Source organism: Acanthochromis polyacanthus, chromosome 13 (assembly GCF_021347895.1).
Source record: "Acanthochromis polyacanthus isolate Apoly-LR-REF ecotype Palm Island chromosome 13, KAUST_Apoly_ChrSc, whole genome shotgun sequence".
Classification (NCBI taxonomy): Eukaryota; Metazoa; Chordata; class Actinopteri; family Pomacentridae; genus Acanthochromis; species Acanthochromis polyacanthus.
Genome location: NC_067125.1, coordinates 7,157,086 through 7,445,443, shown reverse-complemented (window position 1 = coordinate 7,445,443; position 288,358 = coordinate 7,157,086). Strand labels below are relative to the sequence as shown.

General features: G+C 40.5%; 7 protein-coding genes across 14 annotated transcripts; 2 read left to right on the top strand and 5 right to left on the bottom strand.

Annotated features, from left to right (window-relative positions):
* The first annotated feature begins 22,285 nt into the window (after positions 1 to 22,285).
* On the top strand, positions 22,286 to 79,466 carry LOC110970758 (endothelin-converting enzyme-like 1). The gene is given in 32 exon segments (XM_051957763.1): positions 22,286 to 22,611; positions 22,613 to 22,779; positions 22,782 to 22,834; positions 22,837 to 22,908; positions 22,910 to 22,937; positions 22,940 to 23,026; positions 23,029 to 23,119; positions 23,121 to 23,146; positions 23,149 to 23,225; positions 23,227 to 23,284; positions 24,065 to 24,071; positions 24,831 to 24,852; positions 24,854 to 24,928; positions 25,451 to 25,549; positions 25,649 to 25,678; positions 25,680 to 25,712; positions 25,714 to 25,743; positions 29,072 to 29,116; positions 29,118 to 29,154; positions 29,157 to 29,196; positions 47,400 to 47,622; positions 52,700 to 52,798; positions 53,667 to 53,741; positions 58,084 to 58,190; positions 59,126 to 59,181; positions 63,981 to 64,032; positions 69,583 to 69,650; positions 70,251 to 70,375; positions 72,648 to 72,713; positions 73,294 to 73,389; positions 77,681 to 77,757; positions 77,948 to 79,466. Coding segments are annotated over 32 exon segments (2,403 nt in total). The 5' UTR covers positions 22,286 to 22,429; the 3' UTR covers positions 78,048 to 79,466.
* A 24,606-nt stretch (positions 79,467 to 104,072) lies between these two features.
* On the bottom strand, positions 104,073 to 119,709 carry tekt1 (tektin 1). 2 transcript variants are annotated; one of them, XM_051957761.1, is made up of 9 exons: positions 119,609 to 119,709; positions 118,699 to 118,898; positions 118,449 to 118,614; positions 117,261 to 117,389; positions 117,024 to 117,170; positions 116,563 to 116,788; positions 115,838 to 116,034; positions 115,270 to 115,453; positions 104,073 to 105,556 (listed from the first exon to the last, which is right to left on the bottom strand). In XM_051957761.1, the coding sequence occupies exons 2-8, from the start codon at positions 118,871 to 118,873 to the stop codon at positions 115,294 to 115,296; spliced, it is 1,200 nt and encodes a 399-aa protein (XP_051813721.1). In that variant the 5' UTR covers positions 118,874 to 118,898; positions 119,609 to 119,709; the 3' UTR covers positions 104,073 to 105,556; positions 115,270 to 115,293. The 2 variants fall into 2 exon arrangements, with proteins under 2 accessions (XP_051813721.1, XP_022064885.2); XM_022209193.2 differs by lacking the exon at positions 104,073 to 105,556 and having other exon boundaries at positions 115,038 to 115,453.
* xaf1 (XIAP associated factor 1) lies at positions 107,325 to 113,249 on the top strand. The gene is made up of 7 exons (XM_051957762.1): positions 107,325 to 107,591; positions 109,249 to 109,384; positions 109,619 to 109,675; positions 111,080 to 111,305; positions 111,402 to 111,469; positions 112,276 to 112,521; positions 112,621 to 113,249. The coding sequence occupies exons 1-7, from the start codon at positions 107,554 to 107,556 to the stop codon at positions 112,651 to 112,653; spliced, it is 804 nt and encodes a 267-aa protein (XP_051813722.1). The 5' UTR covers positions 107,325 to 107,553; the 3' UTR covers positions 112,654 to 113,249.
* Positions 119,710 to 121,134: 1,425 nt separating the features above from the next.
* On the bottom strand, positions 121,135 to 135,746 carry inpp5ka (inositol polyphosphate-5-phosphatase Ka). 4 transcript variants are annotated; one of them, XM_051957980.1, is made up of 15 exons: positions 135,631 to 135,734; positions 135,200 to 135,293; positions 134,667 to 134,730; positions 131,238 to 131,342; positions 130,173 to 130,281; positions 129,973 to 130,089; positions 128,985 to 129,160; positions 128,654 to 128,765; positions 128,417 to 128,526; positions 128,259 to 128,285; positions 125,508 to 125,739; positions 124,347 to 124,484; positions 124,179 to 124,262; positions 123,966 to 124,070; positions 121,135 to 123,528 (listed from the first exon to the last, which is right to left on the bottom strand). In XM_051957980.1, exons 3-15 carry the CDS (start codon positions 134,690 to 134,692, stop codon positions 123,433 to 123,435), a joined length of 1,437 nt encoding a protein of 478 aa, XP_051813940.1. In that variant the 5' UTR covers positions 134,693 to 134,730; positions 135,200 to 135,293; positions 135,631 to 135,734; the 3' UTR covers positions 121,135 to 123,432. The 4 variants fall into 4 exon arrangements, with proteins under 4 accessions (XP_051813940.1, XP_051813939.1, XP_051813937.1 ...); XM_051957979.1 differs by lacking the exon at positions 134,667 to 134,730 and having other exon boundaries at positions 135,631 to 135,746; XM_051957977.1 differs by lacking the exons at positions 134,667 to 134,730; positions 135,200 to 135,293; positions 135,631 to 135,734 and adding an exon at positions 132,140 to 134,659.
* A 478-nt stretch (positions 135,747 to 136,224) lies between these two features.
* LOC110961534 (phosphatidylinositol transfer protein beta isoform-like) lies at positions 136,225 to 157,292 on the bottom strand. Its single transcript, XM_022209199.2, has 12 exons — positions 157,105 to 157,292; positions 152,633 to 152,663; positions 145,477 to 145,622; positions 142,520 to 142,611; positions 142,296 to 142,303; positions 141,918 to 141,992; positions 140,405 to 140,488; positions 140,133 to 140,210; positions 139,916 to 140,026; positions 139,689 to 139,811; positions 137,299 to 137,350; positions 136,225 to 137,205 (listed from the first exon to the last, which is right to left on the bottom strand). Exons 1-11 carry the CDS (start codon positions 157,119 to 157,121, stop codon positions 137,309 to 137,311), a joined length of 807 nt encoding a protein of 268 aa, XP_022064891.2. The 5' UTR covers positions 157,122 to 157,292; the 3' UTR covers positions 136,225 to 137,205; positions 137,299 to 137,308.
* A 2,909-nt stretch (positions 157,293 to 160,201) lies between these two features.
* Positions 160,202 to 196,080, bottom strand: LOC110961533 (large neutral amino acids transporter small subunit 4-like). Of its 2 annotated transcripts, XM_022209197.2 has the most exons (15): positions 195,875 to 196,079; positions 192,801 to 193,022; positions 184,034 to 184,253; positions 183,887 to 183,942; positions 183,557 to 183,633; positions 171,242 to 171,334; positions 170,913 to 171,046; positions 170,228 to 170,439; positions 166,322 to 166,465; positions 166,174 to 166,191; positions 165,802 to 165,928; positions 165,585 to 165,717; positions 165,186 to 165,259; positions 164,043 to 164,166; positions 160,202 to 163,941 (listed from the first exon to the last, which is right to left on the bottom strand). In XM_022209197.2, the coding sequence occupies exons 2-15, from the start codon at positions 192,958 to 192,960 to the stop codon at positions 163,780 to 163,782; spliced, it is 1,734 nt and encodes a 577-aa protein (XP_022064889.1). In that variant the 5' UTR covers positions 192,961 to 193,022; positions 195,875 to 196,079; the 3' UTR covers positions 160,202 to 163,779. The 2 variants fall into 2 exon arrangements, with proteins under 2 accessions (XP_022064889.1, XP_022064890.1); XM_022209198.2 differs by lacking the exon at positions 166,174 to 166,191 and having other exon boundaries at positions 195,875 to 196,080.
* A 4,135-nt stretch (positions 196,081 to 200,215) lies between these two features.
* Positions 200,216 to 278,876, bottom strand: LOC110961527 (unconventional myosin-Ic). 3 transcript variants are annotated; one of them, XM_051957893.1, is made up of 33 exons: positions 278,751 to 278,876; positions 278,358 to 278,624; positions 232,771 to 232,926; positions 231,627 to 231,742; positions 227,763 to 227,961; positions 226,463 to 226,543; positions 225,939 to 226,118; positions 223,525 to 223,623; positions 221,748 to 221,858; positions 220,566 to 220,637; positions 220,143 to 220,262; positions 219,210 to 219,283; positions 218,229 to 218,334; positions 216,566 to 216,646; positions 215,602 to 215,693; positions 215,360 to 215,454; positions 214,380 to 214,426; positions 214,205 to 214,285; positions 213,602 to 213,707; positions 209,928 to 210,045; positions 208,589 to 208,702; positions 208,253 to 208,329; positions 208,093 to 208,161; positions 207,888 to 207,972; positions 207,437 to 207,596; positions 206,540 to 206,623; positions 206,348 to 206,441; positions 206,203 to 206,258; positions 205,977 to 206,112; positions 205,498 to 205,568; positions 205,302 to 205,399; positions 203,596 to 203,695; positions 200,216 to 203,509 (listed from the first exon to the last, which is right to left on the bottom strand). In XM_051957893.1, exons 2-33 carry the CDS (start codon positions 278,445 to 278,447, stop codon positions 203,483 to 203,485), a joined length of 3,195 nt encoding a protein of 1,064 aa, XP_051813853.1. In that variant the 5' UTR covers positions 278,448 to 278,624; positions 278,751 to 278,876; the 3' UTR covers positions 200,216 to 203,482. The 3 variants fall into 3 exon arrangements, with proteins under 3 accessions (XP_051813853.1, XP_051813855.1, XP_051813854.1); XM_051957895.1 differs by lacking the exons at positions 278,358 to 278,624; positions 278,751 to 278,876 and adding an exon at positions 273,588 to 274,004; XM_051957894.1 differs by lacking the exons at positions 278,358 to 278,624; positions 278,751 to 278,876 and adding an exon at positions 245,725 to 245,933.
* Between the last annotated feature and the right edge of the window lie 9,482 nt (positions 278,877 to 288,358).

The following is a 288,358-nucleotide window of genomic DNA, read 5'->3' as shown; positions in this document are numbered from 1 at the left end:
ACAAGAAGACTACCCTGATAGATATCGGCGCCAAATTGAAATTAGGTATGGATTTTTATAGAGGCAGTGTCAGAATGCTTGATTGCAACTCCTAGTTCAAACATGTCATCCTAACTATCATAAGTAAATATCTGTTACTTCTATTTAACTTCACAATCTCAAAGCATTTAATTAAACAATACTTTTAGTAAGTTTAGTATTCCATTTGTTCAATACTTTCAGCTGACTCTTTCAAACATTTATCCATTGCTTTAAATTTTAGCAACTGTTTCAAATATTTATCCATTACTTTTAGCTAACTTATAATGAAGTATTTAAGCCATTCATTTATTACGTTAGCTAACAATCAACTTATCCATTACTTTTAGCAAACTATTTCAGCTCTAAATATTTATCAAATACTTTTAGCTAACCAACCGCTACTTTTATTTTAACATTTATTGTTATTTTATCTATTTAGCTAACCATTTGCAGGGAATTTAGCTGACTTAAAATGTGCGTTTTCTTTCTTATTGTCATTTGAAATTTCAAAGCTGCTGAGCTGTTTCAAAATGGCCATGTAATCGCTCCGGCACAGGCTGCATTTCCCTTGGTGTACATGTATTTCTTGTTGGGAATCGCGGCTGTAAATTACATTGATGATGGTGATAAAGAAGCGCAAACACACACACATTGTACAGCATACACTGTAGTGGTAAAGAAAAAAAATTGTGTCTTATGAGGAAAAAAGGGATCACAGACACAGATGCACAGGCACGCATGCTCCTGCTGCCCTCCAGTACACTATCTGGGGTAATTGATTGATTGTAGGAGAGGACACAACAGACATAATTAGTTCACCATGGTCATCCAGTTAGTATTTCCCTGGGGACCCCGTCGACATGTTAGACACCATGACACACACACACACCCATGCACACACACACACCAGCTTTTTTGTATCATTCTTCGTCCGCATTCCTCTTTCCAATCAAACCCGGTTCATGCCCCGCCCCCTCTCCGTCCATCAATCAATCACCCCACACCTCGTCGCCCAGCACCTACCCATCCTTACCTCCCTTCCTCTGCTGTCGCTGTAACACTTTTAATTACGCCGAGTTAAAAATTACGAGCCCGGAACACCGAGTCGCTTGGCAGGTTGGCTTTAATTGCCTCGTGTTGTAATTCTGGACAGAGGAAAGGAGAGGAGGGCGGGGAGGGTTGCAGGGGTGGGTCACACATGGGTGGCAGAGAGAGAGAGAGAGAGATTGACTTTCAGATGACCTCCTTAATCAATTGACAGCCGATAGAGAAGTGGAGCGCTGCGGCTGTTTCCTCCCTGTCACTTGGTGTTTCCTGCCCTTTATCCAGCACAGTCCCCACAACACACACACACAGATCACTTCGTCTGAATATTGGCAATGCAATATGAGGCCTTCCGGATGATCTGGTGGATTTCTTCCCCAGCTGATGTGAATATGTGAGTGTTATGTTTTTGCCTCTCTTCTTGTCGGCTGACAGTGTCTTGCAGCTGGAAGCTTCCGTGATTATTTTACACCAGTGTTTGCTTACTGGCACCTCTCTTGGTGGTCTGCGTGGTAATTAAACTGAAATCTCGGTGGCAGGCGCCTTTGGCCACCCTCCCTTTTTTATTCAAAACACAGAAAAGCAACACACGCCACCAGCCTTCTTCTCCCAACCATGAATTCATAATGATTTGAAATGATTTATGACTCCACCCTCCCTCACGTGGACGTCCCCAACTGGAACCACTCTGATATATTAAAAAAGGAACACACCCCTCCACCGTGGCTGTAAGTGGTACGGTTAGCCAGCCTAAACAAGCCATAAAGCTCTTCTCGCTTCAGTAGATCTCTGGCCATGGACTAGTGCAGCTCCATGAACACTCCACTCCTACCCGTTCCCTGCAGACTACACCCCTCTAATAACACAGATATATTTGTGTCCTTTGCAGCAAATGTGCATTAAGATGTAGGTCGCTGTGGGGTTAAGTGGATGTGTGTGTGCAGATGGTGACAGTGACGGAGATGTAAGCGACGATGGCATCTGACCAAAGGATCCATATAGGGATGACATCACCTTTGGAAGGAAAAAAAAAAAAGAAGAGGAAGAGGAGGAGGGGTTCTTTAGCAAACTATGAGCTCAGAATATCAATGTAGGAGGACAGCTCTGAGCACTCCTGGCACTGAAGCTCCAGCCCTCTCCATCCCTCCACCCTCGCACCCATCAGTGTCTATAACTCCTCTACTGCCAGCCTTTTATCATGGGGCCCTGACACCTGTCCTTTTCCCACCCCTCCCTCATGTTCACCCGTTTTTCTCTCAGAATTCGGGTTGCCGGCTGCTAATCTGGTCTGTGCCTTTTCAATCACAGCGGTGCCACTTTCCCTTCAGCTCCAATCCTTGTTCCCCTTTTCTTCTTCTGGTTGGTTGCACTCATTCTGCACATTAAGCTCACAGAAGGACTTTTGCTCTGTTTCAGTCACTGACACAGGTACACCTAGATGCACCTCGTCAGCAGGGCTCAAAGTTACACCAAATTATTTTATTGCTTATTTTAGACATAATATTAGCTTAATCTTCTATTGGGGCAGTGATTTGTTGCTTGTACGTGTCTTATATATTCAGAACCCAGTAGCCTCTCCTCTGTCTGAATGATTCTAAAAGCCAAATTGAATGTATGCCCAATGATTCTGTCATCTTTGTGCCCAATAAAATCTAAGTTGGAAAGCTTCTCTGCTGGTTCGCTGTGGGGGGACAATGACAAAGATTAGATGACAGTTTTTCCGAGCATGTATCTCCATCCTAACAATGAGTTGGCCAGCCCGTCCACCACTTTCCACTTTTCTAGACTGAAATATCTCAACAACTATTTGTGGGAGTTTTCTACATATTCATGTTGCCCAGAAGATGGATCCTCTTGAATTTCTCTTGACTTTTCCAACCATGAAGTTGGCATTTGCAGTTTTGAGTAAAATGTCTGAGCTACAACCGGACAGATTGCTACGACATTTGTTCCAGATGTTTATGTCCTAGTTAGGATGAACTGCAGTTACCTATTTTATCTAGCATGATCATCACTTAATACTGATCAAATGTTTGCATGTTAATATGCTAAAGGAGAAAGAAGGCGAAAATGGTATACCTGAACATGAACATGCTAGTATAATTTTTAAATATATTAGCATTTAGTTTTAAGCGCCAGTTTACCTGATTGCATCCTCACAGAGTCTCTACATCTGCTTATTCTGATGTCTACACAGTTTAACATAAGAGAATAAGACCAGACAACCACTAATTCTTAGCAAAGTGTAAGATAGTATGATGACAAATTAGTTTTGTTGTCTAGAAAGACGCATGAAAACAAAAACATTTTCATGCTTTTTTTAGTTGAAGATTTTGCAATTTTTTTTAATTTGGGGAATTTTTTTGCTGAATTTTTGGACTTTTTTTAGACAAGGAAACAATTTTTTTTTTTGGTGCCATAAATGAGGACAACAGGAGGGTTAAGACACCTAAGCTTGACAATCCTGGTAAAATATACCATGAAATAAGTTTTCCCAGCTAATTTTAAGATCTCAAAATTCTAAATATCATATCTTATTTCAAGAAATCTTACCAAGCCATTTTTCACTTGTTCTTCACTTATTTCAAGGTAAAAGGTCCTTGAAATAAGTTTTTTCCCCTTGTTTTGAGAGGGGCATTTTTTCCAGTGAGTGGATGAAGACAGTTGAATTGGAGAGACAGCTTAAAATGTAGTCCAAAATTGAAACCAGATATACCAGATATCAGCTCTTATACCAGATATCAGGTTGTAGCATGTGGAGGAAAGACAGAGGGAAAAGTATCATGTGGTGGCAGAGGAGGACGCCTCAGAAACTGGAAGATGAAAAGGTGCTGCTATTGTGCTGGACTGAAAGACCTACATCATGGGAGCTGTTGTGACTCAGTCTGCCTGCTAAGGGCCAGTGATGATCAGGAAGCTTTGTCACACACAGAGTCAAAAATCAATTCTAGATCAAAAGTTGGAGTCTTCCAAAAATTTTCAAGAAAGAGTCTTCAAGCAGTCTTCAGAGTCTGATGCGAATAATTTTTATTCGATGCAGAGGCTGTAAAGAACAAACTGCCTACACAAAGCGTTACATCTTATATACCTTCTCTTAAACATTCCTCTTCCATTCTGGAAACCACAACCCATCGTCTTAAGGCCGAATCAGGATGTATATGAAGTAATCGTATCAAAAGTTAGACCACCTCTTCTTTTTTTTTATTTCTGCTGTGTTGGCATTTTGTCTGCTTGGCTCAGCGTTCCCTTGGTTTCAGCTCATGAGTGCAGACGTAGAGAGGTCATGAACTTCCTGTCTTATACCTTATATGGGCTCTTTAGGCTTCAGTTGGGTTGCTGCTTTCCACAGGACTTTAGGGTACTCATAGCTTCAATTGACACGATAGGTCTTCTGATCTTATCTTTGTTAGCTCTTAAATTTGATTTATAATACTGTTCATCTAATTTGATCATTTGTTCAATTTTAAAATGTCACAACAGAGCCAGCAGGAGAAGGGTATTCAACAACAACATGGAGGCAGCAGAGAGAGCATGAAGTAAGCTCTGGCTGATCAGGGGTGTTCAGTGGGGTCAGTAGAACACAACTTGGACACAGGCCAAGACTTGACCAACCTTGGTTGGATCTCCTGAATGAGGGGAAACTCCCAATGAGTGCAGGACACAACACAGATGATGTGTGCAAGTGTATTCATCAGAAGATTGTATGTAAAACTGCATTGTTTTCATGCTTTTATAGATTCTTGTTGTTGCTCCTCTTCCTGCCAATGTTTTTCCTCATGAGATGTTTTTTTTTTAACTTTATGTGATGCTTTAGAAAACGTCCGTATGTTATTGAATTAATCACAATACCTTTCTCAAATGAATGGTAAATGCATTAGAATACAGCCATGGCCATAAGTTTGGACAAAAGTACCATGACAGTAAGTGACAATTTTGTGGTATTTTCTAAGATTCACAAGCGTCATGGTACTTGTGTCCAAACTTATGGCCATGGCTGTATGATGAGTTTTACCGCTTGATCACAGAAATTAAGAGCGAATCCACGGAAGAATGAAGGCTGGTGTCTTCTTGTTTGGTGCAGTAAAGCCAGTCGAGCATTAAGTGGTTTTCATTGTGAAAGTTAGGAGGCTGGTGGAGGCTGCCAATCATCTGGAAAATCAGAGCATTTGTTTATACTAATTACAGCCACATCTCAAAGTTAATGTGCTGCCGGTTTACTGAAGTAAAAAGCCTACATGCACACCTTAAAGTTGCTGGCTTCCTTTCCTGTGTTGTGAAGCACGTTTGTTCTGCTTGTTTCTCCTCCACGCTCTCATCCACCCCTTCATCTCTCCTTCCCTCCATCTTCTCTCTTCGGAGCCGTCCAAGCTTTTTCCATCCATCTCTTTCCCTCCAACCATATCTCTCCCCCTCCATGCTTCCCTCACTCTCTGGCTGTTTGAAGGAGAGCTCTTTGAGGGTCCACTGACTTAATTACTGTAATGGGGTTTCTGACACTTGAGAATAAAGAAGTAAAAAAGATGGAGAAGAGGGACTAGGGAGGGGGCAAATGAAAGGACATTGTTATTAGTTTTATATAGGGCTTGGTCCATGAGCAAAACAGAAAACACCCCGGGGCTCTACAGAGACTTTTCAGAATCTTTTGCAGCAGTGTGTTGTACTTTACATCAGTACTTCATTATTGTAAATGCTTAATTGCATGTTTGTGCGTGGCATCTGTGTGTGCAGGAAAGCAAAACACAGCTGTGTGTGTAGCTGTGTTTATGTGCGCATTTGCATAGCAGCTCACATTAGAAGTGTTCAGAAGGGTTTTCAGAAAAATTATTAATTAAGCAATTATTGAACATTGCAGCTGTGGCTCATGGGAGACGCGCTGGCGTGTTATTTGGGGTTCTTGATTTTCAGGTTGTTTTCATGGTAGCAGTTCTTAAATTCTGGTTCAAGGATTTCCAGAGATCCCTACAGGGGTTTATTTGGGATTTTTGCAAGTTTTCTCATTTCAGTTATTTTAGCAGAAGTTAGCTCAACATTTTGGGCATTCTCCAGGGAAGAAACCACCACAGACGTCAATCTGAGAATTAATTATTTGGTTTGTGTCTTTTGCATGACGAAGTTTGAGATTTCTCTGGTTGATTAAATGAATTCAGCATTGCAGCGACATGGGTTCTCATGTTTGGCAGGAAAATAGAATTGACCTGTGTTGCCACCAGCGACGCAATCTTGGGTTCGGACACAAAAGGAAGGAAGAGAAAAAGAAAACGAGGAGGAGGAGAAAGATCCACAAGAGGCAGAAGAAAGCTGAGGAGGGGAAAACGAGAGCCAAGTTCTTGTCCATCTTCATTATGGTTCATTTCAATTTTTATCAGTCACAGAGACATCTCAGACGTCTGGCTCGATATGCTGGCGCACACACACTAACATGGAAAAGCACACGGATATTTAAATGAGGCTTAATTCGGCTTCAATTTAATTAAACCAGAAAGAAAAAATTTCCTCAGGATTGTAAAGAGTGCCAAACTTTCTCCACAGAAAAAGCTTATTTTAATCTACAATTCTACAACTAAGTAGGAATTCTCTGCCACAAATACAAAATGACATGCACTTTCAAACTAGTTTTAAATTTAGGGAACTGATGGAAAGCTGACTGTTACACTAATACAAACAAATATTTACAGTCACACTACATTTCTGTTATATTGAATACATAAATGCAGACACAGAGGCATTGTCCTCATGCTGTTTCCATGGTAATCGGACTTATTAGATTATGCCGATAGGTGCGATATATGTTGTGTGACATTGACATTTTGGCCTGGTGGAGGCAGAGGAAGATTTATGATTTATCCAAAACAATTTCATTGCAATCTGCCCTGTAGATTTCTTGTTAGTAAGCGTTCTTCACAGTGACACCAGAAGAACGGGCACAATGTCTTCATGAACGCTTGAACTGGACCACTGGAGACGACAACCATCGACAACAAATGTCATGAAAAACCAAAGTGATTTTCAAGAAATCTGTCATGGAAACACTGGTTAAAGGTATGTTTTGATAGAGGGCCAATGAAGGGAAATGTTATATGGACTCCAAAGTCTTTGGAAATCCTCATCTGGGGTCCATAGATGTCGATATCATGTACTCTTTGATTGTGCGTTCAGGCTGTGGACCAGGTCCCAGGTCACTGGTTTTTCTTTTTTTCCTTTTTTCAATGAGTGTAAATGCGAAGGATGACGAAATCCAGCTCCCACACATGTTGCATTAGTAGCTGAAGTGAGTAGTTGTGACTCTCACAGGGTCACAATATGAAAATTTAGTGGGGGTAATTTGTTTTCACGGAGAATGTGGAGAATATAATTTTCCTACCTTTAGGCTGCAGTAGGAAAATGGGTGTTTCAGATGGGCAGACGTCATGACGTGCAAAAAGCATGAATGTCAAAGTACAGGAAGCCAAATGTGCAGGTCTTGTGGGAATAAGTTACCCTCAATGAAACCTAATTCTAATTCCTACCATAGCTGGGCTGTGGTTGATATCAGTACGTTTTTGGGACATTATGCTTGATATGCATAATCCTCATTAACAGACTGAATGAGGCAATACAGGCCCACTGACGTGTTATCATTACAAATATTACCAAAATACACCATTTATCAGAGGCACAAACTATAAAAACAGAAGGAATCATTTGATTTTCAACTTTTCAATTATATTTCTTTAACTGATTATTTAATCACAATTAATTCATTACAAAGTCTGTAGTTAATTAGATACACTTTTAATGGCGTCCCACCACTAGTTTATATGAAAATATAAACATAAATAAAACTCAGTAGAGTATATATTGGTGGGATGTGTAAGTTTGAATTATTCTGATCCGTATTGTATCTTTTAACTGTTACCAGTGATTGTTTCCTTGATAAAAACAAGTTACCCCTGGCTGATTTCTGAAAAATAAACGAATATAACAAGGAGCCAGTCTGTTGAACGGCTCTTCAAAAGGAGAGGCTCCTCAAGATCCGACTCCCTACAAAGAGCCATAAATTCCATCTCCAGCAGATAACTTTCTTGTACTGCAGAAAAGACATTTTTGCCTTAGCCTGTGTCTACTTCTAGAGGTGCAGGACTTTATATTGCAGTAAAAAATGAGCCTATAGTGAGTAAAAATGTGACAAGAGCAAACAAAAGCACGCAGAAACTGCTTGAGGTTGAGAGTGTTAGAAAATCGTGTGACATTGATTAGTTGATAAATATCCATCCATTATCTATACACTTAATCCTCATTAGAGTTGTGGGGGGCTGGAGTCTATCCCAGCTGACTTAGGGTGAAGACAGGCCACACCTAGACAGGTAGCAGTCTATCACAGGGCTTGATAAATAACTGTAAAGCATAAAAAGAATCACATCATTGCAAATTTACAAATGAATGCCTAGTCATTCATTAGAAATTACTTAGTTGTTGTGCATTGCAGTGACATGACATACTGAGATTTTACCAACTAGTTTCTCACCACTTCATGATATCAGAGTCATCATTTAATCAAGTACATGCTGAGCACAAAAAAAAACGTAAAAATGTCTTTATCTATTAAACAGTCCTCGGTACTAAGTTCAAAGTACAGAGGCTCCTTATTAACTAATAATCACTTCATACTTCATTCATTCCTACTTTCTCGGTACCATAAAGTAAAAACTTATTTCTTTAAGAACAGAAGTAGAAGGACACACACACACACACATCTATTTAACTCCTCCGGGGGGTAGAATCGGCCTATCAGACAGCTGAGGTAGGGTGCCAGTGGGGGGACGAGGAATATAAATGGTGCTAGAAGCTCCCCATTAGTCTGTCTGAGTGGAAGATGTAGGGGGTGGACACATGGGGTGGGGTCAGGCTCAGGTGCTGAGCAGACAGCAGAAAAAACATCCCCTCGTCCTCCTCCCTTCTCTTCTTATCTAACTTGTTGTACCTTTTAGGCAAACCACCTCCATCCATCTTAAGTCTGGCTGAGCCTGTGAGCTACCTGGAGGGCAGCGCTCTAATTCTATTACTGCCATCCCAAAGGAAGGTGGAATATATATATATATATATATATATATATATATATATATATATATATGGTCATACTGACTGAGACTTTCCTGTGAAATCAGCTAACTTTCCACTGTATATCACTTAATTATTACCATCTCTGTCTCTGCTTTGTGAGATGTCTGCTTCATCAGGGACCTTGATGAATCGAGTGAACCAGGACGCAACGGATATTTTTAGATGTTCAAAAATAGAGTTGCTGTCTGCAGCTCATATAGTCTTCGATTATTATCAAGAGGAAGTGTTTGGGGAAGCTACGCAGATGTGTGTGTTTGCTTGCTGTGCTGTTGTTTGTATATGTGTGTGTGCATTAGAGCCAGAAGAGAGCGAGCTTCCTCTCCTGTCCCGGTGGCAGCAGGTGTGCAAATAACACCCTAATATAAAATGAGGATGAATCAAAGCGCTGAGGGACCAGAACGCCACTCATCCATACACTCCTTCCCCTTCTCGTCGTCAGACTCCGACATTGATCCCGGCTCATCTGTTCATCATCAGTGTCCCTTGGCTGCACAAGGCTCCCTCTCCTCCTCTCCTGTCTGCCGGGGCACTTGTTATAATTCTGGGTCTGTAGGCCGCGAGTGTTGTGGCATAATTTTGCCAAGTGTCCTGCTTCTGTGCAGGCTGACAGCTGAACCCAAATCCACTGCTTCACTGAGGCGAATTATAGGCCAGTGTGCCTGGTTTGCCTCATTTCCTTCACTGTTGTTACCTGTTAGTGAAATGAGCCCAGGAACTAGTGGGGAAAGTGGGATGAAATGGCCCTGAGCTAAAGGTAAATTAGCTGAGGAAATCACATCTAGAAGAGGAGAGAAATGAAACACTCTGTACAAAGTCATTTGTAATCCAGGTAAATGAACAGGTGGGCAGAAAGTCAGTGATCACTAAAGGTCTGCATCTTTTTCATTTTACAAAGGCCCAAATGTTCTGCATGTTAAAAGAACAGGCTTTCCTCTTCTAAGTGTCTACAGTAGGATGGCATATACTGACTTCCTATAGACTGTGCCTTAGAAGTGGTGAACTATATGATCTGTAAAGCAGAAGGTAAACTGATTAGTGGACTCAAAGAGCTAAATTTCTCACTTGATTATGGCCGTTAAATTATCATCTAGCTGGAGTTATCCAACACTAATTATATAAATGTATTCTATTAATCCAATTATATTAGGACACATAAGCGCAAATGCTTTGGAGGTGTGATTGTTTTAATTCCCTGACAGCTGAGACCTTCCCTCATGTGACTCCTCCTTTTCTCTTTTCCTGCATTTCCTGTCTCTCTCCATTGTCCCTGTCTAACAAACACACACCGATCAGGCATAGCATTATGACCACCTCCCTAATATTGTGTTGATCTCCTTTATGCTGCTAAAACTCCTCTGACCCAGTGGGGCATGGACACAAGACCTCTGGGGATGTCCTGTAAATCCTGTGGGTCCTGTGGGTTGCAGGGTGGGACCTACCTAGATCAGTCTTATCTTGGAACATCCCACAGATGATCAGTAAGATTTGGAGAGTGTAGAACCCAAGTGAACACCTGTCGTGTTCCTCAGGCCACTCCTGAGCAGTTTTTGTGGTGTGTCGGGGTACATTGTCCTGCTGAGGGTGGAAACTGGCATCAAGGACTGTTGTTGCAATGGGCTTTTGGGTGTTTCTTGACCTGCAGTGTTTAGGTGGGTGGTACATGTCAAACATCCACATGAATGTCAGGATTCAAGGTTTCCCAGCAGAACGTTGCATTAAAACAAGATGATCGATGTTATTCACGTCACCTGTCAGTGGTCAGAATGTTGAGGCTGATCGGCGTATTTAGTTTAAATCTGTATTCATTTTTCTTTTGACCACTAGGGGGTAGCATAACAGCAATTGCACCTTAACATGTTTAAAATGTTAGCAAAAACTTACCTGTATGGAACCATGTTTCTGGTCACTGGCTGAATGTCAGTCCAATGTTTCATGTCTTTTATCTCTGTTTGGGTCTCCACCATCAGCTAGTGTTTGTCTGCTGCTTGGTTCTGAGCAGTGTGCAGTGGGTTTATCAAAGCCTTTTCACTGAAAACAGCTGTCTGAAGTTGATAGGAAACTTGTGTGGCAAGTGTGGTGGAGGAAGGGGAGTGAAACCTGATTGGAGCACATAGCTAATGTGAACTGCATCATCGAAATCTTAGATAATGGACAACGCACACTGCATCCATTAATATGAATATTGCACAGACATCTGCATAAAAATTCGGAACTTTTAAGCAAATAAACATTTGCTTACAAAAAATCGTGGCTGCTGGAATCCCTTGAAGGTACTTATGTACAATTAACTCAAGAGAACGAGTCATAAAATAATAAAACAAGCCAACAGCAGAACTCTAAACCTTCCAGCTGCCTCGTCCAAACAGCCTGTCAATCACTTCAGATCCAACTTGATGATCACCCCCCCCCCACACACACACACACACACACACACACACACCTCTCTTTGAGTCGTAATATCTACCTAATAATTAGGTTATGTTCTAAATGACCACCAGCTCACTGATCAGAAGGAGTGAATTTAGTTAAAGACACCACAATGACTTGTTGGACAAAAATATTGACGTAGTATTTCATGAGAGAAGGTGACACTTTTTGAATGGGATTCTCTTGCTGCTACAGATTTTTTGTGGAGCCAGCCCCTGGTGGCCCTCAGCCTTATTGCACTTTAAGGTACTTCTAGGTTGGTCTCAGTTTTAAAGGTTTTGGGGTTTTTTTTTTGGCCTTTTTGCTTTTTAAAAAAAATATAGGACAGAGGAGAGAGAGACAGGAAACATGGGGAGAAGAGTGGGGGAATGACATGCACTAAGTGACCATGGGTAGAACTCAAACCCATGACCACTGCATCGGGGAATATAGCCCCTGTTTTTGGGTCGCCCACTCAACCAGTTGGGCTAACTGGGCACCCAGTTGGTCTCAATTTTAAGCCAAACAAAGCATAGTTGAGGGTCATAAAACTCAAACAAGAGCTGAGAGGATCTCAGCGGAAGGTAATCATTTTTGTACATTTTCCCACCAAGAGTGACCTCTTGCACTTTAGAATGCCATGAATATTTGAAAGTTTTTTTCATATAACAATATTGACTGGTGTAGCTTTAAATGTAGTTTAAAACTGTCTGCTCACCAAACATGTCTGAGGACGGTCACAGGCCTTTTCAGATTTTATCATTCATCACCTGTTCACCAGTTTCTTTCAGACTTCCTAACTTCATTACCCTTCAACACCAAAGCTCTGCAGCCTGTTTTTGGTCTCTGTTCTATAAACTTGCTTGTTGCTTAGAGCCCGTCTGTTATTCTTAATCTGTTCTGCCTCAGCCTGTTGGATCTGTTTGTGTGTTTGGACCTCCTCCCTGTTGGTAACTGTAATCCTGTTCATTTACCACAGATTTCAGTCACTCTATTGTGAACTTCTCCACTTTGGTGTCCTCGTTCTTCTGAGCTTTGCCTGACTCTTACACACTAGCCTAACTCCTTCTCCTCCACATTTTCATTTATTCTAGTGTCATTTTACCAAGCTTAAAAATGGCCACATTAGCAATTATATGCAATTTTGAAAAATGACACCTTCCTTTGAGCATTTTCTTTTGTGCTAATAAGTCAACACACAAAAGGTCAAAAAATAACAGTAATGTGGTTTCAGTCTTCAAAATCCACCTGTGCTCTTCAAGCCCTCTCCTCCTCTCACAGACCAATAGGGGTAATGAAATGGCCAGTTAGTTACTCAGCTGATTTGCATAATAATATTAGTCGACCTTTTTGGTTTGATTAGTTTGGTTTGTGTGACTTTCAGACTACATGGAGATTAATGTCGCTACTGCTAATGTTTAGCGGTTGCTTGGAACACAAGATTTATTAAAATAGACTTTGTGATGTGGTGGGGGCACAAAATGTTGCAGCCCAGTGATATCAATCAGTGAAATAGGCTCACTCATTTAGGAATGACTTGATGTTCCCTCACTGAGCTGGTCGCAGTGTGCAAATTTAATTCAAATCCGCTTCAACACAATAAGAGGGGAACTTACATTGCGATTAATATTACAGCAGGCGACTGTGTCCAAGCAGCGTGAGCGGTATACAGGAGGTCTGTTGTTGCTTTTAGCTGGTACAGATGGAATCAGTTTAATGTGGATGAAACTGTGTGCAAATGCATGAGTCAGCAGTGGCTTTTCCTCATGAACTGAGGATGTTTTGATGCTCAATTGAGCATCAAATGTGCCAATTTCAAGTCTATCTTCTTGCAAAACAGAACATAAAAAACAATTATAATTCAGCCAGGGCATTAAAGTAAAGCATGTACCTAAGCATATAAGAAAGAAAAGTGCTTTTGGTTTAGTAATCACTCACTCACCAATTATGTTAAAGTGCCAGAGAAAGAAAATATATATTTTTGAAAAACAACAATTGGGCAACAGGATGAGCGTCTGTTTCTGAGTGAGTGTGCACGCGTGTCTGTGGGCAGCTTACCTTGATCATGAAGGACCCGACCCCCCCCCCCTTCCCTCCCTCCTTCCCCTCCTCCCCTCCTCCCCCCTCTCTCCTCCATACATCGGAGGCTGTGAGCTGCAGCGGCGGCAGAAAGCGGTGCGGATCCCGGTGTGTGCCGATCTCCGGAGGGGGGTCGGATAATCCAGTCGGACCCTTAGCAGAGTGGATCTGCTCCTTTTACACACACAGCAAAGCCATTTTTTTAACATTCCCACTGGGGATTGTGCTTCACTCACCGCAGGTAAGCTCTTTTTGCACAAGTTTTCATCACTCTGTGGGCATCCACACCAGCAATGAGCGAAGTGAAGCTGCTCCTCCTCCGGCCAGTGCACACTCCAGGCGTTTGGCACTGGAGGCTGAGGGCTTTTCTAATTCCAAATGGGATCGTTTAGCTTCTTTTTTAATGAGGAAGAGCGGGGATAAAGGGGGGAAACTGTCATAGATTAACTTGGGAGTCACGTCGGAGCAGCGCTGAGGAGAGGTGTCTCCTTATTTCTTCACGCACATGGTCCCTCAGCTCGGTGTCCATGTGAACGGCTTTAGAAGTTTTAGTGGGGGACACTTTAAAGAGAGAAATGATAAAATTGGATGTCCGGATGCCGAGCCAGTCTGTCAGGGTGGAAATTACTCAAGCTTGTTGCTGACTGAGTGAGTGCACTTTATTAAAGATGAACGATAATTCCGTGCATGCGCGTCTACCATTCACATCCACCTATTTACCACTTTGGTGTTGGATTCCCGTAGCTTGTTGGCGTGAATGACGGTTTGCTAAAGTAACTGCAACATATTTAAGGCTATTAGAAGTCATTATTTAAAAAGAAAACGAAATATAATCGGCTTTAAGATACACTAAAGTAGGAATAAAGGCTTTTCTGTCTTTTTTGCGTCTTTACGCACAGGGAATTTTGCATCACCAAAAGTTTGCCTTGTATATTAGCGCAGATCTGACATTCCCACTCTGCCTGGATGTCTGTTACAGAAACGCTGCTCTGTTCTGCGCATAATTCCATGTAAAATCATAACAAATCAATACTTCTTTGCATACTGAATATGCGTAAAACAGAACTCAAGACCTTTCACGAAAATGTAAGATTATGATTTATGCGGCGCCTAACAGAACTTAAAAATATGCTTTTTTTCTGAATAAGATCGAGACTTTTTGCTTCTCTTTCTTCTTTCCCTTTACAGAAATAGATCAAATTAATCATCTTAAGTAAAATAATAAATCAGGTTGAAGGTTTCTTAAATATTAAAGTCATTGTATATTGATATATTTTTTTAAAAAAACTCTTCAACTATTTGAATTGTATTTTTGCATACTGCTCTATCTAGAAAAGGACTCTTGGGAGTCATTAGGGATAATAGAGTTACAGTATGTGAGCACTTTATACCTGCCAGTGTGTGTGTGTGTGTGGGAGGGGGGGAGAGAGAGAGAGAGAGAGAGAGAGAGACTAATAACCATTGTACAATATGACTCAAACTCTCCTGTTTAAATAATAAACTAAGAGTAAAGACCCCAGCATGTTCCTTAAAAGTTCTCCTATATCGCTGATGTGGGATGTTTAATACATACACACAACAGCTAAATAGTTTTTAAGAGCACCACAAAAGAGGTTCTCCTTGGGTACAAGTCTAAGCAGTATCTCCTGTTACTGTGCTGGACCCTTTAGCTGTGTGTCCAAATCTGTAGCCCATACAAACGCACCGTAGCACTCTACTGCAGCCTCTGGCGACCAGTGATAAGGCTCCAGGGGGCTGACTCTCACGCTCAACCCTCTGAGTGCCGTGAAGCTTTTGGGGCAGGCACTGTGACCACTTTGATTAGGGGATAATAAACCCATTTATAGAAGGATTTCAGGTGACGTAACTCGTCTGAGAGGAAATAAAAGCAGAGGGTTTGTCTCTAAGCTGTTACTTCTGGGCACCGCCAAATATCATCACAAACTGCAGTGGAGGGAGAAAAAAGTTTGCTGTGTAAATTTATGGTAATGTGAAGTTGGGCTGTGTGGGAAATGACTGACATCCAGGCGATGGATGCACATTGTTGGGATGAGTTTTTGAGGAGGACAAGTGATGGATCTCACACTGATCCTGTGCAAACTGTGTGTTTTCTGTGAGGCGATGAATGTAAGGGTGTGGCGCTGAACGGTAAATAATACTGACAGACTTAGTATGAAAGGCTTTAATCTTTTATTGTCTTTGTACTGTGCCTTCTGGTAATCGTTTTAGCAAATTTGCAGCTCTGTTGCTAGACAATGTTTACCCCAGGTGACTTTCCATCTCTCCAGCAACAAATCTGTCTGCTTTCTCAGACCATGGGGAACAATTTAGATGTGCTGATGTGTTAACTCCCACAGCACTGAGAGTCTGTGGTGATAATTCATCACAGCTCATGCTGATAGATACAGCTTTCATTTGTAATGAGCATTTGATATGCAAATTTTAGGAATTAGAGTTTTTTTGGAAATAAATTGCTTCCACAATACTGAATTAATCAACTCACGCCGCTACCAGCTCTAAAATAGGCATTGACTGATATGTTTATTGCGAGGCAATACTAGCACGTATTGTTTCAAATCAAGGAAACCCGTAGCAGATATTTGAAATTGATTTGCATTTATAGTAGAAAAAAATCTTGATGGCAAATTTAGAACAACACAAACTGCAGCGTAAAACTGTGGTGAAATGCCTTTGAATTTATATCTGTTCCTTTAACCCTTAGATGCATAAGTGGGTCTAAAATGAGCTGGTGAAGTCGTTTTCTTGCAATATCTTTGTAATGAAAAATTTTTGTCATTTCATATTTGAGCTGTTCCTCAAAAAAGAAAAAGTTTTTGATATCATTCCATTTAAATTTTTAAGTTGCCTTTAGTACTTTTAGAGAAATTGTAATATTTGTATTACTCCCCCAAGCTTTTTATCACTGATAAAATCATACAAGAGGTGATGCACAAACTTGGAGGGACGGAGAGCAGCAACAGCTGGAGGGAAAGAGTGGAAACATGTCAACAAAATGGATGCTGACATTCTACTACTGCTGTTCTGTGTGATATTCTTCTTTTTCAATTATCAAAATGAAATTATTCTTTTGTGGACAAAAATATAATACAAACAATAATACAAATGATTAGTCTGAACCAAAATGATATAAAAACACACTGATTCTGAAACAGGTCATTTTTGACTCAGGGAGGAGTGTAGCGTCCGATCACTTGTGCATCAAAGGGTTAAAAGGGGATTTTTCATGTAATAAATCAGATGGGTCTGTGGGTGGGACTCTGCTTGAAACCACAGATTGGTGATTGCAGATAAAGAGGCAGTTTAATCAGAGGCTAAGTAGTGCAGATTTAAATTAATTTATTAAGTTTATTTTATTGGGAATGCAGTAGTTGATGATTATAATTGCCCGTCGGTGTGAATGTGAGTGTGATTGGTTGTTTGTCTCTATGTGTAGCCCTGTGATAGACTGGTGATCTGTCCAGGCTGTCCCCTGCCTTCAGAGTTTAATAGCTGTGTATAGATAATCCATCCATTATCGATACACTGCTTACTCCTCATTAGGGTCATGGTGGGCTGCAGTCTATCCAGTGCGAAGACAGGAGACATTCTGGACAGGTCACCAGTCTATCACAGGACTACATATAGAGACAAACAATCACACTCACATTCACACCTACAGACAATTTAGGATCACAAATTAACCTCAGCATGTTTTTGGACTGTGGGAGGAAGCCAGAGAACCTGGAGAAAACCCACCATGCACAGGAAGAACATGCAAACTCAACGTAGAAAGATCCCAGGGAGGCTGGGAACTGGGGATCTTCTAGCTGCAAGGCGACAGTGCTAACCACCGAGCCACTGTACAGCCCTGGATAGATCCAGTAACCGAAAAAATAATACCAGATCTGACAATTGGTTAATCCCTAATTTATAGCCCAGATACAGTCCATTAAGCCATTTGTGCACAGCTGATCCTCAAACTGGACCTCCTTCATTTATTGTAGGAGAACTGTGATCCATCTGCAGTGTTTGTAACAGAGATGTCAAGCTGATCCATCAGAGGTCTCTGTTTATTGAATACCCATTGATCTTCTCTAAGAATTTATTATTTGTGGTTGGAGATGCCAGAGAAAGGTCTGTGCAGCTGTCAAAGTGTGCCGTTCACTTAAAGATCAACTCCATCAATTCAAAATATGTAATCCCAATGACTGCTGGCGGTCTACCCATGAAGGTCATCAAACATTCATAGTTATATAAGTAACTCCCGTTTTTGTAAAGACTGACATTTTTTTCTCAAACAATCCAAAGCATTTTTTATTACCAGCTGAAGTTAAAAGCAGTAGCACTGACAGTTCCGCCGAGCCTGCATGTTCACTGAAGCTACAGGCCGAGGGCTTCAGGGTATACTTTAGAACCAGTTTGAACAACATGTTGTCTGGCAGCAGTGGAAATCAGTCGAGTTTATAGCTGTTCTGAACCGTCATCATAGAGAAGGAGGACATGGTACTGTTCAAATATGGAGAAACAGTTACATTTGTCTTGTGGAAGACATTCTTAGAGTTGCAGAGACAAGTGAGTGACAGAACAGGGAACTTGATGTTTCCTTTGTGTTCCTGGGACAGGCTGTCTCATGGTAGATCAATGATTTCTCACAGACTTCTCAGTGGTTGAGAACACATAATTACCGGATTTTTTCAGGAAAAAGAAATATAATTTCTACTGTAATTTGCAGGATCAACAGATACTGTCAGAAAGTGACTACACAAGTAGTTTACTGACTTAGAAGGACAGGATTTAGTGGAAAGTTAAAGATCTTGTGCTTGTTTGGATTTAATAGGACTGTCTGTCCCATTGGTACCATCTGAAGGACCCCTGGAGGTCCCTGAACTACACTTTGAGAACCGCTGCAGTAAGTGAACAAGTGACTGTATTTGCCTGAAAGATATATGGGGAATGTTTGACAACTGACAAGGTGCGATGCATCAACAGGGGCGTGTATCTGATGCATTTTAAGTGTTCATGCATGTGCAGTGTGCAAGAGAGAGAAAGAAAGTGTGTGTGTGTGTGTGTGTGTGTGTGTGTGTGTGTGTGTGTGTGTGTGTGTGTGTGTGTGTGTGTGTGTGTGTGTGTGTGTGGTGTGTGTGTGTGTGCGGCAGCATTAGTATAACTCTCAGATATTAGGCCCTGTCATGTTCAGTAAATAGCCATTTATCATGCATGCCTTTCCTGCGATGGCTCCCACTAGATCCAATCCATTAGCCGTACGCTGGATGTCCACTCAGTGTGGGATCGCATATGTGCTCATATGTGTGTCATAATTTATTATAATGTTTAAAGAGTTGCGACACGGCTAAAGCGTTTGTGCATTCGAAAGACAAAAGGAGAGAGATTGCATTAAGAGACTGCATGCTGCACACTTCAGACGACAATTCAATTTTATTTACATTATAATGAATTCCGTGCAAGAGGCTGACAGCGAGCGGATACGCTTTCATAGATCGGGGCATGTTTCTAATCACGTGGGTGTGTGTAACAAAGCAGAAGATTGATGGATGATATACTGGATTGATAATGACACCGCACAGAGACACACTATCCTGACTTTCCCCTACTTTTCACCCTTTTTCTCTTACTTTGATAAGTTATTTCTGTCTGTGTCCACTGCAGCTATCAAATACAGATAAAATGCTATAAAATAGTCTTAATACCTGAAAAAAAACACACACACAGCACTTAATACATTAACTATTTCACTGATTGATGCACGTGTTGTCCACGGACCTGAACAATATGGACACTTTACACTCTGCTATGTGATTTGGGTGCTGCTTGTTGCATTGATGCTTAACTAGGATCATATTTACATTATCCAATGTGAGGTGTAATAGGGTGAGACAAGGAGAATCCCTGTCTGACTTCCCACCAACACAGTCAAGTGAATTGTATTTTGCTGGAACATTACATCAAAGCCAGAGTTATCACTACTGGACTGTAACTCCACATCTCTGCAGTGGTTAGACAAGAATTTTATCTCTGCACCACCCATGCTCCCCTTTCCCACTAAAACAAAACACTTTAACCCACTCATCAGCCACGTGCCATTTGTAAAAGATTTGTACCTCCACCTCTCACAGTACAAGGAACTCTGGGTTCCTATAAATACTGAACTTAAGCTTCCTTCGTTTTTTTTCTTCCTGTCTAGATTTTTTTTCTTGTACTTATCTGCATACAGCACTCTCAATGGCCAGGGAAAGCTTGTTAAAGACATCAGAGCTGAAGTTTGCTGTTCTCAGTGGAGATAACGGGGATCAATTCTCAACAAATAGCCTTCACAGCTTTCAGCAAGTTTCACTGCAGCCAGATGCTGATAAAAAAAACCCACACACAGACACACACACACACACTCACACATTGGGAGCGTATCCCAAAAAATATTTAACAGTCCATCTCTCTGTTTAAAGGCTGGTGTTGTTGCTTACGGGCTACATGTAGAATGCAAACAGTTCTGAATTAATCTGTGTTTGTCTGTGTGTTTGTGCTGCCTACACAAATGCATTACATACTGTGGTTCCAGTGTATTGTAATTGTTGTGGAAAAGATAATGAAGCTCAGTTTAAATTAATTTACTTTAGGGTGTATGTGTGTATATTCTAGATTCTGCTGCTGGTCATGTAGTAGCCTGTTGTTCCTTTCTAAGCTCTGTTGAGGATCAGCTGATGCCCTCTGTGCTATACGTGTGTGTGTGTGTGCGTGGACCTATTCATGGTTACCCACTCACTAAACAGGGTACCGCTGAGCCAACAGAGGACTTCTGCCAGTACCCTGTCAGTCATGCTAAAATGAAACCCTCTGTTCACCCTTAAGCGCCAAAGTTGCAATATTGCGACAAGCAAACATTGCTGAACATAACAAGTCACAGCTTCAAATATAATGCCTCATGTAGTTACTACTTATACCAGGAGATGGCAGACATCTGGAACTTCAATCTGAGCAGCATTTGTGCGGCGTGTTTTCATTCAAAGTTTTGGAGTGATAGAGTTTGAAAACTGAGGAGACGAGACTCGTAGTCGGAGCGTAACAGAGCGCAGGACGGCACATTTTAGAGCTAGAAAACTCACCATACCGAGAGGTCTTGTTCAACGCTGACAAAGTACTCTGTCAAGTAATGGCTTACTCAGATTCTGAAGAGGAGTATTCACCCTCTAATGAAGATGTTCAGTCGTCCAGTGAGACAGAAAGTGGCGCTGTGTCTGTGCGCAACGGCAGCGGGTCGGTGCGCCATGACAGTCCACGAGCAGCACATACTGGAGCCGATGGTTTGCTTAACGGGGTCCAGGGTGCAGGATGGGACGTGGTGGTGTAGCAGGGGTGGTCAAAACACCGCTAATGTGGAGGGGATAGCGGGGATGCCAAAAAACGCAGGAAATAGCAGCAGACGGCGGGAGAAAATGCACTGATAATAACGGTGGAGCGCCGCAGTGGCGTTCACAGCCCGTCATAAATGACGATGATGATGGCTGGGTTTGCTTGACATATGTGGAACAGTATCACAAGTGGATCAGACATTTTGATGAGCCTGTTGGGTATCATGGAGACAGGGATCTGACAAATTCTGAGCCAAACAATGCCATCTTGATTGATAAACATCAATAAAGTTATGTAATCCATATGTCCACCGCCTGGTGACATCATAATATGCAAATTAGATGAGTGAATTTACTCCCATCACAAACTTTGGGTCATACTGATGATTTTTCTCATTTACAGTTGCCTTTGATCTATAACCATTTTCAAATTACAACCTTTTGAAAAAATGATATCAAAACTGAATATTTCATTGAAAAAACTCTGGCGCCTAAAGGGTTAAAATGATTTTAATTTTGGCCAAGAGAGGACCGGCAGGCATGTGAGTAAAACACAAATATGTAACAAAACTGTTCATATTTCCAGTTATATATGAAAAGAGCTTTTAAAATATCCCCCTTTTTATTTTTCTTTCTTCAAAATAAGCAGAAACAATGGTCCAATCTTAATGAATTAAAGTCCACCACAGTAAGGTTGGAAAATGTGTGTTTCTTTAGTTTGGAAATACAGAGGCGCTAAATTCTCACTGTTCCCCGCTGTGATAGTACAAAGTTTTACATCAGTTTGTGCTGTCACAGGCTAAGTTATGGTGATTGCCACACCTCTTCCTGCCAGATGATGCTCAGCTCTCTCTCCATTGATCTGTCTGAAGCCGTGAGTCGCTCGGAGGACATCATCTCCCTGAGGGATGACTTCACCAAATCAGGTGCAACAGCTTTAGCTGACAAACAGAAGGAGACAAAGTGGAGAAAAATGTGGGCAAAACAGACACTATTTTGTCATTCTTTACTGCTGTAATCGTGGATTCAATTTCATATCTCTCACTTACAGCCCTCCTCTATCTCATTTCTATTTTATCGACAGGTGACCTGTAACTGGTTGGAGAGAGGGAGGAAGGAGAACAAATGGAGCAGAGAGAAAGAGGATGAGAGAGAGAGCAGGACCCGAGAGATTCCAAATGCACAATTGGGATGTCCCTGCTCTGCTGGCTTTTGAATTGAAAAGAATAAAGGGAACTTTGCCTAAGAAGGCAACAGAATTTGACATTCACTTCAGTGTTTTGCCCTGTAGTGGGAATTCTCCCTTTTGTCTCAGGAGGATAGTCATGACAGCACTCTGAAAACAGAAATACTCATTTTCATCCCTTTCCTCCCTGAACCCTTCTGCTACTCTTACCGTACAATCATTTTTTGCCATGGAGAAGACATACTCATTAACTGCCCACTATGATGAGTTCCAGGAAGTTGAAATGGCGGTCGCTTATAGCAGTGATATCCTCAGCAATGGCATGACCCTTCACCTCGGAGGCAGCCTGGACCGCCATGTGGGCGAAGCCGGGGGAGGACCTGGTTCAAATGGTCGAAACAGAGATCTAGCAGTACCAGCAGCAGCGGTGGCCTTCCCGCTGGAGCGGAGGGGAGATCTGCCTCCTCTCGGCACTGGTCTTTGCAGCAGGTATGTGTGTCATCTTGGAAGCATGCTGGGCGCTCAAGTACATTTCCCTGGATGCTCAGCAGGACCCGCAGTGCCGACAGGACTGCCAACGCAGCGCTCCCTGCTGCGGGCAGCTCGCTTTGTTCAGGCAAACATTGACCCAACCAATCCAGCCCTGGCCAGGACTTCTACTCTTTTGCCTGTGGTGGTTGGCTGAGGCGTCACGGCATTCCCGAGGACCAAACTTAGCTACGGCATCATCACCGCTATAGAGAACACAATGAGGAGAAATTACAGCGCCTCCTGCTGGAGCCAATTAGGAGGCATGGTCCCAACTCAGCAGAGCGCCAAGGTCAAGAGTTTATCGATCCTGCATCAACATTAGGAGATTGACAAGCTGGGGGTCAAGCCCCATGACGGAGGTGTTGGACAGCTGTGGAGGGTGGGACTGGTGGTGCTCCTCCTGGTGCTGCTGGGTGGAGACTGAAGGTCCCACACAGAGGCCAGACTTCAATGAGCTGCTCTACAGGACACAGGGCGTGTACAGCACTGCCGTATTTCTTCTCCCTGACTGTCAATGTGGATGACAAAAACTCCTCCAGGAACGCTATTCCGGGTGAGAACTTATCAAAAGAACTGAGTGTACCTTTCTAAATACATGACGTGTGTTTTTAAGGACACAGCGTTTTCAGTCTGTGTGTTGATTATTCTTTTTTAAACTTTCAGAATATTGTGATAATGGTGAATAGTCTGGTGGCACTTTTTAAAGTGTATCGTTAGCTATGTAAGTAGACACAAACTTGATTCAGTCCCCTCATACTGTCATCATGTGACCATCAAGGGCCCTACTCAATATATATGATCACGTCCATTACATTTTAGCAAGTTCCTGCGAGACGCAAGTGAAGTCACTTGACGCAACTCTGTTTGGACCCAAAGATTAGAAATACGAAACTGGAGACGTGGATTTAGAAATAAGGCCCTTGTAGCCCAGTCCTCATATTTGTTTGACGCTTTGCAGCTCAAAGCTAAATTAGCTACTAGGGTGATAAGACATCAATATCTGTGTGTGATAATTAGCAGCCTAACTGAATAGTTGGTAATGCGGGTACCATCTCTTGAATCAAGCCAAAGCCTGTGGTTTTTGAACTTTTAGTTTAACATATTTTAAAATAATTCATCCATCTACTAGGTATACCCGCTTGATCCTGTAGAAGCCATTCCAAAATGTTGGAGCCTACCTTAGCTGATATGAAGCAAGGGGTGGCATACAAAGATTCAAACCTCTTGCACATTAATTCAACATGAATGTGTTGGACTGTGGAGTGAAGCCAGAGCCACAGAAACCCAGGCAGGCAAGAAGAGAACCATGCTAATCCCACACAGAAAGACCCAGTGGACAAGCAGGTTCCAACCCAGACCATCCTTGCTGTGAGGTGACAGTACTAGCCACTGCACCAGGCAGACAGACAATGTGTAGCCCATGTTTATAACATCTAACATTATATGAACAAGCCTCTGACAGACTTGGTGACCTGTCCCAGGGTGTCCCCTGGCTTCACCCTAAGTCAGCTGGGATAGAACTCCAGCCCTCCACGACCCTAATGAGGATTAAGCGGTGTATTGATAATGGATGGATAGGTGATACCCACAAGACTTGAAATAACCAAAACATATCCAGTACCTTTATGTAGCTGTACATGGAATAATCAAGGCAAAAAAAACAATTTTTCAGAGAAAACTGGCATTTGTTTATATAGCTGAACAATCTAAAGGTGTTTTTGAAATGGTTTGCTTTGGATTCAGTGTTTTTTCTTTAAACGAACAACACACCACTCAATGATTTAATTGTCTGAACAAAGAAATCAAACACACTTAGAAAGGTACAGTTTCACAAGACAGTGTCAATATTAAAGTCGGGTTACATTAGTTGGCGAAGTCTTAATAAAGGATGAATGATTTTAGGAATATAAATTATTCATTAAAGGTTATAACAATTCAGATGTTAGGCATGCATGTGTGTTGAAAGGTTTGTAAATGTTAGAGCATTAAAATATTAACCAACCCTTTGAATATACATCTGTTGAATGCCTAGCAGCACATATATGCTGCAGACCAGCTACAGTCTGAGCTCTGACTGTGTGTTTGTGCAGATTGATCAGGAGGGGGCTCACACTGCCGGAGGAGAAGTCTCTATCTGGGACAGGATGAGGATAGTGTGAAGGTGAACAGTCCTCTTTTCCTCTAACTTTCTCTCTCTGTCATCCCCCAATATCCTTTGCTTTCTCCTTGTCCCTCATCCTTTCTTTTCCCCATCCAGTCCACCCTTTTTCCAACTTTTCTTGTTTTTTTTCTCATTTTCTCCCTTACTTCCGTCCTAACATCACTTTCTGTTTGACCTCATCCGTGCACTTTATTCCTCTTCTCTGCCTCCCTTCTCTCCTTCCCACCTTCCCCTATTCCTTTCCGTTGCCTCACTGACCTCTTTTGCTTCATTTCTGCTTTCCACCCTCCCTTCCTCTGACCCCTCTCCCCCCTCTTCTTCCCTCAATCCTTTCTCCCCTGCTCCTCTCCTCTTTCCCAATCTGTCCTGTTTACTCTTCGCTCGCTCCTCTTCATCAATCCACCTGTTTTCCTCCCGTCGCCCGCGGTGGCTTTTGTATTCCTGTCCCACTTGGCCACATGTCCACCCTGTCACCGGCTGTTACTGATGATGTCGCAGCAGCACCTCATGTCCGTTGATGCTGATTGTCACTGCGCTTCCAGATCTTGGCGCCTACAGGCTCTGATGGAGCGCTTGCTGAGCATGCTGGGAGCTCTCAACCCCCACAGAGAACTCCAAGGAGATTATAGACTGGAGACCCGACTGGCCATGTGAGCTGTTCCCGCGTATATGTGCGCACAAGCACGTGTGTGTGTGTGGGTGTGTGTTCATGTGCATGTGTGTGCAGTGTTGAGTAAAATCTGCTCTCTCTCCCAGATCACTGTGTCAGAATATGACGACCAAAGATAAGGACATCAGCACCATGTATAACCGCATCACCCCTCAGGCAGCTACAGCGCATTGCTCCCAGTGTGAGTACTGCACGTGCGCACACACACACACGCATATGCACACAAACATCACATTACAAGCATGTGTGTGTGCACATGCACCTGGGGTTAGAAGCAGACGTGATGGATTAAGATTTGAACTCCAACTGAGCATTTTAAGTAGTGTGGCGAGTGTGTGAGCGTGCAGGTAGAGTGTGTGTGTGTGTTGTGTGTGTGTTCGGGGAGGGAGCGGCAAAGCACTGCACACATACACACACAGAGGCCTAAGTGACTCACAAAAGCTGTCTGCCCTGCAGGGGTAGGCAAGCAGATTGAGGGACGGAATGAAAGAAGTAGGTAGAGAGAAAAGGAGAAAATGAGGGAGACATTGGGGGTGTTTTGTGAAATTGAGGGAGGGAGGGAAGGGGAAAGAGGGAGAAAACACTGGAGTTGGAGGCAGGGAGAGAGACGCAGAGAAAGAAGAAGAAGGAGGAGGCTCTTCTTCTGGATGGGCAGCGCTAGCACTGACAGAGAATCTCAAGGCGTTTCATGGGCGAGGGGAGGAACAGAAGGAAAGCAGCCGAGAGATGGAAACTGGGCATGCACTTAGAGGAAGATCAAGGAGTTGGGATTTTTACTTCTTTTCAGCCCAAAAATAGCTAATCACACACAATGTGTAACATGAGTGGGAACTAGAAGGGTGGTCTGGAGCCGACGGTGATCATAAAAAAAGGGGTGCATGCGAAAGAAATAGAGTAGAGGATAGAGATTCCAATCAGAGAAAGACAGAATGCTGCTAAATCGGCTCAGGTTTGTTGCGTGCAGTTGCTTTGCTTTTACTTGAATCTGGAGCCCAATTACATGAAAACACTGGGAGCTCCATCACTTGAAATTAGAACTCAAGGTAAAAAAATAAAAAAGCTACATGCAGTTGGGATGCTGGTGTGCAATTAAGTAAGAACCAAACACACACATTTTTAGAAGCTCTAAATTGGCCAAACCTAAACAAGTAAGAATGAGGTGTTGCCAGAAAGAAAGTGTCAGAAAACCTGGAGGTGGTACAGAAATAGAGGATTGGACTTTTGAAGTCATGACTGAAGTTTTTTGTCCGCTTAAAGCATTTCTCGCTTTAAAGAATTTACGTACTGGTTCTTAACTTGTTAAAATTGACGATATTTTTGGTGGAGACGAGGCCTTCCCGAATCATATGATGCCAAATATGTCCATGTTTAGTGATTAGTGCGCAGAGGCAGCCACAAAGAAGGGACGGGTGAGGGGACCGTGGATGTGGGCATCCTTGGGGAGTACAGCCGGTTAACAGGATGATCTAAAGCAGCTGGTACAAACGCCTCTGGCATGAATGCAAAATGTTTGGATATTGACTGTGCTTTGGTTGAAACCGCACACATTATTATATGCTTTATTGGTCAGCCAACAGTATAGGATGACAGGATGACAAGAGAAACAGAGAGATGAGCTCTGACGATGAACCAAAGGTCCCTCCCAGATGACAAACGTGCTATTCAGGGTCAGCACCTAACCTTCTGTACCAACCAGGTGCCACATGTTCTGTGTATTTTTACATTTATTAACAGCTGCTGTGTGCTTCATGACCCTGCGTTGCTATTTTCTCCACTGTAGGCCTTTTTCCAGCAGCAAGCTCTGAAAACTATTGGTTACGGATCAATCACAGATCTCACATCAATGTATTTACACTACTATTGACTTAAGAGGTCAGTTTTAGTGCTGAGATTTCAGTTTTGCAAGATTAATGTCTGGAAATATAAGTAGTATGTATTTTGGAAGTTGAGTGTTTTTCATAGCATGTAGGAGTTTAAGTACAGATGAAACGACTACAATAAAAGACTTTCCAATAGGATGCATGCACACCCAGCTTATTGCAACCCATGTTTGTGCAGATTCTCAGTCATCCAGGTCATGTAACCCAAAGTGCTTCAGTAGAAAGCAACTTTTGTGGTTGTGAGAATATTTCACTCTCATCCAAGAGGCTTCTCAGGTTTTGACTCTAGCTAGTAACCAGTTAGAGCCTCTTGAATGAGAGGTGAACATTTTCAGCAATCCAAAAAGATAGGTTGGTTGCTTTCTACTGAAAGCACTTGGATTGCAACCCATAATACCGTCTTATTGTGAAGTTGACCTTTAGCCGCCATGTTCAGACAGCATCAGTAATGCCCCAAACACATATGTCAACATTCAAGTAACATTGCTGTCTAGTGGCTGTAATAGTTTAATGCAGCAAAGGAGGATTTAAGTAATATTGCTGTAGTAGCCTAGCCGCGCTAGACCCATGTTCTGAAGGCACAAGGGTCTAGGACCACTCGACAGGGAGGGAGGCGGGCTAAAAGGTTGTCTTTCAAATCACTCTGCAGCAATTGGGTAGGTATACAACCAATCAGCGCAACGAATAGGCTGACGTAGTTCCTAGAGCGCCGGATTGTGGCTAAGTCCCATTAGCTTCCCAACCAGCAGAGCCAACTGGTATATTAGGATTTGCCATATCCCGTCGGCATAAGTCCAAATACGTCTTTCTTCTCAATGAAACATTTCAGTGCCGTCCTTTGTTTATCTTTCAAGTTGAATTTTAGCTTCAAATCTTTAAGGGCTGTGGCCAAAGCCGAGTCAAAAGATAACTGTTTATTGTGCGCTGGTTGTTTCTGTCAGAATCGTCGCGCCTCTGTCGTCACTTAGTTACGCCCGCCTTCTGACTCTACACTTCATGGTGATTGGTCCGGCCAGTTTTAGGAGAATCCAGCCTCGAGCCTTATGGAGGGTAACTAGACCCACCCTGGCAGAGAATTAAATTCGTTGCCGTGGGTTGTCTAGCGCGGCTAGGCTATTGCTGTAGAGGTACAGAGTCAGGATCAGGAAGAGGTCAGGGTGGATGGATGGGCTGGCTAAAAATACAAGACCATTGCTACGACTCTCCACAACTCCACGACAAAGCGCAACCTTTCCTTAAGCATACCCAAATAGTTGTTGGGCCTAAACCTAACTAAAGTTTTACCATTACATTGTCACATCATTCATGTTTCAACAGTGAAACATGAACAGTGATTTTGACCTTTTCTCTGAGGCATACTGGCTGCTGCCAGTAAGGCTCCTATGGACTATTGTCCATGACATGTGAGTCCCTCCAGTTCCACACTGAGTAAAACTAATCTGCATGTAACAATTAAAAACAGAGAGAGACTGCGAAAAAGTCGGATCAAATGACCATCACATGGTTCCAATTCTAGTGAAAGATGTTGTGTCATTTACAATACCGCTACAATGAACGTTTGTTGCTGACAGGGTAAATTGTACGAGCCTGTAAAAATCTAACCCAGCGTCATTTCTCCTCTTATGGCAGCTTCACTGGAAACGCTTACTGGACAGAATTTTCAATGACAGCTTCTTTAGAAGACGAAGAGATTGTGGTGCTCGCCACCGATTACTACAGAAAGTCTCCGAAATCATCAAGACCACTTCGAAGAGGTAAAGAACTGGAGAATGGGTGCTGGTGGTGGCTGAAGGTTGTGGGTGTGGAGCGAGAAGAGAAAGATGAGGGTGCTGAGTGTATGGAAAATCGATGAGATAGACGCATGCATTTTTGAAGCCGGTACTTTTTGAGCATGAGTAAGCGCTTTAGTTTGAGGTTGTTTTGTATGAGTGTGTGTGTTGGCTTTGTTTGGGCTGTCACTGTAGTTTGGGCTACAATGCAGTGTCATGAGGTGTATGGATTGGTTTTTGAGTGCTGCTGTGCATGTATTTGTGTAGGCATTTCGGTACGTGTGTGTGTGTGTTGTGTGTGTTTGATGTGGAAGTCACTGTTGGCAGTGAACTTCCATCTACTGCAGCTGATTATTATTGATCTACACCCACACCTTTCTACCTCCTGCAGACTCAGACAGACGCACGTGGATGGACACACACACACACACACACACACACACACACACACAAACACACTCACACACACACTTTCTTTCTCCTTCTTCTTCTTGACAGACTCCAGGGGAGGCCTTAGAGGGCTGCTGCACATCAGGATGTGTGTTAAAGTCACTGACAGCTCGCCAATAGTCACTGTGCTCTACACAAATACACAACAGCTCTCAGCCCGCATTCATGGCTGGCTGGCTGGATGAGTGGCAGGTGGATTACTTGCTTGTCATTTATGTCTGGCACTGGATGCATGTCTGTCTGTCTAACAGCGTATCCTATTCAGACATTTTGGTAATTTCATGACTCGCCAGTTCAAGACGTTACGGCGACATTCAGTGTTGGTAATTTCATTGTCTCATCTCACCGTTTTAGATTTACCAACTCAACATATTGTATCTTGCAGCCTCTGATTGATTTTGTGCAAATCTAGGCCTTCACACTGGTACGGTATTGATCAGTCTTATGCAAGATAGGGTATGTAATCAATTAATCAACAAAACTGCAACAGATGCACTTTATCAAAGGTCATGACATTACATTCCTTTACTGACAAAGATCAGATTTGGTTCTATGAGGTCATATCATTGTGTTTTTATGAACCTCAGAATTCATATTGTGGATTATTGAGATTATGGTGGGGATGAATGATTGCTTTTGTTTTGTTTGACGACAGCTCTCACACAGGAGGAATCTAACGGAATAACAGAGGACTTATTGGGATTAATTACTTCTGAACAACACATGTTCAAAAGTTGGGGTCACCCAGGCAACTTACATGTTTCCCATAAACACTCACACTTTATTCATGTGCTACATAACTGCACAAGGGGTTTTCTAATCATCATTTAGCCTTTCAACACCATATCTAACACAATGTAGCATTAGAACACAGGAGTGATGGTTGCTGGAATGCTTCCCTCTGTACCCCCACCCCCACCCCGGACCGTTACGGACCGACTGGATCGGACATTCGTCATTAATAGGGGCCGAATAACTGCCCACAAACTGCTATTGGAGCCAGCCCTAGTGTACATAGACTAGATATGAGTCAGTGCTAGTGTTCTCATATGAGGACAACATTTCCCAGAAACTCCTCTTTGGGCAGGTCAGCTGGTCGGTCAAGGTGTTATGTTCCCCTAAATCAATAGCAAACAGACCTATTTCTTCTGGAAACATCAATTCTACTTTCTCACTACCATTTTTCATCACAATCCAACAAATTTTATCAAGGTAAGACTGATTGTATTGACTTAGTCTTTACTGCTGAGTTTCTCATACTTTTCATCATTCTTGCAGCCATCCTATGAGCTTTAGTGAAAAAGCCACTCAGATTTGTCTTCGGTTCTCCGAGACATTTCACCTCTCGCTTCTTCGATTCGTGAAAGAAGCGAAAGAGAGTCTAAAGGAGAAATCCAGCTGCTTTTTTTTCGTTTCTTGTGGCTATTTTTACATTCTCGACATTCTGCTTTTCGCAATTGGAGCAAATTGCTCTTAATACTGATTACAAAAGTTTTTACTGAGTAACTGCTGTTCTGTCTTAACCAGATGTATGTGGCTGGTTCTGGAAGTTTGGAATCAGGGACTTCCACCTACTGCAAAACAGGGTGTCGTGAATATTATAGGTGGTACAGTTACATACAGTTCATACTTCAAATTCAGCTTTGGGGGAATTAGTTTGATTCTTAATTTTTCTGTTGCAAGGCTATGTAGTTCTTGACTATATAAACCAAGATTAATTGGCTATGAATTCTGAGTAAGATCATGTTTCTGAACCCAGTAATTTGGCTGACTGTGCCACAGCCTCAACCTGCTCATCTTTAAAACACTTCTGAGGATATTTTTCCTTGGAAAATTCAGCAAAGACTGTAACCATTCCAAAAAAAGACAAAAAGATTCAGTAATACTTCAAAAAGACTCAAAGAGAGATCCAATGTCTTCCAATTGAAAGGCATTGATGATGATACCACAAAACAAGCAAGTACCACAACAACAAAACAGTACTCATCAGTGCTGAGTGTATCTGTGTGTTCAAACGCAACGTCGAACAAAGCGACTGAAGGGAAACTGTGTTTAGGGTGAAACTAGTGAGGTTTTTTCCATAATTCTTAACAAATCTTTAACTGCAAACAAGTTTCTGTCTTTCTTTCTTTCTCGTCTTCAATGCAGTAACTATAGAACAAATCATATTATAGATGGACTGAAGACCAAGTCAGACCTTTTTAGGCATGATGCAAAAAAAAAAAGGTCCAGCATTAGAAAATCACTATAAGAAGGTCAACCTTAAAGTTTTATCAGGGTCATTACTGTATTTTGAAGTGACCACTAACTAGTTTGCCTAATCTTTGCTGAACGTTAGACTGTGATGGAAATAGAGATGTCAGAGGTCTGAAGGAATTCCTCATTTCTTGGAAAGTTCCCAGACTTTAAATAGAAAGATTTGTTTCAATCCAGAGCAGGGATCAAGCTAAAAAATAGTTCCCACAACTCCCACAGTGCAGCTCAGCAGCATCTAGACACGATGTTCCATCCAAAGGTTGTCATGTGGAGTTTTAGGTCTAATATTGAAGTAAAAACTCCTAAATTGTCTCTGTGACTTTCTCAGACTTTCTAAGAGCTGACAGATTTGGAGAAAGATCCAGACATACACTACCATTCAAAAGTTTGGGGTCACCCAGACAATTTCATGTTTCCATGAAAACTCACACTTTTATTCATGTGCTAACATAACCGCACAAGGGTTTTTCTAATCATCAGTGAGCCTTTCAACACCATTAGCTAACACAATGTAGCATTAGAACACAGGAGTGATGGTTGATGGAAATGTTCCTCTGTACCCCTATGGAGATATTCCATTAAAAATCAGCTGTTTCCAGCTAGAATAGGCATTTAGCACATTAACAATGTGTAGACTGGATTTAATGTTATCTTCATTGAAAAAACCTTCTTTTTCCTTCAAAAGTAAGGACATTTCTAAGTGACGTTAAACTTTTGAATGGTAGTGTATCCAGTTAAACGACATCAATGATGCAACAAAAACATACTTTTTGTAAAACCATGCTGCAACAGTGTAGTACCACTATTTGAGGGAAGTCAGATGACCACAAACAGCTTGTGCTTAGATGGAGGTTTATTTTACCTGATTCTTCATGCAACATGCACAATGGTTGTTGACCAGATTTTTAGAAAGCTTTTACTCAGATTTTCTTCTGCATTTGTTTCCTTTTTCCATTCACATTTTTGCACAATACAAACAAAGGTTACTCTGTACTTTAGAACTCTTTTGTGTGCTCTTCTGCTTACTTTCATCAGCCACAACAAAAGATGAGATCTTGTTGCAGCGATTTAGTCAAATTCCCATCAATGCAGACATCTCTTTCGTATCATATCAAATCTACTTGCTCCGTCTTTTTTAAACAGGTTCTTGTGACCTCTTTTATCTGGTCTACTGCTGCTCTCTGTTCTTTATGAAATGCACTTTTTAATCACAACACTCCAACATGCATACGATTTGAGTTAGTTATATCATTAAGGGATTCCTAATCCCCTTTGTAAAAGTACGGTTACCCTCGCCACTGTCACATCCATTAGCCCTGGTTCACTTCTCCTCAGGCTGCAGAAGCCATGTTTGATGCTCTGTCTCTTCCCCTGTTGTTTACCAATCTTCCATTTCAGTTGTGTGTTCATCCATCCCCCCTGATGGCTTTAGTAATAGATTCTACACAATGTTCCAATCATCCGCTCTCCCTGTCTTTTGTTCCCTCCACCAGTGTCTGTTTGGCATCCTGTGTTTTCTTCCTTTTATCACTCATTCACTCACTCAGCTATGATATTTGGCAGATATGGTCTTTGTTGGAGAACTACATACACACCACTCTGTACTCAAAACATGCAGTATTTATCTTGGAAAATCTGCCTCAGCCCATCCTCCACTGGTTAAAAAGACTGACTGGTGTTCAACAATGCTGTGTTAGGGTTATTTGTTAGAATTTAAACTTGAAAAACACTAAAACATGAGGCCTGGGCTAAAACGAAATTCCAGCATCTCATCACAATGTAAAATTGCATAGAAGGTGAACAGGTGAACTTTGCGCATGGATGATTTTAAAAGTAAGGAGGCCTTTTCCTGACAGGAAAATAAATAATGAATATCTCAGAATGATGTAAATAACAAACCTTACGGTGAATCAAAGTAACAATACCAAAACTGTATACGGCATACAGTTGGTCTAGATTTTTTTCCCTTATGAACCAAAAACTTTTACTTTTTAAACTGAACACCAGATATATTAGGTCTTACATGAAGAAGTGATTCAAAACAGACTACATTTTGTTTATTTACAGCTGAGATAAACCTAATCTCAGTTACCCTCCAAAAAAAGATCCAAACTTAATCTAGATTGACCAAAAAAATTTAACTTATGAACTCCTCCTCATTACTGCATCTCATAATTTTAACTTTGCATTTAGAATTGCACTTTAGTGAGTTTGCTGCTTTACTCAGTCTGACGTAAATGCCACATTTTCATTACACAGAAACTTTCCCCACAGACTGGGAGGAATGTAGCCTCTCTGCCTTTGTTTCCACCAGAGGAGCTAGGGTCTAAATGCATTCACAGGGAGATTGTTTTATCCACTAAAAAATCCCTGCGTAGAGGATAATAATTCCTGGAGGTTCAGGAACTTTTGGGATATAGGGCTTCAATGCTGAGTGTTGTTAAATGGTTGACTATAAGTTTATTCCCTTTTATGACATGGCATGGAGCTGCAGTGATGTACGTGGGGAGTGAATGCTGGTCCATGTGATCTGATCCAACAGACCAGCTGCTGTTGCTCAAATTGCTGAAGAAGTTAATGCTGGTTCTGATAGAAACTTGTCAGAATACACAGAGGATCAGTTTGTTGTGTATGGAGCTACATAGCTGCAGAGCAGTCAGGGTGTCCATGCTGATCCCTGTGCACCACCAAAAGCACCAACAATGGACATCAGAACTGGACCACGGAGCAATGGAAGAAGGTGGTCTGGTCTGATGAATCACATTTTCTTTTACCTCACAAGGATGTGCATCGCTTACCTGGGGAACACATGACTCCAGGATGCACTATGGGAAGATTGCAAGCCGGTGAAGACTGTGATTTCTGTGGAAAATGTTCCTCTGGGAAACCTCGGGTCCTGCCATCCATGTGGATGTTACTTTGACACATACCACCTACCTCAATCATTGTTTCAGACCATGTACACCCTTTCCCTGTACCCTGATGGCTATGGCCTCTTTCAGCAGGATAGTGCACGGTGCCACAAAGCAAAGATGGTTCAGGAATGGTTTGAGGAATGCAATAATAAATCTGAGGTGTTGACTTGGCCTCTAAATTCTCCAGATTTCAATCCAATCCGGCATCTGTGGGATGTGCTGGACAAACAAGTTCAATCTATGGAGGCCTCACCTCACAACTTAAAGAATATACTGCTAACATCTTGGTGCCGGATACTACAGCACACCTACAGAGGTCTAGTGGACTCCATGTCTCAACAGGTCAAGGCTGTTTTGGCACCAAAAAGGTGACCAACACAATATTAGGCAGGTGTTGTCTGATGTTATGTCTGATCAGTGTATGGCCATCAGTGTTTAGTATTGTTGCTTGAAATAATTATTTTTGTAAAATAGTCTCCAGTTTCACCAATTTTCATGTGAAAGGAGCCCTCAGTTGTTTGAAAAGTTCTTGAACATTACAGGCTCGGTGGAAATTCAGCTGTAGTCTTTAGTAAGGATCAATCTGCTACACGATTTCCATAATGCATATCAGCTGTGTCCTTCACTAGACACTACACCATGTCTCAGGTTTGTAAAATGGGTTTTCTGTCTCAGGTCCAATCTGAAACATCCCTGTAGATTTGTCAGGCTTATTTTCTCAGACTTTAGGAAGCTGCTCACAGAGCCACAGCGGACATCTTCACAGACCGAGTAGTTAATAGATCTGTATGTGTGAAATCAGTGGAGTGTTCAAGTGAGAATACATAAAGATAATTGTGACAGCTTGTTTATTATTTTTGACTATGAAAACCAACTTTTTCTCTTAGACTATTACATTATTGTAATACCTTGTCATGAATCTTATTTTTGCCTGTCCCTCTCTATCCTGACAGTGGAAGCAATTAGAACTTTTATGGCCTTTTCTCCAACTCTGTCTCAAACCCTCTGACTCACTGTGTTTTCCCTTCTCACTCATTCTTCCATCACCAAACTCTTTTCTCTTCAGTCCTCTCCTCCCCCTGCTCTCTCCATCTGTCTACTTCTCTTCCTCCTCTGTCAGTGCATCTCTCTTTCTAAACTTTGAAAACCATTTCTTTCCCCCAGTCTCAATCTCCCAACACCTCTCCACTCTCCCTTCTCTCCGTCTGCACCTCGTCCATTGTTTCCCATCCATCTCTGCCTCTGTCACTTCTTCACCACCTCCTCAACTGTTCCTGCTCCCTTACTTGTGCTTTGTTGCCACTCTTTTTTTTCTTCCTTTTTCTCATTCTACATCTTCCTCCCACCTGCAGTCCATCTCCAGGTTCTGTCTCCCAGGAACTTCATTACTGGGGTTTAAATAAAGGTTGACATTGCTAGTTCATGCACACACAGTTGTATCCATACAAATGGAGGAATAGAGCGATTCCGTTTCCTGAGAGGTGTTGCTCATTAGCACAACTTACCAGACTTGGTTTACAAAGCTCCATTTCCTCTCATCAAGGGGTCTCTCCAGTCCTGCCTGTTATTCACCAGTTACTCAGCTTGTTGCAAACACACACACACACACACACACACACACACACACACACACATGTTTGTACTTCTATCTTAGTGAGGACATCCATAGGCGTAATGCATTTCCTAGAGCCTTACCCTAACCTTAACCATCACAACTGATTGCCTAAACTTAATCCTTACCCTAACCCTAACCAAACCTCAATTCATACCTGTTCTCTAAAAACAAGTCTTCACCCTCAAACATGGCTGTTTCAAAGTGAGGACCGGCCAAAATGTCCTCACTTTGTAAAAATGTCCTCACTTTGATAGTTAAATGCAGAAAATGGTACTCACCATGTAGCAAGTACAAGAACACACACACACACACACACACACACACACACACACACACACACACACACACACACACACACACACACACACATGTTTGTACTTCTATCTTAGTGAGGACATCCATAGGCGTAATGCATTTCCTAGAGCCTTACCCTAACCTTAACCATCACAACTGATTGCCTAAACTTAATCCTTACCCTAACCCTAACCAAACCTCAATTCATACCTGTTCTCTAAGAACAAGTCTTCACCCTCAAACATGGCTGTTTCAAAGTGAGGACCGGCCAAAATGTCCTCACTTTGTAAAAATGTCCTCACTTTGATAGTTAAATGCAGAAAATGGTCCTCACCATGTAGCAAGTACAAGAACACACACACACACACACACACACACACACACACACACACATAAGAATACTAATAACAAACACAGGGATCAGGAAACTGAAGTTGGCACTCATTCTGGGAAAACACTGATCTGAACCTGAACTTTGCTCTTACTGCTTGACCTGTTGGCTTGCTGTGTGAACAGTATGTTTACTAACCACAGTCATTCACTGTGACAGGGTCACTACACATTAATTTTGGAAAATGAAAACAGAATGTCGTCTCTACAAAGATCATAGCAACAGAAGGTCCTTTTACACTGCAGGAACTTGCAGGCCGATCCCGACTGTTGAGCATATTCTGATGGTAAGAATCGTCATTGTAGAACCTCTTTCAAGGCAGCTTTTGGAAGAAAAAAGTACAGGATAGGTACTGTGGAGCAGCCCTAAAGAAATTGCTGTGTTGATGTAAACAAAGATTGGTTAAATTTCCAGAGGACAACAAGCACCATTACTTTTCCCTCTGAGTGTCCTCATCAAGTAGCAGCTCTTTTCTTGTCTAACATCACCATCAAAAATGTAAAATTCACCATGTGGGCAAACATAGCAAACCTTCACTGGTCTGTTTCCTTTGTACTCACAGAACTGGAGTTATGCACAGCAACCACTATTGGTTGTTGAAATCTTGGTTCAAGTTGTCAGATTCTAAACTCAGACTGCTCCTGTAAACATTAGTGCTATCTCATTCAAACTCCAGTCTTATGACTGCAGGGCGCTAAAGATTTGTTTTTTACAATATTCTACAAATCATTGTAAGTTCATGGAGGGCTTTGCTTTAGTTCGCAACACATCTGTTGGTTCACAAGTTGACAGCAGTGGTAAGACAATCGCAAAAGTTTTTAGAGTGCATCTTCTGACAATCAAGAAAATACATTTTAAAATGGTGCCAGTCCATCTCGTACTGTGGATGTAGAGTTATAATATTTTCTCGCACAAGTACAAATTTTAACTTGCTAAGGGGAATGAAATGTAACTAATTCTCTACTAAGTAAAATCTGTAGAAAACTTGCACGAATCCATTCAATACTATAGATGTAAAGATACACAACCGTTGAAAAGTTTGGGGTCACGTAAACATGTCTTCATTTTTGAAAAGCATTTTTTTCAAGGAAGATAACATTAAATGAATCAGAAGTCCAGTGTAGACATTGTTAATGTGGTAAATGACTATTCTATCTGGAAACGGCGGAATTTTAATGAAATATATATCTATCTCAAATGGTGTTGAAAGGCTCATTGATGATTAGAAAACCCTTGTGCAGTTATGTTAGCACATGAATAACAGTGTGAGTTTTCATGGAAAGCGTGGAATTGCCTGGGTGACCCCAAACTTTTGAATGGTAGTGTATGTCAGTGAATAAGTAAAAAAAATTGACCTGTTAAGAGTGCCAACTCTAAAGTCAGAGGATCAAGAAAGTTTTAGGGGTTCGTAAGATCCTTCAAAAGCCTGAATATCTGTATATAGAAATAAAGAAAAAATGAGAAGGTATCCCCTTGATGTAGTACTGTGGGCGTAGAGATAGTTTACTGAATAAGGAAAAAAAACGTTTGCTGGGTTGACTAATGTAAAGTCATAAGATCATCTATGTCGGTAGGCTTTTTTCAACAGGGAGCAAATGTGTCTAGAAAACATGGTAATCCATTCAATAGATGCTAAGAGATTTTAGCTTTCTGACCTGAAAAAGCAAAACCGTGCTGCTCTCATGTAAAAAACAACAACATGGTAATGGAAATCACAACAGGATAACTGTAACCAAACATCTGACAGTTCAAGTGTTCAAAGCCAATCACCACAGTGAAACAGCTTTCAGAACAGCTTTATTTCCCACAGTGCAATTACATGAGCACTGTGATGTAGAAAAAGCAGACCTTCATGTCTTTGTCATATAAACTCTTGCTCTTGTATCACACTCGAAGTCTGGGTCCTGTTAGCCCTCACAGAGTGCCATTGTGTGGCTTCTCGCAGCAGGAGTCAGGGGTCGAGGCTGAAGTGTTGGTCCGTTGTAACATTGTCCAGTAGAGCGGATGGAAAGGAGGTTTTGTTTCTCTCAAGGCCACTAATGGACCGCAGAAACACTCTTTTGTACTCTTCTCCACTCTGCTGGACTGTCACTCACTGGCACGCACACACAGTCCAGAAGTACACTTGAAGATGAAACACAGCTGAAGAGGCCGGTACAGGGTGACATTCGTACAAACACAGAAACACGGAGGAAGGCCTGGCTGCTTGTTAAAGTAGAGGAGCAGTGTGAAGACCGGCTCTGAGAGGTGAAAAGGTGACTGACAAATAAGAAGAAGACAGACAGCTTCATCTGCCTGTAGTGTGTGTCAGATGACATCATGGTTGGTTAAAAATGAATGAAGCATCTTTCCTTCTATTACAGCTCACAGTTTTCCTTTGTTGCTTGGCCCATCCGTCCATCCATTCTCTATACACCGCTTTATCCTCACTAGGGTCGCGGGGGTGCTGGAGTCTATCTCAGCTGGCTCGGGCGAAGGGAGGAGACACCCTGGACAGGTCGCCAGTCTGTCACAGGGCTACATATACAGACAATCAATCACACTCGCATTCACACCTACGGGGAATTTAGAGTAACCAATTAACCTCAGCATATTTTTGGACTGTGGGAGGAAGCCGGAGTGCCCGGAGAAAACCCACACATGCACAGGGAGAACATGCAAACTCCATGCAGAAAGATCCCAGGCCCAGGCCAGGATTTGAACCGGGGATCTTCTTGCTGCAAGGCGAAAGTGCTAACCACAACACAACTGTGCAGCGTTACTTGGCCCATTCCTTCCATTTTCCACCTGCTTCTTTCCTTCATCGATTCTTGTCATTTCAGCTCCCTCCTTCACTCTTTTTGCTGCCTTTCTGTTGCTCCGTTTACTTGCCAGTCTTCCTCACATCTTCCTTTTCTTACCTCCACCCGGCTCTCACTTTTTTTTAGAGTCGGCCTTTCGCTCATTTTCACTTTCCCTCCCAGGTGTTTTACTTCATTCATCCGTCCATCCGTGCGCCTTTCACACTCCATGCTCCAGCCTGTTCTTTTACTACCCATCGTTTTCCCTTTCACTTCTCTCCTGCTCTGCTCTTCATTCTCGGTGGCTTTAGGTCTCTATTGACAACTCAATCTATCATTTTTTCTCTCTCTAACCCTCTATCATGCTCTGGTCTTTATAGGCACCTATTCACCAGGTTCTTCTCTCCGTTCTCATTTCTGTCCATCTCTCCCATGTTCTAACATCGATTCCTTCCCCATCATACTGACAAGAGCAGTCAGCTCCACATCTCCTCGTCTTGTATCCATGTTTCTTTTCTTCTTCATTCTCCCTCCAGTGTGTGTGTGTGTGTGTGTGTGTGTGTGAGGTCCCTGAGCACTGTGGTGACTGCAGCCAATCCCATTAGCCAGATGAGCAGGCCTCCAATGAAGGGGAAAGCATAATGACAACACCAGCGCCTCTCTCACACACACTCTTCCCCTGCCGCTCCCCCTCTTTTCTCTCTCTCCGTCTGCTCCGTCCGTTCATCCGTCACTCTCGAGGGTGTGCGAGCGCCAGTGTAGGAATCCGGTGTGTGTTTGGGTCGTGCAATTTAAAGGCGAGCAGTTAGAGTCTGTCGTTTTAGCGTTTATTTAGGTGAGCTGCAGCGCACGATGTGAGCGTGCATCGGTGAGTAATCCAGAGAAGTGGAACAGCCACAGTAGACTGTTCGCTTCCTGCTGGGTCCACCGCCTTTAAAAATATACACTCGATGTCGCTGTAAAGCATTTTCAGATGAAGCGCTTCACCAAACAGTGGATTTCATGGCGCTGTAGCTTTAAGCAGTTGAGGTTTAAATCCCAGCAGGGCCTCCTGAGCTGAAAATATGTGCAGTCAAGCTACTATGGGGTACTTTGGATAAAAGTCGACAATAAAAGGCCTAAGTGTATGTGATTTTCTGTCTCTGTGGTGTTTGAGTTTGTAATTTGAAAACTGCTGCGCGTGTCACATTATTCCACTTTCACTTTATGATTTAACACTCAAATCTGTACATTTGTCCTGACTGTCAGTCTGAAATTACAGCGTTCCTCTTGTAAAGTTTGGAATAGAGGCGGCCCTCCCTCGCCTCTCCATTACCTACAGGGTCATTACCTGCAGTAATGTGTTGATGCAGTGCAAGGGGACAGTGTCTTTTCATCTCCCTAACTAGCCCCATTAAAATCCATTCAGCTAATGAGCCTTCACTCAGTCCTCCGGTGATTAAGACCTACCACTTGATCTGTACAGCGCTCTCGCTCACACTGCTTTCATTTAGCCCTGCTGAGACTCCCATTACTGCACAAAGTACACACTGACAAATGCACACGTGACCATGAAGGGGAGAGTGGGGAGTTCTGACACTCGAAGGAAGTTTTAGAACACCAAGGACAAGGTGATAGTGTGTTATAGCTCACATGTTTGAAAGGATCAATTTCATTACTCTGCCAAGGAATGGCAGAGTTATGTGACGATGGATGTCTGTCTGTCTGTCTGTCTGTCTGTCTGTCTGTCTGTCTGTCTGTCTGTCTGTTAGCAACATTACTGAAAAACAGACCAACAGATTTGGATGAAATTTTCAGGGAAAGTCAGAAATGACACAAGGACCAAGTGATTAGATTTTGGCGGTGATGCAGCTTATAGTCTGGATCTACGGATTTGTTAAAGATTTCTGTATCATTGTGAGATAGTGGCACAGTGTCACTGTAACCATGACAACAAGTGAACACTACATCAGCTGCCTGCTCGCGATCACAGGATTGTGATCTTACCACAAATCCACCGCTGCAGTCTTATTGGGACTTATCCATCAGAAATGATACAAGGAACAATCGACTAAATTGTGGCGGTGTTTCTGAGTCCCATCAACCTTAGAGATCAGAATCTGTGATTTAGAGACTGTCATTAAAACACTGCAGTTTCAAAGTGGAAATCCTCAGTCATGGCGTTGACTGCTTGTTTTCCTCATGATGTGTCTTCCATCATATAAAAAACACCATATGGGCATGTTAATAAGGTAAAAAACAGAGAGTGTCTGTAAGTAAAGTAGCTGACTTTTTCCAGCACAGTGCTCCTCACTGTGCAGCCATGGGGATCCCAGCAGATAACTAGCAGACAGAAGACACATCGTGACCATATCCTTGGAGTTTGTGTTTCGTCTAGCGCCTGTCTTCCAGCCCAAAACATCCTTGACTGGTCTCTTTATGAATGGAGACAGATCAAATTGATACAAATCCTGAATCAAACTTGCAGTGACAGAGAAAACAAGGAGCGTTGCTGGGATTAGTAAGAGGAAATATACGCATCGCTGCTCAAAAGGTGTTTGTGATTTTCAGATAGCAGCCTCATCGCTGTTCTAAATGAATACTTGTGTCTGGAAGGCTGCTCATTTCAGGGATTACTTGGCTACTCTGTTTCTCTCTTAGCTGTTATAGCAGCTGATCACCATTTAATCCAAGGCTGAAAAATGTACACACATCACAACATTCGGTCCCACTAATGCCTCCAAAGCAGCTGGTACGTTGAGATATGGACTGTAGAAGAGCTCTGAAGGTATTTTGATGGTATCAGAAGCTGCGTAATCCATTGATGGCTGCTTTTTCCAACACATCCTAAAGATACTCAGTTGGTTTTTGATGTGGAGAATTTAGAGGTCAACCTCAACAACATCTTGATCTTTCAAGTCAACATCTTGGATTCTTTGTTGAGATTCTCAAACCATTCCTGAACCATGACAACAAGCATTATTCTGGTGAAAAGGGCCACTGCCATCAGGGAATACCGTTTCCATGAAGGAGTATATGTAGTCTGCAACAATGTTTAGGTAGCTGTCAAAATAACATCCATATGAATGTCAGGATTTAAGGTTTCCCAGGAGAACATTGGTCAGAGAATCAAACTGCCTCCATCAGCTTGCTTTCTTCAGTGCATAATACAATTTAAATGTAATGGTCGCCTCACAGCTTGAAGGTTCTGAATTCAAATCTGTTGGTCGTCTGGGGTATTTCAGTGTGGAGTTTTCTTGTTCTGTCTGTTCCTTTGTGGGTTTTCGGCATGTGCTCCATCTTTCTCCCACAGTATAAACACATGCATGGCAGGTTAACTGGTGATTAAAAGTCCACATAGGTATGAGTTTAGAAGATGTTCTGACACAGTCATCTAGCTATCCCAATTTCCCCCTGCCAAAGTGAATCAGGTCTTTATTCTTCCAATTTTCCCGCTACCATTACATTAACTTGAACTGACTGTTTACTTGCTGCATAATATATCCCATACAATGACAGGTGCCTTTTTAATAAGATAATCAAAGTCATTCACTGCACCTGTCAGTGGTTTTCATTGTTGGTGTAAAACAGATAGAAATGTGCTACGTATAAACAAGAAAAGCACTCAGACAGCACAGTACTCCACCAAGGCTGTTCAGTCGTTGTATGATTTCTGAAGTCCTGATAAGTCCACAGCGGTTGATTTGTAGTAGGATCACAATCATGTGATCATCAGCAGTCAGCTGACGTAGTGTTCACTTGTTGTCATGGTTACAGTGACGCCATGCGGCTATCCTGCAGTGATACAGAAATCTTTAACAAATCCATGGATCCAGACTATAGGCAGCATCACTGCCAAAATGTAATCACTTGGTCCTTGGGTCATTTCTGACCTTCCGTGAAAATTCATCCAAATCCATTGATCTGTTTTTGAGAAATGTTACTTACAGACAGACAAACGGGCAGACAGACAAACGTACACCGATCATCGCATAACTCTACTGCATTCCCTGGTGGAGTAATAAATGTTTGGAAGATTCATAACAAAAGTCATAATGTGAGTAAGTGCCTTCTCCTCCAGACCACAGAGACATCACAGGTTGTTTACATTGTCTTTCTAAACCATCCATACTAGTCTTATCTAACCCCTGCTGGCTGTACATCATTGTCTGACAAGGCCTTCCAACACACACACACACACACACTGTTATATTCACACAACTCACTATTTGCATGATTGTAGGAGTTTTCTCATTCTGAAAATGTAAAAAAGAAAATACAGTTTTAAGTGTTGTAAATGACCAGCACTTTTCCAATTTCTGCTGAGTACAGTCTTGAATAATCAACTCTGATCCGTGCAGTGATGAAAAATAACACACACCACAAATTAATTGCCATTGTGAGTTTGGTTTTCAGCAGCCACACAGCTCATTGTGGATTATCCCCTCTTACTCGGAGAGATTACTGTCATTACTTTTCCTCAAAGATGCCTCAAGTCAAACAGCTCACCCATCTCTCCCACACATACAGCCAAGTGCTGTAGTTTTACCATTATCATATAGATGACTTCCACACATTTAGCTGCACTTCTGGGCACACATTTCCAAACACACACACACATACAGAGACTCGCATGAATATTGTTAAAATCCAAACTCACACCTGTCTAAGTGAGACTGTGCAAACCAATATCGTGGAACAAGCATGCGACAACAAAATCAGCTAATTAAGCGAAGCAGCCACACCTGTAACACATGTTGATTAGCGGATGCCACCCGAGTCTCTCATTCATTTAGCTACCCTCCCTCCCTCCACCTCCTGCCTTCCTCTCCCTTTTCCCGTCAATTAAATTCACTTCACAAGTGCCTTGTTGGCGGGACCTCGGGGTGCTGTTGCCAAGGCGCTTTTGATTTAATATCTGTCATGCATAGGGAAATTATTACAAAAAGGAGGGAAAAAAGAAGCAGGGAAAACAACAACATGCCTTGAGGTTTGCATGGAGCCTCGCAGTAGGAGAAGGGGGCATTTGTCCCTGCAGGGCAGATTAGATGTGAGCACCCAGTGGGGGCACGAGGACACACCAGCTCTCCATTGTCTGGGGGAGAAGACACAGCTTGAATACATAAATGACTGATCCATTTTCTTCACCCGTGCTCGACATTTTCCTCACCCCTCTGATGTCGCTCTGCTGCGGCTCAGTCTGGATTGTAGAGAGCTGTTCTTTAACTGTTGGGCCTCTTGACTCCTCACTATTCGCTCTCCATCACTGTCTCCCCATTGTTTTCTCTCTGACTTTTCTGACTTTTAAAGGGCTTACAGGGCAGATGGAAAAACAGCACTCTGGGCCAGATGGGACAAGATTACAGTTAGACACAGTAGACGTCACTTTACAAAGAGAACAAAAGAGCGAGCGTGCTGCAAAGTGTGCTAATATTAAAGCAGCACTATGTAACTTTTCAGAGTAAAAATAACACAACCTCACTCTTCCAAGAGCAGAGTTGAATTCCTAAGACATTAAATGCACTCTTATTCAGTTCAGTGCACTCAGAGACTTTACTGCTACAGCATCTCTTAGTCTGATATGACTAGCAGCTAAAATTTAAAAGTCAACCAGTGTTAGAAAATTTACTTTAAACCAATATTGTTATTCTTTGCTTTGCAACTTCTTTTTTTAAAAACTGGTGTACAGTGACATGTAGAGGCTTCATTTGCAACGCTGTCAGGTTAGAAAAGATGTAGATGCACAAATATGAAACTTTGACAGCAATATAATATTAAAAGGCAAAGTTAGTAAAAAACAAAACAAAACAAACAACAACAACCAAGCAAAAAAAAAACATTATTTAGAGCACTTTAGATGTAAAAAGAAATGAATCGACTAAAACATCCACAGCTACCAGTACAATACAATTCAACAAAGGATGAAAATGAGTTAAGGACTGCACAGTGACTTGGTGGTTAGCATTTTCCCCTGGCAGCTAGAAGATCCCCAGTTCCAGCTGGGATAGACTCCAGCCCCCTAATGAGAATTAAGCAGCGTATAGTTAATGGATGGATGGATGAAAATAAATTGGACTTTGGATTGTTCTGCAGGTTATTCCACATTGCAGGTGAACACTAAGTAAACCTGCATTTTCTAAGCTCAATCAAGTCATATGGTAAGAGCCCACATTAAAAGAATTAAGTAATTTACTGGAGTAAAACATAACCACAAATCTAAATAAATACAACCCAGTGCCTATCACACCTGTCAGAGAGGGAGGGCCACCCAAGTTGTATAATTACATACCCACCTATTGTAATTATGACTAGTAATAAATCTCAATGCAGAGTGATAAAGCATGTCCAGGGGCGTCGCAGTCTCTGCTGAGGCATGCATGTAGGAAATGTCACCGTAGCCCAACACTGATAGAAAAGTTGTCTCAGTCAGCTTTTTTTTTCTTCTTTTTTTACAAACACAATTTATTTTCTGACATGAGAAACCAATTTGTTGTCGTAATTTAGTCATCAGTTTGGTCATGTGGTGTACAAATTTAAGCTTCTGTCGATACTTGTACTCTGTGACTCTATGACTCTTAATATTTTTGACTTTGCTGGAGATAGTGAACGTTTTATCTGCATTAAGAAACTATTCTTGCTCATTCACTGTGACTTTAGGATTACATTACAAAACTGTATCATCAGCAGAAAGATACACATTGCAAGCAGACACAGAGGAGACAATACCATCTGTGTGAAGACTGAACAGAACAGGCCCCAGGATTGAGCTTTGTGGGACACCTTTTGTAATTTTTACATATTCTGATTTAACATGAGGAAAATCTGAAACCATTAATATTCATTTCTTAGAACTTTTCTCTTACTGTGCTACTAGCAGACTGCGTTTTAGCATTCATCATCTTGTGAAGTCATCCACGAGTGCAGCTATTTCAAGGCTCATTCTTAGCCAGTACGTATGTATGATTCTCAGGCATATTCTGAAGCATCTTTTCCGGCGCTATCTAAGGCAGCGGTTACACTTTCTCCATCTGCGAGTATGTTACAGTCTGCATGGGCTCCTCTGCACACGTCCAGGTACAGTCCAAAATTTGTGTCTGCTTAACCACTGCAAGGGAAGTATTATTCCAACATGGATTCGTAGATACGATCAACTATGAATGTATGCAGCAGAGTCTTCCAAGTGAACTCCTGCAGACTAAAATAATGGGAGCAAAGTCACAGCTTACTAAGGACTTCAATTCACTTCCTTATTTTGGTTTGTCCCCCTGAATATCCATGTCAGTTACAGACCATATGCTATACTTGAGTTAAATTACCTGGTGTTAGTGGGAATATTTTGTCGTCTGTCCATACTGTTGAGCCCATCCAACTGAAGCTTCGCTTTCAAGGGTTCTTTGGTTTCAAACATTTGCTAGTACTTTAACTTATAATTGGACTCACGTGTTCTGTAGGAAACTATTCTTCAGAGCCTGTTTTTAACTGGTTCGCTCATGTTTCCTCTGTCCTAGGGTTCTCCATAACTACATGCTGTGGCGCATCGTGGCAGCGTTAAGTGAGCACCTGACCACCGCCTTCCGGAGCACCATCCACGAGTTTTCTCGAGAGATTGACGGCACCGAGCAGCAGCTGGAGCTGGGCAGACTCTGCCTCACCCAGGCCAACAAACACTTCGGCATGGCCCTGGGAGCCCTGTTCGTCCAGCAGCACTTCTCCTCACAGAGCAAGGCCAAGGTCTGTGTGTGTGGGTGGACTGATGGATGGTTGGTGGGGCAGTAAAGTGGTGTATATGAATGGGATGGATGAATGAATTTTTTTATTTTGTCCTACCTTTGGAAGAAATGAGCCTCTTCCTTCCATTCGATTCAGTGTATTAGTCAGTAAAAAAAAATAACTGCCCAGTAAATCTGAAGTGAACTTTTTAAACTTCAAAACACAAAATCTGAATAATAAGTAGAGTTTTGGATGGCAGTTGTTAGCGCCCAGTGAGATGAACCAAAATGTCACCAACACTGAGACCAAGAAACATAGATTTATTTTATTTCATTAATTACTGGCTGTTAGCTCACCAGGCTGATGTGGTACATTACATTTAGTCTAGTTGTGTCCCAGTTCCATTCTTTACTATAAACCACACCACAAACTGTATGCAGTTTTTGACTACATAGTGTGCATATAAAACTGCCTGATTGTTGAGTGTCCTGTTGATGAAAAGTCATTGCTTTATAATATATTGTACAACAGAGATAAAGAGACTATTTTCTGCTGCAAACAATAATTTTTTCTTAAGCAGGTGTTTAACAGATACAGAAAAATCTAAGATTAAGTGATAGAACAGTGAAGTTGTTGACATATTTCCATCACTGTTTCTGATATTTTTATAGACCTTTACTCTCACAGTAGGATACATAACTACTATAGAAACTAAGAGCTGCATTTTATAAACAAACAAAATTAATCATTTATATTTTCCAAATCAAGAAATTGCGTAAAGATGACCATTGAGTAGCAATGTAACTACGGATGACTAAAAAAGGATATTAATCTTCTCAGCCTATAGGGGAGTATTGTCTAACAGCACATGCTTCAACCTTTCACCTACAGTTTAGCTTAGAGGGAAACATTGGACTCGTTATTTAAGAAAAGGCAGTTTAACCAGTTTTATATCACCAGCATACACAAAGAAATCCTTTCTAAAATTTAACTGTGTAAAGATTTTAGTTTGCTACTCCGGCTCTGGTGGTACCACTGTGGACTTTCCCCTTTAAATTAATTGTAAATGTAGCCTTGCGACAATATTTAATCACATGTGATGTGAGCTGTCCTCCACATGGAGGCCAGTGAAGTGATTAGCTACACCATGACATTAGTATCCAACGTGCATTGTATGCATTCAGTACAGCATATGAGATAAATTATCTGTTCACCCCCTTACCACTGGGTGTTCAGTCTCTACCTGCAACACAAGAGAAAAATGCACACGTAATGAGCAATTAATGTGCAATTCCCAATGGTTGCACGAAAAAAATATTTTTTACTGGAATCTCACTAATGTTGAAAAAAAGTGACCTTCCAAGACAGCACGAGGAAAATTCACAAAACTGACCTTGGCCTTTAATTAAATTTCTATGACTGCACATGAAAAAACATTTTCTACATTCTCCAGAGCTGTGGCAAACAATTTTCTTTTTCTTTCTTTCTTCCCTAGTCCACCTCTTTGGATCTGCAGACTGGGTATTTTGACATGGCTAGATGATTTTGATTGATTCCTGAACTGGGATTTGGAAATCCCATCCATGCCAATCAGAACTGTCTTAGTTTCTACCTCTCCTTCACTGCTTGTTGTTTTTATTTTGCTCTTGGCTGAGGTCAGTCACAACTAATACCCCCACCTCTGCCCTCTGGTCCCCTTCAGTTTCACCTTAATCCTCCCCCATATGTATTCTCATCAAAGTCTCTTGTCCATTCTAGGACATGGGGATATGGTTCCCAATAGGATTTCTAACCCCTGTAACCCCATGCTCCTTCTTTAAGCCCTCCATCATCTCTCTTTCACCTTCTTCTTCTAATACTCTCGCTGTTCACCCGACCCTACTTCATCTTCCTTCGAGCCATCTGTCTTTTTCCCTTGCAAACTTATAAATCTCTGCCAAAGCTTAGGACCACAAAGCATAAAGCAAGTTTGACACAACTGGATAAGTTCTGGGTGCTAATTACTTTCTATGTACTGTACCTTAATTGAAATGTAAGTTCCCAAACTCCTAATGTTCCGTTTAAGAATGTAATAAGATACTAAGGGTAAATTTCAATAATGCTTCAAGCTAGTGGAGCCTTTCTGATTAATAAAAGACAAGAGAGGAAGGATTTTTAGGCTGAAGCCTGCAGTATGACAAGTTTTTGTCAGATGGCGTGGGTGCTAATCCCATAAGTATTCCAAAATCACTTAAAAATCACTTAAAACATCTGTTGTATCTGTGCTGCATGTATGTCGCGCTCCTCGTGAGAGACAGGAGGTTTTGATTGCATCTTCAGCAATGCCCACGTCAATGCTGGTCTTTCTACACTGTTCATAGACATTAGTTTGTAAAATATTGGCATGTTCACACAGGTTGCAAACCTCATTATCAGCACAAGAGGGGTATCACACCTGCAGCCAGCGGCGACGTGTGCAGCCTTGACTGACTCACTGATGTTGCTTCCTTCAGCACGAACAGGAATTAATGAGTCTCAAGAGCTGAAGCTGAGAGGCAGGAGACAGAGGGAGGAGACAAGTGTTCTTGTTATCCTGAATCGCCAATGTACACAGAACTGAAGGACACAACGTGTCACGGTGTCGTTTAAAGGTTTACAGTAGACTGTAGTTTTAGGAAGCAGAAATGTTATTCCTAGAAATTTACTTCAAGTTTGGACAGCAGATGTTAACTGGGAGGAGATCCCAGGGTAGACCCAGAATACGTTGGAGAAATGATGTCTCTTGACTGGTATATAAATTCTTCAGTACATCCCTTTAAGAAGTGGATGGGAGAAGAAAGGTCTGGGTAGGTCTAAGTGGGCTATCGCCATGATGGATGGATGCGCAGATGGACGGTTGGATGGATGGATGGATGGATGGATGGATGGATGGACAGACGGATGGATGGATGGACAGATGGATGGACGGTTGGATGGATGGATGGATAGATGGATGGACAGACGGATGGACGAACGAACGGACGGACGGACGGACGGATGGACGGACGGATGGATGGATGGATGGACAGAGATGGTTGGATGGATGAATGGACGGATGGTTGGATGGATGGATGAACAGACGGTTGGACGGACATGTGGATGGATGGATGGATGGATGGATGGACAGACGGATGGATGAACGGACGGACGGACGGACGGACGGACGGACGGACGGACGGACGGACGGACGGATGGACGGACGGATGGATGGATGGATGGACGGACGGTTGGATGGATAGACGGACGGACGGACGGTTGGACAGACGGATGGTTGGATGGATGGATGAACAGACGGTTGGACGGACATGTGGATGGACGGATGGATGGATGGATGGACAGACGGATGGATGGACGGACGGATGGACAGACGGTTGGACGGATGGACGGACATGTGGATGGATGGATGGATGGATGAATGGATGGATGGAATGGACTTTTGTTTCTAATGACGATCTTATTCTAATAGACAAAAGATGATCTTACCAGTCATCATTTAATCATTGGCAGTCAGTAGCACACTCACATTTTGAAAATTACTAACCACAGCATGTCTTATCGTCCTCCATGCAGAAATTTGTGACTTACAAATCTTGTGTCCCATTTATCTAGAAAACAGCACTGTGTGAGAAATTTAGTGAGGGTTGAACCGGGGTATGTTTCAGCTGCACTTTAGGGTCAGTGGTAATTACATATCAGACATCAGAATTAGCTTTGCACGACAGTTACATCAGAAACTGCAGCAATGGAACTACAAAGGTGGTTTTTAAAGTCACTGTTGTGGACAATCCAGTCCAATTAGCTGTAATTACACTCGCATAAGCAGCACTTCTCACAAAAACACAAACTGTATCTTCTGGATTTGGAGAAATCCAATTTAAAATGCCTAAAAAAAAACCTCTCAAATATTCAGTATTTCTCCAACACAGAAGTTTGTAAACACTGAGAAGGTTGAGGAAAGGCTATTGAAGATGACACATCGAACACGTAGAGCGATTTGTGTTACATTTGGACTCCTTTCAGTCACAGCCCAGTCAAATCTCAATATACTGACATAGACACATCTTTTTAGGTTCAGCTTGAGCATGGTCAGTCTTGATGAACACTTACTTTTCCACAGTGACAGTTAATGACAGCGTGTACTCCCACTGATGCCGGTGCTGCATTCAAAGTTTAGCAAGATGTTTGAAGGTGACGGAAAGTAATGTCAGCCGTCATAAACAGCAGGGCAAAGACTACGACACGCCTCCATAGAAATATAAACCTGCAAGTCTCTCATAGCCCCTTTGCGACAACACAGGTACCCACACAGACAGTCTCTCAAGTTGACTTAAATGTGCTTGTACTGACTGCTCTTTGTCCATGCTACACTGAGTTGTGGAAAGTCAGTCTATCTAATAATGGGTTCTAGCTAAATTTGAGGGTGCAGTTACCCTTTAAAGTTCTCTTTTATCCACACCATAGCAACAATGCACCTCCTTCTTACATCCCCCACAGTATTATTGAAATTCTGTTTTCAAAGGTTAAGTAAGGCCTTCAAAGGCTCTTGAATATATCTTAAGGAGCTTTAAAGACTCCCTCCAGTGAAAATTCAGTTTTTCCTTTGTTAACATTTTTAGGTTATTTTTCTTATGTGCTAGAAAATGCATCATGAGCAAAATAGGCAGCTGACACCATGACTGAGCATTTCAGTGTCGAACCTGCAGTGTGCTGGTGACAGTTTTTTTTCTCTTTTAATGGATTCAGACAGCCAAGTTTCATGTGAAAAAAAAAAACCCTAAGGAACCAGTTCTATCAACTTCAGTGTCGTTATTCTTCTTCAGAATTAGTTTCCAACATAAATGGCTGAATTACTGTAATATTCCAGCTGGACATTGTGGAGCATGGAGTAGTTTTACAGTGTTTGATCAGAGTTGGAGGTGAGCTGGTGTGCTTGAGCTGCAGTATGTGACAGAGCACAATAGCAAGCAACAATCTAGAGAACATCTAAGCCATTTGAAGGCAGGAGGAGGTTTTAGGGGTTAAATCGATCCCTGGAGACAAGCTTTCAAACTGAACCCAATGTGCTGTGATCTCCCTGTAGGTACAGGAGCTGGTAGAGGACATAAAACATTCCCTGGATCTCCGGCTGCAGGAGCTGGACTGGATGGATGAAGCCACAAAGGACGCTGCCAGAGCAAAGGTTTGGAGCTTAACTGAGCCTCTGCATCACAAACACGACTGCTTTCTAGATCCGATTAGTATTTGAAAAGGATTTAATTATTTCTTTGCAATTCTTTTCTTTCCAGGAGTTTGATTGATTGCTTGGTTAGATAGAAGTGCGTGATAGAATACATCAAAGGCTTGACATTGAGGAGTGAGGATCGCCTAATCCGGATCTCTCTGTGGTGCTGATTTAGGGTCTGCACTGCAAGATATCCCTTCTAATACTTTTACAATCTGAAGTTATAATCCTTTTAGAGGGCCATGCTGAATATAAAGAGCTTCCCTGTAATCCTATTACATTGGGTTTGCTTGATTAGCTGATGTGTGTGTGTGTGTGTGTGTGTGTGTGTGTGTGTGTGTGTGTGTGTGTGTGTGTGTGTGTGTGTGTGTGTGTGTGTGTGTGTGTGTGTGTTTTAGCTTTTGCTACATTGTGGGGACCAAATGTTCCCACAACTGTAGGAAAATCGAAAACTATGTCACTTGTGGGGACCTCATTTCGGACCCCACAAGTTTAAACAGTGTTTTCTTGACCATGTTGTTGTTACTGCAAAAACGTTTCTTTAGGGTTCGGCATTGTTTTGGTCTGGGTTAAGGTTAGGGTTAGGGTAAGGGTTAGGGGTTAGATATGAATGGGAGTCAATGGTATGTCTCCACAATGATAGAAAAACGCGTGCGTGCGTGCGTGCGTGCGTGCGTGCGTGTGTGTGTGCTCAGATGGTGCCTGGGTCCAGAACCAAGCGTGCATGAGTGGTTATCAGTTGCAGCGAGTGGATGTGGGGTGCTGTTGAACAGGTTTGGTTGTTTCTCCTCCACTCCATCACCCTCTTCTTTTTCTCCTCTCCCAGCTGAAGCACATGATGGTGATGACAGGATACCCAGACTTCCTGCTCAAACCTGAGCTCATTGATCAAGAATACGGGGTGAGTCATGAGCCTCCAATTTCACTCTGCATCGCACTCCAGTCCTGTTTCCCAGCATCCCTTTCTCTCTCTCTCTCTCTCTCTCTCTCTCTCTATTTGGCTGTAGAATGACTTTCCATCAGGTGCTACTGTGCATCCTGGCTGATTGAAATCAGACAGAAAAAAAAGTACATCATCATATACAGAAGTAAATCCAAGACATCCTGATGAGACCATTCAAAAAAAGACATGAGGAATAATAAATACTGAGTATGCTGATCCAACCACAAAGTGCACATAAAACCTGGGAGCAGGCAGCGCATTTGACACAAAAAGATTTGATTGAGGAAAACTTATGGTTGCCAGATGCATAAACAAAGGTATATACTGCACATCTGGGGACAACTGTGGTGAGATTCTGACTGAAAACAGAAACCAATTCTGAAAACTATAAACACATCTAACACCCCTTGAAGGCAGTACTTACAGCAGGAGCAGTCTATGGCACAACAAGTGTGAAACTCACATCTGTACTAAAACACATGTACGTATGCAGCATTGTTCAAAGTACTTGTTCTTTACTCACCAAATTTATATAAGATGCAGATTTGGGCTTTTCATAAACCTATGATCAGCTCATAAACTCAAAATGATCCAACATGATAAAAAGGAGACAACACTAATCGCACTTTGACCAAGAAACATCCAGCTATTATCTAGACACCACTCAATCCTCATTAGGGTCGCTGGGAGTCTGTCCCAGCTGACTTAGGGTGAAGGTAGGGGACACCTGTACAGGTCACCAGTCTATCACAGGACTACACATGGAGACAAACAATCACTCACACATTCACACCTACAGACAATTTAGAATCATCAGTTAACCTCAGCATATTTTTGGACTGCGGGAGGAAGCTGGAGAACCTGGAGAAAACCCACATATACACAGGAAGAACATGGCCGTGATGCGAACCAGGGATCCTCTAGCTGCAAGGCGACAGTGCTAACCACCATCCACTGTGCAGCCTTGACATATATGAACAGCTTAAAATTTAAAAAAAAAAATTAAAAGAGAATACTGATAGTTGACAAAAGAAATGTACGTGAAACATGTAAATTTGCATTGCATTTAATAATTATAAAACTTTTGCTAAACCTGATTAGACTTTAGCCCAATTGTTTACATGAGCCGCTGATGACAAAAGCGACCACGTGGCAGCTGGAGGGATCTTTACTGTTTGTATTTGCTACAGTACAGCTTAAATTTGACGTGTAAAATGAACTGTCAGATTTTCAGGTATGTATTTTAGTGTAAGTAGCACTTAACTTAGCATAAAGTCAAGGAACAGATGGAAATAGCTCTGTAAAGAGATAACAAAATTCAGCTACCAGCTCCTTTAAAAGTCACCAAGTAACATGTTTTATCATGTCATTTTTTATTTATATAACCTTTATTTAACCAGGTAAGTTAGTTGAGAACTGTTTCTCATTTTGAATAATGACCTGGCCAGTGTGAATTAATTTTAAATGCATTAAAACACAAAACACGTTAGTCAGTGAGTTGATGAGTCGCTCTTAGTTTCATATATAGCACCCAGACATGAGAGCAGGGACAATCATCTTATATAAGACTCTGCAAGAAATTCAGTGTGCTAAACAAAATAATCCTTTAGTGTCAGCTGTACGTATACGCAGTGTGTTGTGTTTTTAGTTCTACTCCTTATATTAAAGTGCACAGACACAGCGGGGGCTGGTGGTTGTGGAAGTTTACTTTCTTTCAGTGGCAAATTTCCGTCCATCTGCTACCATAATGTCTAATAGAGCTCTGTGCAGATGTGTATTTTTGTCACAAACTCACAGAAGCTCATCAGGCTCTGTGAGACTAAACAAGCAAAAAAGAGCAACCAAGACAGATGATGTGTTTACTGTCAGTTTAAAGGATGGAGATGTTCTAAAAGCAAGTTACATAGAACTCTTTTGGCAAGTGAACAAAACCACTTTTCAATCGGCGTACAATAAACTTCTGCAAATGCATTTTAATCAGGAGTCAGACACCTCTGTAGAATCAACAGTCCTCTGATGCACTGGACCACAATTAAAGTGTTAGTCCAGTCATCACAGATTACCTCTATTTACAGTGTAACCGACAATTAATAGCAGACCTTGTAGTACTATTCACCTCACACATCCGCTGATTAAATAGACAGTTTGACATTTGGAAAATACATTTATTTGGCAAGAGTTTGATTAGAAGATTAATATCACCCTTTCATCAGTCCATTAAATACAAGGCGACAGCTATTAGCTGTTTGGTTTAGCTTTGCTCAAGGACTGTAAACAGAGGAAACAGCACTTTGAAAGCTCACTAATAAATATGTTATATTTTGTTGGTTATTCTGCACCGAAAAAAATTCTTGCAGGGTTATATGGCTACTATTTCCTGACTGGGACAGGTCACTGTGAATTTTTATTTAGTTTTTTTTTTTTAATCAAAAGTGAATTTCAGTGGTGTAAAAAGACACATTTTGTAACCTGTGACCAGAGCTAGGTTAGCTGTTTCTGCACCGTTTACAGTCTTTCCTAGCCTAGCCGCGCTAGACAACCCACGGCAACGAATTTAATTCTCTGCCAGGGTGGGTCCAGTTACCCTCCATAAGGCTCGAGGCTGGATTCTCCTAAAACTGGCCGGACCAATCACCATGAAGTGTAGAGTCAGAAGGCGGGCGTAACGAAGTGACGACAGAGGCGCGATGATTCTGACAGAAACAACCAGCGCACAATAAACAGTTATCTTTCGACTCGGCTTTGGCCACAGCCCTTAAAGATTTGAAGCTAAAATTCAACTTGAAAGATAAACAAAGGACGACACTGAAGTGTTTCATTGAGAAGAAAGACGTATTTGGACTTATGCCGACGGGATATGGCAAATCCTTAATAAACCAGTTGGCTCCGCTGGTTGGGAAGCTAATGGTGTTAGGGAATTTCTGCGATGTCAGGTGAGGAAACACTGGAGGCGAACTCAGGAACACTCAGATGACTGATGTAGAGAAAAATGCTTTACTGAATTCAGGGGAACTGACATAACAAGTGCATTGTCAGTATCAACTCTGCGGAGTCTCTCTGTCCTTGCAGGGTTTATACTGTCTGAAAGAGAAAAGAGGCAGGATCTAACCTTGTTGTTGTTGCTATATCAGCAAATAGTTGTCTGTCTGAGCAGTTGGTGTGCTTCTGTGTGTCTCCAATTGGAGTCAAGGGATGACCTTCTGTATGTTGGTTCGAAATGACCTATTACCTACAATTTTTCCTTAACAAATGGGACTTAGCCACAATCCGCCGGCGCTCTCGGAACTCCGTCAGCCTATTCATTGCACTGATTGGTTGTATACCTACCCAATTGCTGCAGAGTGATTTGAAAGACAACCTTTTAGCCCGCCTCCCTCCCTGTCGAGCGTGCCTAGACCCTTGTGCCTTCAGAACATGGGTCTAGCGCGGCTAGGCTAAGTCTTTCCACTATTACGTGGATTTTACAGACATGAAAATATTTTACAATAAACTTCGGTCTTCCAGAAAGATAATAAGCACAATTCCTAAAATTTCAAACAGTTCCTTGCAAGGTTCTGCGTTCCATATTCAGAACCACTGAATGCCACCAGAATCAGCATCTGAGACAGAAATGAGCAGATTTGTTAGGCTCCATGTGTGTCTGCCTTCACAATTTCTCAAACCGGAGTGAAAAATATATGAGCACAGAGGGAGGAACAGAGGAGAGCCACAAAACAGCAGCAGAAACTCTAGAAGACATGAATGGAGTATACATAATTTAAGTAAACACCACATTCAAAACTATTGTCTTCACACAGCAGGTGGTTATTTGCTGCAATATTGATTTTATATTTATGGTTACAATCTTGCATATTGCACCTTTAATACCTAATGGGACCTGCACAATGGATTGGTTGTTAGCACTGTCACCTTGCAGCTAGAAGATCCCTGGTTCATGTCCTGGCCTTTCCAGGATCTTTCTGCATGGAGTTTGGAGTCTCCCTGTGCATGAGTGGGTTTTCTCCAGATTCTCCAGCTTCCTCCCACAGTCCAAAAACATGCTGAGGTTAATTGGTGATTCTAAATTGTCTGTAGGTGTGAATGTGAGTGTGATTGTTCGTCTCTACATGTAGTCCTCTGGTCCCGTCTTCACCGTAAGTCAGCTGAGATAGACTCCAGCCTCCTCTCCTCCCTAATGAGGATTAAGCGATGTACTGATTATGGATGGATGGATGGATGGATGGATGGATGGATGGATGGATGGATACCTAGTGTTCACTGGAGACATTCCCACTCAGATTCTTCATATCTGTGTTTGCAGTTTGATGTGGATGAGAAGACCTACTTCAAGAACATCCTCAACAGCATCAAGTTCAACATCAAGCTGTCTGTCAAGAAAATCCACGAAGAAGTGGACAAGACAGCGTGAGTGTCGTATCGCCTCACATTACACGGGCTACACCAGTCAGCCGTCTCAGCAGTGGCAGCCATTAAAACGAGGTTAATGTATCTGAGATCCAGCCTGAGCTCGTGCAGCTGAGGCTCGCACCGGACGCTGCAGTTCCACCACCGTGTCTCCCTAATATGTTTGACATGCCTAACATGTGTCCCTATGAATCCCTTTTCAGTTTGACATGTTTGTTGATGCGCCTCCAAATTAAACCAACAGATACCAAATCGGCACACAGCCGCAGAAAATCCATTTGATTTACTTATCTATAGCAGCCAGGCAGCAGAAAAGTGCTGTGGGACATGTGCTTCATTTTTCTAAAATACAGCCCGGTACGCCTGGATTGAGTGGCTCTCTGCTATGACAACACATTACAGTCGCATTAGTATTCCAAGGTGCTCAAAACAACTGTATCATTAGCCCACACTCAACGCCCTGAAGAGTTAAATCACATACTCCCCCTTTATCACCAAAAAGTGAACCTTTCATCGCTCACTCTGTCTTGTCACAGTGAAATAAAGAAACACTCCTCCTCCCCCTTCCCCCCGTGTTTGTCTCTCCTCATCTCTTGCGGTCCATGCAGAGCCATCAGTCTTTCGCTCCCAGAACAAGGGCATCTCGCACTTTCAGCCTTAGTCATTTGCGGGGGATTTTGTGCCAATCGATTGGACCGGCTTTAAGTGGATTACCATAAAGGAACTGTCCACGTTTTCATATGCAGGGAGGAACTTTGGCCGTGGGACCACACACACTGAATATTTCTCACCAGGGGGTTTACAGAGAGATAGACGGAGGTGTTTGGGATTCTGTTCAGGAGCTGGGTGTGTTTCGAGTAGGTAGATTGGTGATTTAAGAGCGTGAAGGATCCCATCTCTAAAACCCTGTTTGTCTGACACTGTTTTTCTCCTCAGGTGGCTTCTCCCCCTCAGGCCCTTAATGCCTACTACCTCCCTAACAAGAACCAAATGGGTGAGCGCGTGACTCTTCATTGTACATACTGATATTTGTGTTCCCGCTGTCATCTGTTTGCACATTCACACGCACACAGTCCTTCCTCCATTTCCATTCTGCACCACAACACGGGCCGCGCATTAGTTACACACAATTACACCGTGTTGCCATGTGTTTTCAGCAAGTCAAACGCGATAGCCACAAGAAAAAAGTAAAATAAAGCGTCCACCTCCTCATATCATATTCCTTCTCATCGCTCACTTTCTATTTCGATCTCCACCTCACATGCTTAATACCCCCCTGGAGGAAAAACAAGCAGTAACACCTTCGCCGAGTTTTAACAAATCTAGCCGTGCGATGTCACCCCTCCCCTCCCCATCCCTCCCTCCTCATCTTCTCCCTGATCAGCCCTGCTGTCGGTGGCTGCCTGCCTGCTGGATTAAATCTCTCGCAGAAAAATCAATGGTGCGCTCGCAGGCTGATGCTGGAGGACAGGAGGAGTCAGTCAAACACAGTCATCAAGGCCCTCTGGATCATTTTTTTTTAAACCCAGACGATTTCTTATTCCTCTCACTTAATCCAGCTACTTCACTTCTCCGCTCTTCCTCGTTTTCTTTTGTTCATTTTAACATTCTCCTTTTTTTTCTTTAAGCAAATTAATGTAGCCTACTTAATTCCTACCTCAGTCTCTTTCACTTTCTTTACTCCATTCAGTAGAATCAGGTTCTGCTTGAAGACAAGGATGGCGGTTAATTTAATGTTACCCTATAATATACATAATCGGTGCTTTTTGCAGAGTCAGTTTTCATGTTCCTGCACCAGGTACAGCCATGACCGGAGGCGCTAAGTTTTCAGGTTGTTCATCCAACCATCTTATTCTCATAAATGTAAAATCTCTTAAAGACTTTGACTTCAAATTCGGCACAAACGTTCACTTGGACTGGAGGATGACCTGATTAGAGTTTGGTGGTTAAAGATCAACATCACTGTCAGCTCACAAAGCACATTTAAAGCAAATACCTAACATGGTAAAATAAAGGAGAGGTGGCATTTTACATTCAGAAGGTGAAGGTCAACTTCACCGTGACATGCAAAAACCCCTTTTTTTAGGATACTGAAGACACGGACCGTGTTTTACACTACCGTTGAAAAGTTTGGGATCACTTAAAGATGTCCTTATTTTTGAATGAAAAGCAGTTTTTTTTCAGTAAAGGTAACATTAAATCAGGGGTGTCAAACTCATTTTAGTTCAGGGGACACATTCAGCCCAATATGATCTCAAGTGGGACGGACCAGTAAAATCACAGCATAATAACCTGCAAATAACCACAACTCCAAATCTTTCCATTTGTTTTAGCTAAAAAAAAAAGTACATTCTAGCAATGTTTACAGTTAATGAACTATATTTTTGCAAAACATTATGAACAAACTGAAATTCCCTTTGAAAAATAAGTGAAATATCAATGAAATTATGCCCCAGTTTGTCATTTACACATTAGAAGTGTTCACAAAATCACAAAGCATTTAGTCGCAGGTATCTGGAACTGAACAATACTTGTCAAGATCGAGAAATTATTTAAATTTACATTAATTTACACATTTATGGAGGGAGGGAGGGAGGGAGGGATAGGTTTTCTTGTTTTTAATGTTTCTAAATGTTGTAAAGCACTTTGTGTTGCATTTTTAACTCAAAATACAACATTTTTAACTTTATGAAAAGTGCTCTATAAATAAAGTTTGATTGCTTGATTGACATCTGTGCAGAAATCCTGACCACCTGAGCTGACACACTATTAAGGAAGAAGATGAAGTCGTCCCTCTGCCTTGTAAATGTATCAAATTTATACATAAAAATACATAAAAGTTGTGGCAGGAAAGTGGACAAATTCAAAAAATAGCAGTTGCTTTTATTGAAAGGTTGGAATGAATGTCGTCTCTGTAATTTTTACTCTTTGCAAAGTCATCCTGCGGGCCGGATTGTTTTTGGCTCAGAGGCCTTATGTTTGACACCTGTGCATTAAATGAATGATAAATCCAGTGTAGACATTGTTAATGTGGTCAATGACTGTTCTCGCTGGAAACAGCTGATTTTTAATGGAATATCTCCATAGGGGTACAGAGGAACATTTCCAGCAACCATCACTCCTGTGTTCTAATGCTACATTGTGTTAGCTAATGGTGCTGAAAGGCTCATTGATGATTAGAAAACCCTTGTGCAGTTATGTTAGCACGTGGATAAAAGTGTAAGTTTTCATGGAAAACATGAAACTGTCTGGGTGACCCCAAACCTTTGACCAGTAGTGTATATTTAGTGAGATACTGAATCTGTGACACTAAACTTGATGGGGTTAAAGAAGTGAGTGAAGCATCTATAATTAAAAGCTGTAGTGTCTTTATGAATATATTACATGGATTTGGACAGACATTGATGTAAGCTGCAACTTTAGCAATTCATTGATTATTTCTTAGATTGCATAAATGAGATACATAATATAAACAGTGTATGGCTATGCTCTAAGGCAGTGCTTTAAATGCTAACATCAGAATGCTAACATTTTGAGCTCTTTGGCTGCTCTGACCGTAAGTTTAGGATTACTGTCCTCCTGAATGACGAAATGCTGTCTAAAGAGTTTTGATGCATTTTTCTGAATGTGAGCGCAGAGAATGTTCCTGTTTACCTCTGCATTCATCCTGTTCTTTCCATCAGCAGCAGTAAATGCCAGTGTGCCACTTCCATTGGCAGCCATACATGTCCAAACTATAACAGAAGCAGCACCATGTTTGACAGATAAGGTGGTGCTTTGGGCTGTTTCCTTTTTCTGTCAACACTTTCGTCTTCCCACCACTTTGATTGAGGTTTATTTTTGTTCCATCAGTCAGGAGAACTTTGTCTCACAACTCTACCAGCTTGTTTTGGGATTGTTTGTGAGCTGCAGCCTGCTCTTTGTGATTCTCTCTTTCTGTGAGGCTTACTGGTGGTGGCGTCATCACGACGTCTTCTCTTGATTGTTAAAAAAGAAACATGTTCACCTGCAGCCGGGAGAGCGATGTAACTTACTGTGCAGTCATACTGAGCTTCTTTAACGTGCACATGATGTTGCTTTCGTACACAAGATGACAACACCTATTGAATTTGGCAATATTTTTCACATCTTTTAGTTTTTTGCATTTCTGAGCATATGTATCATCTTCAGCTGCATTGTAACCGCTTTACTCCTCATATTAACACACAACTGCACCTCATTGAAAATAACAATTCTCAACAACACTTTGCGCTGATAATACAGACATTTCCATATTCTTGGCGCAAAGGCAAACAAGTTTTTAGTGTTGAACTCCACCAAGGTTGATCTTTTTGTTGTAATATTCATAGACAGGACCTTAAGGTGCAGCCAGACTGAGGAGGTCTACAGAGTCAGACTTTGGGATCGCCTCTCTGCTTTTTGCATATAATGTGCTTCTGTTGGCCTCACTGGACTGTGACATTAAACGTGCACTGGGGCGATTGGAGCGTGAAGTGACCAGCAAAGTCAGCACTGCAAAGCCTGAGACCATGGATCTCTACTAGAAACTGGTGGATTGCTCCCTCTGGATTGGGGGGAGTTGCTTCCTCAAGCAAAGGCATTTAAGCGTCTCACGATCTTGTTCACTGGTGGAAGGAAAATGGAGCATGGGATGGACATTTGGTGCAGCATCAGCAATAATGTGGACGTTGAACGAGATTGTCATAACGAGCCAGAAGGGAAAGCTCTAGATTTACCAGTTGATCTACGTTCCACCCTCATCTCATGGTCATGGTGATTGGAATGAGAGTCCTTTGTAGAGGAGCTCAGCCTTAGAGATAAGGGGGGGAGCTCAGACATCTAGAGGGTGTTGTGAGTAGAGTTACTGCTCCTTTGTATCGAAAGGAGCCAAATGATGAGGTTTAGGCGTTTGATTAAGATGCCTTGTGGGTGCCTTCCTCTAGAGGTTTTTCTGTTCATACAGCGATCCAGAACTCACTGGAGGGATTAAATATCTCATCTAACCTAATAACCTAATAAGCCTTGGGATCCTCCTGAAGGAACAGGAAAACACTGGATAGGTGGAACTCTGAACAAGAAATGGATACACAACTGTTACACAACATCATCTTTTTCAAAGTGTGCTGAAGCAAAGGTGAGCGTGTGTTCACATACTGTAGGACACCACTGGTAAGGTCCTGATTGACAAAACAGTCTTTCAGAGCCTTTAATGCTATGACCACAGACAACATTCAGCTGACATCCCGTAAACAGCTCCTCATTGATAACAAGATATCTGATGATGTAAAGCTGGATTAACTGCAAAGATCGACTGCAGCGAGGGGGGACAGGAGATAACTATCTGGGATGCCTTAGGTCTGAAAGACTTCAGAAGATAGCATTGATTTCAATAAACTAAATGTCTTTTTTCAGGGTGTAAGAAGGTGTAGACGAGGTAATGAGGTTAAACCACTGTCAGTGAATCCAGCTTTTCTGAATGAGGCAACAACTTGCTGTTGCTTAACAGACTGACTTGTATGTAGAATTATATTTGAGCAAACAGAGGCACTTTCTGTCACTGTCCTGTGTATCAGCTGCACTATTCCATTTGGGCTAGTAGAATGGATGGCTGTATTTTAGATTGAAATCCTGGCTAGGGCAGCTTCAGGCATCTGTGTTTTCCATTTCCTCTGCACAGTTTTTCCTTTTGAAGGAAACTAAACTTGCTGATTGTGATATTCTTATGACTTTTAGGCTCTTTGAATATCTGGACAATTCATTTTCCCTCCTGTTTTTTCTTTATCTGTCTTATAGTTTTTCCTGCCGGCATCCTCCAGCCCACTCTCTACAACCCTGAGTTCCCACAGTAAGTAGCCCTCCCACTGTCTCTGCCTCTCTCTGCTGCTGTCTGTAGGGAGGCAACAACATCTCCACGGCCACAACAACAAAGGTTATTAAAGGCTACGTTAGTCTGGCAAGCCCCTGCTTCCCTACAAGTCCCAACACTCCTGATTAAACCAATTTAACTACCCACCAAGAGCTCAATTACTGAACAAGGTCCCGCTAATGGAACAGGTGTCATTGAGAGGTCGGTTTCCTATATTTGAGTCCATCGAGTAATTTGATGGAGCATGAAAGTAGATAGCTTTCCCGTCTGTCTTTATATGCTCTCCTTCACCCAGTTGTTCTCATTCCTTGCTCTCAAATAAGATCTTCACGATGAAAATGTATGAATTACAGTCACCGAAACACTGGACAAAAGTACTCATAATTTTAAATTAGTAGATAGATTTGAATTTAAATTAGAACACAAATTAATCCTTCCTCAGTGGTGCATTATAGATAGAGATTACCTGTATTTTTAACTGAGGTCAGTCAGATATGAGGTGTTTCATGGCCAGCAGGAATAGAATAGAGCAGCTGATAGGCAACATGGCACTTTATGACAAGAACCAAATATTGTCCCCACAGTTTTAATAATCCTTTCAATTAATATTCATACATAATTATATACCACAAGTTAGGAAATGAAGCTCTTCACTTAAATCCAAATGAAAATTTCTAAAGCACTGGGGCTTAACGTCCCTTTAAACATCGCCAATATAAAATGAATACCATACTTTGAAAAATAAAAAAATCCAACCAGGAACTGCTTAATAAAACTGTAATTTTTTTATGTATTAAATTATATTTAATTCAGGAACTATCTCATCAAAAAATGTACTTCATACACACTTAATCTCCACACACCTTTTAATACTGAGTGCTACAGAAAGTTAGAAAAAAGGTTGTTGTTCACTTACCAGTGATATGAGGAGAATAATAATATAAATAATTCTAATTTTGTGTACGTAGGCGTGTGTGTAGAAACTGATGAAAATCAATGATTTACATAATTCTGGGCCTCTCGCTGACAACCAGGGTCATTTTATCTTTCCTGAACACAGCATCATAACCATGATTTCCTAATTAGAGTCACATTCTACGCAGTCAGTCAGGCTGCAAATGATGACATCTTTAAAGAAACTGGCTCAAGGGAACCGTCTGGGAAATAGCGGGATATTAAATGTACGATAATCCGTAAATACCACTTGTGACCACTGCTCATCAAAAGTTCCAGATTCTTTCTTTGAAGTTCAAGTGTGTTACATCCAGACATTTTCCAAACAAGATCACTGAATGATGATAAAGACCCTCAGCATCAGCTAAAACTCTCTGAAGTTTACAGACTTTTACATGTTTCTGTATGGACAGACTGGTAGCTATGAGTATGGCAGAACTTAGCAGAAAAACTAGGAAGCTTCCCAAAAAAGTTTCTAATGCACCAGATGAAATAAAAACATGGCAATCAGAGGAAAAATTAAAGTCTAAAGAAGAAAGTGATCCACAGGGAGGCATTCATCACTAGCACATGCCAACGGTGTTTGTGTAATAACTGTCAGTTCCACTCTGCAAGTTTAAAAGATAATGCTGTTTTACACATTTTAACCTGTTATTTACAAATTTTGTATCATTAACGATTTGCAACCGTTTAAATTTACAATACTGTAGGCTCATCATTAAAGCATACCATGACATATACAGTGGGTACGGAAAGTATTCAGACCCCTTGAAATTTTTCACTCTCTGTGTCATTGCAGCCATTTGCCAAAATCTAAAAAGTTCATTTTATTTCTCATTAATGTACACTCAGCACCCCATCTTGACAGAAAAAAACAGAAATGTAGACATTTTTGCAAATGTATTAAAAAAGAAAAACATACCGATATCGAATTATGTGACCTAAATATGTAGCAGGTGGCAGGAATTGATGGGACTCAGAAACACCCCCACAGTATAATCAATTGTTCCTTGTGTCATTTCTGATGGATAAGTCCTAATAAGGATTTGCAGTAGAATCACAATCATGTGATCGTCAGCAGGCAACTGATGTAGTGTTCACTTGTTGTCATGGTTACAGTGACGCCATGTTGCTATCTCTCAATGATACAGAAATCTTTAACAGATCCAGACTATAAGCTGCATCACTGCCAAAATCTAATCACTTGGTCCCTGTGTCATTTCTGACCTTCCCTGAAAATTTCATCCAAATCAGTTGGACCGTTGTTGAGTAATGTTGCTAACAGACGGACAGACAAACGTACCCCGATCGTCACATAACTCTGCCAAGGCTCCACCTTCTTGCCAGAGTAATTACAATGTTTATTGCTGGACCCTTCACCTGACCATTGACAGATCCAAGTCAAATGTATGTGGAATGTGTGTTTAATGTCCTGTCCTGCTGCGACCCATGTCTGCAAACTGAATTGCCCCTAGGGGATAAATAAAGTTATCTGAATCCCGAATCCTGAATGCCAAAAGTGTCATATGTGGGAGTTTGTAGGAACGCACCCATCATTGAATCAAGCTTTAGAAAAAAGTCAGCATTGTCTCAGTAAAGAGAGCACTTTCAACTGCTATATCAGTCAAAAGTAACTTTCTGCTCTCTGCAAGCTGATATATAAAAAAAAAAAACTGGCATGAAATAAAACAAAACAACTGCCTGAAAGGAAGGAAATCAATGCAAAAAGTTTCGGTTGGGTCATGAAGAAAGCAGTGCAGGGCTGCACTGAGGAAAGAGCAGGTAAACAGCTCTTTTTCCACTCAACATACCCTTTTGTTAACCAAAGCGATTTGCTCAGGAGCAAACCGCTGCTGCCAGTATTGAGCATTATTCTAAGCTCCTGCATACAATACAGTCCAAGTCGCTACATGTTCTGCATTCATACAACTCCCCGAGAAACCCCATACACACACACACCCCTCCTCACAAATATGAGATAATTAGACCTAGCAGTTCGTGTACCCAGCGTTAGCCAACACTTCTACGTCTTCATTAGAGGTGATCACCACTACTTTCAATACCTACTGCCATGCATGCTAATCAATATTAATTAATGATTGTAGGAAAGTGTGTGTGTGTGTGTGGTGTGTGTGTGTGTGTGTGTGTGTGTGTGTGTGTGTGTGTGTGTGTGTGTGTGTGTGTGTGTGTGTGTGTGTGTGTGTGTGTGTGCCGGCGCCTGTCCCCTTGAAGTTATTACTGCAGTAGCCCTAACCTCCCAGAAACTCTCTCTCCTCTCACACTCGCACCTCCACTATCACGTCGACTATAATGAAGCTTCAATCAGCCAGTTAGTTTAGCAAGGGAGTCGGGCCCAGTGTGAGGCAGCATATCGACTAGCTGTCAGAAAGTCATTTTCAGACGTAGCCATGTGAATAGCCCTGAGTCTGCCCTCTCATCACTCTCTATATCTGCACATGTGGCAAAGACACCCCTCCATCCCAGCGCAGAGGTCCAGGAGAGGTGAAGCGACCTGCTGCTTTTTGGAAGCGTATGCCGCTAGCAGAGACACTTTCGGGCTGTTCGTACTCACACATGGATGAGATGTGTTACAGGGGGCTCAATTTTTCATCAACAACTGGGGAAATTAAGATTTATGTTCACGCTGCATCTGAGAGGTCCCAGTGCACATTCTTATCCTCATGTGAAACACACATTTGATTTCTTTTAATCAATGTGAACAAGAAAAATGTGACATGGAGCTGATTTTTATTCAAAACCAATCTGAGACACATAGATCAGAAATTAGTTCTCAAGTGCAGCTTGTTTTTTGTTTTACCTGGCTTGGCAGAACAGAATTTGCAATGAGGACAATGGGATGAGGGGAAGAAAGCCAAATAGCTGTAATGAGACGTTTCAAAGCAGTCTAAAGGCATCCTGCTTTGCTCCGAGGTGTTCTGAGAGGATAGGCATGCTGTCCTAACTTTGCATATACGTAATGTCAATCTCAGACCAGGAGATTTTAGATGTGATTTTCGTGTACCTGACAAACATTTATTTTTCTCTTTCATTATTTTATCATTCTATGGACCTCCGTGAGCTGTGTGCTCAATAAAATCTGGAAGTGAAAGTGAAAAAGCCCTGCTCTTGCGGTTTGAGCAGCTCTAGGTCAAGAATTGAAAGTGGCGGTGATAGACATCAAACGAGAACTAGAGGAGCTGGTAGCTGCATCGAAACATAAATGTATTAAAGCCCAGTCCCGACCTCCATCTTAAGGCCGGCATTATATTTTGCACATTCGCAAGTACGAAGGGTCCGCTGAAGTGCACCAAAGTCCCCAAGGTCCGATGTCCGCATGCAATATGTACGTAGAATACATAGACACAAACTACTGCACATGTATTCAACAGAGTCAAGAGAACTCCAGGAGATTAGAAAAGTGTCTGCGACAGACCACCAGACTGTAACTCTCCAATAGGTTTGTTGAAACTAGAATCCAGCAATTTAAATGTTGCACTTCTTAAAAGCTGGGGGCCGAGGAAGAGATGGATTAGAAACAGAATGGTCAGAATTGAAACAGGTATAGCAAGTGTCAAAGAGCATTCATACAATGTTTTGAACCTTCTTGCCTGGCTGTATATAAAGCATGACCAGAAAAGATAAGCCAAGGCACAAATGACGTAAACCTGCATTCTTTGTAACAGCCAGCAGGGGGCGACTCCTCTGGTTGTGAAAAGAAGTTTAATTGTATCGAAGTTTATGAGAAAGTGACCCTACTTCTACTATTCACTTGATTTATTACCTCAGTAAACACTTCCCTAATGAGTTCATGGTCTTATTTGCTAGCATGAAGACTTTTTATAAACTGTATGATGTTCATTTTGTAAATTATGGTCCCATTTTGAAGAAAATTGGCAATGAAACGAACTTTGGTTTAGAGCGTAGCTACCTTGTGTTTGCCAAATTGTTACTGTTTTGCTGTACGTAGCCTCTTCCAGATGTCAGTCAGATCCAGCTCTCAGACATTATGATTCAAATATCTGAGGTGGTGACCGTGGAATCAAAAACTCAAGGCTTCAGATTTGTAGTCCACAAACCAATGGGTGATGACAAGGTGGCTACGTCCATCTTTTACATAAAGTGCATGCTCTAGCTTCATATTCAACAGACAGCAGAATGCCATCCAACTTCTCATCTGACTTCAGGGAAAGCAATGTACTTCCCAGAGTATCTGAGTATTCTTTACAACAAAACAAACTAACATTTGTTGAACAGTGACCAGTGCTGCCACAAGTGAGAGTTAGAGAAAACTAGTGCCTACTGGAAAAACAGCAAAACAGTAGCACAAAGACACAAAGCCAGCAAACCAAAGCAACAGATCTAGAGTTTGCTAACACTAACCACAATAAGCCAAAAGCAAAAGTCCCTATTGTCTGTAAAACAGCTTATGAACTTTGCATAAGGAAAGTTAATGTGTTGTGTTTTCTTTTCAGTCTCAGCTTAACTGTAAACAGTGTAATACTATTTAAGCACTTGTAGAGACCAAGAACGTCACCACTTTGTGTAATGTTCCATATTTATTCTTCCTTTTGCCAGGTCTCTGAACTATGGAGGAATAGGAGCAATCATTGGCCATGAGCTTACACATGGATATGATGACTGGGGTAAGAATGATAACCTCTTCACCCATAATCCATTGCAACAAGGTCTAAACATCCACATGTTTAAGCTGTACTTCCGAAAGGTTTCCCTGGCGCTCTTTTTTTTCTTTTTTTTGAATTGAATGAAATTTGTTGGGCAACTGTGCAGCAAAGGCTGTTTTGAGCCACAACCCGTAACTTTGATTTCCAGTCTAAAGTGCTGCCCTTTAAGATCCATCAAAAGAATTTAATGAAAACATGACATTTCTTTCAGCCGCCTGCCAAAAGGCTGGAAAACCTTGAACTGACTGGTAGGTTTGTGCACTACCAGCTTCTTTGCCAGAGAGTCAACCATTATTTTTATCTTGCAAATTTAGTTGGCTGGATGAGCTGTTCTGTTGGCTCATGAACAGAATATATCAGCCAACATCAACTCTGGATTTACTAACATTTTGCCCTCTAATGGTTTGACCCCTGCCGCTACCAAAGAGCATAAGAGATGGCATGCTGGGCAGTTCTTTGGGCTGTGAAGGAAAGTTGCAGATTGTGTTGTCTCCATGCTAACACTCACCCCCCCTGCCCTTTTGCCCCTCATCTTAGTGATGCAATGGTTCATGTCCCTAGGGGGCCAGTACGACCGCCATGGCAACCTCAAACAGTGGTGGACCGAGGAGTCCTACAGAAAGTTCCAGAGGAAGGCTGAGTGTATTGTCAAGCTCTACGACAACTTCACTGTTTACAACCAGAAGGTAGGCACGCGCGCACACACACACACACACACACACTGCAAGAGTCATCACTGTACATATAATTTTACAACAGCATGACATGGATATATGGGCTTCCTGATGTTCTAAACTGATATTAGGTTTATATTGAAAACCATAGATCAGAAAGTCAGTGTTCACCGCTAATATGATGCAGTTTGATTTATTACTTCTGATTGAATCAATAGAACTGATTGAATGAAACTTTTGCTGCATTTTGTACAGAATAAATGTATGATTGTAAGTATACGTACAGGGTGACCCAAAAGTTTGGAAACAAATGAAAAGTCTATAATCCAAATAATATATGTTATTTCAATAAATCAGCACCAAAGATATATTCAGAAGAGTAACAGATTAGTGTAAAACAAACATATTTCGACATGCTCATGTTTGTTTCTTATACAAAGACGTGAACGTTTCCACCAACTGGTTACACTGGTATCTTCTGGAATATATCTTCATTCATGCTTATGAAGGTTCCTCAAACTGGCCAGTAAATGTTGCCTCATATTACTTTTGGATGTTTAAAAAAATTAAAGCTGTCAGATACTTTACCATCAAGCGTTTTGAAATCTGACACTGATGGCCTGCATTTTGAGGTTATGCTCCAGCATACCTGGACCTTATGGTTCTATTCATTTTCTTCCAAGTTATTGCACTCGGCAAATGCTGTGCTTTTAAGTTATTATATTATGCTATAACAAAAATGGGTAAAATAAGAGTGAATTCATGCACCCCCAACTGAAATAGACACTGCAGTTAAACTTTGTTTCCAAACTTTTGGGTCACCCTGTACTTAAAGGTGGTCTCTGTCAATTTCCCATAATAAAAGTCCACTTATTATTGTAAGACTTAGTAACTGCTAAAACTGTTGCATTTGTTTTGTGGCTCCAACAGACCTTGGTGTCATCAGATTGTGCTTAAATATCCCAGGTTTTCTATTAAAAAAAACAAAACATGTTACAAAGTCAGACTCCATAAAAAGATGATGGATGGATGGATGGATGGATGGATGGATGGATGGATGGATGGATGGATGGATGGATGGATGGACGTACAAATGCCTTGACTTTTAAAGGACTCTACACAGTCATGCAGCAGCGATCTGTCCATCCCAAAACATACTCTGCTTTATCATCTACTTTATTCTAAATTGATTCATGATTTACCAAATGAACATCATGCTGTTTATTAAAACACCACTGAAACAAGCAGTTCAGGTCATAAACTCATGAGAAAAACATTTACTGAGGTACCAATTTAGGTGAAAAGTCGGGCCATTTTGCAAAGACTTCTGTACAATCAGAATTCTTTTGTACTCAGAAGCGTCGCCCCCTGCTGTCGGTTAGTAATACTAACCCAGACTGAACTGCTTGTGGACACCACGGTCCTATTATCACACTGTATCTACTCTCAGAAGAACGTCGCTTTGGATAAAAGTGTTTGCTAAATGAAATTGTAGAATTGTAGATGCAGATTTACAGCATTCTATGTTGGCTTCACTTTCTTTCTTTGCAATTTATCTTTAATTTGCAACTTATGGTTACAAGCTATGAGCAGGGAAGCAGGATGGTTCTAAAGACAGTTTAAATGCTTTTAGAAACTTGCTGTACTACTACTACTAGGAATTAAAAGTCCAATTATGTCATTTTCTGCCGCTTCAGTTTTGACCATTCTGTTTTTAATCCATCTTTATCCAGTCCCCCAGCTTCAAAGAAGTGCGACATCAAATTGATGGAATAAAAAACACTAAAGATTCAGAATTATTGCACTTGTCAGATAGAAAAGAAGGGACTGATATTATCGGAAATATGCTTTTTCATACAAACATGAATGCATTTCAAATATGAAGCCAGTAATTAGTTTTGCTTAGTGTAAAGACTAGAAGCAAGTGGAACAGGTGACCTGCTGCGACTCCAGCAAGTCATTGCAGCTAACCAAGAACTAGCCAGGCACTAATACAAGATGATGAGGTATAAGAGTCCTATCATTTTAACAATCTCACAGAATGTTCTGAAAGCAAATAAGCACGGTTTCCAAGCGCCAACATTTTTCTTAAAGATTGCTGCATCCGAGGACGAGATCTGTACACTGTAGTAATCTGCAGAAAACAATCTGTTTTATAGTGGAACTTAAATCATGTGCCAACAGAAGTACACCCCTGAAGTACATGTAATTACAAGTATAACAGCAGGCTAGGGGTTGTTTAGGAGATTTCAGTGTTTCAGCAGCTTTCCTTCTATGTGTCTAGGTGAATGGTCGTCTGACACTGGGGGAGAACATAGCAGACATGGGAGGGCTAAAGCTGTCATATTATGTAAGTAACAACTGATATCATCATTGTTCAAATACTGTGACTATGTGGCTTTGCAAAAACCAAATATTAGACTCCAGACCTATCAGTACGCGAAGTCTGCTCGGTGTCAAAAATCTGCCTCTATATTCTTCTAAGCTTTATTTGCATTAAAGCAAAGAGTAAGAGCGAAGAATCAAGTTAAAAGATAAACAATTTTAATGTATATTTATGTGCATGTATGTTTGCATGGACAACAGAAAGCCTGTGCTGCATAATTCAGTTCCATATTGAGCATGCCGATAGTCTGCACAGATGTGTTTCGTGCATGCAGATGCAAACGTACAAAGGGAGTGAATAAACACTTTTAAATAAATCATAATATCAAATGCATCAACGTGCCATAATGTCTGTTAGTGATGTCAATCATTAAGATTGGCTGAATGAAGCATAACAAGTCATTTTCATTAGGTATCCTGTTTGGTGTCAGATCTTATTTTAACTTAAATACACTTCTATGGGCGTGATTTGAAGGATCATAATTTTCTTTGCATCTCCTGCCTGTCGTTATTGCCTCCTTCCACACCTCTCCCTCTCTCCTCAGGCATATCAGAAGTGGGTGAGGGAACATGGTCCAGAGAGGCCTCTGCCTGGCCTCAAATACACTCATGAACAGCTGCTCTTCATTGCCTTTGCTCAGGTACAGCAGCCTCTCAATAGAATTCACACTACTGTCTTTCATTACATTTACATATTAAGTCCTTTTAGCTGCCACTCTCAGCTGGAGCGGCTGATCATAGAGGGCAGGTAGGAGTTGCATATGATTCCCAACATTAGTGGATGGATGCATTAACTATTTGGAGTGATCAAAAAAGGAAAGTGTTGATGACAATACAGTGTCTCTGAGCACCAGACCACCCCTGCTCCTTGTAACTATTACGACTTGTCATTGAAATTCAATGGTTTCATTGAAATTCATGGCTTAATGTAAGAGTGGCAAAATCTAGACACACTTTATAATGCAACATGGAGTGTTTTAGCCCATTTTTTAAAAGTCTTGCCACAGGGAAGTGATATGAAAATCGTGTATACGTGCATATGTTCATTTGAAATGTCAGATGTGTGTGTCCACGGTGAATAAAAAGCATAATTTCTAGCTTGGGGCAAGTCAGCCATGTCAACCAAAATTAATGTGGTCACGTCTACAAATCTGCACAGCAGGCCAACAGAAAGGATTTTTGAACATAGTAACTTATTAAATATCTAACTTGTAACATATTTGGCTGCAACAAACTATTTTATTGCCCATTAGTACTGATTGTTTTACCAACAAAATGACAGAAAAATGTCCTTGGCAGGACGTCCTCTGACTTATGATGGCCCAAAATCTTAATACTCTCACTTTGTTAGTGCAGAAATGAACAAAACATGCCAACAGTCACATTTGAGAGGACTAAACTGGAGGAGAAATGGCACTTTTGACTTTTAATATGATGATTTTTTTTTGCTGGAAGACACTTACTGAGTAAAATAGGCAGTCAGCACCATGGATTAGCATTTCTACTTTGAAACTGCAGTCTACTGATGTCAAATACATGGATTCAGACTTCTAGGGTTCATATACAGCAAACTTTAAAAAGCTATCCTGGTGGAGAATTCTGTATAGCTGTTCCTCTTCAGAATCACTTTCCGGTCTGCTCCAGTACTGCAACTTGCCACTGTGTAGCGTAGAGTAGTTTCACAGTGTTTGAGCAGAGTCCTAGGTGAGCTGGTGTGCTTGAGTTTAGGAATGGGTCGGGATAAGAATTGAAACTCCATTTATCTGAACAACTGTAGCTCAGTGACTAACACCCCTGACTTTGGTTCAAGTCCCAGTCAGGGTGCAGTTGTCCAGTGAGGACCTTTAACAAGCTCCTTAGTGCTGCCCTGCCAACCTACCTCATGTTTTATCTACTCCTAGATATATGTTTATGGATAAAAGTGTCTGCTAAATGAAATTGTAGAATTGAACAAGGCAGCATGATGTACACACGTGGACAAAATTGTTGGTACCCCTCAGTTAAAGAAGGAAAAACCCACAATTCTCACTGAAATCACTTGAAACTCACAAAAGTAACAATAAATAAAAATTTATTGAAAATTAAATAATCAAAAACAGCCATTACTTTTGAATTGTTGATTAACATAATTATTTAAAAAAACCCAAAACTAATGAAACAGGCCTGGACAAAAATGATGGTACCTCTATAAAAGATTGAAAACTATTTGACCAGAGTGACATGATTAACTCAGGTGTGTCATTTAATTGACATTGCAGGTGTTTCCAAACTCATAATCAGTCAGTCTGCCTATTTAAAGGGAGACAAGTAGTCACCCTGCTGTTTGGTGAAAAGGTGTGTACCACACTGAACATGGACAACAAAAAGCGAAGGAGAGAATTGTCCCAGGACATCCGAAAAAAAATTATAGACAAACATCTTAAAGGTAAAGGCTATAAGACCATCTCTAAACAGCTTGAAGTTCCTGTGACAACAGTGGCTCATATTATTCAGAAGTTCAAGACCCACGGGACAGTAGCCAACCTCCCTGGACGTGGCCGCAAGAGGAAAATTGATGACAAATTGAAGAGACGGATCGTTGGAATTGTATCCAAAGAGCCCAGAGCAACCTCCAAAGAAATTAAAGGTGAACTCCAAGGCCAAGGTACATCAGTGTCAGATCGCACCATTCGTCGTTGTTTGAGCCAAAGTGGACTTCATGGGAGACGACCAAGGAGGACACCACTGCTGAAAAAAACTCATAAAAAAGCCAGACTGGAATTTGCAAAAATGCATGTTGACAAGCCACAAAGCTTCTGGGAGAATGTCCTTTGGACAGATGAGACCAAACTGGAGCTTTTTGGTAAGGCACATCAACTCCATGTTCATAGACTCAAAAACCAAGCATACGAAGAAAAGAACACTGTCCCTACGGTGAAACATGGAGGAGGCTCAGTAATGTTTTGGGGCTGCTTTGCTGCATCTGGCACAGGGTGTCTTGAAAGTGTGCAAGGTACGATGAAATCTGAAGACTATCAAGGCATTCTGGAGAGAAATGTGCTGCCTAGTGTCAGAAAGCTTGGTCTCAGTCGCAGGTCATGGGTCTTCCAACAGGACAACCATCCAAAACACACAGCCAAAAACACCCAAGAATGGCTGAGAGAAAAGCGTTGGACTATTCTAAAGTGGCCTTCTATGAGCCCAGATCTGAATCCCATTGAACATATGTGGAAGGAGCTGAAACATGCCATTTGGAGAAGACACCCATCAAACCTGAGACAACTGGAGCTGTTTGCTCATGAGGAGTGGGCCAAAATACCTGTTGACAGCTGCAGAACGCTCATTGACAAATACAGAAATCGTTTAATTGCAGTGATTGCCTCAAAAGGTTGTGCAACAAAATATTAAGTTATGGGTACCATCATTTTTGTCCAGCCCTATTTCATTAGTTTTTTTTTTTTTAATAATTATGTTAATCAACAATTCAAAAGTGATGGCTGATTTTGATTATTTAATTTTCAATAAATTTTTATTTATTGTTACTTTTGTGAGTTTCAAGTGATTTCAGTGAGAATTGTGGGTTTTTCCTTCTTTAACTGAGGGGTACCAACAATTTTGTCCACGTGTGTAGTTACATTTGAGTATGAAGTGATTATTCTCATTTAAAAAACCAAATCATTACAAAAAAGTTTTGGGTTTTTTTCCACAAGAGTGGGACTTGAAGTTGTTGCACATTCATTTACTATCAATAATTGTATCAGGTCATTGTATAATCATTATTAATCCATAGAAGAAGCACAGTATTTTCACCAAACACAAATTTTAGGGTGCCGTTTAATTAACAGCCCTATTGAGTGTCTACCTTTGGCTGATAACATTCATTTCTGGCAAGGATTTGTTTTACTTTTACATCCAAATTTAGCCAATCGAGGAGCACAAAGTGTTGAAGTTGACGTGTTGCATTCCGCAGCTCACTTCAGTGAAAGAGCCGGGTTCTGCTCGAGGTTTCTTCCCTGTTAAAAGGGTGTTTTCCTTGCCACTGTCGCCTTTGGGCTTGCTCTGGGGGTCGGGCATATGGGTTCTGTAAAGCGTCTTGAGACGATTTGACTGTATTTGACGCTATATAAATAAAATTGAATTGAATTGAATTGAATTGAATTGAATTGAAAGTACAAAGTATTATCAACAAAAATGCAATGGAAGTACCAAAAGTAAAAGTTGTTTAGCAGAGTAATGACCCTTGAGTGACATGTTACATATTAAATGAAGAAGTCATTAAAAAAAAAGTATGCATTAAGTGTATATTGTTGTTGTGGGTTGTCGACCTGGATCTCATCTGAACTGCTTTATATACAGTTGGGCAGTTTAGTCCAGAGGTTCCCAGTTTGGGGTAAATCTGACACAGTTATTGTAGTTAAAAAACAAAAGTAGTAAAAACAGTTCTGTTATATAAGTAGTCTGTTATAAAAGCTTGTGTTGCATTTTTTTGTAAGTATTGTATAACTTTATCTCCTCTGGCCTTCAATGGGTATTTTAATGAAACCATCTGAGACATTTAGAGAAAGTCACTCTTTGGTGAAACTGCTAACAACTCACATCTGGATAATGGCGTAATGGGATAATGTTTTTTGTGAGCAGCAGCTAAAAAGATTGCAACCACTGGCCTATTTGTCTTCTGAAATTACCTATTACAGCTCTTAAGACAAATGCAGTGCCATAAAAAGTGCAATATTTCCCTCCGAAATGTTGTGCAGAAGCACTATTAGAAATAGCTGCAAATATGGCAGAAAATTTACATTTTGTAAGTGTAAGTAACTCAGAGTAGTTCTGAATAAGTCGACTGAATCTACTTTGTTATTTTCCAGCTCTGGGAACAACACCGTCCCTCCTTGTCCTATTGTGGCTTAACTATGTCCGCTTTCCATCACTGATGTGTTATTATTGTCTTTTCAGAACTGGTGCATGAAGAGGAGATCTCAGTCCATCTACTTGCAGCTGCTGACTGACAAACATGCACCAGAGCACTACAGGTACAACACACACATACACACACAGCTCATTCCTGTCATACAATGGTGCAAAAGTGATTTTACATTTTGAGAGTGTCAGCTGTAAAATAATATTCAATTCCAAGACATTAGTTTAAAAAAGCTTTGGTGGTGTCTATGGTGCACACACATGTATCTCCACATCACTTTCTCTCTTTTTCCTCCCCTGTAGAGTAATTGGCAGCGTCTCCCAGTTTGATGAGTTCGCCCGTGTTTTCCACTGTTCCAAGGGTTCCCCAATGAACCCTGTGGACAAATGCTCTGTCTGGTGACCTCCCCGTCCAGCCTGTTGGGATAAACTTCGTCTTTAAAACCGCCGCTCTCCCCGCCCACCTCTCCTACATCCCATATTTACCAGAGCTAACAGGATGATACAGACTGCATAAATCCCATCTATGCCTATGAAAGACACACAAAGGAAATGTATCTTTTCATTCTCGTTTTATTTCTTAACTTTCTACATTGTCTGATAACTGTCTGTACTAATCAAACTAAGCATGGCTCACATGGCTATTGATTGTGTACATATATAATTTGATTATATATATTTTTCTATGTTTAAATTTATTTTCAGATCATCTATTTTTGTATTTAGCAGATATTTCACATACATTACGCCCAGGATTCATGAGCTATTTGGGTTTTTTTTAGGACATTACATGCAACATGTTTGCTCACTTGTTTCTCTCCTTCGCAGCGTCATCTATTAAAACTCCAGCATATGTGAAGAGTACAGACTGGCAACAGAAGTGATTTCAGTCCATAATGTAAACTGGACACGGACCAATTTAAAATGAAGTGGGATCAGTAGCATCCTCGTGCCTGCCAAAACATTAGCGTTTGAGTCTCACTTTGGAATTGGACTTTGATTTGTACAATGCTGCCCTCTTGTGGCTGCAGAGAGCAATGGTCAATGTTGAGCTGTCATGACTGTTGTATTGTTTGCCTGCACTGGTTTCTTGTCACTGTGAATGTTTGTACGGTTTTTAAGATTTGTCAACTTTAAAAACAGGGGGAAAAAAAAGAGGAAAAGCTTGACTCATGGTGGATGTTTTCTCAGGATTTGTAGCACAGTGCAGCGCCAAGTGGAGCATCTTTGTGTCTCTATCTACGTTCAGCCGACAATACAAACACTAAGGATGGTTTGTCAATCAAAGATGGCAAAAAAAAGAGAAGCCAGAATTGATTTTCCTTACTGGAATTCAGACCCTAATGGACAAGCTGATGGGAGAGTCCTTTTGATTAGAAACTGCAGAACGTGTGGATTATTCACATATCAGTACTTCCTGATGAACTCTGAATGATCTTAGAACACCCAGAATCAGTATTCACAGTTAACTCACCAAATACCACAAAGCAACACTCTGTACATATTAAAGTGCATAGATGGAGAATCATACATTTGTACACAGTGTTATTTCAAAAATACTTTTGTATAAAGAATCTGTTGGTACAAAAAATGAGAGTCTTTGTACAGAGGAGAAGTATATCAGACGTTTAGGTTGTACAGTTTGTTTTGGAGAGAGTGCATGTTTCCATCTTGACTGACATTAAATTCTGATCGATAAATGTGGAGGATATCACACACACACATGTCTGACTCTACAGCTGCTAGTTCACATGTGGCTGCTATCTCTTCCTCTCTGTTGGTCGCTGTTTAATGTTTGAATAAATACAAAGGATCACTGTCACGCTGTCTGTGATCAGGTGTGTGTGTGTGTGTTCAGAAACTTCTGGTCATTATCGGCGTGGTTGTGTTATCAGCTGTGTCCTCACAGGTTTGTACCCTCCAGCGATCTGAGCCAGCTCTCTCTTGGCCTCCCAGCGTTGGATGGTAGAAGTCCACCTCTCCAGCTCTGCCTCCCGTTTGCTTAGAACCTGTAAAACCCAGCAGGAACCAACAGGACTCATTGCACAGTGCAGCATCAACAAGCTGTGTAAACCAGGTGGATGTTTCATGCAAGATTATCTGTTAAACCTGTCAAAATCAATCTGAAATCTAAACACGGTGGCTTTTACAAAGGAAAGAAGAAGAGTGGGTGCACAGCATGGGGTTAACTTCTTGTAGATTTGCTACATTTTAAATTTTATCAGTTTTGTGGCAGAAGGGGTTTACTTTCATAGAAAAACATCAGATTATGTAACTTTCATGAGTTTTTAGAGGTTAAATCAATGACTTGAGACAGACTTTATAGACTGGCCAATATTTCTCAAACATTATAGCAGATTATTCTTCCAGATGAAACTTAAAAGCATAAAAGCTCTGTGCCAAATGTGAGCAACGAGACATTTATCAAGTGACTTACTTCTACTAAGTAAGAGCAGCAAGTGATCACATGTTTGCATTGAGAAGGACAGACAGTTATACATTCTGTTAAAAATGTTTAAAAGTGTTTCCAGTGACATTCATTTGCAAAGGGTTCTTTTTAAGGTTTTTCTATATGTATGCAATCCCAAATAAATAAAAAAAATAACCTATAAGGACAAAATCATATCCAGCTTTCATTCTTAAAATAAGCCCAAAGGAATGAGAACCTTCTGAAGTCCCTGAAATTCTTCATTTGAAGTGAAGCAGACTTGGCATGCGACTCAACCACACATTCATCTGCTGTACACAAATCAATAGAACATGTTATTCACGTTGATTATTATTATCTGAAGATTTGGACTCAGATACCTTGACTGAAAACATCAATAGCAACTGAAAATATCTTCCACTCCTACAAAGGCCACATGAAAGGGAACAAACATTCAGCCAGCAGTGCTTTTAAAGATCAACAGTTCTCTGAAAGTCTGCAGGGATTTAGTATAAATAAAGATAAAGATGTACTTAAAGGCTTAAACTTACACATCAAATCAGGAGTTCCTCATGACTGTTCTGAAATCCCTACGTTACTTTTTTTTTTTTCTAACAAGCCTCAAGGTTTCAGTGGCTTCAAAGAGAAGCATCATTTATTTAAAAAAATACGACTGAAGCTTCACCTTGAACCAAAACAAAGTCAGGGCAGCATGAATCCTATTTTCCACTCAAGAATACTAGTAAAATTTCATTAAGATTTTCAAGACACTCACCTGTTCAGATTCCATCCTGACCTCTGGGAGTTTACTGTCGGTCTGCTCTTTCTCCAGCAGACTGCTGATCCTCTCTTCTAACCTCTGCTGAGAGCATAGCAGACTGAACACAAGCTTATAGTGACAAAAATATCAAATATTGTTACTGGCTCAAAGATGCAAGATTTCTGTCTGGAAATTGGTATACACTACTGTTCAAAAGTTTGGGGTCACCCAGTCAATTTCAATTTTTATTCATGCGCCAACATAACTGCACAACAGTTTTCTAATCATCAATGAGCCTTTCAACACCATTAGCTAACACAATGTAGCATTAGAACACAGGAGTGATGGTTGCTGGAAATGTTCCTCTGTACCCCTATGGAGATATTCCATTAAAGATCAGCTGTTTCCAGCTAGAAAAGTCATTTACCGCCTTATCAATGTCTAGAGTGGATTTCTGATTCATTTAATGTTACCTTCACTGAAAAAAATGATTTTCTTGCAAAAATAAGGATATCTCCAAGTGACCCCAAACTTTTGAACGGTAGTGTAAGTTTAAGATACTGCTATTGTGTATCTAACTTTGCTTCTATTACAGTACTTCTATTTAACCAGACAGGTTTTAAAAACAATATGAGACTACATATTATAATCAGTACTCTACTTCAGCATCTTCTCCAGAACTGTAGTGGTCAAGAGTTGGACACCTCTACATTTTTTTGACATTGAAGCATGTTAAATGATCTTAGGTGACACAATTAGTTGGATTTCATATGTGGCCTAAACAAAGGAGAGCTTGCTGCCGTTGGTCCCATGGTTAAGAAACTTGTGCTTCAACAGTTTGACCTACTTATACTGTTCTGCCTTAATGACAGGATGTTGCCTAAAATTGTCATGTATGATATGTGGTTCAAAAAATGTCAGAGTGCAGTATATTGTCAAAATAGTATGTTATTCAAGAAAACATCAGAGTATAAAATGTGGTCTAAAAAATGCCAGAGAATAATAGTTCATTATACAAGTAAAAGTATAGTAATTTTTAAAACTATTCAAATTCTTATATGTTGACAAAAAAACAAAACAACGAAAACGTCTTAGTAATATGTCAATTAAAAAAGCCTGTAGTATAGCATGTCACTCTAAGAACGTCATAGTGTAGCCTTTGGTCCAGAAAACGTCCATAGCATAGCAAGTCGTCTGAAAAACGTTGTTCTGTCCCTTCTGTCTGAAGTAGGTGAAGAGCAACACAAAGACAGTCCAAACGCTGGTTTCCAGAGGGTTAGACGAGTATTTATTTGAAAGAATAAGTTTACAAAAACACAACATGTGGGGCGGTTAAAAGCAAATGGATGTTAGTAAAACAAAAATAAATAATCAGAACTAAAAGTGAACTTACAATGTACATACAATGTAGAATTGTAGTAATTGTGGGCTGACTGATTTACTGATTATCAGTATTTTATTTTTTACTGATTTACGGTAATAAATCAATTTAAAAATGGCGCTACTTTGGCTCTGAACCTGTATCTACTTTTGGTCACTCTGTATTCTGGAGTGATTTTATTGGTTGTACATCACGAATAAAACTCCTTTAACTTAACATCTGTAAACAAAACAAAAACGTATCAACAAAGTTTTCTGTTAGAGTTTGTGTTCTTCTAAGTTTAACTCCAAGATTTTAAATACTTTCATTTACTGTAAATGAATATCTCTTCCAAATGTCTCACTAATAATCATTATCAGCCTTAAAAACCCACAAAACACCCCTCTATACTTGACTACACTTAGTACAGTCCGGTTCCCCTTCTATAAATCTGCTTGGAATTTTCCACTTCCTGTTTGTCAAAGTGGCCTTCTACCTGGACAGGTTTTGTTGGAGCTCATCAGCAAACATTTTGGGTAAGTGCACTTTAATATGGATGGATGACACTGAACTAGAGTCTGTTTTAATGAGACTGAGTTCAGATGTGTAGCTCTGTCATTAAACAGGAAATTATTTCTCAGAATTCACAGAGAAAAGTTTGAAATGTTTGCTAGGTTAGCATTAGCATTCCACATGTTCTGTGGCTCAGCTAAAGCTAACTCTCTCCAACTTCTGGATCTCTTGAGTTGCTTGTTGTTCAAATATCTTGCTAGAGGTGCTGAAGCTCAGAAAGTCTGAGATGTTTGTTCAGAATAAGCTCATTCTCAAGTCTGATCTGAACTGTCCTCTTTTGTTTGAACTGCTGTTTGAGCAGCAGATCCTGACTCAGTCTCATTTATGTAGAGCTTAAACTTCAGGGTCATTCATTGATGTCAAAGTGCAGTTTTTCACGTTTGTTGCTCATGCATCCAACCAAACCAGTCCAGGTGGAAGACGACGTGAAGAGAAGCTCCAGAGGATGAATATCACACATTTACGTTGGAAATAAATGTTGTCACGGCCTACTTTACATTATTTCATCATATGGCGTGTTTTTATGACATGTTGAAAAAATGGCATTTTTTTCGACATACTATACTACGGCGTTTTTTTTCAGAGCCTACTTTACATTATTTCATCATATGGCATGTTTTTTAGAGTATTTTTTTTTTGCCTTTTCTCAAAAGTCACAGTGAAAAGAGGCAGGAAACATGCAGCAAAGGGCCGTGAGCAGGAATCAATCCCGGGCCACTGCGTCAGAGACCAGCCCCTGTACATGGTTCACCCACTTAACCAGTTGAGCTATATGAGCGGCCCCATATAGCTTGTTTTTACGACATGTTGAAAAAATGGCATTTTTTTCCGACATACTATACTACGGCGTTTTTTTGGACAAAATTCATGAAGATTTTTTTTTCAAAGAAAACTGCTCTAACGTGTTTTGCACAGCCTACTTTACATTATTTCATCATATGGCTTGTTTTTACGACATGTTGAAAAAATGGCATTTTTTTCGACATACTATCCTACGGCGTTTTTTTGGACAAAATTCATGAAGATTTTTTTTCAAAGAAAACTGCTCTAATGTATTTTGCACGGCCAACTTTACTTTTTTTCCCTCGTATGGCTTGGTTTCTTTTTTTCAAGAGTCACAGTGAAATGAGGCAAGGAACGGCCATTAGCAGGAACCGATCCCGGGTCACTGCGTTAGAGACCAGTCCCTGTACATGGTTCACACACACTTAACCAGTTGAGCTATATGAGTGGCCCCATAAAGCTTGTTTTTACGACATGTTGAAAAAATGGCATTTTTGTTCGACATACTATACTATGGCGTTTTTTTTGGACAAAATTCATGAAGATTTTTTTTCAAAGAAAACTGCTCTAACGTGATTTGCACGGCCTACTTTACATTATTTCATCATATGGCTTGTTTTTACGACATGTTGAAAAATGGCATTTTTGTTCGACATACTATACTATGGCGTTTTTTTGGACAAAATTCATGAAGATTTTTTTTTCAAAGAAAACTGCTCTAATGTATTTTGCACGGCCAACTTTACTTTTTTTCCTCGTATAGCTTGGTTTCTTTTTTTCAAGAGTCACAGTGAAATGAGGCAAGAAACGGCCATGAGCAGGAACCGATCCCGGGTCACTGCGTTAGAGACCAGTCCCTGTACATGGTTCACACACACTTAACCAGTTGAGCTATATGAGCGGCCCCATAAAGCTTGTTTTTACGACATGTTGAAAAATGGCATTTTTGTTCGACATACTATACTATGGCGTTTTTTTTGGACAAAATTCATGAAGATTTTTTTCAAAGAAAACTGCTCTAACATATTTTGCCCAGCCTACTTTACATTATTTCCTCATATGGCTCGGTTTTTTTTTAGAGTATTTTTTTTGCTTTTTTTCAGAAGTCACAGTGAAATGAGGCAGGAAACGGCCGTTAGCAGGAATCGATCCCGGGCCACTGTGTCGGACATCAGCCCCTGTACATGGTTCACACACTAAACCAGTTGAGCTATACGAGCTGCCCCATATAGCTTGTTTTTACGACATGTTGAAAAAATGGCATTTTTGTTCGACATACTATACTATGGCGTTTTTTTGGACAAAATTCATGAAGATTTTTTTTTCAAAGAAAACTGCTCTAACGTGTTTTTCAGAGTCTACTTTACATTATTTCATCATATGGCGTGTTTTTATGACATGTTAAAAAAATGGCTTTTTTTTCGACATACTATACTATGGCGTTTTTTGGACAAAATTCATGAAGATTTTTTTTCAAAGAAAACTGCTCTAATGCATTTTGCACGGCCAACTTTACTTTTTTCCTCGTATGGCTTGGTTTCTTTTTTTCAAGAGTCACAGTGAAATGAGGCAAGAAACGGCCATTAGCAGGAACCGATCCCAGGTCACTGCGTTAGAGACCAGTCCCTCTACATGGTTCACACACACTTAACCAGTTGAGCTATATGAGCGGCCCCATATAGCTTGTTTTTACGACATGTTGAAAAAATGGCATTTTTGTTCGACATACTATACCATGGCGTTTTTTTGGACAAAATTCATGAAGATTTTTTTTCAAAGAAAACTGCTCTAACGTGATTTGCACGACCTACTTTACATTATTTCATCATATGGCTTGTTTTTACGACATGTTGAAAAAATGGCATTTTTGTTCGACATACTATACTATGGCGTTTTTTTGGACAAAATTCATGAAGATTTTTTTTCAAAGAAAACTGCTCTAACGTGTTTTGCACGACCTACTTTACATTATTTCATCATATGGCGTGTTTTTATGACATGTTAAAAAAAATGGCTTTTTTTTCGACATACTACTATGGCGTTTTTTTGGACAAAATTCATGAAGATTTTTTTTCAAAGAAAACTGCTCTAACATATTTTGCCCAGCCTACTTTACATTATTTCCTCATATGGCTCGGTTTTTTTTAGAGTATTTTTTTTGCTTTTTTTCAGAAGTCACAGTGAAATGAGGCAGGAAACGGCCGTTAGCAGGAATCGATCCCGGGCCACTGTGTCGGAGACCAGCCCCTGTACATGGTTCACGCACTTAACCAGTTGAGCTATACGAGCAGCCACATATAGCTTGTTTTTACGACATGTTGAAAAAATGGCATTTTTGTTCGACATACTATACTATGGCGTTTTTTTGGACAAAATTCATGAAGATTTTTTTTCAAAGAAAAACGCTTTATAGTGGTTTTCACGGCCTACTTTACGTTATTTCATCATATGGCATGGTTTTATGACATGTTGAAAAAATGACTTTTTTTCGACATACTATACTATGGCGTTTTTTTTGGACAAAATTCATTATGATTTTTTTTTCAAAGAAAACTGATCTAACGTGTTTTGCACAGCCTGCTTCACATTATTTCATCATATGGCTTGTTTTTTTAGAGTATTTTTTTTTGCCTTTTTTCAAAAGTCACAGTGAAATGAGGCAGGAAACGGCCGTTAGCAGGAATCGATCCCGGGCCACTGTGTCGGAGACCAGCCCCTGTACATGGTTCACACACTTAACCAGTTGAGCTATACGAGCGGCCCCATATAGCTTGTTTTTACGACATGTTGAAAAAATGGCATTTTTGTTCGACATACCATACTCGGGTGTTTTTTTTGGACAAAATTCATGAAATTTTTTTTCAAAGAAAACTGGTCTAACGTGTTTTGCACGGCCTACTTTACATTATTTCATCATATGGCTTGTTTTTACGACATGTTGAAAAAATGGCGTTTTTTTTCGACATACTATACTATGGCGTTTTTTTGGACAAAATTCATGAAGATTTTTTTTCAAAGAAAAACGCTTTATAGTGATTTTCACGGCCTGCTTTACATTATTTCATCATATGGCATGGTTTTATGACATGTTAAAAAAATGGCTTTTTTTCGACATACGACTATGGCGTTTTTTTTGACAAAATTCATGAAGATTTTTTTTTCAAAGAAAACTGCTCTAACGTGTTTTTCAGAGTCTACTTTACATTATTTCATCATATGGCGTGTTTTTATGACATGTTAAAAAAATGGCTTTTTTTTCGACATACTACTATGGCGTTTTTTGGACAAAATTCATGAAGATTTTTTTTTCAAAGAAAACTGCTCTAATGTATTTTGCACGGCCAACTTTACTTTTTTTCCTCGTATGGCTTGGTTTCTTTTTTTCAGGAGTCACAGTGAAATGAGGCAAGAAACGGCCGTTAGCAGGAATCGATCCCGGGCCACTGTGTCGGACATCAGCCCCTGTACATGGTTCACACACTTAACCAGTTGAGCTATACGAGCTGCCCCGTACAGCTTGTTTTTACGACATGTTGAAAAAATGGCATTTTTGTTCGACATACTATACTATGGCGTTTTTTTGGACAAAATTCATGAAGATTTTTTTCAAAGAAAAATGCTTTATGGTGGTTTTCACGGCCGACTTTACGTTATTTCATCATATGGCATGGTTTTATGACATGTTGAAAAAATGACTTTTTTTTCGACATACTATACTATGGCGTTTTTTTGGACAAAATTCATTAAGATTTTTTTTTTCAAAGAAAACTGCTCTAACGTATTTTGCACGGCCTACTTTACATTATTTCCTCATATGGCTTGGTTTCTTTTTTAGAGTATTTTTTTTTGCCTTTTTTCAAAAGTCACAGTGAAAGAAGGCAGGAAACATGCAGCAAAGTGCTGTGAGCAGGAATTGATCCTGAGTCACTGCGTTGGAGACCAGCCCCTGTACATGGTTCACACACTTAACCAGTTGAGCTATACGAGCAGCCCCATATAGCTTGTTTTTACGACATGTTGAAAAAATGGCATTTTTGTTCGACATACCATACTCGGGTGTTTTTTTTGGACAAAATTCATGAAATTTTTTTTTCAAAGAAAACTGGTCTAACGTGTTTTGCACGGCCTACTTTACATTATTTCATCATATGGCTTGTTTTTACGACATGTTGAAAAAATGGCGTTTTTTTTCGACATACTATACTATGGCGTTTTTTTGGACAAAATTCATGAAGATTTTTTTTCAAAGAAAACTGCTCTAACGTGTTTTTCAGAGTCTACTTTACATTATTTCATCATATGGCGTGTTTTTATGACATGTTAAAAAAAATGGCTTTTTTTCGACATACGACTATGGCGTTTTTTTTGACAAAATTTATGAAGATTTTTTTTTCAAAGAAAACTGCTCTAACGTGTTTTTCAGAGTCTACTTTACATTATTTCATCATATGGCGTGTTTTTATGACATGTTAAAAAAATGGCTTTTTTTTCGACATACTACTATGGCGTTTTTTGGACAAAATTCATGAAGATTTTTTTTTCAAAGAAAACTGCTCTAACGTGTTTTTCAGAGTCTACTTTACATTATTTCATCATATGGCGTGTTTTTATGACATGTTAAAAAAATGGCTTTTTTTCGACATACGACTATGGCGTTTTTTTTTACAAAATTCATGAAGATTTTTTTTTCAAAGAAAACTGCTCTAACGTGTTTTTCAGAGTCTACATTATTTCATCATATGGCGTGTTTTTATGACATGTTAAAAAAATGGCTTTTTTTTCGACATACTACTATGGCGTTTTTTGGACAAAATTCATGAAGATTTTTTTTTCAAAGAAAACTGCTCTAATGTATTTTGCACGGCCAACTTTACTTTTTTTCCTTGTATGGCTTGGTTTCTTTTTTTCAGGAGTCACAGTGAAATGAGGCAAGAAACGGCCGTTAGCAGGAATCGATCCCGGGCCACTGTGTCGGACATCAGCCCCTGTACATGGTTCACACACTTAACCAGTTGAGCTATACGAGCTGCCCCGTACAGCTTGTTTTTACGACATGTTGAAAAAATGGCATTTTTGTTCGACATACTATACTATGGCGTTTTTTTGGACAAAATTCATGAAGATTTTTTTTTCAAAGAAAACTGCTCTAATGTATTTTGCACGGCCAACTTTACTTTTTTTCCTCGTATGGCTTGGTTTCTTTTTTCAGGAGTCACAGTGAAATGAGGCAAGAAACGGCCGTTAGCAGGAATCGATCCCGGGCCACTGTGTCGGACATCAGCCCCTGTACATGGTTCACACACTTAACCAGTTGAGCTATACGAGCTGCCCCGTACAGCTTGTTTTTACGACATGTTGAAAAAATGGCATTTTTGTTCGACATACTATACTATGGCGTTTTTTTGGACAAAATTCATGAAGATTTTTTTCAAAGAAAAATGCTTTATGGTGGTTTTCACGGCCGACTTTACGTTATTTCATCATATGGCATGGTTTTATGACATGTTGAAAAAATGACTTTTTTTTCGACATACTATACTATGGCGTTTTTTTGGACAAAATTCATTAAGATTTTTTTTTTCAAAGAAAACTGCTCTAACGTATTTTGCACGGCCTACTTTACATTATTTCCTCATATGACTTGGTTTCTTTTTTTAGAGTATTTTTTTTGCCTTTTTTCAAAAGTCACAGTGAAATCAGGCAGGAAACGGCCGTTAGCAGGAATCGATCCCGGGCCACTGTGTCGGAGACCAGCCCCTGTACATGGTTCACACACTTAACCAGTTGAGCTATACGAGCAGCCACATATAGCTTGTTTTTACGACATGTTGAAAAAATGGCATTTTTGTTCGACATACTATACTATGGCGTTTTTTTGGACAAAATTCATGAAGATTTTTTTTCAAAGAAAAACGCTTTATAGTGGTTTTCACGGCCTACTTTACGTTATTTCATCATATGGCATGGTTTTATGACATGTTGAAAAAATGACTTTTTTTTCGACATACTATACTATGGCGTTTTTTTGGACAAAATTCATTATGATTTTTTTTCAAAGAAAACTGATCTAACGTGTTTTGCACAGCCTGCTTCACATTATTTCATCATATGGCTTGTTTTTTTAGAGTATTTTTTTTGCCTTTTTTCAAAAGTCACAGTGAAAGAAGGCAGGAAACATGCAGCAAAGTGCTGTGAGCAGGAATCGATCCTGGCTCACTGCGTTGGAGACCGGCCCCTGTACATGGTTCACACACTTAACCAGTTGAGCTATACGAGCGGCCCCATATAGCTTGTTTTTACGACATGTTGAAAAAATGGCATTTTTGTTCGACATACTATACTCGGGTGTTTTTTTGGACAAAATTCATGAAATTTTTTTTTCAAAGAAAACTGATCTAACGTGTTTTGCACGGCCTACTTTACATTATTTCATCATATGGCTTGTTTTTACGACATGTTGAAAAAATGGCGTTTTTTTTCGACATACTATCATGGCGTTTTTTTGGACAAAATTCATGAAGATTTTTTTTCAAAGAAAAACGCTTTATAGTGGTTTTCACGGCCTGCTTTACATTATTTCATCATATGGCATGGTTTTATGACATGTTGAAAAAATGACTTTTTTTTCGACATACTATACTATGGCGTTTTTTTGGACAAAATTCATGAAGATTTTTTTTTCAAAGAAAACTGCTCTAACGTATTTTGCACGGCCTGCTTTACATTATTTCATCATATGGCTTGTTTTTACGACATGTTGAAAAAATGGCATTTTTTTCGACATACTATACTATGGCGTTTTTTTGGACAAAATTCATGAAGATTTTTTTTTCAAAGAAAACTGCTCTAACGTGTTTTTCAGAGTCTACTTTACATTATTTCATCATATGGCGTGTTTTTATGACATGTTAAAAAAATGGCTTTTTTTTCGACATACTACTATGGCGTTTTTTGGACAAAATTCATGAAGATTTTTTTTCAAAGAAAACTGCTGTAATGTATTTTGCACTGCCAACTTCACTTTTTTTCCTCGTATGGCTTGGTTTCTTTTTTCAAGAGTCACAGTGAAATGAGGCAGGAAACGGCCGTTAGCAGGAATCGATCCCGGGCCACTGTGTCGGAGACCAGCCCCTGTACATGGTTCACACACTTAACCAGTTGAGCTATACGAGCGGCCACATATAGCTTGTTTTTACGACATGTTGAAAAAATGGCATTTTTGTTCGACATACTATACTATGGCGTTTTTTTGGACAAAATTCATGAAGATTTTATTTTCAAAGAAAACTGCTCTAACGTGTTTTTCAGAGTCTACTTTACATTATTTCATCTTATGGCGTGTTTTTATGACATGTTAAAAAATGGCTTTTTTTTCGACATACTACTATGGCGTTTTTTTGGACAAAATTGATGAAGATTTTTTTTCAAAGAAAACTGCTCTAACGTGTTTTTCAGAGTCTACTTTACATTATTTCATCATATGGCGTGTTTTTATGACATGTTAAAAAAATGGCTTTTTTTTCGACATACTACTATGGCGTTTTTTGGACAAAATTCATGAAGATTTTTTTTTCAAAGAAAACTGCTCTAATGTATTTTGCACGGCCAACTTTACTTTTTTTCCTCGTATGGCTTGGTTTCTTTTTTTCAGGAGTCACAGTGAAATGAGGCAAGAAACGGCCGTTAGCAGGAATCGATCCCGGGCCACTGTGTCGGACATCAGCCCCTGTACATGGTTCACACACTTAACCAGTTGAGCTATACGAGCTGCCCCGTACAGCTTGTTTTTACGACATGTTGAAAAAATGGCATTTTTGTTCGACATACTATACTATGGCGTTTTTTTGGACAAAATTCATGAAGATTTTTTTCAAAGAAAAATGCTTTATGGTGGTTTTCACGGCCGACTTTACGTTATTTCATCATATGGCATGGTTTTATGACATGTTGAAAAAATGACTTTTTTTTCGACATACTATACTATGGCGTTTTTTTGGACAAAATTCATTAAGATTTTTTTTTTCAAAGAAAACTGCTCTAACGTATTTTGCACGGCCTACTTTACATTATTTCCTCATATGGCTTGGTTTCTTTTTTAGAGTATTTTTTTTTGCCTTTTTTCAAAAGTCACAGTGAAAGAAGGCAGGAAACATGCAGCAAAGTGCTGTGAGCAGGAATTGATCCTGAGTCACTGCGTTGGAGACCAGCCCCTGTACATGGTTCACACACTTAACCAGTTGAGCTATACGAGCAGCCCCATATAGCTTGTTTTTACGACATGTTGAAAAAATGGCGTTTTTTTTCGACATACTATACTATGGCGTTTTTTTGGACAAAATTCATGAAGATTTTTTTTCAAAGAAAACTGCTCTAACGTGTTTTTCAGAGTCTACTTTACATTATTTCATCATATGGCGTGTTTTTATGACATGTTAAAAAAAATGGCTTTTTTTCGACATACGACTATGGCGTTTTTTTTGACAAAATTTATGAAGATTTTTTTTTCAAAGAAAACTGCTCTAACGTGTTTTTCAGAGTCTACTTTACATTATTTCATCATATGGCGTGTTTTTATGACATGTTAAAAAAATGGCTTTTTTTTCGACATACTACTATGGCGTTTTTTGGACAAAATTCATGAAGATTTTTTTTTCAAAGAAAACTGCTCTAACGTGTTTTTCAGAGTCTACTTTACATTATTTCATCATATGGCGTGTTTTTATGACATGTTAAAAAAATGGCTTTTTTTCGACATACGACTATGGCGTTTTTTTTTACAAAATTCATGAAGATTTTTTTTCAAAGAAAACTGCTCTAACGTGTTTTTCAGAGTCTACATTATTTCATCATATGGCGTGTTTTTATGACATGTTAAAAAAATGGCTTTTTTTTCGACATACTACTATGGCGTTTTTTGGACAAAATTCATGAAGATTTTTTTTTCAAAGAAAACTGCTCTAATGTATTTTGCACGGCCAACTTTACTTTTTTTCCTTGTATGGCTTGGTTTCTTTTTTTCAGGAGTCACAGTGAAATGAGGCAGGAAACGGCCGTTAGCAGGAATCGATCCCGGGCCACTGTGTCGGACATCAGCCCCTGTACATGGTTCACACACTTAACCAGTTGAGCTATACGAGCTGCCCCGTACAGCTTGTTTTTACGACATGTTGAAAAAATGGCATTTTTGTTCGACATACTATACTATGGCGTTTTTTTGGACAAAATTCATGAAGATTTTTTTTTCAAAGAAAACTGCTCTAATGTATTTTGCACGGCCAACTTTACTTTTTTTCCTCGTATGGCTTGGTTTCTTTTTTTCAGGAGTCACAGTGAAATGAGGCAAGAAACGGCCGTTAGCAGGAATCGATCCCGGGCCACTGTGTCGGACATCAGCCCCTGTACATGGTTCACACACTTAACCAGTTGAGCTATACGAGCTGCCCCGTACAGCTTGTTTTTACGACATGTTGAAAAAATGGCATTTTTGTTCGACATACTATACTATGGCGTTTTTTTGGACAAAATTCATGAAGATTTTTTTCAAAGAAAAATGCTTTATGGTGGTTTTCACGGCCGACTTTACGTTATTTCATCATATGGCATGGTTTTATGACATGTTGAAAAAATGACTTTTTTTTCGACATACTATACTATGGCGTTTTTTGGACAAAATTCATTAAGATTTTTTTTTTCAAAGAAAACTGCTCTAACGTATTTTGCACGGCCTACTTTACATTATTTCCTCATATGACTTGGTTTCTTTTTTTAGAGTATTTTTTTTGCCTTTTTTCAAAAGTCACAGTGAAATCAGGCAGGAAACGGCCGTTAGCAGGAATCGATCCCGGGCCACTGTGTCGGAGACCAGCCCCTGTACATGGTTCACACACTTAACCAGTTGAGCTATACGAGCAGCCACATATAGCTTGTTTTTACGACATGTTGAAAAAATGGCATTTTTGTTCGACATACTATACTATGGCGTTTTTTTGGACAAAATTCATGAAGATTTTTTTTCAAAGAAAAACGCTTTATAGTGGTTTTCACGGCCTACTTTACGTTATTTCATCATATGGCATGGTTTTATGACATGTTGAAAAAATGACTTTTTTTTCGACATACTATACTATGGCGTTTTTTTGGACAAAATTCATTATGATTTTTTTTCAAAGAAAACTGATCTAACGTGTTTTGCACAGCCTGCTTCACATTATTTCATCATATGGCTTGTTTTTTTAGAGTATTTTTTTTGCCTTTTTTCAAAAGTCACAGTGAAAGAAGGCAGGAAACATGCAGCAAAGTGCTGTGAGCAGGAATCGATCCTGGCTCACTGCGTTGGAGACCGGCCCCTGTACATGGTTCACACACTTAACCAGTTGAGCTATACGAGCGGCCCCATATAGCTTGTTTTTACGACATGTTGAAAAAATGGCATTTTTGTTCGACATACTATACTCGGGTGTTTTTTTGGACAAAATTCATGAAATTTTTTTTTCAAAGAAAACTGATCTAACGTGTTTTGCACGGCCTACTTTACATTATTTCATCATATGGCTTGTTTTTACGACATGTTGAAAAAATGGCGTTTTTTTTCGACATACTATCATGGCGTTTTTTTGGACAAAATTCATGAAGATTTTTTTTCAAAGAAAAACGCTTTATAGTGGTTTTCACGGCCTGCTTTACATTATTTCATCATATGGCATGGTTTTATGACATGTTGAAAAAATGACTTTTTTTTCGACATACTATACTATGGCGTTTTTTTTGGACAAAATTCATGAAGATTTTTTTTTCAAAGAAAACTGCTCTAACGTATTTTGCACGGCCTGCTTTACATTATTTCATCATATGGCTTGTTTTTACGACATGTTGAAAAAATGGCATTTTTTTCGACATACTATACTATGGCGTTTTTTTGGACAAAATTCATGAAGATTTTTTTTCAAAGAAAACTGCTCTAACGTGTTTTTCAGAGTCTACTTTACATTATTTCATCATATGGCGTGTTTTTATGACATGTTAAAAAAATGGCTTTTTTTTCGACATACTACTATGGCGTTTTTTGGACAAAATTCATGAAGATTTTTTTTTCAAAGAAAACTGCTGTAATGTATTTTGCACTGCCAACTTCACTTTTTTTCCTCGTATGGCTTGGTTTCTTTTTTTCAAGAGTCACAGTGAAATGAGGCAGGAAACGGCCGTTAGCAGGAATCGATCCCGGGCCACTGTGTCGGAGACCAGCCCCTGTACATGGTTCACACACTTAACCAGTTGAGCTATACGAGCGGCCACATATAGCTTGTTTTTACGACATGTTGAAAAAATGGCATTTTTGTTCGACATACTATACTATGGCGTTTTTTTGGACAAAATTCATGAAGATTTTTTTTTCAAAGAAAACTGCTCTAACGTGTTTTTCAGAGTCTACTTTACATTATTTCATCATATGGCGTGTTTTTATGACATGTTAAAAAAATGGCTTTTTTTTTCGACATACTACTATGGCGTTTTTTTGGACAAAATTGATGAAGATTTTTTTTTCAAAGAAAACTGATCTAACGTGTTTTTCACGGCCTACTTTACATTATTTCATCATATGGCTTGTTTTTACGACATGTTGAAAAAATGGCATTTTTTTCGACATACTATACTATGGCGTTTTTTTGGACAAAATTCATGAAGATTTTTTTTTCAAAGAAAACTGCTCTAACGTGTTTTTCAGAGTCTACTTTACATTATTTCATCATATGGCTTGTTTTTACGACATGTTAAAAAATGGCTTTTTTTTCGACATACTTCTATGGCGTTTTTTGGACAAAATTCATGAAGATTTTTTTTTTCAAAGAAAACTGCTCTAATGTGTTTTTCAGAGTCTACTTTACATTATTTCATCATATGGCGTGTTTTTATGACATGTTAAAAAAATGGCTTTTTTTTCGACATACTGCTATGGCGTTTTTTTGGACAAAATTGATGAAGATTTTTTTTTCAAAGAAAACTGATCTAACGTGTTTTTCACGGCCTACTTTACATTATTTCATCATATGGCTTGTTTTTACGACATGTTGAAAAAATGGCATTTTTTCGACATACTATACTATGGCGTTTTTTTGGACAAAATTCATGAAGATTTTTTTTCAAAGAAAAACGCTTTATAGTGGTTTTCACGGCCTACTTTACGTTATTTCATCATATGGCATGGTTTTATGACATGTTGAAAAAATGCCTTTTTTTTCGACATACTATACTATGGCGTTTTTTGGACAAAATTCATGAAGATTTTTTTTCGAAGAAAACTGCTGTAAAGTATTTTGCGCAGCCTCCTTTACATTATTTCCTCGTATGGCTTGGTTTCTTTTTTTCAGGAGTCACAGTGAAATGAGGCAAGAAACGGCCGTTAGCAGGAATCGATCCCGGGCCACTGTGTCGGACATCAGCCCCTGTACATGGTTCACACACTTAACCAGTTGAGCTATACAAGCTGCCCTGTACAGCTTGTTTTTACGACATGTTGAAAAAATGGCATTTTTGTTCGACATACTATACTATGGCGTTTTTTTGGACAAAATTCATGAAGATTTTTTTCAAAGAAAAATGCTTTATGGTGGTTTTCACGGCCTACTTTACGTTATTTCATCATATGGCATGGTTTTATGACATGTTGAAAAAATGACTTTTTTTTCGACATACTATACTATGGCGTTTTTTTGGACAAAATTCATTAAGATTTTTTTTTTTCAAAGAAAACTGCTCTAACGTATTTTGCACGGCCTACTTTACATTATTTCCTCATATGGCTTGGTTTCTTTTTTTAGAGTATTTTTTTTGCCTTTTTTCAAAAGTCTCAGTGAAATGAGGCAGGAAACGGCCGTTAGCAGGAATCGATCCCGGGCCACTGTGTCGGAGACCAGCCCCTGTACATGGTTCACGCACTTAAACAGTTGAGCTATACGAGCTGCCCCGTACAGCTTGTTTTTACGACATGTTGAAAAAATGGCATTTTGTTCGACATACTATACTATGGCGTTTTTTTGGACAAAATTCATGAAGATTTTTTTTCAAAGAAAAACGCTTTATAGTGGTTTTCACGGCCTACTTTACGTTATTTCATCATATGGCATGGTTTTATGACATGTTGAAAAAATGACTTTTTTTTCGACATACTATACTATGGCGTTTTTTTGGACAAAATTCATTATGATTTTTTTTCAAAGAAAACTGATCTAACGTGTTTTGCACAGCCTGCTTCACATTATTTCATCATATGGCTTGTTTTTTTAGAGTATTTTTTTTTGCCTTTTTTCAAAAGTCACAGTGAAAGAAGGCAGGAAACATGCAGCAAAGTGCTGTGAGCAGGAATCGATCCTGGCTCACTGCGTTGGAGACCGGCCCCTGTACATGGTTCACACACTTAACCAGTTGAGCTATACGAGCAGCCCCATATAGCTTGTTTTTATGACATGTTGAAAAAATGGCATTTTTGTTCGACATACTATACTCGGGTGTTTTTTTTGGACAAAATTCATGAAATTTTTTTTTCAAAGAAAACTGATCTAACGTGTTTTGCACGGCCTACTTTACATTATTTCATCATATGGCTTGTTTTTACGACATGTTGAAAAAATGGCGTTTTTTTTCGACATACTATCATGGCGTTTTTTGGACAAAATTCATGAAGATTTTTTTTCAAAGAAAAACGCTTTATAGTGGTTTTCACGGCCTGCTTTACATTATTTCATCATATGGCATGGTTTTATGACATGTTGAAAAAATGACTTTTTTTTCGACATACTATACTATGGCGTTTTTTTTGGACAAAATTCATGAAGATTTTTTTTTCAAAGAAAACTGCTCTAATGTATTTTGCATGGCCTACTTTTCATTTTTTTCCTCGTATGGCTCGGTTTCTTTTTTTCAAGAGTCACAGTGAAATGAGGCAGGAAACGGCCATTCGCAGGAATTGAACCCGGGTCACTGCGTGAGAGACCAGTCCCGGTACATGGTTCACACACTTAACCAGTTGAGCTATATGAGTGGCCCCATATCGCTTGTTTTTACGACATGTTGAAAAAATGGCTTTTTTGTTCGACATACTATACTATGGCGTTTTTTTGGGACAAAATTCATGAAGATTTTTTTTCAAAGAAAACTGATCTAACGTGTTTTGCACGGCCTACTTTACTTTATTTCATCATATGGCTTGTTTTTTTTGCCTTTTTTCAGAAGTGACAGTGAAACGAGGGAGGAAATACGCAGCAGACGGCTGTGAGCAGCAATTGATCGCGGGCCACTGTGTCGGAGACCAGCCCCTGTACATGGTTCACACACTTAACCAGTTGAGCTATACGAGCGGCCCCATAAAGCTTGTTTTTACGACATGTTGAAAAAATGGCATTTTTGTTCGACATACTATACTATGGCGTTTTTTTTGGACAAAATTCATGAAGATTTTTTTTTCAAAGAAAACTGATCTAACGTGTTTTTCAGAGTCTACTTTACATTATTTCATCATATGGCGTGTTTTTATGACATGGCGTTTTTTTGGACAAAATTCATGAAGATTTTTTTTTCAAAGAAAACTGATCTAACGTGTTTTGCACGGCCTACTTTATGTTATTTCATCATATGGCTTGTTTTTTTTGCCTTTTTTCAGAAGTGACAGTGAAACGAGGGAGGAAATACGCAGCAGACGGCTGTGAGCAGCCATTGATCGCGGGCCACTGTGTCGGAGACCAGCCCCTGTACATGGTTCACACACTTAACCAGCTGAGCTATACGAGCTGTCCCATATAGCTTGTTTTTACGACATGTTGAAAAAATGGCATTTTTGTTCGACATGGCGTTTTTTTGGACAAAATTCATGAAGATTTTTTTTCAAAGAAAAATGCTCTATAGTGGTTTTCACGGCCTACTTTACGTAATTTCATCATATGGCATGGTTTTTTAGAGTTTTTTTTTTTCAGATTTCACAGTTTGGGACGGCCCTTAATATGGAGGACCCTCCGTGGGAACACGCAAATGCAGGGGTAGTGTGTAGGGGGCGGTTTGAGATTCAGCCTAAATTTAGTTTAAAATTGAAGCAGAAAGTTAACAGAGAAAGTTGAAAACCACCTTCTGATACCTGAAATCTCTGAGTTTTCACACAAAGAACGCCTGAACATGTCAAACTGGTTCCATAGTAGAACCTTCACTGTAAAAACGTCACAGTATGGTGTGTTGCTCAAAAAACACATTTAAACCTTGCTGTTTAGAGTCGCCGAGGAGCGACACAAAAACAGAACAAACACTGGTTTCCAGGGGGTTAGGCAGATATTTATTTGAAAGATTAAGTTTACAACAACACATGTGAGCAGAAAAATCACAAAGTCTGTCTTTAGTTCAGCTGAAAATGTTAGTTTTTGTCTTTTTTATTGACTAAACTTTTCAGGAAGTAGATGAAGAATAACTAAAGGTAACTCAACAGAAGTTACTGAAGGAATAAAAAAATGCTCATTATACACTACTTCTACAATTTCTTTCTTTAATCTACTTATTTATATTACTTCTGTGTGCTGTAACACTACCTCAACTTTCTGACAGCCGTCCTGTAAATCTCTGCTCTTCTGTTGCTGCCTCAGTCGGCTCCTCCACTCTCTGATACAGGCTTTCTGTTTGGACACCAGACGCTCCAGCTCAGACACCCGTCTGTGCAGATCCTCATTGGTCTTGGACGGTTCACTTGACTTGGTTGATGAATCTTTGACTGTTTTTTTTAGCTGAACAAGATTCAAACGCACATACACAAAAATAAAGAATTAAAAGATAAACGTGTGGCATCAGGCTTCAGAAGACTGCTTGTGTTTTTTTTATTACTTCACATAAATGAATCATTAGCTGATCCATTCTGATAAAAGTATAGATGAGGTAAACAAAACAAAACTTGTGATGAGAAGCCCGGCAGTTTCTACTGTTTTTCTTTTTTGCTGTGAATCAAAGAAACTCAGCAGAGTCAGAGGTGAGAATTTTCAATAGAGATTATACATATTTACATATTTATACACTTTGGTCAATCTCTCTGAATGTTTTCGCCAACTGTTACTGCAGAGTCCTTCTTGGAGGTTTTTGACTACAAGTCTGAGATTGAAATGGTGTTTACTCAGAGACGTCACACGATGTGATCTTTTACAGCGGAATATTTTGTACCTGCACAGAATTTAGAGCTGAAATCAGTCATTATTTTCTTTAACAACATAAAAGATTTGTGTCATTTGGTACCTCTGATATTTCTCGGTGTAGTGTCTTCATGGATGATTGATAGTCTTCCCTACTTTGTTGCTTTATAGCGTTCAGATCCGTAGATAAATGACTTATCTTTGTCTGAGCGTCACGTAACTCGTCATCTCTGCAATATATGGTGACAGCAGACAAGATATTGTTATTACATGCTGTATAGGATGTCCCATTTATCCACATATAACACGTAGCAGAGAGCCACCAGGCTGCTTCCTGACTGTACCTCAGCATGATGGTGGGATGGTGCTGGTCTCGAGCCTGCTCCAGTTTCTTGTGTAAACTGCTGTTGGTCAACACAGCCTGCTCCAAACTGTGGGCCAGCTTCTTGTTGTCGCCTCTGGCTGTAACAAAGGCCTTCTGCAAGGACTCCAGCTGGAGGATTTGTATGTACACACACAGAATACACACACATTTAATTACACAAACATTTTGTGAACACACAAGGGGGACAAACTTCCCAAGTTTTCCAAAGCACACAATAAACTACACATGGCACCTTCATTTTATTTGGCCCACAGCCCAGCGCCCCAAGGCTGCACTTCTATATGCTCTCAACATTGTTACACTTTAATTAATTAGGAAATTATTTAGGAATATAAGTCCCATAAGCAAAACTGAAATAAGATTTTGTCAAGGAACTCTTGGGGCTTCAACATTAAATCATAACGCATAGGAATAGTTCAACATTATGGTAAATATGCATATATATTTTCTTGCTAAAAGTCCGCTACAACTAGCAGGTGGTTAGCTTAGCTTAGCATGAAGACAGAGGCAAACAGAAAGCTTTGTTCCATGAAAAAGCACGTCATAATTTAATTAAATGACTTGTCATACCTAGTTTGTCTACAGAAAAGCTGAAGTGGACAAACAACCGGCTGTGGTTTAACAGAGGGTTACGTCTCTAGGAAGACACAGCACTTCAGCCTGACTCACCAAACTGACATGAGAGCGGTACTAATCTTTTCATCTACATCTTAGTAAGAAAGCAAATACGCCAGTTCACTCAAATTTTTAATTATTCCTTTAAGGCCTTTTAATTTCCGTTGATGTTTTGCTGTGTGTAATCATATTCTATCACATTAATCATAACAAACCTACTAGCAGGGCTTAAACCTTTGGCTTACGGGGCTCTAGTGGTTTGGAATCGCTTTTGTTCAGTCATTCATCAAGTGCTGTTCTTGGAGGTAAGAGTAAATAAAAAGATAATCTGATTAATAAAATTAGAAATTATATCTCGATGGATGGAGCCAAACGATGACAGAGGCTGCGATGATTCCTAATGCTACCTTATATACAGTATATCACCTGTCATCACAGCAGAAAAACTCCTAAAAGTACACTATATCTGAATTTTATTTATAAACTAAACAGCCAGCAAGCTGCACCTCAGAGTGAAAATGGAGAATATTTAAATACCTCATATCCAGAACTCTAAAAAGAGGACCTTGAGTTATTAAAGGTAATTAAAAGAGTATAATTAAAATAGAATATTTGCAACATGTTATAAATCTGAAAGATAAAAATGTTTTATCCAAATGATCAGTTATTAACTCAGCTGCTACTCCAACGCGTGTTTACAGGCAGACGTCTAAATGGAAAAGCTGGTGACCTTCTAGAAAAAGTATAACCAATAAATCTCTATGAATCATGTTAAAAAATTCACAATGGGGTTCCTTCATTTTTTCACATTTGCCCATTTTTAATCAATTTGCACATTTGAAAATTGTTGTTTGGAGTTATCACAGTCCCCTTCTCAAACCTGCTGTATGCTGCTAAGGAAACTATGAATATAGGTATTTAAGGTGAATATATACAAAATATGAACACTTTTATCTAAAAACATCACAGTCGTATGTGTGCGAATTTGTAATTGGCTTCCCTAGCAACAAAGATACTCACATAGCTCCTATAAACTGTGTGAATACGAGCATCCGTTAAAGAGTGCCCTTACAGCTCTGTTGTTCTTCCAATGAGCAGATGTTAGGAGCTCCTGGAGTTTCTCCACTTGAGCCTGATGTTTTCTGATTTCTCTCTGAGCCTGCACCCTGGCACAGAGGAAAGCCACACAGAATATCACCAGAAACACAGCTTTATATGAGCCAGACATGCACATTTTATGCACATTAATGTGCAAATAACACTCTTGTAATACATTCATATTCCACGAAGGAAAACAAACATTGGCTCAAATCAGTTGTACCGCTTGAGGTACTCTTGACACATTTAAATCAATAATTCCATTACACTAATAATGCCTATTTAATGTATTGTTATATGTTTTTTTCTCCTGTATTATGTCATATATTTGGTACAGTGAATGAGTAACAAAACAGTGTGTCTTTCAGCTCACCTAAAATGCCAAAGTCTCATCTTTCATAAGACACCCATACATGATTACAGGCATAAATAATTTCATTTACTCTTCAGATATTCCACTGATTTATTTTCAGGTTTCTCATCTTAACATGCAGGGTTTTCATGGCCCTTTTCAGCTCTGACCTGTCCTTCTTGAGAGTGGCTGGCTCCTGTTCTCGTCCCTCCAGCTCCCGATGAGATGTCTGGTTGCTGAGCTGGAGTCTGCTATGGGAGGATGGACAGACAGCGCCCTCTGCTGGTCCACAGATACCCAGCAGCTTGCTGATCTGCAGCACAACAAAATTTATCTTAGTGCTTCCAAGCTTTGTTTATTTATAAAAACGCATATGAGGCACATTAAAAGGATGTGCTGTGGTCAGACAAAGGTTTGGTTGTTTGTATAAAAGGAAATATAGATCTGAAATCTAGACCAGTGATGGCTAAAATTTCTTGATTATCAGGAGTATGCGTCAATACCATAGACTGTATATAAAGTGGACGTAGCATCTGGCTCCAAAATTGAAGCCCACCCGGAAGTGTCAAAAACTTGCAATATCACGCCGTCCGCTAGGGCTGGCTCCAAAAAGTTTTTGCTTCATAGACCCCAATTCATTTTTGGAAAAAATAAAATTTGATAGACTGATTTTCTACAGCTCAGGATTATTTTCCCGTTAGTTTTCATGGTCAAAATGAGAGATCAGGTGGCCGATCTTAAAATAAATTAATACTGAATTTTAAATAAATCGTTAAAGCTAGCAGAGCCAGGGGGCGTGGCTATACTTGATTGACAGTCCCATAGACTAGTCCTGCCCCGAGTTGCTCTCCGGTCCAGTTTGTTTGATGACGCTTTTTACGTCACTGGCTCCAAAAAATCCAAAATGGCGACCAGGAAGTAGCAAAATCCGGGCTTCATTTTCTCGACGTTGAAACCAACGGGTGACGTCACGGTTAGTTTACGCCTAGTCAGTATAAAAATATATATAAATATATTTATATATAAATATATAAATATAAAATCTTCTCTGATATTGTTTCTTGTAAGTAACTTATAATCCACTAAAATGGAATTCGTTGTTGCAGTCACATAACTGTAAAAAGCTTATATAGACTATGCTATAATAATCATATTTTATAAATTAAAATGATCACATTTCAGGAGAGTGCTCTGTCCCTTTAAGGCCTGAGAAGAATTATTTAAATAATGGACATTCAACTATCACAGACTAAATTCCTGTGTTTATATGAAAAGATCCCATCCTGTAGTTCCTCTTAAATCCATGAAGCATTTTAGCATCTTTCTACTCTTTGTCTTGGTTTTATTGCCCAAGGCTACACAATTCTCAACATTCTTATCATCTCAGAATCCAGGCACAACAGGAACCTTTTAAAAAAGCTCCTAATATCCTTGTATCTCCCAATTTGATTGTAATTAACAGATCTGAGTGTTTGACAGCTAAAAAGACACATAGTTCTTTGTATTGATGTTGTAGACCAGACCAATCACATCTACAGTTGGACACAAGCATCACTAACAGCACTGACAGCTCCATAGAAAAGGGATGTGTAAATGTGTAACTGTTGGGAAATATGTTTACCATATTGACTTTATTTGCTTTATGCTATACACAGATTGCTTCTTTGGCCCAAGACCCTCAAAAAATGAGTTAATGCAGGTGTGAAGTGTATACAGGTTGTCCATTAAAGTGCACCACACAGACTGTAAATTTACATCTTTTAAATATAAAAGTATAATGAAAAAATCCATAGGGCCAATTATGTAAAACTATTTCTAATGTCACATTTTAATTCATCCCAGCAGTATATAACAATAATTTCATTAAGAAAATTATTGCTACTTAAATCTGGACAAATGCCAGAAAATGGATGGATAGACAATTTTTTTTAATGATAATTCACTTAACTTCTTGCCAAAATTTGCATTTGCTTCCAAGTGGCAGTGTTTGCTGCTGGGCTGAAACTCCACAACACAATCCACTGTGGCAACAACTGTGCGTCAGTTTGTCCTTGTTGCCTGCAGACAGTCATGAGTGAACTTTACTGCCTTTCCTACAATTCTACAATTCTACAATTTCATTTAGCAGACGCTTTTGTCCAAAGCGACGTACAACACAAGCAATTTAGAGTCTTCCAGACTTACTGAGGAGTTTTTCAGGAATCTGGATTCAATGTTTTCTAAGTTATTTTTGTGTGTTTTTCTTAAAGTACAGGTTATTCTCTTAAAAATGAGACACTAAGGCTGATCTCTAATAAGTGTTTGCATGTGTGCTGTACTTTATGTTTCCTGTTTTCATAGGTCAACTTGTTCTGGTCAGATAGATCCTTCAGCGTGTGGTCAACATGCTGCATGCAACCATCGACATAAGAACAGAGAATCTGAGCATCCTAACTACTTCTCTCAGTCATGATGTTGGCACCACTGACTGACTTGCATGCATAAAAGAAATTATGATAGTAATGGTGTTGGGAATGATATTTCAATAATAGTTTTGATGCTATAAATATTGAGTGTTGCATGTGAAACTAATTATGTGATGAATGAATATAACTGACTGCATAACAAAAGCTGAATAACTGAGTATTTGACCGCTACTAATGCACAATAGCTACAAACTAACAGACAGAACCTCATAAAGGACATTCGGTCCTCACAGCACAACAGAAACACCTTTACATTCACACAGTGTCCTTCAAGGTGAAGATGGTTCGGATTGGCTAAGACAGAAGATGTCTAGGTGGGTTCAAGTTTAAACGGCAGATTCCCCCAACTGTAGACAAATCATGGTGACCTGTCTCTTACATGCTGCTGCTCTAAAGCAGACACTTTTCCCATGAGCCTCTCGTTCTCATCCTGTTGGCTCTGTAGATCAGAGCTCAGAGATCCCACCTCCCGCTGCCAATCACAGGTTCACATGGACAGAAGTCAATACTTTCAGCAGCAGATAATGAAATAACACATATGAGATGGGAAAGTGTTCTAACTAATCCTACCCTGGCCTCCCTCAGCTGGGTGTCCACTCCAGATCACTTCTTTCAGCCTCCAGCTTAGTGACAACCAGACTTAGCCGTAAGCCAAAGAAAGTTGGATATACTTGAGGACAGAGGCACATGAAGGCGGGTTGTTTTATGTCTTGGTGCAACATAATCCATCACACAAATAATAGCATTGCATTTGTAGAAAATACCTCATTTTTTGAAGCCTCCAGGTCTTTTCTCATCGCCTCCTCTGCTTCCCTCACTGTGCTCAGCTCTTCGCAGAGTCTCTCAACAGTTTGCTCTAGTAGCTTCTTCCGAGTGACCGCTGTTTCTTGAGTGATGGAGGAGCTCTGCAGGAGGTGAACATGCTCTCCTTTTAACTTCTCCCTGAAAAAAAAACCCATACTTTTTACTGAATATATTAAAAGGTGCTTCTAAAAACTTTGTACACGTTTCGCATTCTTCTTTACCTGACTGTTTTATATTTAACTAGAAAAGCACTCGGAGAGCGCATACCTCCGCCATGCCGTTTGTCTGTCTGTCCGTCTGTGTGTGTGTGTGTCTGTCTGTTTGTCTGTTAACAGCATAACTCAAAAAGTCATGGACAGATTTTCACCAAATTTTTACAGGATGTCCGGAAGAGCAAGAGTAAGAATCGATTAGATTTTGGAGGTGATCCGAAACACCATCTGGATCCAGGAATTTTTTGAAGGTCGAAGGACAATTGAGAGATGGCCGCCAGGCCATCTCTCAATTGGACAGAGAGCTTCCGGATCACCTCCAAAATCCTCCAAAATCTAATCGATTGTTACTTTTGCTCTTCCGGACATCCTGTAAAAATTTGGTGAAAATCCGTCCATGACTTTTTGAGTTATGCTGTTAACAGACAAACAGACAAACAAACTCCGATGATTACATAACCTCCTGGCGGAGGTAATGAGAAGTTGGTAGTACCCCGATTACACTGCATGATAAGTGTTGTTGTCAAAACGGCACCAAAACAAAGTAATACTCCTTCAACTGTAGAAACTGAATCATTTAACTAAATTCTAACCTAATTTTACTTTTAGCAGCATCTGCCTCTGATCTCTTTAACCGTCCCATTACCTTCAAATTTATAAACATCTTCTATCACTGGGGTCAATTTGACTCCAGCAATTCAAACCTTCATGAAATTACTAAATTTAAAGTTGTTCCCCATGTTCACAGTATGTATCAGATACTTGACGTCTGTTTGGTGACTGCTTAAACAGCCCTTTAAATAAAACAACCCACCATCCACTCCCCTCATACATCCAGGATACTTGTCATGTGACCAAGGAGAAATTTGCAGATCAAAATAAAATCTCTCTGACTGACCTGTGATTGGAAAATGTGGCGTTTCAATCATATTTTGTTCTCTGTAACATCTGGAATGAAAAACTTTTTTCTGTTATCAAGACTAGCAATATGGATTATGTCTGGTGTCAATCTGACCCCAGGAAAAACAAACACATTTTCAAAAAAAATTAGGGCACTAAAGGTTTTTACATTTTACAAAATTGCAAAATATGAAAACAAAATAATGCAAAATGCTGATATTTCTTCTGTTTTCTACACCTAAAAGCTTGGAGTCAAAATGACCCTAAAGAACACTGATGCGTACAACACGTGTACAAGACAATGAAAACATATCACTACGTTAATTTAATGTGTACCCAGTTGTTGCTGTTGGGTTTTCCTTATCAGCATGCTGGAATTGAATTTGATTTTTTGTTGTGTGTTTGGTTTCTGGTTTTGATTTATTGGGCTTTTGTGTATGAGATTTTTTGTTTTTGTTTGTTTATTGTTCAGGTTGTATATAACCAAGTTAAACAGTGAAGTTGAATTATATAATAGAAGAGATCGGGTATCAGGGCTACTCTTTTAATCTGTTTCTGAAAATAATTTTAAACTGACAGGTGAAGGACAGCTTTTATTTCCCTGTGTGGCACCCAAATCCTGAGTATCAGTGACACTCTTATACTGCACTGTAACTATTATACACAATAGAAAGAGACATAATGATTCATATGTAGAGGCCAATGGAAAGTTTCTTTTTTTTTCGTGTAGTTTTTCAAGTCTTATATCAACGATAGGAAGCTGCATTTTTTTTAAAAACTCTCTGTATAAATGAGAAGTAATGTGACAGTTCATTAAAATCTATTTGTGTTGTTCTGTCAGGCCTACAGTAAGAAATCCGGATATCCTCTGCTGCGCCCCCCTGTGGCAGCTGAGCAGAACAACGACATGTTGCGGATCTCACGATTTCACTTTCTGTTTTGCTGAACCGAATCGAAGAAGCTGAGACATTTCAGGGTAATCTTCTCCTCCCAGTGGATTTTTAAAAAAAAATATTCCCCTCCATGGACAGCAAGGAGGCAACACGCACCTGCGGCCAGTGGTGAGAGCAAACTTCATGAGAGTCTGGTTGGAGGAGGACACACAGAAGTACATTCAAAGTCTGTTAGCGTAACTTTGATTTAATCATTGGCGAGTAAATATGCAGAACGCAGGTCGTAAAGTGATGTGGATGGTTTGGAGACACAGTTCGGCGCAAGAAAATGTAACAGAATGATTTGTAGTATTATTTAAATGGGAATTGTATCACAGACACCTTTACCCAACTAAAACCTGTTTGACTCATTATAGGGTTAGGGTTAAGACGGTATTTGTGTGAAACTGGAAGTCCAAATGCGGGATCTGAATATCTGATTGAAGACAGTATGAAGGTGTAAAATGTTTGTAGTGTTTTGCAGGAGAAAGTATTAATGCTGACTCATAGTACAGCCCATGGGGGTACAAAGTCACAGTTAAAGTCCTCTTTCAGTCCATATTCAGCTCAGAGTTGTAAACAGGGCAGAGTTAACTACTAACTGGAGTTTAATAGACAGTTGGAGGAAAACAAACAGTTCACTTTCACTTTCACCATGGAGCTCCTGCTAAGTTCAGATAGAAGGATGTTTGGCAGAAGCTCACTGGGAGGTGATAAAGGGTGTGTTTCTGATCAGAGACTCAGAGGGAATTCTAGGAAATGCTGCTAAATTCAACAGCTTCCTGGTGTAAGCCAGGGCTGACATGTGACATGATGGATTTTGTTTTTAGTAAAAACACCCTGGTGTATTCTTTAATTTGTTTATTTTTAAATGATGTATCCATTGACCGTTAATGTTGTTTTTTTTTGTGCTTAATTCTTCCACTTAAACCATCTATCAATTGATGAATATTTTATCTGAAAATTATTTAAATTTTTTTCATTTATTTTTTGTCATTTAATCTAGTTGCGCATAGATTTATTTGCTCATGTGGAAACAAATTAATTTTTTACTATAAAATTAGGTAGTCATTCTTGTAAATGAAATGTTTTATTAATATTTCTGTGACACTGGCTGCCCTCCATATCACTCAAAAAGACACTTTCCTTCTAATATTTTAATTGCAGAACTGAGTTTGTTCAACATGTTTCATCTCTAATAACTACGAGTTTAGAATTTATTTTAAGTGTTAGAAAGTAACCATAATAATTGCATTACAGATGAAACACACAATGACCACATTTATTTGGAACATCAAAGAATGACTAGTGCAGATTTTTTTTGGAAATTTTTGAATACAGAGAAGCTGAATAAATGTCTAAATATGAATCATAATCAAGGTCAACTGAAAAAAACACAAATATAGCTTTATGAAGCTTTCTGTTGCGATGCAGGTTAAAGTGAAGGAGAGAGTTTCTGAAAACTGACATACCACTCCTATTGGCTAGTTAGACCCACAAGGCACAATATCACATTTTCTTACATTTTATTTTTATTGGATGCTTTTCTAAAGTTTTTATGCAGATTTGGAAAATTAAAAGCAACAAATATATCAAAACACAATGTCCTGCTTCCCAAGACAAACACTGTAAATGGCTAATTTTCTCATAGCATCTCGTATGACAATATCCACATTTATGATCATTACAGTGATGTCACGTGTGACTACATTTGATTGATGTCATTTTTATAAGTGTTCCCTAAATCAAACAGACAGATGATGATCATTTTTCTTCTCTCTTAAAGCCACAAGGAGGTTGCAGAGGCCAACTTCGCTCTGCATGAAACACACTGCAGCCGTTTCCTGTGTCTCTGTCCTGACTGTGATGAGGCCGTTCCCAGAGACCAGCTGGCCGAACACAAGGAGGAGCAACACACTCTGGTACACACAACCGAACACACACAGTCATGTTGCATTACATCACAGGACATTGCACTGGTTAGTTTTAGAATAAACTGTCTTCATACTAAGTTATGGGATCTTGTTCTTTGCCCCCAAAAGGGAGGCAGGGTCCAACGCAACAAATGTTTGCCTTGCAGCCGAAGTGACACAGCTTCAGACACGCACCGCATGATTGTGTTTTCTCTGCAAGTTCACTACTCTGTTTGTTTACAGGTGAGATGCACCAAATGTAGCAAGAAGATGGAGCGTTGTCAGCTAGCAGACCATGAGGTGAGTGCTGCTGCTCGGGACTGTTTATACTGACAGATGGTGAGGTACAGTATCGTGTTGTACAGCTTTAAAGCAACACAAACTGTCTCTTTTTTTTTTAAAAAATCACTCTGTTGGTATGAATGTCAGGGGAACAAAACTGCCAAAGCATCAAGGGTGTAACTAAAAATGGGGTGGGAACAAAATCCTTTGCAACAAAAATACATCAGTTATATTATTTATTCTTATTATATTTTTATTTCATATACAGTATAATTTTTGGTCATTATTTTCCATCTTTAGGTTTTACAGATTTTCCATGTTATTTTTGCTATTTTTTTCTATATTTAAGTTTTAAAGGGTTTGTAAAAAAAAAACACAATTAAAATTATTAAACAGGACAAAATCAATAAGAGGTTAAAGAGAACAGGAGAATGGCAAAAAGTAGAAAAACAGTAAATATGTGTGATTTGCATGTATATATAATATACTATGCCATGTTAATTATTTGTCATATTCAGAGATGCTTTAAGTGATTCGGTGATATTTTTTTTGTCATTTTCATGCATTTTTTAATCACGTGTCCCTCAGTTTGTCACAGGCAGTCACATATTCCGCTGCTAGATGTGCTACACGTCCCTCTATTAATAGAATCTGTTGCTCTGCCGTCTTTGATTTGGTCACATTTTAAGAGGAAGTGTGAGTCTGTCTCGACTTCACCTGTCACGCAGAGATCACAGGGTTTTTATAGTGACAACAAACACACAATAATGACAGATTGTGTCTCCTGAGTGTCAGTGGTGACAAGAAAGGCAAACACTACAATGTTAAACAGTAATACAGGATAAAACATTCGACTGCATGAAGAGGAAAAAACTCTGATGACCTCATAGTTACATGATCAGTTTAATGAAAGCCTGCATTAGGGAAAATGTGGAATTCATAGATAGATAGATGGATAGAAAAGGCAGGTTAGTAACCAGATTAACATTAAAGGTTAGTATATACTCTAAAAAAAAACTTGCTCTACAATACTATATAAACAAAATACTTCTCATTTTAAAATATATAGAAATACTAAATGAATTAAAAGTCAATATACAGTATGTACACATTTCAAGGCACAGTGGTTTGAAGTCATTTTTACAGATAGTAAGAAAACGGTTGCAGTAAACTGCATAAGGTGCAGACATTTTTTAATCACATTGGATCAGTCCCAGTGTGATCACGACTATAACCATTGACCACTCACTGATGAGTATGAGTGAGCATTCAAAGTGCACTATTGCTTTGATTTAACAGACTCTTATGTTACTTTTGTACCTGAACACTATCTGATGTTACATTAGACAGATTTGCAGTAAAATGTGAACACACTCTGTGCCCCAGACCAGTGATTTATCATCTGCTGTGCTCTGATCCCAGGCTGATGAGTGTGAGGAGCGTCTGCAGAGCTGTGTGTTCTGTGATCTGGAGTTACCGTGGAAGGAGCTGGACCAGCACTGTCTGGTCTGTGGGAGTCGCACCGAGCTCTGCAGGGACTGCGGCCGCTACGTCAAACTGAGGGACCAGCCTGAGCACCAGATGACCTGCTCAGCCGCCGACGGCGACTCAAGTCCTCCTCTGGCTAACAGCGGCGCTCCCAGTACAAGTAAGGGAACGCTGCATTCACCGAGAAATCTCAGTCAACCTCCGGAATACTGCTTCTCCCGCTGTTTCATTCTTGCCTTCCCTTTCTCAACAACAGAAGTAGAAATAGTGAGCTGCAGAAGATGTATGGGATCGTTTCCAGCTGAGGAGCTAGAAGAACATCAGGTATTTTCAAGCATTTTTCACACGTTATGGGCTCAATTCTTCAGATAAGCATTGGTTAAGATGCAGCATGGGGATTTTTTAGAACAAATATTTATGCCTTTCTTAGCAATTCAGTTGTGACCTTGTAATTTTGTGAAAATGTCAAGATTATAAGGTAAAGCTACATGTTTAACTACCATTTACCAATCATACATCCCTCCATTATCTATACACTGTTTAATCCTCATGGAGGTCTGGAGCCTATCCCAGCTGACAAGAAACAACCTGGACAGGTCACCAGTCTATCACAGGATAACATATAGAGACAAACAATCACACTCACATTCACACCTAGGGACAGTTTAGAATCACCATTTAACCTCAGCATGTTTTTGGACTCACCACAAAGCCTGGGAGGAAGCTGGAGAACCTGGAGAATGCAGAACATGCAAACTCCATGCATGAAGATCCCAGGCCGGGATGCTGCGAGGTGACGGTGCTAACCACAGAGCCGCTGTGCCATTCAGCAGTTGGCTTAGTTAAAATGCTTTGCTACTTTAAAAGTCGCACAAATGAAAACAAGCAGTGAATTGACTGGGTAATGTGTTGAACAGCAACAATCAGCTAGTTTTCTAACCTTAAACACCGTAAACGAAGGGTCCTACCAGATTAAGGCTGTGGCTGTATTACATGAAGCAGTGGAGCATCTTATGAAATAACTTTATATTTATGAAAAAGAAAGCATTCGTTTTTCTCTCTTATGCTTCTACTTCTCCTCTTCTACTAAACATGCAGTCATCAGGGCAATGCTTTTCTCCTGTTTCCAGCTGAAGTGTGCTGGAGCCACCAGATCAGATGATGAGGAGGCCGAAGAGAAAGACAGTGAGGATGAGGAGGATGAGGAGGATGTTTCTGGGCTGGGAGCCGCTGCTCAGCTTAGCAGCACCTTTCGGGCACGTCTGTCAGACAGACCCAGCCAAGCTCGCTGGGATAACGAAGCCGACCCTCACCAGATCAGCACCTGCCCACACTGTCATCTGGCCCTGCCCCTCATCACGCTGCGCTGGCATGAGGTAACCTTCCTAAATCACACTGTGTTGAATATTTATGTACACACTGTTAGAGATTTCCTAAAGTAACCGGTTTCCCGTTTGTTCTCTGTGTGTTTTTAGACAAAGTGCCAAATTCACATCCTCTTGAAATAGAAGGAGACAACAGGTCAGGATGGATAAGCTGCCTCACATTCATATTGGAGAGCATTTGGGCTGCTGGAATGGAATTTCAGCTGCTACAGACCTTTGGGATTCTTTCTCATGTTTATCCGAGTGTTTACATTTAGTTTTATTCACCTTTGGTTCTTGTACAAGTTTGTGCTTCCACAAAGAAAATACTAGTTCAGAAAGTAAACTTGACACTCCTGATATCTTTGCAAAGAACAATCTGTAAACTACAAGCACAGCTACTGAACTGTAAAGCCGCCGAACAATCACAGTTTTCATGTCACAGTAAAGTGCATTGGGTGGATGGTCTTTTCTGAAAAACTCCAGATGACGAAGTGAGTGATGGGATGTATGCTCTCATGAGAATGTAAGTAATATTTGCCTCACTGATTTGCCATTGCTTTGTGTTCATACTGCTGTCCTCTCTGTCATGTTGAATCTTCTAGACACTTTTTAGTTTGTCACAGTTTTATGGCTTTCATAGTTTGTTTTCAGCCCCTGATGAACACTGGCCTATGTTTTGTTTGTTTGGCTTAATTAACACATCCATCTCTTACAAATTAAATAAGACAGAAACCTGACTGGGTCTCAGATATTCTTCCAGATTTTTAATCCAGCAAAAATCCATATTATTAAAGCTTGTGTTTATGTATGTTGACATATCCATACGATGTTTTCCATGTGTGCTGGAGGATGTATCACCAGAGAGAAAAGTAGTGGACAGTATGGCCGATCACTTCCTCCTTAAACTGCAGCATATTAAAGTCACAAAAACAGATTCAGACTTCAAGACTTTTTTTTTAACCAAACCTAAAGACCTATCCAATCAGTGTGGAGAGTGGAGCTTTCTGCTGATCAAAAGTTTAAGACCATAGCTAAAAAAAAAAAAAAAAAGTTGAAACCCCCCTCAAAACAGAAGCAGCAGCGTCAAAAAAAAGCAGTGTCAGTAATGAATAGCTCCACCGTTCTTGTGGATCGCTTCAAAAATTTGTTTGGGCATTCTTGATGTGAGTGTTTCCAGGAGGCTGGTGGGAACGTTGCTCCAAGTGGTGAAGATGGCTTCATCAAGGGCATCCACTGTCTGGAGCTGATGTCCATTTTTCATAGACTTAGCGTGCCATCCATCCCCAAATGTTCTCAGTTAGATTTAGATCAGGGGAACACACAGGATGGTCCAAATGACTGGTGTTGTTCTCCTGGATGACGTCCTTTGTCAGGCGGGCGTTGTGAACTGCAGCGTTGTCCTGATCAAATAGCCAGTCATTAAATAGCCAGTCATTACTGCACAGACGAAGACCTCAGTCAACATCTCCACATAGCCAGCTACTGTTTGACGCCCTACACAACCTGAAGCTCCGCTGTTCCATTGAAGGAAAAAACCCAGATCATGATGAAGCCTCCTCTACTGTACCATGTAGAAAACGTCTCCACACTGCAAAAACTCAAAATCTTACCAAGTTTTGTTGCCTTATTTTTAGTCAAAATGTCTCATCCCACTTGACAAATTCACTTAACAAGTGACATCAGTAAGATGGAGGGACTTGTTTTAAGAAAATGCATCTTAAATAAGTCAAACAATCTTAAATTGATCTTGTTTTAAACCCTCGTGTCGTCCTGCTGGTCAAATTGACCCGTTTTAAAGTTTAAAAATGTGGAAAAAATATTTATATTTTCACAGTGAAAACTTCCACATTTTCACATTTTTTTGGGAAATTTTTGAGAAATTTTTGGTGGAAAAAAAGAAATGCTAAAAAATGTGATATTAGAATATTAGATATTATTAAATATTAGAAGTTTTACTGATATATATGCAATCATTTTAGATATTTTTTTGATTTTTAGAGGATTTTTATTAATTTTTTGAAAATATTTACAACCTTTTTTAAAATTTTTATTTCTTGCCAAATTTGGGGATTTTTATTTTTAAATAAAACTTTTAAGGGAAACTTCTAAAGAATAATCATTTTCATCCACTCTTTGAAGCTCAGTTTAGTTTTTACACTAAACTTACAGTTTAATCCTGTTGCATCAAAACTTTAACTTCCAGTATGAAACATGATCCAGTACTGACTTATTCTTTAGGAGGTTTGATCTTTAAAAAGGCCTTTTTGAGATGGATTGAGCAAATTAATTAAGTTCCTCAAAGAAAGACTGTGTCTGACAGGCACTCTCTTTTATCGCTATTGTGGATTTTTCCCGTTTTTTCCATATTGCTCAATTAATCTGACCAACAGCTTTTCCTCAGAAGAGACTAAATTAAAGCTTTTCTGTCGGTCCATCATGAGTTTGCCTTTGCTTTTCTGCTAAGCCAGAAAATCAGGCAAATTTGTTCTTTATTATTTTAATTTGGGCAAGCAAACATCTCAAAATTGATTCATCTCTCTTTAATTCTGGTTCACTTGGTTTTACTAAATGTAAAATGTAAGCCCATCATAAGAAGGTCACACAAACTCACATGACAACACAGAAACAAAGTTACATCACTCTTATACCAACAACTCTCAAGTTTACTCAAGAAAGAAGAAAGAGGGAAAAAAAAACAGCGCTAGATTTCTCAAAGTCAATTTTATATGACTGCGTTTTAAAATGAATACTGCTTACACGTAGACGTCCTGCTGCTGATGCTCAGAAGTTGTGTATGATGATGGGCTTCCTGTGCTGAGAGCAGATGACCTCATCAATGTAGAGAGTGTTGGCCTCCACATCGATGTGTTCCTGCAGCTGCAGCTGGCAGTGAACCAGAGCCCTCTGCTCCTCCTCAGACTGGACCACCTCACCACAAAGTCTGAGAGCACAGAGACGCCACACAATGACTACCTGAACATTAATATCTGTTAATCATACATCCGACAATGTGGGAAGAACCTTGATAGAAAACAAACACGCACATCCTTCAAAACCAGACCATAACAATGTGGCAGAGACTCTTTCTATGTATTTCTGTGTCAATAATGAAGCTTTCTTTTGTCTGAAAACCTCCACCGTGCCTTTACATTTACCTCCTAACATGCATTGAAGCTTTGACCTTTATTTTTTAAACCTTCACATTGTTATATTCATATTGCGTATTCTTGGTTACAGCAGCTTAAGCAGCACAAAAGATTTTAACTGTGAAATGTAGTCCTTTCATTGTCCCCTCACATGAGAGGTGAGAGTGTGCTGGCTGTACCTGTTGATGTTAGCAGTGAGCTGCTGGACCTCAGCGAGGAGCTGGGACTGTGCTGGATCGTAGCATTGCTCTTTGCCAGGCCTCTGGCGGCGCAGTGCCAGCCGGGCCTGAGCCAGACTCAGACATTGCTCATTCTCTGTGATGGCCACTTGGAGGTCCTCTCTGATCCTCTGCTGGCTGGTAATCTCAGACAGAATCTAGAGGGAACAGAGGCGTCACACCAGGTCATTACACAGTAGAGCTGTAGAAACGTTATATCGGGCTGGTTATACTATAATTAATATATTTAACATTAAAAGTGATTAGTGGTTGGCACTTTCGCCTTGCAGCAAGATCCCTGGTTCAAATCCCGGCCTGGACCTGGGATCTTTCTGCATGGAGTTTGCATGTTCTCCATGTACATGTGTGGGTTTTCTCCGGGTTCTCTGGCTTCCTCCCACAGTCCAAAAATATGCTGAGGTTAACTGACTATTCTAAATTGCCCGTAGGTGTGAATGTGAGAGTGATTGTTTGTCTCTATATGTAGCCCTGCGACAGACTGGTGACCAGTCCAGGTGTCCCCTGCCTTCACAATAAGTCAGCTGGGATAGACTCCGGCCCTCCAGAGACCCAAATGAGGACTAAGCTGTGTATAGAGAATGGATAGATTTACATCTCTGATTTTGTTTCTGCTCACAGCTCACTCAGTCTGCCAAATATACAGAATATGCGACTCTCTGTCCTACCTTTGGCAGTTTATCCTCCATCTGGCTCTTGGTATTCTTGACTTCCTGGATGTTAAGCTGAAAGGCTGCTGTTGTAGCCTGGACCTGCTTCCGCATGTCAGCAGCCGTCTGCTCCAGGACAGACTCCACCAGGGCCTTCAGGGACAGTGAGTTGGTCTTCTGGTACTCCGCCTTTGCAATGTTTTTGTCTGAGATGTTCTCCCAGAACTCTGGAGTCACTGTCAAGCTGAGAGATGTTTAAAAACCTATGAAAACCTGGAACAACCAGCATTTCTTTTTGTACATTTCCCGACTTCCCAGATCTATGCAGAAGTCTTAAAGTGAAATGTCCAAGTCCTCTTTTATATTTGCACTGAAAATGATTTCAAATACTGCAAACATGTAGAATTTTGAAGGGTCTTTCAGATATTATATTAATTTTCTCTATGTACTGAGGAAATGAGAAGGTGGTAGTAGTTCACCTCGGCAGAACAGCGTTTGTGTTTTGGGACTTCTGCAGGTCGTTGACAGAATGGGTGGTCATTAATACACAGGAGTTGTCGATGCACTGGGCCTCAAATTTCTCCTTTAGATCTTTCTCTAAACGGTACTTGGCAGACCGGTTCAGTCTGGAATACAAAACAACAGATTTTATATTGATGTACTGGCAAGTGACCCCTTTATAGTGCGTTTCTACTCATGCATGGCCTCTTTCCTACCGTATCTGCTCAGTGATCTGCTCTACTACACGCTGCAGGAGAGAAGCCACCCCCTTAATAAGATCCCTCTCCTTCAGCAGCTCTCTGTCCACATCATCATGCAGGTTCTCAGAAGGGAAACGTTTCTTTCTGAAAGACCACAGAACAAGATAACCATCGCTCATCTGCTCATCATCTGCATTTGCATCTCCTAAATATTTGGAGCATTTGTTTCTATACAAGAAACACAAAGCAGCGTTTATGTTGCCTGCATACAAAAATGCATCTTGAAGATAACTTGGTGGACTCAGAATGCTGAATCCTCAATACAATTATTTGTAAAAGTGTCAGACAGATATATGTGGTGGAATCTTGTGTAACAGCAACAGAGGGGTAAGTGTAGTATAACACTGTCCAATAGTTATCGAGGGACATGTGCAATAGCAACAAAATCATATTTGCAATATTATCATGTGAAAATGTCATTTAATTATTGCTTAGTAACTTGCCTTGGTCCTGCAGCCTTTGTATGTTTGTGTGCACTGTGTGTTGCTGTTTGTTTGTGTATCTTTGTTCAGGTATGGTATTAAGTTATTTGTCATTTTTATATTTTTAACCTGCCAATAAGAGTCAAGATGGAAATCATAATCTCTCGTATTTACGTGGAAATGTACAATAATACAGACTGTCCTATTTTGAAAATGTTACATTTTTTAATTAAAAAAACATGAACATAAACAAAAGCTTTAGCTAGAGCATATATCTATATGCAGGATGAGGATGGTGGATTTTAACCTTCATTTCCGGCACATTTATTCTGTAAAGTTTGATTTCGATTACTTTTTGGTAACTTCATGATGGTAAACTTCAACAGACAGATACAAGCATTTATACTACTATTGTTATTACTGTGATTTAGTTCTCTCTACTTCTGAGCAATCCTATTATCTATTGTACAGTCAGACAGTAGTAATGTCTGGAATAAAAAGGACTACTGAATAGGATATAAATGAGAAGCACGTGAAGATGAGTCTGACATTTAATTTCTCAATTCAAAGAGCTTCACTCCCTTATTTTGGTTTGAAAAGTTTAAACTTCACGTGCAGAGTTGATGCAAACTAACGACAGCTGCCATTTATTTGATAGAAGAGATGTGAGAACAAGGAAAGTTTCACAAATGTTCTCCTTCAGATTGTTAAAGATCCTCACCTCTCCTCCAGACAGAGAACAGTGACTCTCAGAGGCTCTTTGGTCGCCTCCAGGGCATTCACTACTCTGCTCTGTAATGCTATAAGGACATCAATCTCCAAAGTAATCTCCTCTAGCTTCAACTCCAGCTCCTTCTTCAAAAACTGGATGTCTCTGATCCGCTGGTCTGAGCAGCAGAAGAGAAAACATCCTCAGCAATCTTGCAGTTGTCTTTCTGTGTGAAACACAAAGCAACTGCTTTTTAACTTACCGAGTCGCTTATGGTCATCGTCCTGCATGCGCTTGCAAGCTTTGTCCGTTTCTTCGAGCAGCCTCTTGCACTGTGCTCTGAAGAGCCCTGAGTTATTCAGCATGAGCTCAATATTCATTAGATTGGGCTTTCCCCCCTGCTGAGCGCTGAGGTCCAGGACAGACATCTTCTCCATCGACAGCCAGTGCAGGAAGGAAGAACTGAAACAGGAAATGGTAAACAAATAAATAAAAATGTGTTTTCGCTTGGTTAAAGAGAAACAAAAACACACAAAACCAAAGGAAAATGCATTCCATCAAGACTCTAAACTGGCTATAGATACACTACTGTTAAAAAGTTCTGGGTCACTGGGAAATGACCTCATTTTTGAAAGAAAAACTTTTTTTTCATTGAAGACAACGTTAAATGAATGATAAATCCAGTCTAGACATTGTTGGTAAATGACTATTCTAGCTGGAAACAGCTGATTTTTAATGGAATATCTCCATAGGGGTACAGAGGAACATTTCCAGCAACCATCACTCCTGTGTTCTAATGCTACATTGTGTTAGCTAATGGTGTTGAAAGGCTCACTGATGATTAGAGAACCCTTGTGCAATTATGTTAGAACATGAATAAAAGTGTGAGTTTTCACGGGAAACATGAAATTGTCTGGGTGACGCCAAACTTCTGGATAACAATGTATACATAGGATATGTCAGAAGGAATTGTGCCTGTTAGGAGATTCACCCTCATCAGAACACACAACAAGTAACGTTTCCAGCGTTAGCATTAGCCCCAAAGTTCATTTGGCTAACTACAGTGAAACTACAAACTGACATCACACACAGTGTTGTTCTTCACAAAACTTAAAACGTTGGCACGTTAAAACAAGACGGCAAAAAATACAAGAGTAGTTTCGGACACATACCTTGTTTCATGCGGCTGACAACCACCAAGTGTATCAGTTATGAAGTCCTCTATTACCGACTGCAGTCAAGTTGGAGGAAAACAAACCGTTACTAAAGCAACGGCAGGTCAGCGGCGGACACGCCCCCGGGAGCGCGCATTTTTCATTCCCAGTTCAGAAACGTTTACAACTGCTTTAACGTGGATCATAGAGTCAGAATGTACAAATACACAGCAGGTTGTATCTGTGGCAACAGCAGAGGGCTGTGTTAGGGAACTGTTAATGTTTCTTGTAACTGAAAAATTGCCTCTAGATAAATGTTTACTGTTCATCAGGCAGGATATGTATTGAATAAAGGCAATAATTGATGATGTTCATGCTGTTTGCGTGCTGTCCTGGTTTATAGTTTGACAATAGGCTGCAATTAACGAGTTTTATGGGTGGGATTTATTTATATAATAGAAAGAAAATATCTCTTTTGCAGTTATCCTCAAAGTTGTAATATTTGAAACAGAACAGTCCTGAATTAAATCAAGTCATTTTGATGCATTAATGACATTTCAGGCATGCAGTTTTACCCTTTCTGGCATGTGGAAAGCTGCTGTATATGAACTGGTCCTTAAAAGCTGTTTCAATGGGTTATAATAAAGAGATTAGTTCTAATGTAGCGTACAGAGCAGGTATCATGATGCAGAAACATACAGATAATTGCAACGGAGATCATTCCTTTGTGGCTGACCCAGAAAACAGCAGCAGCAGGTTGATGTGATCAGTTTTTAGCACATGCCAGTCAATTAATCAGACTTTGTTTGTGTGGGACTTTTCATACACTCAACAAAAATATAAACGCAACACTTTTGTTTTTGCTCCCATTTTTTATGAGATGAACTCAAAGATCTAAAACTTTTCCCACATACACAATATCACCATTTCTCTCAAATATTGTTCACAAATCTGTCTAAATCTGTGATACTGAGCACTTCTGAGATAATCCATCCCACCTCACAGGTGTGCCATATCAAGATGCTGATTAGACACCATGAAAAGGAATCCACTCCTGCCTCCAAATCCACAAAACAAATAAATACAATGTGGGAACAGTGAGATTAGGCAAAATGTAGGAAAAGCAAATTATAATAATATATTTTCTAATAGGTAAATGATAAGAGAGACAAAATAAACAGAAAGGCATCTCTGCTCTCTGCTGCCCTCATTAAAAGGCTGTTTCAGAGTCATGGACCACAATAACAAAAGCATATTTCAGTGGGTTTTTCTTATGACTTTGAGATTAATTAAATGGCCAGTGCCAGAAGACATGAGTGTTCCTAAGGCTTCATGGGATAAAAGCAAATCTGATAAATAGCTGCCAGTTAGCAACACTACTCACTGAGTATCACGAAGGATAGATAGATAGATAGATAGATAGATAGATAGATAGATAGATAGATAGATAGATAGATAGATAGATAGATAGATAGATAGATAGATAGAGCGAGCTTGTGTCATTTCAATAGATAACTTTGATTATTCAATAAACCACAAAAGCATGAAGTGAGACTTATTTAATATTTGCAGTGGCAAAGCTATATATTTCTTGGTATTCTTACAGTACATTTCATTGCTTTTTAGAAAATAAGCCATTCTTTAGTTTAAAAAAAAAAAAAAACTTGTCACATAAACTGGCTAGTAAAATAACAGATTCCAGCAGGCCAATCCTAACAGCATTCAGTAGAAGCCAGCTTCATGTGGCTGAAAGTTTAGAGCAGCAATGTTTAAAACTCAGAGGATTTCAGATCAAGAAAAGTTGGTGAAAATCTGACCAAATTAGGATAAATTAGGAAATGAATATTAATGGTACATATTGTTTCAAAATGAAGCAGCAGAGTACAGTACAGTAAATGTAAATTGACATTCATTTCAAAGGCACTTGCTGAATCCCCGTAGCTCAGTAAAAACATTTAGATCCTTTCTCAATACACACAGCCTATAAATACTTTTGCTTGAACGATAAACAGTGCAATATTTATATATTTCTTTAAGTTCTCCGCTTCACTGTGATGCCACAATCAGCATTAAAAGGAATGATTAACACATTTTTAAAACCGCAAGGCTCCAGTAGGTCAGAGAGGCAGAAAGCTGGACATGAGCCACAGAAAAGCGAAGTTATACGACAAAGCTGTTTTCAAGTCCTCCAGGAACTACGGAGTTAAAATACTGGGAGGAGAAAATCAGAGCTGCAGAACATTCTCTCATCTTTCTGGAGCAGTCCGTTCAAAACACTAGTCAGATACTTTGAGAGCCTTGTGAATAATTTAAATAACATAGAAAACATTTAAAACTATCAATAGACCCAGCTTACTTACTACAGCAACGTTTTTACAACAGTACACAGATTAACATCAGAACTGACAAATTCCTCACATTTTTCTAAATAAAGAACTCCTTTTTTCCAAATACTACAAGATGTTTTAAAGATAGGAGCAGAAAAGAAGAAGGACAGAATGACACTGTGTTCTGTTTGTAAGAGGAATAATTATCTTATAAAAGGAATATCAGAGACTTGGACCCGTGTTGGTCAGGACCATCAAACATGAAAAACAAAGCATCACTTTTCCTCCAATTCTGAGCTATTTTATCTTCTATCCTCTTCTCTCACAGTACTAGTAGGTCACCGGGGGGTTGGAAAGTGTTAAGTCAGTGCTATTAAGTGTAAGAGATGTACAGTGACTAAAATATTTTAGGTGGAGCTTCTGCTTTTGACTGTTTGACTATAACCTGTTTAACATCAAAGCTTTAAGTCTGACTAATATGAGAGCATGGGAAGTATAGTTAGCAGCTTTAAATAAAGACATTTCCCGGTTAAGCTCCAGGATTATATTGACTTTGCTGTGAAAATGCATATAGATGATGTGTAACCTCAGGCTGGCATCAAGGATACAGATCTCTTCATATTTGCTGAGAAAGCAATGGAGCTTGACCGCTCATTCTCCGCTGTCTTCTCTATAAACAAACGGGTGTAATCCTGGTGCCTTGTAAACAAACCGGCCAGTTGTTAGTTTTGCATTTCCCTTTTCCTTTTTGTAATTGCAGCACACAAGTGAAGTTTAACTGGAGTGTTTTCACCAAACTTAAATATTCAATATTTCCTTCATCCTCACATAACGCAGCAGCCTGTACAGATCCTGCAACATGTTGTACCTTCCATTCTTCAACACGTCTAACCTAAACATATGCTATCCAACCAAAGCATCACATTCTTACATACAGTACAATAAAACCTCTCTTTCCTGAATGTAAAGCCAACTTATATTTGACTGACCATCCTAATTTACTTTTTCACAGGGACATTTTTACACCATAGTAGCAGAGCGGGTGCACATCATATAATTAATGGTGGCCAAATGCAATTTAACTGCTTGAGCTTCAGGGAGCTTCCTGGAGTTGCTAGGTCACCCTTTGTAGATACAATTGCAGGTAATGTTAATAGTAACACCTGTGCTTTCTTCATAAAGTCAATATATCTGCTGTGAAAAAGGCCAATTGTCAGGGTTTTAGTCAGCCGACGAAGGATTGTTCAATCAAACCTTCCCTCTGGTTCATATGCAGACAGAGGATGTGAGCCTAGAGACCAGAAAAAAGTGACTGCAGAGGAGTAAATGAAGAGCAGCTGCACCGGTAGAATTAGAGAGGTCAGTGGGGTTGCGCAACTGTGGGAACTGGCAGCGTTTTCTAATCTGCTCTTTCGCTGGCAGATTAAGAAACGCAGTTACGAGAAACGACGTCTTTGTTCATGCAGTCTTCACTCAGATGGATCCATCTCTACATTATACCACATTTGTGACAGGTCACTTCCAAAATTCATCATTCGCCACAGTTCTGTCGAGAGCATTGATCCTCTCAGGCAGCACACCTTCCTCAATGGCGACCTTTGACTCCAAGACCTGAAGGACAGAGCAGCAGATTATACTGGTGTTTACTCACTTACTGAAGAACCTTTTGCACAAATTAACCCCTTGATGCCTGAATTTATTCACAATTAAATAAAAAAAAATGTTGCATGTTGCTGCTTTCCAGCTGATGCTAAGCTAAGTGGAGATTGTTAATTTGTCTATTGTACATAGAACAGATTTAAAATAATAGTAATAACAGATATATAATAATTAGGTCCCACTCTGACCAGTCCCATGAGAAACCAGTGAGTGCAAAAGGTCCAGAGGTACGTATTGAATATCCACAAACCGGCATTGGGGGAATGGATATCTAGGCTGCAGTCTGAATGAAATTGGTGTGATGTGAATTTGCAACAACTGGCATCAAGGGGGTAAATGAGAATTGTAGAACAAAATGCTTTTATCATACATTTTTGCTGACTACTGACCGTGAATGGTTCGCTAATTCCAATGATGCACTGCAGAGTGCTGCAGTAGTAGCACAGCACACACTCTCCTCCACGCACAGGGATTTCCTCTTTACTTACATACACCTACAAAAACAAATAGAGTCATATCATTTGTGAGGTTATTTTCTAGTACTTTTACACCAGCCAATGTGCTAAGACTGCAGTCCAAGTCATTACAGGCTGAGTTCCTACCTGTATGACTTCCTCATTGAAGGCCACCTCGTCATCTTTGACCCAGGCGTAGGTGATGTAGTCCAACACACTGCTGAATCCAACCTGAAATTCAAACACACATTAAAACTCTCAAACTGAACTAGCACATTTACACAACCAGTGGTGAACAGATGCTGCTAAGCCGACCTTGTAGAGTCCGATCCAGTCCCAGGTACTGGAGGGGAAGGGCTGCAGGGGGCTGTAGACGACCATGGCATCGATGTCTGCGCTCCAGTCCCCCTCTGGCTGCAGACGCACCAGTGGAGTCTTGTACATCTTCCTCAGCTGGACAGAGGGAGAAATCAGCTCCATAATTAAAATCATCTTGACCTCTGAAGGTAAATAGTTGTACAATCAAGGCAGTAAACGTGAACATTTTGTAAAGGGTGATGTAATAAAACGGAAGGCTTGCCAAACTTAGCTGCACAGTAAAACTATCTCTGGAATGTCAGCTGCAACATCAAGCAGTTTGGTTTACCTGTTTTACTGTGGCTTGCTGCACTAATTCACCAGTGCAGTGACGGATGATTCTCTCTATTCGAGTGTTCACTTTGACCTTTACCTCCAAATACATTCATTTAAACTGGGGGGCTTTCAAATACCCTGTCTGATCATCTAAATATGTGTCTTACAACTTTAACATGATACATGGGGGATTTTGGAGGAACTATTCTGATACTAATACGCTTAAAAACATCCAATAATACATCAGCATAAACATATAACATATGATCAACCTTAAAATGCATCTCATTGATTTGTTTATTTGTCAGTGATCTCTGGTTGACAGTCTTTGCTCTAGTGACACCGTTCCTTTTGTTTGGTATTTCCAGACCACAGCCCCTAGTGATACCTTAACCTGGTGATTTATCAGTCCAGTGTGAGTGTAAGTCTGGCTCCGGCTGCTTACTTCAGCCAGCTTTCTTGTCTCCTGTCTGTGTGTTGATGAAGAAAGTAGCACAGTAGCGCATTCTGTCGCTACAGGTCATTCCACTGAGCAGAAAGTGTTTGAGAAACCCTTGACTCCATTACCTTCTGTCACTGAATAGTAACTACATGTAAACCAACCACTATTCATTTCTGTATTTCCATACCGTCCTCCCCCTACCCTCTGATTATCGGTATAAAATGTCTGGCCAGAATAACCAAGCTGCCGGCACTGAAACATCAACAGCACAGAGCCTCTAATTTCTGTCCCAATTCAGACACGAGTCTTAATAATCCTATAATAAATATAAAAAGGTGATTTTAAAGAGATAGTTCAGCCAGAGTGACTAAACGATCACTGACTGCGTTCCAGTTTCTCACCTCCAGTGTGAAGATACCAATGACAGGCTTGTGGTCGCTGATGCTGTACTCCATGTTGCTGGTGTACAAGTCCTGCCTGACCTTCAGTGGATACTCCTCATCCTCTTCCAACTGCTTCAGCATCTTTGCATCCAGTTCAACCTTGTCTCCATCTTGCTCGTCAGGGAGCGAGACTTTGGGTCGGAGCCGCCACAGAATCCTGTCGGTCCAGGCAGGTTTACGCTTCTTACCGCTGAGCAGACGGTTATAGGTGATGGACGGACAGAGGGTAGAGAGACCAGGGTTAGTTAGACACAAATCAACTCTGTACAGCAAGAATCAGCGTTGATGTGAGGCACTTGACTGGGTGATGGACATAACAGTGGGGGGAAACACAGAAACATAAAACTATATAATGTTGAAGCACTAACTATTGTACATTAAATACCAGGGAAGGCATGGACATACACAGAAGGAGGAAAAACTGCCAAATGAATTACAGTTTCAATGTCAAGATAACCTTAATGACGGGTGACCTGAAAGTGTACTGCAGGTAGCATAATATTACCACGCCAAGTAGTATTGCCATTTCGTAAAATGACTTCTAGCTAACCATTTTAATTAAGTTGTTTTTTTTGTCCTACCACAGCTGATGAATGGGCAGCCTGCAGGAGAGAAGATGTTTAAGATCTATACGGGACAGATGGTTATGTCACTGCAAGTTAGAAATTAAAGCTAGTCAGTTCAGTTTTTGTGTTTTTTGTCTTGAAGTGTTGAACTAAATTCTGCTATATTTTCAAATGTGTGGTATGTTAAAAATACATTTACTGTCCACTAACTGAGCACTATTGGGGGCATCTTCATACGTTCTTAATATTTTCCATTATCCAATCAGCTATCATGTTGAGGCAGTGCAGTATTAAGTCCGGCAGATCAGGAGCTTTACTGTATGTTTACGTCAGACATCAGATTAAGGATAAAGCGTGATTTCAGCGGTTTTGACTGTGGCATGATTGATACTTCCAGTCAGACCAGCTGGCATGTGTGCTTCCTTAACTGTGATTTCAACACAATCCATCTAGTAAGCGGCGTTTTTTTTTAACAGAAACACTTTACTAAGGAGTGACCTCAGAGGAAAATGGCCACATTGGTTAGAAGTTGCATAAAGGCTTCAGTTACTCAGATGGCCACATTCTGAAACTGTGCTGAGCAGAGAAGCAGCTCAGAATGAGTGAAACATCTTGAGAAGGACGGTTCACGACAGTAGCAGATCACATCAGGTTCCAAGAACAGAAAGGCGGGCACAACTGTTGAATCAATCAAAACGTCCATCCATCCATCCTCTATACACCGCTTTATCCTCACTAGGGTCGCGGGGGGTGCCGAAGCCTATCTCAGCTGACTCGGGTGAAGGCAGGGGACACCCTGGACAGGTCGCCAGTCTGTCACAGGGCTACATATGCAGACAAACAATCACACTCACATTCACACCTACGGACAATTTAGAGTAACCAATTAACCTCAGCATATTTTTGGACTGTGGGAGGAAGCCGGAGCGCCCGGAGAAAACCCACGCATGCACAGGGAGAACATGCAAACTCCATGCAGAAAGATCCCAGGCCCACCCCAGGATTTGAACCAGGGATCTTCTTGCTGCAAGGTGAAAGTGCTAACCACTACGTCACTGTGCAGCTTCAATCAAAATAGTAAATAAATATTAATTGTATCTTAGTTGTGCTTTTCTTCCTCCATTTCCCTTATCTTCATAGAGACCACATGTTAGCATTTAGATATTCTTCAAGGCCACGGCTGTTTTGGAGAGCTGGGTTATAAATGTTAGTTGAAATAACGAACACAACTTAAATACTAAATGAAGTAAAAGCTCCCTTGCAAACCAACCATACGGTAGCTGTGGTCTGCCTGAAGCCTCCATCTTACGCAAGATCATGCCTTGGTGAGATCCAGTTGTAATCCAACACACATACTTATTGGATGGCCAGCTGAATGACCAAAGCATCTGTTTCTGCTCATGCATGTTAGATATTATGCAGCAGCTGTTCTGGTACCCAGAGAGGTTTCCACACTGACATTAACATAAATAAGCTCTTAAAGCAGTAGGATGGAATTGTTAAGGTTAAATGTGGGGTCTGTGTAAATGTTGCTATTTGAAGGCACCCTGTGGAGGTTTTTTGAAAATATGCTTCTTACAAAAACGTGCAAAGTGCTTCTTTCAGGCACTGACAAATGTGCTGAATGTTTTATTTTCATGAAACATTGCTCAGTGGAATTTAGCTTCTACATTTGTATTGTTTATGTTCATTTATGTCAGTTAAAGTCCTGCTTTCTCGGTCTAGGAATGCACGCCTTTAACAGAAATGGGATCCTCTCATTAAAACTTAGCTGCATAGTGCCAGTGTTGTTCAAAAATCCACAGTGCACCTTTAACAGCAACAGGATTGTGAGCTCAGACAAAAATCAGTAAACAAGCATCTCAGTCTTTTCAAAGACAACCAGTGTTTGTCTTGATGAAGACTGTTAGTAGTCTCTGCTTGTTTGTGTGCTTTGTAGCAAGTTACAGAAGAACATGGTCTTCCTGAAGCGTCTGACAACACAGTGAAGACTTTAAGTTACTGCATAACAAAGATGATACTACTTTTACCGGCTTGTTAAAAGTAGTGTATGCACAGACTGAAGTACAGTTAGGTGAAATAAATACAGGGTAGCTAAATATATTAAGGGAGGTGTGGATACTTATGTATTTTGAATTCTTACTTAAAGCCAAACCATGTCTTGTAGAGCCTGTGAAGTTGAAAAGAAGTGTCGATAAAATATATACAAAATACTGCACACCAAAGAGGGACTGGAAGGTATGATTAAGATTAATTAGGATTATGACAATGCTTTCTCACATGTTCATTGGAGACAGTTACCTGCTGTCATAGGTATCAGAGTTTAAGTCAAACTTGTACGTGGGCTGAAAGTCCAGAGGCCCTTCCTCAAACTCCTGCAGCATCTGCTCTTTGTTCTTCATCATTGTCAACTGCAAACAACAACACACATTTCAGGAACTCCAACCAACTAATCCAGTTGGTCAGATTATTTATGTGTTGTTGGAGACTCTGGATTTTGACATGGATTGAAGCTGAATGAGTCTTAAAGGATCAAACCTGGTCTTTGCTCCACAGCAGGCTGTAGGTTTCCTTGTTGATACAGGAGCGGACAAAGTGCATGCCGTGGTCCTCAATTCGGAAGTTGAGATCTCCAAACCAGAACAGCAGTCTGCATCAGGACAGGAGAGGGGGATGAAGACAGCAAAGGTTGTGGTTGAAGGATAAAAACACAAGAAAGTTTGAAGAATTAAAGAAAATGAATGTATGTCTGATGCTGTCCAGGTACTATGGGATGAATTAAGCTTCAACATCTACTTTAAGATCTGCCTTTTGTACATTACAAACATTCAAACATGTGGGTACACTGGCGTTTTGTGCATCTTCTCACCTGTGATCAACAATTTGTGGAGCCTTTTTACAGTCAAATGTCTGCGTGTTCATGATGTACTCGAACTCATCCACTCTCTCTGAGGCATATTTCATGTGAGCAGCCAAGTGGCAGTTGAGGAAGCAGAGCATGTGGCCGTAGAAGGACAGACGGATGGACACGCCACCTTTGTTACCCTGAGAGACAAACAGTAAGGAATGAGAAACAGTCACTCTGCAGTTTTCATTCAGGTTATAAGTTATGTGACAGACGATTACCAACTCAACTCTTTACTATCATCATAAAACAGCCAAAGATTTACATCTGCTTCCGTTGCTTATTTTACCAATGACACACACCACACAGGATGTGGTTTGACGCTTTTTAACGCACATTTTAGTCATTCCTTATTTAGAGAGGAAGTGTGTTGATTTTACACACCACAGTATGTTCACAAGTGGCCTTTGTAGCTCCAGAGGGAGTATTCTAAAATCTAATCATCTGCCTTCAGTTATGTCAGTTGAATCAGTATCATTTGGATGTGAACACTAAAAGTCTGGAATCTTAAATAATCTGAAGGTGAAAAGATAGAAAGGAGTGAGTCCACCAGACCTCACAGGGTGCTCTAACAAAGACGTTGTTGACTTGTCTGAAGTGTTAGACTGGATTTAATGTTGCTCTCACATGAGCAAGTGTAGGTTTCACAAATATAAACACTGACTTATTTTAAGTCTAAAACATGAGCCATCATACACTCAGGCTAACTCAGAACTAAGATTTATGTTTCCATGGTAACAATCAGTGACACCTGTTGGCTGTTGTTACCAAATAACACTGAAAGAGGAAACTATACCTCAGGATCTATGGTGAATGTTGTGGACAAAGGAAAGAGAAATGAAAGAGTTGGAAATCCAAATCAGTCCAAACATTGCCAGTCCTTTTCATGTGACCACCTGACAAGTGTTTTAATGTACGTATATGTGTTGATGTGTGTGTGTGTATTACTCACCCAGTATCCGAAAATGCCAGTGCGTGTATAAGTAGCCTGGATGTCTCTGATGAAGGGGACGTGCTCCAGTTTGGAGAAGAAGAGCAGCAGCAGACCCTGCATTCTCATGGACGACACCTGAAATACACACACAGCAACATGTAAGGCTACAAATGAAGTGAAAGTAACACTCTGGCAATGTGTGTTCAGAAGATTTATACCTTGACATAATTCCGCGGCGCTAAGATGGACATAAACAGTTGAGTCCATGGATCATCGAACACTACATCTGACACGAATCTCAAAGGCCCAGAGTACACTTCCTGCAGACTAACGCGCACACACACACACACACACACACACACACACACACACACACACACACACACACACACACACACACACACACACACAGAGTTTTGATTGTCAGTCTGCTTCATATCCACTTATCCCTCCTGTCATCCTGCTGGTCAAATTGACCCATTTTAAAGTTTTAAAAATGTGGGAAAAAAAAAAAAATTTTCAAAGTGAAAATTTTTTAGGAAATTTTTTAACATTTTTGATGGGAAAAATAACTAATTAAAAAAATGTTTAAGAACATTCGAAAAAAAATCAACCAAAATCCAGAGAATTTCGCTGTCAAATTTGGGGATTTTTTATTTTAAAAAATAAAACTTCAGAAGGAAACTTTTCAGGAATTTTCTTCCTGAGGGTTTTGCAAATTTTTATATTTTTGTCTGAATTTTTGGACTTTTTTCAGATAAGGCAACAACATTTTTTGGTAAGGACAACACAAGGGTTAAATAAACGTCTTGACCCCACAAATTATTTGACAGTTTTCGTTCACTTCTCATCTCTAGTATGTTGTGGGACACTCGTTGAGACTATCCAAGCCGGTCAGTGTGGGGAAAAAAAGCACGTTAGGGTTGACTTTGCCGCGGGGGGGCAAGTTGCCCCATACTTTTCGCTAGCTGAGCTGCTAGCTGAGCTGCTAAGCTGCCTGCCTGGCTAAATACTGGAGCTATGTCCAAAATTCATTTCTCCATCACTCACATGTATGAAATGACATATGAAAACAGACCACAGGTTGAAAAAAAACGAAGTTCCCCTTTAAAGCGGTAGGATGGAATTAATACTGTAGGTTAAATGTGGGGTCTGTGTAAATGTTGCTATTTGAAGGCACCCTGTGGAGGTTTTTTGAAAATATGCTTCTTACAAAAACGTGCAAAGTGCTTCTTTCAGGCCTGACAAATGTGCTGAATGTTTTATTTCTCTGCACCACCTACCCGATGACATAAAGGTCTGGGCTCTTTGGGGAGCTCAGGTGGAGAAGTGAGGTCACGTCATCTGGAGGGTCGGCAGTGGCCACGTTCCATGTCACCATGTGAAGCCTGAGGATATGGATGAAAGAGTTAGTGATTTGCTGAGCATCATAAGAACACGCTTATTATATCAATAACAGATGGGCAACATTCAAAACTCAGCAAACTATTACACTGTCAGTCAAAAGTTTGGACACACCTTCTCATTCAGTGCTTTTTATTTATTTACATTGTTTTCTATATTGTAGATTAATACTGAAGATTAACATTTTTTGTTTGCAACATAATTCCATATGTTTTCTTTTCTAGTTTTGATGTCTTCAGTACTAACCAACAATGTAGAAAATCATTTAATATAATATACCATTGAGTGAGAAGGTGTGTCCAAACTTTTGACTGGCAGTGTACATACAACACTGCAAAATACACAGGATCATCCTACGAAATTCAGAAGCGTCACATTGCAAATTAAATAATTACCATACTCTGAACTTTACAATCAAAGAGGTTCTTTTAGCCTGGCATAAACTACAGATGAGGCCATCATGTGACTGTAAAAGCTGTAGAGTATAATCACTGTACCATTACCAAAAGTGTCTCACAGGAAACTGACAATGAGGCCAGTCATCATTTCACCCAAACAGCCACACCATGAGATTTTCTGCGCTTAGCTTCTACAATAAAAAGCATTATACAAACTCAAAAGATTAAGTTCTGCTGGAAGGTTTCAATTAGCAAGAAACAAGAGTGTCCTTTGTTGGCCAGTGATACGGCAAGTCGCAGAAAAATCCATGACAGACACAGAGTAACCCTGGTCCTGTACAGAACGCACACTAGCTTCAGAGAAGAGGCAGCTTCATCTTCACCTGAAGCTGTCCTTTTTCGGCTTGTTGGCCCTCTTGCCACAGACGAGGAAGGCGTTATCCAGGGTCTTGATCACCTTCTCGTGAAGCTCGTGTTTGGAGTCCAAGTCATCCACGCAGGTCATCAGCTGACTGAGCCGATGGCGTAAAACCAGTTTGCTCCCAGTTGACTGCGTGGCATCGCTGGAATTGCTGTCGCTGCGGACGCGTCCTATAGAGCCAAACAGCCGACTGATTTCATCCATCCTGGCTCAAAGCGTGAAGCGTACAGCGATGCCCAAGTGTTGAAGTTACAAAGTAGAAAAGTAAAAGTATCTGCTGAAGGATCAAAAACGACTGGGAGCGTACCACAAAAAAATATTAAAAATCTAAGATGTGACCAATAAAAAAAGGAATCAAAAGGCAACTGTCCTTGCTTCTACAGAATCAAACCACTGAGTGAAGTGAGCAAAGTCCTGGTTCAAGGATTTGGGTGTTCCAGAGTTGGACAGGGCGATTATGGAATCGGTTCAGTTGTCTACAAGTCGTCTTTGTGAACTAAAAACTGAACTTCTAATCTTATTGGAAAATGTCTCAACGTTAGGCCTATTAAAATTGAGAAACCCACTTGCACGCATGAATGTAAAAACTCCTTTTCCCCGTGCAAGCTGCTGGTCTGGACGGCAATACATAGCTTATTTGTTCATATCCGCATTAGGTTTGTATTGTTGGGTAACCTAATCCACCTGCCAGAATGCAGCCAGATTTGTAGATTGGCAAACGCTGCATTGTGTTTATTCCTGGAACCTTGAACCTTAAATTAGACAGAGAATTACCCCTTGGAGTTCTGGTACCAGAATCAGACAACCAGTCAGGCTTTTATCACAACCCAACAACAGATATATTCTGCCATTTGGAAATGTGAAAATCACTTAAAAAAGACAAGACAAATGAGGTGGAGAGGAATAATGTCACCATTGTAAAGCCCGCCTTTCTGAGCAGTTTTTCAGTCAAACTTGGACAATGTCATCATTGTCTGAAGAAGGCAATGCTAACTGGCTACAACAACAACACGATATAGTGCCCATGAAGAGATATTTATGGTCCTTTCCTGAAATTGTAGATTAAAGTCAAACATAAATACAGAGAGCATGAGGAGACATGCTAGGAAAAAAAGGTGCCCTGAAGTCCGAGAACATCAAACAGAAGTCACTCAGACAGCATTAAAAAGCAATAGAACATATCCAGTGAAAGCTAAAGGAGACAAAGTTTTAAGACAGTGATCCCTGGTTTGGCAGCAGAAACAGTTCAAGAAAAACAACAAAATAATTTGACAAAAATAACACTTTTCCTCCATTCTGATTTAGCATTAAATATTACAACAGAGACTGTGTGCATGTGTTGGATAAAAATAAAAATATTTTGTTTGTTTTTTACAAATGCAAAAATGGTGTAGTAGCTTTAAATAACTATCATTCCAATCACAGAATAAACTCATTGTAAATAATATGATATAACTGATGAAATATATTGGGATATTATTTCACGGTTCAGAAAAGCTGCTTATAATTGGATCTTGTCACTTAGAAATGTCCTTATTTTTTAAAGAGAAACTGTTTTTTTTTCAATGAAGATAACATTAAATGAATCAGAAATCCAGTGTAGACATCGTTAATGTGCTAAATGACTATTCTATCTGGAAACAGCTGATTCTTAATGGAATATCTCCATAGGGGTACAGAGGAACATTTCCAGCAACCATCACTCCTGCGTTCTAATGCTACATTGTGTTAACTAATGGTGATGAAAGGCTCACCAATGATTAGAAAACCCTTGTGTAATTATGTTAGCACATGAATAAAAGTGTGAGTTTTCATGGAAATCATGAACTTGTTTGGGTGACAGTAGACTTTTGAATGGTAGCGTAAGTCAAATATATAATTCCCTCTGGAGATTTCCTTGTTTTACAGCCTCACGGCATAATATTTGTGGCAGTGGCATGACTGTGATGTGTGTACTGATGCTTCTCAGATATAGATGGTAGTCACTCTAACCACTTAAAGTAACTGACAAAATATTACAACAGTCTTATTATCTCAGTCAGTTATCATAGTTTAGTTTTAAGACAGAAACACTGCATGCTTCACTGTACTGTTGGTTAAGTGAGGCTGCCAGACAACTGACACACTTTACAAAAGCTCACCTGTGTTTCTATATCTTCAAACAAACAACATAGATAAATAAGGCATATAATAATAATCAGTGAGCTTTACAGGTGCTAGTAGGCAAATGTCACCACCATGATGCCTCCAGTTTTTGGACTTTGTGCGCTAAATTAAGCTACATGTCTGCTGTGTGTAGCTTCACACTGTATTAATATTCTTTTCTATGAGGTCCAATTGACCGGTGAGTAGCTAGAAAAGGGATCATTAAGCTGTGGATGGTGTTTTCATTGCTTTTTGTGTGTAAGAATCAGTCTGGATATTATTAGTTATTTATTTGGGGTAATCAAGTTATAAGACTTCATGTGTGAACTTGACAGACTGACGACCTGTTCAGGGTGTCTCCTGTCTTCATCTTCAGTCAGCTGGGATAGACTCCAGCCCCCGATGACCCTAATGAGGATTAAAGGGTGTATAGATAACGGATGGATGGATATGTGAACTTTCATCCTCATCAGCACATGCATGCTGGACTATATAGAGGTTTGGTCCCTCAAATGACTATTAAATAAAATGTATGAAAGCAAGTATTTCTACGGAACACCTTTACATGTAATCATAGCTTTAAATCCTTGAAATAAGACTAACTCCAGGACACATAGTTAGAGAACCAGTCTAACACTCACTGTGATATTAATGTGGGCTAAGCATACAAAGACAGTGGGATGATCTTACTTTGCTTAGAGGCACAGCGTCTCATATTTTATATCTCTGTGAAATAACTTTAGCTCGCGGGTTAAAATCCAAGGATTTCAGAGCTAAGCTCCTTAAGTGTCCGGATCAAAACAGCTCCTCTGCATGGAGAAGCACTGACTTCTCAACAAACTCGGATGCAACAAAGATCGAGGGGGCAAAGTCCAACCTGAAGCTTTCTCCTTCGTTGTTCTCCTTCTTCAAACTGAGGTCTGCCAGCTGGACGTCTGGCTGCTCCTCATTCTCCTCCATCATCTCCTCACCTGGAGGCAACGAGGCAAAGTCACTGTCACTGTAGTACAACTAAAGCCTGAACGAGGAACACAGCGGCAAAAAGCCTCTGTGCCACCGTAACACTGTTAGCTAACACTGTTCATCTACCAACTTAGCAGCTTAACTACGCAGGGTGTCTAACGTTTGCAACCTGTAGACTCGGTTATGTCATGCTGCTAGCATTAGTCCACGACCATCGTGTGATAATGTAAACACCAAACGTTAGCTTCACCGCCAAGCTAGCTAAACCGAGCTTTAGTTTTTATTAAACACATAACATTTGAAGGAACAATAGGTAAAAGTGAACGTGTTCGTGTCGTGTACTACCTGGTACTCTTCGGTACTACTTGTTTTTGTAGTGCTGTGTACTTGCAGGGAAGTACAGTAAGCGGTATCTACAGCAGCGACTGCTGTTGTTCCCGCCCCTTACCCCGACACAGCTGCCTTCAAAATAAAAGCGTTAACGGCGAAATCCAAGTCAGTTACTGCAATATTTCACCAGAAAAACACTATTTATCTGCACAGTGGTCGCCATCAATATTTTCTTTAAATAACTAAAATAAGTTCAATGGTTGGCGCAGATATACATTTTAACGATTTTATGCTGAATACTTTAGCCTAATGATTTCACTATTTGAGTGTACACTTGACCTAAACCATTCATTTGTAACACGGATGCAGAGTAGTGCTGATATAAAGACAAATCTAAAATTAAAATGAGTATTCTGACAAAGATGGTGCGTTACTCATGTGGAATTCAGCGTTTTTAGCACTTACAGCTTAGTGCGGTGCTTTTATTCTGAAGGGCTTCAGCTTTCGGTTTTAAATGAAGTGTTTCTTGTTGCTGCAGGTGGTAAGTGAGATATTTGCTCATTAATGTGGACTTTTTCCATCAGAAATACAATGTACAAATACACAAAACAAGGAACAAATACACTGTCTTTAATACACAATCATATAATTCATCAAAACAAAACTGCATCATGTGTCAATCATGTTTGAATCTGCTCAGGTAGACATCACCCACACTCGAAACCTCAACCCAAAGGTATATATTTTATTTATTTTTTATAAAGCAGCTGACATCCTTGTATTAAATTAAACTGACCACATGATCAATTGCAAGTGTGGTCAGACCACAATCACCAGACAACTCTGAAAAGTTTATTAATTGTCCTTGTATCTTGTAGTTGTGTAAATCATAAGCTGTGTTTTCATTGTCCCAACCTCCATGTTACAATTAATCACAGTTTTGGAAGAAATTTTTCAGCAAAGGGCAGTGGAAGAATTTCCAGTTTGAAGCTACAGGTGTACTTTGTGAGATCAGAGAAATAAACATCACTTTTTCCAAACCTCTGATGTGTGTTATATTACAGTTAATCCAATAATAACATTTTAAAACTCTTTTGATGCTAAAGTTTTTGTGGATGTACAATGAGGGCTGGTGGAAAATGTGTTTTGTTCTGGTAAGTAAACAACAAATCAATGAGAACTAGAAAACACAGAATTGAAGAAGAAAAACGAAATCACTACCAGATAATAAAAAGGATTACAGTAATTAAAAGTGTTTCAGTGACAACCCACACCTTTTTCCTAATGTAAAATTTAAAAAGACAAAATAGGCATAAGCAAGAAAGCTTCACCCCCAAAAACCAATTCCTCGACTTGCAAACTTGCCTCTTTAAAAACACTGAAAGCTGCTGTAGTTGTGTTCAACTGTAGTACATAAATACACACAATTGCTTTACAATAAAGAGCTCTTATTAAGAGCAAATTTTATTACAACGTAAGTGTGGTGTTCTTGATTATGCCTATCAAGCGGCTGCAGCGTCTGTCAGCCTGAGGAGTGGAGTCTTGGTGGAGCTTGCTCAATGAAGTCAAATCCTCCAGCATCAGAGTGAACTGAAAAGGAAAGCACAATATGAAGATAAATAAAAAGCCTGTAATCAAATTAACAATGTCAGATCTCACCAAAACAATTAGTACAATACTCACCGAGTCTTCACTATTCAGTAGACATGCCTCGGACTTCCTCGTTCTTCCTCATCTATAAAATACAGACGTGTGTTACTGAGAAGTGTGCAGAGATCCAGAACAGTAACGTGAAACACGACTGTTGCCATAACAACTAAACATTTGCTCGGCTGTTTTAAATAAATCCTTTTTCACATTGTACATGATCAGTTTTCATGTTGTTGGGACTTCTTGAACTTATAGGCAATATTTTGGATAGTAATTAATCGTCTGCTCTGTTTTTCCTGATTACTTCCATAGAAATAAGCATTGATATGACCAGTTCAGTGCCTACACAGAAACAGGGCCTTTCAGTGACATTTGTATTGGGTTCTTAAAAGGTTATAGATGCAGCTCATACTGTAGCCTTAATGTAATGTTTATTGTTGGGTTCGATCTTAAAGGCATCAGTGAATATTTTTGACCCAATCTGGACTGCTATCCACTCCACTTTCAGAATTTAAAAAGCTTATATAGCCCCCCCATTTCTGTACTGAAACATTCAACAGGCATTTCAAATGTCCTAAGAGCTACCTCAACTGATTTAACCAGATTATAATCCTGGTGCTGATAATTATGTAATACAGATTGTGCTGGTAAATTGGACTGCATAAATTCCTTGTCTTTCAGCTTTTACAATCAGCACAGTAGCAGTCTGAGATGGGCAGTAATGCAACAGTCCTCAGTGCTTGGTAAGGCATGATGCGTTTTCAAACTGAGACTCACTTTAAACAGATCTCCTAAACAGAATAATATAATCCGGCTCCAATTCACTGAGTAGTGACTAATGAGTCATTAAGGACTCCTGTCACTACCACTGAAATATTCAATGCATATATAGTATTAAACTCATGTGCAATATTGTCATTTAAATAATATTCTAATTTATTACAGTGGTTTAAGCAAATTCATGTCTTTTTTTTACCCAGTATTTTGTTTACACTTTCTTTTGCACAGTACTTCTTATACTTGTAGCATTTTCTTATTTAAAATTCTCAGATTTAGATACGTTTCTTTATTCTTTCACTGTCTGTTGGTGTTGCTAGGTAATGCTCTCTACACCAAGTCAAATTCTGTGTGTGCACTCACTCGGCAATAAAGACTTTCCGATTATGTAGAATAAAGTCCTTCTAACATCTTTTTTGAATTCAGACCTAAATATTCTGACTTTGCTGTACTTTGACTGATAAAATCATGTAATGTTTATAGGTACTACCATTCAAAAGTTTGGGGTCACCCAGACAATTTCATGTTTCCCATGAAAACTCACACTTTTATCCATGTGCTAACATAACTGCACAAGGGTTTTCTGATCATCAATGAGCCTTTCAACACCATTAGCTAACACAATGTAGCATTAGAACACAGGAGTGTTGTTGCTGGAAATGTTCCTCTGTACCCCTATGGAGATATTCCATTAAAAATCAGCTGCTTCCAGATAGAATAGTCATTTACCACATTAACAATGTCTTGACTGGATTTCTGATTCATTTAATGTTATCTTCATTAAAAAAAAAAAACTGCTTGTCTTTCAAAAATAAGGATGTTTCTAAGTCACCCTAAACTTTTGAATGGTCGTGTAGGTATAAGTTTCGACACTGCTGGGCAAATTACAAATTTTGTTGATTTTTTTTGAGGCAAGAAGACATAAATTCAACCCCTACAGCAAACTGATCTTTAAAAAACAAAAGAAAGAGCCTTCAAATGTTAATTCAGGGGTTGCATTTACTGCTTTTCACTTTCTATACGACTATATATTTCTCTTGCATTACTATTTAATTTTAACTGCATGTATTTTTGCTTGTAGATTCCATTTTACTTCTATTTGATATTTATTATTGCCTTAACCCTTGCATATTTGCAGTATACGCCCATAACTACTATTACTACAAAATAAAGGACCCACTCCAATATAACAAGCTTGTTCTGCCATTTAAACATGTGTGTGACTTTCTCCTTTATGGGAAATGTGTAATAGTTCACTATATTTCTGACGTTGCTGCTGTTCGCATTGATTATAATTTGACTAAACTGTGAAAAAAGGGACAGGGAAAACAAAACTTCAAACCCACACCCACACCACAGGCAAAAGCTGTGTCACATCTACATCACTGACTAGCTTTTTGAAGCAACATCAATATTTTATGGTGTTAAAACAAGAACACATTGATATTTTAATACCTTGATTTTGTGCAAATAGAGAAAGCTGATATTAAATTTCTTGCTACATCAACAGGAGATTTCATGTTCAATTTAAAAACAAAGGAAATATTTGTTGTCACAGTGGCTGACTGATGGTAAACTAATGAAACAACAGGCTAAACTCAGGTAATTGCTGCTCCAGGCTGCAGCAGTATACGGTCCTCAGTCACCTCATTCAGCTCCTTCTGTGTCTCATCCTCCATTTGTCGGATGTCATCCATTGACAGATGAATCCATTTGTCTATCCAGCAAAACAGCTGTCTGTGGAAATGGGTGAAAATACGTTTCTCCACCTGAGTGAGGACGTGAGAAGGACAGTGTGAGCAAACAACACAAGAACCAATTTTTCTTTGCACAAAATTCAATATAAACAAAACAAGATAAACAGCTGTATTACCCCTTGAATGAAGGATTCAATCTTGTTCTGTAGTCCCCACTGCTGGAACTCAATAGTGACTAGCTTATAGGCACACATGTGAGGACAGCTGGGATTGTTGGCGAGCTCTTTCTGGAAACACACAGTGTCACGGACCACATGAAGACACAAAATCTCCAGACCTTTAAACTCAATGATTGAATTTCTTTAAAGAAGCGAGCCACAGTGAGATTAGTACCTTCCAGTCTGGTCCCAGAGGCCCTCTACCGGTCTTCACTGATTTGAAGATGGCTGGATCCTGCTCTGGGTTGTAGTCCTAAACAATGAACGCGGTCAGGACGATGACAGCATGTAGTCGTGGCAAATATGAAACCACCTGGGAAGTTATTGTACTGAATGTTTTTGTAGACATACAGAGTGTGATGAGGTATCAATCAGCTACTGATGGAAACATCTGACCTGAAACTTGGGCATGTTTTTAAAAGAATGCAGACTTTTCCCTTTACTTACCTTTGCATTTATGCAGCTTCTGTCAGCAATGTCAATGTCGACAATTTCAACTTTATCCCATACACTTTTTTCTACTCCATGCACCTGCAGAGAGGACAAAAACCAAACATTCAAGTGGGATCTGTTATTTGGTAAAGGCGAGTAACAAACTAGGGCTGGCCTGAATAGTGTTTTCTGGCCTCCGAATATTCAGGCCCCCGAATATTCAGGCCCTATTAAATAAAGACGAATATCCGAATATTCGTTCTGACCCGTAACGTCTGACGAGGGGGGGGCAGCGGCTGCGGCGGAGACGGCCCGAATATTCGGATCCGTTTGTCTGGTCTCCCGGGTCCAAATTTTGTCTTCAGTTAAACTGAAGAATTCCCAAACAGCAGAGGTCTTCAGCATCTTGTCTTGTGTTTATGCAACAAAGTGAAGCATGACGTCAAAGTCGGCAGGAACCCGGCCATTCGGGTGGTGGTAACAAACACGAATGGATGAGCCGAGAAGAGCCGAACACGACGGGATGAGCCGAAGACGAAGGGAAGAGACGAGCTCCAAATATTTTCGTCTGGGGGGAGGAAGGGGTGATCACATAGACATATGTGTATATGTTTATGTGATCACAGGACGGAATGAGCCGATGTGGGTCGATGGCGGAGGGAAGAGAGTAACGCCACATATTCTTTCGGCCTGGTAATGTCCAACCAGATACCGCCGTAGCGAACGAATATTCGGGTCCAGCCCTATAACAAACATGAGCCTTAATGTTTGTAAGTTAATTTCAAAGACTGGTAGCAACTACTGTAGTACGGAGAAAAATAACAATTTAAATTTTCTGTGTTTCAATCTCATTATCAGATCTTTAAATACACGTTTTAAAATTAATCTAAGCTCTGCAATGTTATGATCCTAGAGTTTTTAGTTTACATCAGTGGTGTCAAACTCAGTCAGAGAGGGCCAAAATAAGAACAGACTCCAAATCCAGAGCCAACCAGGATAAATATTTATTTATAATGAGACAGAATTTGTCTTTTTAGATATATTGTCAGAAAAATAATTCATACAGCAATATGAATTGAACCTTTTCCAAGTCATAATAAAGAATTCAGAACAAAACCAAGCTCACTGATTAAACAAGTAACGAGAACACATTTGGGTGAGTGTTAGCTTGAGGTTCAAGCGGACTCGGTGATAATAAAACTGATGAGTTTGCCAGTAAAGTTGGGCATAGTGTAGGAGCTGTTCTTCTTCTGTTGGGTTTACTGGTGGGTAGCATCCAGCGTAAAGGTGCATTACAGTCACCTATTACGTTGGAGAGTGAACCAGAGCACTACAATCGAACTACTGCAATGCAGTATGGGAGTTGTAGTATCAATAGGTGGCACATAAAATACCTGCGGGCTAATTCTGATAGATATAAGATATTAAATTGAAGCCGGGATACAGTTTGAGTTTGGCATGTGTGGTTTACATGATGGGAAAATATGACCCCAACCGGTGAGCTCCAGTTAGAAACATCATGACTTACATTGTTCTGATCTCCCATATCAGGTTTGTGCCACGTCTCGATCTTAATCTCGAACTTGTCTTTCATGTACTCGTTCTGTAAGCATGGGAGAGAGACACAACGGTGTTAGTCATACTGTTGTTCTGGATGCACACATGAAATGACTGCATTGTAGTTTGTGAAAAGGAAGTGTCAATTAAAACAAATAAATATAGTCATTTAAAATTGTGTTTCATCACATAAAGCTAAACAATGTTTCACCAAATACTTTACTTGCCTACAGCCTCATCATTAAAACAGGCCTGTATTCACAATAAAACGTGCACAAAGTCAAACATGTATATAAAGTTTAATCAGAATTTCTTTTGGACACTCAAAATGAATGAAAGGAGTTCTTACTGTAAGGACTGCATCAGAAGAAGAGGTGGACCGTGACAGGAGGAGACCACATCAGAAAGACAAGGAGAGACAAGATTTCAGACAATCCACAAACTTCAAACATCAACCTTTCTATTTGGGAAATTCCACCACACAAACCGAGCAGCTGGCGCTGACCTTTACTGTACACCGACTGAGAAGGACAGCTAACCTGTATGCAGTGTGTGTGTTAGTGTGTGACTCACTGGTTCGACAGTAAGGATATGCATTCCAGGCCTTCTCATGAAGTTCCAGAGAACCTTTTGGCGCGATCATGCGGACGATACCTGGCACCTTACTGCAGAGACATAAACAGGCACTGATGTAGCCACAGAAGACCAATTGTTGTAGCTGAATTTATTCACACACTTCTGCTATTTCAATTTTAGCAAAGCGGGACGGTTTCTGCTTTTGTGGTTATCCGTATATGGACATCCTGTGTGTTGTTCTTGATTCCTCTAAACCAGAACCTGATTCTGAGCGTTTTTTTTTTACTCCCATCTCATTTTTTTAAGTCCTGCACCTTTACAGAAACACTGCAACACTGACATAACTAGTAATGTAGTTTGTGAAAAAGAAATTAAATTTAAAATCCTTTTTTTTTTTTTAAATTTTTACAAAATTTGAAAAAAATAAGAATCCCCACATAGAAGAGTTTTCTCAATGGTAGTGTCTACAGATACGGACCCGTACCCGTAGCCTGTGGCCTTCGGATACGGCACTTTACCTTACCATAAATATTAATGAGACGGACATGAATATTAATGAGCCGGCTGATGAACGCGCTTTGTGATTGGCTGGTAATCCGACGTGCATAAATATTAATGAGCCGGCTTGGTAATCCGAGTGATGAAGGCGCTTCCGTGATTCGAGGTGAATCTGCGTGCCGAGCCTGTCATGTCAGTCATCTGCTGTTCTCTTTTCTATCATGCATAATGTCTTATAAATATCATTATCTGACTTTTTCACTGACAGCGATTTGGGGGTTGGAATCAGCACTACTATTAAAAATAGCAAAACTTTTTATTCACGTGATCCTGTTCTAATAAAGCACAAACAGCAAACAAAACAAATGGCGGAACTAACAGCCAGCAAACTATAAGTATTTTTTTACCTTCAAAAGTAGCGACAGACTATTACATATTAACAACCTAAACAAAACCCTGACGTATTTTCTACGTCTGTCAACACAGACACTGCACGTCAGTCACTTTAATGTTAGCGGACTCTGTTGAATGGCTAAGTTACATAACCACAAACAAATCTCACAATATCACAGTAAATCGAGTTTGTGGGTTTTTTGAATTCATGCCGAATTAAAGAGCTGCTCCTCACCATTCACGAGTGTTTGTTTCATATTCGACATCCTTAACTTTATCTTGTAAATTAGCGTCCGAAATTAAATGGGAACATTTGCAATGGAGTTCGTCAGCCGCTTCCACCACTGAATGCGGTAAACTAATTAATAGGAACTGGACTTCAAACAATTTAGACACGGCGTCTAAAAGCGTAAAAACTGCAATGTCTAAAGTGTGAGAGGAGACGGTGTATTTTTGGTTAAATTATACAATGTTTGCCGTCAAAGTCATTCATATAAACTGCCTGTAATGTGCAGCAAATAGTAGTTAACTGGCGCCAGCTCTTCAGTGACCTTAACGGTCCGTACCTCTAGTACAGATGCTACAGGTATGGGTCCGTACCTCTAGTACAGATGCTGCGGGTACGAGTCCGTACCCGCAGCATCAACCTTTCAGAATGCAGTCAAGTGTTGCCAATACTGGAAAAACTGTGATTCTAACTTTTTTTTACTACTTGCATTTTAAGTCCCCCCCATACTTGTTTCCTCTGCTTTGTGTAAAAACTACCTGCACCTCAGCTGAAAAGTTCCAGAATTTTTGTCAAATACGTCACAGCTGAGTCACCAGTGACTTAGCTCTTGCAACTACGTTTTGTTACTCCGCTAAGGAACGCGGTGGAGTTATGCGACGATCGGCGTACGTTTGTCTGTTAGCAACATTACTCAAAAACGAACCAACGGATTTGGACGAAATTTTCAGGGAAGGTCAGAAATGACACAAGGACCAAGTGATTACATTTTGGCAGTGATGCAGCTTATAGTCTGGATCCATGGATTTGTTAGATTTCTGCATCATTGCAAGATAGCAGCACAGCATCACTGTAATCATGACAACAAGTGAACACTACATCAGCTGGCTGCTGACGATCACATGATTGTGATTCTACTACAAATCCACCGCTTTGGACATATCAGGACTCATCCATTGGAAACCATACAAGGAACAACTGATTAAATTGTGGGGGTGTTTCTGAGTCCCATAAACTCCCACCACTCACTACAATTTAGGTCACATGATTCAGTATCCGGACATAATGTACACATGCATAACACACGCCTGTGCTCAGTGCAAGGTCATTTTGTTTGTAGGTTCATCTATATTAAATGGACACATTTTACATTGTTGTGATTTCTATGCTACAAATGCTTTTTCAAAAAAAAAAAAAATGCTGAATTACTGACGGTGTCATATGAGGGAATGAACAGCCTTGGCGGAGTATGCTTTTGTATCATTTCTGACCTTCCCCGAAAATTTCATCCAAATCCGTTCTTGTCTGTTTTTGAGTAATGTTGCAGACAGTCAGACAGACCAATGGTAATCGTCACATAACTTTGCTGTGTTCCTTGGCGGAGTAATAATTTAGACCAACACTGGTTGAGACCAAGGTCCCAGAACAGATCCTCCTGCTGGGTGGGTGGGTGGGGGGGGGGGGGGGGGGGGGGGTGGGGGGGGGGTGAAATGAAGGTAAAACCAGCCCAAAATTCCTGTAGTGTTAGCCCTTCATAAAATAGATTGCACTCTGTGTCATTATTTTTCAGCTACTAGATCAGTGGTCACACAGTCCATTAAAGTGGCTTTTTGTTGAACAAAAGCAAAGCTACTGTCATCAGTTTTTCACAACTTTTCTAAAGTGCTTCTAAATTATTTGCAATTCCATAAAGGCATCAGTTGCAAATCATAAAATCTTTATTGGTGATATCTTAGTAGAAAGTGGTACAATCATTTCTGTGTGTTCTGCTGCTTTCTAAGTAGTGTGGTGTGAGCAGTTCTTAGCTGTGTGCATGAAACAATGCTGAGCTGCCTACCTGTGCAGGTGGTATATTTTATGAGTGTACTGTCCCTTCTCTCCCGGCTTCTCATAGGGCTCGTTCTGCAGCACCTCTACACCTTCTCCTCCACCCGTCTCATTCTTACTGGCTTCTGCTACTGCATAAAGCTGGCCCACTTGGTACTGGAAGGACAAAGGAAGAGAGTCTGGTTATGGTTGTTTACAGAAGTACACTACCATTTAAAAGTTTGGGGTCACTGAGAAATGTGCATTAAATAAATGATAAATACAGTCCATGCATTTTTATTGTGGTAAATAACTATTCTATCTGGAAACAGCTGATTTTTAATGGAATATCTCCATAGGGGTACAGAGGAACATTTCCAGCAACCATCACTCCTGTGTTCTAATGCTACATTGTGTTAGCTAATGGTGTTGAAAGGCTCATTGATGACTAGAAAACCCTTGTGCAGCTATGATAGCACATGAATAAAAGTGAGTTTTCATGGAAAACATGAAATTGCCTGGGTGAACCCAAATTTTTGAACGATGGTATATATTATGCAGTAATAAATTACATCAATTTTCTTGCTTTGAAGTACACTACCAGTCAAACATTTTGAGACACCTTCTCATTCAATACTTTTTATTTATTTGTATTATTTTCTATATTGTAGATTAATACTGAAGATTAACACTTAATAATTCTATATGTATTCTTTTATAGTTTTGATGTCTTCAGTATTAATCTACAATGTAGAATATAATTCAAATAAAAACCATTGACTGAGAAGGTATGTCCAAACATCTGACTGGTAGTGTATGTGTTGCTGTTTGCATTTCAGAAGTCAAACAGCAACACCTACTACCCTTTAGCGATGAGCTTCAGTCTCTGGTTGAAGGTGTGTTCCAATTAGAGGTATATGATGTTCATGCATGAACCTGTACAGTTAAGTAGTGGCTCATTTTGAAGGTTCTGTAAGCACTTTCCCAGTGGCAGGTTTACATAAGTGACCACAGGATCAAATGTTGAACTGACTTTTTTGAATAAGTTCATCTAGAGGAAAGTACTGAACAATAACATGAATGTAGCAGGTTGTGATTACTGTGGTTTTAAGCAAAATACAGGAACAAACACAATGAATTTGTGTTTTAAATGATTCCATTCACTCACTTGTGCCGAGCATATGAAGCTTTATTCAACACATCCATTTTGAGGAAAAATGTCAGTGCAGGCAACATCAAGCTCACCTCACAGGCTCGGCTATAAAAGCGTGTAGGTGTTGTGAATGCAGCACAAGCTCCAAGGTTAACAGGCTTGTTAATGTTTCTTCGTTAATGCATCACAAAAAAAGAAACCACCAGACGAGTGAATGATTATGAAAGGAATGTGTTGCTGTCTTTTTATCTTCGCTAGAAAAAAATGATGTAATTCACTGTGCCACTCGGCTAGCGACAACTCAGCGAAGTGTTTTCTAGCATGTGACTCAAAGCGTGACTTAATACGACTCAAATTATACACCCTGAATGTCGACTCCATTTTCCACATTCGCTGCTGCTTTGGAATGACGCTTTAATGAGGACTGAATCATCAAGTGCTTCAAAATATGTTTAGAAATTTCAAGCAGATTATTTGAATATTCTGCTTCCTCACATGGATAACAAGTAGGAAAGCGTCCTTTACGGGGCTCTCCAGCAGCACTACGTCTGCAGTTATAATCATGATAAATTAATCAGTAGAAGGTCTTACAGCTTTACTAATCAGTCCCTCCATGAATTCACAATGTCGCAATCGCAACAAATTAACGGGTTAAATTCAACAAATTTGTCAATTCTGCACGACCTTGCAATTTTGTCCAATCAGCACAACTTTCTCGTAATTTTGGCCCGCCTCCCATGAGTTCCACCAATCACAGCAGTCCCCAGCACAAACATAATGCACGTATGTCACCGAATTCACTTTCTTGGTTTTGGTTTGAAGATACAGACATGTCCCATTCTAATGTCTCTCATGTACCAACAAAAATTACTGCTGAAGACCGTGAAAAACAATTCCCTAATGTTCTTCACCAAAGCGGAGGTAAACTGTTTTAAACCCGTGAAATATTGTGGTGGAATACAAATGAAAATCATTGACCTTCACTGTCGGAGCACTGAAAGAATGAAAGGAAGTTAGATTAATTAATTTATCAGACAATCTGAGTGTTTGTGGGTGTGAGAGAGAGAGAGAGAGAGAGAGAGAGAATATGTGTGTGCCCGGAAGCGATATTAAGCTTCAGTGTACCGCCGGCGGTACACCTACTAATTTGCATAGGAATTTCAAGAATGTCCGACGGCTGTAAACACGATTATACAAACACTATACGCCGATGGAAAGCTTAGATTCTCATGAATCTGCCGGTATAAACCACTTTCAGATGCGATTACTACAGCGGGTGAGAAAAACACATTTGTCCGACAAAAACGAATATTCATCCATCCGTTCTCTATACACGGCTTCAACGCACACAGCGCGACTCACATTTCCGGGTTTATTATTACACACACACAAAAAGATTCCACAAAAAACGGCCATAATCCAACCTTTTACATCCAGAAGACACAAGCCAGTAAACTATTTTGTCCAAAACATGTCCTGAAGCCGGTATAAAATCCCCGAATCGGTCATTTTCAAGGAAATGCACCTCGCGATGCCCGTCCAATATTCCCCGTATTTTTCGTAATTTTTTTTATTTAAAAATAGAATATTAGCGATTTTTTGTACTGAAAATGGCTGGAATTGACTGAAGCTTAAAGGGTTAACTTTTTAAGCCACTGACAGATATGTTAAAATGTGATTCATTCAATAGTAAATTATCATTTAGTGCCTTAAATCTACCAACCAGCATCTGGCTGCTGCTAATGTCCCACTGTTGTGTGCCAGCTTTTGTGTAGAAGGGTTGGAGTGTGTTAAAGAATTAGTTTAGGAATAAATATTGTCAAGCTGAACAAAAAAATGCTACTTTTTAGCATTTGTCACCGTTTCCCGCAATTTAATCGCAACACATACGCTGAAAACATCACAACTTGCATCGCAATTTTTCAGAAGCGCTGCTGTGAATTCAGGGCATTTTAGGCCCCAACAATTTGGAAAATAGTCCACAAAATCCTGGAGGGACTGAATAATCATTTTTTTTCCATGATCATTGGTTCAAATGAAGCGAGCGATGCATTTGCTTTAAATAAGAAAGTCACAGAATCACCAAGTCTGTCGTGTTGTTTTCAGCAAAGAAGTCTAGATAAACCCACTGTACACTACCTGAAACCAGACATATATAGCTGAGAAATACAGTGAACGAAACATGTTTTTCTCAGTACTTTAACTATCCACGTGGACAGAAACATTCCTCCAACTAAATGCTAATGTTGCTCTGTGTCTGTTGGATGTGGGAAAAGGCATGCAGGGTTTACAACACGTTCTGCTGCCCTCAAGTGGCCACAGAATGCATGAGAGCAGCTTTGCGTTGTTCCAAGACGTCTGCATGTCTGCTATGAAAAAATCCACTGGTTGGAAACAAAATGTGTCCTTTTGCGTAACATATTTGTTTTGAGGCAGATTTTATCTCACACATTAAGTTTTTTTTTATTTTATCCCAGCCAATGGCACGATCACATCTACTTAAAAAAACAACACCTCCCTCTCGCCACTACATTTGCCTCGGGCTAAGTAGCAGCTCCACTGGTGAGAATCTGATTTAAATCATTTCCAAATCAAAGACTTCCCTTTTAGGTGTTTCATCATTGGGCTTGGCTTGTCTGGGTAGACACTGCACATTTGTCAAAATTTTAAAAACACTACTATAATAACCAAATAGAAGACCCAGGAGCATAAAAAGTTCAAAGAGCTGTGCTGAGAATCCCTCTGTCCTGACCTCAGTTAACCATTCATGTAAAGCACTGGGAGTTAACCATTTCCCACACACAGACTTGAGCAGCAGAAAATCAGCAGAGTAAGCCCTTTTGACGTTGTTCCCCTGTCTTCCTCTTCCCTCTCCCTAACCCCTCCTGAGTCAGGCAAAAGTGTTGTGACACTGGAAAGAGTGACTCACATCGGTGGTGCCGTCAGTCTGGCCAGTCTCACACTCACACTCACACTCACACTCACACTCACACTCACACTCACACTCACACTCACACTCACACTCACACTCACACTCACACTCACACTCACACTCACACTCACACTCACACACACACACACACACTCACACTCACACTCACACTCACACTCACACTCACACTCACACTCACACTCACACTCACACACTCACACACTCACACACACACACACACACACACACACACACACACACACACACACACGCTTGACTTGTCTCTTCTGTGTGATTATGTAGTATTTGAGGATTTTGCTGACAGTTAGACATTGCCATATCTGCTGTTCAAATAAAACCTTGTAGTTGAGTGAAGCCGAGCCCTCCTCTCCCAGAGACAGAGAGCCGCTACAGGCCAGTGACCTATTTTGGTAGCTGTGGATGCTCAGCCTTGCCACAGTGAGTAGGAACTGAAGAATGTGACTTGCCGTGTATAACCAGTGCGTCTAGTCATCGTCAAGGACAGCCAGGTGTAATACAGACTTTTATGAGCAACTCCAGGGTGGGAGCACAACATTCAGCTGCACGCAACTGTCAGCACAAAGACAACATGTTCAGGCAAAGCGTTCAGTCTGCTGGGTACGGCAGAGAAAAGGAGAACCTGTTGATTTGCATCATGCAATTCACAGACATAACTGAGGTTCAGACTGTGAACGGACGTTTTATTGCTTTAAAATGACAAAAAAGAAGCACTGGATTCTGCATTTAGTCATTCGAATGACAACTAACAACAACCAGAAATATTAACAACTGAGAAGCCATAGGTAGCGGAAATTGGTTTGCTAGCTTGATTATTTGCATTTCTTCTAAGAGTGAGATGAGAAGATTAGTGCCCCTCTCATGTCTGTGCAGTCAGTATGAAGACCATCTTAGTAAATATGGGATTATAATCAATTTTCTTGTCATTCACTACAAATAGCACGACAATGAAAAGCAGAGGAGAATGGAATAGGGGACAGTTAGGATGACTCAGAAAAAGAAGGGAATAATGCATGTAACCAACCAAAATCCCAAACTATTCCTTTAAATATATATAAATTCTTAAAAAAACTAATCATTTCAACTCCATCCATCATCTATACACCGTTTACTCCTCATTGGGGTCGTGGGGTGCTGGAGTCTATCCCAGCTGACTGAGGGTGAAGACAGGAGACACCTGGACAGATAACAGTCTGTCACAGGGCTACAAATAGACACACACAATCACACTCACATTCAGACCTACGGACAATTTAGAGTAACCAATTAACCTCAGCACGTTTTTGGACTGTGGGAGGAAGCCGGAGTACCTGGAGAAAACCCACACATGCACAGAGAACATGCAAACTCCATGCAGAAAGATCTCAGGAAGGCCAGAACTGAGGATCTTCTAGCTGTGAGGTGACAGTGCTAAATCAAACTATTCCTTTAAATATATTAATTCATTTAAAAATTAATCATTTTAACTCCATTAAATATAATGCCCAAGAACTATAAGTAGTAGAAGTAACAGAAATCTATTACCCATTAGACAACAACTGTAGTTCGGCCAACCTGTAACCCACCAGTCTTCCAAACTGTTGCAGACTCACATCTGACAGACACATGGATTAGCTGGACAGATTACAGAGCACACCCCTCCTTCATTCACACTTGATCCAGCTCATGATGTTGTAAGCGTCACACACAATTACTGAGCTAACGCAGGCATCAAGTGTTCCACATCCAATGTTTCGCACTGAAAGGGATCAGAGGAAAAGCCGGTTGGACGGCTAACGATATGCTAGGTGGCTTACAGAAACACTGGCTACTGCTTTGTGTTAAGTAACGGAAAAACAAAGGTCTGTGTTGTATGGGACATTTGGATTAAGATGTAGAATTAGACAATAGCAGAAAGGAAGGCGTGCACTAATAAGCGCAGTGAGGAATGTTAAAGAAAACTGAAGGTTTCCTCCTGAAGCACAACTCTCATAAGACGGACAGGTAAAGAGGTGGAAGTTGCTCTCTTGGAGATATGGGAACTGCTGAGGTAGATTAAACACAGCCAAATACATTCTGGCCCTGATATGAAGCTAAGTGTTTCAGCTGCAAGGGCATCTAAAGGTAGACTACAGTGACAGTCCTGAGTGTCTGCACACACACACTGCTCTGAGTGGCAGCCACTTAGTGCAGTATGTGTAAAATCCCATCTGGTCTGTTGTGTATTTCATCATCTCCAAAGGCAGTAAGATCTGACACACGCTGATAACTGAAGTATGTCGATGAGCAACCTAAAGAATTCTAAGCAGGATCCCAGTGAGGCACCGTCACTGAGGGACACCAACTAAAGCAGAAAAAAAGTGAACTGGTACTGAAAATGAGACAATTTAAATGATAATGAGTTATTGTGAAATGGAGATTGGAAAAAATGACCTTTTTGTACACAGAACGAGCAGAAAAATACAAAATGTTAGTAATATCAAATAGCACAGTGACTCTGAAGCACCACTGAGAATGTTTAATGCCTTATGTCTTAAAATGTGTCTGTTATTTAAAAAAATAAGAATGCAGATATCCTAAATATCACTTTTGTGAGAAAAGCATACAGTGTACAGATGAGGAGCCTGCAAATGAGCCGTTCATCTACATCTGGTACGCTACCATTTCCATTACTACATTCTAAGTGAATATTTTTGAAAGAAAAGCATTTTTTTCCAATGAAGATAACATTAAATGAAAAAGAAATGCTGTCTAGACATTATGAATGTGGTACATGACTATTGTAGCTGGAAACAGCTGATTTTTAATGGAATATCTCCATAGGGGCACAGAGGAACATTTCCAGCAACCATCACTCCTGTGTTCTAATGCTACATTGTGTTAGCTAATGGTGTTGAAAGGCTCATTGATGATTAGAAAACCCTTGTGCAGTTATGTTAGCACATGAATAAAAGTGTGAGTTTTCATGGAAAACATGAAATTGTCTGGGTGACCACAAACATTTGAGCAATAGTGCACATCCTGCAAATGTCAATTATCACATACTGTCACTGATAAAACTAAAGTAAACAGACGACTCCTTACCTCCTCCACCGAAATGGGCAGGACAATCCGGCTATAAGAGATAGAAAAAAGCAAAAAGGCATTAATTAGGACACCAACATAGCTCAGTCAGCAATAAAAGAGACAACAACACTGACAGCCGTACTGTTGCAAAACAACAAGTGAATGATAATGTTTGTACAGGTCAGCGTATCTGCCCTTTCTATAGGTCTTTCTGATTTCATTAATCTCAGAAACATCAATAAATAGCCACAAACATTAGCAAATTAACCAAACCTGTAGCTGAATTTATTTGAAAACCACCTATACACGTAGAATTTAAAAGAATAACTCATTATTTTTGATAGTCATATCAAAGATGGGCGTAGCCACCATTTGATTCATGGCCTGCCACTGTAAAGTCTAAAGGTTGGAATTCATTAGTAACCATCTCTGTCTTTTGAAGCCGGACACAATGAGAGAGAGGTGGATCTAATTGAGAACTCAAGGACATGGTGATAGGGTAGCGACCTGTCAATCATAAGTTAGCCCCTCCCTAAAACCTAACCTGCTTTATCATCTCTTTTTCTCTAAATGGGACCATAAATTTATAAATAATATCATGCTGTACTAAAAAAAGCTCTGAAAATAGCGATTGAGGCCAAACTCCTCAATAAAATGTTTACTGAAGTAAGAAGTGGGACCATTTTCTCAAAGACTTCCTACATAATCAGAACTCTTTTTGCAACCAGATGAGTCGCCCCCTATTGGCTGCTAGAAAGAATGCCAGCTAAATGCACTTCTCTGTTGGACTTACATGTCAGATTTGGTGGCTACAACCATCTTATATATACAGCGTGTACATGGATGATAATTAGTTGCAGAGTCTTAGATGAGTAGATTGTAACAACTCTCATCTCTTTAAGGTAGCAGATTTTACCTACAAACTCTCAAGTTCACAAATTACACTTTGCATCTTTAATCTGTATAAAAACTAAAACGTGAATTAGAATGTTGTAGATGCCTATAGATTCGTTCATATCACCTCGTAATACCCTGCAAAAAAAAACAAAAACTGATGCACTGTGTAGGGAAGAAGTGAACAATAACTCATCAGTTCGTTGGACGTTGACATGAAGGATTACCCATGAGTCATTGCACCTTGCTAGTGTGCCAAACAAAAAAGGGTGTGCATGCAAAGGCTTATCATTGTTTTGACTAGTTAGGTGATAAATTTACATAAAAACTATACTCTAACAATGTATAAATCAAATTATTGAATGTCTCTAGGCAACTGAGCTTGTTGTCCTGATAACTAGTCTCCTAGCAATGCTAACTAGCACTGGTTTGGCTAACATAGTTGTGTAATCTGGGAAATCATTGCTAAAATAAACCTAATCACAAGTTACATGCAATTCCACACTATGATTTTAAAGGTATCAGTCTTTAGTAATATATTTATTGTCTTATTTCAGTGAAGTGGAATGCTAACAGTAGCAGCAACAGGTATAGGAGGTGACTGTGTTACCACGGTAACACACGTAGGAAGCGACATCTGTGTTGTTGCAGGGACTTCCATACGGAGGAATTTTGTCAAGGGCAATTCCGTTAATTGACATTTCCTGGTTGCCTGGTAACTGCTTCCAACCAAGAAATAATACAGTACATAACGTTCAGTACAAACGCCAATTAAAGTTTTTTTTGGGTGCAGCATTTTTGCAGACTAAACAAAAATAACTGCATATGTGATTTTAATTAGTCAGCTTTAGAGGTGGATTTTGTTAACCTTACCCCTATTTCTAGTTTTTGTGCCAAGCTAAGCCGCCTAGCTTCTTACTCCAGCTAACAGCATATATTCAAGAAAAACACCGTCTTCTCAAGTAACTCTCAGTGAAGAAGTCCACCTACTGCTTTACCCTTTAAACAAAACAGGAACCTCTCAAGTAATTTCAGTGAGTTATGTAGATATTTTACATACTTTAGTTACTGCTTTCCAAGAAGCTATAATAAAGACCAAATTTTGGGTCTCAAAAATAAAAATCTAAATTGAAGCAGAATAAGTTGATATTTTCAACCTTCAGAAGCATAGACAGTTTTAATTGGGTGACACCTGTCTCATAAAATGTCTTTCAAACCCACGTTTATAATTTTAAGACATGATCGTCATGTTTTCACAGGCTGCACTGAGTTCTTCATGATGAGCAAACTGAAGCTCGTGTAAAATCTGAGGACACTGACATGCATCTGACTTTAACACAAAATAAATCTGCCTACTACACAAATGTGACATGGAGGAGACCACAATCATCCAATGCAACTTCAGCAGAAACTAAACTCAGCAGAAACAGTGACATCAGGTCACTTGGCTAGCCTGTGTGAGGCGACAGGCACTTCAGCCAAAGACTAAAACACCACCATCAGCATCTGCACCTGGACATGCAGCCATAAAGGATATGGACAATAGCTACAATGTTACTTTTTACTGCATTTTGGAGCCATTATAGCTTCAGAAATACAAAAACATAGCTACATGAAACTTCCAGACCTGAAAATGGAACATATCGAATATAGCAATAAGCAATAGCAATAGAAGTAAGTATTTCTTGCCCGGATGTGTGATCTAGTTTCTGGCAATTTACTGATCCAAACTATAAAAAGTGCATTTTGGATGACTTTCAAGGGTCACACCATAATGTGAAATAAATGCTAGGTCAGAGCAAGTATATGAAGGTTCTAATTTCTATCTTTATATATACACACACTAGGCTCAGCTATTTTCTGTAGACAAATATTTGATTTTGGCTTTAGATTGTGACGTCTGAGTGGATGTAAACTTGATCTGACCTGCCTTTTTCAACATAGTTCAAATGTGTTTTTCTGGAATGTACATCTAATGAGTCTCTCTTTCCTACTTATTAATGTTTAAAGGCTCAAAAATGCTGAAAACACGAAACAAAACGGGATTTCAACCCACCAATATGTACCTCAAGAGCCTTTAACTCTGAAAACGTGTACATTACAAAGGTAAAATTTTGTGAAGCTTTACTGAATATACTTAAGTTATTACACATTTTTTATAAATGATTTAATTGGGTCTGATGGGAGGTACCGATTGATTTTTCATAGAATGACCCAACAATACACAGATCTTCTCAATGATCTGACTTTTCACACCTTGCACAATAACATGAGGTGTTAAAAAGTTAATCAGTGGCCTGTGAGAGAAGAGTGCACTGAGGCTGATTTATAGTTTTATAGAATGAACACTGGGAGGTAGTAAAGGCGGTGGTTTTGCTGGTGTCCTACTGTCACAGGACCACAGAGATGAGGAACAGGAAATTACGAAGCTGCAATCAAGACCGCCACCGCACAAGAGCAAACAAGGCTGAAACATTTAGTGGAAATCCTGCGTGTGTGTGTGTGTGTGTGTGTGCGTGACTGTGTGTGTCCATTGTGCATCCTTCTCTTGTGTGCCATGATACAATAGCCAATTAATCGCCACCTGTTGCCGGTCTAGCAGGACCTGAATATTTCATTAGAACAGATCAGAGTGGAAGAGGAGCTCCCAGGCAGGAGCATGACGGCTGCTGTGATGAAGAAGAAAGACGTTTGGCCGCACAAAAAAGACCGTTTATGAGGTCCCTGTCTGTTATAGTCCACAGGCAGTTTTAAAGCATGAGTCGAACCTTCCCAGGACAGACTTCTAGCGTGACTGAGCCTTCTAATGAACTTTGCCCTGCAGTCAGATGACAGCTAGATGGTGTAGTTCCAGCAATGATGTGCATCTGACACGAGAGATAGAAAAGTGTCTGGCTCAGGAGTCAAAGGAACGCAAAAATAAAGAAGGCCACTAATTGACTGATGCCTCTCAATCAGGCCCTCTGAGGTACATTTGTGACATAAGTCCTAATGTTCCCAACTTAAAATTACCCCAAACTCTGCCCTAGCAGTTCCCTATTTGAAATGGTTTCCCTCATAAATTCAAAGCCTTATGAAATATGAACTGATGTACTTTATGAACAATTGAGGAGTTCTCCATTGGGCTTGTGTTACTACCTAACCCAGCTCACAGGGGACTGACAGGATATCTCACTTCCTCCTTCCTCCAGTCAGCAGAGACAGAAACCTAAATGTTTGACTGAATCACACCGCTGTTTTAAGTTTAAAACTCAACCCATCTATGCCGAATTTACTTTCACTCTCTTAGTATTCCAAAATCTTCCATACTTCCACATGAACTGTTTTCGACTTTTGCTAACAACCAAACAACGCCTAAAACGCCTGAACAATAAAAGGACTTCTGAGAGTTCAACAACTCAACAAGCTACAGCGCTGAAACACCTCAGACCGAAAAAAACTTAGCTTAGTGAAATAAAGATGAATTCTGAAGAAGAACAGCTCTATCCTGAGCACTTTTGCTAACATTTTAGAAGCGTTTCAAAGGTTTACCGACCGTGTGTTTCGTGTTTCTATCTGATAAAAAGACGACGTTTTTAAAAAGTTAAGATACTCACAATTCTTTAATCAGCATGTTGACTGTGTCTCCGTATTAACAACAGCGTCTGACAGAGAAAATCCACGAAAAAACAGCTCCTTTAAAACTGACAGGAGTCGCTCATTCACCGCCTGACACTGTTTTTCACTCCGGGGTTTCTTCCTGAAAGACGCCGTGTGTGAGCGGAGGGGCGCGGCGTCCGGAGAGGAGGAGACTCCCACCTTAGCTCCAGGTAGCTCCGTGAGGCGTTCAGGTGCAGTCGGTACACCTTCAAACAGTGTCACCAACATGAACTTTAACTTACTTCTACTTTTAACTGCTGTTATGCAAGGGACATAAGTGGGCTGTTCCAACTATTCAAGTATTGCTAGCATGTTCTGTCCATAATAATTATGATATAATTAATTAAGAATAATTGTCGAGTATTGGGTGATAATATAGCTGTTGTGGTGTAAAGCAGAAAGAGCCCCACGTCACATGACACACACATACTTGGGAGCCTAACAGATGTGATTTCATGTCTTATAATCCCACAAATAGAGGTTATAATCATGCATGAGGTCACATGTTCTCAGGGTTGTGTATTTTTTTTCTTTACCGCTGAATATATAATCAGTGATCGTCAGTTGGTACACAATGATAGTGTATTTCTTTTTGTCTTCTCAGAGGGAGGAGCGAGTGTGTCAAGGCCTCACTGTGATCAAACAAGTACAGGGAGAAACCTTCAGCTCTGGTTCGACCCGTTTACTTAAGATGACTCAGTTTTTGTCCAGTCTGAGGAAGCTGTGAGTTGTCTGCCTGACAGGTTTTCCTACAGGATCAATTTGTGTCATGTCTTTACTAACTACTACTCAGGCCATTCTAAGAAAAATGTCTCCCAAGTGACCCCTCAGAGTCAGCTGAGGTTTTTGTACAATAACTTCACTGTATTTTAGTGTAATTTTGCTATCATTCTATGAATATTTCCTACCTTACAGGCCTTCAGAGTACATACGAGTGAGTAAAACTTTTTATCTTTTCATTCACAGAATGTGTCCTGCATATCTGAACTCTCATCACTCTCACATAAAATACCTGCTTCAGGTTCACAATGTAAAGCCAACAACACAAAATCTGTTCTCTGCTGAGCATGATTTTTTTATTTGTAACCAACATTGAGCATCAGTACTATTGGATAAATCATACCTTCAACAGACTGGCATCTTGGGTGTGTTATCAGTTTTCTTAACACTAACCAAATTTTCAAGGCTTACATATCTCATGTGTGATAGGTGGTTGATCTAAACAAGTCACAGCAAATGAAACATCTCAATTTTACCCACATTTGATCTTTTCTGTGGCAAAGCTATGTTGGAATACAGCCATATTTTATATAATGAATGAAGTTCAGGGCTGCTAAATGGAGAAACAACATTGGTGTTCACATGTTTTACATCACAATTTGGACAAATCACCTCCAGCTATACATTCAGTGCTTGTTTGAGAGTCTCTTAACTTCTCCTCTGATAGTGTTCGGTTCTTGTTCTGAAACTTTTTTTCTGTTGCCCGTTTCTATCCTCTGACTGTGATCAACAGTGATGATGTGTCCTCCTAGCATCCATGAGTGTTATTTACAGGGCCGGGAAAATGATCGTGCAACAATTATCATGGTTTTAATACCCTGAGTGAATAGAATCTGACATTGTACTTTTAGGGAGTTACACAAATTAAAATATCACCTCATCCCTGTGTACTGAAAGGCCCCGTGACTCTGAAAGTATTCAAATTAGGAAACTAAAATGTGCATGTTTTCAATAAATATACTATACTGAGTATGTATGTATGTATGTTCGTATATATACATATTTCTTGTGTGTTTATTTCATTATTCTTATTGTTTCGATTTTGGAACAGGTGCACAGTGCATTTCACTATAGAATTATACCATGTGTAATTCTGTTTGTGACAAATAAACATCTTGAATTTTGAATCTGCCCAGCCAAAAAAAAGTCGCACATTTTAATATTTTGTTGGACTGCTTTTAGCTTTGAATATGACACTCATTCATTGTGGTATCATTTAATAAGCTTCCCTAATGATACAGCATTTTTTTCCCCCCAGACCTGCATTAATTTTCAACCAAAATCTTATATTGATGATGGGAGAGTCAGACCACTGTGTAAAGTCTTCTCCAGAACATCCCAAAGATTCACAGTGGGCTGAGGTCTGGACTCTGTGGAGGTCGATCCATCTCATCCTCCTTGATCCACTCATTCACAATGTGAGCCCCATGAATCCTGGTATCATCATCTTGGAACATGTCATCAGGGTAGAAAAACTCCACTGATGTAAAGACCTGGTCATTCAGTATATTCAGGTAGTCAGCTGACCTCATTCTTTGGGAACATAATGTTGCTGAACCTGACCAACCCCAGATCATAACCCTAACCCCCACAGGCTGGTAGGCACTAGACATGATGAGTGCATCACTTCATCTGCCTCTCTTCTTACCCTGATGCCCCCGTCACTTTGGAACAGGATAAATCTGAACCCATCAGATCACATTTGTTCCTCAAAGATGATGGTTCTCCACTATCCTTCAAGTTTCAATGAAATGTTGGATGGTTCTTAACCTATTTTTAGTAGTTTCAAAAATCTCCTTAGTCATTTTCTTTGCTTGATGCAGACCAATAATTTGACCCTTCTGATACAGATCAGCATCCTTTCCATGACCACAGGATATGTCTTCCAACATGGTTGTTTAAGAAATGAGAAGCTCCTCCCTGCATCGGCTAGGATTAAATAAGTTGTTGCAGCTGAAACATATTCATCACTGCAGTGATTATCCAATGGAAGGATCTTACCTATTTGCTGAGTTAAATCCAAGTGTCAACTTTTTTTTGTCAGGCAGTGAATATACTATACTTTTTGTGCATGAAAATAGAACTGATTTGGATTAGCTCAGATGGAAGGTTTTTTTCAGATTTAGTTGATTATATATTAAAAGATCCCTCTACTAAACTGCAGATACCGTCAACCTCACTTTTCCAGTAAAAGTCTGACCTCTACTGCTCTGGAGATGAACTATCCTTCCTACAGAAGCTCATTCTCCCCATCTGAAATAAAAGACACATCCATACAAATTATCGTGTTTATTTTGCTTCATATAATGATCTGTCTTTTTTTTTTCTTTCCTTTCAGTTGAAACAGCATGTCTTGAAAAGTCAATGACAATGGCTATACTGTGGTACAAGACAAAAGAAACCCAAATATACAACATAAGAACATTAAAATACACATTCTCGTAAACATCAGATGGAAAGAAAGCTTAATAAAAGCCAACACAACTAAACTGGAGCATGGTAGGTAGAAAAAAAAAGGAAATACGGCGTCAGGGTTCAACATCTTTTTCTTAACATCACACATTGTCATAAAACTCCCACAACCAAACGCTGAGGCCAGGAAGTCATCATGAAAAAAAACAAACAATTCATCAATACATCGATCAATAAACCAAACTTGATTACAATCCCTATCCTAGGAGGTTGGGGTTAGGTCAGGGAGATCATGGCATTGAGGGCAGGGTGAGTCAGTTAAGGTACGGCAGTGAAGGAAAGTGCTGATTGGTTTCCCATTTTGAGGGAATGAACTCGTTACTCATTCAGCCAGGCTCAGTTATCACATCAATTCAAGACAACATTATCATTACGCCGCTGCTGAGAGTGAGTTCAGGGTGGGTTACCGGGCAAATAAAAAAAAAAAAAAAAAATCAGTGTCCATCTTCACCCACATTCATAGCGCTGCATCTGTACCTGGCTGCAATCTCTGGTCAGAACACACTGATTTTAGCTACAGGACACCAGAGATTCACTGTATGGAGTTAAATTAGCGCCTTAACCAGTTACATCAATGACAGCTGTACCATAAATCTGGCTTCGTGAGGTGGAAATAAATACGGTACATTCGTAATTGAAGATTTGTACATTTTTATAAAAAATTTTGAAGTAAAAAAAAAAGGGAACAGATGCAGTACATTCCTGCACACTGTGCATAGGTTTATCTTTAAAAATCCAAAGTTTCAGTCGTGGACCTTGCTTGGAATTTCGACGGTCATATCTGACCAAAAAGTGGCATTTTGAACAGTTAAGGTGCTTCATTTTGCACAATGTACTTTTCCTACATCCATTATGCAACATTCAATTTAACACGCACAAATCTTTAAATGCAAATGTACACGATTTTCCTCACCTTTGTCTTAAATCTTGGCGCATTTCAACAATTTCGGCACCAATTTGACTCCACACATTTCTCCTCTTTCGCTTCTTTCTAAGCTCATGTAGTTTAGAACCCGTTCTGATTGACGTATGGAGGCTCCTGAGCCGAGAGACAAGCCTCTGCCACCTTGTCCTTGTACATAACGGCGATATATAACGAACATGTGAAGCAATAGGTTTTTCTTCCGAGTATAAAAAAATAACAACATCTTTCTGTTCCCATGTTCTGAAGTACAAATCTATATCCGAAGCTCTGAGTCTACATTCTTTGCATCATGCACCACCGGCAGACGGCCATGCATCGTGTTTACAGTGCAGGCCGCTCAGAAATACATGACTGAGGTCCATTTTAGAGGTCTAAAGTGCATCATGTGCCATTCAATTCTCATTTAGCTGGGGGCGTCTGGTGGCAGCAGAGGCTTGTCTCTCCACTCTGTCAACAGTAAACATTTCAAGATACGTTTTAATGGGTGGATGAAAGCAATAGATAGATGGATGGATGGTTAGATGGAGGGAGGGAGGGAGGGACTGGGTGAGCCACATCCTGCCTGGATCCACTCCTCCCATCTCACAGAGAGGCACTCTGAGGGTCATGGCTGTCTTTGGACGTGCCTCTGTCAGTTACTGCCAGGCAGGAAAAAAAAAATCATCTGAGGAGCTTGACTGCATGGCATTTGAAGACAGCAGACTGAATTATTATCTCCCTGCATCATCGTCTACACACTCCAAGCTTCTGTTCTGGGTTTCTCTTTCAAATACAAAGACTCTTTGTTGTCTGCGTTTAGTCTCATCGCTCTTTGCTTTTTCCTCCGAAGCTGGGAATCTTTCTCAGCCTGCTACCTTCCAGCAAATCTCCCTTTATGTCTGTGAGAGGTGAATTCAAGTTTCCCAGAGCTGCTGCTGTGGTTGCACTTAGTGTTAAGGTGCAGAATCACCACGAAACCGATAAGAAACAAAGAGTAAAGGTAATTCAGAAATGGTAAGCTGATTGGTTCTTTGGAGTTGTAAAGAAAAACATGCTCTTACTAGTAATTTGGTGGCACCTCAACAGCGCTTCAAAGCCAAACACAAACAACAAATTTCTGTGATTCAACTAGCACCTTTTGCAATTCAGAAATGCAGTCCTGAAAATGTTGCCTGTGTGTTGCCAGCACCTCGCAGAAGCACTTATTGCTACAACGAATCGAGACCCCAAATTCATCTGAGCAGCCATTTCAGTAACGCTGCTCCAACCTTTAAAAACACACTAGATCTACAGTCTTTGTCCCGTCTACCTGTTCTAAACACATCTCCTCCTTACCGTCATCACATCATGCATAAGGAACAAAGATTAAACAACGCATCTGAGATCATATTGCAAGTAAATACGTGAACGATTACATATTAAATGTATGGACATGAAACAAAAACATGGCAAGCTGGTTGTGTCTTCCTGCACCAGTGACTGAGTGAAATAGTAATAAAGGACCAGCACTGTCTCTGGCAACATGCACTGTTTGTCTAACAGCAGGAACTAAATCATCACGCTGCATTAGGGAGCACAGAGCCACATAGAGATGCTGCTGCAGCGTTTTCTTTGCTAACTTCTCTGTGTGTTGTGAGCTGATGACAAAGCTGCTGCAGTGTGAGTTTCACCCTGAACCGATACCTCCTGTGGATTCTCATGCGTTTAACGCCCTCGGGCACAAGAGGAAGCGGAGATGCCATGACTGAGGATGCTACTTGTGTGCTTATATGTGTGTGTGTGTGTGTGTGTGTGTGTGTACTTTTTCTCACGTATAAACATGTCTGAGATAGTCAGCTGGGTGAGCAGCACCTCAGACAAACCTGAACCAATCAGAAAGCAAGGTCGCCATGGTTACTGGAGTCCAAAATGTTCACAACACACCAATACTGTCACTGAGACTTTTTTTTTTTTTTTTTTTTTTAAATATTTGTCATCGAAAATGTCCTCACTGTGGCTTTCCATCGGCTGGCGTCGTCTCTTCCTGTGGTTTCTGTGCAGGACTGGCGGAGGCGAAACCAGTTGGCCTTCAGACGTAACAGCATGAAATAAAAATGGCAAGAATGAAGAGAAGATGTGAAGAGGAGGAGTCATTTAGGGAGACATAAACAGTTGTTTTCTCTCCCTTTAGTCTGTTTAGAGGTGCAGTGGAGGGACTGTGAGCTTCTCGTGTGGTTTCAGTGTATGTGTGTGAGGTTCTTCACAGCGTATATTGTCAGACAGGGTGAAACTGGGTGTCACAGTGGTGTTCAGTCATGTGTGATGAGCAGTGTAATGTGTGTGAGGAATGTAAAAGGTTTGTGAGTGTCTGGACTGATAGAGATGTCTCAGAGTGAGTGATCACATGTGTGACACAGGTAGAAGAACTCCTCCACTCTCTTTCTTTCTCAGTGTAGCTCGTCCTCTCCCCTTTTTAAAAGCTCTTTCTTCTCCCGGTCTAGACGCAGGCCTCGGGTGTGCTGCCGTTGTTCATCTTGACGTAGATCTTGGGATCTTCATCGTGTTCGTCTCTGAGGCGCTGGAGGTGGCGGCTGTGGCACAGCAGGTAGAGGGGCAGGCAGAATCCCAGCATGCTCAGCACCAGCAGGCCCACGTTCACCTGAAGACAACATAGGTGTCAGGCAGACGTAAGGGTACGCAGTCATGGAAAATGTTAAAAAGTCTGAGAAATGCTAAGGTCCATGTACAGTGTGATCTTACCCATAGAGGGTCTCCATCCAGGGGTCCCACCATGGCCAAGAAGAGAGGCTGCTGCAGCAGGGCGAACAGAGCGCTGATCAGAGACTGCATGCCTGTCAGGCTGCCAAACTGAGAGGACGGATACCTGCAGCAGACAAACAGCATGTGTTGGATAGTAGATATAAACAGGTCATTCAAATCTGATCATAAAAAGTGAATCAAATTGAAAATGGAATCAAATTTAAAATAAACATACACAGGTGGTCAAATGTTATATGGCAAAGTGCTGGTATGAAATATTGACAATTTTCGTATCTTGCTTTAGATAAATAATTTAGAGAAAACCAGCCAATAATCACTATTTCTTTAAGCTCATCAGTGGTAGCTATATGGCTAATTTGCGGCTGCAGTCATTTGCAGATTTTCCACACCTTCTTACAAGACAATATCATACATTTTATCTCCAAACTGTGCTCTTACCAGCCTGCACACAGTCAGTTATTGAACAAGACTCTTCCCAGGTCAACTCATAAGACTTATGAGTGTACAGATTCACAAAATCTATGGCGACTTTGAAATGGCTTCTGATAGTATATCTTTATTGAAAGACCTTTTAATAATTTTAATCAATTGTAGTAGGTGTTTGCATGTGTATACTTACACATGTGATCATGCTGGTCTATACTGTATCTATGATACATACTGCATGTGTACTTCTCTTGCAGTATGTTTTTATGACTTATGCATGTGTTTTATTTGTAAACTTTGAAGGTTCTGGGTTCCAACCTGCAGGTCGACTGGGGCATTTCTGTGTGGAGTTTGCATGTTCTCCCTGTCCGTACAGGTTCATTCTCCCACAGTCCAAAGATATACATCTGATTCTAAATTGGCCTGAGGTGTGAGCGTGCATTCATGGTAACTTTACTGTTATATTATCATTCAGTAAGCAATGGTTTTCCCATTTTAATGTGGGAAAACTTGGTCATCCTTGACCTCAGCCCCATCCAACACCTTTAACACAAACACTGATGAATGTGGACTGTAAATCTTCCAATAATAGTGCAGACTGATACAGTAGGGTATTAATGCCTGTAGCTTTGAATTATTGTACTGTGTCATTCTTTATTGTTATGCTGTCATCTGTTGAACATGTGACACACTTACACAGCAGCGTAGAGGCCTCCGACCGCAGAGTGGATGAAGCCTCTGACAATGGTGTGCAGGATGAAGGACAGAATCTGAAAAGGAGGAGATAACAGTAAATAATATGTTTTCCATTAAAGACCAGGTCAGGTCACAGCTGCCCTGCTTTTTCTGAGAACTGGATTTCCATTTTTGATACACGAAACTCAGTAAATAACATGCAATGACAGTTCTGTCCAGTAGGTGGCAGTAAAAGACTGAGAATCATCAGGAGCTGCACTGCATGTGAATGTGTCCTGTGTGAACATCATGCACATCTCTCCCCCTCTGCAGTGTTAACTCACCCCATGAAGGAGAATCCCCCCCTAAAAATATTCAGTGATTCTAATGGAATAGCCCTCTCCGGTGATGTTTGTGTACCTGAAGGGGCAGGTTGGGGACGATGCAGGTGCATCCAAAACCGACCAGGAGCAGGTTGGTGAAGATGAAGGCTCTGGTGGCGTTGACAATCTTCTGGATCTGTTTGCTGGGGGGGCGGGGCTGGCCAGGCTCTCTAACGGAACACGATAAAACAGAATCAGCGCTTCGTTTCGTCTTCTCTTCCCTCCGTCCTATGACTAAACACAACCACGCTCACCTCTTGGCACTCTTATCATTCTCATCCTCGCAGTCTTTCAGCTTCCAGTCCATGACGTAGCCAATCACAGGAGAGGTGACCAGACACAGAAGCTGGAGCACGCCAAAGATGGAGGTGTACACGCTCACTGAGAAACAGAAGACAGCAGCCACCGAGTTATTATTGTGGTTTATGCCGCGTTTTGAACATGAAATGAGTGGTATGAGGAGTTTAGAGGGCGATGCACATTGACACTGACAGGATGGGGCTTTTTGGGATTGTGACTAAACGTTTTACTCCAGACTTCATGCTCTAGACAAGACAGCTAAAGTGGACAGACGTTTGAGGGGAGGGTGGACAGTGTAGGTGGTTGTCTGGCCTCAGGTCTCTTACCCACTTCCATCCTCTCCACTGCAACAGCAGCAGGAAGCCAGCATGACAGGGATGTTAAAGAGGCGTTAAAGATAAAAAGCAACCGTTCACACAACACCTGTGTTTTCAGATATACTTCGATCAGCTGCCTGCGAGCAGCGACACACACCTGTGCTGAGGTCTCCGTCTGTCAGGGACTCCAGGATGGTGTTCATGGCTCCCATGTAGAAGATGAGGCGCAGCTGAGTGACACACATGGTGATGAGGCTCAGCAGGAAGATGGGACTGAAGATACTCTTCATGAAAGACTGAGCTGCAGAGGAAATGAGAGAGGAGATGTCATTAAAGTCAGAGCCAGATCAAATCACTGTTAATAACCACAAAGAAATCAAATATTGGCCAAGGACACAGCTACATGGAGTCTTGTGTTTTTCAAAATGCGTCACTGCTGCTGCTTTTATATAACATGGTGATTGCGCATTTTTTTAAAAAGCTTCCCGAACAGAAAAAAATGGGGTTACTGCTCCCATAGTGTGCATACTGTTTACAGTTACCTATTCCATCCAACTCCTCTTTTACTTGTTTTTCAGCAGCAAAACGCAGCTTCTTTACTCATGGTCTCACAGATATCTACTGTTTGCACCTTAAGATAAAATGTTGTGACCAAAAGGTTACTTAAGTTCTCAGAACAAAAAGAGACACTGACTTCAAGAACTAATAAACATAAAAAATGTCTTCACTAAATGGCTTTCAGGTGAGATTGTAAGTCTTAAATTGTGGTATAAATTCTTTTCATGGGCTTTCACATATGCAAGTGAATTCAGGAGGATGTGATCATTTACTACGGAATGAGGCTAAATGTTTAGAGGGAACCTTGCAGCTCTCTGAGGATGTTTTCAGGCAGCGTGACCACGAATGGCCGCATTTAACAGGTATAATGTTTACCATGTTTTCCATAGTTGCTCAGCATGTTAGCATTCGAATAGGAACTCTTTTTGGATGGGGTCTTTATGAGGTTACCAGAGTGATTCCAATTCATCCTGATAGGGCCATGAATATATGCAGCCAATTTACTGACAACCCACGTAGTTGTTGTGGAGATATTCCACTAAAAACTGCAAGAGTCAACCTGATGAAAAGTTAATCCCAAATTTAGTAGGACTCATCCTGGGGTCAGAACAACTAACCAAACAAAACTGAGTTAGCATGGCCCAAAACAAAAACTTTATAGTTCATTTCAACACAACAAAAAGGTATGACTGCACTCTCAGTGTTGTCTGCACACGTTTCCTGTCAGGCACAGCATTTTAATACACAACCTATATGATGATAATTCATTTTGTCTTAAACATGTACACTACAGACAGCTACAAGCCCAAGCATGCTTCTGCTTCTAGGAATCTGTTGTCACATTTAAACTCTTTTCATACCATATAAATACACATTGTACACCAAAGTGCCTTCCCCCAGGTCTATCTCCTGCTAAGGTGGAAGAGATTGTCATCTAAATATTCCCACTGCCATCTGGGTGCTACGGCAACACGTCTTAACATGAACGAAAAGCACAGAGAATGGAGGATTCAAAGAAAAGTGGGTTCGAGGAAGAGTTGATCATTAATCAAAGTTGTGAATATAAATGGAAACTGTCCATATGGTGAAGCGCTGGACAGAGCAGTTAATGGTGGGTGCACAGATGGAGCAGATGGGTTTATTGCCCTGAACAACAGGTATCCATCTCAGGCTTAATTAAAGGAATTGCTTGGTCAAGCTCGTAAAGAATTGTAATGTTTATGAGCACTTTGAGGCATTCAGGAATGTGATGCAGGAAGCAAAATGTGCATCTTTTACCACTAGAATTGAGTGCAAAATCATGATCAAAGCAAACAAAAAACATTCAAAGTTAGGTCAAAGTCTTCAGAGGAGGCTGAGAGCGTAGGAAAAAAAAGATTTTAACATTTACTTCAACATATAAATCTAATTAATCCATGCAGTCACATGATTTATGTTTGTTACTAACTTTTGCTGTAGTTGGTAACAGAATTCTTACTAACTACAGAAATTCAGATGAGTCCTCTCAGGTCCCAGGATTGAGTGTTCAGCCAAAGCGAACAGAAACTAGGTCTAAGATGTGGAGATTCTGCAGACCTTCAGAGCTGCTGTCACATCAGAGCAGAGTGAGGGGGGAACAGGTCTGTGTGTAATATGGGCCTCTTTAAAGCTCCTGACAGACGGAACATGTCCAGCTGTTATGAAACCAACCATGGGCATCCTGAACACACTCCAAACACACACACACTTGAATCGCGCTTCAATCCACAACAATGCATCTGGAGAGCTCCCTGCCAGTGCGCCACACACCTGCTGAGCAGCTTTTCTTAGAACAAGGTCCGAACCGATTCCACGGTCCGTTTGGTACCAAAGACACCGAGAGGGGAGCAACCAGACCCACCCGCTGGGAGTCTCTGACCCCGGGAGGAGAACCAAGAGGGCCTGAGGAGGCCTGGAGGTGTCGGGGTAACAGAGGTTAGCATGGATATAGGGCCAGTGAAGGGCTGTCACAGAGATGTTAAGGGTGCTTGTGTCTAATTGTTGTGTACAGATGTAGGTCACGCATCTAGGTTGTATGTTTTATAACTATGCAGTGGATTTCCATCCAACAACACTCTGATTACTGAAAGTTTAAGGACTGTAGAGCTTTAATGTTCTGAAAGAGGTTTTTATTTGTTTTTTAAAGAGGCAATAACTGGCTGTGGTTGGCCACTTGAGGAAACAGAACAAGCTAAAAGCACAACACTAGCATACAGTATTATCACCTTTTAAAGTCACTGGTTAGCAAGCATATTGTTTATACATTAAACAGAAACATTAGTGACATTAGCATTCAGCTAGAATCCCAAATCCAGTCATGAGAGGAATGTAAGTCCAATATCTGCTCCTTTTTTTTTTAATTAGCTCTGTTTTGATCTCTGCTAACTCCAGAGGAAAATGCTTGTCTCCTTAGCTGCTAAACTATGGTCACCTACTAGCTGCTACCTTTGTGTGTTTAGCTCCTGTCCAACTGTGTGTATCAGAGCTTCTTTTCTAAACAAATGGCTGCCTATTGGGGCTTGAAACAAAGTCATTAATAATAAACCAAAACGATGAATGAAAAGAGGCTAACTTGCGCTGTAGAGCTAATGGGTAACAAAGAATCAGATGATAATACTCTGTGACTGTACAGTTATTTCATTATTGGTGTAGAAAAAATGAACATGAAAATTAAATGAAAGGATACAACCTTTGTTCATCAGAGAAACAATATCTTTGTCAACATGAAAAACTTAGCTATATTAGATGAATAATGCAACTGAAATAGGCTTTCAATTAGGATGTTAATGGACAGATTAAACAAACTGTGGTTAGATCTAAGCAAGCTTGCACTATAAAGAGGCTAAATTTAGGGGGGTTTAGGACATACTTTGGGCTTATGGATTTCATAAAAGTCAGTCAAGGCTTTTCACACCAGTTTGAATAATTTACTGCACATGGGATTATTAGTTGACGCTCATAACCTTGCAAACATATGTGCAAGAAAAACGACATAGCTGTTAATGAAGATCTTTCTAAACTGCTCTTTTCGCTGCACCGCCCCACAGCCGTGGGATGGACTGTTCGTCTGGACTGCCTTTGTCCGTCATGGAGCTTTCAGACAAATCTGGCACACAGAGCAGCTCTCCTGCCTCATTCATTTACTCGGCCAGACTGGCTTTTGAGATGCTCAGATGAATATTCATAAGTTGGCAAAAAGGACACAACAAAAAGTGGGACACCCTGTCCACAAGACTGAATCATTTGAGCAAAAGGAGCACTTATGTTCACTTATCTGAGGCGCGCAGACAGCAGTGACTTCTGTCAGCTGTATGAGGGGGATTCCACTTTTCATAATCAGATGGCAACAAAAGCCACTGAAAAAGCTGTGAATGGGCTCATACAGAGAGAACTCAACGCTTCACTGAGCTTCGGCTTCACTACCACCCAACGACAGATTCCTAACGCTACAGAATTTTTAAAATAAGATCTTCCGTTTCAGACTTACTCTCCTCCTGGCCCTTGCACTTCACCTCCAGGTCGACAGTGGACAGGCACAGCTTGTTGGCCTCCTGTGTGGCCAGGTCTTTGGGCGGCTGCTGCTGCTGCTTTATTGAGTGGCCAACACTGAGACGCCGCCCCACGGTGGTCACCTGCCGATAAAACTGCTTCCCTGTGATCTTGTGGTCAAAGCCCAGCCAGCTGAACTTGATCTTGACCCTGAGAGAACGAAGAAAAAAAGAGAGAACATGAGGGGTGATTGGGAAGACAAAATACACAGCACAGGAAAGTGTCAAATGAAAACAGAGAGGAAGAAAAAATGCCAGCAGAGACAGAGAGGAAGAGAGAAAAGACTAAAGGAAGCATAGAAAATCCAGGTAAATGAGAGCAAAGCTGGCTGATCATCTGGTTTTATGGTCTTTCCCCTTTAGGGTTCACTTGGTCTCTGCTGCATTACATTGGGATTTACTTCACAGAAGTGAGTGAGCCTGCATGTCTTGCACATGTGTGTTGAGCATTGCAGTGATCTCTGTGGAGGATGCAGTCTGTCTGGGCTCAGTCGGAATCAATTTAGAGAAAGTATAACCTGAGGTTAGCTAATAACACAACAATGGCTGCTTAACAATGGTGGCTGCAGGCTGCACATATGTTTAAATGCCTTTGTCGTGTGGCACTAAGTGTGGTTGTCTTACGTGAAGTCCATGTCTTCTGGCCCGGGGAAAGGCTCCAGAGGCCAGTTGACGAAGCAGTTGAGGAAGACAAGGCAGGCACAGCCGGCCCAAACCAGCAGGATGGAGATGAAGGTGGCACCCAGATCATAGATGACCTACATGCATGCAGACGGAACCAAACAAACAGATCATAATGGAGAATCAATACCCCATTCTCTCGTAGCAGTGATTTGTATCCGAGTAAATGTCACCGTCTAGATAGAACACAAATGCGACAGATGAGGACAGAAAAACAAATATTTTGGGGTATATAAATAATCAGGAGAAGAATGTAACATATTAGATGTTACCTTGATGCCAGGGAAAGTGACAGCAGAGGAAGCATAGGATCCGATCATCAGGGCGATGAAGGTCGACCTCAGGTCTCCAAACATGTTGGGAAGCTACAGAGAGCCAACAGAACAGATCAGCTTACAAACCGAATACACAGGAAGGTCATTTAAACACAAATAAACACATAAAACAGCAGATTTTTTTTCATGAAACCTGAAAGTGGTTTCTGTGAAACACTACTACTCCGGGGCTTAAAGGAGAAAAAAAAATCTATTATCCACTTGGTAACACAACACGCATAGGTACAGACTAGACTTGCTCTCTTGGAATTTCATTGTGAAAGCAGAGAAACAGCTTTCCCATGCTTCACTGATGAAGGTTTGGCCTTAAAGGCAAAGTGTGTGATTCTAATCCAGTGAACTTTTAGTCAGATTCAGTAAACATCTCAGTCCGCTGTCTGTCTGTTCTGATCGCACACTGAATAAAATCTGGTGTTCATTCACAGCAGTGGTTCTGTAAATGTGCTCGGGTTGATCCATGCAGCACTTTTCCAGCAAGTTTTGCGCCTGTTGATTGTGGAGGGGCAGCGTCAACAATCTAAATATGGAAACTAGCTAATCCTTCTCCAGGATCACTGACCGCACCTTTAAAGCCATAAAAAAAAAGGGCTCTGAAACTGTCCACTGTGCTGCTGCATTAAGAAACACAAAATATCCAGCTGACCTAAAGACAGGCTAAGTAACCTTTGACAGATGACATGAAATGCTGAATTTACATGAAATAAAACACACCTTTGCCCAATTCAGTACATTCAGGAGTTTTGTTGTAACAGTTTTAACTGGTCTAGTATGACCAGATAACTCACGGTGGGAAATGTTTGCAAACTTTAGATGGATATTGCTAGGAAACAGACGATTCAGAGTCAGTTCACTGACTTTGTAACTCTGTTTATGCTGCTGCTAGGCTATGCTTCAGCATTCACTTTTACCCCTGTCAACCACAGGCTGCATCCTGGAGCAGTCAAGCTGCTGCTGGCCACAATTACATCTATAATTGGATTAAGTTAATTACAGTAGATTAATTACTTCAGTTTTGTCCTGTGGGAAGCATGTTAGGTTGCACATTGATCTTTATTGTCATATTTTGTCCTTATGCAATCCACTAAAATGTACAAATGGCCACTTGCTGCGAAAGAATGTAGCAAACTGCATGCATACTCATAAGTAGTTCAGCCCAGTGCTCTACATTATTGACTACTGATGGGCCTGTCACCACCAAGTACACCCTGTGCTGCTGGCATCCGGGCGTTTCTCACACTGTATTTGTTCCAGCATTTCAAATAGAAAAGCCAGAAAGTCTTTCATAATGACGCCCAACCCTCGACATAAGACAAAAGCACATGCTGTTCATAACCAGGCAACTTAAAAATGTAAACAGCCCTCTTCAGAAAGTCAAAAACAGAGAGCAAAAAAGGAGATGTGGCTGAGAGGCTGTGATGTATGTCAGCTTTACTTTAAGCCATCTGGATGCTTCAAAGTAAGATACACGAGGAGAAGAAATCAAACTCCAAGTCAACAGCAGTAAGGCAGGGAGTAAGTCTTTACTGAAAGCATCATTATGGCTCATAAATAACAGAACTGCATTCAGTTCATCTCTCATTGTCCTCATCTGTCCGTCCACGCGTCCATCCAGACGACGTGTTCACCACAGGGGTGAAGCTTGTTAGCCAGCTGCTTGAACCTTCTCACCCCACTCAGACGTCACTCCCCGGACTAATCAGAGCAAAGGTGAGCTCCATAAATTGCTACGCCCCTGCCATGACATCCAAAATAACAAGGCCCCCCGAATTCTCCCGCTGCTGATTCTCTGCAGCGGCACTCAAGCAAAGGAAGTCAGTTTTGACACATCAGATGAGGTGACTGATTTACTGACGTGGCGGGTGGTGGGGCATGGTGGATGGCTGACCTTTAGCCCAGTTGGTGGAGAGCAGAAGAGGGGAGACACAGATCACCATCTCAGCAGATTTGTGACGACGAATCAAGGCCAGCTCAGTATATCAATGCAGAGTCAACACGTTCAGATTTCCCCGCTGATGCTCTATCCTCCTCCAGACTGTGACGAGGGTCTTTTTCATATTTACAGACTTGTGCAAGAGATTTATTAACACTGTAAGTTATGGGCGCCCCTGTAGCTCAACAGGTTTAGTGGGCGACCCATAAACAGGAGCTATGTTTCTCCCCAACTCTCCTGTCTCTCTCTCCACTGTGCACTATAATAAAGGCCAAAACAATAACTTTAAATATACAATATTGCAATGTACTGTGAATATCAGTAAGGGGGAAAGACTCAGCTATGTGCAGGTAGCCACTGAGGGGAGTCTAGTTATTTCTAGTCTTTGTCAAAACCAAGCAACAGGATCCACACCTGAAAAATGAAGCCAAATATTGCACTTCTTCAAGTGACCACTTGAGGCTGAATCCAAAAGTGAGTCACTCCCTACTGACCCCCCGTGATATAATGTTCAACTCTACAGCAGAAAATAACACATTTACAGCACGGTATAAAAGCTGTTTTGGTCCTAGTTAACTTTCCTTTTCACTACAACTGTACAGAGGGAGAATCTTTGTATCTGTTTATATTGTATTAAGGCTTAAAGTTACGCATAATTAAGGGTGTGGCTGCTTTGGGCGACAGGTGGGTGCGGTCACAGGACGGTCCATAGCTCAAATATATTTGCATGACCTGCCTCAACACCTCTCCCACTCCACCTCTTCTCTAATTGTTGGACTAGCTTGTTTGGAGGGGTCAGGTATTGCCAAAACAGCACCACACTGAGCTTCACAAGTGATAATTTAATATTCTGCAACCAATTTTTACTTCAAAACGAGGGTTTAAAGAAAATCTGGGAAGAGTTTTTTAAGTGATTTTTACATAGTCCCTAAATCAGTAGATCAAATTAACAACTTTCCATTCAGGGTCCAAATATCCAGTGCAGATACAAAGAAACAAGGCATTTACAGCATGGATAATCAGTCCATAACCTTTCTGTCATTCACCTCCTCTGTGTCTCCTCCACCAATACACCCGGGTTTATTTGTTTGCTCCGGGAACAGGTCTATTTGGAAGCAGCACTGTTGCTAGAGGCAATCATTTCTGCAAGCGCATGTTTGACAAAACAACAAAATCATGTGAGTGTGCCGCAGCCTGCCCAAACCGCAGTGAAAACCATGTCTCACATTTTTTGATTCAGCTGAGCATTTGGCCTGATTTTGAGCTTATGTCATACTGGGAGTTTCTCTGGGTTACTATAGCTGTGAGTCACAGTCAGCTGCTGAGGCGGCTGTTTCCAAAAAAACGTGTCACAAACTGGTTTGGGCCGCTAATCACGAAAGAAGAAGTAGGGATTAATGGGTTCAGCTGGATAAGGAGTGGGTGAGTGTGTTGATGGGAGGAGCAGCTGTCAGGCTTGACGAGGAGCAGAGGAGAGTGTTTTTGTAGCTCCAGTCAATAACAGATCAGTCAGGCAGACAGGTGAGTTTGAGACTGTTAAACACTGATGGACAAAGAATCTGTTGTGACTTCAGGCGCTAACAGACACGCTAAACAACTGACAGTGCAGTAACTGTACACAGTCACCAGACAACAGACATAATTACAGATACTTAGATTAAATCTGTCTGAACTGTCATAAACACACACTTGATCCATTAGGCCATTTCCTGTCTACACACACCTGCCAGCTCTCATGTTTCTGCTCATAAACGGCACTAAAAAGCAGCTGAATTCTGTAAACGCCTTGTAAACACGACTGAGGCTCGTTAGCAGGCTAGCAGCTCTGTGGAGCTTAAACCAGCCTTCAGCTAAATGTCAGCTAACATCCATTACAGCGTTAATATGCTGATATTATTGATTTGTTTTAGGAGAGGATAAAACCTTGAAGTTTGTCCTGTTTGTGTTAAATGTATTTCTGCCCAGAGACTGCAGATGTAAGTGAGCTAAAAGCTAAATCAAGCACAGTACAATTTTTAACGTTGCATTAGATTAATGCTTTTGTACATGGCATCTGACAAATGGATATAATAAACAGAAATAAATTTATAATGCTTGCCTTTGCCAACATTTCCATACTTTTCTCTGTCTCAAGTGACATATATATGACCTGTCAGAAGTATGTAACTTCACCAGCTGTCAACTCTGACATAACATAAATGCAACATTGACAATAAACAGTAATATTTAGTATGTTAATTATCTATAGTTTGGTTTTATAATGCTAACAATTGGAAAAACTCAAGGGAATCGCCATAATTATTACTGATCCTTCAAAGGGTATATCTGTACTAAGCTACATCGCAGTTCATCCAATAGTTGTTGAGACAATTTATGTGGACCATAGATTGCATATAAAACCTTGTCAGTCACCTCGATGTCAACCATTGATTTGTGGACCAACCCTACATGTGAACCCAACAGTTTGGCATTTGACTGTCTGTATCTTAGTAGTTTGAAACTGGATGTGACAAGCATGTGTGGTAGATCTGAGCCCACAGCGATACAGTAGTGATCTGCCAGTCACAAGGTAGCCAACCACTAAGACATACCCTGCTTTATCGTCTATTTTCCTCTAAATGGGACCATAATTTAGTAAATGAACATCATGCTGTGTTGAAGGAGATTTAAAACTAGTGATTGAGACCATACACTAATTTGGAAAATGTTTAGTGAGGGAACAGATCAAGTGAGAAGCAATCAATGTCATTTTCTCAAGGACTTCTAGACAATCAGTCTTTTTGCATCCGATGGAGTCGGCCCCTGCTGGCTGTTAGAAAGAAGGCAGGTTTGAGGAATTACTGTATTGGCTTTGCTTTAAGACCTGGAGGCTGCATGTATCTTTTATATACAGTTTATGGTCTAGACCAACGTGATAAACCAACCGACTCTGCCTGTGCTGCAAACTAGTAAAAAAATGTGTTTTTTTTTAGTTCTAATCCCTCTAAGGTTTTACTTCAGAGAGCGGTGGCTTGTTTTGGTGATTTCCTAATCATCAAAGGAATGTGTTGCCTGTGTTCCTCAGCCTTTAAGGTACAGTATGGGATTATGTAGTTTCTGATCAGAGGCGTTTGTTCTCGGAAGTTCACCTCTTTTCCCTCACTTACCCGTTTCAGCTTCATTAAACACAGACTTTAATAATCCTTAACTAGTCTGATCAATCTCCTAATCTCCATTACATCACTAATACCAATCGGTACATGACCACCAGTGGGAATGGTGAAGGATAAAAAAAAGAGAGCAGCCTTGTACACAGATACCTCTTCAAAATAATCACACCCACCACCTACTTTGTGGTTGCTTCATCCCTGAATAGCTCTTTTGTTGGCTCTGTGCTCATAGTGTATCCATGCAGAGAGTACACACACATAGATGGACTCTGTATTTGAACAGCCACTAAAGGTCTGTTACAGTTTCAGAGAAGTCACCTGGAGATAAGAGATCAGGGACCACTGGAAGAGTTCGGTTAGTAGCAGGTGCACGTGCAGAAAGTTTATCTGACGGATGGTATAAACATGAATGAAAGAAAATGTGTGCAGAACAAACAAAGAGTAAAAACGTGTGGAAAAAGCCAATTAACAAGTGGGTCTAATTGTTTTAGGGTGTTGCTTCAGGACTGTCAGAACTGTTGACATTTAGTTTGGAATGATGAGTTCACTTACAGGTTGACAAAACTCAATGAACTGTTAATTGAACAAAGTAAAAGGTTTACTAGCTGGTGCATGTGTTATGTAGAGGAGTCAAAGGCAGTAGCAGCACAGGTTTCATAGTGGAGGCCGGGCTGAGACCACTGCACACATTACAGTGGAAAAATGTCTTGTTAATTTTGTTTCCAGCAAATTGTTGCAGGTCAAATGATCATTTTTGGTCAGTTACTTTAATAAATTGCTTATATAGAGCGTTATAAGCTTTTTTGGATGTAACTCTCTACTGTGCAAAACCTGGAATGACTGCTTAGATTAAGCTTTTTATTGTTGATATAGCAAATAAGATAATTACAATTTAAATTACACAAGGGATACATGTAACACAGTTAATTCAAAATTGACTTCAGGACACCCAACTGGTTGAGACATCCAACTTTCAGTTTCTTTCTTTTGACTGCAGGTTCAGTCCTACATTGTTCAGGAGTCTGTACAAGATCTTTGACTTAATCCACATCTAACTCTTCACATAAACACGATGTATTTCCATATAAAACACACTGCGGTTGGTCAGAACTGCTTAGTTGCATGTGTTTAAATGGAGGTTGATGTTTTACCCTTTTATTGCTTTCATAAATCAATCATGGTCAATAAAATTTAGCTTTTTTAGCAAAAAAAATTATTGGAAAAAACTCTTTAATGTCAAAGTGAAAACAGATTTCTATAAAGTAATGTCAATGAAAGAAAATTATATTATAATTATATTTTTTTGTTAAAAAGCTAAATTTTATTGACCATGATTAATTTATGAAAGCAATAAAAGGGTAAAACATCAAAGGGGGTGAATACTTATGATAGGCACTGTATCTGATCCGCTTTTGTTCCGCAAAAATGTTATGCCAGAAAAACAGTTGTTACTGAATATACATCTAGTTCTAAGGAGTACAGGTGTAGCGCTTTAACAGGCTAACCTACAAAATATGGGTTATGTAGGTTAGTCATACTTGAGTGCGTGGTGGTCATGGTCATTTCAGGCCACCTCTTGGCTTCACTCTTCAACTTTCTTTCTGGCTAATCTTGAGATTTTAAAAAACACCCAACAGTTCTTGGGCCAAAGCCTCAATGTAATGGAGCAATAAGCGTTTTTAAATGTGCTTGGATTTGCCAACAAAAGAAGAGCTTTTAAAACAGCAGCTCATTGAATTGGGATAAACCCACCTGAACTCACGTAACCCAACCTGCATGCTAGCATGTTTAACTAAGCTGGTGATCATTGCAAGCATTATACGTGATGAATATTACCATTTTAGCACTGACATTATGAAAATGTTAGCATGTTCACAGAAATGTAGTGGACTGTAAACTCAGAGAGGTGCTAGCACAGCTGTAGGCTCCAGTTAATGGTGTAAAACAGATTTTTAATTAATTTTAATTAAACAGATTAAATAATTAATTAATTTTTTACTTCAAATAATAATATATGCCAGTCAAAACCTGACCAGCGGTGATTCGATGTTATTTTTGTGAGAGTGCTGAATGTTATCAGCACAGTGAAAGGAGAGGTACACTGTGCACTATGTGACACACTTGTATAGAACGAGCACATTTGTTTGTTGATATTTCAGCAGGGCTTCAGGCAAGAGTGCTGTTTCTACAGTATAGACCTGTTGTTTTAACTCTTATCTCTGCACTGTGAACTTAATCAGATGTAAATATATTCAGCATGGTACCAGATAAGCCTGAAACTCCTGTTGCACTTCTTTTTTGAGAATCTAGCTTCAAACTAACCACTGTAGATTCTTACTTCGCTAAAAGTTTTCCTTGTAATTGCAACTTTTCGACCATCCTGCACTTTTACTCAGATTTAGCAAGTCAGTCTGGATGAGAGTGTGTGCTGAGTGCTGAAAATGGAAATGGAAAAGGCAGAACGTGAGGTGACAAAGAGACCGAGGCAGTGGGAAAACATGCTGAGCCTTTCAAGCCGGACAGAGGCAGAAAAAGAGGAAACTGGACACAGCCGTCTGAGAGGAGAGAATAGAGAAACGAAAGGAGGAAGAAGGTTTTGCTGCAGCAAGTGGAAACTCCAGCTGCCTGCTGCCGGAGCATTGAGAACCAGCTCTGACCGGTCCTGTCCTGACGCACAGGATAGAACCTCATTCATCATAAAGAGCAGCCAAGTGTGCCGTAAGATTAGCAAACAGCAGATGATGAACACCAGACGGCATACCTCCATCGACCTGATGTCATCGCATGCTCCCTTTTAATAGGATATTTTTTGGTGCTTGACATATTTTAGACTGAAACTAATGGGCTTTCACAACATTTTTTTTTTTTTAAAGTGTTCTCCAAGAAAAAGTTTCCTGAAAGGGCGGGGATGTCTCTAAGTGAGTGTTAAGTCCCCTCTATGCCTGGAAGGAATTTACAGTCATTCAAGCAGCACAGAAAACCCCAAAAAAACAGCCACCGCTGGGTCAGACTGCTGCCAGATGAGCCCGATGTCGGTGACTGCCCCTCTGTCTAGCCAGCTTCATCTCAAATTACTGAGTAACTCTTGACCTTTAGCATTTATTCAGCACCCCCATCATTTTCAAGTGGTCACATGCAGCAAACAGAGCATACACTGTACTTCCTGCATCTCACCCTGCCATCTCCACCGCAGTAAAAATAGTCGACAGTCTGATCTCACAGTTCTCTCCGCTCTCATCCCGTCACTGGGTGGATGAAGTGCTGCGTGTGCACTTCATACATTTTCCACCTTGCAAGAAATCACTCTGTGTTTCTCCTTCAGCTCCACCTATAAGTTAGCAGCTCCTTCATGAAGGAGAAAACACCTGAAACATTTAGACCTCTCAACGAAAAGCCACATCAGGGGTCTGTTTGTGAGGCAGGGGACCAGCCCTTCAGGCCTTTCTGACTGAATTTGTGCCTTTCAAGATTTTCAGGACCTGCAGACACAATCCAAGAAAAACATTTGTCGAGACCTGCAAGGGGCAACAACTCAACCCGCTGCAGGTTAGACGCCCTCCACAGCTAAAATAACTCACGCAGACACATGCAGCGCCTACATACAGCCGCATACAGTACTGCTGCATGAGCACAGGTCTGGCCTCGCTGAAACTGGAGAGGAAGAAAACAGCGAGGCTGAGACTTCAGACAGGAGGGAGGAGTGCAACGGGATGAAACCAGCTGAACAACTTGTGTGCGTGTGTGCGTGTGTGTGTGTCCCCCAGTGGGCAGCCTGAATAGGAAACAGCTAAGCATGGGTGGGGAAACACACACACACTCAGTTCCCCTGTTGCTGTTTCCTGTTTGCGTCCTCTGACAGCTAGTCTCTGCTCTCAGTGCATCTGTTGATAAAGTAACAGACCAGTCAGGCTGCTACTGACACCGCTGGAAAGAAACAGCGAGCATGCAGCAGCACAATTTCTAGATTGAACAGTCATCCTCTGATTTCATTTTCTTAAAAACAACAGTCCAACCATCAAAATACGCTTCAACACTGCAAAAACTCAAAATCTTACCAAGTCTATTTGTCTTATTTTTAATCCCACTTGATTCACTTAACAAGTGGCATTTCAGCAGATGGAGGGACTCGTTTTAAGACAATGCACCTTAAATATCTTGTTAAATTAAACAATCTTGAAATTGTCTTGTTTTGAGTTGAATTTTACAAGAAAACTCGTCCTGTGGGTCAAAATTGACCCGTTTTAAAGTTTGAAAATGTGGAGAAAAAAAACATATTTTCACAGTGAAATTTCTGATGTCCACATTTTCAACATTTTTAGGAAATCTTTGAACATTTTTTGGTAAAAAAAAAAGAAATGTTAAAATTTTTTTAAAGAAAATTTAGAAGAAAAAAAACAACCACAATCCAGCGAATTTGGCTGGATTTTGTTGATTTTTTACTAAATATTCTTAAAGAAAATATTAGAAGTTTTACTGATATATATATGGAATCACTTTAGATATTTTTAAGATTTTTTTGGAAGATTTTTAGTCATTTTTTGAAAATATTTCCAAGCATTTTCTTGCCAAATTTTGGGGATGTTTTTTTAAAAAAAAATAAAACTTTTAAGGCAAACTTTTAAGGAATTATTGGAGTTTTCTTCCTGGAGGTTTTGCAAATTTTCAGAAATTTTTTTGCTGATGTCAACAATCAAAATCAACAATTCAAAAGTAATGGCTGTTTTTGATTATTTAATTTTCAATAAATTTTTATTTATTGTTACTTTTGTGAGTTTCAAGTGATTTCAGTGAGAATTCTGGGTTTTTCCTTCTTTAACTGAGGGGTACCAACAATTTTGTCCACGTGTGTATCTTATTTTAAGACTTCTTACCAAGCCATTTCTCACTTGTTCTATTGGCAGATTGTTTAACTTATTTCAAGGCAAAAGCTCTTTGAAATAAGTTCTTTTTTTCTTGTTTTGGGAGAGGCATTTTTTCCAGTAAACACACACTTTGTTATGCTGCCAGAACAATCACACATCTGTAGACCTGCAATGTCAACACACACACACACGCACACACGCATGCGATCCGTGTGTCCTTGTGTGGATGAAATAGTAATGAGGAGAGGTCTTTTTTTGGCTCCCAGCCAACGCAGCAGAGCAGCAGTGAATAATAGATCACTAGTGCACACTCACTCTCTTTTAGCAACTGTCTCTCGCTCACATGTCCTCTCCTGTGATGCAGCACTTTCCCTGACTGATGAGATCATCCTGACCACTGGCTTTTCTTTTCCGCTGCTTCCCTCGCCACTCGTCTACTGTCCACACACCGCTGTTCATCCCTCCTTCTCTCCATCTTTTCAAATGTTCCCCCTGTCCAGTGCATCTGTGTCTCTTCCCATCACTCGCTCTTTGTGCTCTCCCTTTTTTCTTCTCCTCTGCACAGCGTCTGATGCCATCACCTCACAGTGCTTTAATCCACCCCCCGCCTCTCTTCCCCTTCCCACCCTTTTCTGCTCATTGCATTTGAAATCTTTTCATCTTTCCCTCCACCTCTGCTCTTTATTACATTTCATTTCTCCTCATATCAAACCCTGGTGTGACACTGCTATGGTTTGCCTTCCAAGTTTTATTAAAAATCTTCCTTTCAGGGGTAAATATTGCAGTGTTGTGTCGGAGAGAAATTGGTGTCTTAAATATAACTCTGTGTTCTCACAAAATACATTGCTACTGACTCTCAGATAAGGAAAAGACACATGACCAACAGATAGCCAAGTAAGCGCTACCTCCTCTACTACTGGAACCTAGCCTAGCCGCGCTAGACAACCCACGGCAACGAATTTAATTCTCTGCCAGGGTGGGTCTAGTTACCCTCCATAAGGCTCGAGGCTGGATTCTCCTAAAACTGGCCGGACCAATCACCATGAAGTGTAGAGTCAGAAGGCGGGCGTAACTAAGTGACGACAGAGGCACGACGATTCTAACAGAAACAACCGGCGCACAATAAACAGTTATCTTTCGACTCGGCTTTGGCCACAGCCCTTAAAGATTTGAAGCTAAAATTCAACTTGAAAGATAAACAAAGGACGGCACTGAAGTGTTTCATTGAGAAGAAAGACGTATTTGGACTTATGCCAACGGGATATGGCAAATCCTTAATATACCAGTTGGCTCCGCTGGTTGGGAAGCTAATGGGACTTAGCCACAATCCGGCGCTCTAGGAACTACGTCAGCCTATTCGTTGCGCTGATTGGTTGTATACCTATCCAGTTGCTGCAGAGTGATTTGAAAGACAACCTTTTAGCCCGCCTCCCTCCCTGTCGAGCGTTCCTAGACCCTTGTGTCTTAAGAGCTGGGTCTAGCGCGGCTAGGCCAACTGGAACCAATACCGGATTTAAAATCCAATATTTTTTTCAACCATTTCCATTTCATTTAAAATGTGCTACTCTGATTTGAAAGCCTGAGTAGTCAAAAGGTAGCATGAAAATACTTCAGTTTGAAGTAGGGTGTTTATTTTCTGTTGTGCATCATTTAAGCTAGAATTTTTCAATGACTGCAGCCTTAATGAATATTTATTAATGCTATAGTGAGTTGCATTATTTACTATTTTTTAGCCTTCTAATGAAATCCAACACACTAGTAAGCGACAACATGTTAGTAATCTGGCAAAATAGCACACCAAACTAGCTAGCTTGCTACCAGTTAGCTAACTAGAAGTTAAAACTAGCTAACTGTGCCACTAACCAGGCAAAACAATGAAAGCAGCATAAAGAATGCGTATATTTTTTAACATCTGTTTATGTTATTTGAAGTAGTCATCTGATAAATGATACTGTAGTAAAGCTAATGTGATTCTTTTAGACTCTTTATTCATTCAAGAGAGTTCTGAAAGCCAAAGTTGAAGTTAAACTCTACTGAACACTTAGTGCAGACGTATTTCATCTCTGGTGGCAATTTGCAAGAACTCCAGTGAACTAAATGAGCTTGTTCAGACATTTTTTCGTGTTAGGAATCCGCTTTGTGTCCGTTAATGGTTTATAAGTTTTCTGCTTTAATAAAAAACGAAGCTGTTGAGATATAAGTAGCATCATTTGGCTGGTGAGACAAATTAACCAGAAGAAACAAAATACAAACAACAGCTCTATAAGGAAAGCATTAAAGTGTGGGACAGTATTGCAACGGTTTTTCTTACCGTCAGAGAGGTGAAGGTCATACACATGCCTCCAAACCCGTTTAATGCCAACGCAAAGAAGATCAGGATGGAGAGACCTGCAGGAGAAGATGCAGATTAGTGACACAAGCGCATGTGGACACTGTGCTGACACACTTCCACACTGCATCCGATTGATCACAGTGTCACAGCCGCATCCATACACTCTACCAGCTGTGTGTGAAGCTGCTGTACGATATTAGCGAGCTACAAAAGCAACATGACCGAGCGTGTGATGCAGCACTGCAGCTGAGTGAACACACAGCGCCGTTAAAGTGATTTATGTTTGATGACATGAGCAGAGATACGTACTATTGGGATCGCTGGCACCGTAGGCGATGAGGAGGCAGGAGAAGGCAAAGCAAGCACTGGGAACACAAAGTCATGTTTATGAATAAAAGGAAGGCCGTAAATGAAAGACAAGACGTATTAGATCAGATCTGCCTCTCCCGTCCTCACCTCCCCAGGAGTCGCAGCTTCCGTGGCCCGTATTTGTCCATGACGATGCCCAGAGGCAGAGTTATGGCCGACAGCAGGAAGGAGCCCACAGTGAAGGCCAGGTTCAGCATCTCGTCCTGATCTTTGCAGATGGGCCAGTTGTTCATCAGCAGATACTCCTCTTCCTCAGTGTCAGCCTTAGAGGCGTTCGTGTTGGAGAGGTTGAGACTGGAGCCGTTTTCTGGGAGGAGAAAATGAGAAAACAAAAATGCATTGGAGAAATGCTCCTCTCAAAACAAGAAAAAAAAAACTTATTTCAAAGAACTTTTACCTTGAAATAAGTGAAAAAATCTGCCATTAGAACAAGTGAAAAATGTCTTGGAAAGATTTCTTGAAGTAAGATATGATATTTAGAATATTGAGATCTTAAAATTAGCTGGGAAAACTTATTTTAAGGTATATTTTACCAGGATTGTCAAGATTAGGTGCCTTAACCCTCTTGTCACTAAAAAATATTGTTGCCTTGTCTGAAAAAAAAAAATCCAAAAATTCATCAAAAAAAAAAAATCACCAAATTTATTTTTTAAAAATTCCTTAAAAGTTTCCCTTAAAAGTTTCATTTTTTTTTAAAAAATCCCCAAATTTGGCAAGAAATAAAAAATGTAAAAAATAAACATTGTAAATATTTTTGAAAAAGTTATAAAAATCTTCCAAAAAAAAATCCTACAAATATCTACAGTAATTACATATATATCAGTAAAATTTCTAATATTTTTTGAACAACATTTAGAAAAAAAACAAATCAACCAAAATCCAGTGAAATTCCCTGGATTTTGGTTGATTTTTTTTCCAAATGTTCTTAGAAACATAAGAAACTTTTTTTTTAACATTTCTTTTTTCCCCAATCAAAAAATGTTCAAAATTTTCCCCAAAAAATGTTGAAAATGTGGATGTTTTCACTGTGAAAATATATATTTTTTTCACATTTTCAACCTTTAAACCAGGTCAATTTGACCCACAGGACGGCACGAGGGTTAAAACAAAATAATTTCAAGATTGTTTGACTTAACAAGATATTTAAGATGCGTTGTCTTAAAACAAGTCCCTCCATCTTCATGAAATATCACTTGTTAAGTGAATTTATCTTAGATGATGTGGGATGAGACATTCTGACTAAAAATAAGACAAATAGACTTGGTAGGACTTTGAGTTTTTGCAGTGCTCTCTGAGAGCTTAGCCGCTGATTGAAGAGCCAGCAGAGTCCAGCGGACTCATTAAAGGTCACGTAAACAAACTAGAAAGAAAACAACCCAATACGCAGTAAACAGGTGCCTGAAATAGTCACAGATTGAACCCCCGCATGATGGAGGGAAACTAACAGCTCAGCGTGCCTCCTCTGCTCAATCACCAGTAAACAGTCCAGTGAGTTCATGTGGAGTCTATTTTGGTCTCTGCGCTCTATTAAACCATTGCCTCTGGTTAGACTGTGCCGGTAGACGGGCAGAGAGACAGAGAACAAAGAGGAGGAAAAGAACTCGTCAGTCACCTTGACTTGTTTATGGTCAGATTGCCAGAAAAACAATAGAGACAGACTCAGCAGTTAGCACATGCTTTATATGTGGAGGAGGGAGCTGTAAAGTACTGAGTCATCTGAGTGTTTTCTTCATTTCAGTCCTGGGGGCAAGTTGTCAACAGGAACTTAAGTCTCTGCTCCGCGTAATAAACAACAGAACTGAAAATCTGTTTCCCCTCAGTGCTCTAAAGGGGTGTGTGATGTTGATTTCTGCCTCTGCTGAGCCAGCTCTGGGCAAAAAGGGGACCTAGGAGGAGGTGTTGACGATGGTCTCCTGGCTAAGGGGGGATTTAGAACAACAGGAAGCCATTACGTTATATTAAATGCAGCCAAGTGCAGAAAACTGACTGGTGTCCTATATGGATGCAAGTAGGTGAAAGGTAACTGGGCTTGAGGAGCATCTAACTGCTGCAGTGTAGCAATGCTGGTACACTGTAAAAAAATGTTGCTTTTATGGTAAAATTTCAGCAGCTGTGGTCGTTAGAATGCTACCATAAAACTACAGTGAAACATTTTCTACATTTATGGTAAAGAAATGCATTGATATTGTTGATTTTACAGTTAAAAAATGCTTCATTCCATGTTTTACTATTAATAAAAAGCTTTAGCCTTTAAAAATTTGAAATTTTACATGGAAATATATAAAATAAAGTTTGGGCAACTTGTGTCGTAAAAGAAGCCAGACATGCTAAAAAAAAAAAACAGCAGTTTTACACTTAAAAAATAGATTTTTGCTTTCATGTAACCTCCTACTATGAGAGGTGTTAAATTTATTTTGAATTTTCTTGTAAAATACAACTCAAAAAAAGATAATTTAAGGACTGTTTGACTTAACATGATATTTTTTAAGATGCGTTGTCTTAACCCTCCTGTGGTCCTCATTTACAGCACCAAAAAATATTTTTTCCTTGTCTAAAAAAAAAAATAAATAATCAAAAAATTCAGCCAAAAAATTCCCCAAATTCCTGAAAATTTGCAAAACCTTCAGGAAGAAAACACCAATAATTCTTTAAAAGTATCCCTTAAAAGTTTTATTTTAAAAAAAATCCCCCAAATTTGGCAATAATATTCTTCTGTTTTTTTTAAAGGAGTAAAAAATCTTCCAAAACATCTTAAAAATATCTAAAATGATTCCATATATGTATATCAGTAAAACTTCTAATATTTTCTTTAAGAACATTAACAAAAAAATTAACCAAAATCCAGTGAAAATTGTTGGATTTTGGTTGATTTTTTTTCTGAATGTTCTTAAAGAAACATTTTTTACATTTCTTTTTTTCCCCACCAAAAAATGTTTAAAGATTTCCCAAAAATGTTAAAAATGTGGACATCAGAGGTTTCACTGTGAAAATATATATATATTTCCACATTTTCAAACTTTAAAACGGGTCAATTTTTACCTGCAGGATGACACGAGGGTTAAAACAAGCTAGACATGCTAAGAAAGTAGCAGTTTTTCACAAAAAAAAAAATAGATTTTTGCTTTCATATAACCTCCTAATTTGAGACGACTTAAACTTATTTTGAGTTTTCTTGTAAAGCTGAACCCAAAACAAGATAATTTCAAGATATTTGACATGCATTTTCTTAAAACAAGTCCCTCCATCTTGCTGAAATGTCACTTAAGTGAATTTATCTTAAATCAAGTGGGATGACATTTTGACGAAAACTAAGACAAATAGACTTGGTAAGATGTTGAGTTTGTGCAGTACACAAGATATAGTCAACTGAATTTGTACTAAACTGCACTGCACACAAGGGATCAGTAAAGTCTGTAGGGTTCATCTTCTGGGTGCCATGAATGTACGATTAAAATAAATGTGACTTCTACAGAACTACAGTTGAGACACTTTCAGTATAAACCATAGTGGTGGTGCAGCTGGGAGCCCTTTGTGATGGACCTGTTCTGACAATAGCTGGTGTTTGAGGTGTATTAGAGCATTAAGTGCTGACTGCTGGATGAACAGAAGGCAGCAGCATCTGTCCCCCGGCGGCCCCGACTGCTGACTAATCAAATGTCCGCAGCAAACCAGAGTCAATAAGGGAAAAGCCCCGTCCACACACACACTCAGGGGTAGACAGGCCGACTTCTCTGAAAACTTCTCTCTAATGAGTCACACTGTGCTCAGTGTCCACTTGTTTCAGTTCATGTACGTGTCAGCACTATAAAAACTTGTGTTCCTTTTCTCAGGCTCTTTTCTTCTGTAAACTTCTCCTTTACATACAGATGACGTCAAACACACTCACCTCCTCCAGTCATTTGGTTTAATCATTGCTAAAATGTGCTTCGTTTCCTCGAGTTGTCCCTTCACTCGCCTACGGAAAGCACCGAGATGAACGTGACAACCTGATTAACTGCATATTGGAACAGAGGAGTAATCGGAAAGGATACTAGAGGGAATAATACTATCGCAGATGGTGTCTTTGTGATCAGAGACGTATTTAAGAACGTGGTCATTATTATGTAAAGCCGATGGGGTCAAATGATGGTATCTACACAGAATCAAGGGCAGCATATAACACAATGTAAGAATGCAACACAAAATAAGATTCGGCTTCTGCCTATTCCTCTTTCGGTTACAGAACGTGTCAAAAAACTATTATTGTATATACATATATATATATTTTCTGGAGGTTTTGTTTTGTTTATTTCTTTTCTTTTTCATCTGTTTTTGTGAGAGGAGTAGGGGAGGAGGAAAGAGTAAGAGAAGAAAAGGTGGGAAAGGAAACATTTTTGTTTACTGCAATTTTTGTAACCGAAATAAACCATTCATTCATTCAATGTCTAATTATGGATATAGTATATAATGAGAATACAAACAAGCCACTTCAATTACTTAAATTCTGTGTTGCCCTCTTTAGGGAGTGACGTTCACCGAGTTCACACACACACACACACACACCAGAAACAAGCTCTTCTAGCAGCAAAGCAAACATGCAGATTTTATCTTTGAGGAAAGAATGAGGACATGAGGGTAAGAACTGTGCAGACGAGTCGAGTCGTGAGACAAACAGTGTGACAAAAGAAGGTGAGAGCAGTTGACGAGGCAGACAAAGGAACACACAGTTCTCTCTTTTTACTGTGTCAGACAAACTTCAAACCCACAGAGCAACCACAGCCTAGGAGATGAACAACACGGAGTTTCAAAACAAGAGAAAGAAACTTAAATAGGAGGTTTGATTATTGAGTAATATATGAATAGCAAATTCAAATACAGCAACCTTTTCACACAGGGTTAATAATTCATAATGATTTGTTATGTAGTATCTCCAGTGCACCTGTTTCTGTTTTATGTTGTGGCAGGACAATGCCTGCTCTCTATATCTGCTGTAGAACATCAGACGTTCTGCTCCAACAGGTGAATGCTGCTCAGTGAAATTCCTCACCACATTGTTAAGCTGTGACTTATTTCCTTAGACACACACTGGTCAGATATTATCATGTGCTGAACATTATATTCTGGTCTGCTCGGCCTCTGAACACCCTCCGTTTGTCCCATCACCCGACTTGACATTAATGTATACCGAGCCTTTGACAACTGTGCTTATTATGCTGCGACTCGTACTTTTAGAACTTTTAGTATCCATTTTTTGGAAATAAACTATGAAGAAATGTCACACCTCAAATTAAACTGTTGACAGATGGGAGGTCGGGCCAAAGATTTGGCCTCAAATGGCAGCAAAATACTGCATAAGCTTATGTTAGCTAGTTATGCTACTATCCGATGCTACTTTTTCTTGTCTCTACTTCAAGCCTGTAAAACCACAACTTATCATTGTGATGACATAAATTTTGTGCAGATTAAACAACAAAGATAGAAGATGCTAGTTAGTCAGCTTTGGAGGGGTTGGTGGGTGGATTTTGTCATTTCTGAGCAGGACCAAGCTAGCTGTTCTCTCTTATTCCTAGCCTTGTTGCTAAGCTAAGTTAAGCTAAACAGCAACTGATTCCATACTCATGGGATGCTACATATTTAAGGTGTCAATGTTTTAGTCTAACTCTTGGCAAAGAATAGAATGAAGCTTATGTGTAAAAATATAACTTCCATTTTCTGGTGTCTATGCTAAGCTAAGCTAACTATCTGGTAGCTCTTGCTTTGTATTTAACAGAAAGACCTGATAGTGGTATCAGTCTATTCAGATAACTCTTACTATGAAAATCATCTCACAGCATTTCTTTTAATAAATGCAATCTCTTCAGTTTTGTAGTGATGATTTAGATTTTAACACGCCTCTTGTCCCACGCTCCTATAAAGTGAAATGTGAATTGCGAATGAGTTGGGAAGAAGCGCTTACATTTCCAGGGTAATCGTTTTTTTTCTGTTATCACTTTATGATTGAAGGACAGACTTTTCCAATCAACTGTCCAGGGGAAACTAGGTTTGGAAATCATCTATCCAAGTGTCACAATATCTTCAGCTGAACTATAGACAATTAATGTGGCTTTGGTCCCTCACCATCACTTACATTATAGTCTTGCTTAGCCTCATTCTGCATTACAGAATGGTCTGGCTGCACTTTACTAGCATGCCGGTGTAGAGAGAAGTGCTCTGGCTTCTTTGTTTTTCTTTAAACCAATCACAATCAGCTTGGGTGGATATGGCTTCAGTGTTTCCTCAAAATAGCGATGGAGGAATTGTTCTGGTGAAATGTTTGCACGGAAGATGATAAGAAGTGTAACTAAAATGACTAACTCACTAAACAAATGAACAGGGCTTCTTGTTGCTTTATCAAAAACTTGAAATGGTCAGTGTGGTAGGCTGCAAACCTGGAGTTGTTTTCCATTCATAAATTCAATTTAAAAATCAGTGAAACAATAGACATTGGAAGGGGAAAAGACACCTCCACTCAATCTACATCCAGTGAGAGAGGTGAGGTTTGATAGTGACCAAAAACTGTTTCACTGAATATACTGTCATGTGGGTTTCACAACAGACTTGAAAAACCTTGAACTGATCCTTTACTGGACTCAGAAAAGCAGTAGAGACAACAGCAGCTGGATGAGACTCGGCATGTTCTCCATTAAATGCCATTTAACATTGTTCTCCGCAATGTCAAATGGCATTTAAACCTAATAACAGGATTCACACATCTCCTTCGCTTGCTACTAGCAGGACACAGCTGCATGTCCATACGTCTCTGCCCTGAAGATACACAAACACCTTAACCTGATCACAAGTAAACACAAAAACTGCTGATTTAATGCTGTCAGAGCCTTGATAGTTGTGGGTCGGGTTCCTGCAGAAAGAGCAGGGTCAAAGGCAAGAGACACCTAATGAGAACAGATAAACTGTCAGATAGAGAATTATATGCGAGACATTACCAGAGCTAAATAAAAGGTTTCATATGCGCAAATTAACCTGAAAAGCTTTCATCAGTGCTCCTCTGCAGGACACAAAGAGAGAAATACGCAGACAGACAATCAGAGGATCAAAGAGAAAAAGACAGAAAACAGTCTGTGTGGAGAATGAAGGGATGAACGGTCTCATTCACACATGGATCTGCTGCCGGGCAACATAAACAACTCTAACCCCATCAGTGAAGATGAACTGGCTCTTTTAAATATGCGGTTATGATTCACTTGACTTACACTGCCACAAGCATTGATCACCAAATCCTGGTAAGAAGGAACCAAAGTCCTGATCTGGTTGGATTTTGAGAGCCAAAGCAATTTTCTACAACCTACTAATGACCTGCTGAGTGCAGCAGCTCTGCACCACCTTTGATCACCGGGAGCCCAGGACAGAATAAAATAACAGAATAACCTCGTATGAACCATCTGTTGCTTTGTAGTGCAGAAACACTTCATGACTGCTTCTGAGGATTGTTTAGAATGAGTCTGCTGCTGGGATAATGATTTGTTTTCCTCAAGGGCTGCACAACTGTTGGATCAATAAGACCCTCTGTGTTTGCTCATGTGCAAGTAGCTGCTTTTCTCAAAGGTCCTCGGTGAGGGAACGACACATTGAGGATGTCGCAGTAAAATTTGGTGACACGTAAGCACTTCCTGAAGAGGGTTTTTAAACGCTTGTTTGCGAATCTGCATAATTCCACCTCACCCACACAGTTTAAAGTACCTCTGACTGTTGCTATCTGCCTGTTAAAGATGTTGGTTTCTGAACAGCTCAGGGATACTCATCATGCAAAGTATCCCCTTAACACCAATACTAACAATGATTAAATCAAAACGCCCAAAATGAGCCTGTGTTTGTAAGATACTTGATGGACACAACAAGCCTTATGACACTTTGGCTTGACAAATATACTCATGATATTAGTGTAGTGATGATTGACATTTATCATTTGTAACATGACCAACAAAACTGTGTGTGGTTTATTATTGGTTCATCGAATAATGTTCTTCATCTGACTGCTGTGTTATTATAAAAAAAATAAGTTTATCTCAGGTGACACTGGGGGTCCAGTGGAGGATGAAGTATTCAGATCCTTCACTTATAAAGAACGTCTACTCATTTTACACGTCAGCTGCTGACAAACCACACATCAAACTTTACCTGTGCTGTTCATTTACAGTTGCATTATGGGTAAGGAGGTGACAGAATAGAATAGCCACTTTAATTGTCAAACAGAGCATTCATCAGCTGGTGCACATCATGAATAAAATGTCGATGCAAAAACTCACCATTGGACTGGTAAGAAAACAAAATCAAAAATAATTCAAATTTGACTTTACAAAACATTTACAATATATACATGTAAGAATATATATATATGAAGAGTTCATTTGCATAAAACAGGTAACTCCATTTTCAAAAAACTCAGTTTTATTGTTTACTTGAGATAATAACACTAATAATTTATTTTTTCTCCATTTTGTCATATACACACCTGAATGAGTACACATCTGCACACAGGTTTTAACAAGAAAGAAGAGCATGTGGAATTAAAAAAAAAGACTTCTCTGTGGTTTTGGCTACGATTTATAGACATCTGGAACATGACAGAGGGCCATAAGTATACCATGTTTTACCTACGTATAAAGTACCTCAAGTACTTTAAAGATGCCCTCTGGAGAAAATCTACTTTTTTAACATTTCCATGTGGTGGTGTTTATATGCTGGAAGACACATTGCAGGATAAACAAGCAGCTCATTGCTGAGCATTTCCACCATGAAACTGTAGTGTACCATCTCAGGGACACTGAATAAACACACCCCACACTCCCACCTGGTTAAAGACAACGACACGACTCACCTGGTCTTTTGCACAGGTAGGAGTAGAAGCCCTCAGACTTGAGCATGATGAGCAGGGACGACCAGCCGAGCAGCACAGCAGAGAAAAGCAGGTTCTCGATGACCGCCGTCACCGCCATCCACCACCGGCGGGAGAAGGCCGTGGCCAGAGTGGGAGCCATGTCAGCTGGGTTAGAGGTAGCAGAGAGCTGACTGGATTTATGAGGGTTTAGGCTGCTGGAGCCTGGAACACAAGAGAGGAAGACGAGGTGATGAAAAATGATGTTGATGGTGATGTTGGCAGATGTTGAGTCACTCATTATTTACAGAGAGCTTCTACGGCTCTGTATAATTACGATTTATTTGAGCAATATCATCTCCTGCATGTTTTAGAGCTGCTTCAACTGTTTTTATGACTCTCTGAGCTCAGACTGTACACATTTCTTTGTTCAGTCTGTTGAAGATGATGATGATGGTGGTGGTGTAGGGGAGGACTATACGGAAAACAGCTGAGGCGTTTGAGGTATAAACCCCTCCTATTAACACCAAACCTCCCGCCCCCTGACGAATCTGATTGGCTCGTGGGTTTAAACAGTCTCCTCTGATTGGCTGCTGGTGACATAGCTGTGGCGGTAGCTACACGTGAGGCTGGTGTTGTGTTGTGCCCCTGTGGGAGAACACAGTGGAGGGCTCTTTACTGGGAGAAAACATGGTTTGACTTAAGTCCTACATTAATAATTCAGCTAAGAGCGTTTCTCAGTTTAATGCTAGCGCCCAGTTCTTCATTTTTACGTATCCAGTTTTCTAAAATTGGACGCCAACAGATTTAAAGCCTCCTACCTTGATGTGAATATCTATAAAAACTCAAAGCTGAACGGGACCCGACTAATCTCTGGATTTAGCGCTTTGTTTGTGTGGAAACGTGAACTGAAACGTTTCACTGTTAAAAGCGGGTTTCTGTAGAGCGAGACGGATCCACTTCGGTCAAAACAAACCGACTGTTTACCGAAAACTGTGCCGCACATGAACGCACCGCGAGCTCGAGCCGGTTCGAACCAGTGCGGCGCGAGAGTCACGGTGTGTGCGCGGGCGCTGCTGCTCACGCGCACATGAATTAGACCGTAATTACAGTAAATGTGGTAAATAAATACATTAAAATTAAAATAACCGATACATTAAACGGTGTAAAATGATGAATAATGTTCTTAAATCTAATTAATACTTTAAAACCAAAATAATAATCATGAAACCACTTGGTAACATTAAGTGATGTTTAAATATTTGATTATAAATGCAACTTTTATCGACATGCGCAGAGGACAAGAAGCAAAATGTATGTATAAAAGAAGCAGCAAAGGTACATTGCAAAGTGAAATGGAAGTATGAATGTGTTCAGATGTAAACAGTGTGAAGACTGAATGCTGTATGAGTAGAGATATAAATATCTTGATATGTTATGTATGCAGTAATTACAGTATGTAACAATAAATAAATACAAAGAGCTTTTGGTAATGTAAATGTGCTGGGTAAACAGCAAAGATAAAGACAGGTCAGTATAAATATAACAGGATAAAGGGCAGTGTGAACAGTGGATATGAGATGCAGATAAATCCTGATAGTGAAACTGTCCTTCTCTAGCATCCAAACACTTGAATCCATAACAGAAATAATGTGAAAAACTGCAATAGTTGGATCGTTTCCGACAGTTTTTGTTGAAAAAAAATAAAAAAATCACACCTGCCGCTTCGTGTCTTTTGTGTGACTGTTTGTGTGACTCTGAAGTTCCAGATGTGCCTCCAGCTCTGAGGACCACCACAGAATAAAGCTTCATATAAAAACACACCGACAGACTAACGCACCATATTTATGGAGTTTTTAAGGCCCGCACTTCACCGCACTGAGAACAATAAGACAAAGTGTGTTGCGGTGAAAGAAGAGCAGCCTAGGAACTGGTCTGAACTGGACTGAAATCATCCACACGATACACCCCCACTCCTGCCCCAATCTGCATCTCTCACCCCCTCCCTGTCAAGTTACCCCCGACAGCACAGCTCGGTTCCTGCTGGGAGTTTCAAAATAAAAGGCTAGTGGAGCTCGCTGCTTTTAGAACTCAATGAGGGGAATTACAAACACCGCAAATGTATCAGACGTGTTTATCTTTATACATTTGTTACAAAATTATATAAGGTTACTCGTGCTTTGAGTTTCTGCCTGTATTCATTTAATATTTTTTTCTGCTTTATTTTCTCATCTTTTATCCTTTTCTGCAACATATGCTGACTTTAACTTCTCTGGACTGATTTAGTAAATTTACTTGATTTAATTTAACTCCGTTTGTTTTTGAGAGTTTATCTTATATGCGTTTTTACAAATATGTTTCCTCCATATATTCATGTAAAACACTCTTGAATCTGTTAGGGTGCTGTATAAATAACCCCTCATGCCTTTATTTTGAAGGCTACCGTGTTCTTTCCAGGAACTACACGGTTTCTCTCTCAGCACTTTGACGCACATCTAGGCTAGAAGCTCTCAGCTGTTGGGTATCAACAACAGTGCAGAGGAACTGCCGTCCTGCTGCTCAGACAAAGACAGTAAACCAGGAACCAGCTGGTAACAAAAAGCACCACAGACCAGAGACTCTGCTTCCTCACAGCATCTTCTGTAGCAGCAGGAGGGTTTTCTCCTAGAAACAGCATCTCAACTTCCATGCAGCGTTGAATAAGCGCTCCAGTGTCAACATTCAAGCAGGATAAAGAGAAGAGAAGCAGGCGAGGAAGTGATCTGTTATCACAATGAGAGAGACGATTGCACAGACTCTCAGACTGATCTGATCAGCTCTGAATGTCAGCAGCAGATCAATACTGATCAGAAGGTGTAAACTGATCAACAGAGAAGTTGTGTTTCAGCAGCTTCCTCTCTGCAGCATTAAACAAAGACACACAAACACACAGGAAAGAGGCTCAGAGTGGAGCAGCAGCAGCAGAAATCTGCCTCTCATGGGTTATGTCACTGTGAGATTCTGGTGATTCCTCTCACCAAACGGTGAGTCAGCCTGAGCTCCGGTGAGCGGCTCCGGTGGAGCATCCTCAGCCTCACCTGAGCGCCTGGTCCGGGGGCAGGAGGACGGAGCTCCGGCCTCAGGTCACTTCCTCCTCTGCGACTCCGAACGTCCCTCGAAGACAAACCAGAGAGCAGAGGTGTTCTCCTCATGCAAGATGCTCCTCTGCTTTCTCTGGCTCTCAGTTTTCTGCTGTCATCTCTCATCGTTGCAGATTTATAGCAGCGCAGCAGCGGTGCACAAACAACAGCGGCTTCCTATTGGTCCGCGGCTGAGCTAGAGACCAGCGGCAGCCAATCAGAGAGCGCCCAGGGTACACGTGTGTTGTTTCTCAATCCTAAAAAACACCGAAGGGGTGAAACACGTTCTCAGTCTGTTTGGTCTGGAACAGCTGATACTGATGGAAAACAAAGTAGCTTTAAGAATGAAACCAGAACAGAATCATTGATAAAATAAAACAGAAATATTTCTACAGCTGATATAAAAACACAACCAGCTGTCATGAACAACCAGCTGGCATGAAGCAACAGGGGCTGGTTAAAGGTGAAACACTTGTACAATAACAGAACCTTTAGGTGTAATCGAACCAACCTACACATTTAAACAAAGACAGATGTTTAGCTGTAAAAGTCTTCAGACCTGTTCAGAGGATTCTTTGTTGTGACTTGATCATCTCAGGGGAGGAGCTGATTCTCCACCAACACTGTCCACATCTGTGTTTCCTGACTGTTTTCTGTAGCTATTCGCCCATCACGTGTATACGGCGGCACCCTGTTTACTCTCAGCTTCATGCCAAACTGCTAATTCATAGAATACAGCAGGGGAGGGTTGACATGGCCCGGTGGAGAGACCAGGTGGAGACAGAACCCAGCACCCAGACAGAGGGATGTCCTCAGCCTGGCGACACCTGCTGGCTGTTGCCTATCAGGACATCCAGTGTTCACTCTGGACCTTATATTCAGGCTCATTCCACTGTGGTAATAATAGAAAGCATCCATCCATTATATATACACCTCTTAATCCTCATTAGAGGGGCTGGAGTCTGTCCCAGCTGACTGAGGGTGAAGGCAGGGGACACCTGGACGACATATAGAGACAAACAATCACTCACATTTACAGGCAATTTAGAATCACCAATTAACCTCAGCATGTTTTTGGACTGTGGGAGGAAGCTGGAGAACCTGGAGAAAATCCACGCATGCACAGGGAGAACATGCAAACTCCATGCAGAGAGATCCCAGGCTGGGACACGAACCGGGGATCTGATAGCTACAATACAACAGAGCTAACCACCAAGCCACTGTCCACAGAAAATGTACTTACTACTCCTAAATAATGACTTTGTGTTCCATTTCTGATGGCTGTAGACAAACAGTGTGGTCTGGAGGAGAAACAGCAGCAAGAAGAGCTCTCATCTCTTCTTCATGGCTGATATGTTTGTTTCGATGTTTTTGTAGCACTTTGAGATTTTATATGTAAAGTGCATTATAAATTAAAGGTGTTATTATTATTATTATTATTATTATTAATATTTACTCAGTACAGATTGAGGCTATCGTAACATTGCAATTTAATCTGAAATGATAGAAAACTTCACTTTAAGTGTAAACACTGGATACAGATAATTATTTACAGCCATGCCAACTTTTGATTCATAGTAAATGTGTATTTCTTCTGGCTCAGAATTATCTGAACAGAAGACAGTAAAATGTTGTGTTTGAGGTGTTGACGATGAATTTTAACTATAATATCAAGTGTAATTAATGTTAAAGCTTGTATTTGTCGCCACATCACTCAGTCAGCTGTTGCTAATGATATTTCTGCAGATCTATTCTGGGATTTTGTTCCTCTTTGTGATGATCTCCAGATCTTTGGCTTTGAAGCTTCCTCAGGTCAGGACTGTCCAACATGTTCATATTGTTTTCTGCTCACGTTTATTTCACCACTTTTCCAGTGCGCTTTTCTCTAGACTGCTTGATGTTTCTTCCCCAGTCTTAATGTATTTCTCTCCTGTCATGATACCATTTACTTTAACAAGGCTCACCGGTCCATCGGCCTAAAAACACCCTCAAAGCATGACTCTGTGTTTGACTGTGGTCATGGTGTTTCGGGGTTGAATGCTCGTCTTTCTGTCATCCCTGCATCCAAACAGCTCCATCTCCATCTCATCCCACCACCAGAAGCTTTCTTCTTTGTCCAGGTGAGCTTGAGTTGGAAAACTATGAACTCTCATTATTCAGAGTGGTCTGTCTCAGAATCATGTTATTTTACAGGATTATTATTAGTGACTCATTAGTGTGAACTTCACGTCAATGTTGCAGCTGCAGCTAATTCATATTGCTTTATATACTGCTGGGTAGGTTAAGTTGTAATAATAAAGAACACTTTATTAGTTGATTTATATTTTACATGCAAAATAAATCTACAAAAAATACTACTATATATACTACAAATGCAGTGGAACACAAAATAACACTTACCTTCAAAACATACTGAAGTGAAGTAGGAGTAGCATAGATGGAAATACTTACAGAAAGTACATAAAAAGTAGCATTCCACCACATGTACAGTGTTTTATCTGTAACTCATGGAGGGATTTATCTCGTGTCTTTGTGCTGTTTGTTTATGGGAACGATCCAAATGACTGACAGTTACTAACTGCATATTGTTACACATCACTGCAGCTGATGGATTAAAACTCAGGACTACCTGGCATAGATTCAGGGGCCAGAGGGCCAGAGGGGCCCCTAAGCCAGAGCCTGAGTGTGAAGTGACTCTTATAATCCAGGCCTTATTCTCCTCTTTATTAGTCTTTGTTTATTAAGAACCAGGAGGGATTTTACTATTAGATTGTAATATTATATCATTTATTTGTGCCTGTGCTTGTGTCTTGATAACTCTTGTTTCTGTATGACACCAAAATATCGAACAAAATTAGCAGGGACCTGAGTTCCCTGTTAACTACCTCCCATACTGAAATGTTTATTGATATTAAATACCATCTAACCCAACATTTGAATCCAATGTTTAAGGATTGTGTGGAGCTGAGGCACAAGTCTCAAACTGGGATCAAAACACAGAGAGATGATGAAGCAGTAGATCAGCAGAAGGATGGACATATGGAAAGATAGAGTTTGGGTATGAGTAGTGATTATTTAGGGCTAGCATGAATTTTAGCCATGACCAGATTAAACTGATACATTTGGTTGTTCAGAATGGGGTTTGTCCATGACACTTGCTGTTTCTTTGAACTTTTTAACCACCTTCACCACCGTGGAAAAGCCAAGTGGAATCCTCCTTGGATGACGTTCATTCATCTGCGACCTTTCCATACATCCATCCTTCACATCCACTGAAAAATACCAGTTCAACTCTTTCTTCTTTCAAGAAAAGCTATATTTAATCTGAAAAACATTATAGTTGATATTTCCTCTGTGCCCAGACTTTAGGGACACCCTTTACATGCTCATCTGCATTTTTAATGCATGTTCATGTTTTCCATGGTTCATGAGTGGCGGCACAGTGGTTCAGAGGACTGTGGGAAGAAGCTGGAGCATCCAATGAGAACCCACACAGGGAGAACATGTGAACTCCACACAGGAAGACCCCAGACCCAGAGTCAAACCCACGACCTTCTAGCTGAGACGGCAGTGCTAACCACTGCTCCACGTGCTGCCCAACTATATTCACCATTTGTATGAAATTATAAATCAAGTCATCAAGTTGAAAATTTCCTGAGCGCCTCAAATGTTTCCCAACCCTTTAAGCTTCAGTGTACCGCCGGCGGTACACCTACTAATTTGCATAGGAATTTCAAGAATGTCCGACGGCTGCAAACGCGATTATACAAACACTATACACCGATGGAAAGCTTAGATTCTCATGAATCCGCCGGTATAAACCACTTTCAGATGCGATTACCACAGCGGGTGAGAAAAACACATTTGTCCGACAAAAACAAATATTCATCCATCCGTTCTCTATACACGGCTTCAAAGCACACAGCGCGACTCACATTTCCGGGTTTATTATTACACACAAAAAAAAGATTCCACAAAAAACGGCCATAATCCAACCTTTTACATCAGATGACACAAGCCAGTAAACTATTTTGTCCAAAACATGTCCTGACGTCGGTATAAAATCCCCGAATCGGTCGTTTTCAAGGAAATGCACCTCCCGATGCGCGTCCAATATTCCCCGTATTTTTCGTAATTTTTTTTATTTAAAAATAGAATATTAGCGATTTTTTGTACTGAAAACGGCTGGAATTGACTGAAGCTTAAAGGGTTAAAATAATCAGTTAAAAACCTGTGAGGTTTGGTAAAGCCCTGAAGCCTCACAAAGCTGAAAGTGAAAACAAACAACACCCAGTAAGATTTGTATTTATTTTTCAAATTTATTTTTCAAATCTTAAGTATCTTGTTTTTAGTGTGTTTTAATTATACATAGGTTTGGTGCATACAGTAAGTCAAGACTGATAAGAGGAGTGCATCTGTAAATCAACAGACAGACATGGGACTTGGTTTGAATAAAGCTTATGCACAGAGAGGGCAAACCTTTAGACACACTGACAGTCAAAGAGGTATTTCTCTCCCCACACAGTTGTATTGCTATCCAACAAAGGCACATGAACAAGTTTGCGTTAACAAACGACACTAAAAGCTTTTTCTCCCCAAATGTTTCACATCATCAAACCTCGCTTGGCTTGAAACTCTCACTTTATAACACAGAACACAAACTGTACAAATACATCTCCCTCCTGCAAAATAAACATTGACACAGTAATATCATATTAATCATACAACACAATCACTAGAAAATCAACAGGGTCTTTGGCTAGTAAGTGCAGCAGCACAGTCCTGCCTCGCCACCCAGAGCCATGCAGAGAAAAAGTTCTGCCACTGAGTGAAGTCGGGCAAACAGGAAGAGAAACAACAACTTGGAAACATTTTGGAGCTCCTCTCAAAAGGTTTTGGTAACAACTTTTTCTCCGCCTGTCTTTGGTCTCACCTGCAGGCTTCAATCAGAGTTAAGATTAGAGAGAGAGAGGTTTAAAGTAGGACTGGTCTGTAGGAGGCCTGACACCACAACTAGAGCCACTTTGCTATGAAACGTATGTAAAAGATGGCTGTAGCAACCATGAAATAAATTCACACCATAAACTCATTCAGATAATGTTTACTAAGGGAATAAACTAAGTGGAGATTTTCTAACAAACTTCTATCCAACTAAACTTCCTTCTTGCAATCAGGGGTCGCCCCCTGTTGGCGGTCAGAAAAATACAGGATTAGTACATTTCCACGATAGAATCACTTCTCAGACCAGCAGGCTACATCCATCTTTTATGTACAGATTTACCAAAGATTTCAGTGTCAAATGACATATTTTAGCTATAAGAGTGGATTTTCTACCCAGAAAACCCTTCTTATTGGGGTTAAATGAGAAAACGGGTTAATTCAATATCAGACTACAGCCACAGAACAGTTAGCTAGGCTCAGTGTGAAAGGAAAAAGCTAGCCTTCCAACAGACTGCACTGGAACATGAAACACTTTTGAGATTACATTTCATTTGGATAACATGTTTAAAATACAGAAGTAGTAGTTTTCGTGTTTTTAAAAAAATCTTTAGTCACAGCTAACCTGCTCATTCAGCTAAGCTAAGCTAGCTGTCTCTGTGGTGTAGCTTCATATTTAGCGTACAGTCGTGACAGTGACACCAATCTTCTCATGTGACTTTTGGCTAGAAAGCCTTCCCTACAATGTCAAAGTATTTCCGTTAAAGAAACATCTATATAACACAGAGCTCTTACAAGCTTCGGTCTAAAACTACTACTTTTGGTCTCCTCCTGCATTTCAGCTAAACCCAGTTGTGAAGAGCACTACCTACTGCACTGAACGGAGCTTTAAAGTGTGACTCTCAGTCTTGCGCAGGGCTATGGTGGTAAAAACCAAGAGATATTTTAAGAAAAAAAAACTGCTGTGAATTCATATTGGTCTTAGACTAGTCAAGCGTAGTCGCAGCTAGACAGAAGCTACTGAAGCCGTACTAAACTCCCTTGCAGACTTGCTTCGAGGACTCTGTTCCACACATACATCTATCCACATGTTCTGAACACGTGTGCTATTACCCCAGGGTTCTGCATGGATTCAAGGAGATGATGAATTTGCGTCACGTGAACCTTTCGCATTCTCAGACGTGGACAGCATAACACTGGTCTAAAGCTTTGACTATACAACAGTGTAGACGAGAACTCAAACAGCTGTGACACCTACAGACATGGAGGTGTCATTGTACTACTTTTGTAATCCGTGGCATTCTGACTGCAGAACTTGTTGCATTCATGCACAGCAGGTCATGTCCACGTATTCTGATCATACACATGAATAGTGTTTATGTGAACTATTGCTCCTGTAGCGTAATTGCTGTGCAGACACATATGCAGAGCGGTCAGCACCAACTTGGACAGATAAAATTCACATCAGGCCAACCTCCAACAAGTACAACTCGGCCTCTACACGTGACTTACAGAAAACAAGATTAAGCTAGAGTGTAGAGAAGAAAAACAGAGAAGATGTAGGCGAGTACGTAGAGAGATTCTGGGGCTTTGTGGTCGTGAATGAGGGCAGTGAGCTGTACATGCAGCTGCTGATGGTCCAAGAGTCAGTCAGAGGATGACGGGATTCTATCTACACTGAACTCGACTCATTCTTGAGTGTCATGGTTTTCACGCATCAATCAAGACCTCTTGAACTGTTATGAATGAGTTAGTCAAGCAGAAAGGCACAAGCACGTGGCGTCAAGGCAAATGACTGCTGCTTTCTCTCTTCTTTCCCTTCACCTTTCTTTTGCTTCTACCTCATCCACGTCTCACATACTTAGGTCATCTTTTTGTGTTGTAGTGATTTCCCCACAATCAGTGTCCTTTCTATTCAACATCTGTACACATTAATATTCTTGAAATATATTCAGTAGTACATCCAACTATTTATTCAGATGTAGTGAGATACAGTCTGACACTAGGAGTTTCGTTTGCACTAAAGCATCACTGTATGATTAAAAAGTTGTTCTTCCCCATGCCTGAACCTTTCAACAGCGGTCCTACGTACTGTCGGCCTTGATCTCAGCACCTCTCTCTACGCGTCAATAACAAGCCATCTGCCCCGGGTAGAAAAGTAGTCCCAGGAAGCCAATCAAGTCTATGAATCAAGCAGATAAAGCAAACAGGAGAAAAGAGGCAACAGGCAACAGCTAACTGACTTTCGTCAACAACAGTCCCCTTCTTCTCTCTTATTCCAACTCTTCCCTCATTGTTTTCTTGGTCATGTTCCCAAATAAAGCACAATTAACAAGCATAGTGCAAGAAAAATGCACCAAAGTATTTGTTATTCCTTGGCCTCATATATAAAATCTGAATATTCAAACAGCAACAGTATTAATCCCAAAAATATTATATATAAACATAAATATATCAATTAGTCTTGCTGGATTTTTATTTGTTTTTCTTTGTTGTTTTTTTTTTTTTATTGGAAGCACACGCCACTGGTGTAGTGACAGCTGGCATCTGATTGGCTTAGGCAGAGCGGGTCTGCGGTTGTGTGATTGGAGGATGGGAGAGGTCGGGAGTGTGTGGTCAGAGTGGCCATCATCTGGAGTTCAGTCTGGGAGCCGTCTGGAAGAAACCCACGAGAGGAAAATGTCACAGCACAGGTCAACAGGAAGAGTGTGAGTCACAGCTGACAGACTGAGTCCACTCACCACAGACAGGTGTCCGTTCTTAGCCTTGGCCACCAGTAGTTCTGATCCGGGCGTGAAGTCTATGATCCCCTCTTTCCCCTGACCCACTGCAAACTTTATACTGCGGGGCAAAAGGGGGCAGTTAGACTGGGTTACATTTATTTCAGTCTCAAAGCAGGTGACTGAGTGAAGATGCTGCTGGAGCTTCTCCGTCCATGTGCTCTCTACACTTGAATCAGGTTACGTGAATTAAAGGCTATGAGTGCAGACTTTTCACAGCTTTGGGGTATAATGTGAAGAAGATTTATTTTCGCTGGTGAATCTGTTGGCATATCTCCAAGATCAGACCAATTCTGTCTTGTCAGGATGCTGAGGTCCTAATTCACGCTTTTGTTTCCTCACGCTTAGACTGCTGCAATGTTCTTTTATCAGGTCTGCCAAAGAAGAGCCTTCGTGGTCTCCAGATGGTCCAGAACCAGCAGCTCATGTTCTGACCACAGTGAGTAGATACGATCATATCACTCCAGTGCTGGCATCGCTGCACTGCCTACCTGTTCATTTTGGACAGACTTTAAGGTGCTGCTACTAACCTACAAATTGTAAATGGAATTGCCCCATTGCACCTGTCCAGTCTGGTGGACCCGAATATCCACCCTGGTTGTCCATTAACCGAGAACTGGACCTTTAAATGTCCCAAAGGTCCGTAAAAAGATGGTTGGGGAATGGGCTTTTTCATTCTGGGCACCAACATTATGGAACAGTCTGCCTGCTGAAATCAGACAGGCAGCTTCCATGGATGCATTTAAAACTAAGCTGAAGACCCACTGGTTTACTTTTACATATGAATCTTAAATCGTTTGTTCTACTGACGCCTTCTTTATTGTTTTTAAACTTGTTTATTAAAAAAGAGTGAATTTAATTCTTTGTAAACAATACTTGACAGAGGGAGAAGGTTTCCTCCAGTTGACAGTTCTAATCTTTCTTGCAATCAGCAAGAAACACATATCTGTGATCTTTGTCATCAATACTCTCAGGAGGAATTCCAAACAGAAAACACATTGGATCCATAGAAAGGTTAACACTGAATATAGTTTCCATCATAAGCTTAATGTCCTGCCAATACTGAGATAGTACCGTAAAACGGGGCTATAAGGGACAGCGGGGCAATAAGGGACACTTTTCCAGAAAATGTTATAAATGTAATTCTGCGGTTTTTACCTAGATTTCTTTAAGAATTCATGGATAATTGATAAAAACAACACAAAAACACATCCTGCTCAACATAAAAACCGCAGAATTACATTTAAAACTTTTTCCGGAAAAGTGTCCCTTATTACCCCGCTGTCCCTTATAGCCCCGTTTTACGGTACTGAGCAGTCCCAAAAAATATGTGTGTGATCTGCCACCAGCATAATGGGAAAGTGTTTTTAAAAAAAATCAAGACTACTAAAGGGGTTCTTATTGTTTTGTTTTTATTGTTTTTCTTCTGTTTTTACTGTTTGACTCTTTGACTAAAAGTGCTTTATAAATAAATGTATTATTATTACTACTACTATATATCGAGCACCTATTTAGTCAAGCTTTGCTGAAAGTGTCAAACTGAAATTCTCCTGTTTCATTCAGCAGACACTTTCATCCAAAGCGACGCACATCTGAGAGCAGACACAACACAAGCATGGATCTGTGGGTACTCTAGGCGTTTTCTGTGCCAGTGCTCTGCTTCTCACCTGCCCTGGTTGATGTTGATGTTGTTGATTTTCTCAGCACAGATGGCAATCTTGGTCAAGGTCTCGATCACATGGTCGCTCTGCAGAACCACGTCTCCCTGGAAGGACACATCGCACAGTTAAAACTCGCACGTTCACAAAAAAAAACTGCACGTGATCCTGCAGCTGCAAAGCAGTTCCATGATCTTGGCTTCACCTTCTGTTTGTTGTCGTCACTGGGCACGTGCAGGACAAACAGGCCGTCACTCAGAGAGCTGACTGAGATGCCTGCAGGGGAACAGACAGTTCAGATGACATGAGTATGGTGATTTAGCAGAGCTCCTGGCTGGACTACAGCCACGACGTCACATGAGACACCGGTAAAAGATCTGCAATGATGCTAGCATCAGCAGATTAGCTAGCCGAGGCTCTAACTACCTCACATGAAAACACACTGAGGAAGCTGACCTTCGCTGGCAAAACAGGGAGAATCTGTTTCACCTTTTCTGCCTTCAGTTGATCTTTTTCATGGAACTAAACAGTTGATTTTTCACACTTAAACTAAAATGAATTTGTGTGATTGTTTTGGTGTAATGACAACCAACACTGTAAGGTACTGTAGAAGTGAGTGGGTAATGAATAGCAACTCCACCGCTGTCACTACCCAAGGAAATAACTTTTCTGTTGACCTCTGACCTTTCAGGGCTCCATAATCGATGCGCTGCTTGAGCTTGCCTTCCTCTGCGATTACGGCACTGTTACCGGTGAGCAGCAGCTGGCGGGGCCGAGGTTTATAGCCTTTCCTGTCGTACTTGGTGACTGGCACTGCATACTGTGAACAGAGGGGATGGAGGTCAGTACGCTGCTCATGGTGAGCTCACAGATAAAACTTCAAATGGATTCTGCTCAGAGGTTTACTAACCTTCATTTTCTCGCTGCCCAGAGCCTGCAGCACCTTAGGGTTGATGTCCTCACCATCTGAGCAAACAAACGTGGATTTGTTTTAACGTGAACAGTATGAAGCGTAGAGCTGATCAGTTTTATCAGGAAAAATGCTGGAGTCTTACTAAGCCTCGTGCTGACAAACAGTTTGGGCACGCTCTGTGGGTAGTTGTCCTTCTTGTCCTTGAAGAGCTCACTGGCGATCATCTTCTGCTCCATCTATCAAACAGGTTTGATGACAGTGAACAAAATGCAGGAAGAACAAAACTAACAGATTACAAAGAGTGTGTCTTGACCGTTGATGGTAAGATTCTCACCTGATGTTTCCACTCAGGACTGATCTTCTTGCAGTAACTCCACACCATGTTCTGCATGCACAGCTTACGCAAATGCTCCGATGCCTACAGACACACAGAGTTTTGTTTTTTTACAACATGTCTGCTGGCCGAACAGCTTCAATTTTCAGTAGCTAAACACCGATCAGCCTCAACATTCTGACCACTGACAGGTGAAGTGAATAACATCGATCATCTTGATTTAATGCAATGTTCTGCTGGGAAACCTTGAGTCCTGACATTCATGTGGATGTTTGACATGTATCACCCACCTAAACACTGCAGGTCAAGAAGCCCCCTCAACCCCCATGGAAACAGCAGTCCTTGATGCCAGTTTCCACCCTCAGCAGGACAATGAACCCACACACACACACACACCCCAAAACTACTCAGGAGTGCCACAGGGAACATTACAGAGCTAAGATGTTCACTCAGGTTTCACACTCCCACAGATCCAAATCTGACTGATCATCTGTGGGATGTTCCAGGATAAGTCTGGTCTAAGTAGGTCCCAGCCTGCAACCCACAGGACCCACAGAATTCACTACCACCATCCCCAGAGGTCCTGTGTCCATGAACCACTGGATCAGAGGAGTTTTAGCAGCATAAAGGAGACCAACACAATATTAGGCAGGTGGTCATGATATTATACCTGATCGGTGTATACGAGACCCCCACTGGAAGTGTGAGTAAATCAATCATTGCATTTTGTGTCATGAATTCAAGTGTGAACAAAATGATATGACCGAATGATGCAAAATATTGACACCTGTGAGTGACAGTGTCCTAATAAAGTAAAAATGTAAGTGAATATTAATAGAAAAATATAACTGTCTGATTTTCAGCTTTAACGGTACTTGATTAAGTTTAAATTCCCACCTCTTTGAGAGCAGCTGGAGGAGTCGGCCAGCTCTTGTCCAGAACATTCTTGGGCAGGTTTCTGCGCAGGTTCATGAGGAAGGAGTAGCGCACGTAATCCAGGAAATACTCGTTCTCTGGACAGCGCTCCTTGTGGCGGTAGATGAAGCCTTTGACAAACCTGAGGTTGACAGAGGAGCAGGAAGAATAAAGTTTTTGAAAGGTTTACATCATCTTAACGCAAGTTACCTGTCCTGTAACGCTACAAAGCTAATCATCATACAGTCTTCTGAATAAAACATGACATCTGAAAACCTAAATTTAAGGTAGTATCTAGTAAATGCAGATAACCATGAACATGAAACGCACATTTCTGTCCTCTACATTTTACTAGCTGATGTTCCCACACACTTGCTCTCTCAGTAAGCAGTGTATTGTGCCATCTGCTGGCCGGCTCTCGTATGACGTGTACCTGCGTATAGTGTTGGCGGCCTGCCGTCTGCGCTGGGCCCTCCTCTTAGCCAGGATCCCCCTCCACCACGCCTGGACCGCAATAGCTGCAAGGACCAGCAAACACAATACACTTAACACATACCTGTAAACCAACAAATAAGTTTCTGGAGTTTGTTTTAAAAACAAGTCATAGATAAGACAGAAATAAGAGCCAGCTCCCTCACCTGAAGTCCTGAGTTTTTGGTATTTGGACTTCTGGCTGTAGCCTTTCCATCCTGCCTGTAGCTTGGTGGCTGTGTGCCGACAAAGAGACAACAGTTCAAATCTGCAGCACAGTATTTCCTGAATACATAAGGAACAATCTGTCATGTTATCGACTCTTACCAAGACTATGTTTCCTGGTCTCCAGTGCATCCTCGGTAGCAAACAGGGTCTTTGGGAAACGGATGAAGATTTTGGATCTATATGATTAAAAACCAAACACACTCAATCAAATGCACTTTATGCAGCATTAAAAATCTGCAAAAAAGTGAATATCAGGGGGAAAAAAAGCTAAAGCAGGATTTTAAACATCATAAATGACAACATATGAAATAAAAAATATAGAAGGGATTAAGCAGAATCGTATCTGACATTTCTACTGAAGCGTCTGCTCTGAGTCCTCTGACTCATGAAAATGTACATTTTTATATCTTCATCTGACACATTAGTGCTGCTGACCTGCCCAGTTTGTACTCTTCTGGCTTGTATCCCAGATGTTTGACCAGTGTGGACACTCCATCTGACAGCTTCCCTTGCCAGTTAGGCCACGTGTCCGGACACAGGGACTTGTACCTAAACAGACAAGACGGAAAACACAACGTTAATAAACAGCAGAAATAAACCCTGAAGGCTGAAGACAGAACCCTCCAGCTGAAAGTCTCCAGTCTCCACCACTGCTACAGTTCAGCGATGAGTCACAGGGAGGTTCAGTGTGTATGATGAGCTTGTTGATAGAATTCTGGCAAGAGAACATCTGGGAGCCAAATCACTGATCAATAGATAAATATTCTCTTATTTGATTGAGTGCTTCAAGTCTTTTTTCCTTGTTCCAGCCTCTGATGAGTCTAAATTTAGTGCTTTTCACTGTTGAATGTGTGTAGGTGGAATATCTTTAGAATTCAGTCTGTTGCTAAGACAAAACGAAGAAACTGTGAGAGGCATTTTCACTATTTCTATTTCTAAGATTTCACCCTATGTATACACTTGACAGTCTTACTGAGAGCAGCGGATGAGCTAGCAGGGGGCTAGTGTCTTGGTAAGGACATCTTTACAGGACAGGAAATGTCCAAAGACTTCACCAGAGACTATGCTGCTACATAATGATGAGCCACTAAATCTTGTTGCACCTGGAGGAATAATATTACCACGACAACACATACTTCAGATTGTGTGGTTTCAATCATACTGAGGTCAAAGGAGTACTTCATATTATTGCAATTCTGTTAAATCTGCTACTCAGCCCAAATGAATCCTCTGTCAAAGGTTAATGTGCTTCAGTTAGTTATGACCCCCACCATTACTCTGAACTTTCTCAGTTCAGTTTTGTGTATTATTGATCAAAAGTGACTGGACTCTGGGTTTTAGCAGGTCTCTGACTACTACAGCACTATTTCTGAAAAAGGTTCTGATTGGGTTCTGTGGTTTGCAGTGGATTGTTTTTGAAGTGAATTAAAAACTCTGCATCAAATCATCCTGTGTATCTCTCAGCTGTACTAATATGAACAGTTGTACTAAATTAGTAATGTACACTTAGTTCCCACATTATATTTAGTCCAGCTAGTGAATATTTCTATTGTTTGTCCTCCTCATATGCATCAAAAACTGTAGACTTCATTCAAATATAACATAAAACCTGGACACTAGTCTTGGTGAAGGAGCGACTGCTGAATTGGATTGTTTTAAGTTTTAGCTTGATGTACCAGTGGGTGTTTAGCTGTGATGAGTGTTGGTACAGTTACAGTGTTGACATGAGTTTGCACCACATTGTTATAAAAGCAAAGAAAAAGTGGCTGATCACCTCTGCAGGAAGACCTCGTAGCGACGTCTGTAAGCAAAGCCGGCTCTCCTCACCCTCAGATTCTCCATCAGTCCCAGATACTTGACCTGGTGACGGATCAGCACTTCGTCAAATCGACCTGGGACGGGGAGGAGAGGGAGAGTGGGGTCAACTCACACTGAGAAAAATGTTAACGCCTGCTGGGCAAAATGAACCAGAGAAAACCAGTAAATGCAAAGCAGCAGGAGTAGGAGTGACAGAGGACAGAGAAACAGTGTGAAACCAACAAAAGGTCGACTGTGGAGGGAAACAAAGGCCGGCCCGATATACTGACGACCACACGGAGAGCCACACTGCGGCTTCTGATGCAGCAGAAAACAAACTGTTTGGGTTGGAATTAGCGAAAGCTCAGGATTAGCATGACGTTTGTGGGGGAAAAAATACTGTATTAGCTTGATGAGCTGCTAAGCTGCTTCTGCTGTGTTTACAGGAACTCTTACATAAATGTGGCAAGAATCCTTTGAAAACTACCAGAGTACAGACGCAAACACCCAGAAGACTCTGAATCAGCTGTGAAAGGTACAATCTGCACAATATTTTAAAGTCCAAATGCCACCGAATATGTAGAACTATGTCATTTTGAAAACACGAATTTCTACAATGTGAATTTGAGTTGACATGACATGACTTTCTGAATTTAAAGAACAAGTACAGATATTCAGAGTCGGACACAAATATCGGAACTTGAATTCAACAACATAAATTAAACTCGATAAAGTAAACATTTGATTGCTGTGACATTTAAATTCCAATCTCACACATTCAACTAACTTATATTCAGGGTAATCTCACACTACTGACTTTTAAGCTTCTATGGAGGTCACCATAAGGACTAGTCATGCCTACTGTACCTCATCTTTTTTAGGTTTTCCAGAAACTTTATCATCTTCATCTATACACACGTGGACAAAATTGTTGGTACCCCTCAGTTAAAGAAGGAAAAACCCACAATTCTCACTGAAATCACTTGAAACTCACAAAAGTAACAATAAATAAAAATTTATTGAAAATTAAATAATCAAAATCAGCCATCACTTTTGAATTGTTGATTAACATAATTATTTAAAAAAACAAACTAATGAAATAGGGCTGGACAAAAATGATGGTACCCATAACTTAATATTTTGTTGCACAACCTTTTGAGGCAATCACTGCAATTAAACGATTTCTGTATTTGTCAATGAGCGTTCTGCAGCTGTCAACAGGTATTTTGGCCCACTCCTCATGAGCAAACAGCTCCAGTTGTCTCAGGTTTGATGGGTGTCTTCTCCAAATGGCATGTTTCAGCTCCTTCCACATATGTTCAATGGGATTCAGATCTGGGCTCATAGAAGGCCACTTTAGAATAGTCCAACGCTTTTCTCTCAGCCATTCTTGGGTGTTTTTGGCTGTGTGTTTTGGATCGTTGTCCTGTTGGAAGACCCATGACCTGCGACTGAGACCAAGCTTTCTGACACTAGGCAGCACATTTCTCTCCAGAATGCCTTGATAGTCTTCAGATTTCATCGTACCTTGCACACTTTCAAGACACCCTGTGCCAGATGCAGCAAAGCAGCCCCAAAACATTACTGAGCCTCCTCCATGTTTCACCGTAGGGACAGTGTTCTTTTCTTCGTATGCTTGGTTTTTGAGTCTATGAACATAGAGTTGATGTGCCTTACCAAAAAGCTCCAGTTTGGTCTCATCTGTCCAAAGGACATTCTCCCAGAAGCTTTGTGGCTTGTCAACATGCATTTTTGCAAATTCCAGTCTGGCTTTTTTATGAGTTTTTTTCAGCAGTGGTGTCCTCCTTGGTCGTCTCCCATGAAGTCCACTTTGGCTCAAACAACGACGAATGGTGCGATCTGACACTGATGTACCTTGGCCTTGGAGTTCACCTTTAATTTCTTTGGAGGTTGCTCTGGGCTCTTTGGATACAATTCGAACGATCCGTCTCTTCAATTTGTCATCAATTTTCCTCTTGCGGAGGAAATGACACACCTGAGTTAATCATGTCACTCTGGTCAAATAGTTTTCAATCTTTTATAGAGGTACCATCATTTTTGTCCAGGCCTGTTTCATTAGTTTGTTTTTTTAAATAATTATGTTAATCAACAATTCAAAAGTAATGGCTGTTTTTGATTATTTAATTTTCAATAAATTTTTATTTATTGTTACTTTTGTGAGTTTCAAGTGATTTCAGTGAGAATTGTGGGTTTTTCCTTCTTTAACTGAGGGGTACCAACAATTTTGTCCACGTGTGTACTTTCACATTTCACATAAGCCTTTATATGAGGGAAATAACACAATTCATAAGATGAAACTGTTATGTTTTATACATATATTCCAGCAGCAGAGGCATCTATTCACAGGCGTGTAGGGGATACGACAATATGAGAACCATGATGGTGGGACACTGCATTACTTAGAAATTAGGAAAATCTGTGCTTAGTAACAGAAATAAATGTCATCATCGTATTAACTGGGGTGTTCACATACAGTATGTACAGAGAACAAGAGTCCCCTTTCTGCACTTGTCTTTCATCGCAACTTTTAAATCACTGCAAATCTATTATTTTGTGTTTATTTTACGCACAAACTGCAATGTAATGTCAGAACTACAGTATTTTGGAAGCAATGCAAAAGTTTGCCATAATTCATGACTGGGTTACATTTTATTGCACACAGAAATGATTGGTATCACTAGATTGGATACATTTTGCTTTTTATTTTGATATACCTACAGCATGAAACAACAGGAACCTCCAGATGGAGCAGCAAGAGTGTAAAAATGGGTGAAGATATTAGTACGGATGTTACTTTGCTGAAGTTTGATCTGTCTTCATAACATTATTACTTCACTACGTACAGTCTGTATTTATGATTACATGTGACGTAAGATCAAAATGATTTTTTCTAACGACTCATTGCACAGGCAAGTAACTGGCATTGATTGAAGAACGTTATCGTCATACACACAGCAGAAACACATCTGAGTGATGAAATTCTTATTTTCCAAGTTCCCTACACACAACTGAAATAACAAATAAATAAAATAAGATGCAAATTTAATAATAATAAAACAATAAGAATGGTGTAATGATCCAGTCATGTGGTTTTATTTGATACAGGCCACAGCTGGCTGCAATAAATAATAAAAACTTGAAGACCAATTCAGCTTAGGGAGGAGAGGGATGGTTCAGTGAATTTGAGGCTCTCAGGGTTAAATGTCAGACAGATTCTCTAACTATCACGCCAGCAAAACCAGTCACTTTTACAGAATTATGTTAGTCAATGCATTTTTCCTCAAAGATTTTTTTCAGAAAAGTTATAGAAAGTTACAGTTGTGTTTTGATAAATTCTTCAAAAGGAAACACTGCTGGATTTCTCTCCTGTACAAGGACACTGAGGTGACATTTTGATGCTCCAGGGCATTCAAAAAGTTGGAAATCATGAGGTTAAGTACTAAAATAAGTTTCATTTGCAATGTAAATCAACACACTAGTCACAGCAGCTGTTGTGTTGAGATGTTTTTAGCTCCTGAATTGAGGTGTTCTTGATTTGAATATCTCATCTGACAGTATGGTAGTATTCATCTCAACCACTGCCACCTTGGACCATCATATCAACCAACAAAATGAGATTTAATTCCATACCTGCTTGCTTGGAGTCATTGGGCTTGATGCAGCGAACGTACGACGGCTCCTTAGACATGAGGATCTCCATGAGCTTCGCCAGACTGGCTTTGAACTGGGTGGCTGCCTGGAAGGGCAGACACAAACAGACAGACAGAAGATAGATGGAAGCTGGTGAGGAAGGGATGGAGAGATGGAGGCAAGAGGAGGGGAAAGGCTGCTGGTCAGTAAGTGGTCCTAAAAGAGCGTAGAAACTGAGGTGGTGAGGAGCGTAGGGATGCAAACTGAAGCCCTCAGACAGAGATGATGACCTAAGAAGAGCTACGTAAGCAGAGGGGTGGCTGATGTGACAGGCGGTCCAGCAGAGCCCGAACACTGGGCCCAGTGTGGACGAGTGTGACAGCAGCCTGTGTGAGAGTGTGTGCAGGGCGTACAAGTGTCAGGGCATTCCTCAGTGAGTGGGCAGCTGCAGAGAATCCCCATCAGACCGCCCACTCAACACGGGAAAGGGGAAACACACCACTGTTTGTTTTGCTGTGGGAAAATATGCCGGTATGCATGAGAGTAAGGTTTATAAGAGTGTGGAGAAGCAGCAGAGAGCACAAACACAGGGAGGTGTCTCACAGTGTCAGGGCGTTTCTTGTCACTCAGCTCCTCTCTGTCAAAGCACTGTGTCAGGATCTTGTTCTCAGACATAACCATGACCTGCAGACACACACAGGAAGGACATCTTTAACCCCTGAACCTGCATTACAAAGTGAATTCATTCTCCTCTCATCTCACCTAAACTCAGCCTCACCTCTTTCAAGTTCCTGAAGAGCAGGTCGTTGTTCTTGTCCAAAAATCCTGAAAGACAGAAGATGGACTTTTATTTTTGATTCATGTGACAAACACAGAACCCCACAATATCCCCCTCATACCTGCTATAACCAGTAAAGTTTGATCTCACTGTCGAATGTTTTCATTTAATGTAGTAAAAAGTCATTAGATAAACAGTTGTAGCAAGTCCTGAGGCAAACTTACTGTAAATTTCTTTACATCTTTGGGTGACACAAGTTTATGTTAGAGACAGGATTTTACTTCCTTGAGTATATTTGATCATATTTCGGTCAGAGTCCATGCTATTTAGTTAATAACGGAAATAAAGAAAAACAATCCAAGACTGTTACTTCACTTTTGTTCAGATGCTTATCATTTACACCCCCTGTCAAAAGTAGAACCTGTCCTACAACTTTTGACAGGGGGTGTATTTCATCACATGGATGTGATCAGGGCAGGACTCTGATCATACATGTAAAGTTTCAGGCAGATTGGAGCATGTTCAGGGCATTCACACAGCATTTGAAATTTCATGGTGAAGGATCAAAATTCCAGAGGCCGCCCTTTGACTTTGGAAAAAGATTTTAATAACTTTGGATCATTAAGGCCTCCTGTATGTACTGGCCCAATTTGAGGTGAATTGGAGTTTCCCCCTAGGAGGAGTTCGCTCTAGAAAAAAATGAAAAATGGACAAAATCTGACATTCAACGCAAAATAGCTCACTTCCTGTTGGGTTTGGAATGTGGCTGTCACTGACTTTTTTGTTCAGCCTGATGTGCTGCATATGTGTACTAAATTTGGCAGATACACCCCCTGTCAAAAGTTGTAGGACAGGTTCTACTTTATTTGAATGAGAAAGTGTCCTGAAACTTTTGACAGGGGGTGTACATGAAGGGAACCACTATTTTGATACCGTTTACAGCAGCGTGCACACACACACACACACATACACATACACACCGTTGACATTGTAGTTGACCTCTCCAGCATAATGTAGCAGTCTGAATTCTTCACGGCCCATTACCTTCCGGGTCTTTCCATCAGCCAGTTTGTGACTGCAGGAAAACACACAGACAGAGCGTGGACATGTCAGGAAATGGAACAGACACAACTCCAAAAGCTCACAGTCTGGTGCCAGAGCAAACAGTTCAGTTCACTGTGAGACCAAAGTCGCAGAAACTAAGAGTGAGTGGCCAACTAACGTGACAAAGTGAGGATGTCCTCCAACGGTGTCCTCCAGCTTCTCCAGGAAGGTGAAATCACTGGCATCTCCAGGCCTCAGACACTCCTCATCCTGTCAGAGGTAGAAAGAGCAGCAGCCAGTCAGTATCTCACAAAAGAAAAAAATAATGTTTTAAAGACATAACAACTATATAGTTATACGAGGCCAGCATGAGTGGCTAATTTCTGGCGACAATGGCCAAGCAGTAAAGGACGAGTTCAACATTTTGAGAATTTCTGTGGCCTATTAGCCAACTAAAGGAGTGGTTTTAACTGAGGTTAGGAGGACTACAGCCCCCAGACTTTTCAAATTACTGTCTTGTCCCTTTCAATTTTATAATTTCTGAATGGATTTTCATCAGAATCTTTCTATGTGTTGTCCTCTGAGAACCCATAAATCTGTGTCAGAATTCAGTTGGAGACGCAGACACAAATGCAGTCAATCCCTCCTCTGCTTTATTTCAGGTTTGAAAATACGTAATTGGTTTCTTTCATTTTATTTACATAATACTGGAACTAGAATTGAGCCTTAATTAAATCGGTAAAGAAAAGAGATAAAATATGAACAGACATAAATCATCTGGTCTTAGTTTTTGCCTGAGATCAAATCTAAGTCTTTGTTGCTGAGGCCTGCATGAGGTCACTCATGTCTGCAGACTAAATATGAAGCTGGAACCAGTAGATGTTTAGTTGATGTTTGTTTTACACTAAAACTGTATAAACTAAGTTCAGTGTTTTGTGCTGGGCTATCTCTTGGTTGGGTGCAGTGACTCTCTGGAGTCTCTACTACTTGTGTGGTAACCTCCCATAATGTGGAACTATCCCTTTAATATGTCTGTTGATCTCGCAATAAGTTCTTCAAATATTTTGGCAGAGAGTAAACGTAATTGTAGATGAACTCTGTTTTCTTTTAAAATAGGCCCTCAGTGCAGCGTGTCTCCTCACCAGAATGGAGATGATGCCTTTGAACTTCTCCTCCACCAGGTCACAGATGATCTTGTTGTTGAAGTACTGCACCGGCTCCCACTGGAATCACACAAATGCTGGTTAGAGATGAAGTGAAAACAAAACAGCTAGCACCTCAGCTGCCAGAATGAACAGAAAGACACTGACTGTGGAAGAGCTCAGTGGTCTGCTGTGACAGACAGGAAAAGCAAATAAATTAAATAGATTGTTTCTGTGGGGCTGCACAGTGGATGGGTGGTTAGGACCGTCGCCTTGCAGCTACAAGATCTCCAGTTTGCGTCCCCACCTTCCTGGGATCTTTCTTTATGGAGTTTGTTCTTCCTGAGCATGCGTGGGTTTTCTCTGGGTACTCTGGCTTCCTCCCACAGTCCAAAAACATGCTGAGGTTAACTGGTGATTCTGAATTATCCAGTTGTTTGTCTCCATGTGTGGTCCTGTGATAGACTGCTGATCTGTCCAGGTGTCCCCTATTTTCACCCTTAATCAGCTGGGATAGACTCCAGCCCCCTAATGAGGATTAAGTATTCTATAGATAAGGGATGGATGGATTGTTTCCACTAAAATTCTGAGCTGTCATCGCTGGGTTAAAGTTGAGAACAACTCTAATTGATTCTAGAAAGACTAATACCATCAACAAAGGTCGGTGGCCAAACAAAGCCACTCTGCAGTGTGTTTAAATGTAACCTTCTTTAAATAAAACATGTCACTGAGTGTTCACTTTGAAATTGTACTCTCATGATGATGGAAAGTTGTTCTGCCACCACTACTTAGTGCCCATAAACTCAATCATCTGTAAAATTCATGGAATCCTGGCACGCAGACACGCCGTCCACCCACTTGTATGTGGACACACACATATGAACGCAGAGCTCCTCAGGCTCAGCGTGGCAGCATTAGGTTACGTTAGCGCTAACGGTCACATAATTTCCACAGATATGAGCGCCCACGGTCCTGATGTCAGATGATAATGGGCTCTTTGAGAGGTGAATCCAAGTTTCTCCCACAACCTGTTTGCTCTCTGAGCGAATGCATTTATATTAGAGGGAAAACAAGAGGCCCTTGTTCCCAAGAAGCAAAACAAAACAATATAAATGCAATGAATACAAATGGGGAACAGATGAAAGGGAGCAACTGAAGAGAAAACTGAAGACAAAGATCTTCAATGCAGATCTGTTTTGACATGTAATCTTCTTAAGAGCTTTAAGATTTTATCAGTAAATAAATAATACCTGTGACTCTAACGGCGACAGGGTTCATTTCTAATGGAGCAGCATCTTCTATAAATATGTGCACTTACTGTAAATTACTCTGAGGCAAAAGCGCCAGTGAAAAAAACAGATAATAAATTAAATGATCAGTTTCATTTTGGAAAACACAATCACATTAGGAGCTCTACGCCAAGTCTGAACCCCGACAGAGGGAGGAGGAACAGTGGGGCAGTCGAAGGCTGCAATGAGATATGAAAAAAAACTAGGACAGAGGAGCACAGAGTGGAGCTTAAAATGAACAGAAGAGGTGAAAGTACACTCAAGATAAGCTAACCAAGTGTGCACAAAAAACAACTTAGGAAGCAGACAACAGTTTTACACATTATCTGGTGATGAGGGCGCAGAAAACACAGAGACAGAAAGTGGAGTCTGACCGTGATGCCTTCAGCCTCGTACTCCTCCTGCTCAGACTTGAGGGTGAGCTCGATGAAGAGCTGCTGCAGTTTCTCGTTGCAGTAGTTGATGCAGAACTGCTCAAAGCTGCAACACACAACAACCCACACAGCAGCTGAATTAATGCAAACACAGGCACAGAGTTAGCAACAACTTCCGTAACAGTGGAAAAATTTTAAGTGCCTAATTTACTTTAAGCGTATTACTTATGAAGGAAGAAGAATTAAACGTCACACTCAACCAAATAAGGCATAGCTAGGATGCAGGATTAAAGATAAATAAGCATGTAATTTAATTGTCAGTGTTTAGAGGTGGCCTAAGCCATTCTAATCTAATAATTAAAAAAACTCTATTAGTCCTCTGGGGGTAATTCAGGGCACATAGAACAGTTGGACACAGAACAGTAGAAACAACTGTTCAAAAGTAGCAGCAGGCATGTGGTGGTTAAAACAGGATAAATGAAATGACATTTAAAAATGTGATAAGATCAAAATAAAGTATCAAAACTACGGTAATAAAATCAAATGTGGCGTTAGTTCACAGCTCTGGCTTTGTAAACGGGAAATAAGTCAAGTAATCTGGATTCCAGACAGCCAAGAGGGAAACGATGGTGTCTGCAGCGCTATGGTTCATCAGAGCTTGTAAAAACAACATAAACAGCTGTGTTGTGTTTGTGCACCTACATGTTCTTCATTGTTTATTTAATATTTGTTTTGCTTCCGCTATTAGAAAGACACATTCACGTCCACACTGCATAACGCTGGAATATTGGTCATGTTTTTCGTCATCCATGACTTTCGAGCTCAAGGATTCTGAAGCTGCACTGAATGAACGGGTTTGCTTGTTTTGGCTGTTGAGTTCAAATACCAGAACACTGGCCAAATGTAGCACAGGGGAGTACAACTACGTAAAGATATGAAATGTTCTGGGTGTCCAAACCCTTTCAGTCACAGTAACTGTACCTGTTGTGCTGGAAGACCTCAAAGCCATAGATGTCCAGCAGGCCAATGACAGAGTAATGTTTGTGAGAGTCATCCTGGTAATGAAATGAGAAAATTCATCTTTAGATTTAAAAAAAAAAAATCATACATGAAATCTCAACATGCATCACTTTAACAGTTTAGGAAACATTTTATCAAAATTATATTGACAAAATGTGCATTATAGTTCACTGAAGTTTCACTGCAGGTTTTAAACAGTGATTTTATGCAGCTATATTCAGGATAGATCCTATTTTGTGGTGTTTTTGAGTGTATAATGAGGATATTGGTCTAATCTGGCATATAATAAATACCACTACAAATGAAATCCTAAGTGATGATCCTTATGTTCTACGCTAAAAGTCAAAAGTTTGGACACACCTCCTCATTCAACGGTTTTTATTCATTATTTTTACATTGTAGAAGACATCAAAACTATAAAAGAACATACGAAATTTTGTTGTAAACAAAAAGTGTTAATCTTCAGCATTAATCTACACTGTAGAAAATAATACAAATAAATAAAAAGCACTGAATGAGAAAGTGTGTCCAAACCTTTAACATACAACATAATATTGAGTAGTGGTGTGGACTTATAAATGTCCACAAGGTGGAGCTGTGCTGTCACAGAATGAAAGGGAGACCTCCACATGTGCACAATAGTGTGGAGTGATGTTTGATTTCAGTTTGATAGATGCATTGATCGATGGGCTCAAGTCAAAAAGTGAATGAAACAAGATGAGCTAAATGTTTGGGGAAAAAATGGAAATTTGCCAATTGTTCAGCCATACTAAGACACAGTCAGTGGCAAGAGAGTGTGCGTGTGTGCATGTGTATGTGCGTGCATGTGTGTGTATGTGCGTGCATGTGTGTGTATGTGCGTGCATGTGTGTGTATGTGCGTGCATGTGTGTACCGTGTATGCCAGTGAAGCGTTGATCTTGTTAACCAGCCACGTGAAGGTGCGCCCGTACACTGCCTTGGACAAAGCATCCCGAGCCGACGACGCCTGCTCTAGATTCAATGGGCTCATCAGCTGATCGACAAACACACAAAAACACACACACACACACACACACACACACACACACACACACACACACACACACACACACACACACACACACACACACACACACACACACACACACACACACACACACACACACACACACACACACGAAGGTGAGCGGCTAGTAGAGACAGGCAAAAACGCACAATGACAGAGTAACACAAAGTTCAGCAGTAACAGTTAGACAAGCTACAATATTATTACACTGCAGAGGACTAGACATGACACAGTGCTTCTCACACAATCAGAGTGTGTATCCAAACCCACCTCCTCTCCCTTGGCGATTATCTTCTTGTGTGTGAGTGCTTCTGTCAGCACTGAGCCATTCACTCCTAACAACTGGAAAAGCACAACAGCATTAGTTAGCGCCACAGCTCCACCAGGGACAAATACATCACCTGCAGTCACAGACAGCGACATCCTGCTGCGTTATCTGTTCACTCTGTCTGACATTCAGACAAGACTGAGGAAGAAAGTATTCGGATACCAAAATTAATATCCAGATAGTGCCATAGCGAACGAATATTCGGATATTCGGGATATTCGGGTCCAGCCCTAGTTCTAATGCTACATTGTGTTAGCTAATGGTGTTGAAAGGCTCACTGATGATTAGAAAACCCTTGTGCAGTTATGTTAGCACATGGATAAAAGTGTGAGTTTTCATGGAAAACATGAAATTGTCTGGGTGACCCCAAACTTTTGAACAGTAGTGTATTCAAACTTAGTTAAAGTTAGATCAGGGGAGTGACTTCCACCTGTAACACCTGATTTCTACACGTTGCAAGAGAAAATTTGACTAGAAAAGGTCGAAACAGAGGCAATGGGTGAACTGTTGAAACAGTTTGTGTAAAGTAGTGAATAAATGGTTCATACATGCTGAAAGCAATGGAATAGTTAACGAAATGCAGTAGATAAATTATCCAAATAAACCCAAATACCCTATTAATATAATGGCTGAATCTTGACTGAAAGATAAAAGTCCAGCATCTGCCTTTAAGTGGAACTAAATCCAGACTTGCTAATAGCTTGAAAAAATAACTAACGATACCCACTTTAATATAATCGATAGTTTCAAATGACATCTAGTTGAAATCAACTCAGATGAACACATTGTGTAACTTGTCGATGACACCTCAGATAAAAATCATTTGTGAACGTTCACTTTCTTTTCAGTTTACAGTTTTATCTTTATTTTGCAAACAAACACAACTGTCAGAAAACTATAATATGTATTCACGATAACTTTGTTATTTAGTGTATTAAAATGTAAACCTTCTAATAGTAATCATCCTCCTCTCATGTAGGGGTCGATATGTGACCCTCCATACCCACTTTACTGCTGTTTTAACTTTAACCATGATTCCTTCGCTGTGATGTTTCATAAATGCGGCTTCAGGCCTTGTCCTTGTTTGCTCTCTGTTAGTAGTGTTGCTTGGTGCAGCGTCTTACCCTGGCCAGATACTTTATCTGTGTATCAGAAGTTATGCAAGCGCTGCCTTCTTCACCGCCGTACTGCACGTTGCCAAGATGGAGCACGCTGGCGATTATGTTCAGCAACTCCTACACGATAAAACACAGAGAAGGAGGGAAGGAGGGTGATAAAAACAGAGAAAGGCCGATGGATAAGGAGACAAATGAAGAGGAGGAAGAGAACAAAGGCGGCTCAGCATGATAAGACTGTACGTAACTTTCTGCTCATATCTTTATGAGCGACTTCTCTGATAAGTGTGATTTTGATTTGAAAAGAATGAAGGAATCCAGTGTCATACTAGAGCTGCACACTCTCACACCTGTGCTTCTTTCTGTGAGCTCTAAAAAAGTGCTGGAGACAAGCCCAGACTCCTGAACATGTAGGGAGACTCCCACGCTGTGCACAAATAAGTTCTCACTACATAATACCAGCCACACACACACACACACACACGCACACAGTTCTGTCTAACAAACATCCGCAGTGAGACAGGAACAGCCTCAGCGCCCTCAGGCACACGGACGACTTCAGCGTTTGCAGTGAAACTTGTGGCAAAGATTGTTGTGTAGGCATTGATGCACACAGCCCAAGCAGTAATGTTAATTTACATGTGTGTGGAGTAAGCTTTTCTGTTTCAAGATTGTTGTCTGAGGTGTAAATGCAACATATACTGTCCAGTCATGTGCCAGTTTACCTCATGGAAACAGAGACCACTGCTAAGATTTTCACACTTCTTCACTGCAAAGACTTAAAATCTTACCAAGTCTATTTGTCTTTTTTTTTACTCAGAATGTCTCATCCCACTTGATTTAGGATAAATTCACTCAACAAGAGACATTTCAGCAAGATGGAGGGACTTGTTTTAAGACAACGCATCTTAAATATCTTGTTAAGTCAACCAATCTTGAAATTATCTTGTTTTAACCCTCGAGCTGCCCTGCGGGTCAATTTGACCTGTTTTAAAGTTTAAAAATGTGAAAAAAATTTGATATTTTCACAGTGAAAACTTCCACATTTTCAATTTTTGGGGGGGAATTTTTTCCACATTTTTTGATGGATAAAAAGAAATGTTTCAAAAATGTTTCTTTAAGAACATTCGGGTAAAAATCAACCAAAATCCAGCGAAAGTCGCTGGATTTTGGTTGATTTTTACTCGAATGTTCTTAAAGAAAATATTGAAACTTTTACTGATACATATGAAATCACTTTAGATATTTTTAGGATTTTTTTGGAGGATTGTTATTCCTTTTTTTCAAAATAGTTACAATTTTAAGATTTTTTTTCTGAATTTTGTTAATTTTTATTTCTTGCCAAACTTGGGGATTTAAAAAAAAACATTTAAGGGAAACTTTTAAGGAATTTTGCAATTTTTCTTAAATCTTATAAATCTTATAAATCTGGAGAATTCTTTTGCTGAATTTCTGGATTTTTTTCAGACAAGGCAAGAATATTTTTTGGTGACAACAGGAGGGATAAGACACCTAATCTTGACAATCCTGGTAAAACACAGCTTACAATAAGTTTTCCCAGCTAATTTTAAGATCTCAATATTTTAAATATCACATCTTACTTCAAGACATCTTACCAAGACATTTTTCACTTGTTCTACTGATAGATTTTTTTCACTTATTTCAAGGTAAAAGTTCTTTGAAATAAGTTTTTTTTTCTTGTTTTCAGAGGGGTATTTTTTCCAGTGTTTAAGAGGCAAAACAAACATGTCATGGCTGATTTGCCTGGTTTAGACTCGGTCCTCACCTCCACCTCGTCCTCGCTGAAGCCAATCACCGTCAAGGCTTTCCTCACCACCTTCCAATCACTGCGGTCGTTGATGGAGCTCACTTTGGGACAGTTGCCCTGTGGAAAACAACCGCAAAATCACTGCCAAAGCCAAAGCACCGTGAACATGCTACTTATTTACCTTCTAGATTTGATTTTAAAGCCCTTGTGGTGTCATGAGCATGTCTGACCAAATCCAGAGAGCTGGTAATGTGTAAATTGCTGTTTACCGGTGAAGTAAACACCTACTTATGTGTGATGTAAACAGCTATGTGAGGTGTTTTTGCTCAGTAGAGGCTGGAGTGTGTGTGTTCACTGAATGGGAGGGTTCAGCTTGAGCCTTAAGGCAGATTTCTCCCCTGAGAAAAGCTCCACTGACTGTACAGAGACCCTAAGTGAGAGCCTATTAACCAGAACTCCCAGTGGGACACACACCTACACACACCTACACACAGATGGCAGTACAGTCACAGTACTGTAGTTCTGTTAAGTAAAGTCAAAACTTGAACCAATTTTGTAAAAGAGGAAATAGAGAAATGAACAGACACACATACACCCCTGTCAAAAGATTCAGGACACTTTCTCATTCAAATAAAGTAGAACCTGTCCTACAACTTTTGACAGGGGGTGTATCTACCAAATTTGGTACACATATGCAGCACATCAGGCTGAACAAAAAAGTCAGTGACAGCCACATTCCAAACCCAACAGGAAGTGAGCAATTTTGCGTTGAATGTCAGATTTTGCCCATTTTTCATTTTTTTTCCAGAGCGAACTCCTCCTAGGGGGAAACTCCAATTCACCTCAAATTGGGCCAGTACATACAGGAGGCCTTAATGATCCAAAGTTATTAAAATCTATTTCCAAAGTCAAAGGGCGTGTCCGTGGCGGCCTGTGGAATTTTGATCATTCGCCATGAAATTTCAAATGCAGTGTAAATGCCCTGAACATGCTCCAATCTGCCTGAAACTTTACATGTATGACCAGAGTCCTGCCCTGATCACATCCATATGATGAAATACACCCCCTGTCAAACGTTGTAGGACAGGTTCTACTTTATTTGAATGAGACAGTGTCCTAAAACTTTGGACAGAGGGTGTACACATAAATACAGCTACACATATACAGGAAATAACAACTGTACACAGTCTTGATTTAGTATTTTGGTTCAACAAGACACCATTATGAATGTATGAATGTGAACATAAAAACAAACGTGGACAACGGGAACGACATGCAGCAGAGATCATCGGGCTGAACTGAACCAGGAACGTTGTAGTTACACTGCTGGTTATGCTGGCGATGTGTCTTAACCATACAACCATCGCCATCACATACTGCTTAGACATGACCTGATTTAAGTGTTGCTTTGACAAAGTCTACACTGTATCTTATTTATGTAAAGTTCTTATGTGATTGCTTGTGTCCAGCTAATGTTTCTTAAAGGTGGGCAACGTCATAGTGGTTACGGCAGAAAAACCCAAAGAACAAATACACAGTCAAGTCTGAAATTATTCATACCCCTAGCAAATTTTGACTTAAAGTTACTTTTATTCAACCAGGAAGCTTTTCTTTTGAATTGGAAATGACACAGGTGTTTCCAAAAAGATAATAAGATGAAATACATAAGGCATCATTCAGGAAAAAAATATTTCTCAGCTGTTATTTACATTTAAAAGTAACTTTAATTCAAAATTTTCTAGGGGTATGAATAATTTCGGGCTTGGCTGTAAAAACATAAAGATATTTGAAAATAAATGTGTTTAAAATTAGGTTGTTTGATAAGTGAAGAACAAGTGGTGCTTGGACTGTTTAATGTCCCGCTATGATCTACATTATAAAATACTCACTGCATTGATAGTTTGTCAATAAGAACATGACCTGAAGTCTTTAAAACATCGGTTTCACCTTACTGACATGCTAACTTTGGCAGCAAGACACACCAGAATCTAACAAGAGTCTCTAATCATATAGAGTGCCTGTGTGTTCACGGGGGAAAAAAATTTAGTTTCCCCTAAATTACTTAGCAAAGTAGTTCATAAATAATAATTTGGAGCAAATTTCTAGCAAATTAGTGTTCCCTAATGAAAGAAATGCCGAACATTAAACAGATTTATACAGTTCATCCCTAGTAGCATTTAGAGAAATTCCACTCGGCTCTACTGAAGGATGCGTGCCACTCTTTGGTTTTTGATGTTTTTAAAAACACTGGAGGGAAAACTGTGGTCAGATGGTTCAAACAGGAAGTGTGTCGTTAACATATGAGCTGTGGATGATCCTGAGGGCTTTTATCACATAAATACAATTAATTAACGTTGACTGAATTAGACACTTCCACTGAACAGTTTCTGTTATTATGCCACAGTCGCACAATTAAAGTACTGCGTTCTTACTTTGATCAGGTACTGGTACTGCAGAGGGTTCCTCTCCAGCCCCAGGCGTCTCAGCAGGTCTTCCTCTCCTCCTTCGATCAGCTGATAGAAAATGTGGAAGTTCCTCTCCCCGTGGTTCTGGTGAACCACCCGCGACTTCTCCAGCAGGTAGTTGATGATGTGGCCCCCCACCGGGGCACCCTGTCGACGGGTCAAAGGCCAAGGAGGGTGAGGGGAAGAAGAGGAGGAGGAAGAGGAGCAGAGGGTAAGGCTGGGGTACTGAGGTGTGATGTGGGGTTGATATAACATGCAGGATCCACATAGAATGTGCAGTCCATGCAAAACATTGTGGGACGAGCGGCGTAAATAATGAAATAAAAGGACTTTGAACTCAGATTTTATGCACAAAAGCTGAGTGTATTTATACTTTTAACATTTCTTTATTACCATCACAACGAGTAAACAGGTGCCTTCATGAAAATATGAAGCTAGTAATATTTCAACAATAATCTCTTTTGTTCAGAGAAGCTGAATGTTGTGCTCACCTTGAAGTCAAACTGAATGTCCATGTACTTGCCAAAGCGGCTTGAGTTGTCGTTACGCAACGTCTTGGCATTGCCGAAGGCCTGGAGGGAGGAGAGAGTGGGATAGGGGGAGGCGTGATGATGGATGGATTAAGAGGCAGCGATAACAGGAGAATAGAGAGATACAGCGTGATAAAGAAACAATGGCATGACAAAGACAAAGCAGTGAAAGCCACGGGCATCAGAACCCCGGCAGCATCCGTCTAGGACAGTAGCAAAGACTATAAGAGGCACACACACACACACACACACACACACACACACACACACACACACACACACACACACACACACACACACACACACACACACACACACCACACACACACACACACACACACACCACACACACACACACACACACACACACACACACACACACACCTGGAACACATGTGGCTGAGACAGGCAGACACCTAAACGAGCACTTCTGTTAACTGCAGCACCACTGTGGAGCTTCATTCCTCAAAATAATGTCTTTGAACCAAACACAGACATTCACCTCCCTATTCTTTACAAAATTCTACAAAATCATCTCCAACCAGACTTTGTGCCGGAATGCTCACAATGCTTAAATCTACTGTGTGTTTTTGGAAATGCACGATTCTGGATTTCAACTGTGTTTAACTGATGTAGGACTTTGTAAGAATGGACCAAGAGGAATTTAAAATGTGTTTATAGGCTGCAACACGGTCTCACGGGGATTCGTGAAACTGTCACGTCAGTTTTTGTTTCGGTTTCGTGCGCACCAACACGATGTCGTCATGTTTTTCGTGCCGCTCACCACGAGCAAAACCCGCGGTGGTAATCACATCTGAAAGTGGTTTATACCGGCGGATTCATGACGATCTAAGCTGTCCATCGGCGTTTGCGGCCGCCACTGCGGCCGCTGCTTCGGCCGCCGGACATTCTTTAAATTCCTATGCAAATTCGGCGAATTCATGACGATTTAAGCTGTCCATCGGCGTTTGCGGCCGCTGCCGCGGCCGCTACTGCGGCCGCTGCCGCGGCCGCTACTGCGGCCGGATGTTTGGCGGCCGCAATGGCGGCCGCAAACGCCGATGGACAGCTGAAATCATCACGAATCCGCCGAATTTGCATAGGAATTTAAATGTCCGGCGGCCGAAGCGGCGGCCGCAGCGGCGGCCGCAGCGGCGGCCGCAAACACCGACTATATTAACCGTTCAGTCAGTCCTGCTGTGCAGCAACGTGCTGAAAGGCTTTCTCTCAGGGTGGGCCAGATTACTGGAATGTTTCTCACCTCCAGCACTGGGTTGGACTGCAGCAGGCGATCTTTGACAGTCTGCACCTGCTCACTGGCAGGACAGGTGATGGCGTAGTACTGCAGGATCTTCTTGGACGCCTCCGTCTTTCCGGCACCGCTCTCCCCTGAGATCAGGATGCACTGGTCCTTCCCCTCCGTCCTCATGGAACGGTACGAGTTGTCTGCCACCGCATAGCTGGAGGGGGAGATGTCAGGTCAGCAGAGTCGATGTAGGAACATAACATGTTACCAACTATGGCCTGCTTAAGGCAAAGATCAAAGATGTGTGCTGTTACTCTGGTGTTTAATACAGCAAAAGAAAAAGCTCTAAATGTTTTTTTTTAAAAAGTAGCTCAATGTTTGTATTCGACCATTTATCAATATAATGTAGATATAAAGACATCAGATTTAAATCATATTAACTCTGCTACAATGGTGCTAAAATTGATGTAGTCTCATGAAGGTCCTTTTTTTGGTCGAAGCTGTTTAATATTTAGGAGGTTGTAGTGTGTGTGTTGTGTGCGTTGTGTGTACAATTTCAGTGTGGTTTACAATTTATTTTATGAGACACTAAATGTTTGTCACGGTTTGTCAAGAAAACTTTCAAGATATTAAGCACAAAAAAGCCTATAAAGGATAAGCAAACAAGTAATAAGTAAAGAGAAACATGAACCGTGCACTTTAAATATACAACAACTAAAAAACAGATGCAAACACAATTTAAATATCACTTTATAAAGTTCATACTGCAAACACTTAGATTTTGTCCTGCACATTTCACCAACTTAAGTCCAATACTTCCTCTCATTTTAGCTCCTCTTTCAAGAGAAAAATGTTTCTCTTTAGCTGCTAAGTGCCCGGTTTCCACTTTGTTTCAGAGCAGCCCAACCCTTTGTGTGGTTGCAGGAAATGCCCCTATGGAATCTCTTTCAGGGGGAGGAAAACATGACCCACCACAGGACAGGTACTTTGGAGAAAACTGGAAAAAGCTGCTATATGAGCCTCAGTTTTGACTGATTTAACTCAGAGGGAAACAACAACATGCATCATTTTCTCTGCTCTCTTGATGTCCTCATTGAGTACCACTGTTTTCTGTAACATCACCATCAACAATGTAAAGTTCAGCATATAGGCTAGCATAACAAACCTCCATTGTTCTCCTTCCTACATGCTGGAATGGGAACTACATCCAGTAACGACTATTTGTTGTTGTTTTACCGCACTCTGAGTTAACGTAACGATTGAAGCAGCTGGATCCAACGCTGCGGTGGGAACAGAAAGGCTGAAGAGGCAGATTAGGTGGCTCTTCCTGTAAATGTTTGCACTACCTTTACACCCGGCCCGAGTTCCTGCAGTGGAAAGCTGCCTCATGCTCACCAGCTGATTGTCAACTATGTCGGTCTGCTGTGGGCGCTGGGCAGGTCATGTATACGCTGCAAAAACTCATAATCCTACCAAGTCTATTTGTCTTGTTTTTAGTCAAAATGTCTCACTCCACTTGATTTAAGATAAATTCACTTAGCCAGTGACATTTCAGCAAGATGGAGGGGCTTGTTTTAAGCATCCTAAACATCTTGTTAAGTCAAACAATCTTGAAATTATCTTGTTTTGAGTTGTATTTTACAAAAAAACTTAAAATAAGTTTAATACATTTCAAATTAGAAGGTTACATAAAAGCAAAAATCTATTTTTGAGTGAAAATCTGCTATTTTTTAAGAATGTCTGACACCTAAGCTTGACAATCCTGGTTAAATACCGGGCTTTGCAAAAGTTCTGTTACACTCGGTTTCATGATCTTTAGAGACGTTTACATGTCTGAACATCAGCTGGATGACCATCCACAGAGTCGCGGAGAGGCTAAAGAATGGTGAAGATCTTTCAGGTCTTCACCATTCTTGAAAGATCACTGAAAGATCTTCACCATTCTTGAGCCTCTCCGCGACTCTGTGGACGGTCATCCGGCTGATGTTCAGCTGCTTGGCTCTGTCAGACTTGTTGTGGCCAGCATGACGGAGAGCAGATATCTCAACTCTTTTGACTTCCATCTTGATACAACTTCACCGGAGAAAAAAATTGTATTAAGGACACCTGCCTATAAGGTAGAACTTTCAGTTTATTTAATGGAATTCTTCACTCTGACATGTAAACGTCTCTAAAGATCATGAAACCGTGTAACAGAACTTTTGCAAAGCCCGGTATAGTTAAAAATAAGTTTTCCCAGCTAATTTTAAGATCTCAGTATTCTAAATATCACATCTTACTTCAGGAAATCTTACAAAGCCATTTTTCACTTGTTCTATTGGCACGATTTTTTTCACTTATTTCAAGGTAAAAGTGCCTTGAAATAAGTTTTTTTTTCTTGTTTTGAGAGGGGCATTTTTTCCAGTGTATGACTTTATCAGAACCCTTAAAACAGCTTTAAATTTTCAAAGGATGTATATTTTATTTGCAACTTGAAATGGATGATCAAAAAAAGCTTTCAGTTAAAACAGCCACACAATTAAAGACAAGATAAAGTATAAACTCAATGTGTCACATCAGCGTTTCACACGGAGCTTTTTGTTTAACATTAAAAGTGGAATAAATTATTAAGTTTAATGAAAATCCCCAGCGGTTGCAGCACAGTGACAGAAGAAGATGAAATTACTGTTCATCATCATGATGTTCCATTAAAAAATGTAGCTTTTGGAATGTCTTGGTCAGCTTGTGTTTGGACGGTAGCATGATAGCATCTCATAGTGTGTGAACATGGAAAGATAGCAAAGCACCAGTATGATTCATAAAGGCCACAGTGGAACTCAGCCTGCTTTAGTTACAGTATAATCTATCAGCCCTGTGCTCCTATCACCACTGCTATGTTGTTTCAGCCTGTTTGGACACATTTCTGACACCAGACTAATTGCTGGAAGATAAAAAAATCAGGCAGCTCGCCCATAGCTGCATCACACTGCATGTGTGCACAGTGTATGTGTGTGATAGCAGGGAGGGCTGGGGGCTGAGGGGTCAGGTTTAGGTCAGAGGAATTCCCTCTCAAGGGAGGAAATCTCTCGCCTGGTACCATCATTTGCTTACTTTTCTTTCCACCTCTCCCTCCAACCATCCACCTCTCTTTGCCAAAGCACATCTTTCTTTCCACTCAGAGAGAGAGAAAACATTTGGCCACATGCTCAAGTGCTGAAGTAAAGAGACAGGAGGGAAAAAAAACTACCAGCAGTCAGAGTGGAGACAGAAAACTAGTGAGATATTCTGAAATGCTTCGATGACACCATCCAGGGTCTTCATAACGCACTTGATTGTTTCACTGCGATGAGTTCTGGGAGGATTTAGTATGGAATTCCCTGACAACCCTTCGAACAAACACTCGGCCTTATGCCATGACGTCTTGCTAACAGTTTAACCGATAGAGAAAGCGACAGTCAGACCATGAGAGCATTACGTAGCTAGCTGACTCTGGAAAAGTGGCGCTTACATCATATGAGTGTGACATGGACTGTGACAATATTTGGAACACTGCTGTGTCATTCTAGGGGGAAAAAGCTTCAACAAATTCTTTCTTTCAGAGTGTAGCAGCAACAGTAAACAGACTGTCTACCATGAATGACACAGTCAGTGTTTGCGCCAATTCATAAAACACTTTTCACCTGTAATTGCTATGAATCACTCCTCCCTGCTTTCTCTCAAGTCCTGGATTTACAGACAGGCTCAAAACAACAAGCCTCACGAAGCGCAGACTTTTATGCGCAGTCTACATCCAATCCGTCAAACTACATGAGGGCATTTAAATAGACTTCAAATGCTATTAAATGTGACGTGACTGTGTGTAGCTGCAGACTGTTGGGTTTGTAGAGTCCGTGTACTTACATGTGCGGCGAGACCTCGTAGAAGTTGACCCCACGGTATCGCTCCATGTGGTTCTTGGTGTAGATCTCCAGGTCTTTGTATGGGTTGACTGACACCAGCACTGAACCAATGTATGTCTGATGATAAATGAAATGATAACAACTTATAGTACTGTGCAGTAAACTTCAGGACTGAGAGCACTAAAGCAGTGTCAATATTAGAGACAACTACACCCATCTTTGCTGCATGACTGTACTGTGGGATTATCTCAGTTTTACTGCATTTTCTGTCTTTATTACAGGCGTGCTAATTTAATTAAAACCTTACTGTCCCACTTTGTTTTTCTACGCTGGCATGTGAGGACAGCAAAAACACAAAGAAGTCTGCACTATCCATTGGTCTTCTTTTCCAAATCAAAGATAATACTGGCTATTGAAGCAAAAAACAGTGAAATCCAGATCTATTACAGGGAACAGTTCCCAAAGCTCACAGCTACAGGGTTATAATGAGATGCTTATGCACCCTTTGATTGTATTTTTAACTGCAAATAAACAGCAGTGGCAGTCATTTTAAGATCTAATTGTTACCAAGCTTACAAAAAATCTTCAAATCTCTGCTCTAGGTAGAAGACAGTTCTTGTGATTTTGCTTACGTGCTCAAATTCACCTAAAGGTTTATACTATAAATGAACCACATGTGTGCATGCAATGAGGTACATTTTTCACTGAGATACTACACACAGAAAAGAAGTTGTCACATCACTGTCATCGAGAGGAATGCTTGCTTGGAGCTGACCATTTTTCCTCTGTAGTTTTGTTTAGAAAATAAGACAATTTACCACAAAAATTACGTGAATTTGTATGTTTTTTGGTCAATAATTACAAAGGAATAGCAGTGGTTAAATGAAAAACTGTAAATGAACAGGATTTAAAACTGTAAAATAAATCACTGAGTCACAGTCATCTTTATAAACTAAATTCTATAATAACCGAGTTTAAGGAAATCTTTTTAAAAAATGTGTCTCTTTTGTGTTAAAATGGTGAAAATGCACTTTTAGACGATGTACAGTTGCCCTCAAATGTAATTATCAGTCTCCTGAATACGGTATTGGACAGTCTCATGGACATGAACATGCTGCCAAACCCTCCTCACTACATTCACTCACATAAATGAGGTTCTCCTTGAAGCGCTTGCGTAGGTTCTCTATGAAGGCGGCCTCACTGGTGTAGTTCTCCAGCAGGACAAAGTCCTGGACCCCCACCCGGTCTCTGGCTGTCAGGGCCGACTCCATCATAGCCCGCACCCCGTCACTCGCCACCACCTAGAGCAGGAGGAAGACAGAGGAGGTGTGGTTAATGAATGAACACAGCTACAGAACAATGTAGACCAACACCTGATAAATCACACTCTGCCTGACCCACACATGCAGGAACAGAAACTCCACATCGCTCACACATGATCCATCTTCACTGGGGAAGAATTAAAGAGGATGCAGTGAAGAACGCTGTAAAATACCCCCAACATATGACTCAAAGAAGCAGGAAGAGATACAGTACTGTTTTCACAGCACATGATGGAGTAACAGATTCTAATCAATCCGCTGTTGCATAAAAATCAAACATGTTGCAGTTTGCTTGATTTTCTGTCCCAGTAAAATAAATATCCCACTGATAGACTTTCAGAATACTTTCAAGCAACAATCCACAACTTTTGAAGCAGTAAACAGCAAAATCTTCATCTTACAAATGGAAAGTTGAACACAGCCATGCTTGTCTAATTCAGTACACTGATGTTTTGCTGCAGTTTTTGATTCATTATAACCAGTGGTGCTAATGTTAGAATGCTGTCTATTCATTATTATTTCACTGCCTATATGACTCTTCTCTCCTTGTGTTGCTGTTTCTCCCTAATCCACTAACAGTCACTTGTGGTTTTTTCTTTGCAAGTCTAGCTCAAAGTAATGTTTCAGATAAGTTTCAAATCAGATTCAACATCTTTTCTAAGCTTTAGTCCTACATAGTTTATAGTCTGTTCCCTTTATATGCATAAATTTTAACGTTGTCAAACATTTAAAGGTAATGAATCTAAGCAGTCAGGAGGGTACCAAAATATTTTTGGCACCTAACCCCGCCCCCCCCCGCCCCCCCCCCCCCCCGCCTCCCCCCCCCCCCCCCCCCCCCCCGGTCGGACGTTAAGACGTTCGTCTTTAATAGGGCCCGAGTATTCGGAGGCCAGAAACCACTATTCGGGCCAGCCCTACATGGAAGAGCAATATATCTCTGCCTAAAGGACTCCAGCTACATGTATTTGTATTTTTTATTTAACATATTGAATAAATATTATTTTTCCCCCATATTTTTGCCTCCTGAATGAATCAGAATCCAAAAGGAGTCGAGTTACAAAGTTACACACGTGGACAAAATTGTTGGTACCCCTCAGTTAAAGAAGGAAAAACCCACAATTCTCACTGAAATCACTTGAAACTCACAAAAGTAACAATAAATAAAAATTTATTGAAAATTAAATCATCAAAATCAGCCATCACTTTTGAATTGTTGATTAACATAATTATTTAAAAAAACAAACTAATGAAATAGGGCTGGACAAAAATGATGGTACCCATAACTTAATATTTTGTTGCACAACCTTTTGAGGCAATCACTGCAATTAAACGATTTCTGTATTTGTCAATGAGCGTTCTGCAGCTGTCAACAGGTATTTTGGCCCACTCCTCATGAGCAAACAGCTCCAGTTGTCTCAGGTTTGATGGGTGTCTTCTCCAAATGGCATGTTTCAGCTCCTTCCACATATGTTCAATGGGATTCAGATCTGGGCTCATAGAAGGCCACTTTAGAATAGTCCAACGCTTTTCTCTCAGCCATTCTTGGGTGTTTTTGGCTGTGTGTTTTGGATCGTTGTCCTGTTGGAAGACCCATGACCTGCGACTGAGACCAAGCTTTCTGACACTAGGCAGCACATTTCTCTCCAGAATGCCTTGATAGTCTTCAGATTTCATCGTACCTTGCACACTTTCAAGACACCCTGTGCCAGATGCAGCAAAGCAGCCCCAAAACATTACTGAGCCTCCTCCATGTTTCACCGTAGGGACAGTGTTCTTTTCTTCGTATGCTTGGTTTTTGAGTCTATGAACATAGAGTTGATGTGCCTTACCAAAAAGCTCCAGTTTGGTCTCATCTGTCCAAAGGACATTCTCCCAGAAGCTTTGTGGCTTGTCAACATGCATTTTTGCAAATTCCAGTCTGGCTTTTTTATGAGTTTTTTTCAGCAGTGGTGTCCTCCTTGGTCGTCTCCCATGAAGTCCACTTTGGCTCAAACAACGACGAATGGTGCGATCTGACACTGATGTACCTTGGCCTTGGAGTTCACCTTTAATTTCTTTGGAGGTTGCTCTGGGCTCTTTGGATACAATTCCAACGATCCGTCTCTTCAATTTGTCATCAATTTTCCTCTTGCGGCCACGTCCAGGGAGGTTGGCTACTGTCCCGTGGGTCTTGAACTTCTGAATAATATGAGCCACTGTTGTCACAGGAACTTCAAGCTGTTTAGAGATGGTCTTATAGCCTTTACCTTTAAGATGTTTGTCTATCATTTTTTTTCGGATGTCCTGGGACAATTCTCTCCTTCGCTTTCTGTTGTCCATGTTCAGTGTGGTACACACCTTTTCACCAAACAGCAGGGTGACTACTTGTCTCCCTTTAAATAGGCAGACTGACTGATTATGAGTTTGGAAACACCTGTGATGTCAATTAAATGACACACCTGAGTTAATCATGTCACTCTGGTCAAATAGTTTTCAATCTTTTATAGAGGTACCATCATTTTTGTCCAGGCCTGTTTCATTAGTTTGTTTTTTTAAATAATTATGTTAATCAACAATTCAAAAGTAATGGCTGTTTTTGATTATTTAATTTTCAATAAATTTTTATTTATTGTTACTTTTGTGAGTTTCAAGTGATTTCAGTGAGAATTGTGGGTTTTTCCTTCTTTAACTGAGGGGTACCAACAATTTTGTCCACGTGTGTAAATATGTAAATTTTCCCTGCATCTGTGCTGCCTTATTCACAGTATCCATGGAAACGACGCTGACCGCAGATATGAGGTTGTGACGTACAGATGTAGAGGCAGCTGTGCAGAGGAGGGGGTGTTCAGTCACACACCATGTTTCTTGTCTTGCTTTTGACAACATCAAGCTCACTCCAGCCCATGCTAAAACTTTCTGGCTGCCTGCTCCAAGTGCCATGAAAAACATTCTTTTTTTCTCTCTTTGGGACATGTAGCCGTCTCTCACATCGGTGATTTCTGAAATTCTGTTCTCAAAAACTTCAGAAAAAAGAAGAGGGACATAGTCTGAAAACGTACATAATTTCCAGACTCTGTTTTGAGAAGATACTAAAATCTAATAGGATTCTTTTCCATATGGTGTAGGAATCTACCTATTTTATTTTGATTCATCATTTAGTTGTATTCAAGTTAAAAAAAATTCTATTTATCTATCCATCTAGTTGTTTGTTTAGCAAAATGTCACAACAATAATCAGTCATAAATTCTTCAGTGTCCAAGCTGAAGGGTCCTTTTTTTAGATTTTTAGTTTACAATATTATAAAACAAAGACAACAAATAAATGTGTTGCACTCTGGAAACAACACATTTTACCATTGCAATGCAAAAATACATTTCAAAAACGTACATCAAGTCCCTCCTGTCCCATGAGCTCCCATCACAACTTCTAAGTCTTAGAGAAAATCCCAAGGCCTCCCAGAGTGTTCAACCTCCAGTAGAGAACATGAAGAACAATGCCAAGAAGGACTGTTTGAAGTCTAAAAGCCAGTCACAGACCTCACATTCATTCAAACACAGAGAGAGAAACAAACTGTTTGTACATCATCCAACAGCCTAAAACAGTGATCCTTCCATCTAAAGTCTTAGATGAAGATGTGTAGGGGAGAAGTTATCACTTCAACCCAGTGACCGAGTGCACCCCACCCACGTTTCACATTAGTAAAAAAAAAAAATCCACAGGACCGATTTAGAATCGGAGGCCGAGTTAAATAGCAACACTTACATGATTGAAGTCATCAGCGCGTTTTCCCAGGAAGCCGTTTTCTAAAATACAGGCTTGAGTTTTGCGCATAAGATTGCGAATGTTACCAACATCCATGTTTATGATGTACTGAGCTGGACAGAAGTACAACCAATACAACTTGTGCTGGAGGGTAGATGCAGCAACAACCAGCACAGGGACAGAAAACACACACACACACAGAAGTACAGCAGGTGTTGTTGTTGTGTTATGCAGTACAACAGTCTCCAACCCTCAGGAGACCACAGGGAAGAGATGGAGATAGGCAGAACATATTAATTAGCGCTTAGCGAGACGAGAGGGAAAAACACAGGGGGGAGAATAAAGGTGATAAAGAGAGAGGATAATGGATATGAGGTTATGACTGCAGTCCTGTCCCATCGCTCTCTCTAAACAGTACTGGAAAGTTAACAATACTCCCTGAAATTCCACACAGCAGCGCCCTCAACAACACCAAGTCCATTAAATCACTGCAGGGCCTGCCTCTTCACTGCAGAGCTGACACACACGTGCACAACATCTTTTTCAAATTTCACACAACTATGCATGAATATGTTTGATCCATGCTTTCAAAGGAGAGCTGCAGTGTCCCATGGAGCTTCACACATGGGGGGAAACCATGGGATGCTGCCGGGGACCTTGGTCGTCGTCTTTAAGTCCACAGTGCAACTTCAGGGAAACAGAGCTGCCACCCCAGCAGGTTCCTATAAACATAATAACATTAGCGAGTATTGCCTGTTCTGTTTATGCTCTTTAATTAACTGAACCAGCCTGCATTTTATCTTTACAGCCTTTTAAACAGGGCAAGTGGGTTGGCTAAGGGGAGGCTATTAGCGCTGACTCACCTCACTACTTTATGTTGTGATGATGAGTCAAGATTTCACTGTCATCCCTCTTTCCTCTTATTTAAATCTATAAAATGTGTGTGAGCATGTGTGTTTGGGTTCACATGTCCTCATAAATATGCAACAATTGCGCAAATCCAAAGTGGGGGCAATTTAATTTAATCTCTTCATAAGACAAGGCTTTTATTATTGGATTTTATAGGACCCTTTAATATACAACAGCCACATTAAAGCGACTATGAATAGATTATGTAATGAAGATTAGTACAACTGTGCGTTTTATTCCTTCACTGTAAGCTTCCTCAGCACCTGTCAGACTGTGGTAAATGCAGCTTCAAGGCAAACTGCACATCAAGAAGAGTGACAAGTGCAGGGGAAGACGCTGACAGACTGACAGAACTGGGTGGTGCAGGTATTAGACAAAGAAGAAAAGATGTATTTATAGGACAGGAAGGAGAGGAGCAGGTAGCTCCGGACTGCACCTGTGGTAACAGAAGTATTGGCAGAAATGGGACAAAATTGTTGTTTTTCAAGTCAAAAGTATGTCTCAAGTCCTAACCATGAAGTTGAGACTTAATTTCAAACTTCACAGTTAAGACCAACAAGTCCCAAGTTAGAATCCTTGTAAAAAAAACCAGTGTGTCCAGAATCAAGATCGACAATCCCAAGTTTCTGCACAAACCAGTAAATTCCTAGCGTAGCCGCGCTAGACCCAGGTCTGAAGACACAAGGGTCTAGGAACTCTCGACAGGGAGGGAGGCGGGCTAAAAGGTTGTCTTTCAAATCACTCTGCAGCAATTGGGTAGGTATACAACCAATCAGTGCAACGAATAGGCTGACGTAGTTCCTAGAGCGCCGGAAATCAGAGGATGCGGGAGTTCGGTGAAGCCTTATTTATCTTTCTTATCTTATCCTTTGTTTATCTTTCAAGTTGAATTTTAGCTTAAAATCTTTAAGGGCTGTGGCCAAAGCCGAGTCGAAAGATAACTGTTTATTGTGCGCAGCCATCTTCTTGTCTATCCTTGTTTCTATGGTTCTTTCCGGTTGTTTCTGTCAGAATCGTCGTGCCTCTGTCATCACTTAGTTACGCCTGCCTTCTGACTCTACACATCATGGTGAGTCGTCGGCCAGTTTTAGGAGCATCCAACCTCGAGGCTTACCGAGGGTAACTACACCCACCCTGGCAGAGAATTAAGTTTGTTGCCGTGCGTTGTCTAGCGCGGCTAGGCTAGTAAATTCCTAATCAAGACCAACAAGTCCTGTTCCAAAGTATGACCAGCAAGTCCCAAGTCAAATTCCTAAACAAGACCATTCAGGACCTTGAACAAGTAGTATGAAAATCTTGAAAAGCTTGCAGAGAGACATTAACCAGTTAACAGGAAGAGGTTTAATTTTCCCAAATTGGCGAGCGGACACCAATACTGGCATTGAGAGTTGTCTACATGTGATCACTTCTTGGTGTATGCTAACCAAAAGCACCTGCTGCTGAGCTGTGATTGGTTGTTTAAGTGAATCAAAGAACATCCACTCACTTGATTTGTGGAACCGTTCTTATCACATCATTTTTAACATATAAAGAGGAAATCTAGTTAATGTTACATCAAAAAAACAAAACCTAAGTATAGTCAAGAGTCAAAAGTCATCAGATTCACAACTCCAGTCCAAGTCACATGGTTCATGTCCACACCTCTGGGTATTGATATTATTTATTAATACAAGCATGTGTGCACGTGGGACTTTGTATGTGTGGTAACTCTATCCCATACATCCCTGTCTCTCCCACACATCAGCTCTCCCTGGTCATCATGAGCTCTGGTGACCTTTTGTTTCACACATCTCTTCAGAAAGCAAAGAAACTGCAGCTGTGTGTGTGTGTGTGTGTGTGTGTGTGTGTGTGTGTGTGTGTGTGTGTGTGTGTGTGTGTGTGTGTGTGTGTGTGTGTGTGTGTGTGTGTGTGTGTGTGTGTATCATAAATGTCAAGTGTGTTGTCTTTGCTATCAGTCATGGCTGTGACATTTTTACGCTGCTCTTCTCACCTGTGGATTGAAGTATTGCTGGCATTCTGACCTCTTAACTTAGTGGTGAAAACTGTCTGGTGATGAAGATTTTCACCATGAATGTGTTCAGCTAGTTTAGCTGTCACGGCTCATGCTAACTGTCCAGTTGATTTTCTGAATCCAAACACGCTGCTGTTGCTGCAGCTGGACACATACGACTTCCTGCTGAGCAGAGGATTTTTCCTGGGAAAGACTGGGCAGCCAGCGGGTGATCAGACCAAATATAAAGAAATTCATCATCAGGGAACAGGTTACATCACTGTAGCAAGTACCTGACATTCATTTACATTAAGGTGTCATGGTTTATTCCAAAACCCTCCAAATATTATGGTGCCTGGAAGGAAAGAAACCAGAGCCTTATTTCCCCAGCTCTCCCCTCCTCTTCCTCTTCTATACATTCTCGTGTCTCATTCACTTTCACTCCTTGTTAGTCTCTCACCCTCACTCTCCATTACTTCATTGTTTCCCATTGCTTCTTTCACTGTTTGGCTTTCCTGCGGGTAGTGCCTCACACCGGACCTCCACCCGGTCTCAGGAACACACCAAGTGCGTGCCTACCCGGTCCCTACATGTCGTCATGTTTTCCAATTCCTGTGTAGAAAACAAGGCAGCTTGGAGCCAGGTTAGCAAGAAGAGACCTGAAGAGGTGCAGCTCTCTCTGCTAGCACTTCCATTTTCACTAGAGTCTGATCCGTATGATTGGATGGTACTGCTGGTTAGTTAGTTCACTGTTTTGGTCCCAGCTGCAATATTAAACCATCTATGGGATGGATTAGCACAAAATTTTTTGCACAGACAATCGTGGTTCTCAGATGATGAATCCTACAGACTAGTGCCCCTCAAGTTTAACTGAATCTTGAATCACGCCACTGTCAGACAAACATGTTGTTTTGAGTGAAATATCTCAGCAATAACTGTTTGGATTGCCATGAAATTTGTTTCGGTTAGGAGAAACTCTTAGAAACTCTTAGTCTCATTGTTCTACGATCATACAATATCTGAGTTTTAATATGAACACGAAAGGACTTTATAAGCCTTATTTTAAGTATTTATTAAATACAACTTTTTAAAAACCTTTTTGGGAGGGCAAAATATTGACTTAAATCAGGAAAAAAGAAAACAAGAATAGAAATCTCACCTGCATTCAACACCAGCTGTTTTCAATACAAAGTGCTACCAAAGCATTTTCACACAAACTGTTAGATCCATGCGCAGATCGAGACTTGGTGTGAGTGCAGAGACATGTGAGTCATATATAGTCTTACCTCTTGTTAAAAACTGGTACAACAACACTACATTCATCAGAATCTATACTGGCCAGTGCAAGGACTAATTAAATGTAGTAGTTCATCAGGTCATTTCGTATTTTTCACCACTTATTTTAACCACAGTATCCTGAATCTCACTTTTTCTGACTATATTCTGCGCCAACATTTCACATTTCATGTTTCGTATGCATTCCCTCCTCCATTCAGTAAACCGGTCCTCTCAGAAATGATACTGAACAGGCGACTATATCTAAGAGAAGCAGGGAAAGGGGGAGAAAGCAGAGGGATTTGATCATCCAGCCAGCCTGTGAACAATAGCAGCTCTCTCCTTGACCTTTACGTCGCCCTGGGCGCGCTCACACAGCTCAGATGTCACAGTGTTTATGTAAACCTCCTCTAACCTGCTGCTTTCAGTGCCCCATACCGAGGACATGATGGAAGTGTGGATGGAGATTGATGAGAACTCTGAGACGTAACAGGCAGCAATACTTGCAAAACCAGGCTTGAAATATGACAAAGCTGACAGTGTTTCCACTCCGATGACTCACCCGTGTTGCACCAGTGCTGCTTTACCAATACTGATACTTCTGCATTCTAACTAGTCAATATCAAGCAATAATTTTATCCATTTGATTTTTTAAGCTTCATACGTACTTGTCAACAGCTTTAGCTTTCTGGTTAGTATCCAAAAATCTTTTTCTACATTTAAAGCTCATTTTAAATGTCTTTCCATGGTGTAGATTCTACAAACGTGTCAGTCAACTCCATTTAATAACTATCACAGTGCTAGCATGTAGTGTTTTTCAATGCGCGCAAACTTTCAACAATGTTAAATTAAGCACATTTTCTTTATTTGTAACTTTTATAACACTTCAGGGCTGAACAATTTACTCCATTAAATAATTCAGTCAAAAGTTCTTGTTCACGCTTGTCAAATGTTAAAATACTAGTTTTCCGTTCCTTGTACTTCGGCCTTCAGAATATTATAGCAAGTTAAAAAAAAAGCTGTATGCAATTCATTGAAAAATATTTTACATTAATCTTTAAAAAACACAAGGCTAGGTGCAGCGCCACATGAGGACTAATTTAATCATCTAGATTGTTTTGGATAAATCACTGATAAAGACATTTCCCTGTTTTAGTAGAGCTAGAATGGTCAAAATCAAGCAGAAGCCAAGATATACTTCAATGGTCTCCAATATGAGAAAATCTCTTCAACTTCCAGATCCAATAACGCCACTAAAATTCCCATAAATCAACTAATTAGCTGTATTCTGTATATTTTTACAGACTGTATGTAAAAGATGGACAAAAAAATGTCTGAAAACTGAAGCCAATAGAAGAGTGCCTTAAACCTGCACTCTTTCTAACAGCCAGAGGAAGCAACTCCTCTGATTACAATAAGAACCAAGACTGTAGACGTCTTTGAGAAAATAACCCTACCCCTCACTGGATTTTTTTCCCCTCAGCAAACATTTTTCTTTCATTTTTGAGAGCTCTTTGAGTACAGCATGGTGTTCTTTTTGTGAATTATAATCCCATTTAGAGGAAAATAGACGATAAAGCAGAGTACGTTTTAGGGCAGGGCCACCTTGTGACTACCAAACTGTTATATGTAATGTCCTCAAATTTCAGTCAGATCCAGACCTTGCCCTTTATATACGGTGTCAAAAGCCTGAGATAGTGATGGCAAAATTCCAAACTGAAGGCTTTAAAATGGTAGTCTAAGAGCCAATGGGTGACATCAGAGTAGCGATGTCCTTTTTTTTTTTTTTTTTTAAAAACATACAATCTTGTATTTTTTTGTTTCACAGGCTGAGTCGTGCCTCCCATCAACACCTTGTGCTAAATTAGTAATGCCCCTTTAGGAACTTCATTAAAACATCTTCATGGTCAGTGCTCGTAAAAACCCATTTGCATTCTAAAACATGGTCATTTTTCCATTTGTAACACACAGCCACATATAGCATTCCTGCATGTAGTGTTTCATTCTCAGACAGAATGGATTTAATGGACTAATAATAAACAAATCAGGCTCCAGATTGCTTCAACCAACTGGAGTCGCACATTTGCGCATGTAAAAGATGCAGGTTAAATATGCAAAGGAAGGAGGGGATGGAGGAGCATAGGAGAGAAAAACATCTTCTCCTGGCTTCTGTTTCACATGATTTGTGAACGTTCTGTAATGATAAGCAAATGAGTGAGGCGTGTGGTTCTGATGAAGTTAGCTGCTTCCAGAACGTTTTACCCTTTTTTCCTACATTTTTCCACCATGAATCAGTTGTCTGGCACCGACTTCTGTTCTTCTCTCATCTGTTCTGCACGAGCTGGTAGAAACATGAAGGCATGAAGGGAAGGAATACCGACTGATTTTTGAGACATGGATGTTGCTCTAGTGAAAACATAGTGAGGACATAACGATGCCAAGTGTGAGCTGTGCAAGAGCTGCTGATGCTCTGGTTTTCCTTGGTTATGTTCGAATCATAATGCTTAATTATACAGGGAAGTGGTCAACAAATTACAACAAATGACTACACTGGGAGCTCCCTACCAGACTTTCACTGAGACCTAAAGATAGAATACTTCAGCAAAGCAGGTGTAAGAGAAGCACAGCCCAAGTAAACACAAGCCTGTGCAGGCAAAACTGAACACAGATGATAAATCAACACTGAAGCATTTTCCCATTGCTCACCTGTAAAGGGTTAGAGTTAGGATCCAAGCTTTATAACGTTTAGATTATTATTACCATGGTGACACACCTCCGGGCCTCACAGGGAGTGTGTTTATATCATTGTGAAGAGACAGTGAGATACTGTAGCTCCGCAGAGCAGTCAGACAGGTGGGGCGAGCTAGCTGCAGAAATCACCCTGCCTACCTGAGAACATGTGGGTCAAAACAACACTAGCAGCAGCTGGGAGTACTCTCTGTATCATGTCTGGTCAGTACATCATTACGGACAAGCAGCAACACCTGAGCAAGTCGTCACTTTTCTGCATTGCTGTTAGCTCTAGGTGTGCCACTCTTTAGCTTTCCCTGAACTTTGATCTTTCTGAAGGGGGCAGGGAGCAAGTGAAAGGACAATGCTCCTACTCTGGACTCACTTAAGCATCACATTTTTCTTATTTTCTGTCTCTTTGTGACACACCATCAAACAAGCTGCTACTTCACCAAGAGCAGCAGTGCTGGATTTTAATCGTACATAGAGCACAGATTGCTCCAATGCCCAAAGCAGAAACTCAAACGCTGAATAGTACTGACACTGAACCAGACATTTTAGTCCAGGCAAGTTCCTGTTCATTCATCTATACTCAACAGGCAGAGGAGGCGCATACCTTCTAGCACAGCATGCGGGTTGACACCGAAACTCACTTGTGAATAGTGTAACTTGAATAAGACAAGAACCATTCACTAGTCCATTCAACTTCAGTGACTTCCCTTTACTTTTAAGCTAAGCTATATACATTTAAGTTATTGCAGGTTATATTCATGAGCCGTTCATTAATCGACCAGTCAGTCCAAAATAATGTACCATCTTCAACTTACCCGACCCGACATTAGATTTGTATTCCAGGCGCAATAAGCTGGTCTATTGAGAAATCCAGAAGCTTTTCACTTCATCGCAGCTCAGACTGAATGTAATCTAGACGGTGACTGTGGAGGAAAGCCGGCAGAGAGCGAGACGAGCCCAACATAAACTACCTACTGAACTGAAGTCAGATGATGCCCTGCAGGCAACAATGACAACTGTGTCAGGAATCTCTAGGTGCATTGTACGATCCTGACAAATGTGTCAAACCTCCATCTTCATTCACATGCGTGCACGCGCACACACGCACACACACGTGTGTGTGTGTCTTGCTATCATTATGGGGACATACCATTGACTCCCATTCATATCTAACCCCTAACCCTTACCCTAACCTAGACCAAAACAATGGCTAACCCTAAAGAAACGTTTTTGCACTTTTACTTTTTCAGTAACAACAACATGGCCAAGAAAACACTGTTTAAACTTGTGGGGACCGAAATGAGGTCCCCACAAGTGACATAGTTTTCAGTTTTCCTACAGTTGTGGGGACATTTGGTCCCCACAACTGTAGGAAAAACATGGACACACACACACACACACACACACACACACACACACACACACACACACACACACACACACACACACACACACACACACACACACACTAAAGTTGATCAAAACCTTCTGGATGCCAGAATGTGGGCGTTATCCTGACTTCAAGCACACTCTGTTGATTATTAATAACAGAAAATAAATGATTTAAAGTCGCACACATTTTTCATTAACACGCTCACTCTTAATTTCAATGAACACCAAAGAATGCTGTCCGGCCATACAACACCACCATGTGACCGCCTCGCCCTGGGGCAGTGCAAACACACACACAGCGACGAGGACACGCCTTTTCAGATATCAAACAAATCTAGCATCAATATGACAAATGCCAAGATGGGTGAGGATGCTGAGATCAAGGAGGAGACTGACTGAAAATAGCAAGAGGAAGACCTGTCAGGTGAACATGAAGCCTACCACACTGGAGAATTTCACTTTCACCTGTACTGCCCTCACCTGTGTCCTTCAGGATCCAGAGCGATTTATCAAGGCTGTTATGCAATTTGAACACCAGTGTAGGTACTTATTACTAACAGAGCAGCTCCAGAAAACTTCCTCTTACACTCTAATAAATTCTATTCACAACTTAAAGACCCTGACCAAAAGCAAGCCCATCATGACTCCAAACTTGCTCGCCTCAAATTTTCACACTGAAAAGTGACTTCACCATGCTCTGAGCGACTTTTTGTGCCCTGGGGTCTTACCAGCGGTCTGTACTTCATGGCTCCTGCCCCGCTCTCGAGTGATTTGGACCGGGGTTATTGTTTCCCACCTCTCCGATAGTCCGGCTATAAGAATGTGGCCTCCAGCGCCGCGTCACGACCACTATTTAGCCGAGAGTTTGTTTTTAGAAGCTCTCCCCTCCGTCCTGAGAGCCAGCTGCCATAGCTTCTCCTCTTACTGCTGCTAGCACACGCTCAACACACACCTCACTCTGTCTCACTCATTCACCCACTTTTCTTCTCCCTCCCTTCAGAGGAAATAGTCCCTGTGTTGGGTGACACACAACCCCCCTCCTTCACTCTCCCTCATTGCTTGTTTTCCCTGTCGCCCTCTCCTCAATCCAATACTTAGAAGCTCAAAACTTACTTGCTTGCTCTTTGTATGCCTTTAAAAAAAAATAAAAGGAAAGGGGTACAAGAGAGATTGCACATCCCACATCAATATGCACACACACACACATCTGGCTTTAACCACCCCTGGAGAGAAAAAAAAAAAGGATGAGAAAGGAAAAATGTGTTTTGATGCCAAAGGAGTAAAGGCTGTGTGTGTGCACCCAAGCGTGACTGTGTGAAAAAGGGAAACTCTTAAGTAGTAAATGCTGCATGAGCCAATAAATAATCATCTATTTGAAGCTTTGGGTTTCCTTTTCCTTCCCTCCTCCCTCACTCCCTGCTTTCCTCCACTCAAGAGATTTACAAGCCAGAGCAGAAAGCAGACAGCAGTCCCCCTGTCTTAAACATAGCTCTTGATCCTTGCTGCATCCTGCTCAAACACACAGTACACGCCCACAACATACATGTGTACCATGATGCACGAGGGCTTCCCATCATTACCCCGATATCATTACAAGGAGGATAATTACTCCAGACCACTGCTGCACACGTACACCCGGCTGCTGCAGATCAAAGGCCTCAGCTAATGTATCTGCTTGTTAACACTAATAACAACTGACATATTACAGGCAACGGGCGTGTGCTGCTGAGAACAAAGAGGAAGACGAGTTTCCACTACACTTGATGGACTAATACACAGACATTAATGAGGGCTAGTTGAAAATTTGACAGCGTTGCGAGTCTTGGACTCACCTGTTAGCAAGCTTAGCATGTGCACACAAAGCATGCTTTTAATTAGCAGAACTTGCTTAATTTCTTAATTTCTGTTTAGGCAGAACAACTACACTGCCGCTCAAAAGTTTGTGGTCACCCAGACAGTCATTCATGTGCTAAGATAACTGCACAAGGGTTTTGTAATCATCAGTGAGCCTTTCAACACCATTAGCTAACACAATGTAGCATTAGAACACAGGAGTGATGGTTGCTGGAAATGTTCCTCTGTACTCCTATGGAGATATTCCATTAAAAATCAGCTGTTTACAGCTAGAATAGTCATTTACCACATTAACAATGTCTACACTGAATTTATCATTCATGTAATGTTATCTTCATCGAAAAGAATGCTTTTCTTTCAAAAATAAGGACGTTTCTAAGTGACCTCAAACTTTTAAATGGTAGTGTATTTGTATATGTATATTTTTGTGTAAACTTGGATAACCCCACCTTAAAGAAATTGCTTTGGCAAATTGACTTATGAGAGGACCAGCTCAATACCACTTTTATACAAGTGTGAAGCATAAGCAGCAAAAGCAGCAGACAACTAGCTTAGCTTAGCTAAAAGAATGGACTAGTTCTTGGCTGCTCCAGTGACTTCTCGGAGCAAATAGTTTTAACAGTTGGACAGAGGTTTAGTGCTTACCCAAGTCATCATGCTAAGCTAAGCATCTCATTGCTTTTCCCGTATTTCCCTTTTAATGTGCAAATAAATGTGAAAAATAAGACCCGTTTCTTTTCCAAGACATCTCGCTGTTGACATGCAACACAACCAAAACCCAGGGTAGAAGGCTAAAGCAGGGCATTTTAAATAGGTGGAAGAAGCTACAAGCTGCAGCTTCAAAGAGCAGAGTAGCAGCAGGAAAGCCAGGTTTTATAGGCCTCATTAGGATGACTCGCTGCTTCCTGCAGATCTAAGAGAATAAGCTCATAAATCCAAGGAATTAGAGCTTGCTGGTACTTCATATTACATGTCTCAACATCAGACGTGGATATCTTTGTCTGCTACCTACACACACCTGAACAAGTCCAGATTTTGTGCCAAAAGTGTATGTGTGTGAAAAGCAGGACTGGAAATGAAAGAGGAGAAATAATTGAGACTTAGGGACAGAGAAAGAGGTTTTTCCTCTCATTGCAGAAACCTAAACTGCCTTCTAAGTCTCCATTTACCTCGTCAGCTCCGAGGCTCACAGGGCTCAGCTAAAGTCTTGGCCAAGGTCATTCTATTCATGCTTCTAATTACTTTTCCTTGAAGCTCCTAAACCCAGAAAATAAAGATGCTTCATAAGTTTTTCATTTTGCACAAAGGTTCTTTTCACAAACTGCTCAACTGAGGAAAAAAACTCAGGTTTCGCTCACTGTCACAGCTCTAGACGACAGCATACACGACTGCACCACACATATTCACTGCCAGTGGACCTCTATAGCAGCAAAAACACTCAGTGGTCATCCACACATGAGGAACATAACCAACATCTCCTATCAAAGAGTAGGGCCACAGAAGGAAACAAGCACTGTTTCTCCCCCACGCTGCCCTCTACTGGTCACCTCCATCTACTTTAAATAGAGAAGCTATTAAGTTTTGCAGAGGCATGAATCGAAATGCCTGAAGATAACTCTAAATGTGTACTCAGACGGAGCAAGAAAACAAACACTTTGTCCTGTGTATGTATCAGAGATTAAACCCTGCACACTTCGTCTGATGCCCCCTCTCACTCCAATCTCTCCCCCTTTCGCCGTTGCCAGTATAATCAGAGCCCCTGCTGCAGGAATCTGAGTAATGTTTTCCAGACGCTCTCTCTCTCTCTCTCTCTCTCTCCCTTTCTGTGGGTGTCTCTCTCTCACCAGTGTGGGACATACACTGGACAGACAGGCAGCAGGAAACAGGCAAAGATACAAGAGAAGATAGAGAGTCACAGTTGTTAAACACCCGTCATATCTACACTGGATTCTTTCCTTTATTCGTGTGTGCTAATGTCTCGGGCTCAAGAAGACTTTTGTCAAGTGTGAGGGTTGCAAAGGTGTGTGGATCAGTGTGTGTTTCTGCAGGCTCATGCTGAGGCAGCATATCTGTGCTGAGCTGAAGGGAGGAGGGGTTGTATCTGACCACCAGTATCTTGCTCAGCTGTCCGACTTTAACCCTATATTATCCGCTGCTCTTGTCCACACTGATATTCCACGCCTCTTGGATCGTGTTAACCGTTTCAGGATGGGTGGACACTCCACAGATTAGGGCTGATTTTTTTCTCCCCTCACAAAACAGATTGTTATCAGCCTAAATGATTCACTAGCAACAGATGGAGCATACTACCTGATAACCACTCTTGCTCCTAAGCACCAGCAGAGACAACAATACAGCACATTCAGTGTGTCTTTTATGACTCTGAATCTATAAATGACATGGGACAAAAGTCGCATGAGGGGCATAAAGCCATGGAAACAATACAAATATTGTTTTACACTTGCCCTTGCACCATCAGTGGGTCTTGTCGATTGCAGGCTTTGATACCTAACACACCCGGTGCATTACAGGAGGTGCATCCAATTTGTTTTATTTGAACAAGACTATGGTTATATGGTCCAGGTTTGAGGTCAGTGAGGGGTTAATGATTGTAGGGTTTACCAAACACTCAATATGTGTGCTTATGTGTGTGCTCTTCCTTCCTACTTACAACACAGCCTGTGTTAGTTTGCACACACACACTAGTGTAGTGAAAACACCACATTAAGCATCATGTTGTTTAGATTGAGGAAATAAATAACCTTAATTCTCACTGGCTGCTTTGCATGTGATCTCGACTCCGTGGGAAATCAGAAATGGGAACTCGACTTTCCCCTCGAGCACCCTCTCTCTCCTCGGCTCCCCTCCCCTTAAATTCTTCTTTCCTCTCTCACTTCCTCTTCAGCAAAGCTTGTTCAGAATTATCTTGGATATATATAGAAATTTTCCACTCTCCCTGCATTGCCCATATGGTCCACAAACATATCCTGGGAACACGTCGTCATGTAACATCATACGGCACTAATTTGTCATGTTTGTTAGGAGCTAACACTGAAATGCACTGTACTGCTCTGATGTGACTAAGCCTGTAGAATGCTTATCTGCAGGACTGTTCTTCTCTTGCTGCAGTACAACTAAAGAATGTGTAACGTTGTGTAATCTTTTCCTTCCTGACATTACTCCATGCCATTAGGCTCATTCATTCATCACAGCAGAGGGGGGAAATTGCAACACAATCAGCTAAAGTGTCGCTAAAAGTGATGCCTCTAGCAGCTGCTTCAAGTAAACAAAAGACAACAGCTACCACACAGTGTCGTTTGCCCTCTAAACCCACAGCGGAGCGTGCCACCCCTTCATTCCTAAGCCTCATCACACCATCCTGGATGTGCTCAATACATTTAAATGTGTGCTAGTGTGCTCATATTAATGACTCTTACACGCCAAATATTTGTTATGAAACATATGACTAAATAGAGGATGTCTCCACTTCAACATTCACAACGCCTTAAATTATTACACAAATGCTAAATATAAAGTGGATGCCAACGATGCACTTTGTCTATTCCGCAAACCTTGACCCTAACTATGAGCAAAAACACTACAGAGGCATGACAGCCATTTTCTAGCATCATAAAACTGTAGCTCACTATAGGAATATTACAATATTGAACTGTTGAACTCGTTTGCTTTTGCACAAGGCAGAAGCCATTCACTGGGGATGCACAGATCTGATTGGCCTGATCAGTAGTAGCACAGATGCTGACCTTAATGTGAGAACTAATTTTAACACATCCAACCCACATTAAATAGTTTCATTCTCAGTGTTATCCTGACACTTAACGGGCTGTGGCTGAGTTTGAAAAGCCACTGAAACATCTTATTACTGTATTTTCCACACCAATACGTGCAAAGACAATCTGACATTGACAGCATCAAGAGGTACAAAAGTGGAAAAAGCAGGATTGTTGCAATCCAAATAAATATCAGAAGCCAGTGACACATATCTCTGGGATTTTCATAAAGGTCCCCTGTGGAGTTTTTGAGGACTAGTAACGCCACAGATTCTTATTTGCTGCCGGTTTCATGCTGTTTCACTAACGAACTGTTGGTGGGGGCGACGAGCCAACAAACCTAGCAGGCATCAAAGAAGAAGACTTCAAGCAAACAAACATGTATGCAGTGCACACAATTAGTAAAGTACTAAGAGAAATCAACTCTAAAAATGTTGACTCATGAGCTCAACACCTTTACTCAACCTCAAGGATACACACAAAGCAATTAGGATGTAAACATCACTCCTATTTTGTTGGTTTTGACAGTAACAAAACAGTATTTTAGGAGGTTGTGATGTTTTCTATAGTATAAAGTGATAAAAAGTAAAGACACTTAATGTCAAACATTTTATATATACAAGTGTCTTCATGCATAAATCTGTAGAATCAACTCTGAAAAACCTGCATCAGTGAAATCCTGTCGCTGGCAATAGCTTTAACATTACTCATAAGCTTTTGGGATGCACTTTCTATCAATGCTGCACTGTTGCATCACACTGAGCACACCCTTCATCACAAGGTCGCATGGTTCACATTCAGATTGCTGCAAAGGTTTCATCATACTGACGAATCCCAGGCATTAAGGATGTTGACATATACCAGGCTGTGACATCAGTAATACCACTAGAGGCCAGACCTTGTTACTAAATAGCAGCACGAACCAAAATCACGTCTGGCGTCAGGAAGATTAGCCTGGGATTAATTGATTCTGGTTATTCAGGAGGCAGCAAAATATGTTCAACTTTGCACAGATAATATAAACACAGGGTAAGGGAATGAAATTAAATGTGAGGTTTGAAAGCAGAAACATCCTCTATAAATGTCCTCTATCAGACGGACATTCAGTCCATATGATGACTCCACCCGTGTCCATTACAGTGTCCTCAAGAATCACGTTACATGCCATCTAAAACCTCAGTCCCAGCGGGCAGAATTACGCTATAGCTGGACTTCACCCAAAAGCAATATGTCTGCATTCTTCAGCAAAGCTATAAGTCATGTTAGAGGAACACACCTAATTTAGGGGGATTTGGCTCAGTAGTCCTCTTAACTGTGAAGTGAGAGATTGTCCAATGATTTTCGGCAAGCGAAAAAAAACTAGGGCTGGCCCGAATAGTGGTTTCTGGCCTCCGGATATTCGGGCCCTATTAAAGACGAATATCCGAATATATTCGTCCGACAGGGGGCGGGGCTTGTGGCGGAGACGGCCCGAATATTCGGATCCATTTGTCTGGTCTCCCGGGTCTAAATTTTGCCTTCGTTTTGTCTTCAGTTAAACTGAAGAATTCCCAAACAGCGGAGGTCTTCAGCATCTTGTCTTGTGTTTATGCAACGATGTGAAGCGTGACGTCAGAGTCGGCAGCAACCTGGCCATTCGGGTGGTGGAAACAAACATGAATGGAGGAGCCGAGATGAGCCGAATATGGCGGGATGAGCCGAAGTGGGCTGAAGGTGGAGGGAAGACAGTAACGCCGAATATTCGTTCCGCCCGGTAACGTCTGACCAGGGGGAGGGCCAAATATTCGGAAACCAAAATTAATATCCGGATACTGCCGTAGCGAACGAATATTTGGATGTTCGGGATATTATTAGTTCTAAAGCCAAGTGGTGAGTTTTGGTGTTCCTGTGTCTCCCTCTATGCTTAATAAAGCATCACACAGTACATTAAGAAGATTTTTGAGTCTCGTCATCGCTCGCTTTTCTCTGACTGTTCTATGTATTGTTTCTTTCAAGCAGGCCTGGCTTTCCTCCTGACACTCGACAGGTTCCTCCATCATAACAAAGCAGTGCTTGTAATTGCTACTAATACGAGTCATTACAATAAATATTGCATGAACTCTTGGCCTTCCTTTGCTGTGGAGTACAACTGTCATTTCAAATTGTGAGACAAAAGCCAGAGAAGGATCAAACCCGAACTCAGCAGCTATAAATCACTGAACGAAGAAAATCCAAAGTGTTCCTTTCAACCATTAAATGCCTGCTTTAAGTAGCTTTAAATCTAGAGGTTACTCCCCCCCACCAAAACGCATCATTACACACAAGATCTTGACGCTAGCCAGACTGTCATTCCATCAGCATCTTCTGCCCTCAAGCTTCCACTTTCCCTCCCTCTCTCACTCTTCATTCTTTTCCTCACCCTTTCAACCCTGTATATCAGTTCTACTGGGCTGCCACAGGAGGCGAGGGACCAAAGAGAATGAGACAGGAAAAAAATGAGGAAAAAAATAAATGGCAGTGCAGGGCGGCTGTGATGTCAGAGCGAAAGAATGCTAGCCATGTGGGCGGCAAACAAGACTGGGGAAACAGAGACGAGAGGGCAGAAGAGAGAGAAATACGACGAAAGAGAAGTATCAGAAAAAGAGGATGAGATGCAGGAAGTTGGTGACAGATGGTGAAAGTGTCTCAGTGAGGAGGAATTAAGTTATTAAACGAATGTGTGTGTGTGTGTGCGTGTGTGTGTGTTTTCTGACATAACCACAGGTCCGTCAGCTTATGGTGGCCGAGCACTATATTGACACAAGGGGGTTCCCAGGGGCCAAACACACTCAAGCTGTTCCTGTTTCTCTCTCCCTGCCACCTACTTAGTGTGCCTCTTTCTCGCTGGCCCCAGTGCTCTGGGTTAAGTGAGTCACCACAGTGGGTGTGTTAGCGTGTGTGTGTCCATGTGTACCAGACCATAGCAAAGTGAGACGCTGCCACTGTGAGCAGATATGACACCAAGTGACAGAAGACAAGAGTAGCACGATTGAAAATAAGTCAATAAGGGAAACCAAGCAGCAGCAGTTTTTTTTTTTTTTTTTTTTCAGTTCACACACACCAAATAAGGAGACACTCCCTGTCCTTCATGCACACACACACTCCCACTTTTCCACTGTGGCAGCACTTTGGTCATGCAGGCATTTCCTTAAGTGTCTAGCATCTTCCATAAAGGCATAATCCTGAGCTGAACTGAGCAGGCAGTTAAATCTTGCATAGAAGGTTTCTCTGTGAACGGAACAAGGTTGTGAGTCCATCCAAGCCACTACTAGAAGGCTTTAGATTACAGTGGCGGCTCTTCCACTGAATTTTCAGACCGATAATATCATCTGATGCGTGGCTCCAACCATGAAAGACTGCTCTAAATTAACACCCTATTTTAAACTGTGGGTTTTTACAGCTGGTGTTGTCACTGTGATACAGACACTGTACGAGGTCAGTGAGTTTGACACACACAGACCTGCAGAGGGAGTTTTAAACGGTGATATACACTGAAATCGTACTGGGCGATATGGAAAAAATCATATCACGATATGGAGTATTTTACATCACAATAACGATATATCACAATACCACAAGTATTTCATGGACCTTCTTTAGGTGATAGAAGAGGTTTGTTGTGTTGGCATCGGGAGTGGAAATAGTCTTGTAGCATAGTTTGCAAATGGCCGTCTTCTGCTCCGTGTCGGACCTCTTGAACCCAAAATGTAACCAAATCACAGATGTACCCCCTCTTTTCTGTAAAATGCTTCTTCTTGGACTGCCTGCTTAGTTGTCTCTGTCTGTTGCGACTCCAGGCATGAAACTTCAACCTGTTGCTCATCCATCGTTCAGTACTCATGAGGTAAGTAACGTAAAGCGTGTCGTAAACTCGCGTGACAATCAAAGAACGCAAAGCAGCGTCATGTCGCAACACCACAAGACGGAGTTTCTTTGCGAAAGATCTCTTTTTATTCTTCTTCTTTATTTTTACTTACATAAACTTAGAGCATGCATAGTGACAAGAAAACACTAATGCAGTCATCGCAGGCTATTTAATGATAGATTTGCTGTAATAATTGATAAAATTAGGTTAGAAATGATAGAAGAGAACTGGCACGATAGACACTTTTCTATCGTCCCTACGATATGTAGCGTCATATCGCCCAGCACTACACTGAAATAGCCCTTTTTACCAGGAGAAACTTTGACATATCACATTAGGAAAACCACACAAACTGATGACAGCTTAGTTCTAGTTCAAGCCCTAGTACTGTACAAGGCTCACTGTGACGGCTAACTGGGAGGCATTAATACTTAAAAGTATGCGCTCTCCTACTATGACAAATAAGGGTGGTTGCTGAGCAATACTACAAACATTTAAATAATAAAAGGACTTTCAATAATGCTGTCTGGAGAATTATGCATGCTGATAAACCAGTGCTGCACAACTGATAAGAAGTCAAACAGACTTGTATCTCATTAACACGATACCATCCCTGTATCTGACAGGTCCTTGGCTCTAGATTTGCAGGTCAATCATTAGCCCACTGTGATCAATGATAGCACACTGCTAAAAACCAATACTTTAAATATGGCTGCAGCACTGCAATACTTCTGCAGACTACTATCTGACAGATGTGCATGCAACACGATTGCATAAATAGTAGAGGAATCTAAGTAATTTTAGTATCTATGTGATGTATACGTGTAAAGAAACGTCTTGAAAGCCCGTGTTTGTTCAATTTTTATGGGACTGTAAAATCTTTATGTGAAAGACAAAAGTTTTTGCTGGTATAAATATGACACAATAATGATAAGAAATGGTACACATTTGTCTCTTTTGGTATTTCTGTTGGGTGTTATTATCCCCCGCCACCACAAAGTGGAAAGGGGGATATAGGTTTGGCCTCCGTCCGTCCGTCCGTGCTTCCATCCGTCCGTCCGTCCGAGATGAAGGGGACAGCTTTTCTCGGAAACTATTACAGCTAGGATTACGAAATTTAGTGTGTAGCTTCACACCATGGACACCTTGATCAATTTCGAAAATGAGACCTGTGCGATAATATTTAACAGAGTTATGGCCCTTGATCACTATTTTAGATATAGACTCATAGACATCACATGTGGCGGGGGATATTGATGACCATGTCGTCTTGTTAATATCAGAATTTTTCTAATCAAGCACACACCAGTTTTAAATTGTTATTTTCATTAAACCTTCTTCACAAATATTCTGCTTTAGGAAATAAACCAAAAGAATGATTATTGATGCAGAAACACACCAGTCAAAAACGTGGACACACCTTCTCATTCAATGGTTTTTATTTCATCATTTTCTACATTATAGATTAATACTGAAGACATCAAAACTATAAAGGAACACTTATGGAATTATGTTGTAAACAGGAAAGTGTGAATCTTCAGTAATAATCTAAAATGTAGAAAATAATATAAATAAATAAAAAGCACTGAATGAGAAGGTGTGTCCAAACGTTTGACTGCTAGTGCACATGTAGCACAAAAGCAAAGGAAAATGGTGAGATAACCACTACAAGTATATCTTTATTTTTCTAATCATAACTCACAGCATAAACAAACGTCTTACAGAAAGCATGAATTAACAAAAGTCAACCCTGCATTCCAATTACTTTTTACTTCCAGTTTGTACTGCAGCTGCCCTCAGAGTACGTACTGCTGCATGAGGTCTGCGTATAATTGGGACATAAATTCATCGTAGTATTGCACCTTAAGCTTTACTGTCTCGCCCGTACATTAATTGCAGTCTAGAGTGTGAGATTAGCCATTTGTGCACTCAGTCTTGTTAGTCGACAGAGACACTGTGACGTACGGGGCTTATCTTCCACTGTGCAGATGATTGTGGGTCAGAATGCCCAGAGAGGCATGCTGGCTCACACACAGCAGAATGAAACTGGATGTAGCGGGACATCCTGGTATTTTTAGCACGCTAGATTTGACATACCATGAATGGGGACATGCTGAATCTTCTTTTGACATACTATGTGATATAGTAGTGTGGATACTGGCATGCACCGACAGTTCATGACAGACACACATTGCTCTGCCACGACCGTGAGACCATTCCAACAACAACAGGGGCAGGTGGTGACTTGCTGAGGAGGAACTCAAAGCATTCTGCCTCTCCAACCCCCATTCCCACCCGTTTTTATCCAGTGCATATCTATCCTGCCGCTGCTCCTCTAGTTTGTCCTTCACAGCCTCTTTCTTCACTACCCTCCACCTGACTCTTTTTACTTTCACTCATTCCACACCTTTTTATCTTCCCTGTCCTCGCCCTGCTCTCCTATGGACAGAAGGCCTCTTAGTCTTATTTATACCCAGCAGGCCTTTTAAGGAGAGGAGCTGTAGGTTAAAACACAATGCTGCCTGACTGCTGCTCAGCCCATCATAGAGACACCACAACAGACTAGGGAACCAGTATGGGCTTATTTCACCAAAACCGCTGGCTAGCCTGAACTTGACCTGATAAAACCTTTATTGAACGCACTATTCAGTCAGTCTGTACTATGACGAAGAAAGCATTGATTTTTCTGAATGATGATGCCTGTAATGAAGCCTGTCTCCTCCTGCTTTGAAACCACTGACAAACCTAGAACAGTGACAATAATCCGTCTCTCAAAAGGACTGAACAACTTTGGTGAAACATCTCATTGCAGTTTTTTCAGACAAATATTGTAATTTGATGTGCGGTATCACTTTTTAAAGTCGAGCTTCACTTTCATATTTACTGTGTAATAGATTGAAAATATGATGGAGCATTACTTCCTGGAACACCATTAAAAAGTGTGACTGCCTAGGAGGACGAAATCAGTTTCTAAAGTCACTACCAGAACACCATTCTTTAACATGAAACGTGCGTGTGTCATAGAGCTTCACATTCAAAATCCCTGGTCCTCGTTGGTTTCGTTTTCTCACTTTGCTGCACTTTCTTCCAAACACTGCACGTGTTGTTAAAATAAAGAAGAAGCTCTCAGCAGTGGGGGTTTTTGTGTTTGCATGTGCTGAGCAATGCACTGAGGCTCTCAGGGCCATCGCACAAACAGCAACACACAGTTGTTAATGTTTAGGCTACACCAAATAAACCGAGAAGTAATTCATCAGACTTGACTGATAGCAAGAAAATCAGCCGTATCAACATGGATCCAGTCCACAGGACATTATGATAGCTTGGACTAGGTTGCAAAGTTTTCAAACATGAATTTCCTGTTTACTCTGAGCACATCCTCTTTGTTGATTGAACAATATTAACAGCTGAGTTGTGGGTCAAAACAAAAACTGATGATTAGAACACATCACAGCGCACTGCGTTCTTTTCAGAGCCGTTCTCTCTGTGTTCATTTTTTCTGTCCCTTCCCTTTCATCCATTTCTCTACGTTAAGATTTAACGGTATGTGGAGTCAAATTCAGCTGCAATGTTTTTACATCAACGAGGCCATGGGTGTGGCAATCCCATCAGCTGGCATTTACATGCACACACTCCTACATACAGCACTGGAGTGTTCAGCTGTCTGGGGCAAAAAACAGCCACAGAGAGGGTTATTTTCTAGAGAAAAATGTGAAAAAGAAGCAATGATTTGAAAAGTGCGACAGATTGGATAAACGGCTCCTCAGAGGGCATCGGTTTCTCATTAAAGTGCTGTTGACATGTCAGCGTGCACCTACACTAAAGCTGACAAACGACTGGAAATTTATGTGCGAACAGCTTGAACTCTGAGAGCAATCTGGAGAGAGTAACTTAACACAGACCTTCTCCCAACACAAGAGGATGTCTCAGCAATTTGGCCACACATAGTTCACTGCAACATCTCTAGAATCTTGTCCTCTGAGATTTACTACCAAGGGTTGGGCTGCTGAGACAGAAAATATACACACAACTGTTCCACAGAAACGCACATGTTCATGAGCTACACATGTGGACAAAATTGTTGGTACCCCTCAGTTAAAGAAGGAAAAACCCACAATTCTCACTGAAATCACTTGAAACTCACAAAAGTAACAATAAATAAAAATTTATTGAAAATTAAATAATCAAAATCAGCCATCACTTTTGAATTGTTGATTAACATAATTATTTAAAAAAACAAACTAATGAAATAGGGCTGGACAAAAATGATGGTACCCATAACTTAATATTTTGTTGCACAACCTTTTGAGGCAATCACTGCAATTAAACGATTTCTGTATTTGTCAATGAGCGTTCTGCAGCTGTCAACAGGTATTTTGGCCCACTCCTCATGAGCAAACAGCTCCAGTTGTCTCAGGTTTGATGGGTGTCTTCTCCAAATGGCATGTTTCAGCTCCTTCCACATATGTTCAATGGGATTCAGATCTGGGCTCATAGAAGGCCACTTTAGAATAGTCCAACGCTTTTCTCTCAGCCATTCTTGGGTGTTTTTGGCTGTGTGTTTTGGATCGTTGTCCTGTTGGAAGACCCATGACCTGCGACTGAGACCAAGCTTTCTGACACTAGGCAGCACATTTCTCTCCAGAATGCCTTGATAGTCTTCAGATTTCATCGTACCTTGCACACTTTCAAGACACCCTGTGCCAGATGCAGCAAAGCAGCCCCAAAACATTACTGAGCCTCCTCCATGTTTCACCGTAGGGACAGTGTTCTTTTCTTCGTATGCTTGGTTTTTGAGTCTATGAACATAGAGTTGATGTGCCTTACCAAAAAGCTCCAGTTTGGTCTCATCTGTCCAAAGGACATTCTCCCAGAAGCTTTGTGGCTTGTCAACATGCATTTTTGCAAATTCCAGTCTCGCTTTTTTATGAGTTTTTTTCAGCAGTGGTGTCCTCCTTGGTCGTCTCCCATGAAGTCCACTTTGGCTCAAACGACGACGAATGGTGCGATCTGACACTGATGTACCTTGGCCTTGGAGTTCACCTTTAATTTCTTTGGAGGTTGCTCTGGGCTCTTTGGATACAATTCGAACGATCCGTCTCTTCAATTTGTCATCAATTTTCCTCTTGCGGCCACGTCCAGGGAGGTTGGCTACTGTCCCGTGGGTCTTGAACTTCTGAATAATATGAGCCACTGTTGTCACAGGAACTTCAAGCTGTTTAGAGATGGTCTTATAGCCTTTACCTTTAAGATGTTTGTCTATAATTTTTTTTCGGATGTCCTGGGACAATTCTCTCCTTCGCTTTCTGTTGTCCATGTTCAGTGTGGTACACACCTTTTCACCAAACAGCAGGGTGATTACTTGTCTCCCTTTAAATAGGCAGACTGACTGATTATGAGTTTGGAAACACCTGTGATGTCAATTAAATGACACACCTGAGTTAATCATGTCACTCTGGTCAAATAGTTTTCAATCTTTTATAGAGGTACCATCATTTTTGTCCAGGCCTGTTTCATTAGTTTGTTTTTTTAAATAATTATGTTAATCAACAATTCAAAAGTGATGGCTGTTTTTGATTATTTAATTTTCAATAAATTTTTATTTATTGTTACTTTTGTGAGTTTCAAGTGATTTCAGTGAGAATTGTGGGTTTTTTCTTCTTTAACTGAGGGGTACCAACAATTTTGTCCACGTGTGTAAGAGGGTCCCCCACCGACTACAGCTACATCATGCTCTAATTTTGTCTTTTATACCACTTACATTTTCATGTCCACTTAGTTGCAAAAAAAAAAAAAAACACTCAGTTTCTAGTGAAAATGATGGAACAGAGTGGAAATAAATGGACCTGCAGCACTGCAAAAACTCTAAATCTTACCAAGTCAGTTTGTCTTATTTTTAATCAAAATGTCTCATCCCACTTGATTTAAGATAAATTCACTTAACAAGTGACATTTCAGCAGATGGAGGGACTTGTTTTAAGACAATGCATCATAAAAATCTTGTTAAGTCAAACAATCTTGAAATGATCTTCTTTTGACCTTCCTGTCATAGTGCAGGTCAAATTAATCAGTTTTAAAGTTTAAAAATGTGTGTGTGTGTGTGTGTGTGTGTGTGTGGGGGGGGGGGGGGGGGGGGGGACATATTTTCACAAGGAAAACTTCCACATTTTCATTTTTGGGGGGAAATCTTTGAACATTTTTTGTGGAAAAAAAGAAATGTTAAAGAAATGTTTCTTTCAGAAAATCCAGCCAAATTCACTGGATTTTGGTAGATTTTTTTGTGAATGTTCTTAAAGAAAATTTTAGAGGTTTTACTGATATATATATATATATATATATATATATATATATATGTCATCACTTTAGATATTTTTTAGGATTTTTTTTGGAAGATTTTTATTCATTTTTTAAAAATATTTACAATTTGTAGATTTTTTATAATTTTTTATTTCTTGCCAAATTTGAGGAGTTTTTTAAAAATAAAACTTTTAAAGAATTTTCTTCCTGAAGATTTTGCAATTTTTATTAATGTGGGGAATTTTTTGCTGAATTTTTGGAATTTTTTCAGGCAAGGAAAGAATCTGTTTTGGTGCCGTAAATGAAGACAACAGGAGAGTTATGACACCTAAGCTTGACAATGCTGGTAAAATATAATTTAGAATAAAATTACCCAGCTAATTTTAAGATCTGCTAAATATCATATCTTATTTTCAGAAATCTTATCAAGCCGTTTTCACTTGTTTTATTGGCAGATTTTTTCACTTATTTCAAGGTAAAGGTTTCTTGAAATAATTTTTTTTTCTTGTTTTGAGAGGAGCATTTTTTCCAGTGAGTGTGCTCACTGACGATGTTGTCGGTCATTTGGTTACAGTCAGCCAGCGGTGAAAAGACAGCTATACAAACCTTATGACACAAACAGCATGTTTGAAGCATCCCCTAAGGAAGAACATTAAAAGTTATGCCCTGGAAAGCATTACTAGTATCTCTTTAAACTGAGAGACAAACAAAGAGAGGCATTTTCTGAATGAGGGTTGGGATGAATGAAACATGTATGTGTGGATGTTACAGAATGTAAACAATGAGAACATGCTTCAGGGGGCAGTAAACTATCACACACCTGTAGTATTACTTTCTTAAAATTAAAGACCAAATAAATCTGCATGCAGATTTAGGGGAAAAGTAGTGCAGAGGCCGATAGAGGTTCTAGATTATGTTCTCAACGGTAGATGTAGTACTGGCTCAGCATTTGTTTGGTAGGCATTTTGTGCTGCTAAAAAGATGAACACAGCACATAGTAACCGAGTGATAACGTCCACATTAAAGATCTGATAAATAGCAAGATTGCATTTTACATTTAGAGGTAATGCAGTGAAATTCCCCCCCCAAGAATGCCTTCTGTGAAGTTCATTCCAGTACCACACCCGCAATAATTCAATTCCATTGGGGACGGATCTGACCGAACAGCTGTTCTAACCCTGCCTTTAAAACAGCAGAGGATTCCCTCACACTCACTACATTATCTGAACTACTCATAGTTAGGCTGGGCAGGGCTGTTGAAGCATGATACATAGTAAGGTTGGTCATTTGTGCTTGTTAGGGAGGTTTGCGGCTCACAGCAGCTGTGACGTGGACAAAAATACTGTACATCAATTAGAAAACTGGGAAATCGTAGATGGCTAGGGGCTTAAGCAACCAAGCAACCATGGCTTGAATTTGAAGCTACTGTGGAAATGTAATCCCACTGAGAGTTGCTAGGTGCAGGTTTCAAAAAAATCTCTGCGTCCAACCAAAAAAATCTCTGCGTCCAGGGCGGCATGGCTCAGTGGGTAGAGTGGCCGTCTTGTAACTGGAAGGTTGCCGGTTCGATCCTCGGCCCGCCGTGCTCATGGTGAGGTGTCCCAGAGCAAAACACCGAACCCCTAATTGCTCCTGGTGAGTCGTGGTTAGCGCCTTGCATGGCAGCTTCCGCCATCAGTGTGTGAATGTGTGAATGTGACGTATCATGTAAAGCACTTTAGATGAAAGCGTTATATAAATACAACCATTTACCATTAGACTCCTACTGAAAGTGTGAACTTCTCACATGAAATAGTAAGTTGATACATCTTTTTCCTCGCATCATTATAATATCATTAGATAAATTCACTTGTTCTGATAAATATTGCTAGAGGTCTGCGATCAAACAGAAATCAGGCTGACATTAAACTATATTTAAGCCAATTTACTCTCCAGCGCTGGCACATGGCGATCCTAGTTTTACCCCAACTCTCAAGATCCATTTGGTTAGACAGGCTTTGCTTTATTAAACTTATTTTAAGCCGATATTAGTTTGTGTTGCACACTGTGAGTGTCATGGGGACTGGACAGACCCATTGACGTAAGGCACTCAAGACTAGGGCTGGACCCGAATATCCGAATATTCGTTCGCTACGTTGGTATCTGAATATTCGCCCTGGATTTTGGCTTGGATCTTGTGGAAAGGCCCGGGTTACCATGAATATCTGAAGCAGATATCACAGATAACATCACTAGTCCTAGACCCAGTGCACCAGCATACTGGTGGAACTAGACATTCCTTCTCACCAAAGCAGTGAGTCATCAAACTGTAAAACCAATGTTTTTAACAAATATATGACATCAACCTGTTGATTATACCAAATCTTTATAGCCTTAGCATAAGATGGGAGAGTTCAACACAATAAGACATTAACCTAAGACACCCTGCACACTCACTTTCAGGTTTTTACAGAATAAAATGAGCAGAGCAGTGGGAATGACTAAGACTGTGACTAAACAGGTGAACAGCAAACACCTGAGCCAGAGAGCACAACAACCTGGTTATCATGGGTCACTAATGTAGACAACAATGGCAGTGTGGTCTGACCAGGTTCACATAGCAGCATGACTTGTTGTCTTCATCATCTGTGTCATGGACTGTTCACTTGTACGGTGTGTTACCCTGCTTTACATCCCAATGCATGCTTGAATACACATCAGCATAGTTTTACATTCAATGGCAATGAGCAGGTGAAGACAAGGAATGAATGAATATTGTTCAGATATCAGTATTAGACATCAGAAACCTGCATCAGTCAGAAGCTTAATGTGTGCCAGGCATCCTAATCTCATTCATCAGCTCTTGTTTGCATTCCTTCAGACTACAGATGCTGCTTTCATGTTCTTTCTTTCCTCCTGCTGGTATCTGGCTTTGCTTTTGTGCCACATCTAGTTTTTCTTCTGACAACCTTGCAAGTAAGTTTCAGTTATTTATACACTGTTATATTATATTTATCCCATTCTACCTCCTCCTCCACCAACTCATAGAACTCCTCCCACTACTCAGTCATTTCTCTTTTCAAGGTCCAAGGCCACACCTGTCTGTACTGGTACGGACAATATCAAAGCTCCATGGAAAGACTTGGTTAAAGGTTAACAAAAACGTACTGAGTGGGAACGAAAGCCTTTGTAGGCTTAACCGAGGACACTTAATCACCACCACAGTCAAGGCAATGGAAAACACAGAAAGAGCTTCTTTCCGGTAAGGTACACTGATAATTCAGAGAACTCCTACCGACATGCAGAATCATATAAAAATGTTCTATTTTACAAACTTAGTTTGTCAGTCTTATCATATTAAGCACAGTTTAAATCATTGTGGAAATACTGTAATCATGACAACAAATGTGTGTAGATATCAGACATCAATCCCTAACCCCGACCACAATCAAATTAGTTCAACAGTAATTAGGATTATGTTGAGAATTTTCACATCAAGTTCAACTTCAATGTATTTTGATTCCTGAATTTGCCTCAATAACTAATAAGAAGTCATCCAGGCAGTGCTGAACTTTAAGGGAACAGAGATCCGGAGGGTTAAAAATGAAAGCTAACAAAGCTTATCAGCTGTGTTGCACCATTAATTTTTATTTGCTGCTCTTCAATGATAGCATAAGCTGCTCCACAAAATGCTCATGATTTCCTGACAGTTATGAGACAGGAGCTGAAGATGCAGGATTAACTCACCTCTTAAATGAGCTGTTTGAATATTAGACACTGAGCTAAGAAGCTTTCAGACTCAGTTAGCAAGCCAGTTTGCTCTTTGTCACCTCTTCAGGAGATTTAATTGAGTGAAAACTATAGTACACTGGGAAAAATGCCCCTCTCAAAATAGAAAAACAAACTTATTTCAAGGAGCTTTTACCTTCAAATAAGTGAAAAAATCTATCAATAAAACAAGTGAAAAATGGCTTGCTAAGATGTCTTGAAATAAGATATGACATTTAGAATATTGAGATCTTAAAATTAGCTGGGAAAACTTATTTTAAGCTGTATTTTACCAGGATTGTCAAGATTAGGTGTCTTATCCCTCCTGTTGTCACCAAAAAAATATTGTTGCCTTGTCTGAAAAAAATTCAAAAATTCAGCAAAAAATTATCCAAATTTATAAAAATTTGCAAAACCTTCTGGAAGAAAATTCCTTAAGTTTCCCTTAGAATTTATATTTATTTATTTATATTAAATCCCCAAATTTGGCAAGAAATAAATATTATAAAATTTTAAAAATCTAAAAAAAAAGTAAATATTTTCCAAAAAATGAATAAAAACCTTCCGAAATAAATCCTAAAAATATCTAAAGTGATTTCATATGTATCAGTAAAAGTTGTAAGATTTTCTTTAAGAACATTCAGAAAAAAATCAACCAAAATCCAGCAAATTTCGCTGGATTTTGGTTGATTTTTACCCGAATGTTCTTAAAGAAACATTTTTTTAAGCATTTCTTTTTCTTCCATCAAAAAATTTTAAAAAATATCCCTAAAAAATTTGAAAATGTGGAAGTTTTCACTGTGAAAATACATAATTTTTTCCACATTGTTAAACTTTAAAACATGCTAATTTGACATGCAGGACAACTCAAGGGTTAAAACAACATAATTTCAAGATCGTTTGACTTAACAAGCTATTTAAGATGCATTGTCTTAAAACAAGTCCCTCCATCTTGCTGAAATGTCACTTGTGAAGTGAATTTATCTTAAATCAAGTGGGATGAAACATTCTGACAAAAAATAAGACAAACTGACTTGGTAAGATTTTGAGTTTTTGCAGTACAAACAGCTCAAGACTCTAGCAGCTCCTATTTTGCATCAGATAATTTTCCCTGTTCCACTTTTTTGGTGTTCTAAGTTTTGAAATCAAGTTGTAGACCATACAGTCATGCAAGAATGGAGAACAGGGAATTATTTTGAGAAGCTAATCTACATGGCAAACATCAAAACAGACTTAAAAAAGTACCTTTAACATCCACACCAGAGTGAAAAGTTAACTGTGTTGAAATGGAATTACATTAAGCGAAGTCTATTTAACTTTTTCCCATTTTTTTCCGTTAGAGTCCAGTTTCTCTTGCTACAAATGTGCAGCTCTCCCAGCCTCTGCTTCATTCTCCTTTTAAAAATGTGAACACATCTAACTTCCATGAAAGATATGCAGCGAGTTAAAAATAGCAAAACTTATCTTAGTGTAAAAGGGGTTGTGGGGAGGGTGAAGGATAGGAATGTATTTGTTGATTGTATCCGTCAGTTTGGATTATGCTCAACAGGAACGGCCTTAAATGTTCCAGAGTGCTCCACAGTGCCGCATCAACCCAACACAAACATACAGAAACATTGACACACAATATGAACTCCTGTCTCAACAAACACTGAGATCTGCCTTTGATGTCATATCGCAGCAAACACCAAGCAGGTGGGTGTGTCACACAAGGGTGGTTACACTTGTTGGAAAATCACAGGTACATGCTGAGCAGAGGAGCATCTATGATGTACTACATGATCCACAGGGCTTAGGTCAGCTAGTCATGACACAAATACACACATATGCGAAAACACACACAGAGGGCAGTAAACATTCAAGCTGCAGCAGGGAACAATGTGTCTAAATGAGGCCTAAATATTTAGCCCACTAAAGGTACAACTACAGGTATTCTTGGAATATTCTGGGATGGTTTACACAGTTCACTTTGCACAGTATGGGGATAAGGAGGGCTCTTATTCCTCAGACCACCTACCTTCTCCATGTGTGGGAGGCAGAGCTGAAATACAATGACTCACATTAGGAGGTATTCAAATAAACATCTATTATTGTACATGAACTATTGTGGTAGCTAACATGAGGCTCAGCGCTTGAGTAACATCCAAAAGGTACTGGAGAAACTAAACAGTCGTGCCCTAATGTCCCATTGAAATACCCAAAATGTTACAACAGGATTAAACAGCCCTGTTCAACAAAACATTCACACAACACACCCACAGAGCTTCTGTCCTGCTAGCCTGGCAGCGTGCACTGAAGGAGTACAACAGCAGATGAAATGGGATTACCAGTTATCCTGTATCATCGGGTTAATCCCAGTGAAGCTGTGCAGGTGAGGGTGTGTGTACAACAGGACAGGATTAGGAAGTGACTTAGTCAGCACCGTGGTAAGTAAACATGAGTGAGCAATTCTATCATCAGCTGACGCCAACTTCACCCCGTCAGGCCAAGAGAGCCACAGATGCAGTTGTCAGGCAGAAACCACAGGAAGTGATTTACGTATGCCAATATCTCAGCTGTTTGGTTCGATCCCTGGTGCTGGACGTCTGTGTCAAACTCCACCAACTGTTAAAGTTCTGAACAATAACAACACATCAATGCCAACAAATTGTTTCATTTGATCAAAGACACAAAAGCTGGAAGTCCTTAGTGCACCAGTAGAAGCAGTTCTTGAAGACATTTTACCTCTCATCCAGCAGCCATCTTTAGCTTATTCACTGTTTCTGAAACCTTTGTCATAAGCATTCAAACTCAAGTCATTTGAGGACGTCCCATCCTCTGCAGCCACACTGCATGTACAAAAATGGCAGTGAAGCTGGCGTGGATTTTGACTCACTTCCAGGGTGGTTTCCAGTCCCACAGCAGTCACGGCTGTAATACGGAGGAGAAGCAGGACGCAATCACTCATAACATTTATTCCCAGCAGGGCGGGGCTCACTGTGCCGCTGAGCCAGCTCTGGGATGTGGGAAAAGAATCGCATGGAAAAGCTAAAGCAGCTGCCCACAGCAGAGGGATAAAACTAACCGGGCACTCACATACTGTACACATACACCCTCTAAGGCTGTGAGTCATCATCACACAGGTAACACATACTCTGACTCACTGCCAGACACCAGCTCTCATTGCTTCCATTCTGCCAGAGTGTTTCTGCATCACTTCCAGCACATTCCGCATGTGTCTGCCATCAGACACACAAAGCTGCACTAAAGTCTTATTAAAGACACATCAAAAGTGGTGCTGCAAGGGTAGGAAGAGTAATGCTCACTACATAACACGTTGTACTTTAAGCTAGATTTACCCAAACAACTTCTTTCTCTGGAAAAAAAAAATACCACAGCTCCTTTAATGCTTACACTTTAACTGACAGTCTTCAGCTTATTCATTTGACAAGGAACTAATTCAGCAAAGATTCTTCAACGTTAACTGAACTACTTTGAATACTTTCATTCATTCATTCAACAAATTGCAAATGTCCCTTCAGCAACAAATGTTTCAAAATCTTGCAGTAAAATTGTAGCAGCACACAGATAAATTTCTTGTTCAGGGTTTGTTTACATCAAAAATATTGTAAAAAGAATCAGAAAGTAAAACTGTTTGATTTTCATGTAAAAGTCCACAAGCATTCTTACAATTTTACATTTAAAAATAACTGACCAAGATAACTCCAGACATGCTTGATATTATATTCTTTATCATGTTGATTTGTTTGTTTGTTTGCTTTGTTCTTTCTTCTTCTCGTTTGGCTGTCTGTCTTTCATTCATTTAGTTATCTCTTCACTTGTCATGTATTCTAACATATATCTATATGCACCTATAAATTGTGCATATAATTCTATATTATTATCATTTTTATTTTATGTTCAATGTATTTATGTATCTCTGCTCTCCTGTGGTACGGATGTTTCTGGAGGAAATGATAAAAAGAATAACTGGAAAAGAAAAACCGACCACACGACTAAAACGTTTCTGGATAGTGACGTTTATCCTGCATTTCAACATCAGTAGTCATGTTAATGTGCTCATCATGCATCTCTCTGTCTCCAAAGGTTAGATCAATAGCCATTCCCCTCCAGTGTCTCCAGCACATTAACATTTCAAAGTCTGACTCGATTTCCCATCCACACAGGGAGTAGTCATCATCTGAACCACCTACCACGCATACCACCAACATTACACACCGAATGCCATTCTATTCACTCAATTTAATCATCATTTGACCTGATCTTTCATTTATCTTTTCTTGCATTCACTAGTTTTCCCTCACAGGAAGTAATGAAGTTCTGATGGAGTGTTAGATACATTTATCAGCAGTTTGTAGACATTTGTGCAGATACCAGCCTGTTTATATCATCACCACTGATGGAGGTTTATCATAATCATAGCTGAATTACAAATTGTGTGCTGTGATTCAAAATCTCTCACAAGAAATGCAAAGACGTAGCTGCGCTGTTGCAAAAAGAGTGTTCAAAAAAGCATGGAGAGGAAAAACAGATGTAGCTACCCCTGCTGCTTATATTTTTCGGAATAATAGTCACATTCAAAGATTTTGTGGTCAGCTATCAGGGCTCTTGTTCATAAGATGTGCTCTGGCCCTCCCTGGTTTGACTTTACTCTTCAGCGTCTTAGGAAATGGGTACAAAGTTCATAAATGCACTTTAAATTGCTAACTGCTGTTGCGTTAGGACCTTATCGGCCCTACTCTTGGCTTAGTCTAAAGTGATATCTGTACTCAATGTTCTCAGAGCTAAGTGTCCAGACCCCTGACAGTGTATTCATGCTTGGGTTTGTAAAGTCGCCACAGACACCGGATTTAAACTAACTTAATGTGTAGGACAAGGAACAGCTGCATACTTCATGACTGACCAGAGTTGTGTTAGCAAATATCTGACCTTTTCTCCTGTTGCTACTTTTTCCATTTCAAGATGATACATCTTAATGGAATAGCTCAATGTTTAGTGAAATAAAGTTCTTATTTAAAAGCCCCTCTCTGGTCAATGACTTAACCACCTGAAGTCAAGTTGTAATACTGAAGTAAACATACTCAAACATACATGTTGGAGATGGAGCCCAGTTCTGAAGAAGAATGATGACACAGGAAGCTCCACAATGCAAGTAGACAGGATTGGTTCTTTAGGTTTGTGAGATAACCAACTCTGAAAGTCTGAATCTGTCTTTTTAAGACTGTCATCAGGACACTGCATTAGTGTTGACTGATTATTTCTCTCATAATGTGTCTTCTAGCATATAAAAAAGAAACATATGGACATGTTGACAATGTAAAAAAAATTGGTGTTTTTAAGAGGTCTTAAATACGAAGCTACAGCCAGATTAATTTGATCTGCCAAAACACTGGGAATCAAGGGAAATGGCTCCAGACTATGTCCACAGAGAGTAAAAACTGTCCAACCTGTATTCATGGATGTATTATAATGACTGGATACTGGACTCAAAGAAGGTCACCAAACACTCCAAAGAAATTTGCTCACCTGATGTATAAGCCAAAAATGCTGTGGTCAGCCCACTGCATAAGTACATTAGTGATTTCCCTGTTGCCCCAGAGTTTACGCTGGAATAACACATGCAAATAAATATGCTCTGCTAGCCCCTAGGAACGTGGAACAGACAAAAAGCCTCCATGTATGAAAATTCATAATACAAAGAATAATAATAAACCTTGTTTAAAGTTTGATGTCTATGTGCAAAATGCTCTTAAGTTGGGAGATATTTTATTTGTACTACTGCGAGTGAAAAGTGGTACAAATTATCTCTAACACTTAATTCAGTCTTCACATCACTGCAAGGTTGCCAAGAAACCCTGAGACTCCAGGAAGTCACAGCTAAGAAACAGTCCCACACAACACCCTGGTAAATAACACTTATCGTTTTGACACTTCAGTTTTGGTACAGTTTGAACAAACTACACACACTGCATTAACTATCCGTAGAGGCAGCAGAAAACTGAGTGTTTTCTCGACAGTTAGCAAAGGCGAATGATAGGGAGAAGTGAAATTTCCTAACAATCAAAAAACTATGAGTGTGGCTAAATCCAAACCCCAAGTGCAGTCATGATCCCTCACCGGCTTCCCACCCACAAACTCTTCCAGTGTTTTGCTCATTTTTTTAGTTGTGTTAAGTGTAAACTTCCTTCAGTGTGACAACAATGTCCTTAACTGTCATGCCACTCGCTGACAACCACACGTTTGATGGGACAAGTTCACAGTAAAAGGTCCATAAGTGGAAAAAAAACTCCACTGGGCATTTCCTAAAGCACAGTTGAAGACCACGAGTGTGTGTGAGGACAATTGAATGCATGACTGTCTTTCCTGTTGTAGAGGTGATGGTGGCAGTCAGGTGTGTCCTACTGGGTTCCTCCCAGGATCCTCCTGACATGCAGTGTAGAGACCACATAAACAGGGAAACCTTCACCCTGTCCACAACTGGTTCTATATCCGCCAAAATAAAGCTCTGAGTGTAGCTGGTTTGTAAGAGGAAAAAAAGTCTGCCATGGAGGAGTCAACTAACCATCACAACAATGTGGAGCAGGAAAATACTGATATTTGATCAGATAAACAGCCAAACAGCAAGCCAGGACCAGTTAGCGGGGTTTGTTTGTTCTTGTGAAACCCCTGAAGCTCCAGTAGTAGAAGGAGATTGTGGGCAAAAATCAGCTTGTAAGCCTTTGTGCTTGATCTACAATGATCTTAATCATCTAAAATAAACATACCCATAAGCATTTCACCAACCCTTGTATTGTGTTTGCGCTTACATAAGCACACAGACCCAAAAGGAAAATGCCCAGATAAGAAGAAACAGGCACACAGTTAGGGAAAAGGCTCTTTAAAACCCCAAACTACCCAACACCACTCTCACCACAACTCTGTGACAGCTGGGAACCAGAAATATCACCAAAAACCCAGCCCGTCAAGATCTAAAAAATGAAGCACAGCACTGAGGGGAAACAAACTGCCTTTAGGAATCTGAACCACATCAGTGCAACTGAAACTGCAGCTAAATCAATCTCAGGCACCAATGTACAACTGGGGCATCTGCTTTGGAAACATTTATTGATGTGTGTTTTGGGCAAAGTAGGATAACGGTGCAACCTATGTGTGCTGAATGGTCTGCAATGAGCATTTTCTTCTTAGATTCGACCTGTTCATTACAGTCAAACGCTCTCCGTAGGTCAATGCAACCCTGCAATCAGTGCCACCCTATACAGTACTGCTTCAAAACATCTACATAAACCTTACAGCAGAGTGACAGTCAACTTAATGGCAGCTGCAGACAGTCTGTGAACACTGGGAGGTCCTGCCCTCCAGGTGACCTCCAAGCAACAGGTCAGCTGCTCTAAGCAGCTTGAACTCTGAGGACTGTTCCACCCATGCTAGATCATTTCTTCACACTTCTCTCTTCTGGTTTCAGTCTACATGTGCATCTTTCTAATGTCAGCACAAGGCCAGTTTGCCTTCCCTTTCCCGCTGGGTGGGTAATCTACCTCACTGATTACCAGGCTGGAGGTGAACGGATTATAAACCCAAAAGAGAACATCTCTCTAAGAGAACACTGTAGACCTGTGCAGACAGTGAACAGGAAGACCAAGATGAGCCAGATACACATGTGCACACTCATTTTATATTTGCATCTCAGAATTTTTTGGTTACAGCAGTATTACTTCAGTGATCAGAAATGGTTGCTCATCCCTTAACAGGCTCTGGTATTAACAGGCTACATTACACGCTGGGTGTTTCCCGTGTGATTACATTTACAAACCACACACACATTAACAGGTGGACCAGTTTGTTGACGAAGCTTTCGTCAACTGCAGAGACACTTTCTCAGCCACAGGCAGACAGCTGAAGACCAGCCAGCTACTGGCAACTTCACACAGACTCTTTAAAAGTTTCTTTAGGAGATGGGATAAAGTCAGTTTGGTCTAATTTTTCCTCTGCAAAATCATCTACTACCTGCTATTTAAGACCATCTAAACCATGTCGAAAATGTTATGTATTTTCAGAGAAAACAGTCTGTAAGTGGGTGATCCTGTGTTGGAGATGGTTGCCAGCTGTTCATTTAGAGTACTACAATACTGGTTATATTAATAGCTTCTATTGCAAATACTCCACTCCTCCATAGAAGGTCACACCCAGTACCTTCACAGCACCTTTGTACTGAGGTGTGATCGCTCTTCAGTCAACTGTCTTAATCTGTGTCTGTCTGGTGTCTATAAAAAGACAGCCCCTGCCTGAGGGATTTGATGTTGTGGGCTAAAAGCCAAATCAGTACGTGGCTAAAAGTTCACAGCATGCCCGCCAGTTAGCCAGTCCACTGTAGATACTAGCCCTGATGACTGACACTTCAGGGAGACAACCTCTCACCAAAATGCACTCAAAAACTGACCGAAAGTAAGATTTATTTCTCTTTGAGTACTGGCCGGCGAGAAACACACAGAAAACTTGTAGAAATCAAAGGTGATTGAGTCTTTGAACCGGCATTCATACAGTACACCACTACTACACTTTTACACGTAGTTTAAACTTTAGCAGGTAGCTAGGTTAGCTAACGATACACTATCACTACAGTTAAACCTCAGCTGAAGACTGAGTAGCGGTACACAGGTCGACTGTAAACACTGAAATATTGTCCAAGTCATAAAAACTGTCACTCTGATAGATATAGAACTGGACAAAAGCTCCGGCTGTTTGTTAGCTGCTCTTATTTTATGTTTTATTGTGTGAAATCAGTTCGCGTTAAAACGCTTCATTTTTGAACGGCAGTTGGCATAAGGGTTTTTCCATATGGCACACATGAGAGCTGTCAGCCCACTCACTCAAACATGCTGCAATGTCACAACTTACTAAGCAGAAAGCGTCCAAATGTTACAGCAGTGGCAAATACAGCTCTCCTGTCATTACAAAGAGCGTAGCGAAAGTTAATAGTTAGCAGCGAACCGGTAACAGTTGGTATTGATGTGAAACGTACCTGAAAACAGCCGAGCTCTACAGCGGTGTGTTGCTCCTCTCTGACCGGCTTCTACCGTCCAGACAGTCAGGGGGAGATCTGCAGCGGAGTCCCTCCTCTGTGAGTGTCAGTCCGGTCAGTCAGAAGCTGGTCTGTCAGTAGGTAACGTACTGTGCCGGTTCGTCTGACCCTCCCACCACTGCCAGTACACACCAGCGCTCCCACTGTGGGCTCTGCTTCACCCACAGCACAGCCTCAGCGCGGGACTTCACCTCCCTGTAGCCGTGCACCAGTCACACTCATACCACTGATGAAGGGGCGTATGATGGTGTAAATATGACAAAAACTGTCAGCGTGCAGGACTCAGTTCCCCTAAACCCTCTTTGGGAGTGGTGTGGTGATTTTCCCCCTTCCTTTTCTGTCATTGAAGGGCAGCACAGCACACCAGGAAGTTCACCAAAAACCCATCCCACTGCTCTGAGTTTATTTTAGCCAAGCCATGCACCATGTCGTCATCCCTACAAACTCTCTTCATAACAGAAATAGACAGCCATGTGTTATATTTTTGTCCACTGCACAGAGCTCCTCATTTCTCACATACTTTAGTCCTGGAAAGCAAATTATGGAGGTTTAATTTAATTCGTGTTGGGCTCGTATACAGATCAATAGAGGAATAACCTGCTCCCTACACACCAAAGCAAAACTCTATTCAAAAATGTAGACATTTATTGTTTGATCCTTGTCTGCAAACTGACACACCCATCTGAGCACAAGTCAAACTCCTACACACATCAGCAAAAGCCAGAGTTTAAAACGGCATCCATAAGGACAACTTTCGACCTGCACAGCTTCTCTCTCCCAGAGGTGAACAGCAGGAAGTAAGGCGTACACACACACACACAGAAAAACAAACACTAAAAGAGTAGATATTTAAATTGAGTCTGGTGCTGCCGCTTTGAGTTCATCGTTCTCTTCCACAAAGGTTACCAGATGCCATTCCGCTGCAAATTACACCACAGAGGCGTGATAAAGTGCAGGGTTTGCATTGAGCTGCTTCATATCAGTTTCAAAGAGCTCTTGTACCCTCTACTGTCAGTATAGAAGCTACTGCAGCTTCACCGCATCAGTCCAGAGCTCCTCCCCACAGTCCAGAACCCTCCTTCATGGAAAGCTTTGCTAATCTTTTTATTGTCACAGTGAAACTTCTGATGTCCGCAAAAGTTTCAACATTTGTGGGAAATTTTTAAACATTTTTTGGTGGAAAAAAAAAGAAACGTTTAAAATGTCTTTTAAGAACATTCACCAAAAAAAAATCAACCAAAATCCAGCGAAATTTCGCTGGATTTTGGTTGATTTTTTGTGAATGTTCTTAAAGAAAATATTAGTAATTTTACTGATATATATATGCAATCACTTTTCATATTTTTAGGATTATTTGGACGATTTTTACTCATTTTTTAAATATTTACGAGAATTTTCTTGCCTAATTTGTTTTTTTAAATAAAACTTTTAACTCTTTTAAATTTTGAGATTTTTTTTGCTGAATTTTTTGGATTTTTTCTCAGACAAGGAAACAATATTTTCTGGTGCCCGTAAATGAGGACAACAGGAAGGTTCAACTTTCTCTAATGTCTTTAACTCATCGGGTTATTCATTTTTTTGTATTCTGCTGATAGTTCATTGTGACATTTCCCAATTATTTCTGCATTCTTTGCATTGGTTAGTCTCAACCATACTGCATGTTTAACCTCATGCAAAAGCCCAAAAAATTCCAACTTTTTTTTAAAAAATGCACTGAAAACACTAAAGTTATGACCTCAGTGATGACAGTGGAACACGGGTGTGTGGGTTCCTCAAATGACAAAGTAAATGTCAGCAGCTCAAACAGTCTGAGTATCATGTCAGATATGACTGCAGTTATGCAACATGTGCTCATGTGAAGGTGACCTCAACCAGCTGGACAGGTGGGTGTCAGCCGGACTGCAATATGGCTGCACTGCCAGAGGGGGGCGGGGTCGATTCAGCACGGAACGATTCACAGCTATTGGCACACACACACACACACACACACACACACACACACACACACACACACACACACACACACACACACACACACACACACACACACACAGGTTGTATCCTGTTGACAAGGCAATGTTAAACAGACAGACTGTGCTCGAGGCAGAGGCTGGTGACACTGAGCCCACACCTCCAGACTCAACTTTTTCCACTCTGCAGCCCACCACTGTAGAGCCAAAATCACCAAACAGTGTCAAATATTTGTTTAAGTCTCAGTTCACATCATATTTTCCAGGTTTAACTTCACAAAACCTCACCCAGCTTCAATTTGTCGCTGAAATATCGGCTGTAATACAGAAAATAAGCCCAACAGAACTTGTCAGAAATATAAATGATGGACTCTAACACTGTCTCTAGAAATCTAGTCAGTATAAATAGATTGCAAGTGATGCCAAGGGTCAGTGACCATAACACACACCTTTCACACACATCTACAGACCCAGGGTGGTTTGACCTTAGAGGAATGTGGTAACGGGGAACAAATGAAGCTGTGCACAGGAATGTCTTTGTCGTTTCCTCCCATCCAGGCTACAGTACATTCCACACCTCCCCAATCACAGCTAACCAGCACACAGCAGGCTGCATTAGCCACGCCACATTCCTTTTACTATAAATCCAAATCCTGTGTCAGCCCATGCTTTAACTGTACCAAATGGTACCTTATACCACAGGAGGACTGCTTCTAAAAAGCTCACTCTCTTCATTCCTGAGATACTGTACACATATAGATATTGGTCATCAGCTGTCTTTATGACCACCCTCCTACATAAGCTCAACACATACAGAATGCTACACATGCCTCAGTGTTTTAGAGCAACAGATGTCTCTCTTCCTGCATGGAAACATCATTAAGGCTGCACTACAGGCTCAGACAAGAACATCCAACAGGACACCAACATTTACTCATTTAATAATAAATGTAATTCTGACTTAAAGGTTTATTCCAGTCTGTGTGAAGTTGATGATCTCACCAGAGGCAGATAAAATAAGATGTAGGTCTTTTCCCCCAGTTAATAACACAGGCCTTCTACTATAAATATATGCATCCGTCATCAGGGTTGTTTTCTTAGACTTTACAAAGTGTCTCTGAAACCACATTGTACAGCTGTTTTCACAGTCTCAGCAGAACTCTTTATACTGAATAAACTGACCATTATGAGCAAAGCTGGCAGATCCATTTTAACAAAATGAGTCTTCTTTTCTATTTTGAGGCGCTAACTTTCTCAGAGTGTGTTTTTGCTACCTTAAATTGCTGATTTCTAATGCTTTGGACCAATGGTTATTATTCTTATTATTTGACAATAATTATAATAATGCTTGTGTTGTGGATAGCACCTATCCAAACCAGCTACTTTGGTAAAATGGGAGTGTCTGTGATTATTTTAACAAGATTATTTTCCACATTGGGGCAATGCAAACAAGGTGTCAACAGCATGCATCAATAGATTTTTAAGTTGAACCTGTTAGCAATCAGTTGCTTATTTGCACATCCAGCAGATATGGAACAATGTTGACTGTTCATTTGGAGGTATGTCTCTGGCCACTTGACTGGGGCCAATATTCGTCCAACTTTTGGCTCTGCTTTTGGTTTTCACCAACTTCTATTGGAAATATCTGACTGTTTGACTTTTAAATGAGTTCCCTGTGTTCACCAGCTAGCCACTAATGTTGCTGACTAAAGTACAGGTGGTTAACGTTCAGTGTTGTAGGAATTTCATTTTATTGAAAGAGTGGAGAGAGGCAATGTGAGCAGTAACAACCCAAAGATGTTCAAGGATGTTAAAACACTGTGTTGAGCTGAGGGGGCTGCAGAATCTGGTGATAATTCTCTGTTAGTACATTATTATTATTATTTCTTTTGGATACCTTTTAAACTGATTAAGCCAGCTTTAAAATACAGCATGTCCTGTGCAGCTGCATTCCAATCTGGTCTATTTAAGCTACAGTTGGTTCAGCATCTCTGGTTCCTTTTTAACAGATACTGACCCAAAAAGGCATCTTTGTGATGAATTACGTTGGAGTGACACTGATCAGATTTTTACAGGTCATGTTTAGTGTTTTTCTGCAATCGAATCTAGTTGTAGCTGCACTGGAAATATCTTGCGGTGAAGTTAAGTTGTCTGTGTTTTGTTATCAGCGGGGGAAAGAAAAGCAATACACAGTGCAATATGTACAATATAGTAGATGAACAAATACACTGTAGAAGCCATAAAGAATGTTTCCATGTCGACAGTTTGAACATCAAACTTATTCTTAAAGCACAGTGAACTCTGAGAGGTTTAAAGAAGGTTCTTATTGGCTTAAATTATCACTTGCCTGGATGGTTCTTGTATAAATGTCTGTAACATTTGCAGGAAGTACAGAGGAAGCCCATGTCCACATGTATAATTAACTATGAGTCATGCTGTTTTCTAATTCTGAGAGCACTGCTCAGGGCCAAACAGGATTTAAACTTATTTACTAACCACATATTTTTGATTTATCAGTGTAATCTACTTGACAGACGGTATACTCTGAAGCAATTTACAGCTCTTAAAATGTGTAAATGTTTCTCAGCGTCAGCCCTGTGGGAGATGAACCCTGTAACCTCAGCTGTGTCAGCATCAATTTCTGCCCACTGGACTGCATAAAACCCAGTGGAATGAAGGATGAGTGGAAAAGTCTGACTCCAGATCTGGCCTCAGACGTGGTCACAGTGTGTGAACTAACCTTGCAGTTGTGGCAGAAGTTTTCTCCGTTCTTCCCCGGAGGAAGGATGATTTCCCCTGTAGGGATCAGCTGGATCTTCAGCTCCATCATTGTTCCTTTTTGCCCTCTCTGCTATCCCTTCACTTTCTCTCAGAGTGACGATGTCTTCTGTTGTGCTTGCTATTCCTCTTCAACTTTGTAAAGAGTGCCCAAGTGAAAATAATGCACTGCTTTCCTCAAGTCTGTTGGTAAATCTTCAAGTAAGGCAGAGGACCATCCCCAAGAGGCCTGTAAAGCAAGAACATTACTGTCAGACATCTTTACTCATATAAGAAACACAAGCAAGCGAATCGCAAACCTCTCTCCTACATGCATATAAAGAGACACACCTTATTGTACAGTAGGAATCCTTACCTGACAGAGAAATTTTCACTTCCTAACATGCGGATCAACAAGCGGAAAGCAGCAATTGGCGGTTTCAAGCCTTGGGAATTTAAGGTCGGGGTGTTACCTGTTGCAGAGCAGAGAGTCACAGTGAGGCCAGCTTCCCTTCACTGCAGCCAGAGGATGTTTCCTCTCTGGCTGAGGGATCATGGGGAGGATATGGAGCCCTGCCTGACTCAAGATGGATGTCACATGCAGAGGATATGTGTCTTTTGTCTCACAATTCCGTGCGTGTGTGAGCTTGGGAAGATAAATATGTATGTGCTCATAGGGAGTTGCAAACACATTTGTGTCTGGAATGAGAGACGCTATCTATTAGCAGGTGAACTGATTTTTTCTTGTTTTGATTTAAATCCCAGAATATTAATAAAGGGAGCAGCCCATGTCAGCGGTTCCCAACATTTCTTGTCCGAAGTACCTCCACAGCCATGTCAGAAATATCCCATCACTCACTCAGCTCATGGGCTCACCTGAGCTGATTTTAGCCTGCACTTTATTTAACACAGCTCAATTTAGAAGCACGGATATTGTTTTAAAAAAATCTTTTCAGTTTAGCTGTCAGTACTGAAAAAAATGCTCCTCTCAAAACAAGAAAAAAAAAACTTATTTTAAACAACTTTTACCTTGAAATAAGTGAAAAAAATCTGCTAATAGAACAAGTGAAAAATGGCTTGGTGAGATTTCTTGAAATAAGATGTGATATTTAAAATATTGAGATCTTAAAATTAGTTGGGAAAACTTGTTTTAAACTATATTTTACCAGGATTGTCAAGATTAGGTGTCTTAACCCTCCTGTTGTCACTAAAAAATTTTGTTGCCTTGTCTGAAAAAAATCCAAAAATTCTGCAAAAAATTTCCCAAATTTATAAAAAAATTGCAAAATCTTCAGGAAGAAAGTTCCTTGAGTTTCCCTTAAAAATTTTATTTATTTTATTTAATCTTCAAATTTGGAAAGAAATACAATTTTAAAAAATAAGAAAATCTAAAAATTGTAAAAAAAAAAAAAAAAAAAAAAAAAGAAAAAAAGAAAAATTCAAAAAATGAATAAACATCTTCCAAAAAAAATCATAAAAATATCTAAAGGGATTTCATATATATTAGTGAAAGTCCTAAGATTTTCTTTAAAAACACTCGGGTAAAAATCTGACCAAAACTGACCAAAGTAAGACGAAGAAACACACGACTTTTTTTATTTAAGAAACTCAGGAATGCCAGGTAGAGCTAGTCTGCTATCTTTCCACTGACCCCATGGCAGATGTACCTTCTTATGCACAAAAATCCCTGTGTGGAAACCACTGATCTAGTTCAACCTTATGTTTTTCTTGGCTCCTGTTATATAAATGATGCTTACAGCTTTTTAACATCACACACACAGAGGGCTGGTTTGAGCAGGGTTTCCTCCTAGAACCAGCATCCTGCCTCAGACATTCCTCGTGTCCACCCGGCAGATTCAGTGTGTGTGTGACGTATATGCGTGCTTGAGAATGTGCATGACGGAACTCTCTTGTGCTTCCCTGAGGATACACAGGGAAGAGGCACGCGTTTGCACCACACGCTTCCTACAAACAAATAAGGGGCTTGTGCTCTCTTAACGCCACACTTCCTGTCTCCAAGGGCTGCACTAACCAGGACCTCGACACTCAACTCACACACACTGATTCACACACACGGCGTATTGACAGAGGGGTGGTTTCCAGGGCGAAGGGCTAAAATGTGACACCACAGTTATACATTGCTGTGAGTGTGACAGAAAAATATAAACAGCTTCACTCTGATAGATAAACATACATCTTTTGGATGACCTCCCTGACCCGTCGGATGATTCCTGATCCCTTCCTGCATTCCCGTTCGCTCATGGTCAGCTCTGTGGGACACATCCAGTTATTTGTGCACATCATGCAATTTTCTGTATTCCTCATAATTTGTGGAGTGAAATCTGACCAAACCTTGCAATAAGGAAGCCACAGAGAAGACAGCTTTAGAGCAGTGGCTTCTAACATAGGACTCAGAGCCTTCTAATGGGGTCATACGATACATTTGAGGGGTTGCAAGATGATTAACAGGATAGAAAAACAGAACAATTATTCAACTTATGCAAGGGAAATAGTTTACTTCACTTTATTTTAGCACCACTTGATAATTTTAAGTCTTTGGATCTCTAAAATAATTCCAGTAAACCAATGTTAGAGTAACAATAACCACAGTTTTTGTTGAACTCATAAGTCCCAACATAGTTGTATTACTCAGCTGTTCCACGTTGTTCCATATGCTTTGTGGAGTCGCAAAACAGGTAGGCAGCTCTTAGAACAAAACAGATGAAGGTGCTGCCCAGTGTTATCCTTTGCCTTCAGGGTATACCCACTTTTTTCAGTCCCTAATGAATGGTGATGTCCTGATGCTGACAGATGTGGTTGATGAGGATTTGTGTTTCAACTGCAGTCTTAATAAGGTAAATTTCTTTGTTTAAACTAGTCAAGATTCAAACTTAACTGCAAGCTCACATAATAATAATGGTTTTACAGGATGTTTATTTCATATTAATACCAAATATTCTATTTTCACTGGATTTAACCCTTGTGCCACTATAGTTTAGTAGCTGAGAAAAACCCCTAAATTACCTTTTTTCAGCTTGAAATTCTTTGACTTATCCTAAAGTGAAGCATTGTCTTTGTTTAGCTGTACACCACCAGGGTACAAAGATTTCCTTAGGGTCATTTTTGACCCAGCTGTTAACATCACAATCTCAGTGGACTAAAACATCAATCAGTAGCACACATGATCTCAATTTCTCAGTGTGTGTGTTTGTGGTTTTCGTCCACTGTGACTGTGATGTTAACTGCTGGGTCAAAAATGACCCTAAGAAAATAAATCACTGACTTGTGCCACATCACTCATCCACAACACATCTCAAGTTCAAACATCCATCCAACCATGATCCAGACACCACTTTATCCTCTGTAGGGCAGTAGGGGGTTGGAGTCTATTCCAGCTGACTTAGAGTGGAGGTAGGGTTCACCCTGGACAGGTAACAGTCTGTCACAGAGCTACACATAGAGACAAACAATCACTCTCACATTCACACCTACAGACAATTTAGAATCACCAATTAACCTCAGCATGTTTTTAGACTGTTGGAAGAAGCCAGAGAACCTGGAGAAAATCCACACATGAACAGGAAGAACATGTAAACTCCATGCAGAAAGATCCTGGTGAACTGAGGATCTCCTAGCTTCAAGGCGACGGTGCGAACCACCGAGTCACTGTGCAGCCCAGGTATAGTAAGATGTTCTTCATATTTTTGCTTTGCATCTGTTACTATATTTTATTCTTAATATTGTTGCAAGTATTGCACCTTGTTGGTGGGAAAACATGTGAGAGGACGAGCTTTGTAGTTGAGTTTGTGTAGATGAATTCCATTGTACAGTATACAGTACACTGTTGTTGTTTCCCTTCAAAAAATGCATTGAAAGCCACTTTCTGCATATTTCTGGCACTTTCTTGGCTATACAAGTACTATCTCTTGCTAAACAAATAATGTTTATACCTATACAGTACCTTCAGCAACAATAATAGTGATAATAAAGCTCTACTTTAGTAAAGAAAACGGTTATAACGTGTGCTGTAATTAAAAAAAAGAGTGGTGTCCACTGATTAAATACAGTCTTTCTGCCCTCTGAAGAGGGAAAACCAGACATTCACAAACTGTGCGATGCATGGGAGGTTTTTTCTTCATGTAAAATTGATTTTTGGTGGAAAATTCAATTAAGCTGCTTTATTTTAGAAGCTCAGTGGAGGCGGGTCATTGTTGACACTTCCAACAAGGGGAGTGTTCAGGATGTTAAGACCACATGAGGGTTATTTCAGTGTGCCGCATGCTTCTCCTCTGCAGCTTTTATGTTTTCTCAGTGCTGCTTTCTTGGGCAGATTGCACTCTCATCTGTCTCACATGTTTTAATAAATATTAAATGAGCGGCAGTACTCAAAAAGTTTTATGCCGTGCACATGCATATTCTATGAGGGTCTGTCCTTCAGTGTGAGAGTGGCACAGCATCTGTGTGCTGAGTTTGGAATGGAGGGAAAGACACAGAGACACACATCCTTCCACCTCTGACCCCAGCTGGAGGCATTACTGACAGCCTGGCATCAACAGGAAACCTGTGGCCTTCACACACACACACACACACACACACACACACACACACACACACACACACACACACACACACACACACACACACACACACACACACACACACACACACACTTCTGTCCAGTTCTATTTTAAAATAAGAACACATAGTTGGCTTCTAAGATAAGATAATCACATTATTGTTGTCTAATTTTAAATGCAAGTGACAAAAACCTGTGACCACAAACACAGATTATTTGAAGTAATATCCATCCATACATACATACATATATCCATTTTCTATACACCGCTTTATCCTCATTAGGGGTGCTGGAGTCTATCCCAGTTGACTCGGGTGAAGGCAGGGGACCTTCTGGACAGGTCACCAGTCTGTCACAGGACTACATATACAGACAAACAATCACACTCACATTCACACCTACGGACAAGTTAGAGTATTCAATTAACCTCAGCATGTTTTTGGATTGTAGGAGGAAGCCGGAGTACCCAGAGAAAAACCATGCATGCACAGGGAGAACATGCAAACTCCATGCAGAAAGATCCCAGGGGTCTTCTTGCTGCAAGGCGAAATTGCTAACCACTACTCCACTGTGCAGCCCTTATTTGAAGTAATAAAGTAAAAATAAGTGTCCATGTTGAGACTTTGCAAATTTAATTGTATAATAATGCACAAATCCCAGCAATGCCATCAGCTGATAACAGATATTTACAGTTGATCCTAGAGAAAGAGCTATGATTACCATAAATATGATACCTTAAAATAACTTTAATATCAGGAAATGAGAATGTTGATCTTGAAGAAAACACTTGTTCCCTTTTCCTGCCTAGATCATCATATCCGTTTGTGAAGACTACTCTTCATTTCCTTTGATTTTTTTCCCCTGTTGCCACAGACTGACAGCAGTGAAAGACGGGTCGGATGCCACTTTTTTCCATCTTAATGCTGCAGCACAAAGGATCTTCTCTATAGTGTGTGTCACTGTGTTTCCTTTGTTGCCACAGACTGAAGGTGAGTCATTGTGAGAAAACAGAGGCTGCTCATAGACTCTGACAGCAATATGGAATTTTCAAGGCAAAGACGGAAATCTGACTCAAGCCACCTGCAGCTCTCATAAAACCAACCAATGAGACACTTTAATTCCATTATGGATAGGGCTACAGAGGAACATTTCCAGCAGCCTTTACTCCTGTGTTCTAATGCTACATTGTGTTAGCTAATGGTGCTGAAAGGCTCATTGATGACTAGAAAACCCTTGTGCAGTTATGTTAGCAAATGGATAAAAGTGTGACATTTCATGGAAAACATGTAATTGCCTGGGTGAATGGTAGTGTACTTATTCTTCACATAAACTATTTAAGTAGTGATGTTTTAAATAATCCAGTTCAGAAATCAGTTGAAATGCAAACAGTTGGTTCTGTGAAAATGAATGATGGTTTATCTGAGTTCATCGTAACGACTGTGGAAAACATCAGACTAAAATCGTTAAAAGCAGGCGAACTACTTCCTTTACCTCTGGGATGAACAAGAGTGATTCAGCTGATTGCTGTAACGTGGATGGATGTTGTTTTACCCCACACAGCTCCTGGGATCAGTCCTGTTTGTGACAGAAAGTTGCAGCAGTGTGCTCATCATGCACAGATACACTGTAAAACAGAAATAAATGCATGTCTGCTGCATTGAAAAATGGCACTTGGGCACTGCGGCGCGATTTGAAGGGCGTGGGCAGGGACAGAGTGAGCTATAGTTCACAGGTTCATCCTGCTGTGTATTTGTGGTGCAGTCCTGTAACCAGATGCCACATGGAGGCTCAGCCCAGACCAGATCAGACCAGGGCTGAGTAAATCTCACAAGTGTTGCCTGAAAATAACCTCAGCTATTTATAACTGCTGTCTCTGCAGCAGAAGAGGAAGTTCATAATATTTCATTGACGTTTGTTCCCCAGGTCTCACTCTGAGAGCAGTAATCTTGCTCCGACAACAGAACACTGTGGCAGTTTCCAGTTTCCACAGGAAGGCAGAGGAAGCTCGAGGACGCCGATTAGGCTGCCGATGTCGAGGAGGGAGCCACCGACTCTCCAACCAAAACACACCCCCTGGAGAACAGTGGCTTCAGAAGGGACGAATGGAAAGTTAGGCTGCTGCAATTTGTGATGTTCCCTTCCAGCACATCCAGCAGCATCTCCGGTGGAAATGTGGGATTTATTTTAGGATGGGTGATGTATTGTCAGATCAGCTGGAACTTGCTGCCCTCTTGAGGTTTCATGTTACAACAGGCAGCTCACTGGAGGACAAACCATACACATCCCTGACAGGTTTGTGAGGGTCTGTTAGTGTGACAGATCACTGAGACAAGATGTGCAGTATCACCTGAGCAGACAAATCTTCTGTTAGCAGAAAAACTGCTGTACAAAAGAGCTTTGTGTCGCACAGAAGATCATTTCGACCAGCTGTCTATAACACTGGTCCCCAACATGTTAAGTCTGATTGACTCAACCTGACGACGCTGTCACACATCATGTTCTAAATTTTAAACATTACATATTACTGTATGGTAGATACCATTGCTATTCTTAATAACCTTATAAAATGTAACTTTCACTTCAGTTTGGTGAACTGTACATTCATACTGCTGCCGTGGAATGGCTCTGAGGCTGGACATTTTAACGAACTATGGGTACTTTCAGTAATTTCAATCATTACCATTAGATAATGTTTTGATGACTGTTTTCAAATATTGCCACCCTCTATTCACTGCTTTTAGCTTTTTCAAATTTTATTTTCAATTCCACTTTTTATCCAATATTGTTTTATTCTATTTAAACTGTTGATTGTGTTAGCCATCTATTTGAACTATTTCTCTATTATCTTAGCTAACCATTTATGACTTCTCCCTCATCATTTAAGTTAATTTTCCATGACATTTAGATTTTTAAACTATTCATTCATTACTTATTTTAACCATTTATCCATTACTTGAAGCTAGATCAACAATTTGTGCTTAATTTTTAACTACCTTTGTAAGCTTTAGCTAACCATTTAAACAGTACTTGTTGCTAACCATCTATTACTCGCCTATTGGTCTTTGGAATAATAGCCCTGACCACACCTCACAGAGGTTAAAAGCTGAGGCAACACCAACCACCACCAGAACTGAAGAAGCCTCTTGGATGAGAGGTGAAACGTCTTCAAAGAACTTTCTTAAAGTCCAGTGGATTTATTTAAACTACTTTGGACAGCCATGACCTGGATGAATGAGAACCTACACAGACGTCCTGAGATACAGTCTCACCCTAAAACCTGGATTTGTTTTTAGATCAGTTAAAAGTTTTAGGACTTATAATTAGTTTGTGTTTTTCTGGGGTAAAGTAAAGATGCTTGGTGTGTGAGCTGTTGTTGTTGGAAACAACATAGTGTCAAATGTTAATTATAAATCAGTCTTACAATTACTCTGTCACATTTAATTTGGTAATGAAGTAGCAGTGTTTATATTTCAAAATGTCCTGAAGTAGCAAAGGACGACTCCACCGTCCCTTCTGACTATGACAACCTGCTACACAGTCATAACAGCACTGTATCAGTTTGTCATCCCTTGACCCTCCACTTCTCATCACATAAACACCTCATTAAGCAACAGCATTGTGTTTTGTGAGAATCTCTTGTGAGTGACAGATTTGACCTGCAGAGGGCGATAGAGGAGCTGCTGCACGACCATCCAGTCATGTGGCCTACCTTCAGTTTTTCAATCAGCTGTTTCCTCAGACTTATATTCTGTAAATGATGTACTTCACATAAACTACAGAGCTCTTGACCTGTTCCCCAGTCAAAGATGGAAAGAGAGGGACTTACAATTCAGCTCACATCACAGGGACACTTCACTGCTGCTTTCTGATTGGCTGCAAGTCACCATGATCACCCTATGCTGAGAAAATGGAGATAGAAAATTACAATGAATACGTCCAAAAGGAAGTCCTGTCTACAGTCACTCTGTAAATCCTAGGAAACGTCAACATAAAATTACAACCTGATGATCATGGGCGTTAATTTCATTTAAACTTTTGGGGTTGTAGGTCAGACATGGGTCTGGGCATTCTTCTCCAGGATATTTTTATTAACTTCGTACATTCTGGTTTTATTCTTCTTTGCATCAATCTAGAGGTAAACTGTCTTTATTTGTGGAACGAAAACACTGCATTTATTCAAAAATAGTCTTTAGATTCTCTCATGTTTTTCCAGGAGCAATACTGAGGCACGCAATCTACTGCATCCTCCCTGAAATCCACAACTATGATTAAAAGTCAAGGGATCACTGAAGGTCACAAGACCCATGAAGGTTCAGTGATGCTCATGATGATCACTATCCTCTGGGGCTCTTGAGTGTCGGCACCAAGCTTCACTGAAATCCACGGCATAGACATAGTCACACCTTAAAACATCAACCTTATGGTGGCTACCAAGGACAGTAGGATCTATTCTCTGTGAAAGTTTTGACCAAGTGATGGGCCCACTTCCACTGACACGGCCGGTCCTAGAGTCTTGTTATTATCTGAAAGGTCAGAGGGTCTCCAGAAACATGAGGGTTTATTGGTTTGGGAGCACAAACACACATAATTAAAAATGTGCAATCCAATGTTAAGAAAATAAAAGTTTGGAGTCACTTAGAAATGTCCTTATTTTTGAAAGAAAAGCATTTTTTGAAGAAGAAGATAACATTAAATCAATCAGAAATCCAGTGTAGACATTGTTAATGTGGTAAATGACTATTCTATCAGGAAACAGCTGACTTTTAATGGAATATCTCCATAGGGGTACAGAGGAACATTTCCAGCAACCATCACTCCTGTGTTCTAATGCTACATTGTGTTAGCTAATGGTGTTGAAAGGCTCATTGATGATTAGAAACCCTTGTGCAGTTATGTTAGCACATGAATAAAAGTGTGAGTTTTCATGGAAAACATGAAATTGTCTGGGTGACCCCAAAGTGTATGTACAAAAGAAGATTATTCCTTTAGCACAATAACAGGATTGCTTGAGGTTATAAAAAAAGAAGTGGAGAAGTGGAAAATGCTAATCCTCTGAGGTGCATGAATGTGTTCTGTAAATGTAAAGGCAAAGTTCCCTTTAGGTTTTATTAGGCTTTCAAAATTCTTGAAACAGTTTAGCCAGCTGGTTTGTCTTGACGAAACACTGGTGTTCTAGAGCAAAAATGAGGTAAAATCAGTCCTCTGGGGAACAGAAAAATCCACTGCAAATGTAAACAAAGTCCAGTCATTTGTTTTCAAGCTACTGCATCTTTACCCTTCCGGTTGGTCAGGAGGACAATCTGACCTGACAGCAAGCTACGTCAAAGGTCAGGAGGTCACCCACTTGTCCTGATCAGACGTCTTGATCAGCTTCTCTCCTCAGCAGGTGGAGCGCCTCCCGCTGCAGG

What these genes read in the sequence shown, in the direction of transcription:
- xaf1 (XM_051957762.1), top strand. Translation starts at nt 107,554, where the DNA reads ATGGACAGCAAGGAGGCAACACGCACCTGCGGCCAGTG. An exon ending in ACACGCACCTGCGGCCAGTG is followed by an intron (nt 107,592 to 109,248) that starts GTGAGAGCAAAC and finishes TCTCTCTTAAAG; the next exon opens with CCACAAGGAGGTTGCAGAGG. An exon ending in TCACGCTGCGCTGGCATGAG is followed by an intron (nt 112,522 to 112,620) that starts GTAACCTTCCTA and finishes GTGTGTTTTTAG; the next exon opens with ACAAAGTGCCAAATTCACAT.
- tekt1 (XM_051957761.1), bottom strand. Translation starts at nt 118,873, where the DNA reads ATGGAGAAGATGTCTGTCCTGGACCTCAGCGCTCAGCAGGGGGGAAAG. An exon ending in CGATGACCATAAGCGACTCG is followed by an intron (nt 118,615 to 118,698) that starts GTAAGTTAAAAA and finishes TCTGCTGCTCAG; the next exon opens with ACCAGCGGATCAGAGACATC. An exon ending in CAGATCACTGAGCAGATACG is followed by an intron (nt 117,171 to 117,260) that starts GTAGGAAAGAGG and finishes TTTGTATTCCAG; the next exon opens with ACTGAACCGGTCTGCCAAGT.
- inpp5ka (XM_051957977.1), bottom strand. Translation starts at nt 132,381, where the DNA reads ATGGATGAAATCAGTCGGCTGTTTGGCTCTATAGGACGCGTCCGCAGC. An exon ending in CCGAAAAAGGACAGCTTCAG is followed by an intron (nt 131,343 to 132,139) that starts GTGAAGATGAAG and finishes CCATATCCTCAG; the next exon opens with GCTTCACATGGTGACATGGA. An exon ending in TTGGTATCTTCACACTGGAG is followed by an intron (nt 124,485 to 125,507) that starts GTGAGAAACTGG and finishes CCCTCTGTCCAG; the next exon opens with CTGAGGAAGATGTACAAGAC.
- LOC110961534 (XM_022209199.2), bottom strand. An exon ending in AAAATATACCACCTGCACAG is followed by an intron (nt 142,612 to 145,476) that starts GTAGGCAGCTCA and finishes ATGTCTCTGCAG; the next exon opens with TAAGGTGCCAGGTATCGTCC. An exon ending in TTGAATCCTTCATTCAAGGG is followed by an intron (nt 139,812 to 139,915) that starts GTAATACAGCTG and finishes GTCCTCACTCAG; the next exon opens with GTGGAGAAACGTATTTTCAC.
- LOC110961533 (XM_022209197.2), bottom strand. Translation starts at nt 192,960, where the DNA reads ATGGCTCCCACTCTGGCCACGGCCTTCTCCCGCCGGTGGTGGATGGCG. An exon ending in AATGATAAGAGTGCCAAGAG is followed by an intron (nt 165,718 to 165,801) that starts GTGAGCGTGGTT and finishes GTGTTCCGTTAG; the next exon opens with AGAGCCTGGCCAGCCCCGCC. An exon ending in TCCCCAACCTGCCCCTTCAG is followed by an intron (nt 165,260 to 165,584) that starts GTACACAAACAT and finishes CCTCCTTTTCAG; the next exon opens with ATTCTGTCCTTCATCCTGCA.
- LOC110961527 (XM_051957893.1), bottom strand. Translation starts at nt 278,447, where the DNA reads ATGATGGAGCTGAAGATCCAGCTGATCCCTACAGGGGAAATCATCCTT. An exon ending in ACTTCTGCCACAACTGCAAG is followed by an intron (nt 232,927 to 278,357) that starts GTTAGTTCACAC and finishes CTCCTGCTCTAG; the next exon opens with GTGGTGGCGAGTGACGGGGT. An exon ending in TCTTCAGGAACTTGAAAGAG is followed by an intron (nt 214,286 to 214,379) that starts GTGAGGCTGAGT and finishes GTGTGTCTGCAG; the next exon opens with GTCATGGTTATGTCTGAGAA.